The 228,291-nt window shown below is 57.6% G+C and overlaps 4 protein-coding genes across 10 annotated transcripts in view; 3 read left to right on the forward strand and 1 right to left on the reverse strand.

The window, feature by feature from the left end:
- LHFPL7 (LHFPL tetraspan subfamily member 7) overlaps window positions 1-3,640 on the reverse strand; it is a gene marked incomplete at both ends in the record, with an annotated part of 5,734 nt that extends 2,094 nt beyond the window's left edge. The window contains 3 exon segments of the mRNA XM_081283261.1: window positions 1,414-1,464; window positions 1,467-1,528; window positions 3,630-3,640. Of these exon segments, the coding sequence (XP_081139387.1) occupies window positions 1,414-1,464; window positions 1,467-1,528; window positions 3,630-3,640 (124 nt within the window).
- Window positions 3,641-9,849: 6,209 nt separating this feature from the next.
- On the forward strand, window positions 9,850-150,224 carry KIAA1671. 7 transcript variants are annotated; one of them, XM_081286569.1, is made up of 12 exons: window positions 9,850-9,947; window positions 49,896-51,437; window positions 53,260-53,347; window positions 55,270-57,993; window positions 64,079-64,213; window positions 136,200-136,318; window positions 139,576-139,810; window positions 140,860-141,034; window positions 142,579-142,703; window positions 144,589-144,731; window positions 146,868-146,950; window positions 148,624-150,224. In XM_081286569.1, exons 2-11 carry the CDS (start codon window positions 49,948-49,950, stop codon window positions 146,944-146,946), a joined length of 5,313 nt encoding a protein of 1,770 aa, XP_081142695.1. In that variant the 5' UTR covers window positions 9,850-9,947; window positions 49,896-49,947; the 3' UTR covers window positions 146,947-146,950; window positions 148,624-150,224. The 7 variants fall into 7 exon arrangements, with proteins under 7 accessions (XP_081142695.1, XP_081142696.1, XP_081142693.1 ...); XM_081286570.1 differs by having other exon boundaries at window positions 9,862-9,947; window positions 49,893-51,437; XM_081286567.1 differs by lacking the exon at window positions 9,850-9,947 and having other exon boundaries at window positions 142,582-142,703.
- Window positions 150,225-155,597: 5,373 nt separating this feature from the next.
- CRYBB3 (crystallin beta B3) lies at window positions 155,598-161,029 on the forward strand. Its single transcript, XM_081286575.1, has 5 exons — window positions 155,598-156,132; window positions 157,431-157,549; window positions 158,580-158,712; window positions 159,354-159,496; window positions 160,518-161,029. The coding sequence occupies exons 1-5, from the start codon at window positions 156,058-156,060 to the stop codon at window positions 160,681-160,683; spliced, it is 636 nt and encodes a 211-aa protein (XP_081142701.1). The 5' UTR covers window positions 155,598-156,057; the 3' UTR covers window positions 160,684-161,029.
- A 10,613-nt stretch (window positions 161,030-171,642) lies between these two features.
- Window positions 171,643-181,583, forward strand: CRYBB2 (crystallin beta B2). The gene is made up of 6 exons (XM_081285131.1): window positions 171,643-171,698; window positions 172,988-173,067; window positions 175,491-175,609; window positions 178,751-178,883; window positions 179,906-180,048; window positions 181,328-181,583. Exons 2-6 carry the CDS (start codon window positions 173,014-173,016, stop codon window positions 181,494-181,496), a joined length of 618 nt encoding a protein of 205 aa, XP_081141257.1. The 5' UTR covers window positions 171,643-171,698; window positions 172,988-173,013; the 3' UTR covers window positions 181,497-181,583.
- Window positions 181,584-228,291: the final 46,708 nt, after the last annotated feature.

Here is a 228,291-nt window from a genome sequence, read left to right on the forward strand (position 1 = left end):
CATCCTGGCCCCCCAGCAATTTCCAGTTTGCTGAAGGACCAAGAATAGGTCACAATCCTAGGGCTTATCTCTGCCATCTGTCTTAGGGGACCAGACGCTGCTCACAGCTCATTCATTCACTCATTCGGCAAATACGTCTCGAGGGCTTGGGATGACCAGTGGCTTCCCTGCCATGGCCTGTAGCCCTGGCATCAGTCCACTGCCCCTCCTCAAACACAGTCTTTTGGAGGCCAGTGCCCAGGACAGGAGGAGGCCTGCACTGGAGGCCAGCGGGAGCCAGCCTCTCAGGAGCATCACAGCTGCAGCCTGCCAGGAAGAGGGCAGAGGAAGGGTCAGGACGGGGCATCGGACACTCCTCCATTTGCTTCTTGACCAGCCACCGTGTCCTCAAAACATTCCCAAAAGTTCTGTCCACTATGTCCCATTTCTACAAACAGCCGGAGGCCCCGGGAGAGATTTGGCTCAGGCCACAGATAATTCAGTGGTGGAGCCAGAACTGAGATCCAGACCCGCTGACCACCTCCCGACCTTTATCATCAAGCACTCACTACCCTGCACATCAGCATCCGCCAGAGAGGCACCTGTAACGTCTCCTTTGTGGTCAGTCTAGAGGTGCCGGACAGGGCACCCGTTCGCTCCGTTGCTGGTTTGGATAATGAGCAGCATCACAAGGACATCCACATCTCAGCTTTCATTTTCAAACTTAGCAGCACTTAGAGGGTGACCAAGTAGGAGCGTGCAGGTTGTACACTGCACAACTCCAGGTGAATTGTTGGGATCATCTTGGATTTGCATAATTCATGACAGTGAACTTCCAGCAGATGGCACTGTAGTGTCCCGGAGCTGGCTTTGGTTTGGTTTGGTTCTGGGTCCCGGGAATTGAACTCTGGGGCACTTTCCCGCTGAGCCACATCCTCAGCTCTTTTAAATTTTCATTTGAAGACAGGGTCTTGCTGAGTTGCTTAGGGCCTCACTAAGTTGCTGAGGCTGGCTTTGAACTTGCAATCCTCCTGCCTCAGCCTCCTGTGCTGCTGGGATGACAGGTGTGTGCCACCACACCTGGCTGGCAGCTGCCTTTGAAATCATCCTGGGTGTTTGCTAAAATATAGCCAGACCCACCCCACACCTGCAGAGCCAGAGGTCCAGGTGGACCACAGGACTTGGCAGTTTTGTTAAGTTCTGCAGGTGTCTCTGAAGGGCCACCAGGTTTAAGAACCTGGTACACCTAATGGTGTCTTCATAGCTGCGGGGACGTCTGGGTGATAACAAAGGACCCTCACACCCCCCTCACTGGAGTCCGTTCTCTGTCCTGATGAGTTGCTCTGTCCCCGAGGGCCCAAGGAACTGGGGAGGCCACCTCAGGAATGTCCTCCAAGGATGTGAAGGTCATTCAGCTCTGGTTCCAGCTGTCACCCTGAGGCCAGAAGCAGTAGGGGAAGGTGGGGGCCTGGAACCAGGCCGGGAGACGAGGCCGAGGGCTGACATGCAGCTGAGGGAGAGCCCCTGCCCACCATCGGGAGGCTGGTGCCTGGAGGCCAGGGCGAGGTTAGTGATGGAGACGGCAGGGACAAGGTGCCCTCTGGCCCAGCACCTGGCCTGTGCCCCGAAACCGGTTCAGCAGCCCCCTCCAGCCTGGCGATCCAGCAGGGGACGGGGGACACCAAGAGCTGCCGGGGGCCAGGGCTGGGCCCTGACGCATCTGGAAGAGGAATCGCAGAGTCCAGGAGGGGGCATCGGAGCCCAGGCAGAGGGGACCCTGCCGGCGCCACTTCTGCAGGGCACAGTCCCTCCCGTGTGTCTGTCCTCTGTCCTCCCGTCCTCCTCTCCTTCCCTCTCGGTCAGAGGGTCTGCCTCCACCCAGAGGGCCACACGATGCCTGGTGTCCCAGCTGCCTCCTGCCCCTTGGCTCCCTCCTCCCAGCCTCCTGGAGGGCTTACTGGAGTCTGGACTCTGGGAGGCCAAGAGCGTGGGGCACCACCTGGTGGGGGCCTTCTCACTGCGCCCCTGCATGGCAGGGTCCCACCCGGAGGGACAAGCACGTTGGCTTCCTCCTTCCTCCTTAGAGAGCCACGGATGCCATTACAGGGCCCACCCTAGTACCTCATTTAACCCCAATGACTTCCCAAAGTCCCACCTCCAAAGACCATGAGCAATTCAGCTTCCAATACAGGGACTTTGGGGACCCATCAAACCATGGAGGGCACTCTCGTTTTCCAACGGCAATTAAACCAGCAAGTTGGTCCAGAGTCCCATCACCCCTAAATCACAACCGAGGCGGAGTCCAGGAGTGGGGGGCTCACAGCCAGCCTGTCACCAGGAGGGAGGCCCTGGAGGGAGGCCCAGGAGGGTGAGCCCACTCAAGGGCACTCAGAGTCAGAGCAGCTGAGTTGCGGCACGCCAAGGGCATCTGTGAACGCTGGGCCCTCGCTCCACGACCTTGGGCTTCACTTGGGCCATCTCAGCCCGGCCAACACTTTCAATGTGGCAGGAATCCCGGGCCCCGAGGCTGTGGGACCTGGGCCATGTCCCCTGCTGCTGTGGCCTGGACTTGTGAGGTCAGGGTCCCAGGGAGCGGGAGGTAGGCAGGAAGAGGTGATGGCCCAGCACTCCCTTTCCCACACCCCTGAGCTCGGGAACACTCCACCAGCCTGTCGCAAATGGGGTACAGGTGGCTATGATATTGCAGGGGACAGACTGCATGTGTGTAGGGGATGGGCAGAGACAAGCCCGGGCGGGCAGCTCAGGGTCAGTTTCAAGGGCTTTTTACTCCAGGATTAGAAAACCCTCAGTGGCGGCTCCATAACCTGCAAGATGTGGTCCCCTGAGGATGGAGGTCCCCTCCCAGCCCCTGTCCTCCCAAAGCAGCCTCTCCCGGCCTCGGCCTCGGCAGGGTCCCAGGGCTGGATTCCAGCCAGGGGCCCGGGGAGCGGCGGGACTGGCCGGGAGCTGCCTCTCCCTGGCTGCACCAGGAGCTTGCAGGGTGTTTCTGACCTTGAAAGGAGCTCTGTTCCCCAGACAATGCCAGTGTCACCTGGGGAAGTCACTGCAGCAGAACAGGTGCCAGAAAGCTAAATGAGGCGCTACGGCCCCAAAGCACATCCGGGCAGGCTCCACTGAGCTGGGGGGCACCCGAGGGAGGCTTGGGAGAGACTGGCCTCTTTGTCCCTCTGTCCTAGCCGGGACCCAACACTTCCAGTGCGTCCCTTCCTGTAAGCCTCCCGGCCACCCCATGAGGTCGCTGCTGGTTTCATCAACTCCATCTTACAGGCGGCTTCCCGGGACTGCCCAGGGTCAGGACAGGACGTCTCTGCCACCTGCTGTCACTGGGGGCACACAGGTGGTCCAGGAGGGACAGCCGGCCGCCGGAGTCTCGGGAGCAGAACTGGGAGGCCTGGAGTCTCTCTGCCCCCGGCCTCCATGTCCCCCTCCGTGAACCGAAGGTTGGGATCATTCCTTCAACGTCCACGTGCCCCCCAAAGTGGCCCCTGCCCCCCCCCAGATTACCATGGTGAACAGGACAGAGTCCTTCGCCTCAAGGAGTTTAGAGTTTGGTGGGCAAGACAGACAAACAGGGTAACAGAACATGTCCATGTGTCCATCCATCCGCCCATCCACCCAACCAACATTACGACTCCGCCATGTTCCAGGGGCGGTGCCAGGTGCGGGGGCGTTCAGCAGCAGGGGGAAGAGAGGCAGCCCCTCTGGGGGCCCTTACAGCTCGGGGGGATGGAGACACCAAGGAGACGCTTGATCTAATAAGAACCACTAGTAAAGCGAAGCCTGGAAGGGTCACGGGAAACCTCAGGAGAAGGTGACCTTTGAGCAAGGACCTGGAGTGGGTGAAGGAGGAGCCACCTGGTCAGGGGTGGTGGAGGCTTTGGCCTCTGGAGGAGCAGGTGCAAGAGTCCTGGGGTGAGCAAGGGTCTGAGGAGGCGGGGAGGAGAGGAGGGAGCATGGTGGGCTTGTCACAACAACAGGGCTTTGGCTTTTGACTTCTGAGCAGCCAGGGAGTCTCCGGTGGTCTCAAGCAGGGGGAGACCTCTCTGGCCCTGGGTGAGGAACAGGGAGAGGGGCCACCGCAGGGAGCTGAGGATCCTCAGCCCGGGCTGCGACTTGGGGACAGGTAGGGGGAAAGCCGTGGGCCAGGGCTGCCCAGGTTCGGGTCTGCTCTGCGGGTGAAAGGTGAAGCCCTTTGGCTGACGGGGGGAGCTGGAGTGTGGGAGAGGAAGCGGCAGGCCAGGCAGCCCCCGGGCTTTTGTCCTGGGCACCTGGGATGAGGGAGCTGGCGTCAGGTGACACTGGGAACCTGCCCGAGGAGCAGGTGTGCCAGGGGAGGGATGTGGCTGAGCGTGACGTCATAGTGAGCCCAGGCTGTGCACCGGTGCCAACCCGCCACCAACAGACCCCACGGGCACGCTCCCCGCCAGGCCGGCAGGTGAGAGCGGAGAGCAGGATCCCGCCCAGCCTGGGGGTCCAGGTGGCGTCCAGGTGAAGCCGGACCCCTCGGGACTGGGAAGGGCTGCCACTAGGGCCCCCAGTCTGATTCTCCCACTGCTCCTCGGATGCCAGGGGCCGCTGATGTCTGGTGCTGTTCCCGGCGAGGTGGCTGAGCCCCCTGAGACAAATGACACGGTGTCTCTGAGCCGTGCCCCCAACACAGGAGTTAGTTTCTCCTTATGGAGGCTCAATGGCGCCTGCGCCCCCAATACCATCTATGACCTCTGGGGCTCCAGGACCCCCAGAGCCTGGGCAGTGCTGGGCCAGCAGGCTCCCACCCTCGCCCTCCTCACCTGGAGGGCCCTTCTCTCCGGCCACCACGCCCTAGGTCCAGGCTCCACGGTGGCCGCCCCCAGTCCGTCTCTAGCTTTGGATGTTGATCTTGCAAGAGACCCCGCTGCCTTTGAAGAGAACCTTCAGGCAGACAAGGACCCAGGCCCGTGACAGGCCGGCAGGAGGCCGCGCCTGGTGTTTTCTCTCCGGGTTCCTTAAATCAACAGCCTTTCACTCGGGGCGCTGGGTGGGCTGGGTACAGGAGGAAAAGCCCACCCCATGGGGATAGGGGGGATGCTGGTCCCTGGGCAGGAGAAGGGGATTCACCGACTTACAGTCACGGTCTTGCCACAGGTCACTACCTGTCTGTGCCCCGCCCCAGGCCAGGGCGGACACAGTTCTCTGTATTCCCAGCAGGACCTTCTCTACAAGCTGTGAACTCCCCAAAGCCAGGCGCTGTGTCTTAAATATCTCTCCCCCAGCATCCAGCACAAGACTCGGCACAGAGCAAGCACTGGTATCATCATTTGCTGTAAATAACAGGAATGCGACTTAAACTGGCTCAAATAGGAATAGGGGTTTCTACCTAACTGGAAATTCTGTGGTGCAGCTTCAGGCATGGCTGGATCCAGGTGGATAAGCCACGTCTTCAAGATCCTTTTGTCTGTCTGCCCCTCTCAGCTGTGTTTTCTGCTCAGCTGCCTTCATTCTCAGGCAGATTCTCCTGACAGTGTTGGCCTCGGTGGCTTCGGGCTGACATTTTCAGGCTCCACAATCCTGGAGTAAAGAAGCTCCTCTGTGCACAGCTGTAGCAAGTGTTGTGATGAATTCTCATTGGACAAGCTTGGGTCACATGCCCATCCCTGAACCAATCCCGTGGCCAGGGACATGAGACATTCTGATCCAGTTCCTGGGGCTCAGGATTGGGGGGTTGGGGTCTGGAACTGGGATAGGGCAGGGATACCATGAGGCTCACCCCCTCAAAAAAAAAAAAAAAGAAAAAACCCACATGGATAGAGGATGGGGGATGGGATGGGTTCCAGGAGGAAGACTGAGGTGGTGTGACAGGACAGGGGGTGGGCCCTGGGCAGGTGAGAGTAAGAGGTGTCACCTCGGTGTTCCAAAAATGCTGGCAGAACACGAGCATGGACAGGCAGGCACTCTCAGACTCAGGAGGGTCCAGCAAGCCCCGTGCAGAAAACCTGACCAGAAAAGCCTGGAACACGCTCGGGTCCCTGCTCTGCCCTACAAGTGTGACCCTTGTTAGGGCAGCCCAGCCTCTCTGGGCCTCAGCCTCTCCACCTGGCGCCCCTGGACCCCTCCTCATTCAATCACTCACTCATTGATTCACTTTTCTGTCAATCAATGTTCGCTGACGGCCTTTGGAGGGATTGGGATCCCAACTCTGGAGTTGACTAGGGTGTCGGTTTGATGGACACACCTTTGAGGTGACCTGGGCTCTGTCCCTCTGGGTCGCCGGGTGCTGCTGGACTCCCTCCAGCCTCGGCTCACCTCCCCCTGCAGGTGGCCTGGGTCAGCTGCCCAGTCACTTGGTCAGCTGAGCCTGCAGGGGTGTGGCCCGAATCCCAGCCCAGGCTCCCAACACCCCAGCTGCCGTCCAAACTGCCCGGACCACACCCTGTGAGGGAGGGAACTCGGGGTCCTCTCTTCCCTTCTCAGGTGAGCGAGGAAGTGGCTTCCCTGGGGCAGCGGGGGTGCAGGAGCCCACCCAGAAGTGAGGAGTGACTGGGCCTAACTGCCACTAAGGTAGACAGGAAACGGCAGGTGCCAGCAGGTCACATATCACCCATCGTCCCTGCGGAGGTCTGTCCCTGCGGAGGTCTGTCCCTGCGGAGGTCTGTCCCTGCAGAGGTCTGTCCCTGCAGAGGTCTGTCCCTGCGGAGATTCCCAGGGTGATGGAGCTCCTGGATGGTTCCTTGGGATTCTGAGGCCAGCCCCATTTGGCATGTCTTAGATTTGCTCTCCCTCCTTTCCCGCCTCCAGGTCCCCTTTCCTTCTCCCTTGCTGGACTGGGTTCACCTCCCCAATAAAGCATTAGCACTTAAGATTTGCCTCAGGCTCTGTTTTTCAGGGAAGCCAGACTGAGATACTAGCTGTGTGACTCTGGGCAATTTACCTAACCTCTCTGAGCTTCAGATCCCTCATCTGTGAAAAGGAGATAATAATAGATCATCTCTCACGGAATCGTTGTGACATCTAATGAGACAGCACAGGCAAAGCATTTGGCTTCATCAATGACAGTGTATATTAATATCATTACTGTCCACCAGCCACGGGATCCCAACATATGGAAATATGTATTCGACACTGAGTTCCATGAATATTTATCAAGGGTCAGCTCCGTTTCGGTTATCCTGCTGGTCCCTGCCCTCCGTGTCCTCATGCTCTAGAAGGTGAGGCAGAGGAAAAACTGGTAATTATACCCCAGTGCGATCCGGGCGTTCGTGGAGGTGGGGGAGTCATACAAGATTCAGAGGCTTTGGCATCTAACCCGCCTCAGGAGTCAGGGATGGCTCTGGGAGGAACTGAAGTCACAGCCAAGATCGGAGGGACATGGAGTCATTAGCCAGATGACGGGCAGGCAGAGGCCAGTCTTCCTGGCAGGGGACACGGCATGGGCAAAGGTCTGGGTTGAGAGAAAATCCCGAAGAATACACAGGCTCTCACCCTCCAGCGTGAATGACAAGAAAAACAAAATGAATCAATGTGCCACCCACAGGGATGCGTGGCCGGGACCTTGGCCAAGCGGTGGGTGGGCTCCCGAGCCAGACGGTTCCAAGCAGCGGACACGGTGGGGGGTGGGCAGGGGGGGCGGTTCATATTCAAATGAATTAAACACAAAATAAAATTTAAAATTCACCCCCTCCATCTCGCAGGCCATCTTTTCAGTGGTCACCAGTGGTTACCAGGGGCTAATGGTGTTCAGCGCAGACACAGGACGCTCCATCACTGGAGGAAGCTCTAGGGTACACAGCCACCAGGGAGCCTGAGCACTGGCAGCTGAATCAGGACACATTTCCTGAAGGAGGAGGCAGAAGATGGCCAAGAAGGGGTCCCAGGACAGACCCTGATTGGTACTGTCCTTTGTCCTCAGAAGAGGAAAGTCAGGGCTACCCTGAGGGGTCAGAGTTTGATTCTGGAAACAACCAGAACCTGACACCTCTTGGGAATCAGAACTGAGAGGGAGGGTACTCCAGTGCAGGGGGAAGTAAGGAGGGGCTGGACCAGGAAGTCCCACCCCCTGTGCATCCAGAAGGATTCTGGGAGTTGTAGTTAGGTGCTTCTGGGAATCCCTTAAACCTTGATGGTGGGAGAAGAGCTGGCATGTCAGAATGGGGGACAGGGAGGTCACCAGTGGGGAGACATCTGGGTTAGAGGTCTCAGGAGGAAGACTGTCTTGTCCCCTCTTCTGCTTACATTCTGGGATGGAGAGGAGATGGCAAGTGGAAGGACTGAGAAACAGAACATCCATTTGGCACAACCTCCAGCCCATGCATTCTGGTCCTATCTAGGAGAAATGGAAAGTTCCTAGAAGGTTAGACAGGAGAGGCCGCAGATGGTACCTTAGCAAGTGTTGCTCACTTGTGGTTTTATGTCCATTCAGAGTGCTACCTGCTATGTGCCTAATCTGTACAAAGCAATAAGAATCAGGAGTAAACATACGCCCCTTCCAGGAGGCTCCCAGCAATTCTGGAGGCTGAGGCAGAAGGATGGAAAGTTTGAGACCAGCCTCAGAATATAGCAAGGTCCAAAGCAACTTAGAGAGATTTTGTTTCACAATAAAGAAGATGGATTTTGAGATTTCATTCTAATCATCCTCTGTTTCTTGTCTTAAAGAGGTACTGGTGGTCCTATATAAAAACCACTGAGATGGGTCCTGTTGGTGACTGTGTTCATGACATCATGATCAAGGAGAATATCCTAAGATATAAGACGTCACAGGTCCTCTTTCTCATAATTTCTGGGTTCTGTCATTGCGACAAGTCTCTTGGGGAGCCCTAGGTAGTTCCTCAGTATAAGGGGATAGATGGGTGGTGGTCCCAACAACACAATCGTGTGAACTGCCCTTTGTACACACCAACAACCTGAGCTAAAGATGAAGCGAGAGAGTGTTCCTGCAGTTCTCCAGAAGTCACACAGTGTGATGTTCTTCTCTCTCTCCACTATATCGAGGTCTAGCTGACTTAAAGGCACAAATGATGTCAGGTCCTCCAGTTACACATGCTCAGAAATTCTCCTTAGGAGCAGAGTCACAAATGCAAATTCAATATACTTGTTCACCCCTCCCCCACCCCGCAAAAAAAAAAAAAAAATCTGTAAGCTCCAAGAGCCAGGATGCTGCCAGTTGCTTCAGTGCCATGTCCCCAGCACGCAGCAAAGGGGGGGTGCTTCATAAGGATACGCTGGCTGGGCACAGTGGCGCGCGCCTGCAGTCCCAGCTACTGCGGAGGCTGAGGCAGGAGGATTGATTGAACCCAGGAATTCCAGGCCAGCCTGCGCAACAAAGTGGATCTCCGTTAACAGGACGCAGGACAGGCACCTCCCATCCCAGGGGCGACTTCCTACGATTTTCTCAACTGATACACAAGCCTACACTCATCATTTCCTTCGGCAACAACAAGGCAGTGGCTTGGCTCACAGCAGGATGCGAGCCTCGCCGAGGACATAGGTGCAGTCTGCAAGCCCGCCGCGAGGGGGCGCAAGCGCCCCGTGCAGACCTCGCGACTCCCGGCCGGCGCCCGCAGTCCAGGCGCTGTGTGACCTGCCCTCGCCCAGAGCCTCCTGAATTGCCCGGCGGCCTGGGGCGCTGGGGGGTACGCACCCGGCTGCCGGTCGGTGCCCGTCGCGGGGCTTTCCGACCCATGCCTGGGGATGGCTCTGGGGACGCGGCAGGGTCACGGTTTGAGGGGCGGGAGGGATGACCTCCGACCCGGCGAACAGTCCCAGGCCCAGGTTCCCCCGCGCGGATAGGGTCCGGCGGCCGCGCTCCGCCTGTGCTCTCCGCGCAGGCGCCGCGGGCTCCAGTTCCCATGGCGACGGGGCGCTTCCCGCGCGAGGCCCCGCCCCCAGCAGGCTAGGCTGCGCGGGGCCGGCGCGGGCAGGTGCGGCGGCCGCGGGCAGGTGGCGGCGCGGCGCGGGCTGGCGGCGGCGCCAGGGTAGGTTGCGCGGCGGCCGCGGGGGTGGGCGCTGGCGAACCGCCCCCAGTCCCGAGCCGCTAGCGGGCTGCGGAGGCGGCTGCGGGCGAGGGCCGCCAAGTTTCTGCCTGGCCGAGGCCGGGGGGAAAAGTTGGCAAAGTTGGCCGAGGAAGAGGCGGGGACCCAGTGGATCCCCGGGCTCCGGGGCCGCGGGGAGGGGCTGCCCGGCTTGGGACCCGGGGAATCCGTCTCCCGAGACTTGGGAGTGGATCCCGCGGGAAGATCCCGCACCGGGCCACCAATGGATCCCGCGCCACCCGGTTGGCCACTTGGGAGTCGATCCCAGGAGGGATCGGGCGCCGGCGGCCTGGGGTCCCCCTGGGTCCCTAGCCAGGCAGTGACGCGAAGGGTGATTGGCGACTGAGAGTGGATCCCTCCCCCTCCACGCGGGTCCGAGCCTGGGGAGTGAATTCCGAGAGATCTGGTGGCCAGCAGCTGGGGGATCGCTGGAAAATCGGGGTACCCAGCATGCAGCTGCTAAGAGCTGGACATCCGTGCGGGTTGGAGGCCCGGGAGGTGGACCGTGGGCCGCCCGGGCGCCGGGCGGGGCGGGGCGGGGGCCGGGGCGCGCAGGCCTTGGGGACAGCGTGGGTGGGCAGAGGGCAGCGCTCTGGCCCCGGGGGCTCGGCACGCGTCCTCCCTGCGGGGCCTGCGCTCCGTCTGCTCGTCTTCCCAGGGCAGAGGAGGACCCAATGAGATGGAGCCTCAGTCCCCCTGCTCCAGACAGGCCCATGTGGTCCCCGCCCCGGTGGCGGGCGGCGCCCGGGGATACGGGAGGGGCCTCTGGGAAGGGAAGCTGCCCATTGACCCGCACCCGAGCCTGACCTTTCCACACCCTCCCAGCGCTGCACGCACTGGCCTCGGAATCGAGGCGCGGTGCCCTCAACCCTGCTTTTCGTGTCCGGGAGCAGGCGTGTGACCTCCGCAGGACACCTCAGCGCTTAGGGCTTCCTGAAGGCCAGGATTGAACTTTCTCTAGCCAGGAGCAGCCATTACCTTTTGGAAGGGGAAGGGCTGTACCTGTTGCACAAAGAAAAAGCTTTTTCTTTGGAGACTCTTGGTGACCTTGGGCAACGCACTGCACTTAACCTGTTTGAGCTCCCGTTTTCACTGAGACAAAATGGGGGGTAGGGATGTCACCCTTTCCCTTTTGGCGGGCATATGGGGTGAATGGACACAATAGGTGAAAAAGTTCCTATAAATAGTCGCAGGCCCCTCCTGTCCTTTTCCATCCCCTGGACGTCCCCTGCTTGTCTGAGGGAAGGCTCCAGAAACCCACCTTGTCTCTTTGCACTGCAGGCTTAGATGTTTAGCTTGGCCTTTCTTTCAGATGGGTTAATGGCCCCCCTCCTCCTTCCTTGCAGAAAGAAGCTCTGGGGTTGGCTAATGAGTAACCAGGCATTTGGCCCAGGCTTCTCCCGTTGCTAATGCATCAAGGATCCTGGACAGACCTGTGTTCACTCCTGACCCTGGTGTCTTGCTCCTTTCATTGGCTGCCAGGGACTGTCCCCAGGTCGTTGTGCGGATGCAGGCCTGGGTCTTGATGGTTTGGGGGGATCCTTTTGAAAGGATTTGCGTGCTCCACAGGGGGGCAGTTACAGGAGAGAAGTTCAGCCTTTTAGTGCTCAGTGTCTGGGCACAGGGTTTGGCGGGGCAGGTGAGCTGGCCCAGTCTGTCTGCCCTGGGGATCGAGCACCTACTAAATGCTGGCACTGTAGACGTGGAGTGTGGCCAGGGCCGCCCGGATCTGACATTCTAGCTGGGGAGCGGGAACTTGCCCGATTCCGTGTTGGGCATGCGGCCCTCACCCCCGATCCTGAGCTGGAACCCTCCCCTCGAGGGCCGGGGGCTGGTCCTTATTCAGGGCAGATCTTGGCGGAGTGGAGGGGCCAGCTGTCTGCCCCTGAGCAGGGTCCCCTTGGCATCACCAGACTGTGTCTCTGACCAACTCAGGGAAGGAGCCTCGGGGTATCTCCTCTGTGGGCTCATTCATTCCCCGTGGCTCATTCACTCATATGTCAAGACACTGTGTCCCAGATGCAGCTTGCAGACACGTCAGGTGGGGAAGCCTTTGGAGAAAAAGTCCCTTATCTAGAAGAGCCGAATGCGGAGGGCCAGCCTAGGGCCAGCAGAGGGGCCTTGGGACTGAGCAGGATGGAGCTCAGCCTGGTCGCCTGGACTCTTGCCAGCAGGAAGAGGCTGGTGTCCTGGGTCCTAAAGCCCAACAGCAGAGGCTGGAGGGAGGAGGGAGTATGGGGGTGGGCCCGTGATCTGGACTTTATTCCTGGGCAGCGAGGCGCCCCGGCAGGTTCCCGGCCCTCTTGCCCTGGCCGACGTGGGGACTGAAGGGAGGGGACGGTCCTGGAGCCCCAGGGGCCGGTAAGGAGACTGCTGGGAAAACCCAGGTGGGCTGAACTTGCATGGAGCAGGACACTGGTGTTGAAGGTGGATGGCAGCCGGGACGCGGGGCAGGGTTATATCCAGAGAGCCACTCGGGACGACACCTCCTCAGGGTGTAAGTCCACCTGGTGAAGGACGCTGTCGGGGACACACTTAGGACTTGTGAGTGTGTGCACTTGGCTTAGCTGTGGTCCTGCCGGGATCCTGTCAAACCTCTTAGTCTGCAGGGCCTCCCTATGGGGAGCTGGTGGGGTTCCTTGCTCCTGTGTCTGATGCAGGGCTGGGGTGTCCTGAGGTCGACCAGCCGCAGGGGGCAGAGCAGGGATGTGACCTGGCCACCACTTGCGTTTGGCAAAGGTTGGAGTCGGTGAGGTCCACTGGGCAGAAGCTTCAGAGGATGTGCTGCAGGGTAAACCCAGGGAGGCTTCCAGGAGGAGGCGGGAGGGAAGGCAGGAGCCAGCCAGGGACACCCGGGGGCCAGGCTTCGGCTCTGGAGTGTGGATTGTGGCCTTGGTGTGGTACTTGTTTGGATACTCAGCTCCTGTCTGTAAAATGCGCTGCTGAAAGGGTCCCCCCATCAAACGGGGATTCCCTGGGTTTAGCGAAGTGGCACCTGGGAAGTGCCAGGCACAGAGTCTGGCCTGGCTGTGCCCAGGATGTGGGGTATGACGTTATCGCCGGCAGCAGGAAGTGTTCCAGGCCAGGCAGCCTCACCCAATCTGGAGTGTGGGGGAAGGAGCAGCTGTCTTGGAGAGGAGTGGGAGGCGGAGGCAGGGAGGGATGGCGGAAGGAGTCTGGGCTGCCCCTTGGAGAAGTGAGGGTAGTCGGCATGCCCAGAACACAGGGTGTGTTGACTGACCAAAAGACCATTAGCAACCCCTGCCTTTTCTTGAATACCCAGGAAGGATAGGAGATGCGCATCTAGAAGGGAACAGTCCTGCCCCGGCTCACCAGTCAGATTATAGGAAGATAATTCCAGATGAGTCCCTCCCCCTCCAGCCTCAGTTTCTTCCTCCGTGAAATGGGAGGATCAGAGAGAACGCAGGCAAAGCCCGTAGCATATTGGAACAGTTGCTTTGGGCTGGAACCTGGACTGAGTTCTTTCATTCCTTCTTTTTAATTCTTTGCAACAAACCCAGGCAGTGCCTGCTTTGGGACCCTCCAGTCTGTGGTTTGAGATTCCAAAGCTTTAAAATGTTGCACAGCCGGGAAGCGGAAGAGTCAGGATTTGAACTCAAGCCCTCTGCCCCAAAGCCATGCACCCCGCCCCCCAGCCACTCTGTCCCTCAGCACAGGGGTGGTGCTCCTGGCCACTCCCACCATCAAAGGCCTGCCATTTAAAAGTGAGCTGACCTCTGTTTGGATTGAAGGGCAGGGACTCAGATTTGTACATAGGTAATATTTCCCACCATCAAGACGATATTTTATTGAGGATCTTCTGCGGGCAAGGCACTAGGTGAGCCAAGACTGCACAAGATGGATTCTTCCGGAATCCTCTGGTCAGTGATGGTTTATGGCACAATGAATAAGTAGGCGAAAAATTATGGCCTTGACTTTGGGAAGGGGTTATTGCTTCGACATTGGTTAATTGCTCGATTTACTGACCTTTGAAATGTTTTATAACCTGTCTCCATTAAGAATATGAAGCATGTTTGCGAAGCATGATCTTTGGCTGCTCCTATCTCTGAGTTAGGAAGGATGACCCCACATCAAAATGCAGATAGTATTCTGGAAATAACATGCGTTGCACACCACACACCCCACGTGTCAGAGACGGCACAGTGATACTCCACTGGGTGAAAAGTGCGTCTCAAACTCCCGATTCTTACTTCTTGAAAAATTAGCCTTTTCTCTTGAACTTCCTGAAGGTTCACGTACACTTGTTTATTCCCTTCCCAGTCCCTGTCACACTCTGCTAAATCAATGATATTTTAACCTCCCGACTGGAATCAAGGGATGAGTTTGAATCTTGTTTCTGCTGCTTATCCGCTGCTGTGAGACCTTGGGAAGCTGAATTGACCTCTCTGAGCCCCTTTCCTTCCCAATAAATGGCATAATAATGGGACCTGCCTCTGAGGGTTGCAGTGAGGCGCACACGACAAGAGCTTGGGGTTGTTATCGATCATCCTTATTATTACTGGTGGTGGTGGTAGAGGGTCGGTATCATGGCCAGTTTCCCCTCTGACTTTCTGCTCTAGAGGGCAGGAGCCCGTCTGTCCTCACTGCTGCGATCCTGGAACCACCCGACGCAGTAGGTGCTCAGTAAACAGCCAGGTGATGGATCAGTGCCTCTGCCTCTTGTGGGGCCACACCCGCGATGACGGTGATGTGGAGCAGGCTTGGCTCTCCCCATGCTGGGACATGTCGGTTGACCCTGCTCCTCCTAAGGGCCCAAGGACACTCCCGTGTGTATAGCGTCCCTAGTCACCTGGTCTGCCTTCGGTGGACAGGGTCGCCTTTTGCCGTGGTGCATGGTGCTGTCATAACACCCCCGCCAGGTTGTCCTTGTCCGTCTGTTGCAGGAGACTGGGAGACACATTCCAGAAGGTTCCCTGTGCAGCCCTCTTACACTCACGCTGAGGCTGAGGGAGATGGAGACTGTTCGGATACCCCCAGAGAGGGGTAGCTGGTTGGCTTTGTCTTATCAGTGTCACGGGCTGTGGCCTGGTGGCAGGGAAGTTGATCATCCCCACAGTTTGCACAATGTTTTGTGGCCTTTGGGATTTTATCCGACCTGCTGAAGACTGTGTCTTGGAAGACATTTGCCGTGTACCCACGAGTCCTTCTGGAAACGTATGGTCGTTGTATTGGTCAGGATCTTGCTGCGTAACAAGCACCTCCCAGATCTCAGTGGCCTTTCGTAGAGCAGCCATTTGTTTCATGAGCCTGAGTCAGCAGGTCTTTTGACTGATCTGGTCTGGCCGTGGCCTGCATGCTGGACTCCAGGATTTAGATGGTCTTCTTTGATGCACTCAGGGGGATGGGTGACAGCCAGCTGGGGCATGATTATCAGCAGGAGCCCGCAGTGCTGTGAATGCCTCAGAGAGAGCTGAGGAGGTGTTGCTCCTGCCCTTGATCTGCAGTCCACTGCCACGGCCAAGCCCCACAGCAGGGAGCCCGGCCTCCTCCTCACCTGGAGCAGTGCTGCAGTTTGCGTGGTCGTGATGTTGCTGGAGTGGGAGGGGTCTTTGGGGACGAGAGCAGCTGCCAGGAGAGGCTCAGAGTGTGGCTCGTGGTCTGTGTGGAAGAGAGGACCTGGTTCCAGCTGATGGCCCAGAACAGGTCGTTCCCCACCGAGTCTCGGTTTCCTCATCTGGGAAGTGGGGCCAGCATTCCTCTGCTGAGCGGCTGGGAAGCCTGGACCCAGTACTGGGGGGCGGGGGCTTCACCCACCTGGTGGGGACGCGCTGGGGGTGACTGTTTTATGCTGACTTTTGTTCGGGACCTGGGTGTCACCTGGAGCCGGGGCTCTGGGTTCGGGTCCCAGCGCCACCTCTTTTGGGGGCACATGACCTTGACCAGCCCCATCACAGCCCAGCCTGGGGTGCACTTTGTGAAATGGACACGGGTGCTTGGAGGTCAGGAGGGACGGGGGCAGGCTGGGCACTAAGGAGATGATAAGTGCGTGGTGGCTGTGAGGACAGCGTGGGGCCCAGGCGTCCTGACTGGCATGGGGGGAGCCAGATCCCAGTTCCCTCACTCGCTGGCTGTGTGGCTTTGGGTAGGGCAGTGAACCACTCTGGGCTAAATGGGAGAGCGAATCGGCCTGCGTGCTGGGGTGAGAACATAAGCTGCGTTGACAGTGCCCTTCAGGAGCCCAGTCCCCGTGCCTGTGGCTGTTATGTCACTGTTATCAGTATTACTAGGGCAGGGAGGGGCTGGGGGTCACCTCCTGTCCTGGGAGCCCCAGGGCCGGGAGGAGGAGTGGGGTGGGAGATGCTCTGGGTCCACCCTGAGCCTGTGTCCCCTGCTGCTCTCCTGGGAGCAGGGTTGGGGCTGCCTGCTCCGAGTCCTCAAGACTGTCCCCCAGAGGGGCCTGCTGATCCAAGGCAGCCCCCACCCAGGACCTGCAGGTCTCGGGGCCCCAGGGCGTTGCCAAAGGCTGCCTGTATGAGGGTGGGGTCAGAGGTCACCCATGCCTTCATGTTCCTGTTGTCAACACCCATCATCTCCATCACAGGCCAAGTCCTGTGCTGGCTGAGGGCCCTGGGAATGTGCCTGGGGCCTGGGACGCCTTTCTGAACAGAAGCTGGGGGGGGGGGCAGAGTCTGGGGCAGTCAGGCCCGGGCCTCCTGTGTGACCCTGGGCAGCCGCATCACCTCTCTGAATGTGTCCTGTCTGTGAAGTGAGTCTCTGGGGGCCACGGCGCCCTCCAGGTCAGAGAGGGCAACCTTTGACCTGCAGGTGCAGGTGGCTTCTGGGCTGGCCCCTGCTTTCACAAGTCTGGGGGGTGACCGAGGCTGCCTCTCCCCTCTATGCAGAGACCCAGCTTTTTATTTTTTGTTTTTTTAAGTTTTACTTGAGGTTGGACACACACCTTTATTTTATTTATTTATTTATTTATTTTTATGTGGTGCTGAGACTCAAACCCAGTGCCTCGCGTGTGCCCGGCAAGTTTCCACCACTGAGCCCCCGCCCCAGCCCGAGACCCGGCTTTTGAGAAGGACAAGGTCATGTGTAGTGAAGGAGAACTTGTATGAGTGAGAAGTCACCCCGCCCAAGCTGTCTGCCACCATGTCCCTTGTGTTGTTTCATTTGATCCTTATAACCCCATTTTACAGAGGGAGTCGCTTATCCAGGGCCACCGGGAAGGGGGACGTGGATCTGGGCAGCCTGACTCCAGCCCCCATGTCCCAAGTCTCTCCATGGCTCCTTCCCAGGCAGAATGGGAAGATCCTAGTGTTAGATCCTGTCTCCACACGTCAGTGCTGTGTAGCTTTGGGCAAGTGACTTCACCTCTCTGAGCTTCAGTTCATCCACAGAAAGAAAAAGCTAAGATTTTCCCTGAAGGGTCATCGCAGGGTTAGATAACTATATAAAAAGTCTTTTGCACATAGTAGGCACTTCAAAAACAGGGCCTCCCCCATAGAAGATCTGTTCAGGGTTTTAAAAACAATGTCAGTCCTAAGGTCCGAGCCACGCCGTGAATCTTTGTTCGTAGTCGAAGCAGAAATATCAACGGTGGCAATAATAAAAGACAATAATCAACGTCGATCGGCGGCTTCCGCTCCCGGTCCCTGATGTGCATCTGGCCTGGTGACTAGTCCTCGTGACTGCCTGTCAGGATGGGTGCCGGCATCGTTCCCGTCTGACAGAGGAGGAAACCGAGGCCCAGAGCGGCCCGCCGCCCTGACCAGCAGTACCCACCGGCTCGCAGCGGCCAGGACCGCCGCCCTCTCTGGTGCCCGCGGCCTGGTGGAGGGGGCCTGGTGGACGGGCAGCAGCATTCCGAGGGGGCGGGGCTGCGGCCCGGGGGCGGGGCTGCGGCCCGGGGGCGGGGCTGCGGCCCGGGGGCGGGGCTGCGGCCCGGGGGCGGGGCATGCTTGTGCAGGTTCCCGTTCTGCTTCCTCCGTGACTGAGGTGCTTCTGGGGACCGCGCTGTACTAAGGGGCCTCGGGCACAAGGGAGGCCACCGGGCGCGGCAGGCACACCCGGGTTCCTGTGAACTTGGGCCTCGTCCTGCCCTGACATGAAGCCAGGCCTGGCAGGCACTGCCCTGGGCACTGGGCAGGGCTGGGAGTGACGCGGGCGCGGAGCCCCGAAGGCCCTTGGGCCTGGGCAGCTGCCCACGTCTGTGCCTCACCGCAGGCCCAGCCCTCCTGTCCTGTTCCCCCCTTGTGCCAGGGCTGTGCAGGGCACGGGAGGGGTCCTGGTCCGGGGGGCGGGTGGAGAGGGCCGGAAGCTCTGGGCCACAAGTCAGGCCTCCTGCGTTCTAGGCCTGGCTTCTCTGCTGTGTGTCTTTGAGTAAGCCCGTTCCCCTCTCTGGGCCTTTTGTTTTTACTGGTGTAAAGGAAACCAGGTGAGCAGACCGCAGCACCTCCCGCTCCTGCTGCACCATCTGGCGGAGTCCAGACCAGCCCTCTGCCAGGCAGGGCCTAGAAAGCCCGTGTACCCCAGGGCCACCCTCGCCCTAGCCAGTGCCTGCTGTGTGCCTTCTCCCCAGATCCCCACGGCCCAGAGAGGCACAGCTGCCCTCGCTGTTCTCAGCTGGGTTCAGAGGCCCCTCTGGACCTGCCTCCCACGAAGTCCTGTCCCCATCCCCCATCTGCCATGGGCGTTCCAGGTCACAGTTTCCTCTCCCCTTGGGATATTTATTATGGTCGTCTTTGTGTTTATTGAGCACCTACTGTGTACTGGGCCTGGGCACAGAGGAGGGAGACAAGGAGGCAGAGAGCAGTGTCCTTCCTGGTGCACTCAGGGGAGAGGACAGTGGACAGAGGTAGCCCTTCTCTCCAGAGGCCAGTCGCTGCCCCCTGAGCTCCAGGCCGCTTCCCTGGGGGGTCTTGACACGGCCCCTCGGTCCTTCCTTCTTCCCTCTGTCCTTCCATTGGAGGGGGTGGGTGGGGGTGGAGGGAGGCAGTGAGAAGCTGCAGGAGTCTTCGGGGCCCAGCGGCCGGCCCCTGTCTGCCCCACTGCCCTGGGTCAGCGAACCGCCCAGCTTCTGCTGGGCCTCCTCAGAGGAGGACTGTCCCAAGAGACAGCGCGAGTCAGGGCCGTGTGGCCCGTCCTCAGCTTGGGGGCCCTGGCCTGGGGCCCACACCAGGGATGGGGTGCTGGGGTCTGTCCTTCCTCTAGCCTGTGGGGGAGTGCTGGGTGTGGGGGGCCCAAGCTGTCCATCAGGAAAAGCCCCACGGTGCAGCGGAGTCTCTGGGGTGCCGTGGGGTCCCCACCTCTGTCCTCCACTTGACCTTGACCCTTGGTGGTTCTCCCTGCCCTCACCTCCACCTGGTAGGTGCAGCCTGAGATCCTGTCAAGGGATCGTGCGGATGACTCTCAGGTCCTTTTGTGTCCCTTTATCCTGACTGCACAGAGGCGCCCCTTCATGGTGTGGGGCTGGGATTTTCTCACTCACCCCGCACGCCGTGCATGCGTACCTGTCCATCGATGGGAGGTGTCAGCTCTGTGTCTTGGTGCACGGAATGTGGGTTTGCTTCTCAGATGGCTTGGATTCCAATCCTGGCCTGTGACCTCCACGCTGTGTGACCTTAGGCAGGACCCTTGCCCTCTCTGAGCCTGAGTTTCTCCCGTTTACGGGGCGTGTCTGTGCATGTTGGTATTCTGAGGACACCTTGGGGTTCTGAGGTTGCTCTGAGGACTCAGGAGTCGTTGCTGGTGGAGGGTTTGGAGAGCTCACGGCAAATGCTCAATTCCCGCCCACCGCTGTTCCCTACGTATTTGGGCTCTCTTGTTTTGGGGGACAAGCCCCCTCTAGAGTGCTGAGGTCTGTAGCTGTTTGGGACCCAGACGTTCGGCTGGGGGTGCAGCCCCAGGCCACCTCCTGGGTGTACACAGTGGTGCGTCCTTCGTTCCCTGGGGCCAGGGCTGCGCAGACCGGGGACCGGGCACACTGGGTGCCTTCAGAGCAGGTCCGTCCTGATCCCTGTCCCTCAGGGGTGCTTACTGTCCCTGCCCAGGCCTGGCTGTCGTCCAGGTTCGGGCTCCTGGGCTGTTCCAGGGCCCTCTGCCTCCTCCCCAGGCTGGATGGGCTCGGGGACATGGAGAGGAGGGTCAGTGCCCCTCCGGGAAGGCCTGGCACTGGGACCCTGTGGCCTGGGCAAGTGGCTGCCCGGGATTCACGCCCAGTCTCCTCCACTGGCCTCCACTGGCCTCCATTGGCCAGTCGGGACTCTGGGCCACATGGTGTTCTGGGCCCTCTGGGAGCAGGCGTCTGGCTGGGCCTCTCCATCAGCCTTGGGCGCCCCGGGGACAGCAGCCCTAGCCCAGCGGAGTGGCCCTGTGCTGGGTGCCTGTGAGCTCCCAGGTCCTCCTCGTGGATCTGGGCGCCGTTATTAATGCCACTGTCTGCTGTCCACAGAGCTTGGGACTCTGTCTAGTTGTGCTGGCACATCTAAATGTGACGCTCAGTGGGTGGGCAGTGGTCACTGCAGGCCACGGTTGTGTAGGGTGTGATCTGGAGGTGGCCCTGGGCGGCTGGCTTGGTTTCCTCGTCTGTGACGCTCCAAGGCCACGCCCAGCGGTCCCTCCCTCCGAGGTCCCCGGGGCCCTGTTTGTCTGTTTGAGTGGCTCCAAGGATGGCACCGTCTTGGGGTGGCACCCCAGGGCCCTCCAGGTCAGGGTTGCGCCCACACAGGTCTCGGGGTCTCTGACTCGGGGTGACAGGGAGATGCTTCTGAATGGGCACCCATAACTCTGCCGGGTCCTGGAGGAAGCAGCTTGGCTGGGACGGGGCGCAACCGCCGTGAAAATGAAAACCATCCCCGTGTCACCAGGCAGTGGGGACAGGCTCCTGACAGGGATGTCAACGGGGCGGGTTTGCCGAGCACTGGCTCAGGACGCCCACTCCTGGTCTCACTTGAGCCACTCAACAAACAGCCCCCCTGAGAGATGGCCCACGAGCCACAGTCAGGACCCCAGGAAAGATCTGTCACTTGTTCACGGACATCTGCCTCCGTCCACCTGTCCCTGCTGCCGCTGTGCATCCTTCACCCGCCTGGTGCAGGTCTTCCATCACCCACCCGTTCGTCGGTCCATCTGTCCATCCACCCACCTGTCCTTTCTTCCCACCCCGTCCATCCTTCCACTCTCCCCTGCGCGTCAGCTTACCCTTCCTTCCATCTGTCCATCCCCATCCCTCTGCCCGAGCACACGCCCACTTACCTTCCTGTCCACCCAGCCCCCTACCACCCATCCAGCCCATGACGCTGTTAGCTGAGCACCTACTCTGTGCCAGGCACTGAGGACGCAGCCCCGTGGCTCAGTGCTTTATGGACCTGGCCCTCGAGTGTGGAGAAGCTGATAACGAGGAGCTGCAGGTAGTGATTAAGGCAATGGCCAAGATCAAAGAAGGTGCCGGAATGGTTGGTGTGTTTTAGATCGGACGTTAGGGAAGGGCTCTTGGGAAAAGTGACCTTTGTGCTGTAACCTGGAGGACTTGAAGGAGCTGGCTAAAGGGCCCAAGGGAAAGCGTTCTGGGCAGGTGCAAAGGCCCTGAGGCAGGAGCCCTCCAGGCGAGCTGGAGGAACCCAGGTGCACCGGGAGCCAGGTGGGAGGGTGGGAGGCGGGCCGGGCCTTGCTGGTCTGCAGTTGCCCTTTACGGCGGCCCCAGGGGAGGTTTCAGAAAGACGGGCTGCTGAGCACAGAAAGGCCTTGCGAGGTAGAGGACGAGGCTGAGGGGACAGCAGTCCTGCAGGGGGCAGGAGGGGGACACAGGATTGAGCACAGCCTGCCCCCTGCCCCTGCTGTCCCCAGCCCAGACCCCAGCCTACAGTCACAGCGAAGTCTGTGTTTCCGTCATGCCTGTCCCCCTGTGCCCCGCTAAGTCCCAGAGGGCAGGGACTTCTGCTCACAGCCTGGCCCTTTACGGTGCCTGGCACACAGTAGGTGTGCTCAGTGTTTCCTGAATGGATGGCCAGTGAGTTCCAGAGAAAACCTGGGTGACCGTGGCAATGGTGACCAATAATGATGGCCTGGTCATGACCAGAGGCAGCCTGTGCTCTGGAGCCTCCTGCCGCCCCTCGGCCCACCCTCTGCCCACTGCCCTCTGCCCTTCCCTGGTTGGTGTGAGGGGGCTTGGCCGGCCCTGGGAGGCCCTGTCACCGGCTGGGCCCCAGTGCCGGGCTATTTCCCCTTGTGTGGCTGTATGAGCTGGACTCCTGGTGGCCGGGGATGGAGTGGGGGCGGGCTGGGAGGGGAAGCAGCACTGAAGAGCCGAGTTCAGGTTTTCCAGCTTTCATTGCTCAGCCTCGGGACCCAGGGCCAGTCCCATCCCCTCCACAAGCCTGCTTGCCAAGTGGTGACGGTGACAGCAGCAGTGTCCCTTTATGGACCCCCTTGCATGTGTCAGGCACTGTGCTATCTCAGTTCTCACGGTGACTCCACAAGGTAGCCACTGTTCATGTTCCACTTTCTAGATGGAAGAGACTGAGGTTCAGAGACGGGATGCCACTGGAAGACAGTCATTCAGCCGGGAGGTGGGGGGCTGGCGTCTGAACCCACCAAGAGCTAAGGCATGACTTCAGCACTACCAGACCCCAGTCATTCTTGTATCGTTTTGAAATTTTTATTTTTCATATTTTTGTACTTGGACTGCTTTTCAGTGAATGTTTGTCTTGAAATCGTCTCTTCTTAAGTAACAGCTTTATTGAGAGAGAGACTCCATGTCCCCAATCCAGTCCTTTAAAATATACAGTTCAGTGGCTTTTATCCCATCCATGGGCAGGTGCAACTATTGCCACAATCAATTTTCTGTAATATTTATTTTTTAGTTTTAGATGGACACAGTATCTTTATTTTCTGTGGTGCTGAGGATCGAACCCAGGGCCTCGTGTGTGATAGGCGAGAACTCCACCACTTAGCCCCAGTCCCTGCCACGATCAATTTTAAAACATTTAATATTTTTTAATTTTTATTTTTGGGATTGAACCCAGGGGCACTCAACCACTGAGCCCCATCCCCCAGCCCTGTTTTGCATTTTATTTAGAGACAGGGTCCCTCTGAGCTGCTTAGGGCCTCACTAAGATGTTGAGGCTGGCTTTGAACTTGTGGCCCTCCTGCCTCAGCCTCCCAAGCTGCTGGGATGATAGAACACTCTGTGACCACAGAAGGAAATCCATGCTTGTCATCTGTCACTTCTCACTTTTCTCCCACTTCTCCAGCCTTAGGCAACCATGAATCTAGTTTCCATCTGTGTAGACTTGTCTGTTTGTCGGGTCACCTAAAGGCCTTTTGTGACCGACATCATCTTCCACTTAGCAAAATGTCCTCAGGGCTCAGGTGTGTTGTAGAAGTTGGTGTTTCTTTCCTTTTTTATACCTGTGTTCTACTCCCCTGTGTAGATATACCACATTTTGATTCATTTTTATTCTGTGTATTTATTGACTTATTCCCAGGGCTGGGGATCAAACCCAGGGTCTCGCACGTAGTGGGCAAGCACCCTACCACGGAGCTGCGCTGAGACCCCTTGATTCATTTTTAAAAACTTATATGAAAACACTGTCAAGTACGTTCAGTGTGCCGATTGTACTTTGCCTGATGTGCACGTGAATTCATCCCATAAAGCATGCTTGTGCGGACTTTGCCATGGTACCCACCCCACACTGGGCGTCCCCGTCCCTTATCCTGCAGACTCATGGGCCACCCACAGATGGGCTGTTCTGGGTGTGGTGGTGACTTTTGGGCATGTGGTTTACATCTCTGCCCCACAAGTGAGCAGGGCAGAGTTTTGTGCCTCCCGAGGACCTGTGCAGGTGCTCCTGGGATCCGCTGGCTACTTTTTCAAAGCCATGACTTTGCCATCGGCTTTGGCATTGACATTGCCCAGGGCTCTCCCAGACCTGCGACCATCCCCAGATTGGACTGAGATCTCTGAATTTGCAGTTTCGCAGCTCAGTGATAGGGGAGCATTGTCATTTCAGAGGGCTCAGCCACCAGGTCGCAACATCGATCCCTTTTTCCAGGCAAGAAAACTGAGCCTCAGAGAGGGTGGTGACTCTGCCCACGGAACACGGCAAAGATGAGGCGGTCAGACACCAGCGCCTTGCTCCTTGCATTTCGTTTGGCTTCCCGGCCTCCCTTAGCCCTTGGCAGTGCTGCTGCTGACCCATCAGCAGGGGACCCAGCTGTGGCTTCTTGGCCCAGGGTGGGCCTGGGCCTCCCTCCCCTCCCCCTCCCTCCCCTCAGCCTGGGCTTCTGTGGGCCCCGTGGGAAGTGCTGGGCCCCCGCGGTGTGTGCATTTCCCTCTCTGGGCCTCGGACAGCCTGTCCTCCCCCACCCGGCCCTGAGCCAAGACTCTGGTCCCTGCTGCTGCGGGGCCCTGGGGAGAATGCTCCCCTTGGGCTGTCCCTGCCTGTGGCCAGCAGATGCCCCCAGGGCAGGCCACAGGTCCCAGCAAGCCACCTGGAGGCTTGGCCTTTGGTTTGGAAAGTCTCCTCTTCTGGGGGGGAACAAGTTCTGGAGCAGATGTCAGCTGTGCTCAAGGTCACAGCAGGCTGCTGGGCAGGGCAGGTGTCCGCACCCGGCCTCTGGGTTCTTTCCAGTTCCCGCCCCTGGCTGCTCCCCGCTGCCTGGGACCCTGTAGTCAGAGGCCTGTGTGACCCTCCCAGGAGACGTGAGCCGCCCGGGTGGAGCCTCAACACCCCAGCCGCCTGCCGGGCCTGGGTGCCCTGCCCGTGGGGGACAGGGAGAACCCAGTGGCCCGTGGTGGGACGTAGGCCATGTCAGGGCCCAGCACCCTGGTGGGGGTCAGAATGGCTGGTGGCCTGACCCCTGCATGCTGGCGCCCAGAGCTTATAGGAGAAGCGCTCCCGGTGGCTGTCACGGCCACACTGTGAAGGCTGGAGGCGTCGTCGTCCCCAGGAGCCTGCCCACAGGCCCTCTGGTGTGGGCTGGCCACAGCTGCTCAGGTCCATCTCGATTCCCGGCCACATCACAGACAGGGGATGCCTGCGCCGGGCCCCTTGGTGCGGGGGTGTAGTAGGTGCTCAATACGCAGCAGAGTGAGGAGGCGCCTGCGTCGGGAAGGCTCGCGGGTCCTGGCTTTGCCGCTCTGCCTGCGCGACTCTGGCGGCACCGGAGACCCCTCTACACAGCGGGAGGGACTCGAACCAGCTCTGGCCCTCAGGATCAGCTGGGCTACGCAGGGGCCGCTCGGGGGTCGTGGTCACTGTGAAGGTAATGTCGGCGTTGTCCTGATCAGCACCTCCGCGTGTGTATCAGGGGACCCTGCCTTTGTAAAAGGGACCCCAGGGGACAGTGGAGGCAGGGCTGGACATGGTGACCTCTTCCCGGCCCGTGATGCTGGATACAATGTTTGTCCCAAGGCCAGGGACTGGGCCATTTTCTGCCCTTCCAGGCCCAAGGTGGGGGCTGGTGCCTGGCAGGACTCAGGGCTTGGTGGGTTGCTGTCCCCAACTGCCCCTGGGGGAAGGTCAGGTCCTAGGTTGGGCCTGGGGAGCCCAGGAGGCAGGGCCAAGAAGGCTGGCTGGAGGCCCTTCATCTCTGGTCCCTTGAGGAACCGCCACCCCTCCAGGTTCCCGTGGGATCCAGGTGGGTCCCACTCGGGGCGGGGCATCTCCTCTGTCCTCGCTGGGCCCAGTCGCCCAGCCTCCCCAGTGCACCACCCAGACCCACAGGCCAGAGACCCCTGTGCCCTCAGCCTCTTCCTGTGGGTGCCCCCAGAGGGGAGCCATTACGGCCACCACCAGGTCACAGCAGGTAACAAGCTGAACACCCACCGCCCCGGCCCCTGCCTGCCTCTGCGCACCAGAGCTCACCCGGCACCCAGTCACGGGGTTCAGAGAAGCAAGGCCACCTGGAGGCTACCTGGCTGGCACGTGGTGGCACTGGGGTTGACCTGTGCCCGCCCCGCCTTCTGTGGTTAACTTGTGGTGAGATACAGATGACGACTCACTCCTTAGCCTCCACCAGTGACGTCGAGGACACTCACGTCCTCACGTAGCCTTCACCAGCGTCCACCTCCAGGACTCTGTGTTTACCTTAGGAAAATAAACCCCTGTTCCCAGACAGTCCCCTCCTCCCCAGCACCCCTCTACCTTCTGTGTCTGTGAGCTTGACAACTCTAGGCACCCAACAAGTGGCCGCCCGTTTTTGGAGGGGCAGTATTGAACCCAGGGGCCCTCAACCACTGAGACCCATCCCCAGCCCTATTTTGTGTTTTATTTAGAGACAGGGTCTCACTGAGTTGCTTAGCACCTCGTTTTTTGCTGATGCTGGCTTTGAACTTGCGGTCCTCTTGCCTCAGCCTCCCGAGCTGCTGGGATGACAAGTGTGCACCACCGTGCCCGGCAGTATTTGTCCTTTTGAGTCAGGCTTATGTCACTTGGTATGATGTCGTAAAGGTTCACCCACGTTGTGGCATGGGGCAGAATTTCCTTCCTTTTTAGGGCTGAATACTATTCCAGCGTGCACACTTCACATTTGGATACTGGGTTGTTTCCCTGATTTCATTATTGTGAATAACGCTGCTCTGAACATGGGTATACAAAATACCTGTCCGAGTCCCTGCTTTCAACTTATAAAAAAAAATGGTATATCTTGAAGTGGAATAACTGGGCTGTATCTTTAGACTTTTTGAGAAACATCCATTCTGCGGTCCCCCAGGGTTGTATTCATTTATATTCCTACTCGGGCTGCACCGGGGTCCCCATTTCCCTGCCTCTTCACCCACACATGGTGTTCTAGTTTTGTTTTTGTTTTGTTTTGTGTTTTGAGGCACTAGGGATTGAACTCAAGGGCGCTCTCCCAGTGAGCTACATCCCCGGTCTTTCTAAATTTTATTTTTGAGACAGGGTCTACTTAAGTTGCTGAGGCCAGCCTCAAACTTGTGATCCTCCCATCCCAGCCTCCCAAATAGCTGGGATGACAGGTGCACTCCATGGTGCCTGGCTGTTTTCTTTCTCTTTTTATAAATAGTGACCATCCTCGTGGGTGTGGCTGTCCCTGTGTTTGGGGCAGACTTAAGGGCGATCTTTGTTGGGCCAGCCTCCACACGAGGTGAGATGCCAGGCAAGGGTGGTTCCTGCAAGGAGGTCTGTCACAGTGTAATGTGTGTCCCGGAAATACTCCGTGTTCTCCCCCGGGGCACATGCTCTTGAGGTGACCAGGCTCCCTGCAGACAGTGGACGTGGCCGAGGGAGTGCAGAGGATCCACTTGTCACTGGCCAGGTGCACCTGGCTGCTGTCTCCTGGGAGAAACCCCAAGACGGGGATCTAAGATTCTCCCAGGATGCTCTGTGGACCCAGAGGGAGAGAACCCCGGACGGGGGAAGAGTCCCCCGGGAGCTTTGCCACCTGCAGATGCCAAGATCACCATCCGGGGACTGGGATCCTGGGCCTGGGACGGGGTCTGAGCATCTGTCCTGGGGAAGAAATCCCCGGGGGTCTCTGGGCACCTGCTGGAAGTCCCATTACCAACTGGATCCGCTGGGGAGGGACCGTGTTCACTGTTGCTAGAGAATGGCCAACCCACGGAGGGGCAGCGCAGAGCCTGTTGTGTCCCTTCTGAGCTATGATTCACCCTGAGAGCTGGGAAGCATCCCCCAGGCCGGCTGTCACCAGGAGGTAGCTTTAAAAATACAAACAGGGAAGCAAACGGTGGCCCCAAGTTCCCACCAAGAACATGCCCTTGGCCCGGAGTTGGAGCCCGAGGGGCCTGGCGCTGCCTCTGTTCCCAAGCTGCTTCTTTTCAGTGGTTCATTATGTCCAGCCCTGAGCCCCCAGGCCTGAGCACGGAGCCCAAGAGACAGGGACAGAGAGGGGCCCGTGGGAGAGGGGACTGTTTCTTCAGGTCCAGGCCACTTGCTGGCATCTGCCCTGCGGGTGTTGGGTAACAGGACTCCAGGGCATCCCTTGCCCTCCAGAGCCCCAGAACCTCCAGAGAATCAGCCTTTTGTCCTCAGGGTCATTGAGCTGGGACAGGTCCCTGCCAAGGTTGGACTCTTGGCTGGGCACAGGCCAGGGAGTCGGGAGCAGGAAGCAGAAGGTCTCACTGCAGGGCCCAAGTCCTCGCAGGATGGCTGTCTGCATCTTGACTCTTTGGGGCACTGGTGTAGAAGCCAGTGATCTGAGTATTGGTCCCCCCCTTGCCTGCTTCTGTGTGCTGTGTGACCTTGGTTGAGTCCCTTGACCTCTCTGAAAATACTCCTTGACACCTGCTGTGGGCCGGGCTGTATGCTGGTTGCTGCAGGGAACCCAAGGCTAAGTCCTCTTCTAGCTTGGGGTTGACGGGCAGGAGGCAGAAGCTGACATTGCAATGAGGAAGGACAGCAGCATTTTTTTAAAAAATATTTTTATTAGGTAGGCCAGGCACAGTGGCCCACGCCTGTCATCCCAGCAGCTCGGGAGGCTGAAGCAGGAGGATGGCGAGTTCAAAGCCAGCCTCAGCAAAAGCAAGATGCTGAGCAACTCAGTGAGACCCTGTGTCTAAATAAAACACAAAATATGCCTGGGGATGGGGCTCGGTGGTTGAGGGCCCCTGAGTACCATATATATATATATATATATATAATGTTCCAGATGGACATGATACCTTTATTTTGTTGATTTTTTGTGAGGACAGAGCCCAGGGCCTCCCACACGCTAGGCCAGCCTCCACCACTGAGCCCCGGCCCAGCCCCAGCAGGCCTTTGAAGCAGGTCCATCAGATGGACTCCAGCTGCGGGTGTGCCCAGCCCCCCCCCTCCCCCCCAGCAGAAATGCTTCCTCCTCGGGTCAGAAGACCAGGGTGTCCGCAGGGCCACACTGTCCCCAAGGCTGGAGAGGAGCATCTTTCCTTTCTTCCAGTTTCCCGTGGCTTCTGGCAGGGCCTGGAGTTTCTTGGTGTGTAGCTGTCTGTCTGTCTGCTCCTTCTCTAGTCATTGGATGAAGGTGCGCCGGAGGCCAGGATGTCCTCATTCAGGTCCAAGTGATCCCACCTGCAGTGAGCCTGTTTCTAATTCCGGGGACAGGAATCGGACCCACGAGCCGGAGGACAGGCCATGATAGCCAGGTGGAAAGGGGGTGCGGGGTGGAGGCGCGTCCTCCAGAGCCGGGGAGTGGCAGGGCCTGGAGCATGCGCAGAGGGGCCTGGGGGGGCCTAGGCGGCTGTCCTGGGGCCTGGGCTGAGGAGCCGTGGCCAAGGGTTGGGTTTCATTTTAGAGCCTGGGATGCGGCTTCAGCAGGGTGTGTGCTGACTGGATTCTCTTTTGGAGAGAGGTCATTCTGACTGGGTGGGGCATGGTGGTGACTGTTGGAGTTCTCACTTTCAGGTCCCACGCTCAAGTACATCCCTCCAGGGTTTGGACCCTCCAACCCCTTCCAGGTAGGCAGGGCAGTACTGTTGTCCCTGGAGGAAAGAAGGCCCAGAGAGGGTAAGCAGTTTTCCCAGGATCACACAGCTAGGTAGAAGGGGACTCAAGGCTGCGGCCTGTTCCTTCTGTGGTGTGAATGTTCAAGGCACCCGGAGGTGAAGGTCCACCCTCACCGACAGCTGGGAGTCTGGAAGTGCTTCAGGACAGAGCGTGGGTTCTACACCCATGATTCGCCCTGCTAAAAAAAGGTTTAGAAGTGCTGCAAGGGGGGCATCCCAGCCACTAGCACCTATGAGCTGCGGTGTCCCCCGTTCAGAACGAGCTGCCAAGGAGGAAAAGCAGGCGCAGAGCTCTGACCACTGACCTGCCCAGCCCTGAGCATTTTAGAGGGTTTGGATAAAATCATGGTCATGGTCCCGGGCGTTGCCAGAGATGTTGGCAGGATGATGGGGTGGGGACCGTCCAGAGCCTGGGGCTGCTGTCCCGCTCCAGTCTTGAATGTGTACTTGGCACAAAGGCTCTTCACTGTGAACTGTTGTCCCCAACCCGGGATTAAAACGTCACTGAGGTCCCTGTCAGGCAGGGGTGCAGTGGCCGGCCGCTCCGGGGAGCTGCGCCTGGGCCTGTCTGCGGGTCTGCAGGTCCCAGTAAGCGAGAGGCCCCACTTCCTGCAGTCCCCTTTGGTGGCTCCTTTGTCCTGGTGCCTTCTGAGCAACTGACAGAGGGAGGGAGGGGAGCGGAGGCCGGTTGCTCCTTAACAGCAGAAGCCCCCCTCCCTTGGGGACTCCTCTCCAGCTGTGTTTGGAGAGGCGCGGGGTGCTCCCTGGGGGTGCTGTGGCCCTGCCCGCCCTGGCTGCGCCGTGTTCGGGGCGGGAGGGGCTCGGAGGCAGCTGCGGTCGGCTCCGGCTCGGGCTCTGGCTTCCTTCCGCGGCGGGATGAATCACGTCCTCCCTTTGTGAGCCCACAGGGCGTCAGGGCCGGCCGGCTGCTGGACGGGTGCCCGCCCGGGGATGTCAGGCCGGGGTCTGAGCCGCCGGAGGGACTCGGCCTCGGGAGGGATGACGTCGGTGGCTCCCACTGGCGCGTCTTCCGCGGTGCGCGGCTTCCTGGCACCGGGAACCCACCTGCGCCTGGCCAGCCGGACTCGCTGCCCGGGGGCGTGGCCTCGCGGCGGGGGCGGGGCCTTGTGGTCACCCTCCCCCCACTTGTTATTTGAGCACCTGCCGCTGGCCTGGCTCTACCCGGGAGCCGGGGACCAGGCATGGATGGAGGACAAGCCCCCCCTCCCCCCCAGCCCTGGGAGCTCCAGCCAGAGCAGGGGTTGGCTCAGTCCTCGTGTAAGAACCAGATAGTGATCCTGGCGCACATCGGGGGGTCCCCGCGCCTTCTGCCGAGACCCAGCCTGCAGGGCTGCCCCGGCCCCCTTGGCCCTGCCTCCTGGACCCTCTTTCTGGAATTTCCTTTCCCTGGCAGTTGGCACCTTCACAGGCTCCAATGTGACCTCCACCGAGAGCCTCCCCACCCTGCTCTGTCCCAGAGTCCACTTCGGAACGGTTTCACTCTCACATCGGTGGTGGCTCTGCTGCCCAGATCTGACCCTCCTTAGGCAGTCCAGTGGGCACTGTGGTGACGTCCTGTGCCCTATAAGTGCCGGGCATACAGAAGGTGCTTAATTAACCCATAGTTTGGGAGTGACCCGTCCGGCTGAGGATGAGCAGGTTCCGTGTGGACCTTGCTCCGCCTCCTGCTCTGGGAGCTCAGGCTGTTGTAACCCGGGAGCTGGGCTGCGAGGTCTTCTGGGTGGAAGATTCTGGACCTCAGTGCTGGCCAGGACTGAGGTGGGGGTGGGGAGCCTTAGCCCAAGGCAGCAGTGTGGGAGGAGGGTGACCCCAGCCACAGGAAAGGGAGGGTCCCTGGGTGGGGAAGAAACTATTTGGGCGAGTTCCGAGGCTTAGCAGGAGCTCCAGAGCCCCCTCCCGCCACTCCCCGGGAGGACACGCCTATTGTCATAGCTGCAGGGTTGGTGCTGGGGGGCGGGCCCTCTGCCAAAGGGGCTCTTGTTTATTTGAGATTTGAACAGAAAAAGGCTGTCCTCTCAAAACCCGGCTGCACAGACCTCACTGGTGTTTTGGGGTCAGGGCAGAAGATGGCAGGGGATTTTCTGGCTCTCTCTTAAACATTTTTTTCCCGATGGAACATTATGTTCACCAAACAGCAAGAAGAACAAGGGCCTCCCCGGAGCCCACCACCTCGGGAAGGAGGAACACTGTGAAGGTCTGCAGGGAGCTTGGTGTCTTGGGGAAGCCCTTGTATTTCCTGAAGGTGAATGGTGCCAGTTCTTGTTGTTTTGCTTTTGCAGAATCCAGGCGAAGGCAGCTTCTTTTCACTTAGCACCCAGCCATCAGCTGGGTAAACTTGAGTTCATCAGGGTGTGGAAACAGTTGCAGAAAATGGCCCAAGAGCAGATCATTATAGTCTGTTTAAGAGATCCCTACTCATTGGACATTTAGATTATTTCACATCTTGGTCCATGTCTCCAGCCCTGTGTACCTGGGGTCCCCAGCTTACTGCCTTGAGATTACTCACTCCTTTCTGTTCCTCCCAAAGCCCAGGGCCTCAGGACCTTTGCATACACTGTTCCTTCTCTGTTCCACCATTGACTCTTCTTAACATGATCCTTTTACCCTTATCACAGTTTATTTTCAAAACCTTTCTTGGGTTGCTTTTTGAGATCTGCCTATCTCCCCAACCCAAGACTGTGAGCTACATGGGGGCAGGGGTTTTAGCTACCTGCCTACCCTCTCTATTCATTGTCAAACCTCCGTGTACAGCTCAGGGCCTCTGGAGGAGACAATGAGTGTTAGTTTCATGCCTCCTGAAGTTCATTCTTGGGTTATAAAAACCAGGCTCAGTTTCCTCTGCCTTCTCACTGGTTGACTGTAGTCTGGATAAGGTTTATGATTCCCATGCGGAATAAGATTTTGGCGCCCCCCCCCCCCAGATATGAGGCAAAGATGAAAATGACCCCTCGGGACACCAGACACCCACTCCAGTTCCTCCGTGGACATTCCACATACACGTGGATCTGCACAATGCCAGTTGTTGCCATGGAGACCTGCCAATACTGTTGCCACCATGGTAACAGGGAGATGCTCTTTACTGAGCATGTACTATGTGCCGGGTTCTGGGCAAGCACTGCTGAGCAGAACCTCTAAAGTGCTGTTACCTGCAGGTTCCAGGTGAGGAACTGGCCCAGAGAGACAGCACTCCTGGGGGCCGAGGCAGGATAGAAACCCAGGCTGGCTGGTCTTGTCTGAACCTTTAACCCCGGCCTCTCTGCACACAGACAACCTCTCATGCTCCCTGTGACCAGGGCACACAATCCGGCCAACCCCCATGCCATGCCCAGCCTTGCGCGCCCTGCTGTCCAGGGAGTGTCCATGCTGTCACCCTCTACTGTCCCTAGGCATGTCCTGTACACAGCTCGGCACCCAGACACACCACAGTCCCCACCCACATCGACACCTGGAAACACATTCGTGGTGCCCACTCACCCCCGGCACCCCTTGCACACACATGTGTCCTATGTGTTCACACTGCCAGCTGCTGGGCGGCTCCAGCCCCGCCCAGGGTGAGCAGGCTACCTGGAGTGTCCAGCAGGAGCAGCAGGCGCAGGCCACCTGGCCTTGCTCATCCCTGATGAGTGCCCGCCCCGGGGACCCGCCTGCAGGTGGCAGCTTCCACAAGCTGATCCTGGACTCCCACCGCAGGCTGGTGCCCACCTCCCCTCCTCTCTGTGGAAAGGGCCGGGGCGCCCCGTAGCCAGAGGATGGGGTCCCTGGGCCAAGGTCACAGTCAGACCAGAGGCTCCCCTGGACCCCAGTGCACCGGATGCCCTCAGGCCTCTTTGGAGGACCCGCCCTCCTCCTGGGGGTCACTGGCTTCTTTCCTGCTTGTCCTGCCAAGAGCTCAAGCCCCTTGGGGCTCTGGAATGTGACAGGATGTGTGACCACAGACAGGCCCCAGCTCCTCCTTTCTCGAGAGTGGTGAGGAGCACCGGTGACGGTGACCGTGAGGAAGGGAGGGGACGAGCTGCAGGCAGAGTCCACTCTACACCTGGTCGTGGTGGAGGGAGGTTTCCCAGGCTCCCCTGGTCCTCATGTCCTTCTGTCCCCTCCTGGTCAGGGTCAGCCTGGTGGCCCCACCCTCTCAGAGCTGCAGGACATGATTCCTGCCTGTCCCACCCAGGGCAGAGCTGGCCTGTCCCAGGGAAGCGTTGGGGATACTGTCTGGGGTGTGGGGGAGGGGGCCCGGGGCGCCCACCCTCTTGGTGTCCGGTGGCCCCTCGAGAGCTGGCTTCTTTTGCCTGGTGTCCCCATGAGACCCTAACCCTAAGGAGCCTTAGCTTGGCGGGGTGTGTAGGCACTGGGCTTTTCCTGGGGAAGGGGGTCAGCCTTGGATGGAGGGAACACACCTACTGTGTGCTTTTAAAGCTCTGTCACCGCTGACGTCTGTAAGCTCCGGACATCTTCCCCTACTGGGCCTGGCTCCGTCACAGCTGTGTCCCTGGTTCCTAGTACAGGACCTGGCACATAGTAGGACATCACGAAAAATTGGGTCTGTCTATAAACAATGCCAAGCTCTTTCCATGAGCATTCTCAGCACCTGTCTCAGCTCCTTTGCAAAACAGTGGGATTCTAACCCACTGGACAGGGGAGGAGACTGAGGCTGAGACAGTCAGGAAACCTGCCCGAGCTCAAGAGCAGGACTTGGATTTGTGGGTGCCGGTGGACCCCTAGCTGAGCCCCGACACCACGCCCACTTGCCAGGTGCTGCCCTGTCTGCCCCTCCCTCCACCTGCCCCACGTCTGCCCCGACCAGCAGTTCTCACCTGGTGCAGGGCCAGGCCTCAGCAGGTGCACAGGGGACATGCCCGCCCTGGAAGAGGGCAGCTGCAGGAGGCCCCTGGCAGGTGGACAGCAGCTCCACCCGCTCCTGCTCAGGAAAGCAGACCCCCTTCCATGGGGAGGGGGAAGCGCTCCATGCACCCCCTGAGCTGCCCACTCTCCAGTCGCAGCCCTGCCACTCCAGGGACATACAGATATTTCTACTCCCTGCATGTTCATGCTCTTTTCTGCCTCTTTTTTGCGGGGGAATATTGGGGATTGAACTCAGGGGCCCTCACCACTGAGCCCCACTCCAGCCCTGTTCTGTGTTTTATTTAGAGACAGGGTCTCACTGAACTGCTCAGGGCCTCGCTGTGGCTGAGGCTGGCTTTGAACTCGGAATCCTCCTGCCTCAGCCTCCTGAGTCCCCGGGATGACAGGCGTGGGCCACTGCACCTGGCAACCTTTTCTGCCTGACCTCATGATTTTCCCTTGGCCAGCTCCCTCCGGTCTTCTAGGTCATGTGGCTGAAAGGTCCCCTCCCCCAGGAAGCCTTCCAGGGTCACCTAAAGTGAAGGGCCCCAGCTTGACTCATCACAGACTTGGTCCCCTTGCCTCCCTGGTCACCTGAGGCCACTTTTATCTTGGTGCCTTGGCATATCCTTTGCCTGAGTCCCCCCACTCCATAAATGCCACCTAAATAGGGACCTTCATCACCAAAGATGGGGTCAAGCACACAGTAGGTCCATCAGCCTTTTGGGTAAACTGGTGGAAGAGCTGCTTTGTAAGCTGCAGAGGTGGAGACCGCTCAGTGTCCTTTTGGTGCGTGGCCTGAGACCCTGCTTGGGGGGGGGGGGTGCCTGGGGAGACCTGCGTTCCGAGCCCTCCGTCCCTGTGAGTCAGAGCTTCCAGGAAAGAAGGGTGTCACAGGCGGGCTCCCCCAAAGCTCAGCCGAGTCAGGGCACCAGGGAGGGTGGCTTATCGGTGTGAATGCACCACCAGTGTGCGCTGAGGAGCAGGTCACCTCTGGGAGCCCCTGGGGCTGGCCCCCGCGGGGAACCTCTGGGGGGACTGTGGGACGTGCCTGTGAACGCCCCCACGGGCGCTGGGAGCTGGGTCTTTATCACCAGCAGCAGAAACAGTCACCCTCGGGCACAGAGGTCATGGCCAGGGCCAGGGGCCTTTTCCAGGACAAGGGCGAGCTCTTCCCAGGATGGCTGACCCGCACGGCATGGCTGCCACACCCTGGCGAGGGCCTGGCAGGCTGCAGCAGGCAGAGGGCAGCCATGGCTCGGGGAGCCAGAGCCCAGAGGCCGTGACGGGGAAGTGGTCTCTTTTTTTTTTTTTAAGATTGTTCTTTTTTTTTAAAAAGTTTATTTAACATCTAATTATTTCTGAACTTGTTTTTGCAATTATATGTGTTTTCCTTTTTTTTTTAAGAGAGAGAGAGAATTTTTTTAATATTTATTTTTTAGTTCTCGGCGGACACAACATCTTTGTTGGTATGTGGTGCTGAGGATCGAACCCAGGCCGCACGCATGCCAGGCGAGCGCGCTACCGCTTGAACCACATCCCCAGCCCAGGGGGAAGTGGCCTCTTGCAAGAAAGTGTCTCTATGGACAGAAGAAGATCCAGGGTCCAGAGAGGGTATTTTCTTGGGGTCTCCTTCTGAGGATGAATTTTATAATGGCCCGAGATTCTATCTACTGAGTGTCTGCTGTATACACTCCAGGCCTCCTTACTCCATTTGGGGCTGGGTAGGGGGTGGAGGACGAACCTCCCCCAGCCCCACCGGATTTCCTGTCCCTTTTCCTGCTCCTGGGCTGAAGCTGGAGGACCTAACTGCAGGTTCCTGGCTCCTCAATCTCTGAATTATTAACTATAAAACTGCTGGTGAGATTGCTAATGGACGCCCCCGGTGAACATCAGCATCATGCTGAGAACTTTGAATTGGTGAGCTCACTTAACTGCAACTGAAGCATGCTAAGCATGGTTTCATTTTACAGACGAGGAAGGCAGGGCTCAGAGAAGTCCAGTGAGTTGCCTAAGGTCACACAGCAGTGGGGTGGAAATGGCTGACTCTGAAAGTCTGACCTCTGAATAGTCATACAGAGAGACACAGATAGGAGGAGACCAGAGGCTCCTGGCCACCAGCCCTGTGTGTCATCCCCCCAACCCTGGCATCCACTGAGCTCTTAAGAACTGGCAATTATGCTGGGCAAAATGAGGCTCTGGGAGGACGTAGAGCAGGTGGTGTTCATCTGAGGTCAGGCGTCTAACTGAATTTAGGAGGGGGACAGTGTTTTCGGTAGCAGGCCAGATAGACGCTCAGGGACGAGCCTGCGTGGGCTCATCAGGGACCTAGCCTGTCTGTGGCCACTGGGAGCTGCCTGTGAGGCAGGCCGTATCCCCAGAGGCTCTCTCTGCACTTTGGGATACTCCAGGGCTTTGCGGTTGTTTCCTCTTTGTCTGATCGACTTCTGTTCTTCCCTCCCCCCTTCTTGTGAATTAGCATCCACATATCAGCGAGAACGTTCAACCTTTGGTTCTTTGGGATTGGCTTATTTCACTTAGCATGATAGTCTCCAGCTCCAGCCATTTACCTGCAAAACCCACAGTCATTCTTTTAATGGCTGAGTAATATTCCATTGTGTACATGTGCCACATTTTCTTTATCCATTCCTCTGCTGAAGGGCATCTAGGTTGGTTCCACCGTTTGCTATTGTGAATTGTGCTGCTATAAACATTGATGTGGCTGTGTCCCTGTAGTGTGCTGATTTTAAGTCCTCTCAGTACAAACTGAGGAAAATGGGATAGCTGGGTCAAATGGTGGTTCCATTCCAACTTGAAACCACATTTGAATACCATCTGAGGCCTGCTTTTCACCTGACGTCTTCTAATGAACAGAAGTTTACTTAGGATCTAGTTGTCCATGTTTTCTTCTGGACACTGGCTCCTTTGCCCTCACGGGGGCAGTTCACTCTTGATCCACAGTGGACACAGCCAGGGAGAGGCAGCTGGGTCCTGCAGGCAGGTGAGGGTAGTGGTCTGCCCTGGGGTTGGGGGGAGACACTGGCCTGGGGTCTGCAAAGTATTTCACATGGAAACTGCAGAATCAGAAATTGCTCTTTTTCGCTGCATGAAATTCAGACGTTATAACTAAGCAAAATGATCTTAAAATGCCTTCCGCCACTCGGAGGTAACTTTTGCCAGCATTTTCCTATGCAGGGTCTTCTGGCACCTTCTCTGGGCACCGGGTGCCCTCCTCTCTGAAGCTCATCCACAGGCCTCTCTGTAGGACAGGAAGTGGGCCTCTGTGCGCACTGGGCCTAAACGTTTGAACGCTGAACTGTTACTTGTTTATCTGGCCAGATAGCACACTTGCAAACTCCAATGTGGGTCATTCCCAGAGCGGGGACAGTGAGACGGTGTCCCCTGTCCTTCTGACCTCCCCATCCCTGAGCAGACCAACCTGGAACTTGTCTTTTAATTGAATTTGAATCTTTTCCCCGAAAACCTTTGCACTGCCTTGACCTCCGAGTCTGGAAGGTCCTCTTGTCGTCACGGCAGCCCTCTGTCCCTCAGAGAGCCCCACCGGCCTCCTCAGGGGTGGAGAGGCAGCCTCGGCCAGGACAGTGACCGGTGACCCTAGCCAGGCCCTGGGGATAGCACCATTTCTAGTGCCCCGCAGGCCAGTGATTAAAGATGACATTGGGGCAGGGCAGGGTTGGTGCTGGGGAGTCCCTCAGTCTGGACCACAAATGGCCTGCGCCTGTCACTGAGGCATTGTCCCTGGGAGCCGTCATTAAGCAGAACCTTCTTTAAGCCCAGGGCTTCTGCTTTACTCCCGTCATGGTGTCCCCTGCATTTAAGGCAGAAGGACAAGAGGTCAAAATGAACCGCCCCCGATGCCCCGAGAGGTCACGCCCAGCTGCTGGCCGAGGGGTAATTAGTGGTCAAGTGAAATGCGCCTGGCGGGCGGGACAGCCCAGACACATCTGCCCTGTCGCGAGGCCCATGTTGGATGAGAAGTCAGACCCCTTCCTGCCCGTGCCACTCGCTGTCCTGCGCCTGCGGGAGGTGTGGGGGGCTGTTCCCTGGGGTGGCCTTCTGCTCCAGGGCTGCACCTGCCTGTCCTACCCGCAGAGCAACATCCTCTCTAGAGGTCAGCTCCACTGCCCCTCAGGTGCTCTGTGTTTTGGTCCCAGCTGGGTCACATGGCCACTGCTCACCGCAAAGGTGGCGGAGGAAGACAGCATCTGGCTTAGGAAGGGATGTCCCTGAGCCCCTCTGTCTGCAGGAGGGCTCCAGATCCACATTCTTCCCGCTTCCCTGAGGGCTTCCTTGTTCAAATTAAATGAAAAAAAGAAAGAATTAGAAAAAAACCAGACTTTTACCATGGCGACATGACCCTTGGGTATGACCTTGCTTTTCAACTTTTCACTTTTTTTTTCCTTTTTTTGGTCCTGGGGTCTGAACCCAGGGGCCCTCGACCACTGAGCCCCACTCCCAGCCCTATTCTGTGTTTTATTTAAAGACAGGGTCTCCCTGAGCTGCTTAGGGCCTCGATGTGGCTGAGGCTGGCTTTGAACCTAGGTCCTCCTGCCTCAGCCTCCCGAGCTGCTGGGATGACAGGTGTGGGCAGCGTTTTGCTTTTTCAGTAGTTAAATAGACGTATTTCAAAAAGAACCTTCCCAAACAATCTCCATTATAAACAGAAAACCAACGTCACTTGCCTTAAATAGAAAATAACAGTAAAAATTAAACACAAAGAAAAGAAAATGACAGTTTCCATCCGCCGCTGCAGCAGCCGTGGCCTGAGTGGGGGCTCGCTCTGTGCTACTCTGGAGATGAGCAGATAATGGAGATGTGCATCAAGCCCCAGTGGCACCAAGCAGAGCTGTCTGGGGGACTTCCCAGGGAACAGGGAGAATCAGAAAGGAAGCAGCTTCCTTTGAATGGTGTCATTCAAGACTCTTGCACTGTCATCTGAGACCATGTAGTGCCCCAAGTGGTCCCCTCCAGCTTCTGCAGAACCCGTGCTGCCTGCCCCCCCTTTCCCCACCCAGCAGTGGACCTCCAGTGTGTCCTAGGTTCTGGGAAGCCGTCTGTGCCGGGGGGGGGGGGGGGGGGGGGGGGGCCTTCAGTGGGCGTGTCAGTCTTGCAGAGGTGCGGCCCAGGCTCAGCGCGGACATGAGGCTCTCTGATCAGGTCAACCGAGAGCTGGAAGTCACTTTGGTTTGGGAAATCTGCACAGGCTTCTGGGAAGAGGTGTCATTTAAATTAAACTCTCTCGAATGTCCTTTTGTCCTTCTTCCTGGAGCCATTTGAGAATCTGGGGCGAGACCTGGCCTGCAGTATAGACCAGGTTAGTTTTCTGGGGGGACCTTGAACACCTTGCCCAGGGAATGGACAGTGGGAGCCACTGATGGTTTCAGAGCTGGGGAATGCCCTGCTCAACCCTGCTAGGACCCGGGCTTTGTGCACAGGCAGCTCTTGGACCAGCATCCGCTAATTCCTTCAGAAATGTTCTTGGACTTGGAAGAAATTGTTACTTTTTCTGAAAGGCAACATGGACTTCTCAGGCTCCCTAAAGACAGTGCATCTCGCTCACATTTTTTTCTGAGTCTGGCGTTGGGCTGTGCCTTGTCCACTGGTGCTCAGGGGCTGTTTCCTCTGCTCTGAGCCCCGATTCTGGGGCTGGGCCCCATCTTCCAAAGCCAGGCCAGCCGCCGCCGTTGGGCAGCTGTTGGAACTGTCCTTGGAAACCTAGTCAGGTGTGTGGTGGCCTGGCCATCAAGCAGAGACAGAAGACTCCCCATGAGGGGCAAGGCCACCAGGAACTCTGGTTTGTTGCTTTCCGGACATTTTACCGGGCCTGCCCCAGGGCAGAAGTGAAGAACCCTGACCGCACACTTGGCTTGAGTCAGCAGGGGAAGGTTCTCTCGGGTGGGATTCTGCATGTCCCCGGAGCTCTGGAAAAGGCGTGCACCCTGTGACCAGCCAGCCTGAGGCTAGGCAGGATGTATCTTGGGAAAATCATTGCACGAGGCTTTGTTTGCATTGTTGGTTTCTTTTTTTTTTTAATATTTATTTTTTAGTTCTCGGCGGACACAGCATCTTTGTTGGTATGTGGTGCTGAGGATCGAACCCCGGCCGCACGCATGCCAGGCGAGCGCGCTACCTCTGAGCCACATCCCCAGCCCCCTGCAGTGTTGGTTTCAATGGTCAGTGATTGGAGGGTGGGCTATTAGTTGACATCCACGGGCGAGGGATGAGTGACCTGAGGATGAGGCGCTTTAATAGAGGAATACCATGAAAGTGCTGGGATCCGCAGTAGAGGGTGCATAGCTCTCCAGGTGAGGGACCCCATGAAATTAAGCCACAATTAAAAAAAAATTTCTAGCCAGGTGCAGTGGCCCACGCCTGTCACCCCAGCCCATCAGGAGGCTGAGGCAGGAGGATCACGAGTTCAAAGCCAGCCTCAGCCACAGCGAGGCCCTGAGAAACTCAGTGAGACTCTGTCTCTAAACACAAAATAGGGCTGGGGATGGGGCTCAGTGGCCAAGGGCCCCTGAGTTCAATCCCTGGTACCCCCTCCCCCCAAAAAATTCTAAATAGTGTTCAAGATTTGATTCCATTCCAGTTTTAAGTGAAATTCTCCACATAGGGAATGAAAGCCCCATGATGACTCCGGCTGCTTGTCACAGAGCTGACCGTGGCTGCTGGCACTGACAGCAGGGTTTGGGACGATTAGAAACACTTGCTGTTCTGTGGTTTGAATTTTTCTGCAGTTCTCATGTGGAGCACCGAGGGGGCAGGCAGAACTGAAGACCAGGGGCTGGGAGGGGTGGCTGGAAGAGGCCTGGGAGGATGGCATCCCTCCAGGTCTGGGGTGCAGGCCTGCCTCAGCAAGGAGCTGGGTGGGGAGCGTGCTTGGCAACACAGCACCTGTCAGGGACGCCCCTTATTTCTGTTTTGCATATGAGGACCCCCTAGTCTGCTGAGATTCTCTACTGTGATGAAATCTTGGAGACTTGTGGGGACTCTTCCTAAGTGTCATTAGATTTTTTGGTACCAGGGATTGAACTCAGGGGCTCTCAACCACATCCCCAGCCTGATTTTGTATTTTATTTACAGACAGGGTCTCCCTGAGTTGTTTAGGGCCTCAATAAATTGCTGAGGCTGGCCTTGAACCCTCCATCCTCCCACCTCAGCCTCCCAAGCACACCCAGCTCAATAGAGTTTTTTCAGCTTACTTTGGTTACATTTCCGGTTTCTTAAAACTGTTTGCTTAACTTTTCCACCTTCTGCAAGTCCCAATTCCTGTGGCTTCTTTAGTGTTGAGCTGATGTGCTCTCAGCTCTCCACTTTTTTTGTGTGCAGACATTCTTTTCAGATGTATTAAGCAAACAAAAACAATTCAGAAAAGAAGTGAAGAAGAACAACAAGGAGGCCCCCAGGTCCTTGGAGAGCCAGGCTTTCAGGGTCTCCATTTTCCATAGTCTAGAGCAGGGCCACAGACTTTCTTTGTCTAGTAAACAGCATAAACCATTGGGCTCTATGGACTCTGTGATAGCCCCTTAACCCTGTCACTAACACAGATCCCCGGACTGGATGGCCCTTGAAAGGGGTCACAGCCATAGTAACCAATGGGTGTGGCTGTTGCCAATAAAACTTTATTGACCAAGCAGCCCCGTGGGTTGGGTTCTGCCTGGGGCTGTAGCTTCCCGACGGATCTAGAGGAAAAACAGGGGAAAGAAGCAGCTTGATTAATGGCTCGGGCCAGTGGTCCCCCTGTCCCAAAATAGTACAAATTGTAGGAAGGAACAGGCCGGAGAATTGAAAAGGCGGATGTTAGGGGAGGGGAAAAGCTGTCCTGACCTTGTCCTGCAGGTCAGCGGTGGCCCCTGGCCGCGGGGTCTGGGCGGCAGCTGGGATCCCGCTTTGAGGCTCCCAAAGGCAGATGGGCCCCTTGGAGGCTCCGAGAAGTTTCTGGAAGAGCTGGCTTGCCATCCAGAACCCAACCCTGTCCCTCCCGCAGAACTCCCTTTGGGTGTGTCCCCCCCCCCCCCCGCCTCGCAGAAGTGTCCAGGGGCCTGGGAGGGGCCCTGCAGCTGGGTGCCAGGTGGACTGGACTGCGGCGCCCGAAGGCCCAGCCGTGCCGAGGCGGCTGTCACACGACAGGGACGCGCCCTGGGAGGCAGCGCGACGGTCCTCTGCAGCCCCCCAGCCCTGCGCTGAGCAGCGACGGCTTTTCCGGAGTCGGAGTCCCGGGGGCTCAGAATCCAGGAAGGCGTGGTGCCCGGGGAGGGGCCCGCGGCCGGGAGAACCGAAGGCCAGGAGCCTCGGTGGCGCCAGGTCCCAGGGCACGCTCCTCTCAGCGACAGGCAGGTCAGTGTCCCCTCTCGCCCGCGCAGCCTCTCATATCTGAGGCCCAGAGGGAGGCAGGGCTGGCTTTGCTGGTGCAGGGAAGTGCCCGGTGCGGCCCCAGCGCTGGGTCTGCAGGTCTGGCCTCGGAAGAGGGAGGCGCTGGGACCTCAGGAGCGGATCCATCCGCAGCGACAGAAGCCGGATCAGTGGCTGCCAGGGCTGGTGGGGGCGAGGGCTCGGCCTCCCAGTGACGTGGGAGATGCTGTCCTTTGGGAAGGCGTTTGGAAGCTGGAGGGCGGTGGTCGTTGCGCAGCTCAGAGGGGCAGTGCGCAGGGCTCCCCGACTTACGATGTCTCCGCTTTACGATGACGTGGGAGCTGCGCCAGGGACGCCGCGTTTGGAACTCTGAGTGTTTGCTCCTCACCTGGGCCTCAGGTGTGCTGTGTGATATTCCCTCCCAGTGCGAAGTGGCTCCTGGGCCAAGACATCACAAGGGGGAACAGCATGTGCACTCCCGAGTGCTCAGTGTATTCAGCCCCGAAGGGTGGCACACGCCTCTCCCCCCAGCGGCTTGAGAGGCTGAGGCAGGAGGATTGCCCATTGAAGGCCAGCCTCAGCGATTTAGCAAGCCTCTGTCTCCGAATTAAAAAAAAAAAAAAAAGACGGGATGAAGCTCAGTGATACAGCACCCCTGGGGTCAATTCCCAGTACAATCAATCAATCAAAATCCAAATAAAAAGAGATCTTTGTGCTAAATGGCTTTGCCTAATTGTGTGCTCTCCTAAGTGACCTGAGTGCGTTTAAGGTGGGCCAGCCTAGGTTGTCCGGTAGGTTAGTGGTATTAAGTGCATTTTGGACAGCAGTATTTTCAACTTAAGGATGGATTCATTGGGACATGTTACCATAAGCCCAGGAATATCCATACTGTGAGTTTAGTAACCACCGCGGCATTGTGAAACCTGGAGGTTCTTGAGAATGAAGGGGTATGACCCAGATGAACAGGGGTGTGTGGGCACCCTGGCCAATGCCACCCTGTGCAGACTCTCCTCCTCCTTCAGCCTCCTGAGTCGCTGGAATGACAGGCATGCACCACTGCGCCCAGCTAGTATTTGTTCTTTTGTGATCCATGTGTCTCGCATGATGTCCTTGTGGTTTGCCCATGTTGGAGCAGCTGTCAGAATTTCTTTCCTTTTTAGAGCTGTATAATATTCCACTGTGTGAGTATTCCCCATTTGGCTCATCTGTCTGTTTGAGGTGGACAGTTGGGTTGTGTCCACCTGCAGGCTGTTGTGATGATGCTTGAACATCGGTTTACAAACACCTGTTCAAATGCCTGTGTCCACTTCTTTTGGATAGGTGCCTAGGGGTGGCATTTCTAGATCCTATGCGTGGTTTGGGGGGATTCCCATACTGTTTCCACGGCGACTCTGCCATTTTACATCCCCACAACAATATATAGGGTCCCAGTTTCTCCACATCCCGGTCTGCATTTCTTCTCCTTTCTCTTTTCACAATAGCCACCCCATGGGTGTGACATGCCCTTTACCTGTGAATGTCATAAAAAGCAGTGATTCTAGTGACGCTCAAGTGGACTTTGGAAGCCTGACGGGGAGGGAGGGTGGGGACCAGAGTGCCAGCCGCCTGCAAGCCAGGCATGCCCTCCTCCGTCTCCTCTCCTCACCTGTGAAACAGGTGTCAGCAGGACCGGCCACCGGGGCTGTTGAAGGGCCAGGGTGGAGTAATTCCTGGGAGACACCCAGCAGAGTGCCTGGCACCGTCTGGGCCCCGAGATCATAGCTGATTTTACTCTAAGCACGTTGTTTTCATTCTGGTTTCATGTGTTTTGTTTGTGGGTTTTGAGATGGCGTCCCACTGTGCTGCCTGGGCTGGCCTCTATCCTCTGGCCCTCCCTTGATCCTCCTGCCTCAGCCTCCTGAGTGGCTGGAACCACAGGTGTGGGCCACGGCGCCCGGCCGCACCTTGACATTTTGAATGGATGGAAGAACACAGCTCAGGGACACAAGGCCCCCCCCCCCCATGACTGTGATATTTGCCTCTCCTGGAGAACGGGCACTGTTCCCGTGGTTCTCCTGTGACGGCTGCGGCTCACCCATCTTTGCTGACCCCAAACCAAGGACTTGCAGGGGGAGGGCTTCGCGGGGCCCTGATGGTGCCCAGGCTGGCGTTTCAGGAGGTTGTGAGTCAGAATTACTTCCAGCAGGCCTCCTCAGGGGGACGGGGACTGCAGTGCCCTGCAGATAAGGCGGCTTTCCTTTCTGGTGACTTCCTAGGGTGACTTTCTAGCGACGGGGTCACTGAGTTGAAAGTAGACAGGGTTTGGGGGGACGAGGTGCACGGGGAGCCTCCCCACTCCTGTGATGGGGGGCTGGTGGTCTTTCCGGGCCAATGCCCATGTGGGGACAGCACCCCAGTGTTGACAGGATTTTTTTGGTACCAGGGATTGAACCCAGGGGCCCTCCACCACTAAGCCCTTCCCCAGCCCTGTTCTGTGTTTTATTTAGAGTCAGGGTCTCACTGAGCTGCTTAGGGCCTCGCTGTTGCTGAGGCTGGCTTTGAACTCACGATCCTCCTGCCTCAGCCGCCCAAGCCACTTGGAAGACAGGTCAGGAGAGGCTTCCTGGAGGCGGTTGGAGGAGGAGGGGATCATGGGTGCACAGAGATGAGATGGCAGCTAGAGGAAAAGGGTGCTTCCTGCCTCCTGCCTGGGCGTCACTTCAGAAGTAGGAGAGTGTGTGTAAGACACAGAGGGGGCAGCCTCCATTGTAGACCAGGCTGGCAGGAGAGAGAGGGTCAGATCCGGGGCCTTGGGGAGGAGTCAGGTCTCCACCCAGGGGCCGTGGGAGACCGGAGGGATTTGAGCTGGGGGTGACGTCCCGACCCTTGGGTGTTAGGGGAGGCCCAGCCAAGGGAACCAAGGGCCATGCTGAGGCTGACTCCAGAAGTTCCTTCTCCGTGACGCCCTCCCCGGCCACCAAGGAGTCCCTTTCTGCATAGTCACCAACATTCTTCACACTGGGATCAAGTGTTTTGTTCACTGCTCTCTCTGTGTTCAGGGCTTTCCGTGTGTTGGGTTCACTGCTGCATCCCCACACCTGGCACATAGTAGGTGCTCATTAATAGGGCATTGGAATGGATGAATGAATGGTTGGATAGATGGATGGAGAGATGAGCTAGGGCTGCAGCCACGGGGACAGGGACAGGGGACGCGCGCGCTCCAGTGACATCTGACATTTCAGCTGGGCCCTGTGCATCTGGGGCCCGTGGGTGGACAGATCTTGTGTGTTCCGCACCCAGCTCCTCCTGGAGGACGCCAGCGTGCGCTCTGCCAATCTGCTCCTGGCCTGTTGCACGGTGCGCGTCACGGGACGGGTCTGCAGATTCAGGGGCCAAGGTCATGTTCCGGGAGACGCTGAAAGGTGTCAGGACCAGCCCACGCCCCGCACCAGATGGTGGCCTTCCCCGGAAGCAGCCACAGCCAGAGAGCTGGTGAGCTCCCAGAGCGGCTGGCGGGTGTGACTGCGGAGAAGCGTCCACAGCCGCGGGAATGAGTCAGGGCCTCCGAATCCAGGGTAAGACCTGTTTGGTTCTGAATGGGAGTGTCCCTCTCGCCCATCCCCAGGGGACTGAGCCCCGTGGCTGCTCCTGGCACTGGGGCATAGAGCCTGGCGCCTCGGGAGGCCGCCTGTGCCCGGAGCGTCAGGATGAGGGTTTGGGATGGTCCCCCGTGGTTCCTGCACCTGTTGCTCAGTGACTCCCTCCGCAGACAGCTTGTCACTGGAAGTGGGGGGGTCTCAAGCTTTGCAAATGAACCCAGGGACATCAAACCTGAGGATTCTTCAGGTGGAGCCTGAGAAGTGCCCACTGCTGCGGTCACAGTGGGGGTCAGACTGAGGTCCTCTCTGTCCTGGTCGCCCACAGCCTGCTGACCCCCAGGTGGACGCCTGGCTGTCTGTCTGCCCCACGCTGACCTCTGTGACAGTGAGTGTGCATGACCAGTGTGTGATGTGTGCACACCACACACACAACCAGGTCTGGCTCAGGCGGGTTCCCCCTTGGAGCTCTTGGTCACCTGACTTTGCGGCTTCACTAAGGCATTTGGAAGGAGCCAGGGAGGCCACCCAGGAATAAATAGCAGCCGGCTTGGGTGTGAGTGGGCTTCCAGAGCGTCTTGGAAGAGAGAAGCATCTTTTAAATCAGGCTAACATATGCGATGCATTTAAAGTAAGGTCTGAAGACAGCCTTAAACGAGCGCCTCGTTTTATGACAGGTTGAGGGAAAACCTGAGCTCTCTGGGTCTCGGGGGTCGCCAGGACTTCGGACTGTTATTCCGTGATCTGCGGTGGTTTAGGGTCCTGCTCTCCTTGGATTGATTCATTGGTTCCTCAATTCGTGTAGCCTCCTTTGCAGACCAGGGCGTCCCCCAGGGCTTAGCTGGAGCGCGGGTCCTGCCCTTGGAAGTGTGCCTGCCTAGCTGAGAGGAGTCCCGCTCAACATCTGAAGGTCTGTGGTGACCGTGAACCTGTACCACAGGCTGGCTCCAGGTTGGAGGTAGACAGAGAAGTCTGAGCTGTGGCCAGAGCCTATATCCACGTGTGGGGAAGAAGGGGCCCCAGGTAACAGGCACAGCGTGTGCAAAGGCCCTGAGAGCATGTGAGGACCTCTGAAGGGTGCATCATGCAAATGCAGAACAGAAGGAAGAGCTCCCAAATGACGTTGAGGGCATTGTCTGGGACCACCATTCCAGATCTAGGCAGCTCATTCTCTTCCTCCTTTGTTTCCTCATGAACTGTTGTAAAGGAAGACATTATGACCTAGTGTTGCAATTGCTTGTGTGTGTGTGTGTGTTACATAAGACTGTGAGTTCCATGGTTGCAGGGTAGTTCTTCTTACACACAGTAGGTGCTCAGTAAACACGGGGGATTCTTATTGTCTCCTGCGCACACGTGGATATATAAGGCTAACAAACTGGAAAACGGGAAGGAGTGTGTTTTAGTCGCTGGAGGAGATGCCAGCGGATGCAGTTGGAACCCAAAAGCTTTTGCGCCGTCTGTGCACACATTGCCAGAGCTCCGGAACCGAGGCTGTCCCCTGTGCCTCAGACCTGCTGAAACTCAGCTGCAGGGACCAGCCTCCGTCCCCCGGGGGCTCCTGCCCTGGGCGCGCACAGCTGGCCCCGTTCCCCCTGAGCAGGGACTCCGGGGCTTCCCCGGACTCACAGCGTCCCCAGCCAGGGCCACCAGCTCGGGTAAGTGGGTGCAGGCGCCACCCGCATGTGGGGCTGCGGTCCGGGAGGTGCAGACGCCGGTGCTGGGAGACTTTCTCCCTGGAATCCTGTCGCTGTCCAGTGTCTCCTGCCTGGGCTGCGGGTGTCCCACACAGGGCTCCAGCGGCCCCAGGCCGGCTGCGGGGGCAGGGGCAGGGCCGGAGCTCAGAGCCGCCCTGGGGTCCGCAGGGGGCCGCCCGGTTCTCAGATCCTGCGCGTCTGTCCCTCTGTTCTGCCTGTGACTGTGTCGGGGTGATGTTCTGGGTGGGAGATGGACTCTGCTGGCCCCTGAGGGTGTAAGGAGGAGAGAACCCCAAACCCGGCTGCGTCCCTCCGTGTCCCTCCCGAGGCTGCAAGTGAGTCAGCCGGAGCCACGCAGCCCGCAGGCTGCAGAGGAACCAAAATACCTCGGAGGTTTTGCGCATCTAGCTGGGGGCGGGTGGGCAGTTTTTAAGGGAAAGACGACTCGGGCCCGGAGCGGGTGGGCAGTTTTTAAGGGAAAGACGACTCGGGCCCGGAGCGGGTGTGGATTGGGAACAGTGAGGGCTCCCACTTTTTAAGATCAGAAAGGAATCAGAAAAATATTGTTTTAAAGGCAGGGCTGGATGTGACCCGTTCAGCTGCAGGTCAAGCCACAGCTGTGTGATAATAAACAAGCTGGGTAACCTCTCTGGGCCCTTTCCTTTCATCTGCAGAAAAAAGACGATGACAATTCTTGCCTTTCTGAGTTGTTTGAAGCTTAAGGCAGGGGGAGGCGTGGCCTCCTATCTGGGTGAACCAGGGCCTTGCCCTCTGCAGCCTCGGCAGGTGAATCTGATCTGTGGACCCACTTTACAGGGTTGTAGGGCTGAGAGTTATAGAACGCATGGAGCTCTAGGTTCCACAGTCTGTGTCACTCATGGTCGGCTGTCACGGTCAGTTTTACTCTTACTAAGAATAGGAAGGGGGTTGGGGTCGTGGCTCAGCAGGAGAGCACTCTTCCTGCGCATGTAAAGCCCTGGGTTCGATCCTCAGCACCACATAGAAATAAATAAATAAAACAAAGGTATTGTGTCCAACTACAACCAAAAAATAAATATTAAAAAAAAAAGAATATGAAGGGGATTGGGGTGGGGCACGTGGCACACACCTGTCATCCCAGTGTCTTGGGAGGCTGAGGCAGGAGGATCCCAAGTTCAAGGCCAGCCTCAGCAACTTAGCAAGACCCTGTCTCTACATAAAAAAATTAAGAAGGCTGGGATTTTTCAGTGGGTAAGCACCCTGGTTAAAAGAAAGAAAAAAAAGAGGAAGGGACATAAAATAGGTGTTCAACAGAAAGAGCCCAACAGCAGAGGAGTGAGAGCAGGCTGAGTGGGAGCAGTGGCTTTGATTTTTAGTGCCCAGGGGAAGGCAAGAGGCTCCCGCGGCCTGGTTGGGGTGGTGACTATGGCATGGGTTCCAGGCCACTCCCCAGCTTTGTGATTCTGGGAACCCCTGGTTCACACAGCTGTGTGAGCTGGGGCCGGTCACTTACCCTCTCTGTGCTTGGTGCTCAGCACAGGGCTGTGATGCAGATCCTCCAGGGTGCCTGACAGACCCTGGGATGGGAAACAGCCAGCGCCACAGGAGCAGAGGGGGAGGGGACCACACGCCCATTGGGCCTCGGGCTGGAACGTGTGCCTGGGTTCAAATCCCGACTTGACCTCTGGCTTCCTGAGCGCCCTCTGGCCTGTTTCTGAGCCTCTCTGGGCTGGCTTCCTTATCTGTCAGGCAGAGGTCCTGGCCTCTAAGACCTGGCTGGAGACCTGGTGAGTCAGGAAAGACCCACAGGATGCTGGCCCTTGTCCAGCCCGTGAGGGGCTGTGCAGGCCACTCCCTTCCCAGAGCTCAGAGATAGGGTCCCCAGGCTGCCTGGGGAGGTCGGGGTCCGGGGCTCAGGTCTGGGGTCCCCCTGCTGGGACCCAGACACTGTTTGCTAAATTGACATTTTTTTTTTAAGCAGTCGCTTCTCCGTTTCCGATGCTCTTGATCCTCCTGGAGCCACAGCCGTAACCATGGTGACACGGGTCGAGGTTGGCTCCATACCGTCCTTGACAGCAGTGCCGGGCCTCGGGGACATGGGCAAGGAGGAGGCCCTGAAGAGGACTTACTTCTGCCCGGCAGGGGACGCCTCTGGGACGCCCTCGGCCCGGATCTTGGAGGGCAAGAGCCCCCTGCAGAGCCCGGGCCGCCTCTTCCCCGTGCCCAGGCTAGCCCCGCGGCCCTTCTCCAAGGACCAGGCCCCCGACGTGAAGGCCCCCAGCTCGACCCTGTGGCCTGGGCCTGCCCGGCCAGGTCCCGCGGGGCCTTGTGACCTGGACAGGAGGATGCCCAGCCTGGGGGGGCAGGGGGTGGACGGTGGAGTGGCCTCGGGGACAGGCCCATCCCCACTCAGCAAGGCTGCCTGCCCACGGCCCGGCCCTGGCACCACGCTTCTCTTTGAAGCCACCAGAACTGGTCCTACCCTGGGGAAGGGGCTCAGCGAGGGCACTGTGGCCGTGACCCCCGAGTCTCCTCCCAGCTCCCGGCCTGAGGTGGCTGCCAAGCCTGCCCGGAAGCCCCCAGGGGCCCTTCCCCAGCCGGCGTCACTGCCACAGGACACGCGACCAGCCGTCCCCCAAGAGGAGGCCACCCATGACCAGTCAGTCCCAGAGGGCAGCGAGGAGGACCCCACGGGCCCCCCAGCAGAATCCAGGCCTCGCCCCAAGAGAAGGCCCGTCTCGGCCATGTTCATGGAGCCCCGTCAGCCCCCGAAGCCGGGCCCAGGCGCAGGGGCCACTTCGGGGAAGGTGGCCCCAGCCCCGCCCGAGAAGACCTGGGTGAGGAAGCCCCGGCCAATGTCCGTGGACCTCACGGCCCCGTTCGAGAACAAGGAAGCCCTGCTGAGGAAGGGGACCCGTGAGGGGCCGCAGGGGACAGACAGGGCCAACCCGGAGCCTCGGGTGGACGGGGGATGGCCTGCCGGAGCCGAGGGTCCCCCTGGGGACCCAGACGCAGACTTCCTGGAGGTGGCCAAGAAGATCCGTGAACGGAAGGAGAAGAGGCTTCTCAGGCAGGAAGAGACGGGCAGCCCCAGGAGCCCAGGGGACCCGGCCAGGGCCAGCCCTGGACATGACCCACGTCCCCAGCAGGAGAAAGCCAGCCTGGGCCAGCAGCCAGAGAAGACGCCCCCGTCCCCACTGCCCAGGTCAGCGAGGGGCCTGGAGCTCGCTGAGGCCAACAGCAGAGGGGGCGACAGGGAGGCCGCAGCGGGGGCCTCCAGGGGCTGCGTCAAGAAGCGCCTGAGCCTGTTCTGGGAGGAGAGCCGCCCGGGCCCCGCAGCAGCATGCGAGTCCCCACCGGCCACCCCTCAGTCCCCACCCACAGTGCCACCGCCCCAGAAGGGGGGCGTGAGTGTCCAGGAGCGGATCAAAGGCTGGACCGCGGAGGGCTCCAGGGGGAGGCCCGAGTTCAGGAGGAGGACGCTCCCGTCGTCGCGGCCGCTGTCGGCAGATCTGACCAGACTGTGAGTGGCCACCTCCCCGCCCCCCACTGCCTCATCCACGCCCCTGGGGGGCAGGGTTCAAGGCCCGGGCTCCTCCTGGCCAGCTTATCTGTGGCCCTGAGAGCAGGTGGGAGTCGCTGCCCTCCTCGGACCCTCCGCCTCCCCCACAGTGGGACAGATTGTTCCCCGCTTCCCAATTTGGCATTGCCCAGTGTTGTCACCGCCAGGCCTTCCTCCCCAAGGTCAACGACAGTTGAGATTAGGCCCAAGCCTCCGTGAGCGGGCCCCCAGATCAAACCAGAGGAGCCAGGGAGACTGGCGAGCCTCATTGTCCTTCCCTGGACACTCGCCCAGGGAGAGCCCCTGTCCCCCACCCCCACCCCCACCCCGAGCAGTCCAGAGCGGGCCTCCTGCCACCGGGTGTCCTGGCTCGGTTGCTGGCTAGGCCCCTGGTCAGTGAGGGCTCTGAGCCCTGCCCACTGCCCAGGCACCCTGCTTCACCTGAGAGTGGCCACAGCAGGGAGCTGCCACCCTGCTTGTCAGTGTCACCCATGCTACTGACACGCTTAGTCCAGGGAGGAGCCTCAGAGCTGGCCTCCAGGTGGACTGCCCTCTCACCTGGGAACCAAGCCGCCAGCCAGGCCCCGCACACACTAGAATCACCCCAGAAAGGTGACCCCTGCTTGGCCTGCACCCCCAGCGCTTCTAGTCACTGGGCCTGGGAGGGGGCTCATGTTTGGGTCTTTCCTCTTTTTTTTTTGGTACCTGGGATTGAACCCAGGGGCCCTCACCACTGAGCCCCACCCCAGCCCTGTTCTGTGTTTTATTTAGAGACAGGGTCTCACTGAGCTGCTCAGGGCCTCACTGTGGCTGAGGCTGGCCTTGAACTCACAGCCTCCTGAGCTGCTGGGAGGACAGGCGTGACCGCGCCCAGCTGGGTCATTTTTAGAAGCTTCCCAGGGTTCTCAGGCTCAGGCAGGCCTCAGGGCCCTGAGTTACGAGGACAGAGAAGAGGGCACCTGTGCCAGGGCCTCCCCAGCTTCCGCTCACTATGCCCCGGGACTGCCCCAGGTGGCCGGGTGGTCATCTGACCAAAGGGGACATTGAGGCAGGGAGTTTAGACAGGACCCATCACAGCCCCACCTCCCAGGAAGCAGACCCCTCCCCTGCTGAGTTGGGGTCAAGTTCCAAGTGGGCTGGTCTTCCCCGCCCTCTTCCACACAGCACCCCTACCCCGCCCTGAACTGAGCAAGTGCCACATCTTCATGTGGCGTCCACAGAGGAGACATCAGAGAGGGAAGGACCCGCCCTCCTCCCTCTCTCCCTTTATAAGTGGGGAAACTGAGGCACACAGGGACCTCGGTTAGACTCTGGCCACCCAGAGAGGCCTCACACGCGGCTGTGACGGCCACTGCCTGAGGCTCGTGGCAGGGTTAAGGTGGGGACTGGGCCTGGGGCTGCCACCCCTCCCAGGCGTCCCCTCTCCCCAGACGCCTCCGTGTAGCTATTAGGGCCGTGGGTGGCCTCTTATCTGCCCCATAAAAGAAGGTGCTCATTATCCCCACTTTATAGACAGGAAACAGGCTCAGGTGAGGTCCCAGGCCTGAGCTGGGACAGCACTGGGTGTCCGCACCCCGCCTGGGCGCCTTCCACCCCATGCTCTGCCTGCATAGGCCCTGCCCCCCCCCCGCCCCCTCCTTTGGCGACCCTCAGGAGGTGTCCTGCGGCTTGGCCTTGGAAGCCTGTGATCTCACCAGCCCCTGAGCTGGAAGCAGAGTGGGCTGCGGGGGGTCCGGGGGCCCGGCTGCTGGCTCCACGTGAGTGACTTGGGTCTCTGTGCCAGGTTTTCAAGTTCAGCCTCCAGTAGCGACATCAGGTGTGAGAAGACCGCTGTGCCCAGCCCCACGTGTCCTGAGGAGCCCACGGCCGAGGTGAGTGGTGGCTGGGCTTTGGGCAGGATGCTGGTGGGTCTCCATCCCCAGGTGTCAGGCGGGACTCTGAGAGTGACCGGCAGGTGGTGTTTATTTTTCTTCCGCTGTGCTAGGAGGGCCTTAGTGAAACCCCAAACTTAGGTTTAAATGACATTAAAAGTCCCTGAAGCTGGGCGTGTAGCACGCACCTGTCATCCCAGCGGCTAGGGAGGCTGAGGCAGGAGGATCGCGAGTTCAAAGCCAGACTCTGCCATAAGCACCTCAGACCCTGTCTCTAAATAAAACAGGAGAAGGGCTGGGGTGGGGCTCAGTGGTCAAGTGCCCCTGGATTCAGTCCCTGGTACCAAGAAAAAAAAAGTCCCTCAGGTTACCCTGTCATGACTCTCCCTCCTTCGTCACCTTGACTTGTCACCCAGCAGAAGAAAGAAGGAAGCTGGCAGCAATTTCACTGCCTACAAGTGTTTCTGTGTCATCATTCAGTAAGAACAGGCTCCTAGGTCAGCCCTTGGCATGACTGCGTGCGCCTGGTGCTCTGTGAGGTCCTGATGCTTAAAGCTGCTCTGTTGAGGGACACGTGACCAACACGGAGAGCGTGTGGCGAAAGCTCACAGGGGAGTCCACAGCTCGGCACACCGGGGCAAATGCCATGATTTTATTCTCTTTTATTGCTGAGTAATATTCCATTGTGTATAAATGCCACATTTTTTTATCCATTCATCCACTGAAGGGCATCTAGGTTGGCTCCATAGTTTAGCTATTGTGAATTGTGCTGCTATATACATTGATGTGGCTGTGTCCCTGTAGTATGCTGTTTTTAAGTCCTTTGGGTATAGACCAAGGAGAGGGATAGCTGGGTCAAACGGTGGTTCCATTCCGAGATTTCCAAGGAATCTCCATACTGCTTTCCATATTGGCTGCACCAATTTGCAGTCCCACCAGCAGTGTATGAGTGTACCTTTTCCCCCACATCCTCACCAACACTTATTGTTGTTGGTCTTCATAATGGCTGCCATTCTGACTGGAGTGAGATGGTATCTTAGAGTAGTTTTGATTTGCATTTCTCTAATTGATAGAGATGTTGAGCATTTTTTCATATATTTGTTGATTGATTGTATATCCTCTTCTGAGAAGTGTCTGTTCAGGTCCTTGGCTCATTTATTGATTGGATTATTTGGGTTTTTTTTTTGGTGCTTAGCTTTTTTAGTTCTTTATATACCCTAGAGATTTGTGCTCTATCTGATGTGTGAAGGGTAAAGATTTGCTCCCAGGATGCAGGCTCTCTGTTCACCTCACAGATTGTTTCTTCTGCTGAGAAGAAACTTTTTAGTTTGATTCCATCCATTTATTGATTCTTGACTTTAATTATTGTGCTATAGACGTCTTATTAAGGAAATTGGGGGCTAATCCCACATGATGGTGATTAGGGCCTACTTGTTCTTCTATTAGACTCAGGGTCTCTGGTTTTATTCCTAGGTCCTTGATCCACTTTGAGTTCTGTGCACGGTGGGAGACAGGGGTTTAATTTCATTTTGTTGCACATGGATGTCCAGTTCTCCCAGCACCATGTGTTGGAGAAGTAGCCGGTGCCTTCTGATGGGCCCAGGCTGTTTGTGTGCTCTTCTGCTTTCACAAGCTGGGCTTCCAGAACTTTCTTGCTCACTTGTGCATGTGGGCAGAGAAACCCTGGGAAGAACCTGGTCATCCGGGGAAGAAAGGGTCTTAAGACCCCCGTAGCTGAGCCCCGTTCTCCACGTCCTCCTATTGTGTCCTCTGCAGCAGCCGCCATCGGTATCCGGTATCCGTGTCCCTCGCTTGCCTGCCCGGGGTGTGAAGTGGTTTAATGGTGAAGTGGCCGCAGGGTTGCCACACGCCTTCCTGTCCCCCTGAGTGCGTTAACACCGCCTGTTTGCTTGTGTCTCCAGCAGAAGGAAGGACAGAGTCTGAATGGACGGACTTCCCCAAGGACCCTCTGGAAGCCTGAGGTCCCCCAGAAGAAGGGCAGGCAGCCAGCAGGCCAGGACGGCGCTGACCAGGTCCCCAGCCGCTGTCGGGGTGGCGGCTCCTCCGGGGCTCCAGGCTCCCCTGAGGCCACCCTGGAGGACGAGGGCAGCTTCCAGAAGGTGTGGGCCACTGTGTTCGAGCACCACGTGGAGCGACACTTGGTGGCTGACCTGTCGGGACACCGCCTCTCGGCCACGCTCCCTCATAACGGGGCCGAGCCGCCCGTCCCAGAGCCCAGACCCAGGCCTGAGAAGGGCCTTTGGCCGGCAGTGACGGTCCCCAGGAAGGGGAACCCCAGGAGCCCCGAGAGTGCTGAGCCACGGAGGCTGGGACGAGGCTCCCTGGCCGATGGGGAGCCGAGACCTGGCCACACGCCCGTCCTGGAAAAATACCCTTTTGGTGACAAACGCACCAACAGCCCTGTCCCGAGGCCCTCGGAAAACCCCCCCGTGTGGCCGAGAGTGGAGCCCAGGTACGACGTGGTGCTCACCGTCGGGGAGCGCGCCCACAGCGAGGCTGTCCCCCTCGTGCCCGAGGCCAAGGCTGTCACACTGCGAAGCAGCCGGACCCGGCCCTTGCTCAAGGACCGGCAGCTGTCCCAGGAGGCCACCTCCTCTGACCTGGAGCGCAGCCCGCACGGTCCCCAGGGGTGTGTCCAGAGGGCCAGTCTGATGTGGGAAGCTCAGGGGCAGGAGGCCAGCGGGAGGCCTGTCTGTCGGGAGCCCAAGGACATGCCTGGAGGCAGCTGCCTGTCGCCCAGATGGACAGATGGGACGGTGGCGAATCTGCATAAAGCCACTGTGGGGGTCAGCCCAGCGCCCTGTGCTTCTGAGGCCACTTCTTCCAGCACTGTCCAGGCTTCGGTCCGGGAGGCCCAATCCCGGGGCCCTGGGGGGGTCAGTGTGTTGGTGGCAGGAGAGGTTCCCTCCCAGGGGGACCTCCGGGGTCCTCCGGCCAGGACCACGGACAAGCCCTTGAGCTCCCCGGCACAGCCGTGCCCAGAGACGCAGCCTGTGCAGAAGGGGCCTCATGTGGCTGCCAGCACGGGTGACCCAGGGCTGGCCCAGGTCCCCGAAGCCAAGGTGTGGAAAACCAGTCCCACTACCCGGAGGGTGGACCGGTGGAGGCGGCGGACTTTACCCCACTACGTGAAATTCGATGACTTCAGCTTCCTGGGCCCGGAGTCCACTGCGAGAGCCGAGCAGAGGCGAGCCGACTCCCTGAGCCCCACAGCTGGTGCCTTCCAGAACCCCCCCACCCCACCCGCCCGGGAGACCCAGGAGGAGGCCCCAGGGCCCTCAAGGACCTCCCCAGCAGTGAAGCCAGCGTCATCTGTGGAGCCCAGGGTGACGTTTTTTGCAGTAACATATCAGATTCCTGATATTCAAAAGACAAAAAGTGTCGTTAAGCTCGGGCCTGAGAACTCACTGGAACATTCTAGAAAAACGGCCCCGCCTCCCTCATCCCACCCTCTCACATCTGCTTTGGTTTCTCCCAACCACGGGGAGCCACAGGCGACTGCGGGCAGGAGAAGCTGGGCACAGGGACCAGAGTGTGTCAAGGGGACCGACGTCTCCAGGGCCCCGAAGCCCACAGACCGCCCTTCGCCCCCCGGGGACGGGATTCTGGACCCTTCCCGTGAAAGGATCATCGACGTGGACGCTTTATCGACTCCTCGAGGGTCAGGAGATGGCGGGGGTCTTCAGAGCAGCTGGAAGGACTGTGGAAATAAGGTGTCCCAAACTACCCCGGCCCTACGGAGTCGGCCAAAAGCCAGCAGTCTGCTGGTCAGAAGGAAGACCGAGGTGGTCAGCGAGACGTACCCAGGAAAAATGAGGGACGGCTACAGACCCGGCGTCCTCGACATCGACGCCCTGATGGCCCAGTACCAGGAGCACTGCTCCCAAGGCCCGGGCGAGGCCCAGGAGCGCAGGGGCAGCCCCACCGTGGAGCCCAGCAGCTCGCCCCTCGAGAGGCCCAGCCGGCTGGGGAGGCAGGAGCTGGGCAGTGGGAGTCCCCAGGAGGCTGCGGGGGTCTGGAAGCGAGCCAGCCTGGCCGAACCCCTTCGCACGTCCAGCCCCAGCTCCCCCAGGCCGCCAGCAGAGACCCCAGGGCCAGCCCCGGCCACCAAGCCTAGCTCCCCTCTGTGGGCTCGGCCACTGTCCACTCCCGCTGAGCAATGTCCTGCGGCCTCTCCTGTCCCTGATGGTCCCAGGCACAGAGTCTTGGGGGTCACCGAGAATGAAAGCAGGGCCTCCGGCAGCCAGCTCAGGGCGAAGTGTCAGCACTACCCTGTTGAGCGCAGGCCCCCTGCCCCCGAGGACCCGGCCAGTGGGGTGAGGGGATCACCCAGATCACCCGCCGATGACCACAAGAAAAGGACTCCAAGGAAATCCACTGGGGAGGGCGAGGAGGCCCCGGGGGGCGGCTCCCCACACCCCTGTGGAAGGGTGGTGCCGGACGTCAAGAGGTCCTGCTCCGAGAAGGGCCCCCGTGCCAGGACCCAGGAGGGTCTGTCCATCATGCAGGAAGCCAGAGAGAGGAGGCCAGAGCTACCCAGGGGGAGGCTCAGCCTCCCCGTGGAGAGTTCAGAAGCCAAAGCAGGACCGCGGAGGTGGGAGCCGAGGACTCAGGACAGCCACAAGGTGAGTCAAAGGCTCTCTTGTTTTTTTTTTTCAAACCATGATTAAGCCTCCAGGTCTCGGGCATCAAACTCAGGTCTTATGTGAGTCACACAAGGACATTAAGGAGTGGAGTCAGGTGAGTGTGAGCTGCAGGGAGCGGCGGGGAGTGTGGCAGACAGAGTCTCATGCCCGCTCAGGAGGGGCCACCGCTGTTTGGTTCTGGCTGGTTCTTGACTCATGAGAATGGCAGGCCTAAGAGGACAGGCCTCATCTTTTAAGAGAATGTGAAGATCCAAACGTCTGTCTAATCCCCCCATTAGGAAAGGAGGGCGATTCATGTTAAAATGCCGTTGTCTGCTGCTTCCCTCAGCCCCTGCAGGCCGCTGGCTAGAAGGATGGTAATGAAGCATCGGTGCAAGCCTTAACGGAGCACCTGCTGTATATGGTGTGCTGTGCTCTTTGTCATATCCACAGTACACAGCCTCATGCTCACCACCTTGTGAACATTGAAGCAATGCTGCGGAATGAGTGTACCACCCCCTGTCCTGCAGCACCGTGCTCAGTGCTGGAGGAGCCACCTGCCACCGGCACATACTTGAGTGTCAGGCAGGGCGCTGACAATGTCCATAGGGTGTGGTGGTCTTCCCGAACAGATGGAAGACGTTGAGGTTCTGAGAGGTTCAGTAACTTGTCCCAGGTCACACAGCAGTAAGTGACAAAGCTGGTGTCTGAGCCCAGGTCTGGCCTGGTTTTTACCTAATGCTCGTGGGCCACTTTCTAACTGGCCATGTTGGGGCCCAAGGAGCCACAGAGCTGTGTGGGAGCTTCTGAGCTCTGTGGGAGATGGACACGCGACCCAAGGCCAGGAAGTGACACGGTACAGAAGCAGGCGGTAGGAAAGAGAGCCAGGAGGGCCTGGCTTGAGCCTGACCTTCAGGGGCAAGGGGACTTGTGTGGGCAGAGGAGGGGTCGTGGGGCTCTCGCAGGGGTCTGGAGGTGGGGGAAACTGGGGGGTGTTCTGGCGATGGCACCCTCCTGGGGGACCAGGCACTGGTGATCCAGCTCCAAATCCCATCCCTGCTGCTGGCAGATGGTCCTGGACTATTCTGCGGTGCTGAGGCCACCATGCCTGGGTCCCCCACAAGACCAGAGCAGGCTCGGCCACCTGCCAGGCCCAGCTCCCGGCACAGGCTCTGGGGGCACCTGGTCTTGGCACCGCACTCAAGCTTGCTCCCCCTCTGGGAAGATGGAGGGGTCCCCCGGCGTGGACTCTGGGGAGGAGGAGCTGGGATTGAGGTTGGCAGGGATGGCCACCTGTCCCCCGCCTGGGGCTGTGACTGCAGGAAGCTGTGTGAAGGGGGCACTTGAGCCTCCACAGCAGCCTGAGCACAGGTGGTCTGGTGAGGGAGGCTGTGGAGGTCTGTGGAGCTGTAGGGGATGGAGGCCCCGGGCTGCTGTAGGGGATGCGCTTTCTCATCACAGGCCCTGGAAGCCGTGGACCTGCTCCCTGGCGCTCTCTTCTCTCCCACCCAAAGATCTCTGGTTTTTATCTAAAAAAAAAAAAAAAATCCAAACCAAACAGAAAAACCCAAACAAAAACCAAAATCCAATTCAAAAGTACAAAATGTTGACTGTTACAAATTCAGCCCTTACAGGTGTATAAGAAATAAAAGGTGTGCGCCAGTTGGGGTGGTGCATACCTGGAGCCCCCGCTACGCCGGGAGGCTGAGGCAGGAGGATCACCAATTCAAGGCCGCCCTCGGTAACTTGGGCTGGGGCTGGGGCTCTGAGGCAGGGTGCATGGCTGGCCTGCCGAGGCCCTGGGCTCCACCCCAGCACCACAGCAGACAGACAGACAGACATGCAGCTTCTCCAGGTTTTTATGTCCTTTGGGACAGTCTTATGTTCCATAGTCATTTCTCTTATTGCAGAGGTAGGGCCTGCTTGGGTAATGTTTGAAATTTAGAATATTATAGGACATACGCGTTAGAACGGAATCTGTCCCCAGAGAAAGAAACCGGGACCGTTCCAGACATGTCAGTGGTTCTCGCTGCCGACGATGTGTCCCTAGGACACACCTTTGCTCATGGCCGGGTGCTCTTCTGCTCACCCAGCTGGGGAAGACCTAGCCAGGGCATCTTACCGCGTAGGAGCCAAGGATGCTGCTCTGCAGCCTGTGAAGAAAGTGCCAGTCCCCGAGACCTGGGCCAGAGGCGGGGGCCTGGTGTAGACTCAGGTAGGAACACAGGTCAGACACGGGTTGAGCAGTTTATCTGGGAACGCGACAGCATCCTACAGAAAGATCTTGCAACTTGATTATTTGTTAGGGGGGGCAGCAGGTACTGGGGACTGAACTCAGGGACACTTGACCCCTGAGCCCCACCCCAGCCCTGTCTTGCATTTTATTTAGAGACAGGGTCTCCCTGAGTTACTTAGGGCCTTCCTTTAGCTGAGGCTGGCTTTGAACTCAGGATCCTCCTGCCTCAGCCTCCCGAGCCGCCGGGATGACAGGTCACCACGCCTGGCCACCCTTGTTCTTTCCGATGGTCTGGGGATGTAGCACAGTTTATGTGACCTTCCCAGGTGGACGATATTTCTGACAATTTGATGTTGCAAACAGATGTCGCCCCCACTTAGGATGGCTCAACTTTATTGTGGTGGGAAGGGTGGGAGCCTGGCCTCCTCCTGGGTGGTGGGGCTGTGGTCCTGCCTCGTGGTGCCGGCAGCAGCAGGGCGGGTATTTCGATGCGCATTTGCAGCGTAGCGTGGGTTGATCAGGACAAAACCCTGTCACGAGCCAGGCCCATCGGGTCGTGCAGAATTCTGCACACCTGCGGGTCTCCGTGGCTGCAGAATGGCCGTCACCTGTTGAAGTGTGGAGCTGGCGGTCTCTGCAGGACCCTGCTGGCCGTGCCACAGCAGGGCTGCACCTGTCTGCACGTTCAGCAGCGCCTGCTCCAGGGCCCGCTGCCCTCATCTTGACCCAGCGTGTCAGCCTTCTGAGTTTCATCCCCCACCAGTGCTCTCACCTCTCAGCGTGGCTTGGTGAGCTTCCTCCTGAATGAGGAGGCATTTGTCCAGTGGGGGAGGTCATCTGCACTTCCTTCCGTAGCCTGCCTGTTTATGTTCCGCTGCTTTTCTTTGGGGCTGTGGCCCTCTTATTGATTTCTGAGATTTCTTTATTAAGGAATGAACCCTTTGCCCTTGTGTGTTTTGATTTCTCCCTGGAAGCAGCCCTGGACTGCATACTGGGCAGATCTGGGATAAACTCTAGCCTGGGTGGCTCTGGGCCCCTCCCAGGAGTTCTCTGAGCCTCCAGTTCCTCATCTCTGGGCGGGGCGGCTGCCTACCTCATGGGCTCCCTGGAGATTTATTATGGTATAATGCAGGGCCAAGCCTCTGACCGTTCGGTCCTGGTATGGAGGAAGCAGGAGGAAGTCAGGGGGAAGCTACCTGGGGTCACCCTCCTGACCTCATTTAATATGTGTAATAAATGCACTAGGCTGTGTCCTAGGTGCCCTGGCTCTAGGCTTGCCGGAAGCCACCAGATGTGGACCTGCCTACCACCCCAGGTTATTTAAGTTATTAAAGATGAAATACAAGGATGATTCAGTTCTTACACCCGCCTGGCCACATCCAAGCACTTAGAAGTCACATGTGGCTCACCAGGTGGGACCCACAGACACAGACGTCTCCCTCCATGTGGAACACTCGGGTGGACGGCGGGATCTGGAAGGGGCAGGCATCTGGTCATCTGGGGAGCAGAAAGCTGGGCAGGTAGGAACAGAGGCGGGAGGACCTGGGCTGACAAAGGGCTCCCTCCAGGCCAGGACTGGGGGCCGGCCGGAGCTGGGGTGAAGGTGCCTAGCCAGGGGAGGAGCTTGTCCCGTGGACACTGGAGGGACCTCAGCGGGCAGGGGTTGGGGGCCCAGCTGAGATGGAGAGGTGGGCAAGGCCTGAGCAGGAGACCTGGCCGAGGTCACTGAAGGACTGTCACCCTCTGTGTCTTAGAGACACACCTCCCCATTGGCTCTCTGTGAGTGTGGACTGAGGGCCGAGGTGGAGGCCGGGAGGCCGCCATGGTCCTCGAGCAGGGGTGTGCCTCCCTTATGTTGCTCCAGAGCAGCTTCGTCACCCCCAGAAGGTCCAGAACCCACCAGGCTGTGGCTCGATTCTTCCTCACCCCCAGTCCTGGGCCACTGCGTCTGGAGAGCCCGTTCTACACGTGTCCCCCGACTGAATGCACGCGGCTCCCACTCTGCTTCCTCTTGCAGGTTTTGCGGGTTCATCTGCGTGGCCATGTCATTGAGCCTAGCCTCTTTCCTGAGTGCATAGTACTCCCTGGGCCGACTGCCTTTTCGGGTTGTGTCCACTTTGGGCTGTTAAGAATGGTGCTGCTGTGACATCTGCGTGTGCGTCTTTGAGTGGACATGTGTGTTTGTTTGGGTGTGAACCTAAGAGTGGGCCAGACAGCCACTCCAGGCTTCACTTTTGAGAACTCGCCACCCTGTCTCCCAAAGCAGCCGCGCCATTTTATGTTCCCCGTAGCAGCGTCTTCACGTCCTCTCCACCTGTTTTTGGTGACCCATCTTAGTGGGTGGGGTGTAAAGTGGGATTTCATTGGTGTTTCGAGTAGGATTTCCCTCAGGATTCATGGAATTGAGCATCCTTTCGTGTGCCCCTTGGCCATTTGTATGCATTTGTATGCATCTGCCTATTCAGATGCTTTCCTTATTTTAAAATTGGGGTGTTTGTTTATTATTGAATTGCCATTGCTCTTTATATATTCTGGATACAAGTCAGTATGTGTGGAAATTTCCTCCCATTTTGTGGGTTGCTTCTCCACTCTTAATGGTGTCCTTGGAGGCACAAACATTTTTCATTTGGATGGAGTCTATTTTATCTGTCTTTTGTGGCTTGTGCTTTCAGTGACACACCTAAGAAGCCATTGTCAAATCCAAGGTCATGAAGAGCTCTCCTAAGGGTTTTCTTCTAAGGGTTCGCTAGTTTTTGCCCCTACATTTAGGTCTTTAGCTGAGTTGACTCTGGTTCAGGATGTGAGGCTTGCAGGTGTCCTGCAGGAGGGCCTCTGTTTAGGTGGGGGTGCAGGGGTGTGATGTGGAGGCAGCCCAAGGGTCTGGGCCTGCCTGGCTGGGATGAGGACTGAGTTTGGAGAGGAGGAAGGGAGAGGCCTGTCCTGGGCTCATGGTGCAGGTCAGAGGCCTGAGCTGCTGGGTGGCCATGTGAGCAGCAGTCGGGTCTGTCTGCTGGAGCCCAGCCTGAGAGCTCTGGGGGTGGCCAGGTGTAGATGGGTTTATTAAGGCCTCACGGGCATGAAGGGAGATGGCAGAGAGGGTGGCTTAGGAGGCTGTGTGGCTGGCTCAGGGTAGGCAGGGAGGTGGAGAGGGAAGGGGGGGGTGTCCCATAGGCTGTGAGGAAGGGCCGGGCATCCTGCCTCTCCTCCTGCCGCCGCTGTGTATTCTTAAGCAGGCCCCTCCCCTCTCTGGGCCTCCCTTCCTTGTGTACACAGGGGTGAGGCTTGTAAAATACAGATTGTGGAGTCCTGTGTTTAGGAGCCGGACTGCGTCCCTCTGTGTAACCAAGTGGAAAATACGGCCCAGTGCAGAGGAGAGGAGCCAGGGCGCCGTCCCACTCTGGCATGGCCTCTGTATCTGGGCGTGAGTGTGGACGCACCAAGCATCCCCGCAGGCGGTATGAGGCTGGCTGACATTCGGGGCCTCCAACCGGCCCGATGGCTGGGCTCAGGCCTGGTGCACGCCTGCCACCTGGCGGCTGTACTGCGTCCTGCATGTGGCTTCTTGTTTTTCTCGTGTACCCTAGAAGCTGGCTACTGTTATTATCTGCTTCCTGGACAGTCGAGGCTCAGAGAGGGTAAGGCAGTCACCCAAGGTCACACAGGGGGCTAAGGCGGGACCAGTTGGACTTAGGCTGGCTGCTGCCACAACTTACCTCCAACCATTAGGGTTGGGGGATCTCTGGTGGTTCAACACTCTTCCTTGCCCCAATGGACCCTCCTGGCATGACAGTTTCCCTGTAAATGGCACAGCCCCCCTGTAACCTCCTTCCCTTGCGTTCTTTGCCTCAGGTGCCATCGCGGGGCCTGGAGCCGGGGGATGCCCTTCAGGATAATGAACAGCCACTTCGACAGGGATCCCCTGTGGCCTCGGGACCTCAGAGAAGTCACAGCTTTTGCAAGGACAAGAGGAATGGGCCTTTCGTGGTGAGTGACCGCGGCGTGGCTGGAGAGGAGCCCAGGGGGGCCCGGGATCAGGCTCCGCCGGGAACCTGCCCCGGAGGCTCGGGCTGCGGGCGGGCGGGGGAGCGCGGGCTGCTGTCTGGGAACCGAGGTTGTCGCCGGCTCCGAGGGGAGGTGTCTGCGGGCTCTGTGGGGAGGGCCTGGGCCGCCTCGGTTTCCGCGCCCTGTGCAGAGGGAGCCCAGCGTGGTGCGCCCTGGGTGGGGGGTTCTGGGGCCAAAAGTCCCGAGTTCGAACCCCCGCGCTGGCTTCTGCCTCCGATTTTGAGAACTTGGACTGGTTTCTGTGCACGTCGGTGTCTTCAGCTGGAAGACGGGGACCTGCTGCTTTACCCCCCGGGTGAGGATGGCGTCGGGTCACGCCCCGGGCCCAGCGCCCAGCGGCGCCCTCAGTAGTGACCGTCGGGCTTACGACAGGGCGCGGGGCGGGGGGGGGGGGGCAGGCCCGGCTGCGCATGCGCGCGGAGGCTGGACCCGCGTGCTTTCCCGGCTGGGAGCCGGGGGCCTGGGCTCCAAGGGGCGGTGGGGCCGGAGGACGCAGTGCGGGAGGGACGGGCAGTGCGGGTGTGAGCCTCCGTGGGTTTGCGCTGCCCTGTCCCTGGGGCGGTTGTCCCCGGGGCGGTTGTCCCCTGGCTCGCTGGTGGACCGAACTGGGCAGAAGGAGCCGTCCCCGGGGAAGTCGCCTCCTCCGGGAGTCTCCGCGGCCCCGGGCCAGGGCAGGCGCCACCTCCGGGATTCCCCATGGTCTTTTCAGTGCCGTGACACCTAGGGACCTGTCGCGTTCTTGCTTGCTCCTGGGTCACGGGCTCCGCGGGGGGGGGGGGGCTAGGGCAGGAGGCGACCCAGCAGCAGGTGCTTCGGGACTCCTTCGCGAGATCCAGGCTGGGCCGTGGCTGGGGACGCAGTCGCACCTGAACCCCAGGCCCACGTCTCCTGGCTCCAGGCCACGGCGGGAGCCGCTCTTCCCTGAGCCTCCACTTGCTCCTCTGTGAAGTGGGGTGAGGAGGCCATGGCAGGGCTCCTGCTAGGGCCTGGTGTAGTGGCCGCCACCAAGTGGAGGGCTGTCATTGTAGGGCTGAGGGGGCCGGGGAGGCCCTGGACTCCAGGAGGCGGCTGCTGAGCAGCCCCAGAAGCTTTGGCAAGCGTCCTGATCCCAGATGCGGGCACTGCACACAGCCTGGTTTGGTGCTGGACATTGTCTTCCACGTTCCTTTCTGACCCTGGTGGCCAGCCCCTCTCAGGGGTCCTGCCTGGGCTTCTGTGACTGCACTTGAACTGTGGTGTGTAGGCGAAATCCAAGGTGATGGGGAGAAAAGCATTTTAAACCTGTCTTTTTGTAGTTCTCCTGGTGCTAGAGTCCTCCCTGGCCACCGGCTCCTTCTCTTTCACCCTGTCACAGACCAGGGACCAGCCTTTGTTCTTGGCATCCTCGGCTGGCGGCAGCTTGCCTTGGCTCCCTCCTTCTGGGCTCTGAGGCCCTTGCTGGGTCACCCTGCCTGAATCGCTGTCCTCTGGAGGTGGATGGGTGGGACTCAGTCCTCTTGGTAGCACCTGACCTCAGATCCCTTAGGTACTCTCAGGACTTGTGCGTGCAGTCACAGGGAGAGACCACCAGAGGACAGTGGTCCCACCTGGGAGGGACAGTCTGGGGCCATGGAGGCTGAGAGAAGGGGGTTCCCATTCCAGCCCTGCCACTGTGTGACCTAGGGGACATGGCTGGATGAGGCTCCCCGAGGCTGGCTTTCCTTCTCTGAGATGAAGACAGCTCTCTCTGGCCTCAGGAGTATTCTTGGGCATCATTGCAGAGGTTACCCAGCACATAGTAAGTTCTCAGTTAACGCTTCATCTGCAGGGGCCGCGTGCCCTGCTTCCTCCCTCCCCAACTTCTTCTCCAGAAAGAGCTCCCATGTTGGCCAGGGGGATCCTCCAGGTGAGGCCTGGGCCCTCACCCCTGCTGGCTGCCCCGCTCCTCTGTGGTTGGTGCGCCTTTCCTCAACCAGAGGGGACCCTGATGGTGCTGTCCACTGGGCCACCATTGGCTGACCAGCGGCCATGCTGCTGCTTTCCAGCTTGGGTTCAGTTCATTGCCTTCATTTTCTGAGCCTGCGGGTCGATCCTTGTCACTTCCACTCCATGCTCACTTAAAGAGCATGAATCCCATCCTGAGAGGAGGAACGTGAGGCCCAGAGTGGTTAGGCCATTTGATCACAGCCACACAGCAGTCAGGGGAGCAGGAATGGAAAAGGGGCCTGTGAGGCTCCCAGCTTGGACCTGGGAGCTTCCTGCCTTGGGACTGGCTTGGCCCCCTGCCAGCCCCTGCCACTGCCCCCCCCTCCTTGGCCTCCAGGGCTTGTGCCTCAGCTGCTCCAGGAAAGCGGACACCCGCACCCTGGGCCTCCTCAGGCTGGGAATGTGATATTCCTTGAGCTGGGGTTGGCCCCGCTGTTCTGCTGCCGCCTTCCAAAGGCTGCTGGGGACCTGCCAGGCTGGTGGCCTGAGGATCTGTACAGGCCCACCCGTCCTGGCCAGCCACAGGCTGGTCAGGGCCTGAGCAGAGGCCCGGCTGGCCTGGCCCTGCCCCTGCTGGAGCAGGGAGTTTCCCACAGGGGACACAACCAGGAATAGCAGGGCGGCCCCACGAGACAGTCCCTGCCCGCTTCACAGGGGACGCTGTGGCCCAGAGCCAGTAGGGCCCTCTGGAGCCCTGGGTCTGGAGCCGCTCTGGGCCCTGTTTGGTGCAGAGCTGGGGGTCGCAGGGCAGGAAGCTCGGCACCGCCTCTGCTCTGGCTGCTGGCCCGTGTCTGCTGGTACCGGGGACCGAACTCAGGGCACCCGACCACTGAGCCACGTCCCCAGCCCCATTTTGTACTTTATTTAGAGACAGGGTCTCACCGAGCTGCTCAGCGCCTCATTGTCACTGAGGCTGGCTTTGAACTCGCGATCCTCCTGCCTCAGCCTCCCTAGCCGCTGCCTTCTGCCTTATTCTTAATACTCAATTTCAGGCCTTTTACATTGTTCTCTACAAGAGTTGGTGGGAAGGGAAGGCGGCCCTCATCTTAGATGTTTTTCTGCCCTCGAAGAAACGCAGGCCTGGTGAGTGCCTTGTCCAAGGTTCTGGGGCGGGGACATAGCTGGACGAGGCTCCTTGTCCCACCCAAGTGCTGAGCCAGACCTCCACCCCCATCTGCCATTGGGCGCCTCTCCTCCTGGCAAGCGAGCTCTGCACTGTATGATCTCGCAGGGGTCACAGACACAGGGGCTCAGCTGTGGACCCCAACCTTGGGTCATGCTCCACCCAGAGACCCCACCGGTGACTGCAGAGGCACGTGTCCCCTGTGGGGCAGGGTGGGCCTCGGGTTGCCTCGAGACTTTGGTCGGCTGGTATCCGGGGGGCTGATGTGGCTCTGAGTTCATGCCTTTGTCGGACCTACTGTGCGCCAGACCTGGGTGAGGGTGCTAGAGACTCTCCCTCAGCCTCCTGCCGCTGACAGGCCAGGGGCCCTGAGATGCCTGGGGGTCCCCTGGGATGAGGGGGAGGAGAGGATCGCAGGTGGGGCTGCGCATGTGCAGATGTGGCTGCGGCCGGAGCTGGGGCGCCGGGAGCAGGCTGGATTGGCCGTGTGCGCAGGTGCGGGGCCAGGCCGTGGTTCTGGTTATGAGTGGGACAGGTAAGTGCTTGTCGGGGAGGCCCCCCCCCCCCACCATGGTCAAGGCCAAGGTCTGCCCCCTGGGGCAGGTCTTCGGTCGCGGACCGTGTTTGCTCGGAGGAGAGCAGGTGGCCTGACCAGTCAGAGGAGGCTGGCCTCAGTGAGCAGCGCTTGGGCCAAGGTTAGAGGCAGGAAGGAGAGTCCTGGACGGTGGGCGAGGCCCCGGGACCTTCTTTGACTCTGACTGGATGCATAGTAGCTGGGAAATGGGGGACCAGATTTGGATTCTGAGGATAATAGCAGTTCTTGTGTCACCAACTTAAGAAGAACTTGTCTCCCGAGGGGACACATCCTTAGTCCCAGTGGGAGAGACTTAAATTTCAGTTGGTTGACAGGGCATCCACATGGGAATGAAAAGATCAAAGTGAAAGGTTTCAGGAGAACTTCCAAACAGCTCATCAAAGATACTGATTGAATAAAAAGCGTATATTTTTATGTTTGCCTGGAATGTAGACCCTCAGGCACCGCTCCCCCGCCCCCCCAATGTGGCTCACTGGATGAATTTGCTTTCTTGCCTCACCCAGCAGGATATCCAGAGTGGGCATCTGCTAGCTCCACTCCGCATTGCTGAGTGTCTCTTGGGCTTCCTTCATGCCCCCTGCCTCATGGTGCCAAGATGGCTGCCACTCTTCCAGGAACCAATTCCACTCTTAGGCAGGAAGAAGGGGGGGACCCCACTGAGTCTGCACGTTAGCCAGGGAAGCAGAGAAGATGGTTCGCTTATATATCATGGGTAAGACCAGGTTACATGGCCCCACCTCACAGCAAGAAAGACTGGCAAAGTCAGGGTTCAAGTCTTCCAGCTTTTGGCATGAAGTTGGTCAAGGTGGAATGGCCGCCGGTCATTTCACAAGTAGCATCGTTCATCACACAATGAAAGAGAATTGGGACCATCGATTCTTAACAAGGAAGGACCAGGTCAGGGTATGGGCCAAGAGAGAAAATTTGCCCGGCGTTGGCATGCTGGGGGGTGGGAGTGAGCTGAGCACCGGGCTGCAGGTGGGCAGGCTCAGTCCCTCAAGGCCCCCAGCTGCGGGGGGGGGGGGGGGAGCAGAGGCCCGAGAAGGCAGGGGCCGAGGTGGAGGAGACAGGCAGGGTGGGCCAGCGGGGAGCCCCGAGGGGCACCTGCCCATGGGAGAGGGCTGTGGGACTCATGGCGGCAGAGACTGGGCTGCTCCGGGCTCCACGGAGGCTGGGGAATCCTGACGTGGGTCTCCTTCCACTTGTTAATCGCTTCTCACCTCCTCTCTGCTGGGCTGGGAGGGCTTGGACGCTGAGCAAGTTCTAGCTCAGCTGGTTAAAGTTCATTTTTTTGGATTAAAACCAGCCAGACCAGAAAGTTTTCATTTCCTGGGTAGTGAATGTGAGGCCCAGGGGTGCCAGAGAGGGTGTGCTGTGTGTCTGTCGGGTACCTGGTTACCTCTCCACCCACCCACCTGTCCACCTACCCACCTCCTACTCACCCACCCATGTGTTCATACACAGGCCCACCTCTGTCGTTCCCCCAGGTATTAATTCATGCAAAGCTCTAAGGAGATGAGCAAGGAATCCATTAATCAAGGCTCTCAAAATGTGTCACTCCCAGACTGTAACCAGGCAGGTACATGACCCAGGAGGACAGGTGCTGGTGATTCATGTACTCACGCTCACATGCATCTGGAGGCATCAATGGGCACCTGAGCGTCAGGAGCTGCAGCAGTGACCCTTGGGGTTCAGCAATAGGAAAGGCATGGCTGCCCCTCTGTTGCTCAGGCCTGGTGTGGGGTGCCAGGCACTCAAAGATAGCCAGGGAGGGACCAAGACTCTAGGAGGGCTGTGAAGAAAATAAGATGCGTTCCCGGAGTCAGGAGTGACCGCAGGGCTCTTTCCTACCAGGTGGTCAGGGGGATTTCTCTGAGGAAGTGAGACCGGAAGGAGAAAGACCCAGGCAGGTAGAGGCAGAGGGGGCAGAGCAGGGGCAAAGGCCCTGGGACTTGTTGGGTGACCATGGTGGTGATGTCACTGGAGCTGGAGTGCAGAGGGTGACCGTGCACTCAGAGTCCGCGGCTTGGTGAGAAGCCAGGAGATAGGGTGAGCTGGTTCCAAACCACCAAAGGCGCGGCTTGCAGCGCCGTCTGCTGGACACTGCGGACCGGGGTTGGAGTAGGTGACCGGGAGCCCCGAGGCCAGTTAGCGAACCGCAGCAATCCAGCCAAAACCTGTAGGATTTTATTGCCGCGGTTAAATAGAAATAGCAAAACCCGACCATTTTCACCATTTGGAGCATGCAGCCCAGTGTCGTTAAGCCCGTGCACCATGTTTACAGCCTGGTCCCGGCCCACTTCCAGAACCGCCCCTTATTCCCAACAGAAACTGTACCCAAGGCGCCGAACCGCCACTCCCCGCCAGCCCCTGCAACCCCGGCCTGCCTTCTGCCTTTGAATTTGCCTATTCGGTGTCCACGTAAGTGGACTCTACAACAGTGGCTGAGGGTCTTCCAGCTTCACCCAGGTTGCCGCGGGCCTGAATCCTCGGGTTTGCAGGTGCACTCCACCATGGCTGGCGCCCGCTGATCCCTCTCCCCGCTGAGGGCCGCTGGAGGGCTGTGTGCAAATGTCGGTTCCCGCTCCTGCTTCCTTCCCGGGCTCCTGCCCCGGGGTGGAGGGGGTGGGTCACTAGTAATTCTGTTTCCTTCTCTGAGGAACCACCGCGCCACCTTCCACCGTGGCTGTCCTGCTCGGCAGTCTGGCCAGCAGTGCCCCGACGCTCGAGTTGCCCACGTGCCCTGGCCTGTCATGTGTTTTCAGTAATAGTCCCCCAGTGGGTACAAAGGGGACCCCATGGAGGCTTTTATTTTCATTTCCCTGGTGACTAATGACGTGCAGCATCTCTGTGTGCTCAGTGACGCACTGTGTATTTTCTTTGAAGAAATGCCTGTTGAAGTCCTTTGTCTGTTTTAAAATCAGGCTGCTTGGATTTCCGTGGTCTTCATGTCCACATACAACCCAGGTTATATTTGTTCTGAAGGAGTCTCCTATCAGAGATAGTCATTTGCTAATATTCTTTCCGGTTCTGTGGGTTGTCTTGTTGCTCTCCGCGGTGTTGGTGTTCTTTAATGTACCACATTTTAAAATTTGGATGAAATCCAATTTACCTTTCTACTTTTCCTTTGGTTACCTGGAAAAATGATTAACAATTGAAGTGTAATATGCAGACAGAGAAGAGTGCATGACCTATGCCAGAGGCCTGGCTAGAATCCCAACTGTGTAACCTGGTGTGGTTTAACAGCTCCCTGCCTCAGTTTCCCCATCTGCGAAATGGGGATAATCATGGGGCCTTCTTGTGAGAAATGCGGTGAGCTTAATAAGGCACCGTGAGCAATGCCCGCACCCAGTAGGTGCTTTACAGGGGTCTGCTGCTGTTGTTGGGGCTGTATATTAGATATGGAGCTTCTGTGCAGCAGATGCTTAAGTGCTGCCCATTGTCCAGAAGGAACCCATATGGCACCTGCTGAGTCCCCTTTCCTGGTATTTTTCTCCCAAATGACCTCATTGTATCCTGAGGTACTTGGGAGTAACCATTTTAGAGATTCCGAACCTGAGGCTCAGAGCGGGGTAGGTGACACCCGGATTGAATTCTGGCCTGTGGTCTCATCCCTGGCAGCTGAGGAAGGGAAGGCGCTCTCTTGGGAGTAGGGTCCCTGGGTGAAAGGACGCATCCTGCATCCCAGAGCTCCCGGGCACTGAGGCTTGGACACCTCCCTGTGGGCACCAGGGGCATCCAGGCGCACGCGCGCCCCCTCGTGGAGCTGCTCGGGCTTGCGGGCACTGGCGTCCCCTCCGCTGGAGAGGGAGCCGGAGAGTGTGAACCCGTTTAATCCCCGCCTTCAGAGGTGAAGAAAAGGAGGCCCAGCGAGGTGACATCACAGGCCCAGCGTGGGCTGCCAGGCACTCTTTCCGGAAACCTGAGCAGACCGTGGGGCTGATGAAGAGTGGGAGGGAGGGGGTGCTGAGAGATGGAGCAGATGCCGTGAGGTCCCTGAGTGCCCCCTCCTGGTGCACATGGAATCTTCCAGGAGATTTCAAGCACGAGATGAAGATAGTGTGCCCTGCTGTCACACAGCCCCGGAAACGCTGCCTGCTGGGGCTCATCCTTGACTGACATCGCGCCGCTCCTTAGCACTCAAGAGGCTCAGCGCGGTTGTCGCAGAGGCGCATCCACTGAGGTTCCACCCAGCGCTTTCCGCAGGGGAGACGCAGCCGCTGCCGTGCTTTGCAGAGTTGGCTCGGTGGGGACTTTGGAGGGGCTGCAGCGGCCTCCCGTGCCCCTCATCCATGGGATCGTACCTCGTAACCCGCCGTGGCAGCCTTGTGTAGGGAAGTGACTGAGGGCCAGGCGGTGCCAGACCCGGCTTCCAGATCAGCTCCACCTGTTGGAGTCTCCTTTCGCTGCGGTTGGGGAGCCTGGCGCTCACTGGGCGGGAGGGTGGGAGGGAGACGGGGCGGGCTCTGGTGAGCTGCGCTCGGATTGGCGCGGCCGTTGAGCGTGTCTCTGTGGTGGGGTGGGCGCACTGGAGCGCCGAGGCCGGCACGGTCACCCGCTGCGCCCGGGAGGGGGACTCTGAAGGCCGCCTGGCTGCAGGCACGGGGAGAGGAAGCTGCTGGAGTGGCCCTGGCCAGCCCGACAGGCTCAGCCTCTGGGCCTGGATGGGAATTGGCCATCATGCCGGCCTCACCACGCCAGGAATCCAAGAGTTGCAGGCCACAGACTGCTTCCCCGTGACCAGGAGCCCCAGGAGCTGGACAGATCTCCCCGCAGGGACCCACCTGCCACCTGCTCAGCAAAGCAGGACATGGGCCAACTCCCATCAATAGACCGTGCCTACGGGGTCCCTGTGTTAGAAAGGGCTCTGGGACATCCAGGCCCAGAGGGAGATGGTGTCGCAGTCCATTAGTGGGGTCTGCCAGGAGCACGGTCAGGAAGGTGGGGTCCTGGTTGGAGGCATCACACACACACACACACACACACACACACCCTGAAAGATGTTTGGGAAGGTCTTAGTCATGATCCTCCAAATCAAAATATATTTTAAAATCAACCAAATCCATGGTTTTTTTTTTTTAAAAAATCTCCCTTTCTGACTATTACCCTGGCTTCTCAAGGCCGGGCTTTCCTCCTCAGTTAGTGGGTACCAGACCCTGGGCCTGTGAAGTCGGCTTGCAGAGCCCTTCCACACCTTGCTATCCCAGAGAGGAAATGAGAATGTCTGGGGCAGGCGCAGTTTCCAAATAGATCTTACTTTTCCAGAACAGCTTACGTTTACAGAAGAATTTATAGAGTCCCCCACGCAGTCTCCCCCACCGCCCCGTCTGACGTCCTGGGTGCGATGGGTAGTGCGGCGTGTGCCGATATTGGTGAACTGCCGTTACCTGAAGAGGGTGTCAGTGTATCCACAGTTCTAACCTAGGGTCCGTTTTCTGTTCTGCGATGCCACCCGGGATGTGGTCTCTGGCTTTCTGCTTCAGAAGCCCCTCTGCCTGGGCACCGCGCTTCCAGGGAGGTGGTGACGCAGTCTGGAACCTGTGCTCTGGGGCTTTGATTGGCGGGGGGGGGGGGGGGGGACTGTTCACTAGCAACTTGTCAGTGAAGGAGGAACCCTTCCTGAGGGTTAGAAGGAGCCACCTGCAAAGCCAGGGTGTCACAGCCACCAGAGTCATGAACTCTGCAGGGCACCATATGGATCTGGACCACCTGGGGCCTCTCCATTTGCCTCTGGGCTGGGCTCCCCGGGCTGTTGGCTGAAGCTGCTGAGGGAGGCATCCTCTCTGGGCATCTCAACCCAGATGCCAGCCCTCAGCTCCGCGCCCAGAGAAGAGCCCGGTCCCATCAGCCTCTCCATCACCTGGTGTCTGCCTCCCCTGCCCATCAGAGTTGAGGCTCCTGAGAGGCAGGGACACGGGGCACTTCGCCCAGCACAGAGTAGGCGTTCATCGCTGATTTGTGGAGTGAATGAATCACTTTTTAAAAAAGAAATTTTTGTAGGTATTGATGGGCCTTTATTTTACTCATTTATTTCTATTCGCGCTGAGAATCCAGCCCAGCGCCTCACACAGGCTAGGCGAGCGCCCCACCACCGAGCCCAGCCCCAGCCCCAGCCCCAGCCCCAGCCCATCACTTTTAAATTGTGCATGTCAAAGGCTTCAGGTCGATTCAGAATTGACTGTTTTTCCAATATTTTAACAATCCCTGTCCTCAACTCTTCTGGCTACTGTGACCAAGGCCGCACACCAGGTCGCTTAGGGGCAACATAACTGTACCCTTTTCTGTCTTGGACCCTGGGTGTCCAGGATCAGGTGCAGCAGGGTTGGGGACAGTGAAGGGGCTCAGCTGCAGACAAAGTCAGAAAGGGCTTGGGGCCTCTCTTGTGGGGGCCTGATTTTGGCCCTCATGACTAATCACCTCCTAAAGATGTCACCTCCTACACCAGCCGCTGCATTGTCCCAATGGGGGCTCAAATTTCAACATGAATTCTTTTGGGGGGATACATTCAGTCCATGACACCCCCAAAAGACGACAAGTGGCCCTTAGCTCTCAGCCCAAATCCCCTCACTAAGGCCACTGTTCATGGGCCCCTGTGGATGGGCCAGGCACTGTGCTAGCTCAGCCCTCATGGTGGCTCTACGAGGCAGCAGCTTCTTTCTTTCTCATTCCCACACAGCAAAGGAAAGGCCCAGAGAGGTGAAGTCACTTGCCTGATGTCACACAGCTCAGGTGGTGCAGCTGAGATTTGAACCTGAAGAGAACCTGTGCTTTGAGGCTCCAACCCTGGAGTTTGGGATTTCCCAGGCCCCAGCCACGCTGGTGCCTCTTGGAAGTTTCTCATATCCATGTGCCTCATGACTGTTGTTTAGTTCACGTGTTCCTCGGTTCCCTTTAAAAAAATAACCTCTTTGTTGAGAAGTAATTGACATACTATGCAGTTTGCCCATTTAAAATCGTGCAAGTCAGTGGTTTGTAGTGTTCACTTTTCACAGAGTTGTGAAATGATCAACATGCTCAATTTTAGAAATATCCAGCTGGAGGCAGTGGCCTACGCCTGTCATCCCAGCGACTCCGGAGGCTGAGGCAGGAGGATCTCGAGTTCAAAGCCAGCCTCAGCAATGGTGAGGCGCTAGGCAACTCAGTGAGACCCTGCCTCTAAATAAAATACAAAACAGGTGGCCTCGGAAGCCCTGACCCCTGCTTCCCAAGTGGCCGCCCCCTCAGAGCGCCCTGGGCACCTGGGGCTTCCGAATGGCCTTGAGGTCCTCTTCCTGCGGACCAGGCTTCAGAAGGTGCCCTCAGGGCCAGGCTGGCCCGGGCCAGGGATTTCCTGATGGACAAGCAGGAGGAAGGCCGCAGGCCAGCCGCTCCCTGCTCAGAGTGGCCCGGTCAGCTCATTCATCTAATTTTTCAAGCCAAACTGAAGATCTTAATTTTAACATGGAGTCTCGCCATTTATATGTTGGAACAAAAAAAAATTCTTTTTAAATTTAAATACCCATGGTGACAGGTGACAGGTAGGTGGCTTGGGCCACACCCAGCTGCCCTCAGTACACGGGGTATCGGAAGTCTTCCTTCACACACTCGTTCCTTTGTGACGCCCTTGTACCCCCTGGCAGATAACTGAGGCTGGGGACGGGGGTGATTTGGCCTGGTCGAAACCCAGGGCCTCTCTGTGGCCTCAGGAATTCCCCGGGTGCCCCTGGGGTGGGTGCCCCCCCGGGTGTTCCCATCCTGGCTTCTCCTTTTCCCCTCCTTCTTCTGGAATGATGGGGGCACCGCGTCCCTTGCAGTGCCAGAAATGACCAGGAGAGGGCAGGCTGCAGCTCTCATCGCCCTCTGTATTAGGGGACTGTATTAGGGGACTCTCAGCCTGAGACACTGGTGCTTCCCTGACCCTCTGGATCCTCTTTCAACTCACTCCACTCCGGATGGCCCGGTGGGTTTCTATTTCACAATGCTGAGGTCCAAGCTGCCCAGCTCTGCTGGCTCACCCCAGGGCCCTCATGGCCCAGCCGCCCCCTGATTGTCATGATGTGGCTTCTCTTCTGAAGAAATTGTTTTCTGGGGGAAATTTCTCAGTTTCATTTATTTCAGAAAAAGTGTGTGCACGGAGCAGGCAGGTACGGATCGGCCGTAGAGCCCTGTGATGTAGAGACGGAATTTGTGACTTATGCCCCGTATGTCCCCACTCTGCAGGGAGCCCTTGCAGTCTGCTGGTGCTTAGCTGGTGGCATCTCAGTGTCCCTCACTGCGGCCTGTGAGGAGGGAACAGTTCCCACTGCTGCCGTGGGCCTTGGCCTCCGTGAGGGCTGAGGCCAGGTAGGGGAGGAGAGGCAGGTCCTGGGGGTGGGGGTGCTGTTTGGCAGGACCAGAGCTGGGATCCGACCCCAGGCCTGTCCCAGGGCAGCTGCAGCTCCCAGAGTGGCTGGGCCTGGGTTAAAGGGGTGATGGAGCCTGGGTGCACAGTGTGCCCTGGGGCTCTAGCCTCTGCCCACTCTCTCCCAGGGCTGCCTCCCCTCCCCCTCCCCTCCCCTCCCCTCCCCCTCCCCTCTCCTCCCCCTTCCCCTGTACTTCAGTAGCTTGTGGTTTGTAATTTACACACTATGACCCCCTCCTTCCAAGCACTCAGTGTGATGCTTTTTAGTAAAGTCCCAAAGCCGTGTGGCCATCACTCTCTCATCCGGAAGCCTGTCCGTCACCTGCGAAACCCTGAACCCACTGCAGTCTCTGCGGTCGTCCCCCCCCCCCCCCCCGCACCCTCTGGTCCATCTTTGTGACTCCCCTTTCTGGCTGGGCACACACATGTGTTTTGCGCCGCCTGGCTCACGGGGTGCGACGTCTTTGCACGCATCTGTGCCTTTGGCACTAGGCTGCTCCTGCTGGCTGTGGGGTCCCTGTCCCCTGACCCCCTCCCGCAGCTGCCCCTCCATGTGGGGATAGCCCACCAGGCCTGGAGGGCAGCGGTCAGGCTGGGGACGGAGGAGGACCCCGATCTGCTGTTCCCTCCCCTCGGCGCCTGTCCAGGTACTCTAGATGGTCTGCCGCTGACGACGCCCCTCGGGGGCCTGTGGGTGGGCCCTGCCCTGGGTGGGCCAGGCGATGCCTGGCAGGGCAGCTGCCCACTTCCTGATGGCTGCCCACCTGGGCTTCCTGGGTTGCCCTGCCAGCCGGACTGGCTGGACTTGATATGGCCTTAAGCAGCCCCGGCTCAGGTGTTTTGAACCACAGTGTCCTGGGCTCCGAGCACCTCATCTCCCCATTCACGCCTCACAGTGACCCATGTGACAGGTACTGTCACCATCATCATTTTATATGAAAGGACTGGAGCACAGAGAGGTTAAATAACCATCCCAACATCACACAGCTGGCTAGTGCTGGGACCAGGCCATCTGACTCCAGCACCCACCGCTCCTGTGAGACTCACCGTGCCCTCCTGGGTCCTCACCCCAACCCCAGGCCTTCTGTCTGTCTGTCTGTCTGCACCATGACCTCTCAGGGCATCATCGATCTCCAGACCTGGGTCTGGCTTCCCGGGCCCCCTTGGGGCTGGTGCGGTGCCCCCTGCCTCACTGATGCGGAGATCCCAGGATGATTTCCTCCTTGGCAGGACTGGGGCGGGCAGCCTGCCCTTCAGGGACCGTCACAGAGCACCTACTAAGCGCTCACTGCTGTCCTACTCTGGGGCTACCGAGATGAGGGGACCCAGGCCCTGGGGCCAGTTTGTCACCACAGGAACTGTCCCACCCCACCTGAAGGGGGCGCAGGGACTCCTTCCTGCCCTCTCAAACAGGGATCCCAGAGCGGTGGCCTTCGTACGGAGCCAGGGGCAGTCCTGGTGGGCTTCTGCCTGGGTGGAGCCCGGGAGGCCGCGGGCCGAACCTGGCAGAGGCTGGGCTTGGCGAGGGCAGTGGGTGGAAGCCGCCTGGCCCAGGACTGGACGCTGGGCCCAGAAGCAGGGCTGCCAACCCTGGGGGAGCCTCTGATGGGGGATGAGCCCGTGGGGTCAGCAGGCCCCTCTGGCTGGCCCGGGTGGGGGCCACGCTATTGCCATCACTGTCCACTCCTAATCCAAGGCCCAGCACACAGTAGGCCCCCAGGGAATAGGGGGGGAGTGGGTGAGCCTCCCGCGCTCCTTGAGGGTCACAGAGCCAGACGCCTGCACGAGAGGGGCAGGAGGCTGTGGCTGAGCCAGTGTCCAGGCAGCTCCTGCCTCTGTCCCCGGGAGCAGCCGGCCTGTGCCAGGCGCCCCTCACTGGCAGAGCAGCCCACAGTGCCCTGCTCTGGAGGTGACCGCGACTCAGAGGAGACTAAGCAGCCGCCTGCTCCAGAGGCACAAGGCCCCCGGGGAGCTGCGTGGGGTGGTTCCTTTGTGAAGGCCAATGTCACCAGGAGTCTCAGCTCATGCTTAGGCACCAGGGGCTGGCAGGGCTCCCTGCACACCTACTGCATGACTGGATGAAGGAAGCGAGGCCCTACTGCGGCCAGGAGTGGCCCAGAAGGTGGAGCCAGGCTGGCAGGAGGCTCCGGGGGACGCGCTCGAGGGGCCGCGGGAGGAGCAGGGAGGGGGTCATCCAGGGCTCTGCAGAGGCCCATTTCCAAGAGGGTCATGTTTGCCAATTCCAGGTGGACACGTGTTTTGGGGTTACCTTTCAGCCTCCGGGGAGTTCCCTGGCTCCCAGGGTGGGCTCAGGGTGACAGGGACCAGTCTGGGTCCCCCCAGGAGAGATGGACCCAGGGAGGGTGTCAGGCATGGGGTGCCTTGTCCCGCGCTGTGGTGGCCCCTGTGGTGGAGAAGGCGCTGGCAGGGGAGGCACTGCTGTGCCCAGTGTCCCCCGACTGTCCTCGACCCCTGGGGTTGGAGCCGGGCCACCTGGGTTGGGGGCCAGATGGGGCAGCTGCTCTGGGGCTGTGCTGGGGACTCAGCCCTGGGCTGCAGACGACTGGCCCCGTCTTGGCTGGTGGTGTCCCGTCCCCCCCCAGGACTGCCAGGCCCAGCCCTCCCCTTGCACGTCCGCCCCCTCCCGTCTGTCCCACGCCCTCCCAGCTCTGCCAGTTCCCTGTCCCTGGCTGCTTCTCCGCCATCTGTCCCCTGGTTCCTGGGACCTTCTTGGGGCTCCTTCCTTTCCAGCTGGTGTCGCTCTCCATCTTGGCCCCCTCGGCTGCCCTCTCTCCTGTCTCTGCTGTCCCCACTGTCCCTGTCACACCCTGGCCCCCCACCGTCCCTGGTCCCCCACTGTCCCTGTCACGCCCTGGCCCTCCCCTGCTCCCCTGCTCCTCCTGTCCCTGCCCACCCCTCTCTCCCTCTGCCTCCCTCAGGCTCGGGCCTTGTTTCCAGCATCTTCTCTGCTGTTTCCCTCCTTCCTGCTCCTCCCCAGGCCGATGGGAGACAGACTGTGACCCCAGCCTCCCCTGGACTGGGCCACCATGGCAGGGGCAGTGGAGGCCTGCACCGACCGGGCCCTTGGCGTTGGGATGGCGGGCGGCGGGCTGTCCCCACTCCTCTGTGGGCCCTGGGTGAGCAGGGCGCGGTCCCCTGACCCCAGTGCCGTCAGGCAGTGGGGACCCCAGCTCTGCGGCCAGTCGGCGGGGTCGGGGGCCCAGGCCTCTGGCCAGGGGTGTCGGGGGCAGGTACCACCCCTCAGTGTGGGAGCAGCGCTGGCCCTTCCCCTGCCTGCCCCGGAGCAGCGCCTGGCTTTCTGTGCCCGTCCCAGCTCTGCATCAGGGGGACCCACCGTGACGGTCAGTGAGCCGTGAGTGGCCGTGGGGCCTGGAGTCCGCGGTCCTGACGGCCGGGTGCTGGGCACCTGCTCTGTGTCTCGTTGCGCGTCCCCCCTGTCCTGCTCTTCCTTCTCAGAAGCAGGGCTCCTGGCTGCCAGGGACACTCGCACGTCTCCTGAGCACCCTTCTGCGCTGGCCTCGGGTCACAGCCTCCCCATGGCGGGCTGCTGTGGAGGCCTGGGCCATCGGGCTGGACTTGAACCCGCCTGGCCGTCCGCTAGCCGGTCCCCTAGGCTGCCCTTCCTGCCCTGTGCTGTCTCAGCCATGGAGGGGTCACACGGCCCTTGTCCTTGAGATGTGACTGTGAGAACTTAATAGAGGTTCTGGGTCCTTCCACTCGATTGACTCCTGTGGGACCCTAGAGACTGTCCCCTCTGACGCAGGGGGAGCCGAGACAGAGAGCTCTTCTGGGGAAGGTGGCCTGGGTGGGTCGTCATCTGCATGTTTAAGCTCTGAAAACTGATGTCCCCCACTCGGCACAGTGGCCGGCGTTAGGAAGCTAACCCGCTGTCCCTTGGCACCTCGCCAGGTGCTGGGCAGGCCCAGGAGTGGACGGAACCTAGGTTTGGGCTTGGGGACCAGGCTTCACGGAGGCTGAGTTACCAGCTCGCTGTGTGACTGTGGCTAGGCTCTCAGCCCTCTCTGAGCTCCTTCTCCTCTATGCAAAACGGAGGTGACCAGGCCCTGCTTCCAGGGCCACCCAGAGGCTCAGCAGGGGCAGGGACGGCAACCCAGGTCAAGAGGCCTGTGTGGACCCGAGTTGTGTCCTTCCTCACCAGGAGTGTCCCCCGCCACATGTGGCCTGGGTAGGAGGAGGCATGCACACTCAGGCCTTCCCTTGCACGCACACACACACACACACACACACACACATGCATAGCCGGGCTCACGCCTCACCTGTGCCCCCTCTGCCACAGAGCTGGAGGTCCCTTCTGTCCCCAGAGCTCTAGAGGCCACACTTCCAGGCATCTGGTTTGGGAGGAGCCACCCTGGGCCCGCCCAGCACCATCAGCCCGAGCTCCAGGCTCCGAGCCAGGGCTCTCTGCCTCAGCCGCTGCCCATGGCCCTTCACAGGCCTGGCTGGCCCCGGGCTGTAGCTGGCTTCTGAATGATTCATGCCGCCTTGAACCCGACTCCAGTGTGACAGGCAGTGGCAAGGGCCGCCCCTCCAGAGAAACTCCTGAGGGTGCTCCTGCCGCAGGCACAGCCCTGGGCCCCGCAATGGAGTATTACTACTGCCCCGGCTTGCTGAAGCTGCTGCGCTGCCTCTGGGTGAGTGTGCTCCTGGACCGGGGGATCTTCTTCACCTCCCCTCCTGCCTGGCTTCCCGCTGTGTGGGCAGCTGGTCTCTGCTCTGAGAGCAGGGGAGGGAAGGCTGGGGAAGGGGCAGGGGGTCTGGGAGGCAGAGGGGTCCGTCGAGGAGCACAGAGGCCCTGGGGGCACAAGTGGGCTCTCCTAGTCCCGGGAAAACAAGGGCCGTGCGGTGAGTTGGTCAGAAAGCCCCGTTTCTTTGATCTGAAGGACTCGCCTTTATTCCGAAACCGAATCCCTCCTGGCTTTGTGGGTGCGGGAACATGTCCCGTCTTTCATGAGATGAAAATAATAGATTTTGTTTTCCTTTCCTTGAACTTACTCAGCAAAAGTAAAAAAGTTGGACTCCCCCCACATTGCCGTCTCTCTTCTATGTAACAGAGAAAAAAAATCTGAAAACTTTTTTGGTGAATTGCCAAAGTTGGGGAACTCACATGGAAGTGCTTGGGTTTATAGAGTGTTTTTTTTTTTTTTTTAATCTTTTTCTGATTCAGAGACTCATCTGCTGTGTGTCCCTGGGCACATTGCTTGCCCTCTCTGGGTTTCTGTTTCCTCATAAGTAAAACTAAGGGGTGGGGATAGTTGACAGGGGGTTCTGTGACACTCCAAGGGGCTCTGTGAGCAGAAGGATTTATAGGGGAATGGTCACATGTTGGTCTCAGAGTTTTCCAGAACGTTTGCCATGGTTCAAGAATGCCCAGTAAGGAAAGTCTCGGGAAGTATTATTTTTCCCTCTTCTGAATGTTTGCAAATACTTCAGATGCCTTCTCACCCAGGGAATTTTCCGGAGCTCCTAAAAATACAGCTTTAGGAAATATTGTCCCCCAAGTGCCAACCCCCAGCACCTCCCCGCCCTCCCGAGCCCCCTTGGGGGCCCTCCTGGTCCACATCCTGAACCTCCTCTTATTTATCAGTTCGTTTCTTCAATTAATCACAAAAATGACATCAGGGCGTGGCAGAAAACTTGGAAGATCCCAAAGAACACAAAGAAGGGAATAGATAACCCATAATAACTGGTACGTCGGGGGTCTGTGGCCTGCAGGGTCCCCAAGACCTCCATGTGCCAGGCCGAGTGCTCCAGGCCCAGCGCTTAGGGACTGAGGCCCGGGGACAAGTAGCTCCCTCCAGGGCCTCGCTCGGGCTCAGTCAGCAGCGGTCAGCGCTCAGGCGGTGCTCACCACCCAGACACCCTGCCCTGGTGGCACGTGCCATCTGGGGGACTGGATTTTGCACAAGGAATTGGGACAGACTTTGTGTCGGGGCCGTAGGGGGTGCGCCTCATGGGGCAGGGGTGCAGAGAGGCTCTGGGAGGCTGAGACCTGTGAGGCCGGGGCCCAGGGAAGGTGAGCCAGCCGAGGGCACAGCCCCTGTGGGGGCTGCGGGGTGAGGCCGCTGAGGGCAGGGGGCGTGCCGCGGCCACTCCAGGAAGGGGCGCAGCACAGCCCGGCTGGTGACCAGCTCCTGTCTGAGACCTCGGGCCAGCCTCCTTCTCCCTGGGCCTCCCTCTCCGTCTGGACGGGGGAGGCGGTTTGCAGGCCTTTCCTGATATGACCAGGGAGAGAGTCCCCCTGGGTCCCCTGCTTCCTAGGGGCGACCAGGTGCTGGAGTGTCCAGGAGCCTCCCCAGGCTCGCTGCTGGCTCCTGGTCACCTGCAGTTTCCCTGTCCCCCTCCCCCCGGGCAGTCACTGAGGTCAGCCCCACACAGGTGCCAGGGGACGGGGTTCTGCAGGGTAAGCGGGACCCTCCCCACCGCCGCCCTCTGGACCAGCTGCTTCTGCTGGGGACAGGACCCCCGCCCCACGGGCTGGGAGCACCTCCCTTCCAGGGGCCACCCTCGGACTCAGAGCAGCTTCCAGCCTCAGACTGAAGCCCAGAGCCGCGGGGTGGCCGCTCCCTGTCCCCACAGCTTCCTGTGGCGCGACATGCGCCACCCACCATCCCCGCGGCGTGGGCCGCCCCTCACTGCCCTGTGCTGCCCCCTTCCCACAGCGCCCTCCCCTCCCCCATGGCAGTCTCTGTCCAGTAATGGGGGGCGTGGTGGCACGCCTGTCACCCCATGGCTCGGGAGGCCGAGGCAGGAGGATCGCGAGTTCAAGCCAGCCTCAGCAACTCAGGGAGGCCCTGTCTCTAAATAAAAAGGGCTGGGGTGGGGCTCCGTGGTTAAGTGGCCCTGGGTTCAATCCCTGGCACCCAGTAAGTGAACGGAGCAAACTGCAGGCTCAGAGTGTGCACCCCGCACCACCCTCAGTCCAGCAGAGGAACAGGCCTCCCGGTGGCCTGGTGCGCAGCCGTGCCCTGTGGGCCAGTTCCCGGCACCCGCGAGGACGTCCTGTTAGCCTGTCACTGCGCAGTCACCGCCCGAGCCCCTGCTTCCCTCTGGGCCCTGCTCTGCCCACAGACACAGGAGGGTCCCAGGAGCGTTGCTCCTCATCAACTCCAGGCTGCCTGCCGGGCTCCCTCTGGGGCACGAGTCTCCTGGAGGGCCTGGGATTGTCACCTGGGGGTGGCGGGTACCGCTGGTGGCCAGTGCGTGGAGGCCACTGAGGCACAGGGCTCCCCCTGGCCCTCCCCAGCAGCACCCAGGGGGACCCTGGCCCCATGCCCGAGCCCCCGAGGTGGAGACCGTGCCGTCCCTCTCAGCAGCATTCCCAGTGATGTCCTTTGACCACCCCAGGATCCGAGCCAGGACCCACGTCAGGTTTGTCACTTGAGGCTTGTTCCACAGCAGGACCTTGTCACTGCCGCTGCGTGTGAAGGAACCCGCGTGTGTGTCCCCAACGGCAGGCCCGTGGCCTGGTCACTGGACACAGAAAGCATGAGGCGCACTGGCTGGTCACCATTCCCACTCGCTGTCCACATTGATTTCTGTACCAGTCCCCAGTAGCTGGACACCTAGTTTGCTCCCAGGCGTTGACCGGGTGCCCAGGCCAGCCCCGCGCCAGCCTTACACCTGACTGGGTCATTGCCCGGCCAGCTCCTGAGGTGGGGGCCTGCGGGGCTGCCGGGGCTCCGTGAAGCCATCGTGGGACGTCAGAGGCCCCCTTTTGGCGGCTGCAGACTGTCCTGGGGGGAGCCCGCCCTTGCCGTTGCCTGCGCCAGCTGGACGGTGGGGGAGGGAGGCCGAGCTTGTGTTTCAGTCCCTGGTAACCGTAGCCGAGGGCCCCTGCGCCGGTTAGAGTTTCTCCCTCTCCTGCTCACGAGATAACCAGGCCCGGGTCCTGCTGCGCCTCGGTGTCAAGCTGGTGGCCGTGGCTGTCAGTTACAGCTATGGTCCGTAGTGATCACTAACAACGATCACGGCCACCGTCACCTGCCGTTCCTACTGGGCGCTCACAAAGTCCTGGCCGGGTGCCACATGCGCTTTATGGGTGCCTCATGACATCCTCACAAGAACCCTGTGGGCAGGGCTCACTGCTACCCCCATTTTGCAGTTAGGGGAACTCAGGCCCAAAGAGGTTAGGTTGGTCCTCCAGGGCTGCCCAGCTAGGAAGTGTCAGAGCCTGTCTCTCTCCCTCTGTCACTTTTAACTCTCTCGTGGGGCCTGATCTTTCGGGTTCTCAATGGGGAAACTGAGGACGTGGGACGAGGCGACTGGCCGGCCACAGGGAGGCTTCTTCTGTGAGTCGTGCCCCACGGGGGATTCAGGAGGAGGCCGCTCTGGGCCCTGCCTCTCTGTGCCGCTGTGGCCTCTGGCAGGTCCTGCCAGCGCGCTGAGCCTCAGATTCTCTGTCTGGAAGTCGGGCTGAGTGTTGGCCGACTGGACTGAGTGTCAGCTGATGTGAGGGACAGCGGGGTCCTTGGGGGACTGAGGGGACCCTTCATATCCAGATGTTTGTGGGGGGCTAGGTGATGGCAGAGACGCCCCCTTCCGCCGGAGCCTTCCCAGGCTGCTCCCCTCCGGCCCCAGGCCTGTGAGGCCCCTCTCGCTGGCTTCCTGTGCCCCGTGTCACCCACAGCAGGGCTGGCGGGGGGTGCAGAGCACGCTCCAGGGAGCCGTAGGGACCCACAGGAACATCTGGTGGCTCTAAAGAGCCGCAAAGGAAGGCCACCCTCAGTGCGTTGGTGAGGCCCCTGGGCTGAGGAGCCTCTTCCGTGGGGCAGGTCCAGGCTGCTTTGGGGCCTAAATGACAGGGCTGCCACAGGGGCCTGGTGCCATGCGCACCCGCGCACCCAGCCCTTGGTGACTGTCACCTTCCAGCCCCCAACTGCAGCCCCCAGTGGCTTTGGTTTATGCCGAGCACCTGGTTGGCTGGTCATCGTCGGTGGCCGACACGGAAGAGCTGGCCACTTGGGGGCTGCTGACCGGGGCTAAGGTCGGGCCAGGGACTGCGTGTGTCAGGAGGCGCCGTGGGGCCCAGCTGAGGTGCAGGGCAGGTCCTGTGGGGACAGCCTCCCGGCCTCTGACCCCAGGGCCTCGAGCAGATCTCTCAGCCTCTCTGAAGCTCAGTTTTGTCATCTGTGGAGTGGCAACAACACGGACAATGTCCCAGGGGGCATCCAGGGGACCCCATGAGGTGGTGCAGACAAAGCAGGGCATACAATAAGTGCTGCATAAATGTTAGCACTGGTGCTAGACACCTAATGGACCTTCAGTTCAGTTTTCCACCGTCCAGGCCCTGTGCTGTGTTTCGGACCCTTCAGGGAACAAGACGGTGATGACCTTGGGGACTGGGATTCTGGGGGGTGGGCAGGTGGGTTCAGGAGGTTGCATAGCACACTGGGGGGTGGGGTGTCCAGTGGAGAGAAGGAAGGAAGCAGGGACAAGGGGGGGCATGGCTGGGCAGGGCCAGGGGCCTCTGTGAGAAGGTGACATTTGAACAGAGGCTGTGGGGGAGGGGAGGGAGTGGCCAGAGGAGACTAGGAGGGGAGAGCCAGTGCAAAGGCCCTGAGGCGCGCAGAGCAGGAGGGAGGCCAGAGCAGCGGGAGCACAGTGGGCTCGAGGTCAGCAGAGGACATGTGAGGCCTTCCGGTCACTCTGAGGAATTGCCTTGTGCTCTGAGGGCCCTGGAGGCACAGAGGAGTGTCACTTTGAGTAGAAGTGACAGTCCAACTTGTGCTCTGAACAGATCCCTTTGGCTACCATGTGAGGAACAGGGTGAGGCGGGACAAAGGCAGGGAGGCCAGTGAGGACCTCTGCAGCGTCCAGGCGGGTCAGCAGGGCAGGGCAGGCAGCGAGGGTGGCGGGAGGCGGGCGGCTTCTGGCTGCACTTGGCGGAGCTGAGGGCCGGGTGGGTAGGTGGGGTGGAGGTGGGCAGGCAGGGCCGCCCCGGCCTTCTGCTGGGAGTCGGGCTGGGGACAGGCAGGACAGTCTGGACCAGCTGCTTGGGTTTGAGTGTCCAGTAGATGCCTGGGGCTCCCTCCCCCACCTCTTCCCGGGCCTTGCCTGACCCTTGTGCAAGGGGCAGGTCATCTCTGCCTGTCCGTGTGGAAGAGCGGGGCCAGGCTGGGGTTAAGACACCAAGCCCGCGTCCTGTGTCCCCAGGTCCTTGCCCACACAGCCCCAGTGCCCACCAGCCTCTGTGGCAGCCTTTGAGAATTGAGCTGGACCATGGCTGGCCCCCAGCTGGACAGTCCCCACCTGCTGGTCCTTGACATATATGTCTTTCATTATAAAAAATGCAAAGAGAGCCAGGTGACACTAGTGTCACCCAAGCCTGGAAGGCCACACCCTGGTCCCCGGGCCTCAGCTGCCCACCTGGTGTGTGGAACCTGGCCTCACAGGGCGTCTTCCAGGTCACAGCCCCTGCTGACCCACACAGCCGTGGCTCTCAGTCGTTCTGTGCTTCAGTGGTTAGAAGGGACACACCGATCCTGAGACAGCCAGAAGGAAGGATGAACGCAAGGTGGGAGCTTTGGAGGGGATGTGGGCTCAGTACTGCTGGGAGCCAGGAGTGCGAGGTGCAATTGCTGTGTGTCCTGAGCAATTGCTTGCCCCCTCTGGGCCTCTGTGTGTGTGTGTGTGTGTGTGTGTGGTGAAGTTGAACTAGATTCCCCTTAGCTCTTTTTCCTGTGGACAGTCATGCAGGTCCAGGTGTCCAGTAGAGAGGACTGGACAGAACTGGGCTCAGACAAACTTGGGTTCAAATCCAAGTGACCTTGAGCAAGTGCCTTCATGTCTCTGAACCTGTTTTCTCACCTGGAAATGAGCAATCGCTTTCTCAAGCGGGAATCCTGGTGTCCTCTTGTTGTGGAGACCAGAAGATAGGACACCTGCACACAGTAGGTGCTTAATAAATGGGAGCTGTTGTTTTTTACCGCCTTCCTAAGGCTGTTACCTCTGAGCCCAAATGGGTGGGTTTGGGGCCGGCTCCGCCAGCAGGCAGGATGGTTCCCAGGTGCGGACACCAGAGGGCGCCCTGCGCACACAAATGACCCTGGTGGGCGGGGCCTTTCCCCTGGGGCTGTGGCTCTCCTGCAGTGACCCTCCAGCAGCCCATGTGGGGACCCATTTCTCAGGTGAGGCCTCTAGAGAGGCTGCTCGGCCGAGGCGGCGTGGGGACCGGGATTCCGGGGCAGGGCTCCCGGGGCCTGGTAACGTCCATCAGCAGGACAGCGGCCGCCCTGCGGATGGTTGTGCCTGAGCCCGAGAGACGTTGTCCCTCGTCATCACCCCAGGATCCAATGTAGCAGGCAGGTGTGAGAGGCCATCCCGAGCTGTGTGTTGGTCCCGTGCAGACAAAGTGTCATTTTACCTAGTGACGCAAGCGCCTGCCCTCCTGGGGTCCTGGGGTCCCGGGTCTATGCCCCGGGGAGCTGTTACAGATGAGGCCTCTGGCTCAGTCCCAGGGTCTTGGTCCCCTGCGGGAGCCACCTGTGTGTGCAGGAGGGAGACTCCCTGCAGCCTGCCTCTCTGCCCCTGCTCTGTCACCTGCCCAGAGCGGGGCTCTCCAGAGCTGGATGGGGCCCAACAAGGGGCTTTCAAGCTCAGTGGATACTGTGAGGAGCAGGGAGGTGACCAAAGCTAGCAGGAGAGTGTCACTGAATTGGGAGCAGGGACACTGGGGGCTGGTCCTGTCCGTGTGACCCTGGGCCAGTCACTGCCCCTGCTGGGCTGACACTCCTTCCTGAGAGCCTGTCACACCAGGCTCCGGGCTTGCTGTGCATGATAGGACAACGCGCCTCCCTGGGCTGGGTTCTAAGATGGGGCGGGCCTGCAGGTGGCAGGACCCTGTGTGTGGATGCCTCGCAGAACTGGGGGGGCTTGGGGGGTCTGTCACTGTGATTGGAGCCCAGAGGTCGCAGCTCAGATGTCGTGAGTGTGATGCTGAGAAGGTGGCTGAGGAAGTTGGCCTGGCCTGAGTCCACACAGTTTATGAGCCGGAGAGCGCTGGCTGGGGCCGGAGGATGGGGGTGGTCAGCAGGTGCAGGTCGGGGGCAGCAGGTACAGTCCCAGTGTCCTGTAGCACTGCGGGTGACTACACTGGCCAAGTCGCTGACTATTTCAAAATAATCCGTAGCAGGGATTCTGGAGAAAGGATCCACGTCAGAGGCAGTGGACGTGCCCCATACCCTGGCCCAGTGCATGTGTGTCCACACGGTGGGGTGTCTCTGTGCCCCGCAGACAGGGACAGTTACCAAACGAGCAAAGCAAAAAACTAAGGAAACAAAACTCTGTTCAGGTTACGGGAAACCTGACGTCGTGTGTCAAATTCCAGGGTAAAAAGGGACGACTGCAGATGTGTTCTGTGACTGTTATATCATCAACATTTTTATCAAACATTTATATTAATAAAATGGGACGCGTGCTTGTGTTGACGTCTTAGTTTGCAGTTCTCAGTGCAGCGATACCGCAGCAGGAGAGTCTGGTCCTCCCTTCCCTTGTGCTGATCGACGTATTAGTTAACTCAGGATGCTGTAACAAAGGAGCCCCGACTGGATGGCTTAAGCAAAGGAAACTCAGGTCTCACGGTTCTGGAGGCCAGAAGTCAAGATCGCAGTGTCGCAGGCCCCAGGCCTCCTGAGGCCATCTCCCTGGCTGGCCGACAGCCGCCCTTCCCCTGTGTCCTGGTCTCTCCTCTGTGGGGAGGCTCTCTGCTCTCTGTGCCCACATTTCCTCTTCTTATTAAGACACCAGCTGGACTGGATCGGGCCCACCCTAATGGACCCACTTTCATCACCTATTTAAGAGCCCTACCCCAAATATGCTCTCTCCCATCCTGAGATGCGGGTGGTAGGGCTCCAACGTCAGGATTCTGGAAGGCTGGACACAGAGGTACACACCTATAATCCCAGCAATTGGGGAGACTGAGGCAGGAGGATTGCAGATTCAAGGCCAGCCTCAGCAACTCAGTGAGACACTGTCTCAAAATGAAATTTAAAAAGGGCTGGGAAAGCTCAGGATAGAATATCCTTGGACTCAATGCCCAGCACCAAAGAGCAAAACCAAACAAAAAGCCAATAACAACAGCAACAGAAAAAGAAGAATTTTGGAGGAACACAGACAGCTCTGCCCATAACAGCCAAACAGTGGGCCAAACAAGTCCTGTTGCTGTGTTTCATCCTCACAGTATTCTTGGAAAGGAGACCCTGGTATCACCTGTGTTTCACAGATAAGGAAAACGAGGCTCAGAGAGGTTAAGTCACTCGCAGAAGATCACACAGCAGGTGGACAGTGGAGCAGCTGTGTGATCACAGCTACTTCCAGCTTCAGAGACGGCACGGGTTGGTTTATGTTTATAATTTGACCTGAATCCTGGGGATGCTTTTTTTTTTTAACCTTTTGCATTCTCTCCAACTTACCAAACACTTCCTCAGAGCCTGCATCCTGTCCACCCTGTTGAAGGCCCAGATTGGCAAAGGCCCAGAGGAGGAGAGCACAGGGCAGCTGCCAGACCTCAGTGCTGCCCAGACCCCGGCTGGCCTGGGCCCCACCCGGTCCGTCTGGCCGCCTTCCCGGGGCCCTGCCGGGGGCCACCTCCTCCCAGCTCTGCCCAGGACACCGAGCTGGCCGGGACAGCAGGTCTGGTGAAAGCGGCCTTTGTCCTGGGGTCCGTTGCTCCCAGAGGGGCGACCCGAGTCCCATCTTGGGAACAAAGCGGTGACCTGGCACGTGAGCCCACGTCAGCCCCGGGTCCTGCAGGGCCTCCCAGGCTCCCCAGGCAGAGCGGCAGCCTCAGCCCTGGCCTGTCCAGTCAGGGGGGTGGGAGGGCCGCAGGCCTGGGGTCCCGGTGCTGCTGTGGCCACAGGGCTCAGGTCACGTCCCTTCCTGGTGGCGGCGTCTCAGGTCCCCTGGGCTCTGCAGGCCACGGAGCTGGGACTTGCTGAGGTGAGGCCCGTGGCCAGGTGCCCGCCGTCCTGCCAAGCCCCTCCAGGGCCCAGCGTGTGCCCATCACTGAGCCCGCTCCCCTGGGCTGTGGGACAAGAGCTCGCACAGGACCCAGTGGGGACAGTGGCCCCGCTGGCACCTGGCTGGGAGCCCCAGAGTCGAGAGCCAGCTCTTCTGGAAGCTGCTTCACACGCACCCGGGGCCTGTGCTGAGCAGGGGTGACACAGTGCCCAGGGCCACCAGGGCCAGGGTAGCACAGAGAAGGCAGGTGCCACCTCCCAAGTCACGTAGGTCACTCCTGCTGCCCTCTGTTGGTCACAGAAGGAGGGGACCTGGATCCCACCTCTTAATGGGCGGGAAGCAGAGGATTTGCAGCAATGGAGACCTGGCACACGTGGGACCCCACCCCCGGGAACAGTGTTGGGCTTCAGGGCCACTCGATGCCTCATGGCCAGGACTGGGGCCTTCGGAGCCTGGTGTTTTCCTGGCCTGAGAGCAGCGTGTTGGCGGCTGGTGATGGTCACGCCCCTCTCGGGAGCCGGGCCTCTGGACTCGGAAGGTCCTCGGGTCCTGCAGGTCCTGGCTCCAGCGTCGGGACCGCCCCTCGCTCGCCTGCCCTCCCGTGGTGTGTGCTTCCGGCTGTGTCTCCCGTGGGTTCTTCTGTGAATTCCAGCAGGGCCAGGTCTAGGGCTTATTCATCTGCCTCCCCAGGGCCTGGCATACAGTAGGCGCCTCATGTGTGTTTGGTGAACTGAACCAATCACTGGGGAAGGAAGGAAGGCTGGCCGGCATTCTCTCCTCTGCACATCTGTGTCCGTGGCATCCAGCAGGCACTCCATAAATGCTCGTTGTGCTGAATGAAGGTCTGAGTTGTGACTGTGCAGCCATCTCGTATCCATGTCACGTAACACAGTGCCTGGCACCCGGGTGTCCATCCGTGAAGGTCTGGACCACACAATGACCTCTTCACTGGGAGCAGCCGTGTCTCGCTTCACTTCTGTATTGACAGCGCTTGGCACAGGGCTGGGCACACAGCAGGTGTTCAATAATTATTTATAGAACAGAATGAAAGAAAGAATGAGGGCTAGGGCCCATACCACATTCATTTCTGACCCTCCCTTTCTTAGCACAAGGACTTACACACAGTAGGTGCTCATTAAATGTTCAAAGGAATGAATGAGTGAAAAAGTGACATTTTTCAAGGGTAGGGACACATTGTGTTCATTTGTCCCCAGTGAATGACCAGGACGTGGCACACAGTAGGTGCTCAATAAACACCCATGGAGTGGAACAGGGGAGTGAGTGGATAAAGTTCATGGGGGGAGGGGCTGCTCTTGGTTCATCTTCCCCAGGGCCAAGCATGCAGCAGGTGCTTAGCAGGTGCTTCCTGTGCTGTCCTGGCCTCTGTAGGAGTGGCTAAGGCTGGATTTGAACTCGTGATCCTCCTGCCTGAGCCTCCCGAGCCACTGTGGTGACAGGCGTGGGCCACCGTGCCCGGCCTCCACGTGCTGTTTTAGTGTCGACTGATTTCAGTGTGTGGCGGTGATCAGCATCCTGGTCCTGGCTTTGCTCTTTCCCGTGATGAGGTCTTTTCCATGTGGGCACCGTAGGGTCCTCCTCCACTGCCGTCAGTTGAAGCTGTCCCCTCTGGGTGGACATGCGGCCCTTTCCAGTTCTGAGCATAGTGTGAGCAACGCCGCGGTGACAGCCCCTTGCAGACAGACGGCTCTGCGCCCTACTGTGTGCTCTCTGTAGGAGAAGCAAGGCCGTGGGCTTGCTGGGCCATTTGAGGCTGGAGAGGAGAGTGGTACAGGCTAGTGACAGGGTGCCAGGCAGCCTGTGTGGGCCGTGAGGCTGGAAGCCAAGCAGCTGGGCTGCTCTCAGTCACAGCCAGGTCCTGGGCTGGGGACGGCTGCTCCAGTGCCACACCTGCCACCAGAGTTCACTGCACAGGGCGACCTGGTGGCTGTGAGCAGCTCCTGGTGGGGCGTCCAGCCTCCCCCCACCCCCTGTCTGGCCTCCAGGTTTGCATCCAGGCCTCTGCTCCTGCTCTGCCCGTAGTCCCCGAGGCCTGGCCTCCCACCTGTGGCTGGTCTGGGTGCCCTGGCCGGGGCAGCCCCACTCCACACCCGCGGGCTGGGAGACTGAGCTGCTCAGAGCTGAGCTCAGCCCCTTCCTCAGTATTTTCCTGCACGTTCATGTGGAAAGCTGCATCCCGATGTCTCAGAGCCCCTGGGCCCTCCGGGACCCCAGTGTTCCTTCAGGGAACCTCACGCCCAGACAGCTCTCCAGGCCCTGATGACAGGGACAGCCCGTGACCAGCTTCCTCTGCTTCACAAGCACTTGCTGTCTACCAGGAGCTTTCCATGGGTCCATGCAGCACCTTCAGGCAGCATTGTCATCGTCATCATCTTTCTATCATAGGCTCAGAGAGGGGCAGTGACTTGCCCGGGGACACACAGCCAGTGGAAGGTGGACCTGCCCTTTCTCCTCTGCCACGTTGCCCTCTTCTGCTCCTTGCCACCAATGCCCCTCTCATGGGTGCCTGCTGCATTGGACTGAAGGCTCCTTGGGGACAGTGATCCCGCCTGCTGTGTCCCCAGAGTCCAGCCCAGGACCCTGCCCACCGCAGGCACTCATGACTCAGGACGCGGGGCGGTCAGGCAAGCTGCCGGCCGCTCTGCTCCAGGCAGAGGCGCTGCTCGTTGATGGTGGAGGACGATCATCTGGTTCCCACCCTGAGAACAGAGGCCCCGCTGAAAAAACTGAAAATAAAACCCTGCTTTCCGCCCAGGAGTCGGGGGTCGGGTGTGGGGACCTGACGTTGTGCGTTTTCCCCTCGGAGCCGAGGGAGGACGTTTTCTGTAAGAATGTCCCCAGAGGAAGGGGCCTGAACGCTCCTTTAGAAATTCCTGTGTGAGAAGTGAGAGCCCCGCAGGGATGCGCTGGGCATGTCCGTCACCATGGCAACCGGGAGAGGCGGGATGCGGGCTGTGGACCCCCCAGGACTGGGCTCCAGATGCGCTTTCCGCAGGGAGGGGTCCCAAGGAGACGCCCGCTGCGGAGTCCCTGCTGGCCGAGGGCGTCAGCACCCGGTGCTCCCTGAGTGTCCCTGGGCTGCGGGCCGCAGGCTCCCCCATCAGCCCCCAGCGGGTGTCGGCATCGCAGTGTTGGGGGGAGCCTGACGCGTGTTGCGTGGCCTTGGCTCATCCCCCGCTCACTCTCTATTGGTCCATTCACGCGTTCATTCCTTGAGCTACTCGGCAAATATTGATCTGTGCCAGACACCATTTGAGGCACCAGCCACCGGCAGTGAATAAGAACACCGTCTGTGCCCTCCGGGAGTATGTGTCCCAGTGAGAGACGGGGTGCTATAAATAAAGATGAGTCTTTCCTTCCTGGTAGATGCATGAAAAGAAAAAAAAGCAGAGGGATGCGGCAGAGACTGGGCGGATGCCTGGCTGGAAAGGCAAGTGGAGCTCTGGGAGGAGTGTTTGAAGCAGAGGCAGCAGCATGTGCAAAGGCCCTGAGGTGCAGACAAGTTTAGAGAGGTTGTGCCCTAGCAAGCCCATTGCCGGCCTAGCGCTGAACTGGGGGAAGTGGGGGACTTACTCAGGGTCACACACCAAGGAACTGGAATGCAGGCACTTGGTGCTGGGAGCCCTGTCCTAAACTGTGGTTTTGAGGATGACAGGAGGTAACCTGGGGCCTGGCGCACCGTCCATGCTGAGGAGACAGAACCTTGATGCAGCAGCATTTGGATGGGGGCTGATTCAGCCTGGGCAGGCCCATTCCTCTTTACAGCTTTGTCTTTCAAAATCTGTGTCCTCAAGCCGGGAGCTCTCTGCAGCAATCTGATGCTGTTCCACCAGCCGTCTCCCGGGGCGGGCAGCGTGGAAACTGGGGGTGGGTGTCGGGTTTTCATGGGCAAGTCGAGGTGTGCTCCCCTGGGCTCTTGGGCTTTCTTAAGGCCAGTGTAGGTGGCTAGAGGGGCCTGGGGTCTGAGTGGCCTTTCCTGTGCTCTCCGCCTGGTAAGCCGAGGCCTTTCCTCTCCTGACCACACCTTCTGCCCCTGGCCATCTAGCTGACACAGTGGGCAGCTGGTCAGTTTTCTGGAGCCCCGCCCCGCCCCTCCCCGCCCCTGCTACCTGACAGCCTAGTGCCTTCTTCAGTCAGCCTCCGGTGTCCCTCGGTGCCGCATCACGACCTTCCTGGCTGTGTCATCTGTGGTGCTGCTGTAGCTGGGGGCCGAGGCCGGGTGGTTTATAAAGAGCGAAGTTCATTCTGCCCTGCTTCTGGCAGCTGGGAAGTCCAAGGTCAAGGCTTTAGCCTCTGGTGAGGGCCCTCTCGCCACACGGCGGGTGGCCAGGGTGAGAGCAGGGGGTGGGGGAAGCCGCAGGTGCCTTCTGCAGCTGCATCCGTGTGCCCTTGAGCCCTCCGGGCGCAAAGGCCTCTCGAGGCCCCTGTGGCATGGGAGGCTGAGTCTCCAAGATGAGACTTCAGAGCCACAGTCAGTCCTCAGCACTGAGGTGTCCTGTCACGGAGGTAGCAGGGCGCACAGTAGGCCCTTGGGAGTGACCGCTTGGCAATGGTTCTGTCCTCCGGAGGGAAAGCACCGGGGCAGGGATCGGGCTCGTGGCCTCCCAGCAGCAGCCACGGTGCGCGGTGCCCAGTAGGTCCCCATGCGCGGTGCATAGTAGGTTCTCAATGAAATGCTCACGGAGGTCCACAGGGGAGGGCTGGGCATGAAAGGCGCCCCTGCTGGTTCTCGTCTCTACCCCTCACGGGACCCTTGGAGTCGCGGGGTGCTGCTGGGAAGCCGCTGGCCAGCGCGGCAGACAGATCCCGTCTGCCGTCCCCAGAATGTCCTGCTTTCCAACCCTCACTGATGCGAAAACGTGGAGGTTCCGCTGCTCTGGAGGAACTACTGTGAGCTCCCAGATGGCCACCTGGCAGGCAGTGGGGACCCGGGGGTGTCACCCCTGAAGCCCTGGCCTCAGGCAAGATGGGTCACCTCCCAGGAGGTCGGGAGCTCTACTGGTCAGACCGGGCTGGGACGACCCCCAGGCCTTGCCAGCCCCGGGACACAGCGGTCGCTCCCTCGTGTGGACAGGGCTATTTCTGGAAAGATCTCCTGGCTGGCTGACCATCTTTGCTCCTCCCAAGGTCAGTTAAAGACACGTTGGGTCATTCCGATGACTGTTTGAGGAAGAATGTGACATGAGGGACCGAGGAGACGTCTGGGGCCTGGTTTATAAATAACCCGGGGTTGACTCGAGATCAGGCGCCCCCCACCAGGAGGCTTTTCCTGTTGCCCTGGAAACAGCCTCGGGAGAGGGATGCTCTGAGCCTGGGTCCAAGCCGCAGCCGTCCCCCGGCTCCCTGCAGTGGGCAGCTGCTGTCCTTGGAGACGGCTGGGCAAACCGAGTCACGGCCCAGCTGCGAAGCGACTTGTGAGGGTGACATGGGCAGGGAGGGAGTCCAGAGATGGCCCCACAGCACAGGGAAAGGAGGCAGGAGTCCAGATGGAGGCAGGGAGGGCCAGGGAGCTGGACCTGACCTGAGCAGCGAGGGGGGGAGGGACAGCCATGCGGGCATCTGAATGAGGGACGGCCGGGTGTGACCAGGGGGCAGCTCACCTGGATGCCCAGGGTGGACCTGAGCTGGAGGCAGGTGGGCGTGAAGCACGTCCTGTCAGAGGCACCTGTCCCCAAGGTCCCTGGGGCCTGGCACAGCCCTGCACAGGGCGGTCTCCCTCGCTAGCCGAGGGGCGGCCCGGATTCAGCCCCGCCGGGTGCCCGGGTCCTGGGACCTCTGAACCCTGCAGTGGGCAGCATCGAGGGCTCTCACGCACGGGACCCCCTGTGTTGTCACAGCGTGTGGGGGCAGACCGACATCATGCCCTGGCCCGGGGCCTTCACACGGCTCTGTGGAGAGAAGCCACACTCGGGCCCAGGGTGCCAGCCTTGGAGGGCAGCCCCGAGCGGTTGGTCCTGCACCACGTTGCTCTGTCCATCCTGCACCACGGGTGTGAGCTGGCCTCGCGACCAGCCCTTCCCACGCAGGCCAGGGAATTGTCTCCGGCCACTGGCAAGACAGGGACACGTGGGGAGGGTTGGCCCCTACTCGCTGCCCTTGAGCCAGGGGCCGGGCAGGATTGGCTCTGGGGGTCTCCGGGGGGCGCAGCTTGGCTCTGTCTGAAACCCGAGTCCAGGTTCCACTCCCAGAGCCCTCTTGTCCCTGAGTGGCCTCAGACGTCCCTTCAGCTCTTCCAACCCCACTGTCCTCTCTGGAAAGTGGGGGTAGTTACCACGGGACTGTCCCAGAGGGCCCTCCGAGGTGAGAGGTGTGGGTGACCGGTTCCCGGCACGTAGCAGCTGCTCAGTTAATAGCTGCTACTGTTTCGCCCGCCACCTCCGCCCTCCGCGCCACGGTGGCCTATTTACCGGCCCACAGACCTGCCTTGCCTCGTCCTAGGAAGCAGGATGTGGAGAGGGTGGTCCAAGTGGGGCCTCCTGGGAGCATCTGGAAACAGCTGAAGTCGTGTTGGGAGCCAGAGAGATGGAGGAGAGGAGGGAGGGGGAGACCGCACCGTCCCTCCCGCCTTTGACGTGCTGTCCTGCCTCCCGGACTCCTCCTCGGCGTCCTCCTGTTCATCCTCCAAAACCCTCTCCCAGTCGCCAGCCCCAGTGAGTGCTCATCTCCCCTTTGTTCTTGGCTCCTCCACCTCCCGCTTTCCTGGGGGTCCCCTCCCCCTTGCACTCCGCAGCGGGGGCCTCGCTGCTCCCTCAGAGCCCCCCGGGTTGGGTGGCCACTTCCCCCTCACCCCCTGGCTCTTTCTTCCGCCGGATCACAAATTCCTGAAAGTACACGTGTTTGTATTCAGTTTGAGGGAGAAAATGGTGTGACCCGGGTCGGAGGTGGTCTGGCGGGACCCCCTTTTCCTTTAACAGTTGAGATTAGAGCGATACCCCGAGATCTTTGGGGACGGTAGGTCCCCCAGGGTCAGCGCAGACTTTGCACAAAGTCCCCATTCAGAGGATGTTTGTTGACTGAAGGAGCGACCTGCCGACCCCTCTGCCCTTGGTAGCCTCCGCCGCCCGCCGACCCTGGTGGAGAAGGTCCCCTCTCTTTCCAGGACCTGGCAGCATCTGTGCTGCTTTGGGGACTAATTATATAAGAAAGGGATGGTTCGCTTTCCTTTTTGATGCCCAGCAACGTCCCAAGAGTTTCCTGGAGAGAACAGAGGAGCTTGCAGAAAAAAGCCCTCTGGGGGAGCAGCCTGGGCTGCCCCAGTTTTCGGGGAGCAACGCTTTTTATAGTCGGCTCAGACCACGCTGTTCCTAAAGGAAGCCGGGGGGAGGCAGGGAGGCCGGTCTCTGCTGTCCCAGACACCTGTCCACATGCAGACAGACCAGGCAGAGGCCAGGACCTCTTCGGGGCTGTCACAGACGCAAGGCTGGAAGTGACAGACTCCCTCCTTTAATAGCTCTGTGGCCTTGGGCTGGTCACTTGACCTCTCTGTGCCCCAGTGTTCCCGTCTGCAAGTGGGAGCCCTGATCAGAGAGCAAGCCAGTGGCCCTGTTGGGAGGAGCAGATGGTGTGATACAGGGGTGCACCCAGGATGCAGGGACCCTGGTGCACAGTGGGCAGCTGAAGTGATGGGGTCCTGTCTCAGGTCAGGTTCTCGACTGAGCTAGAAATTCCCATTCAGCCATCAGGGTGGGGAGCTCTCAGGAGAATGCAGATGGGAAGCCAGGGCCACAGGTGGGGAAGGGGACAAAGCAGGCCTGCCTCAAGGCGTTCAAACATCCTCCAAATGGGGCACCTGGGTTTTGTTCTTTCTGGCCAGTCGCTGGTCATGGCCGTCACTGTCAGCAAGATCAATGCGTTATTTTATTTATTTACTTATTTTGGTACCAGAGGTTGAACCCAGGGGCTCTTAACCACTGAGTCCCATCCCAGCCCTTTGTAAATATTTTATTCAGAGACAGGGCCCTGCTAAGTTGGTGAGGCTGGTTCTGAACTTGCGATCCTCCTGCCTCGGCCTCCCCAGCTGTTGAGATGACAGGCATGTGCCACCACATCTGGCTCAACGTGTTATTGAACCAACACTCACAGAGCAGGAAGCTGGTGTCTTCTGGAAAAGGGTCTGAGTCTGGGAGGTTCTGACTCCGTCCTCGACAGCGATAAGCTCCATGATTTCATCTCTGGAAAGTCAGAAAGGTTAGGTGACTTATTCCAGGTCACACAGCTCATAAGAACTAGTGACAGGTGTCCAAACCCTTCATCTGATGCTTGACGGATCCAGCTGGTCATGGTGGGCCTGGGGGAGGCTCTCACTGAGGGCATAAAATTAGGGGGCACCAAAAAATCAGTCATCAAAGAATATCCTAATTCACCAGCCAACAGCGGTAACACCAGCCCTTCTTATTTTTTGTTTAGAGATAGGGCCTTGCTAAGTTGCTGAGGCTGGCCTTGAACTTGTGATCCTCCCGCCTCAGCCTCCTGAGGCCCTGGGACAACAGGCGTGTGCCACCACATCCACTTGGGCAGGATCATTTTAAATATGTCTGATCTACTGTTTTACCCTTTTCCCTCCTGAAGGCGGTGATGGTGCCCAGACTTCCCACCTCAGGGACTTTCACAAAGCTCTGTCCCCTCCGACTCTCCCTGTATTTCTGGTATGACTTTCCTGAGGCCCTAGTGTGTGTGCATTGGGGGGGGGGGGCTGCTGTCTGTCCCATCCTAGAAGTCCCTGGCTGCCTGGGGAGGGAAGGCTGTGAAGTGACCGCCAGCTGGTGGACCCTCTCTGACGGGGAAATGGGCCGAGTGTGGAGGCCAGAAGCCCTGGAACGGGGAGGCTGCCTGGGAAGATGGAGCGGGGGCCTGTGGCGTGGTGTCTGCCCTGAGCCTGCTGCTTCCTAACATGCAGGACAGGCCCTCGCCTTCCCTTATAACCCGCCCCTTTTCACCCCCTTCAACCGTGGGTTTTCTCAGGGGCAGGCACAGTCCTGGGCATCAGCACCCTGTGCATTACACTGGAAGCCGGGGCCTTCGGGTTGGGCGGTCAGCCTCCGGGATTCTTAGGAGGTTGCCATCAGGATGCTGCTGGGGCTGCAGACCTGCTCCACCGTGCCCCCTCAGGTGGCTGGCTGTGCTGCAGGCAGAGGGCCAGGGCCTCAGAGCCTCTGCACACAGGTGTCTCCACAAGGTGGAGCTGCTTGAGCAGCCTCACAACATGGCGGCCACTGGCTGCCCCAGCACCACCCCAGAGCCCGGGGAGCTGGGAGCTGGGTGCCATGGACCACCAGGCGTAGGACTCAAACGTCATCACAGAGTCCCCAGGGTTCCTTGGGCGGGGACCCCAGCAGAGCATGAATACAGGGGGCGAGGAACACGGGGGTTGTCCTGGAGGCTGCATGTCCCCTTGCGTGGCCTTGGGCCTTGGTGGATGGCTTCTCCTCTCTGGGCCTCGGTCTCCTCCTCTGTCAAATGGACACATCATGAGTTAACTGCTGGGACTGACTGTCCTGGTGGTGGGGGTCACCCGGTCAGTAAACACCCCCCACCAGCCTGGTCCTGGGCCACGCTGTGCCAGACGGGATGCACCATTCTTGGTGTCCCTGTGCAGTGCCTGGGCCAGAGGAGGTCCGCTGCAGGCGCTCATGAAGCGGAGGATTAAGAATGAGGGAGTATGAGCAGGCCTGGGACTGAGAATCCACAGGGTGAGGCGCTCTGTTGGCCACCAGATCCTGGACCTCTGTGGCGAGCTGCCCAGCTGGGCCCTTTGACCCGCCTCTGGAGAGCAAATGTTTGTTCAGAGCTGAAGTGAGGTGGTGGTGGAAAGAACACAACAACAGCTGGGCTGACCTGCACTTCAGCCTTGGACTTGGTGTTTGACCCGTGACTGTGCAGGGAGCCCAGCTGTGGGCCAGGTGCCACATGGGGAGGCTGCAGCTCCAGTGCGCCCTGGTGGGAGCCTTGCCGTGTGATCTTGAACAAGTGAATCTACCTCTCTGAGGGGTGGTGCTGGGCAGGGCTGGGGGCAAGAAAACTCAACAGGTGAACCTGACCATCCAGAATCTGGCTGCTGCTGCCCCCTTCCCCGCAGTCCCGGAATTGCACCCCACCCCCAGCCTTTACAGCCGGCTGCCTTCTCCTCCCTCCCCGCCCCCTCCCGTTGCTGCAGCTCCAGCTCCACACGGGTTAAACCCCGGAGAGCCCACGTGACCCCTCTTAAGCCGTGAATCACTCCCTGGGCTTCCTTCGCCCAGCCCGCCTCCCTAGGACGGGGCAGATGCGGCGCCCCTGGGTTGCCATGGCAACTCTGCGGTGGGTGCTGGAGTGCAGCCCGCGCCAGGCCCTTCCGAGGGGGAACCTCAGGAGTTGTTCACCTGGCTGGGCGTGGCCTCCTGGGCGGGGAGGGCGGAGCAGAGGGGCCGGGGGGAGGACCCACCCGGCGGGAGAGGGAGGACGGCTCGAGAAACTGACCCACGCGCCGGGGAGGGAGATAGACCAGGGCCTCGGAGGCGCTGCCGGGCCGGGGGGCGGACGCTGTTCCCGGCAGGCGCAGCCTCCCGGCGGCGGATCTCGCACACATGCCCACACACGCGCGCACACGTGCACACACATGCACACCCGTGCCGCCGCATTTCCGTGTGCGCCTGCGGTGAGGGCACAGGGCGGGTAGGCTGTCAAGCACGTGAAGTCACCGTTGGCCTCTGGGGACAGCCAGCGAGTTGGGACTTAGGGGAAAAAAGAAATGGGAGCGGTTGCCAGCTCCCTGGGCGGCCGCCTCCGCGAGGCCCCTCCTGCATTCCTGGGCCCAGAAGCCCCTCGCTAAGCCGAGGCGGGGGCTGATGTCATCCCGGGCTGCTCAGCCAGGGGACCCGGGGGCCCTGGTGGCTGCCTCCGGAAATGAGCTAGCGACCCGCTGGCCCACAGGTTTGGGATCTCCAGCCAGAGGACGGAGACCTGCCCGCGTCAGGTGAGCCGAGCCCAGCAGCGGCGTGCGGCGGGGCTGGGGCAGCGGCAGGGGGCAGCCCGCCCTCTGGGACCCTCCAGGGCTTGCTTCTGAGGGGTCACCTACCTGCAGGAAAGTGAGGAGCAGAGCGCCCGCACCCCTCCTCCCCGACTCTGGGGGACTGTCACGCCCTGGATCTCAGCTGGGTGTGCGCTCAGAACTGGAAAGTGGACTGGACAGCGACTCCCCAGCCCGACCCTCCAGCCGCTGCCTCTGCAGCAGGCGCTGCGTCCAGCCTGAGTCTGGCTGCCGGGAGCTGCAGGCTCTTCTGTGGGGCCAGCCAGGAAGTTCTCCAGCAACCAGAGAGCCTGAGAGGGGAGAGGACACCGGGGCTCAGCCGTCCTCCCCAGCCGGCCCCATGGATTACCTGGGAGACAAACTCACAGTGGCCCAGAGCCACATGGCCCAGTGGATGGGCTCCATGAGGAGGTCCTTCCAGGAGGCCCTCAACTTAGTGACCACCACTGTGGGCCATGACCGGGAGCCTGCCAGCAGGACCCCCTTCAAGCGCACCTCCTCCTTCCGACACCTCGCCTCCCGCAGTCGGGAGTCTTTCCGGCGCTTCTCTGCTCGCAGCCAACAGAGATTTTCATCCCTAAGGAAAAGGCAGACGGATTCAGAGCCGCCGGATATAGTAAGCTTATTCTGTTTTTTAAAATATTAAAGCAGCCGCGAAGCTCCTCCCTCCAGGCCTCCCAGGGAGGGATCCCAGCATCAGGCCGGGAAGTTGCTGCTTCCAGAACAGCTGTCAATCAGAGTCGCGGGTGAGCCTTCCTGTTGCTGTGTCCGGGAAGGAGGCTCACGGGGTGACTGCCCAGCGGTGGGATCCCTCACACCCCAAGTTGTCAGGACATTCAGACCCCGGAGCTGGCGTGCAGACACTCCGGCCCTGACACAAATGCTCCTTGTCCCTATTTTTAGGGAGGATTAGTTGGCATCTGCTTCATCCCCTCTCACCCTCCCTGGATGACCAAGTGTCCGTGTCACATGCACGTCGAGCTGGGGCTTTGGTCATCTTGTCATGGAGCAAAAGTGAGAGGAGAGGGCCTGAGGGGGCCCCGGTGGCAGGTGGAGTGAGGGGGCCCAGGCCGAGGCCACAGGCCAGGTCAGGGGGTTCCACCATCCCTCAGGCAGGGCGTGGGCAGCTATTGGAGCAATGGCCGGTGATTATCAAGCAGCCTGCAGCCTCTGGGAATTGGTGCAGAGCAATCTTAACAACCCTAATGATGATTTGGTGAACTGGAACCCGGCCCAGAGAGGGAAAGACACCTGTGGGGATGCACAGTGAGTGGCACGGACTGGGCCACACCCGGGTTCTGATCTTCCCCTCAGGGCCCTTCCCCACCCTGCTCTTGGCAAATGGTCTCTCTAACTCTCTCCATAACCCCAGAGACACCCACATCACACCCAGGCTTGAACCTAGTAAGAAGGCTGGGCACCTTCGCCTGGAGACTTCTGTCCCAGTCTGTGTTGGCTCAGTCTGCAGGAGCATCTGAGGACAGGCGAGGACCTAGCCATCCCCTTTGGGCACCTCCTTCCCATGGGCACCCTCGATCATGAAGGGTGGCAGTACTGACAGAAGGAGCCCTGAGCAGCCCCTGGGGTTGCTGAGAGCTCACAGGTGCCCTGGAGGGTGCAGAGATTCAGCATCCCCTCTGTTGGCCAGAGAGGTGCAGTGACTCACTTCGAGTCACACAGCAACCAGAGTAGGAAGGTACGGACCCCAGTCAGGAGCTGAGCACCTATGACATGTGTCTCTGTGGCAGGACCCCTCCTCTCACAGCTCTGTGCTCCTTGTGGCCCTCGACAGGTTAGTGGGGCTTCCATTTAGGAGCCAGAGCCCCCAGCCCAGGTGGCCCAGCTCAGGGAGAGGACTCTCATTCCTTCTGTCTCTGTCTTTCTCTCTATGTCTCTGGTTCTCTCTGCTTCATCTCTGGGCCTCTGTGTCTCTGCCTTTCCGTCAGTCTTGTTCCCTGTGACATTGTGTCAAGGGCCGGGGACGGCTGACACGCAGGCTCAGGTGCTGACCGCCCCTGCCCCGTCCTCGGGTGCCACCTGACCTGGTCTTTGACCCGAATCCCGGCATCACTGCCCTGGGGAACAGGCTGAGTGAGTGAGTGGCAGCAGGTGGCCCTGGCCGTCCCCTGTGGGTCAGCGCCCCTCCCACAGCATGGCTCCTTCTGAGTCAGCCTGGCTCAGCCTGTCCCGTTTGGCAGTTGGTGTCCACTGGGGCCCGGGCCCCACTGCATCAGCCTGGCCACGCCCTGGCTCAGGTCCCTAAGCCTCAGTCCTCCGCTGGGGCTGGCTGTGAGGCTGTCCTAGCGCTCAGCATGCTGCTGGCACACAGTAGGTGTGCACTTACCAGGCCTCCTTGCCCTAGGCCGCCAGGTGTCCCGCCCGGGCAGGGCGAGGGCAGAGTCAGGACAGGAGCACTCGCCTGCTGCAGAGAAGTGGTCCAGGCCCCGGGTCCTCCTGCGTGGGGTCGAGTCCCGCTCTCCCCCTTCCCTGCTGTGTTACCCAGGGCGGGCTCCTGCCCTCTCTGTGCCCCACTTTCCTCCTCTGTGAAACGGGGAGGCTGTGCACTGAGGTGGTGGGTGTGGTGGCTGCACTTAGCCTGGGGCACACGTGCCTTCAAAGTTCAGCTCCTGTGACAACCAAACCTCTCATTCCTTCCAAGATCTCCAGTGAGCTGGAAATCCGCAGCCGCCCCTTTCCCCGAGAGCCTTTAGGTAATATTTGTCTTATGGGAGGGACGGCTGATGGCTAGGGATGTGCCACTGCGGTACCTGTGGCTGGAGATGGCGGGGTGGCCTGAGCCCTCCACCCTGTGCCCCCGGCTCAGGGCTCAGGTCCACCCCAGCGAGGGCGCTCCCCAGGTCTGCAGCGGGCGCCTGGTGGGGCTTCCAGGGTCAGCCTTGAAGCCATTTGCTGATGGCCTGCCCCCACCCCCCACCTGTGACCAGGGAATAAAGGGGGGAAGGAAAACAAAAGCAGGAAGGGGCGTCGGGGCCGCCCCGGAGCAGAGAGAAGGGCCTGGAGACTGGGCGGCTCCCCCAGAGGCCCCCAGAATCTTCCAGAACCAGGAACAATGCAGCCCCCCGAGGCCCAAGGTGGAGTCAGAGCAGGAAGTGGGGTCCCTGGGGACCCGAATCATCAGGTGGCCCGCCAGGCCTGGCTGTCCAGTCCCGCCCTCCGCGTTCCTCACCTCTAGGTGACTTTAACCCCTGTGCCGTGTCACTGCTGTGTGAGCAGTAGTCACACTCTGTCACTCAGGAACAGCAACAAGAGAAAAGTCCCCCGGTGTCCGGGACAGAGCAGTTATTTGTCTGGATGTTCCAGCTGAGGTTGGCTGAACCCCAGAAACAGGACCCACAGGGATCGAGGGCCACTGTGACGGGTACAGGGCACGGTGACCGTAGCGGGAGCAGGTCCCACATCGCTGAGCTCCCGCTGGGCAGGAGCTGGTCTCTCCGGACCCCATGCTGCCGTCCTGGGAGACAGGGTGTCGCCCATACTTTGTGGTTGAGGAATCGGAGAGGTGAAGTCAGGGGCCTGGGGCCACCCAGCTGCCATCAGCAACCTCTCTGGGACCAGGGCTGTGGCCACCCCCCAGGACTCAGGGCTGAAGTGGTGGCTCCTGGGCTGTGCACTGGCCCTTCAGAGGAAGGCCCAGCAGGAGTGTCCTGCCCCATGTCCAGGACTGGCACCAGTGCTTCAGGCAACTGGAGGGCCTCGGCCCGCCCCGGGCACACACCACAGCCCCCCAGGAGCTTTCCACCAGGTAGAGAGCACTTGGAGCGCAGGGTGGGCACATCCTAGCCGTCCTGCCTGGTCCACGACACTTGTCCTTGGGTTCCAGCCCACCTCGGCGGCCCAGGAGGATCTCACCTCCGTGTCCTTGACTCAGGGACCTACGCGAAGGCCCCTTCTCTAAGGGAGGCCATCCAGGGGTGCTGGTGTTGGTTAGGAGGGAGACACGTCCTCCTGGAGGCCTCAGGCCTCACTGCGACTCAGGAAGCCCCTGGCCTCCCAACGTGGGCTGGCCCAGCCTCCCTTCTGGGGTAAATTGAGACCAGAGAGGATCGGTGACGTGGCCCTGGTGGCAGTTCCCAAAAGCTGACACTGGGACTGCAGCCCAGGGCAGCTGGGGTTCTTGTAAAGGGTGGGCCAGGGACCGTGCTTGGTAGAGAATGAGAGACAGGGCTATGTCCCTGCAGGGCTCTCGGGAACAGAGAGGCACGTCGTCAAACCAATAAACTAATGAATGAAAAGATGCTCTCAGGTAGTTGTTGGGGCTCTGAGGGAGAGTGGGGCAGGGCCCAGGGAGAGGAGTCTAGTTTGGGAAGAGCACTGAGGGACACCTTCCTGGGCAGGGTCACTGGAGCAGACCTGTGTGACTGAGGAGTGAGCCGTGGAGGACATGGGCACAGCAGTGCAAAGGTCCTGGGGCAGGCTATGTGTGGCTTATGGGGGAGGGGATTTCAGGGAGGTGGTGGGGCCAGTTCCGGGCCTGGGGTGCTCCAGGAAGGATGCTGGGTTTTAGGATTGGAGGGCTGGGGCAAGGAAGGGCTATCAACAGAGCAACAACCACCATGTCCACCTACTGAGCACCTACTGTGTGCCAGGCGTGGGCTGTTGCATTTCTCCCAGACACAGGGGTCAGATGCACGGCCCCCTCCTCGGTCTCCTGCCCGCCACTGCCCATCAGAGCCCTGCCGGTGCCCAGGCCTCTGGCCACACCTTGAGGTGTGGAACTGAGTGTTGGACTCAGTGCAGCCCCCAAGGCTAGCATGATGTCACCTGGTCCTCGGCAGCAGTGTCAATGGTCAGGCAGGCAGGACGGGCAGCTTCCTCTTGGCCTCACCTCATCCTGGCAGCAGATGATGTCACCTACCGGAGGACAATGGTTCCTTTGTGGGTCCAGCGGGGCCCTCGGCTGGGCCCCAGAGCAGGTGTTTCTGGGAGAGAGCTGGCCTGACGCAAGGCCGTGCTGGACAGAGTCCGGCTGTCCCCAGGGAGCTCCATCAAGCTGGTCTCGTTTCCCTGTCCCCAGAAAAAAATGTAGGCTATTCCCCCCAAAAAAGTAGGATATGTTCAGATTATGGAGGAGAACCAAATCCGCACACTCTTCTACCATTCATGAAGTCCACCCTGTGTTCGACGTGTTTCCTTCCTGTCAAAACCAAATTGCCAGCCTGTGACCCTTCCTGTCCCTGTGGGTCTTCAGTAAACACCTGTGGTGCCCGGGTGGCGGGCGACTGTGCCCGTCTGGCTGGACATTTGGGCCCCTTCTTGGCTCCCAGGCGCCCCTGCAGGGTGGGCCCCGTGGAGCCCCCGGCCTGGCTCTGGGAGGTCTGGATGCGCCACTTCCCCTCTAGCCCGGGCCCTGCGACTCCCACTTTCTCCCCCTCTTCCAGCAGCTTCCCGTCCAGGGGTTCTGTGCAAACACTTCCTGCTCCTCATCAGGAAGTCAGGACTCAGGAAATCTGGGTGGACCAGGTCAAGGGAGCATTAGGCTTTGGGGTCTTCAGCAGGGGACAGTCACAGAATTCCTTATGAGAGCCATGCACTAGTTCCAGGGGTGTCTCGCAGCCTGGGCTAAGTGTCCGCCCATTTCTGTGGTACCAGTCTCCCACACATGGCCAGTTGCTGGTGTCCAGCAAGCTGTCACTGAACACAGGGCTGGGGGAAGGGGGTCCGCGGACCACTGTTTTTATAGTATTTTCACTGTATAAACGACTCTAAGTCCATAGTGAAATGTCGTAAGGTAACTAAGAAGTGATCAAGGTTAGCCGGGCGCAGTGCCCACGCCTGTCCTCCCAGCAGCTCGGGAGGCTGAGGCAGGAGGATCGCGAGTTCAAAGCCAGCCTCAGCCACAGCGAGGCCCTCAGCAACTCAGTGAGACCCTGTCTCTAAATAAAATGCAAGATAGGGCTGGGGACGGGGCTCAGTGGTGAGTGACCCTGAGTTCAATCCCTGGTACCAAGAAAAAAAAAAGACATGATCAGGTTTAAACATCTGTCACTGTTGCTTTTCAAAACTTACTGAATTGTTAGCGTATGTCATTTAATTTGTACCAATGGCTGTGTTGGACATCTGGCTCCTGAACACTTCACCGTGGCCTCTGGGGGGACAGGCCAGCTTGGGCACACCCCTGTCAGGGGCTGTGTCATTGGGCCTGAGAGCGCTGAGTTCCAATCCTGGCTGGTGACTTGGGGTCAGCGCCCTGGTTTTCTACGCTCCTGTTTCCTCCTCTGGGAAACGGGCCACCCCTTCCTCCTGCAGTGGCACTGAGGTCACGGGTGTGGAGCGCCCAGCAGGGTGCCCGGCACCTGGCGGGGCCTCTGTGCAGGGCACCTGGGTCGTCAGCCCTGCTGCTTGAGGAGCAACGTGTGGTTGGCAAAGCACAGTCCATCTGGTGGGCAGCCTGAGGGGGCCCCGGCAGTCCCCACCTTCCGGGTCCCCCATCGGGCCTCTCTGTCTGCCTCTACCAGGTTGCTCCCTGTGACCGACAGAATACGCAGTGTCTCCTCTGCGACTGGGTTGAGGGGGACACCACGGCCTCCCTCTTGTCCTCCTTTCCGTGTCTTGGGGACCTTAGCCTGTGGGAGCTCAGCTGCCACATGTTTACACCAGAACCATCCTGCAGAGGGGCCCATGTGGCAAGAACCTAAGCCTCTGGCCAGCCGCCAGCAGGGATAGGAGCCTGCCCACAACCACGGGCGTGTACCTGGAAACAGGTCCTCCAGAAGCAGGTGGGATGGCACCTCTGGCCAGCAGCTGGACTCCAACCTCATGAGAGACCTGGAGCCAACCCCTCAGTTCAGGCCCTCCTAGACCCCTGACTATAAGGCATGAATAAGGAACTCAGCCACTGAGTCATGGGGCTATTATTTGTTACACAGCGATAGGTGACAGATACAAGTCCTGCTCATTGACCCTGCAGCAGTGGTCTGAGGACATCCAGGAGGGTTATTCCACCTCCTCTCACAGGAGAATAAGTTGGGAAGAGCCCAGGCAAGCCGTCAGGGTCTGTGCTGTGTGGCTGTTAGCGTTTCTGGGGTGTCTTTCTTGCCTCAGGGGTGCTCACTCCCCTAGCCTGGGCTCAGGGTCCCTGGGGCTTGAGCAGCCCCCTCTCAGGAGTCAGCAGGGATCTCCCGGCATGGGATGGAGTCCACTCTTGGCTCCTAAGTGCTCATCGCCCCACTTAGCTCATCAAACATTCATGGCGAGGGCCACTCGGCGGTGATGGACTCCACGCTCAGAGCCTGGTGTCCAGGCTGCTGCCATCTCCATTAGTAATTTCTGGGCCAGGGGACTCCATCGGATTGCCCTGCTCCTTCGAGAGGGGGATGCTGAGACCCACGTCAGAGCTCATGAGATTCCTAAGAGTTGAAAGTCGCCAAGTTTGTGAGCAGTTTTTGCTTTTGTGTTTTGAGTGTGGGTCTGGTGTCTCCCACTGTCCTTTCTTGACAGCCGAGCATGTTGGTGCATATCTCTAATCCCAGTAGCTCGGGAGGCTGAGGCAGGAGGATCACAAGTTCAAGGTCAGCCTCAGCGACTTAGTGAGACCCTGTTTCAAAATAAAATAGTTTAAAAAATAGGATGGGGATGTGGCTCAGTGGGTTCAATCCCCAGTACTCCCCCCCTCCCAAAGAAAAGATGCGGGTAGAATCAGCTGAATGCCATCCAGAGTTTGAATCCCAGCTTTGCCACTAACTAGCTACGGGAACCGACTGGCAAGTAAGAGTTTCCGTGTGAAGTACTCAGTGCAAGGCCTGGAGCTTAGAAAATACATGGTACATGTTCGCTACTGTTGCTATCTGTAAACCTCAGTAAGATAGTCAGGTCAGGATTGCGCTGCTGCTGCAACAAAAAGCCACCAACTCTCAGTAGCTCCACCCGAAGTGCTAATTCTTTTTTTTCATAATTTATACTTATAAATACATAATAATAGCTAAATAGTATTTTAAAATTTATTTTTGTATTTCTTGCTTTCAGATATACATGACAGTAGAGTGTATGTATGTTATTACATACGTGGAGAATAACTTATTCTCATGAGGGTCCCATTCTTGTGGTTGTACATGATGTGGGGTTTTACTGGCCGTGTATTCACATATGAACATGGACAGTTATGTCCAATTCATTCTATTGTCTTTCCCATTCCCATTCTCCCTCCCTTCCCTTCATTCCCCTTTGTCTAATCCAATGAATTTCCATTCTTCCCTCCATCCCCCCTTCTTGTGAATTAGCATTCCCATATCACAATGAACATTCAGCTTTTGGTTTCTTGGGATTGGCTAATTTCACTTAGCATGATAGTACCCTGTTCCATCCATTTACCAGCAAATGCCATAATTTCATTCTTTAAGGCTGAGTAATATTCCACTGTGTATATGTACCACATTTTCTTTATCCATTCCTTGCTGAAGGGCATCTAGGTTAGTTCCATAGCTTAATTATTGTGAATTGAGCTGCTATAAACATTGATGTGGCTGTGTCACTGTAACAGGCTGATTTTAAGTCCTCTGGGTGTGTGCTGAGGAGTGGGGTAACTGGGTCAAATGGTGGTTCTATTCCAAGTTTTCTGAGGAATCTCCACACTGTTTTCCAGAGTGGTTGCTACCATTTGCAGTCCCCGGAGCGTCTTGGGTTATGGTTTTCTGCTGTCCCGGGGTTCTCCGTAGTAGCCGCCTCTCCTGGCTGTTGGCATCTGGCACTTAGACCCTGGGGGAAAACTTGACCCCTGTTTAATAGTGTCTGGGGGTCAGAAGCAGGCAGAGGCTGGGCCCATTGCACAGATGGGAAGTTGAGGCTTAAGCACCGATGTCCTTGCTGCTGCCCCAGGAGGTGGCTGTTACTTTTGCCATCTCTGTTTCACATCTCTGTTTTATCAGGACCCAGGGAGAAGAGGCCTCCAGGACTCCACCCAGGTCTGCTGGGCCCCACCTTTCTTCTCCCTGCACCCCAATCAGGGCAGTGGGTCGAGGGGCCCTGGCCACACTGGCATTCAGGAGGGATGGTCTCTGGTGTGGAAGCGTCCTGCGTGCCCACGTAGGGTGTTGAGTGGCATCTGGGGCCTCTACCCTCGCCCTGAACCCAACTGACAGCAGACGGTGTTTCCAGAAGTTGCCAAATTGGGGGGGAGACAGAATCGCCCCTCGTTGAGAACCGCTGGTGTGGACGGGGAGAGTCCAGTGTGCGGCCAGCCCTGACCAGGCCTGTGCAGCCACCTGGCGTCCACCTGGCATCCACAGACTGACCTTGAGCGAAGCCAGGTATTGACAGTGGGGCTCTGGGACGTCCTAACTCTGGGGTAAAGTGACCTTTGGCTCCTGGGTTGGTTTGGGGCAGGTCTTCTGCTCAGGAAAAGCACAGGTCCGACCCCAGAGCTGCTCTGGGAAAGTTGTGAGCTGTGTGGCGGGGGCCCGGGACTCAGTGCATGGCGCTCTGTAGACAGTGGCTTTGATTGCCCTCGTCCTCAGCCTGTCAGACAGGGAGCTGAGGGGCGCCCTCTGCAGCCTTCCAAGCTCGCTCAAGGTCATTGGAGGCCGGGGCCCAGGTCGCTGGGCTCCATCCGTCCAGATATTTACTCCCTGCCAAGCCAGGAGGACCCTGCAGCTCAGTTGCCATCGTCACCACCCTGTCTCTGGAAATGGCCCCTCCCTGACACACCTGTGGCCACCCCGGCCCTCCTGGATCAGCAGCCAGGGCTGCTCTTCCCCTCTTGGTGTTTGCCCTCTGCTTTGGGGAGGGCCACGGGGTGTGGGGGCCATGTGGAGGCAGCTGCCTCCCCCGCCCTCTGCAGGCATCTTGGCAGGAAGAGCCTGGAAGGTTCTGGAAGCTTTGGTGCTGGGTTTGAAGGTACAAAGGTAGCTGCCCTGGGGGTGATGAGGAAATAGAAGTTCATTATCATCAGTGAGACCCTGGAGCCAGTGTCAACAGGCTGCTGAGCCACAGCTCCTCCTGGAGGACGCCCCAGCCTGGAGCTGGAACCTCACTCCAGCCCACCCCTTTTGTGTTATCTCTGGGGAAGAGGCCCAGAGAAGGAAAGACACTTACCCATAGTCACACAGCAACCTAGTGACTAGACCAGGACTGCAGCTTGGGTTTCTCCATTCAAGGCTGGGTCAAGAGATCTCAGGAGTTGAGCACCAGACCTTAATTGAGCTCCTACTGTTTGCAGAACCCTGCGGTCCGCTATGAGAAGTATTAATGACAACGAGACCCAGATTCTGCCTTTGGAGAGTTTGGGGAAGGCAGTCGGTGCATGTCCCAAGCTCAGCCTCCAGCCGCCCGTGTCCCGTGTGCTGGCTCTGGGCCTCAGCGCCCCTTAGAGGGGAATCACGCTGTCCTGCTCCCCGTGATAAGGGCTGCACACGGTGACGTCTGCCAGACCTCAGCACTGTGCCTGGCCACCACTCAGAAGCTGGGGTCGCTCCTCACCACGCCCCCCTCTGCCCCTCCTCCCTTCCCAGGCGCTAGTAACCGTCCTGCGGTCCCCTGCCTGGTGTGATGGACAGATCCACCTGGTATTTCAAGGTCAAACTTAAAGTTGCCGTTTTCTCATCAGATTGACCCTGCCCTAGATGTCTCTGGGTCGGGGTCGGGGTCAGGAACAAGGGAGCACAGGAGGACAGTCAGTCGCCCGCAGTGACGCAGACCAGTGGCCTCCAGCTGCCCCCCACGTCCAGCTTGGCCGCCCTGCCCACTGAGCAGGCTGGTGCTCCGAGCCCCGCCCACTGCTCCGAGCCCCGCCCGCTGGTCCCTGCTGGGTGGCCAGAGCTTATTTGGGTCAGGCACAGCCACAGCCAAGGAGCAAGCAAGGCCAGGGGGGTGAGTAGAGGCATGGACTCGTCACAGCCCTTGCTGGAGACCCTTGTCCCCTGTGGGGGCACGAGCCCTCTTGGGGGCAGGATGAAGAAGGAATGGGGACCTGGAGGCTCTGCTCAGTGAGTGTGCTGACCACTCGGTCCTCCAGCCTCTGCCCCAAGGGAGTCACAGAGGCTGCGCCAGCTCGGGACGTCTGGTTTCCAAGGCTGGGGAAGCAGGGCTGTGCCCAGGCCGAGGTCACCTCCTGGCACTGCCACTTCCTGCGTCTGGGACCAGGTCTTGACCTCTCTGAGCTGTGACGTCCTTGGGTGCAGAGAGGCTAACACTGGGTTGGACTCAAGCCTGGCTGGTGTCAGAGGTGCACCGCATCCTGGTCCCACAGGGTGCCTTCTGGGTTTCGGGAGCCCTGGATGGAGGCGGTCAGTCCCTCGATGTTTCCTGGTCATTCAGGCAGCAGATACTTATGGAGCCCTTCCTGCGGGCCACACGTGGCTTGAGGCTCTGGGGGTCCATCAGGGAACAAGATGGAGATGGTCCTGGCCCTGGGGCCCATGCTGTCCCCACAGAGGCACCCACTGTGTCCACTCTGCGAGCCAGCAAGTGAACGAGCATGAGAGCCTTCATGTTGTCCCGGGCCTGCTAGCCACACCCCTGTTCTGGTCATCGGTGGGTCTCCGACCCTCTTTCCCAATTCTTTCTAGCCATTCTTGCTGGCCACCAAGCGCCCCCGGGAAGTGATTGCTGTTCCATGTCCTCTGAGCCCAGTGCCGTGCCTGACGCGTCCGTGATGCACATTAAATGTCCAGGATCTGAAGGGGCTTGGCTCCCAGGAGCTGCCGGCCATGCTGGTCGGGTGGAGGCCAGGGCTCCAGGGGCTGTGGCCCCTTGCTGGGCACATGGTCCAGAGGTGAGGATGTCAGACCTGGAGCAGGGGCCCAGGACCGCAGCAGGCTCGGGCTCTCTCTGGTCCAGTCTGACAGTCGGTCCCTGTCGCGACGGGCCAGAGGAGGTTTTGTTCGCGCTCTCCTAGTTGGTGGCCACCGGGCCACGTGGGTGTCTGCATCGTCCCAAACCCCACTCCGTGTATCCTGGGAAGCCGCCTTTCCAGACCCCACGGTTCTCAGCTTGTCTGTGCCGCCACGTGGAACTGTGGCCAGTCCTTCTCCAGAGCTAACCAGAGCTTCTCTGGAGCCACACGGGGTGCCAGAGGATGTCCCCGCGGCCTCTCTGTGTCACTGATCCTGGTGGCCTCCTCTGCCCACCGGTGCAGCTGGTGTCCTGTGGCTGGGTGTTCCACACACTTGAAACTGGACATTGCTGAACCCTCACCAGCTCCTCGGGGTGGGAAGGAAAGGGACAGACACACATAGTGGCCAGGGCCCTGGGGCTGAGGCCGGGTCACTCTCTGCTATTTGTTATTTTCCTGGTGCTTGAGGTGGAATCCAGGGGCCGCACGTGCCCAGTACAAGCGTCACCACTGACCCTGCCCCGGCTACTGTGCATTCCTGAGCTGGGCTGCCCAGGTGCTCGGCTGTGGCCGCCCCACGTGTGAGGACAGAGGACAGGTGCCTTTCTGTCCTGCTGAGAGCCGGAACATGCTCCTCAGTGGCAAAGCACCTGGAACCGGGTGGTCTGTGGGAGCCCGGCTTTGTCACCTCCCAGGTGCGCGACCTGGGAAGTGACTTCACGGCTTCCTGCCTCAGTTTCCCTATTTGTAAGATGAAGGAGGGCCAGCGCGACCCCAGGGCTGTGGGACGTGGCCATTGCAGTATTATGTCCTGCTCAGCGCTGCGCTGTCAGACAGTGTCAGTGAGTGTGACACCTGGGGAAGGTCCTGGAGGTGTGGCTCAGGTGAGGCCAGGCGAGTTGCCTTCGGTGTGCGGCTGTGACCGTAGAGACCACTCCTCCATTGAGATCTAGAACGTTCTCCTCACCCCAACGGTTCCCCCAGCAAGCCCTTTCCATGCCACCCCTTCCCTGGACTGAGCGACGGCCCGACCTGAATGGACAAATGTGTGCATCGGAGCGCCCACTGGCGGACCCCGACCTCCCGTGCTGCTGGGTGGATGTGGCAGCCACGTGTGGGGGACAGCGTTGTCACCAGGAACACTTAACTAAACACTGTGCCGTCCTGTTGGGGACACCAGGGATGGGGAGGAGCCTCCGACATGGGGAAGGGTCCGTGCCCCTGACACAGGGGTGTCCAGGCTCCACGCGGCTCAGGCACTGCCTGCCTGTGCTGTCCCAGGCCCGGCCTGTGGCCTCAGAGCCCCTCCCCTCGGGAGCAGAGGCTCAGAGCGCCAGGCCTGCAGGACGAGGGGTGTGAGAGAGGCCAGCCGCAGGCTCCCCAGCCCCCACCCCCACGGGGCCACTTGTCCCTCTGTCTTCCTGGTACAGGGACTTCTTGGCTTAAAGGGATGTTTCCAAAACCAAGAAGGTCCCCAAGGCCCCCACTGCTGCCAGGGCCTCTGACACAGGCGTCCTTCACCCGGGGCCTGGCCACTGGCACAGGGCCACCGCTCCGGACAGTCGGTGATGGTGTTGCCCCGAAGGCCGCCGGGCCCCTCTGTGGCTGGGAGGTGGAGAGGTCCTGGGCCAGGCTCCCGCAGGGTCACCGTGGGCAACCACTGGGCGCTGGGGGCCACCCTTCTGCCTGCCCACGGGGGGCGGGGAGCTCAGGGGGAGCTGGGTGGGTCCTGGCGTCTCCCTCTTCTCAGAGCCACCTCGGGCTGCGAGCCTCAGTTCTGCCCCCTCCTTCTCCAGGGCCACCAGCAGGGTGCCTAGCCCTGTGCCCCCTGCTTCCTGCCTGAGGGGGCGGGGCAGAGCCTCGCAGGAGCCTCTGAGTGACAGGAGGCCACGCAGCAAGGCCACTCCTCGCCTTCCCGAGGGGCACCCTGGCCATCGTCACTGCTGTGACCACAGTGCAGGGGGCGCCGTTAGCCCATGAGGGGACTCGGCCCTGAGCCTCGCTCGGTTCTTCCCAAAGTTGATGACGTAGACAGACCCCACTGTCCCTCTCAGGCCCCCTGTCACTTAGTCCTGCAGACTCCACAAGACACCCGGGGTCTGTGGGCGGGGGTGGGGTGGTCTCCAGAACCTCCCTCAGGCCCCGTCCTCAGAGACGCAGGTGTGCGGGCCCCACCTCTGCAGCTGTGTCAAGCTCCAGGTGATTCTGCCACCTGGGCAGCAGCGCCGGGCACCCGGAGATCAGGTGGCACAGCAGAAAGAATAGGCTCCCAAGCAGGACAGACCAGGCTCAGCGCCCGGAGGGCCACCTGGGTCACCTGGCAGGTTCCTGTTCCCACACCTGTGCCTCGAGGTGTTTCGGGGCTGTTGGGAGGCCCAGGGGGTGGAGGTGGATGGCACCTCTCAGAAGGCTAATGAATCAAGGAGAGGACATTCCCTGACCTGTCCCTGGATATCAGGACCGGGAAGGACCACAGACACCTCCCAGCCAGCGCCGTGTCCTGCCCACGAAGATCCCTTTTAGTTTCCCCTCCCCTCCCCAGACTGGAAGCTTCCAGAGTTCCGTGCTGGAGCCCCTGGCAGGCGACAGCTGATCCTGGGTCAGGAACAGCAGAGCGGCCACGGCAGAGCTCCGTGGTCAACAGTGTCCTGACACAGGACTTTTCAGAGCCTTTAGTGATGAGCTACACACCAGGGACCTCCAGAGGTGCTGTTGGCCTCTCCTCTGAGATCTCAGGTGACGGAGGTGCTGGCGGCTCGCTCGCCGACCTGCCCGGGGACTCTCACTACCGCGAGTGCACCCGGCAAGGGGGAGATGTGCACTTTGAGAAATGCTGAATCTGGGGTCCGGGGACATCACCTCCAAATGCAGGAACTTGGTACTGCGCATTGAGCGCCTGGCTGGGCGGGCATCCCAGGACACCAACCATCCCAGCTCTGCTTTAGAATTAGGTAGATTAGCTTCCGCCAAAAGGCGGTGCAACTGTCTTTATAAACTCAGTTTGTTCCCTTGGGCGTCTTTCCTGGGCAGAGGGGATGGTTCCTGCCCAGATGTGTGTATTACTCCCAGTGCAGACACAAAGGGACAGTCCTGAGAGACCCCATCAGGCCCTGGCCCCCGCTTTGTCCTCAGAAGGGAGATGGGGCTCAGAGAAAGAGGTGATTTGGCCAAGGCCACACAGCCCCCTTTGGAGAGGCTGGGGATCCAGCTTCACCCAGATCTGGGGGTGCCTTGCTGCTCTCTGCGGGCCCGAGTCCCCCTCCCCCACCACACACCATTTTCAGGCGGAACCTGGCTGTCCTCTGACTATTGTTGAAGTGAGGTTTCTGGGCAGCAGCAAATGCACAGTTTAATTAACGTGTGCAGGAGGGCTTGGCGGCTGGAGGCTGGGGAAGGGCTTTGGGAGGGTGGGGTCCCTCTCCCTGCCCTGCCCCCCAGCACTGTGTGTGAGGGAGACCTCGGGACTAGCTCCCCACCCGTCTCAGCCACCACCGCAGAAGGTTTTCTTTTCTTTATTGTCTTTAAAAGTGCTGGTGTTTTGTTTTTAACATTCTTTATCAATTCTCGGAAACAAAACCGTCCCCCAGAGAGCCTGGAAATAGCAGCTAAATGTCCCTGTCGTGGGCAGGCCCAAGTAGACGCTTAGGGTGCGGCGCATACAGCCGGCCAGTGAGGGGCCAAGCCGGGATCACCGGGCGTGCCCAGCTCAGAGGGCAGCAGCCCACGCTGCCGAAGAGCCTCGCAGGGCTGGGCATGCCAAGGCCTGGGGTGGGACGGACCCCAAATCAGATCCCAGATCAGCTGCTTGCCTGCCCTGTAACCCGGGGCCGACTCCGGCTCCTCTGCTCCCAGGTTCTTAGGTTGGGCCTAATAATGCTAGATAATGCTAGTCATTGTGTCTGTGTGTGCGTGTGTACGTGTGTATGTGCATGTGTATGCACACGTGTGTGTGTGCTCATGTGTGTGTGTGCGCGCGCGTGCGCGTGAGCAGCCTTAGTGCACTGACTGGAGGGGAAGATTCCATGAGATGGTGGTGCAGACGCCGCAGGTGTCACAGCTGTCCCCAGTAGCAGGGTGGACCGTCCTGCCAGGACGCAAGAAAAGACCACTGACTCCAATTAAAATCAAATTAAAGCAAGCTTATTATTTCCACCTGCCGGGCTGCCTCTCCCTCCCAAAAGGGTGGGAACAAGACAGCCCCGAGGCTTCTTTGTGGCCCAGTTTTATAGCCCAAAAAGTTACACAATGGTAGAGCACTTGCCTAACATGTGTGAAGCACTGGGTTCGATTCTCAGCACCACATACCAATAAATAAATAAAATTTAAAAATTTGTCAACAACTAATAAAAATATTTTTTTAAAATTAAAAAAAAAGTTACACAAAAGGGGGGGGGTTACAGATAACAACACTCTGAGGAGCATAACACAGTTTACATTTTTGCTGGCCCCGGCATCAGAATTTATGGAGATCTTAGAGACTCAGAGAGGGTCGTTATCCGGCCAGGGAAGGCCAGAATTTATGAGTCGTCACTAAGGTTTAGGAAAGGGTTGTTATCTGGTCAGGGAAAACCGGACATGGGTGAGTTCAGGGCACGGGCAGGCATTCCAAGTAGGTTCAGAATTTGCAGTAATTTATAGTAAAGCCGAAATCATCTTTTCATGGTTTTATGGCGAAATGCCCAATTTTAAGAAAAGATCAGGTTGGGTCTATCAGTCCATCCCCTCCCAGGTGTGACAGCAAGTCCAGGAGAGCGTCATCCACTTGCCAGAGGCTGTGGCATGGCATGAGGATGGCACATTTGCTTGTGACATTTGCTGTACGCTGTCACTTGTCACTCACAGACTGAGAAGTGCATGGCCAGGTGGTCTTGCCACCAGCTCCCGTGTCCCTGGGGCTGCCCGTCCTGTGTCGGGTCCCAGTTACGCGGTGCACAGTGCATTTACGCAGATCCGGAGGGGCGCGGGCCATTGGACCCTCGCTGCGGGCCCGTGTCCTCTGCATGCTGCTGCTGGTGGCGGCTCCTGTCCCCTCTCTGGCTTCACACTTTAGAGACTCACGTCCCACGCTTTAGTCCACAGATTCGAAGCCAGATGTGTGACTAATTAGCGCCTCTTAATTTGGGGAAATATAACCTTTAAGATGTCATTAAAATGGCAGCCACAGAACGGAGGTGACTGTGCCCCTGCTGTGGCTGTGGGGGGTGTCACTCCAGAGAAGGACCATGGGAGGCCCCCAGCAGCTCCCAGGTCTGCACCTTCCACTTGCCCAGGAGCCTGGCCACTGCCCTGCGCCCACACTGCCCAGTGGTGGTGGCCGCCTGCGTCAGGGCTGCTGAGTGCCCGGAGGCAGGTCAGAGCTCTGATGTGCCTGGCCTCTACGTCCCCTGGGAGGGTGTTACCTGCTCCCCTGGCAGGTGTGGGCCTGGAGGCTCAGGGAGGTGAGGTGCCCTCCCAAGATCACATAGCAAGGGGCCTCAGGATCAGCTTTGACCTTGGCTTTGGACTGGAGCCCACGGGCAGAACCACAGAGCTGCCCCAGAGCCAGGTTCTGCAGCTCACAGGCTGAGTCCAAAGCTGCCCCAGCCCCGGTTAGAGGAGGAAGATGGGCAGGGGGTCCCATTCCTTGTGTATCTGACGCTGTGTCAGGTGCTGTGTCAGGCGCTGCAGGGAATACGCCCTTTACACAGCTTTCATTTCATTCTCTTTTTTTACACGCCCCTCCCCCCCACTTACCATGCATGGTCTCTGTGAGCATTACACTTCCTGCTTTTTAGATGAAGAAATTGATACTCAGAGACATCAAGCAGCTAACCCAAGATCACACAGCTAGTCAGCATCAGAGTTTGAACCCAGGTCTGGCTGATTCTAAGCCCCAACCTCTTTCCACACTGACTCAGACTTGCGTTTCTGACCTTGACCCACATCGGAGAAGGGATGATGTGAACCTGGAGTCCAGCTTCACAGAAACGGCCCCAGACCAGAGTCAGGTAGCCCGGGACAGCTTTCTGATGGGGGATGGGAACCTTGATGTGGGGCCAGAGAGCAAAGCTTGCCTCGTCTCTGCCTCCACCAGCCCGTCTGTGTCCCAGGGGACCCGTGGCCCAGGTGCCCAGCCTCCTTCGCCCGCTAGCCCTTCACGCGTTCTGATCCTGGCGCCTGTGAATCCTGGTGAAGCTCAGCGGACCCGAGGGTCTCGAGGAAGCAGAGGCTGCCGTCTGTTCTGTGTGCCTCTCAGGGCAGAGCCGAGCCCAGGGACGGCGCTCAGTTAACAACACGGGCCCCTTTCCCTCCTGGGGGACAGGCGGGTGGCCGGAGCCTCATCCTTGGGGTACATTGTGGGGACTATGGACAGTCAGGGTTGTGCAGCCACCGCCCACCAGATGTCAGTCAAGCCACGAGTCCGTCTCCAGGGCTAAGCTGGTGCCATGGATGCGGGTACCGTTCAGTCCAGGATCTCGTGATCCTGAGCAGGATGGCCAGCTGACGAGTGTCCACCCACCTGCTGACCCTGGCTGGCTGGGCATGGCCGCCGGAGTGTGGCGCTATGCGTTCTCAGGGCTGGTCAGGACTCGGTTCCAAAATTGGTCATTAATGACCGCCACAGGCTGTTTCCAACAGGAAGGGACCCTTGAGTTCTTTCTTTTATAATCCTAGACAGAGATCAGCGGCCACTGCCTCCCTCGCCCGGGCCTCTCTGCCCTACTTCCCCAGCCCCGTGGGGTCCCTGCAAAGGGCAGAGGCTTTAGGAAGACCTCAGTCACGTGACGCCTGTGCTTGGTCCCCTGGTTGTGAGGGTTTGACAATACCATGAAGCAGGTGGTGAACGCGACCATTTGAAATGAGCCTCGTGTATCCTAAGGGGACACGTCTGCACACCTAATTAAAGCTGAGGCTGACCGACGGGCCAGCTGGGCCCGGGCCGAGGACTCCAGCTGAGAGCCGCTTGTTAGCCTCTAAGTCTGTTCTGCTCTCTGCCAAACTGCTGCAGTCCCCCTCATGTCCTCATCAAGCGACGTCCTTTCACAGCAAAATGGAAGTCGCTCGGTGCTTCCTGGGAGAGACAGTCCTCTGCCAGGATCTCTCTGTAGCTCGCAAAGTTTCCAGCAAGAAAACGCACAGTGGACGGGACTGAGGCCCGGAGAGTTAAGTGGCTCATGGCTCAGGCCACACAGTTAAAAAGCCACAGCGGAGGCTGGATCCTAGATCGGAGGCCTACTCGCCTCAGAAGCTCCTGCGCTGAACATGCCAAGCGGGTGGCTGCCGCTCACTCGGTGTCAGCACGCATTGGTTCACTTTTCTTGTACTTGTCTCAAGTTAAATTGTTTGTGTCTTGATCAGTCAGGCTGCACTAAGCTATGCTGCAGTAACAAGCAACTCCAAAACTGCAGTGGCTCAGAACAAAAAAAGTCCAGGTTTCTTTCCTCAGGCCTGCTCACACTGGTCACCTTTATTTCAGGGTCTAGGTCAGTGGAGCCGCTTGCCTGGGGAAATGACCACCATGTGGCTGACCAAAATGTGTGGCCAGTCAGCCTCGGCTCTTAAAATTTCTGCCTGGAAATAACTGACATCACTTCCACTCAACATTTCATTGATCAGGGTTTGTCACATGACCACACCCAAGGGGTATGTGATCCTGCTGGACAGGCATGTGTGCCCGGCACTGGTCTAGCTGCAGCCTCAGCCGGCCTTTATGGGCTCATTTGTAGATGTCAGTCACAGCTGGCCCACTTCCTCCTTCTCCATAGCATGAGCCACGCCTCTGGATCATTCCCCTCTGTCTCCTGGATTCCTGAAGGAGGCCCAGCCGAAGCTGCACACCCAGCCTCCGTGCAGCAGAGTTGGCTTCACCATCTCCCTACAGTTTTCCCCTGTCTGTCATCCTAGAGGTGAGCCGGCGGCCTCAGTGGCGCTTCAGAGACATCCCGAGCCCTCTAGAGACCTTCCGCCAGTGTCTCCCAGCCCCTGAAGTGCTGTGGCAGCCCTGAGGCCTGTGTTCCTCCAGGTGGGCTGTGTTCTCCCAGTGCCATATTGCATATTCCATATTGCAGAAGCTTCCAAGATGCAAGCCAGCTGTGGCAGGGAAGGGCTGCCCCAGGAGCGCTCCAGGGAGCTCAGGGAGGGGGTCGGTCCCAGGGGCTGAGAACCCACCCTGCCTGTCTTCCCTGGAGGGAGAGGGGGTTCCAGAGCTACGCAGAGAGAAGCACCCACCCACCCCCGCGCCAGAGAAGGCGCAGAGGAACCACTCGCAGGGTTTAGTGGGATCTCCTGAGCGTGTGTGCTGTCTTGTCTCAGTCGGGAATTCTGGGGGATGATGCTGGAAGATATTTATAACAGGAGCGCTGGTTGCCTGCGGTTCTCAGAGAGGCAATTAACAGGAAGAGCTGGGCCCCCTGATGAGGCCGTCCCTGGAGGGCCACAGGAAGAGGGAGGCTTGGCAGCTGTTTGCTGCTGTGAGGAGCCACGGGTCAGAAGCGGGTCTCCCTGGCTGGGCACGGTGGCCCACGCCTGTCATCCCAGCCACTCGGGAGGCAGAGACAGGAGGATCGCAAGTTCAAAGCCAGCCTCAGAACATCGAGGCCTTAAGCAGCTCAGGGAGACCCTGTCTCTAAATAAAACACAGAATAGGGCTGGGGATGGAGTTCAGTGGTCGAGGGCCCCTGAGTGCAATCCCCGGTACAAAAAAAAGGGAGGATATTTGCATCTTATAGTGAAAAGGCATGACTTCTATAATCAGGAAAAGGAAAACCAACTGTGCCTGGGGCACGGATCAATAGCGGAGCTCTTTCCTGGTGCACAGGAGGCGCCAGGTTCCACCCGCAACCCCACAAAACAAATCAAATCCCCCAAAATAAAAATACAAAAAAAAAAACTGACCCCAGGGCTTTGGGGGAACACACCTTTCTCTGAGTGCGCAGGGCAGGGACAGTCGGGGCTGCAGATCTCCCTGCATTTATTTAAAGAGGCAGATTTCCATTTTCCAGCCTCCTGAAGCCGAAGGTCACAGTTCTGACTTAGACATGAGTTCGAGGTCCACCCAAAGGGATTCCACGGGTGCAAGTGGCCCTGACCCCACTCTGCCCAGCTCCGTGGCCTTGTTGGCTCCTCTTCTCCCTCCGACCTTGTTTCCCAGGACCTGGAGAATAATGGTGCAGCCAGAGAGGAGCAGCTGGCGGAGGTCACCGGGAAGCCCCTGGGAAGCCCCGAGTCACCTTAAAAACAGTCATTAGTTCAAGATTGTGAGCAAGCTGCAGACCTCCCTGTCCCCCACTCCTGGGGACAGACCTGGAACATCTCAGACCCCTGTCATTCGGCATTTGGATCACAGGGCACCTGCACTCTTGCAGCCCCTCTGGTTGCTTAGCAACCGCACATCCCTGGCTGTGGGCATCCGAGTTGTGGGAATGTCCCCACCCCCCACCGCTGGGAGGGCATGTCATCCAATGACACACGAAGGGACAAGTCAGCCCTGGCACAAAGCTACCCACAAATCGCAGAATCCCATCTCTCCCCAGAGTCTTCCAGGCCATAAATAAGATCTCACAGGCCCCTGCAGGGTCTCGAGCCTGGCTCTTTTGCAACACCACTTGAATCAGGAGTTTTCCACGCTGTCCCTCTGGGCTGGGATCAGCTGCCCTCCTGGCCCCCGGGGTCTGGCTTTGAGATGGATTCCGATAAATCCATCCTAAATCGAAAACCCCACTTAGTGGAAAAAGCCTTTGGAACACCTGGCCTGCCAGCCCTCCCTGCTTCGCCCACCTTAAACCTGCTCAGAGCGCTTACTGGCCTGACGTTTGGGCAGGAGCGTCAAATGTGATATCATATGACAAACTATTGACATTCTCTTGTTGTTTAGATTTTCTCCCTTTTGTATGGGGATGAACCCAGGAGTGCTTTGGTGCCTTATCACCGAGCCTCATCCCCGACCCTTTTTGGCTTTTTACTTTAAGACAGGGTCTTACTAAGTTGTTGAGGGCCTCTCCACACTGCTGAGGCTGGCCTCCAACTTGTGATCCTCCTGCCTCAGCCTCCTGAGTCTCTGGGAACCCAGGTGTACTCCACTGTGCCCGGCTCTTGTGTTACTGATTGAACACTGAAGGTGGATCTGCTTTCACACCGTCGTGAAGCTGGAAGACGAGGGGGTGGGGGGGATGGGGGGCATGACTCAGGTCCTATCTGGTGACTTTCGAGCTCTCCCGTCCCAGGCACCGGCTGAGGCACTGGAGACAGTGGACAGTGGCAGTGGCCCTCCACCCGGTGGGGCTGCCTGCTCACACCACCACAGGGTGCTTCCCAGGGCTGGAGGGAAACGCGGGGCCTGGGGGTCTGCTGCTTGGGGAGCCCAGGGAGAGCCCGGCACGGGCAGGTGTCCCAGCTGCTGAGCGCGGGCGAGTGGGCCAGAGTCACGGCAAGTCTGTCGCAAAGCTGCAGCTGCCTTTAATTTGGAAATGACTTTGTCATTATTCGAGGATGTTGACATCTCCAAACATCCATTCTGAAATGAAAAAAAAACCCCAGCTATGAAAACCCGGCAGCCCGCGCAACCCCCTCACTGCCTGCCCGTCTCCCCTTCCTTCCTCTCGCTGAGGATCACGGCTGTGAAGTGCACGGCGCTGGGCTCCGCACATCTGCTTCCAGATCTTCATCAGACCACTGTGTTCCTGTGCCCGGGCACCTTCGTCACGCGCATCTGACGGTCCTCTGCCCTGCTTGCCTTGTACTCTAGCCAAAGTGGGTGCACCCTGTCCCCAGGCCCTGTCCCAAGTCCAGATGGCTCAGGCCAGCCAGTGGTCTAGAAACCCGGGCTCAGAATAGACTGGATCCAGTTTATCCTTGTTCTGCCGCTCGGGTGCTGTGTGACCTCAGGCAAGTGAATCAACCTCCCAAAACCTTGGTTTCGTCATCTGTAAAATGAGAATGGTAATAGTCTACCCGTGTCATAGGTTTCTGCTTTTTAAAAAAGTGTGATTAACGGGTTTTTAAAACGTTCCAAGCTTTTCCATGTTTGCCACTCTGATCCTTATCCCCTGTCTTTACCTCTGGGCAGTGTCCTGGTCCTCGCAGCAGTCACGTGCCTTCTCCCCACCTGCCCACGGATGCCCACTCAAGAGTGCAGCAGCTCCAGGCGCCCAGGCCCATCCTGCTGCTCTGACGGGGCGTCCTGCCCCCCGGGTTCAGGGCCCCTCCTCCCTCCCCAGTGACACTCAACCCTAGGGACAAAGCAGTTCTAGAAACAAAACAGAGTGGCCCTGCTGGGTGCCATTCAGAAATAGCCCCCACCCCAGGGTCCACCGACCACACTCAGACGTGGGCACAGACCCCACAGCCACTGAGCCACACGAGGGCCGTCCTTGTCCCCATGGAGCTGGTGAGGAGACCGAGACCCTGAGCCAGGCAGGGGCTTGGGTCCGGTCTGTGTCCTCCTGGGAATCACTGAGCTGCGGGCCACTGGTCAGCCCAGCTGCGGGGTCCGGGTTTTCCTGTAGGAGCCGAGAGGAGCCTTGGGTGTGTCCCCACCAGAGGACATGGACCTTTGGCTCTCACGTGGCCTCCTAGTAACCTGACCTGGCCTGGGACGGGGTCCTTGTCACCCTGCTCCTTCCCCTTCTCCGCCCACCCCCTGCCCCTGCCTCTGTCCCCTGCCTCCTGCCGCCTCCTGCGGCTCTCTCTTGCCCCCTCCGATGCTCACCCGGCACCTGTGTGTGCTGGGCCCTGGGAAGGTGGGGGGCCAGAGTGGCCCCAGTTCTGCCTCCTGAGTGCTCTGCAGAGCAGGTTCCTGCAGGTAATGGAGGAGGCCCCGCAGGTAGAGGCCAAGCAGGTGTCCAGGCAGAGGATGCAGCCGGGGACAATGCTAGCTCGCCACCAACGCGTCCATGGCCTTGTCACTAGGGTGGGTGCAAGGGCAGTAGCCTGAGATGGCCTGGGAGGGGACCTAGGAGGAGCTGGGGCTTTCCCCAGCCTGCGGGAGGGAGCACAGCCCAGGGCCTCTTGCTGGCCTGGGTTAGGGCCGTGTGCCGTGCAGGGCAGGGAGGGGCTCCCAAGGTTGCTGCCCCCGCCCAGGGTTCTCGCCCTGGCCTCCATCCCGCTCCTTGGCGTCTTGCTGTGGTAACTGCCGCGCTCTGCCCTCCGGAGATGGCCTGGCGTTTGCTGCCAAGCCTTTCTTTCCGGGAAGCCAGGGCGGTCCCTGCTGCAGAGTCTTACGGTCCCCGAGGGAGTGTGGCCTGTGGAGCGTGGCCTGTGATCTGTACCAGGAATTCCTGAAAGCTCCTCCGCCCATCATCCGCCCCCTGCCCTGATGACACCTGCTGGCTGTGAAGTCAGAGAGAGGTTTCTTCTAACTCGCGGCCATCGGAAAGAGCCGTCATTTCCTGAGCATTTAGTGCACGTCAGACACTGCGTTCAGGGCTTCCGCGGATCATGAGCTCCTGTAGCTGCTGGCCTCACTGCTGGGCATTGGAGTGATGTGTGCTATCTATCACTGAGGCTCAGAGAGGTGAAGTGACCCACCCAAGGCCACACAGCTTCTAAGTGCCAGGGAGCCAGGATTGCGGCTTGGGTGTGGGTGGCCCCGGCACCTGCCAACCTGCGCCTCTCTCTTCCCAGATCCCCTGTGACCACCATGATCTGTACTAACATGCCATCCTTTTAGAGGCGATGTGCTGCTCTTCAGTTCTTCGAATCTTGAGGAATTCATGGGAGGTGCAGAGTGGCTTGGGATGCCGGCCTTGAATCCTGTCACCTCCTCTTTCCCAGAACGCCCCTTCCTGCCCCTGTCCCTGGTGTCCCCGCCTCTCACCTCTTCCTTCTCTGTGCCCTTTGTCCTTGTCACTATCTGAGATGGGACCTGGGCTCTCACCCCCTAGGTCTGGCCAGTTCCAGTGTCTTATTTCCATAAATGCATCTGCCGCTCTCCATCCCTCTGCCCAGGCCAGGCCCCGTGGCCTCTGTCCAGCACATTGCCTCCCCTTGGACCCCAGGCTCCCCTCTCACCCCTCCAGTCCCCATGCAGCAGGTGGCGAGCGAGCTCTCTAGGTCGACCCGCGTGTGTTGCATGCGCCCTGCCGGCCTGCATTCCATCCTCTGACTTCCGGGCACTTAGCTTGTTTCCAGTTTCTCTCGTAGATCATGCCGTGATTGCTGGATGCCCACAGTCACGCACCTGCTTCCCCAGAGTGGCATTCAGACTGGCTCGTAGAGGTGGGGTCACGGGACAGAACAGGGTGCCCTGCAGCCTGAGGACACGGCGTGTGTCCTGAGTCTGAGGTTGTTTCTGTGTGTGTGGGGGGGGGGTTCAACCCTCTAGCATCAGCTGACCTCGGTGTGAGCACACATGCACACATGTGTACATATACATAGGCATGCACACCAGTGAGCACCTGGGCATATGCACAGACGTGTGCATGCGTGGACACAGGCAGGATCACGTTGCTGGGCTATGCCAAGCCCCCCGTTCCGGCCATATGAACAGAGCCCCAGGCTCACGACACTCACCGAAACCTGCCATCCAGACAACCTCCCCCCTGCAAGACTCCCCGGGCCAATGCAGCAGGCGAGGTCACAGGTGGAGTGTGCTTAGCCGGCATAGCATGGCGTGACACGGCCACAGTTCCCAGAGTCTGCGCTGTGGGTCCCAGGTGAGCAGAGCACCAGGGCGGAAAGTCACCAAGGGGGCAGACAGCTCAGGACATAGCAGCAGGAGGCAAAGAGCTTGTTCACGAGGGACAAACTAGAAGGCCCAGAGGCACAGCCCCTGTGACCCGCCTCCTGTCACCCAGGCAATCCCTCCAGTGAACCCCTGCACTGGGGAGGTGGGCCTCACCTGGTCCTCTCACCTCCTCGGGGGCCAGCTCACCTCTTCACCGTAACAGCCTCCTCCAGGGCAGGAGAAGCTCCCCTCTGGCCCCTGCTCTGAGCCCTTGGGCTGGGCATGCGGCCACACCCACGCAGGTCTCATGCCCGGCACCTGCGTCCCCAGCCTGTTCTCTCTGGGACCTTGCCTTCCCTGCTCTCTTCTCCTGTCCAAATCTGACACCCTTCCTGGGCCCAGGTCCTGTCACAGGGCCCCCCACCAGGTTCTCTGTCACCCGCTGCACCAGCGCCTCTGTCTGAGGCCCTGGAGGACTTGTGTCCTGGGACAGGAAGCTCCATCCACCCGTGGAACCCAGGATGACAGCGTCACTTAGGAGTCCTCTGCCCTGGTTCTTTTAAACCCCTCTCCAAGGACTCGGTCACCTTTCCCTCTTTGCCCTTATATTTCCCCTTTCTTATGGTGAATGGCCACGTCTTTGCCCCCTACAGTGATGAGCTGTGGTTTCTGCAAGGGCAGCTCAGTAGGGTTCACTGACCCTGAGCACCCTGCGGCAGCTACCACCCCTTTGCGTGCGAGCTCATGTGAGGTGTGTTTATGGCGCCGTGTATATGGTGTGGTGTGTATGCATTTGTACATTACTGCGTGTGGTGTGTACTTGGGCATTGGTGTGTATATTTACATGGATACATATATTTTGTTTTTTGAGTTTTGGGGGTTACTGGGGATTGAACTCAGGTGCCCTTGACCACTGAGCCACACCCCCAGCCCTATTTTGTGTTTTATTTAGAGACAGGGTCACACTGAGTTTCTTAGGGCCTCGCTGTGGCTGAGGCTGGCTTTGAACTCTCCATCTTCCTGCCTCAGCCTACCAAGGCGGTGGGATGACAGGCGTGTGCCACGGCGCCTGGCTTTTGTGTGTGTGTGTACGTGTATTTTGCTGTCTCTTTGTGCCTCTGTCTACATTGGCATGTGTTTGTACTAGGTGTGTTGGCCATGTAGTGTGTTGTGTGTCTTTGTGTGTACTCCCCTCTGTCTGCAGGAGGCTGTGTGGACATCCCTGCTGGGTGACTAGCAGGAAGCAGGGCTGGGGCTGCTGGTGTTGACGCTGGAGCCTCTTCGTCCCTTCTGATCCTGATGAACTGGTGGCTGGGGGAGGATTTGGTCCTCAGTGAGAAAAGACACACCCGTCCCTCTCTCCCGTTCACACTTACACATCCAGGCTGCCATCCTGTCTCCTGACGCCTGAGCTCTGGCCTGAAATAAACCACGGGAGAGAGATTTTGACATGTGATGGTTTCAAAAAAAGAAGTCAAGCTTGGCTCAGGCTGTTTTAAGAATCCCTCCAAGAGAAGCCAAGTCAGGACGGTTGAGAGCGGATTCCACAAGGGGAGCTGCTGGGGACCAGGAGATGCTGTGGGCCTGGCACAGTGTTCCCATGTGACGAGCCACAGATGTCACAGGACACCAGGGAGGTGGAGGAAAGCCCGCGCTCCCTGTCCCTCCTTCCCGGGCACTCAGACCCCTACAGATGCTTCTCCTGTGACCCCGGTGGGTGCTGTGCTTTTCAGGTGTCCCACACTTGTGACCTCGCCTGCCTCTGGAGCACGTCAGTCATGACACCTGCCTCAGCAAACGGCATGCCATGTTCCGGCCGTTTTATGATCTAGTTCATTTTAAGAACTCCTAGTTCCTTGGCTCATCTAAGCCTCACACCCGTAGGCCTTTATTAAAAGAACTTGGGACTTAAAAGGAAAATCAAATTAGTCTGTGTCTACCCAAGAGATTGGCAATGTTTCTAGAATGTTCTGTTTCCCCTCCCTCCTGACTGGGGAGACCGCCCCTTCCCTCAGGGCCAACGGCTCCTATTGTGCACCTTGAAAAGATGTGCCCTCTCAGACCTGGGTCCTGCTGTTTGTGGGTGCTGGGCACACGATGTTTCTGTCCCCCCATTCTGTCCACAGCCAGCAGGGATTTAATTTAAGGTGAAAATGGGGTCCCTCCGCGCACCAAGCGCGGGAGAGCGCTTGCCTGGCTCGCGTGAGGCCCTAGGTTCGATCCTTAGCACCGCATAAAAATAAATAAATAAAATAAAATGTGCGTCCGTCAGCAACTCAAATATTGAAAAAAAAAAGAGAGTTTGGTGACAAAGGGACAGTGGCAGTACTGCTCGTAGACCCTGGGGTCGTTCCTGCACCTGCCCACTGTCGGCCACTGTGTCTCCCTGTCTGCCTAAACTTGGCCATGAGGTCGGAGGGTGCACAGACCCCCTGGGGGTCCCCAGGTTGGAGGGGATGAAGACCCACCTCAGCCCAGCACGGTGACTTCCATGCCGGGTCCCAAGGACAGCCCTGGCTAGGGGAGGCGCTGCCTGAGCTGGGCTGGGCAGATGGAGGCAGCCTCACCCCTGCAGTAGGGTGTGGGTCGGGCCCAGATGTGGAGCCCTGCAGCCCACTTCTCAGCCTGGACTCTTGGGGTGGCCAGGAGGACTCACTGGGGCGGCATACAGTTAGTGCCACCTAAGTGCCCGCGGTTGCGTCATCCCCGTCTGACCTCTGGGAGCTTCCCGGCCTGCATCTGTGAACCTGGATGCGGATGGTACATGTTCTGGGTCCTCACATCACGGTCTGTCCCGGGAGTGCCGCAGTGCCTGAATGTCCCCTGTGACTGTCACAGATGACTCCTGACCTGCCATGGCTCAACATGGGAGTTTGGGACCTCAGGGTGCGAAAGCGTCCCCACACAAGTCTTCTGCTTTTGGCTTTTAGTTTCTAAGAATTCACGCAAGGTGGTTGGTTCTGAGACTGGCTTGGCAGGAGGTGACCGCCCGGCCGTGGCGGGTGTGGACCTCTGAGAGTGGAAGGGCCCCGCCGAGGGGGACACTGTTGGTGGCGTGTGAAGCGCAGTCCCAGCCTATGGTCTTTCTACCTTGGTGTCATTGGGGTGTAATCCCAGGGGCCTCTGTGTTCTTGTCACCCACTTGCCCGTCCCTGACGCCCTGTGTGCAGGCCCCAGGTGCCTCTGGGTCTCCTGGGTCAGGGAGCGGCCCCCAGCCCAGCTGTCCTTTCTGTTTATAGCCTCCATAGAGGCTCCTGCGGCCCAGCTGCCAGCACTGCTCCTGTTACTTCGGGTCACACCCGTGCCCTGGAGACAGCTTGTCTTTAGCAGCCTGTGCCATGGCCCCGGCCACAGCTGTCCCCCTGCAGAACCACGCCTGCACCCTTTTGTGACATGGCTCCTTCCCCTGGTGACCTTTCAGGGTAGCATCTGACTGGCATCCAGGTCGGGGGACACTCTGGGATCTGGGATAGGCAGCCCCGGTGGTTCTTGGCTGAATGGTGGATGGCCAGGCCACGTCTGGACCTTTAGCACTTTGTGATGATGTTGGTCAGAATGTTCCGGGAGCTGAAGGGCAGACACCAGCATCATCACGGGGCTGGCATCTGCTTGGCACCCACCGGGCGCCAGGCGTGTGGGAGCCTCGCCAGGCCTTCCGCAGAGTCCTCCTGACACCCCGTTTCACAGATGGGAAGGTGGAGGGCTGGCGAGGGTGGGTCATAGCTAGGGAGGGCGGAGCTGGGGCTGCCCGTTGGACGGCTTTGCAAGGCGTAGGGATGGGCACGTGGTCAGCGCTCAGCAGGTCGTCCCCGGTTGTTACCGTTACTGTGACTGGGTGGCCGTGTGCAGGTCTGACCCCGACACACAGCAGGCAGAGCTGTGGGCCTCCGAGGTGCTGAGGTGGAGCAGGAGCCCCCAGCCTGGGCCCGTGACCACGGTGCTCCCTGCGGCTGGGTGCAGAGTTGCTGCGTGGGGAGGGGACAGCTGCGGGGGAGGTGATGTGCCTCATGAGGTGCTCAGAGCCGCTGTCAGGTCCGGGCGTCCTGGCGTGGCCCTGACTCAGGGCTCTTAGGTGACTGTCAGGTGTGCCCTCCCTAAGCTCACACCTGCCCACTGCAGGAGGTGGGGTATATATCACATTTGCAGAGACACGTTCTCCCCACAAATTTATTTAACAACTACTAGAGGCCAGGAAGCACCCAAGGGCTGCCAATGGAAGTGCCCCCCATCTTCATGCAGCAGACAGGCTGAAGGGTGCAGATCGATGGATCAGGGATCAGCAGCTACTGTCTGAGGGCCAAGCACACCCCACCACTGTTTTGTAAGTAAGGTTTTACTGGAGCCCCGCCCGGCAGGGACAGACACCATCAGGGCCCAGAAAGCCCCAGATCCTTACTCTCTGGTCCTTTATAGAGGGGTTGCTGAGCCCTGGGGTAGTGAACAGTCAAGAGCCCCGTCCATGGTGGGTGTCTCGTGACAGTGCCAGGAAGGGGGGGCTTCAGCAGCCTGGATCTCATCCTTGGATCCCATCTGGGTGTGGAATTCCATCTGGGTGTGGAATTCCAAGTGTGGATGCGAAATAAAATCAGTATCAGTGACAAAGAGGCAGCCCGTGGCCTCACCTCTTGTGATCCATGCACCTTGGAACCTTCCAGATGTTCTTCTTGGCTCGTGGTCACACAGAGGTGCTGTTCTTACTGGTTTTGCAGCGTGGCTTTGTGTTTGCCGGTGTGTGCATGCCTCTCCTGTGGCAGCACGTCTTTGCAGCTGTCATTGTTCTCGTGTGCGTTGACTTCATCCCGTGAGTTCCGTTTTGCACAGTCTCATCCTTAGTCATGTAGGCTGTTCCCGGGACTTTGGGTCATCGATGATTGGTGTGGCTGGTGGCTTCTGTACTGATGGATCTTGACAAGCGGGTCTCATGGTTTCCTTGAGATAAACCCTGGCATTAACCCTGCCCGGTCAGCTAGGCTTACTCGTTTTCCATTTGGGGACGGATATTGAGACTTGGTGTAAACCCTGGAGGGTGCGTGTCAGCTGGGCCTCCCCAGCATGGACCTTCCGGGGCTGCTCACTGTGGTGCCTGGGCTGGGGCATCGCTGGCCTGCAGGACGGGCCTGAGTTCCCACCTGCTTGCGGCTCTGGGGCTGGTGAGCTGTCTGGGCAAGTGGGGTTCAAATCTGCCAAGTTCCTGAGGTTTCAAAGGCATCTTCCTTCGGTCTGCTCATCAGCACCTCCTGAGCACCTGGAGAAGACGGGGCTTGCAGAACACCTGGGGCTGGAAGGCACGTTGGCCGGGAGCCCAGAGGCTGGCTCCGAGTCTCCTCATTGAGGAAGTGCAGGGTTGGGCTCAGAGGATCCTGAGTTGGGCTCAGGGTCTGACTTCTACCAAGGGCCCACGGGCGGGGACTAAGGGTGCCACTTCCCCCTAACTCGCCCTGCGCATTTTCAGACCCCTTTGTAGATTCCAGCCCCCTGCAGCCAGGGGGACAGGAGCCTGGGACGCAAAGCCGAAGTGCAGGATCATCTGCCTCCGCAGACTCCCAGAACAGACACTTGGAAGGTTTAGAGGCAACCAGGCCCTTTTTGGTGGTTGATCTCAAGGCCTCGTGGCCCTGGGAGCCAAGCCCAAGCACTGCCAATCCCAAGTCCTGCCAGGGCCTGGGAGCAATGGCACGTGAACCTGAAGCAGGTACAGGGCCACCAGGACACAAACCCGAGAAAGTGCTGATAAACAGTGCAACGTGCACTCCCTCAGGTCACTCGGGCCCCTGCTCTCCTCCCACAGTTCTGTGTCACAGCATCAGGACTGCAGTGGAATCCACCCTAACACCTTCAAATACTTTTTATGTCTGAATGAGGAGACTCAGAGAAGTTAAGAAACTTGTCCAAGGTCACACAGCCACTATGTAGTGGAGCGTGGATTCAAATGCAGGTGTTCTGGCTCCAGAAACAGGCCCGTCCAGGGAAGACTGATAAACTGGTCGATTACAATCATTATTTTATGGCCAGAAGATCTAAGGTAGTAGATCTTGTAACTAGAACGTTCCCCAGTGATAGCAACGTGCTGTCACCTGTGCTCTCTGAGAGGGTGGCCATAGGTCGGTGGCTGTGATACCTTTAAAATATGGATCGTACTGCCAAGAAATTGAATGGCTAATAGTAGTTCATTTTAATTAATTTAATTTGAATTTACATAGCCACGTGTATTTAGCGGCTGTTATATCAGCACAGATAGAGACCTGGGGTCCAGGGGAGGAGGGAGCTGGGGCTCCTGAGCCAGCCTTGGGAGTGGGGCTTTCAGGGAGGCTTCGCAGGAGGAGGACCCTCAAGGTTGCAGTCGGCTTTGCCACCAGGGGGCGCTGCAGCAGCCTGGAGCGTCCCAAAGACTGAGACCACCAGGGTGGGAAGAGGCTGGAGGAGCCAGTGGGGGCACCTGGGGGAGAGGAGGGCTCTGGGGGGGAAGGGGAGCTGCCCACTCCAGTGAGGGTGGAGCCTGCTGCGTCTCCCAGTGCTGGGACTTTGCTTCAGGAACATGGGAGCTACGATGGTGACCGAGCAGGGGCCCTACCGGCTCCGACTGAGCTCTGGAGGTTGGATGGGAGACAAGGATGTTCGAGGGGCTGAGGTGACCCCGCCCCAGCTCTTGCAGGGATGGAGAGCTGATCTCCTCAGGATGGAACATTCTGGAAGGAGACACCAGAGGTCTGGGGACCTGTGCCCTGTGGCAGGGGGGCATGGAAGGAGTCAGGGACACTGCCCTCAGGACACTAGGCGGTGGGGGAGATGACCCACCATGAGGATTTCAGATCCAAGCCTTCCTCGTCCTCAGCCCTGGGGACCCATCTCTGGGGGCTTCGGAGAGCTTTGCCCAGGCTCCTTCACCCGCTGACCCTGCAGGCCTGAGGATCATTCCAGTCATGGCCACTCCTGAGCACCTCCTGGTGCCAGACGCGAAGCCTGTCCAGAGAGGGTCTCCTGGAAGGCCCCAGCAGCCCTGTGCTTCCACGGAGAGTGAGCTCTGGTGTGTGGCCATGTGGCTGCCCACAGGGACAGTGCTGACCCAGGCCCCTCCTCACCCCAAGCTGAGAGCTGTCCCTGAGCCATTCTCCTGAGCACATCCCCAGGGTCAGCACAGACCCAGCATCTAGGTTGCAGCCATCTGCAAACGGGCTGGGACAGTGGTGTGGGTCCACGGGGACAGCTCACAGCCCCTGAGTCCACGTGGACTGAATTAGGGAGTGGCCAGCCCCACCTTGTCCCTGAGACAATAGGAAACTGGGAGCTGCTCAGATGACCGCTCTGTCCCCGGGTGCCAGAGGTGATCTGCCAAGGGTACTGGGCCTCCGAGCACGTCACCTTTGAAGCAAAAAAGTGAGAGTTGCCCCAGCTGGGGCCTAGCTCCATCCTGGTGTGCCAGCAGCAGGTTCTGCCCGCAGCCAGGGACCTGGAGGGGACAGGGTGGCTTGCTCAGGAGAAGCCAAAGCCTTGAAAGTGGCCAGCGGTCTCTCCGGGGCAGCTGCAGAGGTGTGCTGATGTAGCCCCAGGGACGTTCCTCATGCTGTCCATCCTGAGTGGGAAACTGACAGTCCTGGCACCCAGGGGCCCTCTTTGTAACTTCTTTGCCACCCAGAGAGGGAGGCAGTGGCTCTCTGGTCACACAGCACAGCTCTTCCCCAGATGCTTCCCTAGTGTCCCTGCTCAGCTGAGGGGGTTTCCAAAGCAGCCAGGAGGAGGCAGGTTCCCCATGCTTGGGGGGAACCCAATCCGCTAACCAGCTCTCCGCTACTGAGCACCTACTGTGTGCCTAGGACGCTCCAAGTGGGGTACAAGGACGACAAGGCAGCTGGAGTGAGATGTAGACTCCCGGAGCCCTGTCTGTGCTGTGATACCCCCAGGCCCTGGTACCTGACACATAGTAGCTTCCCTGTAAAGATTCGTTGAATGAATAGCTGAAGTATCAAATTTGACCTGGTACAGATGAGCCACCTGGGCAAGACGCTCAGGGGAGGGGGGGAGTCACTGTGAGCCGCAGTGGCTTCAGGTGAGCATGATGGACAGGAAGGGGTCGGCACACGCAGAGCTGCAGAGGTGGGGGAGGTTGGGGGGAGTGGGGGGTGTTTGAGGGGATGCGGAATGGGGGGTGGGAGGATGGAGGGGGTGGGGAATAGGTGGGGATTGTACGCAACGCATGCGCAGTAGGTCAGGGGACCGGGGGACGGGGTCTGTCGGGAACAGGGTGGGTGATGAGATGGACGGGTCAGGGGCTGGCTCCCAGGGGCCCTGGGTTCCTGAGGAGGGCAGTAGGGAGCCCTGGGAGGTTTTTGAGCAGTAGATGGGCCATCTGCAGCACACCCCCACCCCCATGCCCCCTGAGCCCAGGCGGAGCAGGGTCTGACTGTCCCCCTGGGGTGGGGGGTGAGGGCTGCTCTCATGGAACGTCACTCAGAGCTCAGGCCGAGGCCTTCTGGGTGGTCTCCGTGCCAGGGCCCATCCAAGGGCCTGGGCTTCTGGGTTCTCGGGGGCCCAGCTTCTCCCCCACCCCGTGAGGGCGGGGCCTCGGCCGAGCTGCTCCTGTGGTTTCCACGCAGGGAAGGAAGGGGCTCCTCATTGTCCACGAGGATGAGCTGGAGACGCTGCGGTCCAGTCACCAGTGGGCATTTACAGGCTGCCCGCTGTGTGCCTGTGGCCACCTCAGGGGTGACCAGCACCCTTGCTCCCTGCAGGAGCTCCAGCTCTGAGGACCCAGCCCAGGGCAGTGAGGGATGCCAACCAGGGAGGGCAGACCAGGGGTCCATGCTCCCGGGCAGGTGGCTGTGGTTGGGACTCGGTCCAGCTGACTACCTGGGTTTGAGCCCTGCTTTGCTGCCTGCTGACAGATGGGTTGGCCCGTTGCCTTCCCCTCGAAGCCCCTGCCTTCTCATCTGTCCAGTGGGGGCTGAGGAGACCCTGTGGTAGGATCGCCACGGACTGCTGTTCCGTGAGGTGACGTCAATCAGTAGCACACCCCGTTGTCTGGTCTGGGTTCCCTGCCCCCAGGGAAGCACGGGCTGGGCTGCCCTTGGCAGACGAGAGGCCTCGGAGCCCTGCGGATGGAGGGAGGCTGGCCAGGCCACACTGAGCAGGCACAGAGGAGGGCCAAGGTGCCTAGCAGGACCCTGAGCCCCAGTGCTGGTGACCGCTTCCTCCAGCTCGCCTGTGTGCACACGGGAATCCCTGCGTCTGTGACCTCTTGGGCAAGCCAGGCCTCTTGGTCACTGAGTGTCCAGCCCAGACATCTGCACCCACCTCTGAGGGCAGCAGGGGGCTGGGGGCATGTGTCGTGACCTGGGTCAGCCAGGGTGGGGTTTCCGGCCCTTTCTCTGATGGCCATCTCCCATCTCTCTCGTACCCACAGGACCACCTGAAGCAGTGTTTCTCCAGGCGACCCCCTGAGGCCAAGGACACAGACACCCTGGTGCACGAAGCTGATGGCCAGTATGGGACATGGGCAGACCAGCGTCAGAGCGGGGACAGGTAAGATCTGCAGTAGGACCGGCCACCAGCAGGGCATCTGGTTGCAGTGGATGCAGCCGGCCCAGCAATTTCTGCAGCCCAGGACCTCTTTGTTATCGTAAGAGGAAGCCATTCACATCAGAAAGAATCTTTACAAAGAAAAAAAAAAAAAAAAAAAAAAAAAATATATATATATATATATATATATATATATAAAAATATCAGATCAAATCTGGAGAATCTCCAATAGGCCAATCCAGAGACAGGGAGCAGCTGAGGGCAGCAGGAGGAGGAGCCTGCTGCACGTGGGCTGGGACTCCTCTGGGTGGCAGATACTTGGCGATGGTCCCAGGACTCTGTGGACATGGTCAGTGTCGCTCACGGTGACCTTTAGGTATTTTGCCACTATAGACAATTTCAAAGAAAACAAAAACCACCTATAATCCCAGCACAGATCTACCTTCATTCATGTTTTTCTGGTCTTTCTAGATTTCTTTCAGTGTGGGGAGGTGTTTACAAATGCAGGGGTGTGTCTCCTCCATGCTGCTTAATCAGCTGTGACTGCTTAGAATCTCTGTTCATGAGCCGTGTGCGGTGGTGCACGCCTGTGATCCCAGCAGCTCGGGAGGCCGAGGCAGGAGGATCACGAGTTCATAGTCAGCCTCAGCAACTTAGCAAGGCCCTGAGTAACTGTCTGAAAATAAAAAATAAAAAGGGCTGGAGATGTGGCTCAGTGGTTAAGTGCCCTGGGTTCAATCCTCAGTACCAAAAAAAAAAAAAAAAAAGAAAGAAAGAAAGAAAGAAAAGAAAAATCTCCACCATTCATGGCCAGTGGGCCTCAGTGGTCAGCCTGGCTCGGAGGAATATTCTGGCTACTGCAAAAGCCTGAGGGCTCTCAAGCATAATCAGATTGGGAGGCAGGCAGCTGTGAATCCAGCCCCACCCTGACTGGGTACAGGACCCGGGTAGATTCCTTGTTTTCCCAATCACATGTTCCTCTTCCGTGAAATGAAGTGATGCCCAAGAACTGGACACGCCTGGGGAGTGGGTGGGCCACACACGTGGTGAGCACTTTCCATGTTGATTAAATGTGTTAGCATTTAATTCTGTCATTCCGTGTTCTAGAAGAGAAATCAGGCACCTCAGCACATGGACTGGTAACCTGTGTGGAGATTAGGTCCTGGCACATAGTAGGAGCTTTTGTGTAAAGTGCCTGTTCTTGTTTCAGAAATACATTTCTTTCTTCATCTTTTGGATGGGGTCGAGACAGTAATGGCTTCATGGCCACTCTGTGGATCTGCTGTGCCTTCAGCAGCCCACTCAGCAATTTCTGCCACAGGCTGACCTCTATCTAGAGCCCTGGTCAACCCCCAGCTGGGCCACTTCCTGCCCTCTCCTGTGTGACTGTTTCCGTGTCTGTGGCCCTCATGCCCAGCCTAGGAAGCCGAGGCTTACAGGCAGCCCAGGGCCTGCCCAGGGTCACCATGTGTGTGTGGCTGAGCTGGATTTGAACCCAGGTCTCCTATGGGCCCTCTCACTGTCAGGAGTGACCATCCCCCTCTACTGGGTCACATCCCATGACAGGTGCTGATTTGAAGCTAGGGTGAAGTTGATAGAATTGAAAATGGGTAAGAAAAAGGGAAGCAAGACAGTCCTGCAAATCTTTCTTTTTCTCTCCTAACCTGTGAAATTTAAAATAGGGTTTAGTTAGCTTCAGTTTCCTTAGAATGCCCTGCAAGGTCGCTGGGTTATCCGGAGACCTAGACGTGGTTTTGCTCATCTCCTAAGTGATCCCGGGAGCCCCTTCCCCTCTCCAGGCCCCAGATCCCCAGCTCGCAGACCAGGACCTGAGACCAGCCAGTCCCACCCAGCGCCCTGGTGGTGCGCGCCCCCTGCTGTCTCTCAGAGGTACTGCAGCGCCCCCAGAAGCTCCAGCCTTGGGCAGTGGCGCCGTCTGCTGCCTGCTCGTTGATATTTCCCCTCTCTTGTGTGGGTTTGCTGGGTCCTACCCACATCCTCACACCCTCGGTGCTGTCCGCCTTCCAAATAAGGGAGGCATCCCAGAGCTAACAAAAGCACCCTGGAATGCGGGACAGCAGGGTCGAAAGTTCTGCTCGCGGATGCAGCTTGTGGGTCCTTCAGCTTAAGTCAGGTGAGCACCCCCTTCCTCAAGGGGAGGGCTCCCCAGGCCCTGCAGCTCGGCTGCCTTCCCGACGTGGGTGTGTTCTGTGGATTGCGGGGGATTTAATTGCTTGATTTCTATATCAATTTTCTATCCTGTGTGGTTCCAGTTTTCCAGATGATACGTGAATATAATCATGGGAAGGGATTTGAGTGGTAGGAGAGGCTCAGGAGGGAGGATCCTGGAGTGCAGCTGCCTGGGTCATCCCAGCTCTGCCCCTTTGGGGAAGCAATGTTGCATCTCTGTGTCGGGTTTCCCAGTCTTTAATTTCATGAGGTTACTGCCACCTCACAGTGTGGTGGGCATCAAAGGATTTTAAATAACCCTCATAGGATCATGAAGAGGATTGAAGGGCACTGTATTTAGCCCAGTGCGTGGCACATAGTAGGTGCTCAGTAAATCACTGCATGAGTGAGCGGGTGCCCTCCCGACTTTTTGGGTACCTGCTGGTGGCCACTGATCAGCATCAGAGACTCCCCCTTCCCCATACACACACAGATACACAGACATCATGTCATTTAAGATGTCCCGGTGGGTAGGAAAGGAGTAAAAAGAAACAAGAAATATAAGCTAACTCTAAAGCTCACAAAATTTAACCCAAAGTTGATTTGAACAGTGTATTTGATGGAACCCAACCCATCTGACATGCTCCCGTCTCACCACCACGTGAGCAGCGCGGGAAGTCACTAGGGAGACATCCCACGGTCTTTTGTGCGAAGGGTTAGATGGCCCCTGCCCACCTCGTGCTCGCGGCGATCCAGGGTCTCACTGGCCACATCGCAAGGCCCCGACGCCACCCGGGACCACACAGGGCTGGAGAGTCTTGGATGGCGCGGGGCCGACTGTCCCTGCCCCGCCCCTGCCCCGTGTCCCTGCCCCGTCCCTGCCCCGTCCCTGCCCCGTGTGCCCGGGGCACCACAAGCCGCGCCCGGCAGGTCCTGCGTTTCCGGGAGGCGCTGCCCCGCGAGGTCCCCACCGCTGCTCCCTGGTGCCCACAGCGCCCCACCCAGCGGCTCTTCTGCCACCGCCTGTCCTTGAGGCTTGGGTCTCTGAAGCGCCCTCCGTGATCCGTCTGCCCTCCTTCCCTGTGTCCCAGCTTGGCCCCCGAGTCACCGTCTCCGGACAGCAGCACCCCGTCAGCGCGGAGACAGCCCCTCAGTGGCCGCTTGTCCTCTCTGTCCTCGCAAACGGAGCCCGCCTCGGCCGCCGACCAGCGGAGCACCAGCGTGGACCGCTCCAGCTCCGAGTTGGAGTCCACCGACGGGGCGGACGGGCTGCCCCCACCGGAGCCCTGCGCAGCTGGCAGAGCGGACGACTTCTCCTTCATCGATGTAAGTCCTGGCCAGGAGCACAGCTGGGTGCCATCGGTCTTTTCCCTTTAAAGGGAGGTGCCAGCATCTCCTGGAGACTCCCCTTCAGGGGTGGGCAGGGTCATGCCAGGGCCCCTGCGCTGGGTGCAGAGGGCACAGGGTGAGACCAGACCCACTTGGACCACCGTACACCAGCTGTGGGTCTCTGGGCAAATGTCTTCACCTCTCTGAGCCTCAGCTTCCTTATCTCTTTGTAACCTGCACAGTGGGTGCACAGCCTTACACACAGTCAAGTGTTCAGTTAAAAGTGATCTAAGCCCTCACCCACCAGGAAGGCAGAGGGCCACCTCCCCGCCCCCAGGGAACTCTCCCAGGGGTTTGCAGTTCCAAGCACGAAGAGCCCAGGGTTTGCTCAGAATGATTGTGCCCATGTCCTCCCTGTCTTTCACAGAACAGTGTCCCTGGTGGCAGGGCGGTGGGTCTCTGCAGCAGACCGGGACACTGCTGAACCAAAGCCCCTTAGGCAGGCATCCCTTGGATTCAGCTCCTTCTGGGTACAGGGCTCTGTGGCAGCCGACATGCTTGTGCGATGTCCCCAAGAGGCTGTGTGCCTAGTGTGTGCAGGCACGGTGCTGGGTCTCAGGCCCACTGCTTCATTGATTTTTTTTTTTTTTTTTTTTTGGTACCAGGGATTGAACTCAGGGCCTTCGACCACTGAGCCCCATCCCAGCCCTATTTTGCATTTTATTTAGAGACAGGGCCTCACTGAGATGCTTAGGGTCTTACTTTGGCTGAGGCTGGCTTTGAACTCAAGATCCTCCTGCCTCAGCCTCCCAAGCCACTAGGATGACAGGTGCGAGCCACCATGCCCAGCTCCATTCTGGTAATTGGCCTAGTGGTTCCTATGGAGGGGTTTAGGTGAAGGGCATTTGGGTCACCATCGACAGGCTAGCCCACGCGATAACGAACTAGTGCCTCAGGGATCAGGAACCTATAGGCATCCTGCTGTGGACGCTCTCCTCAACTCACGGATCCTTTGCCTTTTTTCTTCCTCCTTGCCACCCCCAAAGCAAACCTCAGTCCTCGACTCCAGTGCCCTCAAGACCCGGGTGCAGCTCAGCAAAAGAAGCCGCCGCCGGGCTCCTATCTCCCACTCTCTCCGGCGTAGTCAATTCAGCAAGTCAGAGAGCCAGTCTCCTTTGGAGGAAGAGATTGATAGCATGTGGATGTTCAAGGACTCAACAGGTAGGCCAATGCCTCTGTCCTACCTGGTTACCACATCGAACAGCAGGAAGGACCTAGGTTAAACTCTAGGGAGAACTTCCTGGTTTTGGAGGCATGTGAACATTAGAACACAATTAAATAGAAAACTGATTTCTTGTTCAGAAGAGCTTATTGGAAACCAGGCAAAAAATGTTCTGAGGGATAATATAATAATTGAGGCCCTTTGGGTTTCACAACTTAATAGGGGTTTACTCTGTACGCTTTTATCCTTATTAAGGTATAAATTCACACTTATACCTTCTTTATGTTTGTTTGCTGGTCTTTTCCTAAATGCTTGGGTTAAAAGATCATTTATTTTCAGTCTTTCCTAATGAATCACTTTAAGGCTATACATTTTCCTCAAAGGACTGCTTTGGCTGCATTCTGTATCAAAATCTGAGCTGACTCTCAAAGAACAGAGAAGAACCATCTAGGTAAAGGTATTCCAGGCAGCAGTGTCCATGAGATCTAAGGGACACACGTGTGCAAAGAGCGTTCTGTGTGTCTGGGGACTCTCTAAGCAGTTTGGTGTCCCTCAAGCTGGGAGTGATGGGAATGAGGCTGGAGAGGTTGGCAGGGGCCAGGCCCTGGAGACCCTTGATGATGTGCTGAGGAAGTAGAACCCATCTGTAGGTGGAGAGCCACCAGAGATTTTAAGAAAAGCAAAGTTTCTTCAGGTCATGGGAACCAGGGCAGCTGGCCCGTGTGGACAGGAGGATGTCAGACCAGGCCCTGAGCCGGGGGAAGTGCATTGCTCCTGCAGACAGCCACCTGTCACCCGGGCTTGGAAGATCCACGTCCCCCTCTCCCATGGGTTTCTGTTGCTAAGGACACGTTCAAGTGCCTTGGGGGAAGGGGACTCCTCCCCGCACCCGTCCTTGGTTTTCTGGGGCGAGCTCTGCTAAGTCCCCTGGAGCAGGTGGAGGCCAGCAGGGACAGAAGCACACAGATAGCTCCAGCTCTGAGGAACTGGCCCAGGGCAGGGCATTTAATGGACACGCCGCAGCCCCTGCCTAGTCTGGGGGCTCCAGAGGCCAGCGCTCCCTGGTTCACCTCCCACACCTACCGTGCCCACACCTGGGTCCAGGTCTCAGGGAGCCGAGGCTCCCCGCACGCTGCCTACTGTCCCCAAGGGCTGGGGACAGGTAGCCCCTCCCCTGGAGGCTCTGGCTGGGGTAGCTCTTCTGTTCTCTAGGGTCACAGCTCCAGGGGAGAGGCTCAGGGTGTGTCCACTCCTTTCCTGTCTCTGCCACCATGTCCTTCTTGTTCCCTGCCATGGCATGAGCCAGGAGGGGGTCTCTCTGCCCACCCCAGGAGAAATCTGGCTTTCCTGACACCCACATCTCCTGGCAAGAGCCGGAGTTGTGCAGAGAAAAGCGTGAGCGGGGGGGGGGGGGGGGGGGTGTTCTTTAGCACAGCCCGCAGTGCCCTCCTCTCAGGGCAGTGGGCAGGGAGGTGCTGGTCCTGGCCTGTAGGACCTGGGCAGATGCCGGGCCGTGGCTCCAGTGCCCTTTTCTCTGCCCCAGAAGAGAAGTCACCCCGGAGGGAAGAGTCAGATGAGGAGGAGAAGCCTCCTAGGGTGGAAAGAGCCCCCGCCAGCCTCCCTCAGAGGATGCCCGTGTTCCCGGGCATGGACCCAGCCGTGCTGAAGGTAGGGACCCCAGGACTGCCCGGTGCACCCCCTCCTCACAGCGCCCCTCCCTCCCGGCTTTCTCCCTCCCCCTCCCTCCTCTCTCCCTCCCCATCCCTCCTCCCTCCCCCTCCCTCTTCTCTCCCTCCCCCCCGCTTCTTTCTTTTTGAAATAATTTAAGGCCCAAGGGACGTGCCAGAAGCAGTGAGGTTCCTACACACCTTCCAGTCAGCTTTGTCCCCTGCTGCTGTCCCACGGGAGCACAGCACATTGTCACAACCAGGAGAAGCCTCGGCACATGCCACCGGCCATGCTGTTGAGCCCTGTGGATTTGGCCCGTGGCCCTGAGTCCCTGATTTCCACTTGAGGCCTCTCTTCGGCCCCCAGACCTGCTGCTGTGTGGCCCACAGCTGGGCCTCAGGGTCCTCACCAGTGAAGGGGGCTGGCCATCCATTCTGGCCATTAGGGCCAGCGCTGGGGAAACCGACAGCCCACCCGGCACCCCCCCCCCCCCCCCCCCCCCCGCGCGTCCTGGAGATGGAAGACGCAGGACACACTCAGTTCCGCGCTGGCTGGCGGGAGGGCTGCCCTGGCACCTGACGCTCTCTTAAACTTACCAGAATCCCAGCTGGATTATGGGGTCCCGGGGGAGGCGCTGGGCAGCCTCCTCCCTCCCAGCTCGCCCAGGGCCACCCCGCGGCCTCCCTGAAGCGGTACTTACTGAGGACAAGGAAGGGCCCTCTGCGCTCCTGGCTCTGGGCGACTGCGTGCTCACTCCACGCGCCACAGTCCCACAGGAGTCTCTGCGGCCCTTTGTTGAAGGCAGAAAAGCCCAGATTCCTCGTGGAACATCAACTCCGGATATTTTGCACAGGCCACAAAAACCGTCTAGCAGAGGCCATGGGCCTGTTCCTCCTTTGGTAGACCGAAGCTTTGCGTTCTGTGTTCTTTTTAGCAAGAATCAAAAGTCACTAGATAGTGTTTGGACCTTGCCTTTTAACGGATCTCACAGGTCCTCCAAATAGGAACATCTCTTGAGCCACTATCCAGGGCCAGAGGTTATCGGACTCAATAAAGTGAAAAAAAAATTGTAATAAATTTAAAAACTTAAAAGTAAAAAAATATTTCCTAAGGCTGGATGAGGTGGTGCATGCCTGTAATACTAGCGGCTGGGGAGGCTGAGTCAGGAGGATTGCAAGTTTGAGGCCAGCCTCAGCAACTTAGTGAGGCTCTAATCAACTCAGTGAGACCCTGTCTCTGAGTAAAAAAGTGAGAAAGGGCTGGGGACGGGTTCACCCCCGGGTTCAATCCCCAGTACCAAAAAGAAAGGAAAAAAAGAAATTTCCTTAGCATTGGAACAAAGGATCCTGGAAGGGGCCTAACAGAGGCAGAGGAGGGGTCCTGGTTGAGGAGGGGCAGGGCTGGGGCGATGTCCTGGGTCACGCCTGGGGCAGACCCTGGATCCTCAAGCGCATCTGGAATCTCCTGCACTAGGTGGAAAGAGGCTGTGCCTTGGCTCCTGGAGAGGAGGCTGTGGGGCTGGTTCACAGGGGCGGTCAGTGGGTGGTGGTGGCAGTGACCGTTGCTGGGACCCACCCAGCACTGCCTGGAACCAGGAGCTGAAGGGACCTTCCCTGCCACCACGGGATGGAGCTGCCGTCCCCCGGGAGTTGGGAGGTGGGAGGTAGGAGAATGTGACTGTGGGTTTGGGTGGCCACTTGACCTCAAAGGCCACGGCCACCAGCTGGAATGCCACCTGGCCCCTGGCTTTCCCCAGCCCTGTTTCCTGCCCGGTTCTTCAGCCTCAGGGCCCACTGCTTCTGGGGGCCGCCATGCTTGCCCGGGTCACCGGAGAGTCCCCTGTGCAGGTGGAAGGTGGTTATAGACCCGGCTCTTCTCTCCCCAGGCCCAGCTGCCCAGGAGGCCAGAGGTGGACAGTTCTGGAGAGACCCCTGGCTGGAGCCCCCGACCCAAAGCTCCCAAGTCCCCCTTCCAGCCTGGGGTGCTGGGTAGTCGCGTGCTGCCCTCCAGCATGGACAAGGACGAGAGGTGAGGCCGGGGACCAGGGTCCCGCCTCCCCACCTCTCCAGCATGACGGCCGGAGCCCGCTGCAGAGGAGGGAAGGAGGCCGGGCAGCCGCGTCCCACTGCCCTCCTTCCACTGCCTCCTGCCCCGAACCAGCCCCTGACGCTGGGGAACTGCTGATGGGTGCAGCCTTCTCCAGATGACGGGGAACCAGAGGCCACCTCCCTCCTGTCACCCTCCTGGGGGTGCCTTTATCTCTGGAGGTGGGGGGCCGGGGAGGGTGGTCCCAAGGGCACAGCCATAACAAATACCAACTGCCGGGTGCCCTTCCTGGCCAGGCCTCCCCGTGCAGGGAGGAGCCCAGGACACCCCTGCGTCCCGCAGCGCTCAGACCAGGCCAGCAGCTGGCCTTGGAGGTTGAGGGCACAGGCTCCAAGGTCAGCAGCCCAGGTCGTGCGACTCCTCAGTAGCGCTACTGATGAACCTGGGGAATGTTACTTGACCACTCTGAGCCTCGGCTTCCTCGTCTGTGAAGTGGCTTTGCTAATTCAAACCTCTCGGCTGGTCACAAGGTGACCAAACGTGAACAGAGCCCTTTGCGGGCGGCTGGCATGAGAAGTTCCCTGGGAGAGTGGACATCTCACGAGGACTGTTAGCATATGAAGCTCAGGCTTATTCGTGAGCCCAGGGCTGCGACCCCGTCAGTGAGGTGACAGAGCACACAGTGGCAAATGACGACTCCCAGGCCCCATCCGGCCCGCTGTCTGTGTTTGCCAATAAAGCTTTATTGGCACACAGACACGCCCATTCACTAGGTGCCGTGGCACCCACTGCAGGAAGGGTTCCCCTTTGGCCCTGTGGAGAGGAGGGAGTCATCACCCAAAGTGCAGGGGGAAGGGTGTCCCCAGTGGCTTCCACAGAAGGGGACACTTTTGAGAATCCTGAAGGACAAACCCATCTCACTAGGGGAGGGAGCAGTGACCTCATCCAGGCCGTGCCAACGTGGAAAGGCCTGCGGTGCTATCCCGGCACAGCCCAGGGCGCCTCGGGAAGCAGAAGGACCAGCTTACGGGGCAGGGGTGTGGCCAGATGTGCCTCCTGCCCTGGGTGCAGCCCTGCAGCTCAGCATTCCTCCACGGCTGGAGAAGCCCCCCCAGAGCAGGGTCTCCAGGCCCAGAGGCCTGGGCTAAAGTCCAGGGTGCCCCAGAGACAGCAGGCCGGCAGGCTGGAGACCCAGGGAAAGCCGGAGCTCAAGTCCAAAGGCAGTACACTGGCAGAATTCCCCCTTCCTCCTGGGAGATGAGTCTTTTCCTATGAGGGCCTCTGACTGACTGGGTGAGGCCCACCCATAGTAGGGAGGGTGATCTGCTTTACTGAGTATGTTGCTCTAAACATCAATCTCAGACTGGGGGTGTAATTCAGTGGCAGCACACTTGTGTAGCATGCAAAAGGACTTGAGTTCAATCCCTAACACTGCTATACTACTACTACTACTACTACTACTACTAGTACTACTACTAATAATAATAATAATAACAGTCTCCTCAAAAATACCCTTCACACTCAGGCACAGTGGTGCACACCTGTAATCTCAGTGGCTCAGGAGGCTGAGGCAGGAGGATTGCAAGTTTGAGGCCAGCCTCAACAACGAAGCAAGGCCCTAAGCAACTTAGCAAGACCCTGACTCAAAATAAAAGTAGAAAGGGCTGGGGATGTGGCTCAGTGCTTAAGTGTCCCTGGGTTCAATTCAATGATACCAAAAGAAAAAGAAAAAAATACTTTCACAGAAACATCTAGAAAAATATCTGACTAAATATCCGGGTGCTGTTGTAGCCAAGGTGACACTTAAAGTAGCCCAGGTGTTACACAGACAGCGAGGGTGACGTGTGTCTGGGTGATGGGTGGAAAGGTCTTACATAAGGTGGCCTTTCACGGCCGCACGTTAGTCCACAGCGGGCCCCGGGGTTCACCCAGCACCCACTGTGGCTTTGGTTGGTTTCTAGCGCTTGCTCATCAGCGGTGTTAACACGGGCATCCTGCCACTCATGGGTGCCCGGCTCAGCACCGCCTCGGCATGGCAGGTGGGGCAGAGTACCCTGGTGCTGCCTGTGAGAGCCCGTGGCCTGGGTCCCCTGACACTCACTGACCCTGTGGTTTCAGGTCAGAGGAGCCCTCTCCCCAGTGGCTGAAGGACCTGAAGTCCAAGAAGAGGCGGAGCCTGTATGAGAACCAAGCTTGACCGGGTAGGAGGGGCCTGCTGGGGAGAGCCGGGAAGGGGGAGGCCCAGGTGGGAGGCGGGAGGAGAGGGGCTGTAAGGAGGGTGGTGACAATCTGCCCCCGCAGGGAGAAAACAAAGCTGGGAGCCTGGGGTGGCTGGAGAGGCCACAGGGCCAGCGTCCGACGCCAGGGGCCTCACGGGCTGGGCCAGCCCCTCCTGCTCCAACTCAGGCCCCCTTGTAGGGAAAAGTTGGACATGGAAGGACTAATTAATTAGAGTAATCTGAAATGTTGCAAATTTTACAAATGGAACACGTCTGTGACCCCACTGTGTCATGAAGATTTAATCTGAAAAACAGTCGTCCCTTGGTGTCTCCTGGGGATTGGCTCCAGGACCCCCTCCCCATGTACCGGAATCTGGGGAAGCTCAAGCTGTAACATGGCGCAACCTTTGCACGAATCCCATTCTCCCACGTTCTTGAAATCACACCAGGTGACTTAGAATCAGTGCAGATGCTGTGTGGTCACCACGCTGTACTGCTCAGGGAATAAGGACAAGGAAAACCTGTGTGGGTGCCGCACATTCTCTTCTTTCCACATATTTCCAGTCGGGGGCTGTGAGTCCACCGATGTGGACCTGCAGCCAGCAGGGGGCTGACTGGGTCAGAGAAAACGTCCAGTGATCAGATCTGCCCTGCTGTTGCTGCCAGAGGGCCTGACATAGTGACCATCAGCTTTCCCATCTGCAAACTGGAGAGCGGTGCCCGTGTCACTGAGGAGCCCTGGGCCCACGAAGGTCCCACCCCAGGTGTTCCCATACTGTCTCTGTGGCCTCGGTCTACCTAGGGCCCAGGGTGCTCGCGTCAGCTGTGGTGCATCAGCAGAGGGACCCACGTCCTGAACTGCACTAGTGCTGGGGGCCAGGCCCTCTCGAATGCCTTCTGGGCAAAGCCAGCCCTGAGCGGACGCCGTACTGCCCAACTCCACCCGCCCCACTTCATTTTTGATGGGGGTGCTGCACGTTAGGCACGTGCTCTGCCCCTGAGCTGGGACCCCAGCCCTGACTGACCCACCTTAGTGAATTCTGAGTCATGTTAGGTGCTTGATTGTGAGTGTTGCAGGGTACGTATGCATGTATGTGATATGTCACTTAATGTATATGTATGTGGACACACAGGTATATGTATAGGCTAAGCCCAAGAAGACCCATAAATCCCCAAATCTGCCTAAGGGACTGGCTCGGAGATGAGGACCTACTGGACTTTGTGTTAGTGGGGTACCTGTACCGGCCCATGGAAGCCTTGAGAAATCCACTCTTTTTTTTCTTCTTTTTTTGGTATTGGGGATTGAACTCAGGGGCACTCAAATACTGACCCCAGCCCTTATTTGTATTTTATTAGAGACAGCATCTCACTGAGTTGCTTAGGGCCTCACTTTTGCTGAGGCTGGCTTTGGACTTGAGATCCTCCAGCCTCAGACTCCCGAGCCTCTGGAATGACAGGCGAGCACCACTGGGCCTGGCTCATTGACTTATTTGGGGGTGCTGAGGATCTAGCCCAGGACCTCGCACCTGCTAAACACATGTACCACCACTGAGCAGCATGCCCAGCCCCCCCAAAAGGTTGGAAGCCCTGATGACGGAGAGGATCGGGGCCAAATGTTCCTACTACTGATACCAGGACTATCCCTTCCTCTCCAGGCAGGGGACATCGCCACATCCAATTAACAGAAGCCTTAAGTGCCAGACTGTCTGAACCCGCCGCTGAGGCCGAGCCGCCGTTCCTGCACCCCGCACACGTGCCTGGGCCCCTCCCGAGGCCCGAGACCACTGTCCAGAGCCCCAGGATCCGGCCAGGAGGCCTGGCCTCCACAGCCCCGCTCAGCTCCCTAGACGGCACCGCTGCCTGGGACGAGGCCCGGCCATGCAGAAAGGCCCACGCCGCCGGGTCCTGCCTTTCCCTCAGAAGTTCACATCTCGACCCTCTCCCGGAGCCGTGGACGCCGGGGCTGGACTGTCACCCTGGGTCCTGGGAAAGCCCCGCATTAGGAAGGCACCTCGCTCCTCCCCAGGCAGGTCTTCTGGGAAGGAGGTTTTCCAGAGAGTTCCAGTGTTTGCTCCCTGACACAGCCTTGGTCCAGGGCACCGCCATGAGGCCACAGTTGCTGGTGTCTTCTCGACAGGCTCCTTCCCCGGAAGGAGGCCGCATTGGCAGTGTGCAGCCACCTTTCCAGTTCCTTCAAGGGCCTCTGTCCTTCCAGGAGCCATGTGCAGGGTCGACTGCGTCATCGTACGTCATTTTTGTTTGCTTTAGAAAGTGATAAAGCAATAATCCCGCCAATTTTCTTTGAAACTCCATATGTCCATGTTTGTAGAGGCCGGGAGGGAGGTCTGACGGCGAGCCGTGAAGTGCCACCACCTCAGGTTGTCCAAGCTCGGTGAAACGGTCATTGTCATCCTGGTCCATATCTTCCTGGTTCCTTTCCGTCTGATCCCTGGGGAGGCGGTGACCTTTGTCTCTGCAGCTGGGACGGCGCTACCCTTGCCCCCAGACGTCAGGCCTGCGCTGGGCCTCCTTTTCCAGCCTGTTTTGAACCCTGCTGGCCTTCTGGGGAGAGGGACTGCCACTGCGAGCTGAGCTCAGGACACACAGGGTCCTGTCCTCCTGTCCCACCCCATCCCACCCCGCACCCAGCTCCACCCGCCCAGGGCCCTTCTTGGCCCAAGTGCTGATCTCACTCCAAGTCCTTCCCTGGAGGGGAGCCCCAGGCGGGAACTCTGGGCAGAAGTTCTGGGTGCTGGTAACTCAGGGGGGGACCCACTTCACCTCTCTTTCTTGCTAGCTATAAGCGAAGCCTGGGGGCAGCCACAGCCTCTGGTGGCTCCTGACGCCTTCCTCGCCTCTCGCTCTCCCTGGGAGTACTCAGCACCAGCACCTACTCTTGGGAAACCCAGGCGCCAGCAAGCACCCTGCACCCGTCCTGCCTGGAGTCGCCACCAGTCTTGTGCCAACTTTGCCTGGGAGATGTCCTCGGTGACATTCTGGGCTGTGCAGGACTGTGGAGGGCCCCAGGGCTGAGTGTCCTGGCGGACCCCCACACAGCCCCAGCACCTGCTCCTTGGCTTCCCAAGTGGCGGCCATCTCTGGGTATCCCTTCTCTGCAGACGTGATAAGACCTGCTTCTCTTGTCTCTCTCTGGTCACGTCTCCACTGGTCCCCCCATCCCCACCTCCTGGTCTTCTCTGCCTTCACCGCCTCGTATCTCTCTGTGGGGGGTGGGGGGGGAACAGCAGCCCTCCGTCTCTCCAGGTTAGGACAAACACCTGTGCCCGGGGAGTACCATGTTCAGTACCATGGACAGTGGTCACAGACCCCAGGGCACCCCACGCCATCCCTGCCCCCTCCCAGCTTCTGCACCTGGGAGCCTCATGTCTCCGCGTCTGGGACTTCGGACCTGCTGGGTGACACTTTGTATTTCCTTCATCCCTGAGTTAGTAGTTGGTGTCCTCTGCAGCCACCTGGGGACTCACTGCCTCTGGAACAGCCTGAATTGGTTTTCTTGAGGGTCTGTCTCAGTTTTCCAGCAGTTTTGAGGTGGTGGCTTTCCAAGTCAAGGGACACATTCTTGAGTGTTTTGACGCTGATGTCTCAGTTTTCATCTATTCTTGTGAGTGAAAGGGCTTCTTGTTCCCTCTCAGGAGCAGGCACAGAGCAGATCTTGATATACTGATGCGACCACCACGGAGCAACACCCCCAGCCCTTTTTAAGTTTTTATTTAGAGAGAGGGCCTCACTAAGTTGCTGAGTCTGGCCTCCAACTTGCGATCCTCCTGCCTCAGCCTCCCAAGCCTCCGGGATTACAGGCGTGCACTACCGTGCCCAGCAGAATCCTCAATTCTTAATATAGTAGCCCACCTGACAGGAAGGAGATTCCTGAAACAAGAGATTCCAGACACAAGACTGCCCTGGGGTGGTTCTTTCCAGCCTTTCCCTCCTTGATTGGCATAAGTCTACTTAATTCCCTGTTGACCTTTGGCCATGCACCTCCGCATCTCTTCCAGCACCCCAGGGCTGACAATCACAGCCACACGGGTTCTCTGGACCCCAGGCTCCTGCTTATGATCAGCGCAATGAAGTGACAGGTGGCTGATGTTCCAGGGGGTGGCCCCGCGGGTTGCCGATTTCTCCTTTGGAAATCTGTCTCCTTTTAAACTACCTTAATATGCCTTAATCCTCCGGGTGCCCGAGCCTGCCCCCACCCAGCGTCCTCCCCGGCTCCCCCGCTGTGGACCCCACATTCCCGTGCTCCCCGTCCCCTCTGCCCCTTTGCACATGAGGTCTTTGACAGCTGGCCTTTTGATAGTCGTACCTTGTCCTGCAGTTAGACCCCTCCCTCATGGTCCCCAGGGCCAGGGCTCGGGAATCAGTGTTGGGGAGACTCTCGGCCCCCCGAGAACGCAGGTAGGGGTGGAACTTGTGGTCCCGGGAAGGTTGGGGGTTGGGACCGGCGACAGCCTCACATTCGACAATCAGGGACAGGACAGTCAGATGGCGGCCGTGCCTTCCAGGGGGACGGGCCAGGTGACAGATGCGGATGTTCCTCTGCACATCCCCAGGGGTGACGCCGGCCTGCTAAGGACTGGATCAGCAATGTGCAGGTCCCAGGCCTGGAGCGCAGGGGCTGAGCCGGGGACTTGGAAGGACCTTCAGGTGATTTTCCTACCGCTGACCACGGCTTCTCCGCATGCTGTCCCGGTGCCACCTCCATCTGTGCGTGGACCCTCCAGGATGCCCCGGGAGCTTGGCAGAACTGCAGAGCTGAGTCTCCCACCCCCAGTTTAGATGTGTGGGCCGTGGCCAGGTGGACGGTTCCCAAGTGACACTGCGGCAGCCTCTGTGCCTTCTCCACACCGTGCGTTGAAACAGGAACGCAAAAGGCCCAGGGGGTCCTGGTTCCCTGGGGCAGGAGGGACCGTGTGCGAGGAGGGGGACACTGGACCTGCGCCACATCCAGAAAGGATAGAGCAAGGTGGGGTCTATGCTGAGAAGCTCCCCAAGTGACCCACCAGGCAGGCTGGGGCTCTGGAAGCCACCAGGCCCAGTGAGCTGGCTGTCCCCGTCCCTGTCCTCCTGGGTCCCTTGCTCTCTGTGTCCAGTTGGCTTCTGTGGGAAGGTGGGTGGGAAGCCAGTTTTCTTTTCCAGAAAGTCAACCTGATGCTTTTGGCAAGCAAACGCTTGAAGTGGACACCTGAGCCTGTCCCCTCGCTCGCTGCCCGGGAGCTCCTTAAACAGTCGCGCTCTGGCCCGCGCCCCGTCTCCTCCTGCCATGACTCGGACCTGCCCTTCCGTGACAATCACTGGTGGCATCAGGCCCGCTGGACATTCATGCCATAAAGAAGAATCTGAGCTTTTTAGTGGCCTCATCCGACACGGCCTTACGGATCCTATAAACACCGGGTTCACACACGTCCTAGACTGTGTTAGGGAAGAGACTTTTGTTCTGTCTTTTCCCAAACCCCGACAGTGCCCTGAGTCCCGCCTTCCCGGGCGGGCGATCTGGCCCTCGGGTCGGGGGCAGGAGGGTGGAAATCCATATACACAGAGTCTCTATTTTCCTAGTCATTCTTGCGGGTCCCTCCTAGGATCTTTGCATCACCATAGAAGGTGTCAATTCCAGGGACAGGTGCAGTCTTCTGCCCGCCGGGTTGTCGCAGTGGCATTATGAGTCCCCAGGCTCCGGGCCTTCTGGACAGAGGGCAGGCAAGAGGCACCTTAACCAGTCCCGGGAACGACCTGTCACCGCGTGGCTGAGAATTCATCTAGAAAACCCTCTATTTTTCATATAAAGGCCCCGCGGGGCTTCCTGACCTCTCGGTGTCGCGTGTCTACAAGTGCTTTCATGTTTGTGACTGTACAGAGGCCCTGCCTGTCTCCAGAGCAGCTGGGGACGGTCCACTGCCGTGAGGAGCCTGGGCTGGGCTTGCACAGAGATGCTGCGTTTGGACCACGAACATAGCAAATAAAGCTTGGACCAAGTGGCGTTGGAGAAGTCCCCTGTCCCCGTGTGAATGAATGGGTCTCCCCGGCAAGCAGGCCTGGTCCTCACTGGCCACGTCGGTCTCTCTTGGCCGGGCAGCAGGAGGAGCAGCAGGGTCCCGGGAGAGGGTGGCTGACCGTCACCAGAGCCCACGGGAATGAGGCAGGAGTTGCATTCAGATGACAAGGGCTTGTGTCCTCACCTCCTGGGGGTGGCTCGTCTCTGAGCATCTGTACAGATAGACAGTGACGGCAGCAAGAGTGGTCCTCAGCGGGCAGGGCCGTGCCCCCCAGAGGACATCCGCCAAGACAGGAGGCCTCTCTGTTACCACAGGAGGGGATGCTGTGACCAGGGGGGCCACTTGCTCATCAGGGGACAGCTCCTCTCCCCACGTCCACCCCCACCAAGAATGATCTGGCTGCAGGTGGCAGAGGGGCCAGGCTGGGGCTCTGGGTTATGGAGGCCTGGAACATGACAGCACCTGGGGGACCGTCCCTCCTCGGCCTCCCTCCTCACGCTCCATGGGAGGGTGTGACCACATCCCAAGTGGCAGGGCTGGAGACTGCGTGGCCTTTCAGGAACTCCGCAGTGAGCGTCAGGTGACCACGGTCCAGGGAACAGGGTGAAGGAGCCGAGGCCGTGAGGGGTTTGCTCACAGGATCTCTCCGTGGCCGGAGGAGGGAGGAGGGAGCAGGTTCTCCATTTGTGGCCCAGGAGGCTGGCTCTGGGACCGTCACTGCTCACCTCAGGTCACAGGGATCTGGTCGAGTCCAGGGTTCGATGGCCACCCGCAGCCTCCTGCCACCAGTTCCAGGGGATGCCGCAAGGTGACCAGGGCCTTTCCCAGACTTGAGGGGTTTCACCCAGAGCGACTGCACAGCAAAAGGGACCTTGCCTAACCGTCCACTCGGGGCCCCCACGTCTCATCCACTCCGTGTCATCCGTAGTGATCTGTTGGGTGATCATGTGTCACAGCCCAGCTCTGCCAACACTTGAAAATGGCTCCATCTACTCTCGTCCTAAATAAGTTGACCTTCATTTCCGCCTTTATTTCTATTGAGGCTGAGAGCCAGGCCTACAGCTCAGAACTCCGTTTCTGAACTGTAAAATAGAGATCAAAAGTCCTCCCCTTGATGCTAGGCCAAGACTGTGGCACCTTGAGATAGCTGGGTGAGGGCTCCACACAATGCTTATGAAGCCTTGCACACAGTAGGTCTTCAATACATGGTAGCTATGATGTGTACATCATCCCTATGAAGAAGATACATTTTTTTTTTTTTGGTAATAGAGACTGAACCCAGGGGTGCTTCACCACTGAGCCCCATCCCCAGACCTTTTTATTTTTTATTTTGAGACAGGGTCTCACTAAGTTGCTTAGGGCCTTGCTTTGTTGCTGAGGCTGGCCTCACACTTTTGATCCTCCTGCCTCAGCCTCACAGCACATGGAAAAGGGAGGATTCCGGAGTCCCCCCACCAAGTCAGAACTGAGCTTTCCAAGCGCATCGTACACCCCAGGGGTAAAAGGGGCAATCCCAAGACACCCAAGGGGGAGCTGGGGCACACCCGGAGCCCCACGGCCTCTGCCCTGCCCAGCACTTTCAGACTTCCCACAAAGCCCCCAGGAAGTCATCAGAGGCCACATCTGAGGATGAGGTGCGGGGGCCTCTGCGGGTGGCTATTGGAGTGAGACGGCCCGGACAGAATCGGGTGGACAGGACGCTGCCTCAGCAGGCGGGGATGTGCTGGGCTGTCAGAACGCGCCCATAAATAGGGCGCTCCTGGAGGCAGGCCGTGTCCTGGTCCCCCGTCCTGCCGGAGGCTACAGCAGCAGGTTCACGGGGCTGGGCGGGGCCGGGGGGGCGGGGGAGAGCGGCCCAGGAGGCCTGGGGACCCGGGTGGCCACCCCCTGCAGACACCGGGGGTCACCTGAGGGTTGGCACTGAGTGAAAGGACCCCAGACAGCCACCAAACCCACTGGGAGCCAGCGGGGACCTTCCTGATCTGTGGTGTCAGAGAGCAGTGGCCCCTGTCACATGCCCGGGGGCGGGGCTCCCGGGATGAGCAGAGCAGGGGAAGGGGACCTTGGGACCTTCCAAGTCCCCAGGAGCTGGACCGAGTCCTACTTCCAGCTGAGCTGGGCACAGGGACCAGGCGGCCCAAGTGTGGCCAGGCCTGCGTCCAGGGCTCATGGGCCACAAGGCTGTGTGTCGGGAGCGGGCTCCCTGGGAACAAGGGTGGGGACAGCGGTGTGTGAGGTGTCCCTGTGGGGGCTGTATGTGCCACCGTGTGTGTGCGTGACAGAGGGCGTGAGGGGGTGTCTGCGTGCCCATGGGTGGGATGTCACTAGGCAGGGGCCCCATGCGTGTGTGTGCGTGGAGAAGTGTCCTGTGAGTGTCCACGTGGGCAGCAATCAGGAGGACCTTCCACGTAACACCTGAAGGTCTCCAGGCTGAGTGTCACTGTCCCTATCTGGGTTTGTCTCTTGAGGAGACAAGTTTGAGATGGAAGCGGTCACCCTCCTCCTGTCACTGGAGTGCAGGTATACAGTAAGTGCTCAGTAAGTGCATGGACGGAGTGACCGGCTGCATGCAAACTGGCCCAGAGCAGGTGTCTGAGGACCTGGCTCCGAGGACAAAGCTCCCTGGGTCCCTCCTGCCAGCTGTGGTCCCCTGCTCACCCCGGTCACCTGGTCCGGGCCCGGGTGCTGAGCAGGTGCTCACAGACTCACTGGAGGACCAAGGGACCGGGACGGACGACCACACTGCCTGGGGCTTGGGGTGGGAGAGACCCCGCAGTGACGCCCAGACGCCCGCTCTGGCCAGGGTCCTCAGGCGGCGTCGAGGGAGCCCCGAGAACCCCACTTCAGGGAGCCACGGGTGTGGGGAGGGGCACGGGCTTTGAGGCCAGGCCAAGTTTGTGCCTCGGGAAGGTCCCCTCTAAGTGGGGCTCCCAGTCCCCAGGGTGCGTCTGAGCGAGTGCTGCTGACTGACCCAGGGAGCCCCAAGCAGCACAGTCCCAGCCCCTCTAATCCCAGCAGGCCACCCCGGGGACCCGTGACCCGTTCTCCTTTGGTCTGAAGCCAGACGCTCCCCAGGAGATGGCGGAACAGCACGGGGCCCCCGAGCAGGCTGCAGCCGGCAAGAGCCACGGAGGCCTGGGCGGTGGCTACAAGGTACTGGGTTGGGGGGGACCAGGCCGGAGCAGGACCCTCTCTCCACCCCGCTGTGACATGGCTAGCTGTCCCCTCCAAGATGGCAGCAGTCCCCTCCCCCTGCCTATCCGTGGAGGGCAGGGGTGCAGAGGCGTGGCCTGAGCTGGCTCCCCTCCCCCCTTGGCATGGGGGGGGGTTAGCATTGGGGACTCTGCCCTCCCAGCCATCCCTGGAGGGGCCACTTGAGACAGGGTCCCAGGATGGGTTGAGGGAAAGGCAGGGGCACTGCTCCGGTGGCCAGGGGTCAAGTCAGCCAAGAAACCCCTGGCTCCTCGCCTGACCCTCAGGTGATGTGGGTAAGCCATGCCCCAACCCTCAGCTTCCTCTTGGGGACCATACAGGACTGGCCTGTGGCCTCCAAGGGCCTTGACTAACCCCGGAGGCTGCTGTCATCTCTCTCTGCCTCCCTTTGTCATCTGCGGACATTTCCTGTCCAAGTGTGGGGAGAAGAGAAGTAGCCTTACTGAATCCCACTGCCTCCACCCAACTTGCTGTGCAGCCTGAGGAAAATGACTTACCCATTCTGAGATTCTCTCACCCATTCTGTAAAGTGATTGGAACGGGTGCTCCCCAGGGGCCACGTACAAAGACTGCGCTTCAAGCTAGATGGGCGCCTTTGAGCCCCTTCCCTCTTGGGCTTGATGCAGGCAAAGCTGAGCCCAAAGTTTGTAGATGGGCATTTCGTGTGCCTTATATGGAGGGTTTGTTGTCGTTTGCTGGATACCGGGGCGTTTTACCTCTGAGCCCCATCCCCAGCCCTTTTAATATTTTATTTAGAGACAGGGTCTCACTGATCTGCTTAGGGCCTCACTAAGTTGCTGAGGCTGGCTTTGAACTTGCGACCCTCCTGCCTCAGGCTCCCCAGCTGCTGGGATGACAGGCGTGTGCCACCACACCCAGCTTCAGTAGAGTTTTTAAAGGAGGAAATTTCACATGAAGGAAATAATGGATTTCTCACTCCTCTTGAAGTTTGCAAGTGACCCTTGTTCCCTCCCGGCCAAAGCGGCTTCACTTCCTTCCCTCCAGCCCTCCCGTTGGTTATTTTCCTCTCCCAGGGTCCCTCCTGGCGCCTGCCAATCATTGGAGTTGGCATCATTATTAACTGTTCGATTGGAGGCGCTGGAGGCGTCCCCGCTGATGCCACCAGGGGGCGGTGCAGGCTCGCCGCGCGGAGGGCAGGGAGCAGGTGGTGCCCAGGGTCAGCGCGGGCTGGAGCTGGGAGCCCAGCGCGTGCGACGTTGAGGATGCTGCTCTTGCAGGTGACCGTGTACGAGCTAGAGAACTTCCAGGGCAAGCGATGCGAGCTCTCGGCGGAATGTCCCAATTTGACCGACAGCCTGCTGGAGAAGGTGGGCTCCATCCAAGTGGAGTCCGGGCCGTAAGTACCTGTCCAGGCCCCGAAAGGCTTCACCTCCCCCGTGCAGGAGCTCAACATCGGCTACTGCGGGCCCTAGACAGCTCCCTTCCGCTCTGGCCTCGGTTTCCTCTGTGGAACGAGAGAGGTTCTTTTCGAAAAAACTTCAAGCTTTCGATTGCCAGGGCAAGTGGCAGGAAAGAGGACAGACTGACTCCATGACCAAATAGTGAATATTCAATTTATATCACTGCATATAAATAAATGGATATGATATTTGTAATTTCCTTTGTTTTTCTTTTTTTGTTTAGTACCAGGGGCTCTTTATCACTGAGCCACATCCCCAGCCTTTTTTTTTTTTCTTTTTACATTTTTATTTTGAGACAAAGTCTTGCTAAGTTGCTTAAGATCTTGCCAAGCTGCTGAGGCTGGCCTTGAACTTGTGATCCTCCTGCCTCAGCCTCCCAAGTTGCTGGGATTCCAGGCAGGTACCACTGCACCCTGGTGATACTTATAATTTCAAGTAAAAATATCATCTCAAGTTTGACAAGTATTGCTCTCATCCTATGAGAGAGGTGCCATTCTTATCTCCACAGATGAGGAAACTGAACCCCAGGGGTCAGGAATCCCACCCACGTCTACAAGGCAAGCAAGTCCAGACGCTGGCACTGACGTCTGAGTGACCCTGGACAGATGCACATCAGATAGATGAATGAAGAGCAGGAGGGAGGGGGAGGGAGGAAGAGAGGAGCAGAGGAGGGGGGGTGCTCTACAGAACACTGACAGCCTGTCGGGTGTCATGCTAAGACTTTCTGAGCACCCTCCTCACAGACTGGATTTCACATGGATTCTAGAAAACATGTCCTACGATGGTTTCTGGGTTCAGGGTCTCAGACTTATTCAGCATGTCCCCGTCCATCCACAGGAGACCCAGGAATCAGCAGCAAGACTGGGGCCAGGCAGGGAGCCAGGTCAGAGCCACCCATCCCCCAGATCTGCAGGCCTGGGTGCCCACTCTGCCGCCCTGGAGGTGACCCAGGCCCTCCCTCCCCAGGTGGCTGGCGTTTGAGTGCAGGTCCTTCCGGGGAGAGCAGTTTGTCCTGGAGAAGGGAGACTACCCTCGCTGGGATGCCTGGTCTAACAGCCGCCACAGTGACAGCCTCCTGTCCCTCCGGCCTCTGGAAATCGTGAGCACAAGCCCTGCCCCCGTCTGGGTGGTAGCCATGGCCTGGCCTGGAGGGGCCCCCAAATGTCTGCCCCCATGAGAGTGAGACGAAGTCGGCTACTGAGTGGACACTGGATGCAGGGGTGTGGACACCGGGGCTCATCTTGAATTAACCCATGCTGCCCTGGGGTCTCCGTTTGTAACCCTGTGGAAATGAGAACCTCGGGGTCCAGGAAACACCCCAGGAGATGACCAGAAATGAACTCTGCAGCCGTTCAAGTCCTTCCTGGCTTTCCTCTGGTACCCATGTGTGCCCACTCCTGCCCACGGCAGCCCTTCTCCCCTCCCACGACCCGGTGCTCCTCCTGGGCAGTGCGAGGGGAGGCCGGGGAGGCCCAGGAGGCCGGGTGGGACCTGGTCCAGCAGGGCGGGGTGGCGCCTGCGTCAGCACTGCCCATCCATCGCTGCTGCCCCGGCCTCAGTTTCCCTCTCTGTATAGAATGACAGCTGTTTCCTACCTGTGGCTCTAAGGTCCCGCTGAGTCTCTCCGCCTTCCTCTCCCTCCTGGGTCAGCTCTGGGGTGGCCGTCGGCTCTCTCCTCCTCCCGGGGCGTCCCCGAGCCCATCGGGGTGGGGTGGCCGGCTCAGCCCCGCTCTCCCCCAGGACGGCCCGGACCACAAGCTGCACCTGTTCGAGAACCCCGCCTTCAGCGGCCGCAAGATGGAGATAGTGGACGACGACGTGCCCAGCCTGTGGGCGCACGGCTTCCAGGACCGCGTGGCCAGCATCCGCGCCATCAACGGGACGTAAGGGACCCGGCGCACCCTGGCCCCGCCCCGTCTCCGCTCTCTGTTCTGCACAGGAGCCACCTGTGTCCTCCAGGCCGCAGGGGACCATCCTGCTCAGAGTCCCAGTCGCCCGCACCCAGGATGGGAACGTCCTGTCGGGTGCTCCCACCACTGGGACCCCAGGAAGCTCTGACTCCAGAAACTTATTTTTTTCCATTGAAATTGGTCCCCTACCTGTGCCCATCTAAACCCTTACTCCTTTTCTGAACATATCCAGGCCTTGAAAGTGGTTCTTGGACTGTTCTCTCTTCTTCACAGTCCTTGTCCCCCGATCAAGGAGGTGAGATGTATGACGAGGTGTGACCCGAGTCCTTCCTAGGAGAGCAGACTGAATCACTTCCCTCCTTCTAGGCTGCGTATCACTGTTAATGCAACCTTAAGGCATCTTGCCCTGTGTTTGTGGTTAGGTCTCATGGTGGGCCTATGATTTGGGTTGATCCTTCCTGTGAAAATTTACTCAGGGACTTTTTGCTGAGCATTTACTATGTGAGAGGTAATGGGACGCAGGGAACCCTAAGAACTATATGGCCACTGCCCTCAAGAATTTCACAGGCCGATAGGGACACAGACAAGGAGACAGTTATTCACAGCTGGTTGTGATCAGGGTGTGGAGGCAGACATATGCCTCTGGGAGTCCTGGGGAGCTATTCAGTTCAGCCAGGAAGGACTTTCTCGAGGAAGAAGGAACTAAATGGAGTGGTAAGGGGTGCAAATGGAAGGGGGAGGAATAGGGCAAGGTGAGGAAGAGTGTACCAGGCAGGAGGAACAGCATGTACGGAGGCTCAGCGCACAGTGTGAAGAGGGACGTGGAGACAGCACCTGGGGGTTTTGCAAGGGTCTGGTGAGAGGGTTCGGGTTTAGGCGCATCCCAAGGGAGCCCAGGAGGAGCTCGGCCGGGTAGCAGGCAGTGGGCAGAGTCGGTGGCTGGCCGAGGCGGGGCCTGGTGACAGCTATCCTCAGCCCAGCCTTATCCCGGCAGGTGGGTCGGCTATGAGTTCCCCGGCTACCGCGGGCGCCAGTACGTGCTGGAGCAGGGCGAGTACTGCCACTGGAACGAGTGGGACGCCAACCAGCCGCAGCTGCAGTCTGTGCGCCGCATCCGCGACCAGAAGTGGCACAAGCGGGGCTGCTTCCTCAGCAGCTGAGGGGCACGGTCCCGCGGCCTCCGCCCGCCCTGGGTGGCCTCAGGGCAGGAAGAGGGGGCTCCAGGGTGGGGCGAGGGCCTGCTGTCCGCCACCCAAGACTGCTCAATAAAGCCTGGGGTCAGCCCCCCACCTGCCATGTTCCTCTGCCTCGCTTCCTTGGCGGGGCCTGGGGTGGGCGCGGAAGGAGGGAGGGGCTGTCTGCACAGCAGCGGACTCTCCTCTCTAGGGAGGGACCTGTGTCTCTGCCACAGCGGCGTGTCCAGCTGGCAGTGTGTCTCCATCCACCACCCACCCACCTGTCCATCCGTCCATCCGTCATCCTTCCATCCAGTTGTCTGCCCATCCATCTGTCCATCCATCCACTCATCCATCAGTCCAGTTGTCTGTCCATCCTTCCATCCACCCATCCGTTCATCCATCATCCATTATCCTTCCATCCAGTTGTCTGCCCATCCATCTGTCCATCCATCCATCATCCATCTGTCCATCCATCCATCATCCATCTGTCCATCCATCCATCCATCCACCTATCCATCAGTCCTGTTGTCTGCCCATCCATTTGTCCATCCATCCACCATCCATCTGTCTGTCCACCCATCCATCCACCTATCCATCAGTCCTGTTGTCTGCCCATCCATCTGTCCATCATTTGTCAATCCATCTGTCCATTCATTCATCCATCCATTCATCCATGCATCATCCACCCAGTTGTCTGTCCATCTGTCCATTCATCCATCCATCCATCCGGTTGTCTGTCTGTCCATCCTTCCTTCCTTCCTCTCTTCCATATGCTAGAGGTGCTTCCTTCCCTGGGTTCTTCTGTCCTGACTCCCCCACTGTCCATCTGTCCATCCATGGACTCTCCCTTCAGTCCACCCACTCGGTCCTCCTCCCATCCGTCCATCTGTCCATCATCCAGCAGCCACCTGTCCGCCTCCTGCCTTCCTCCGCTCCTCATTCCCCAGACTCTCTCTGTTGATCGAGTGACAGTGACATTATTAATCAGGCAGCACATGCCAGGCCCTGTCCCAGGTCCAAGGACACAGCACAGTGGAGGACCTCCCCTTCTGTGGGAGAGACGGACAGAGATCCCCGGGTGGAGCTGGAGCGGCCGCAGGAGGCAGGGGTTTCAGGGGGCGGGGGCGGGTCTGGGAGGGGATCTGCTTGGAGGCTGGTGTTGGAGCGTCCGCGTGGATGCACCCCAAGGCCTTCCTAGTGGAGGAACAGCAGGTTTGAGGCCCTGGGGGTGTGGGTGGCCAGAGACTACAAGGCATCCCGGTAGCGGGGACAGCTCACCAGGGCTCCGCAGATCCCAGGGACGCAGAGGCTCGGGCTGTGGTGTGGAGCGTGCCCTGAAGGATGGGGGGGGGGACAGAGAGGCCACCCTACACCCCAACCCCCCTTGCCCTGTGTGTTGTGCAGAGCCACCTGGGGACGCACCCCTCTGCTCCCTCCACCGCCTGCTCCTCCCACTCTCTAGGGCTCATGGGGGTGACGGGAGTCGTGTGGGGAGCCTGTGGGGAGCCAGGCATGATGGGCCCTCCCTGCCCAATGTGGGAAGAGGGGCTCCTGCTGACGGTCAGCCCTAGCCACCTTGCCGCAGGCTTGCTCAGGGCCGTAGCCCACCCTGCAGGCTTCCCCACTGCTCCCTGTCTGCCGGAGCCCTCCTCCCCAGAAGCAGCTGAAGCATCTGGGGCGTGGGAGGCCCTGGGGGCCTTGGGAAGGCTTTGAAAAGAATGTGGCAGGTTGTAGTTATTCCAACCTGTGTGTTTAAACACACACACACACACACACACACACACACACTCACACACACACACACATACACACAAGGAATCCCCTTGACTTCTTGCTTTGCTGTGTGTGGGAGAGCTGGGTGGGCCTCAGGCTTGGCTGGATCAGGGTACTCCCCAACAAGACAGATAAAAGGCAGGAGTGGACCCTCCATGGGGAGGGCAGCCTCCCACTCTGTCCCCTTCATTGTTTCTACAAGGAGCAGTTTCATTGCACTTCATAAATGAGCACTTGCTGAGGACTCAAGGCTTTGTAGACATCATCTCATTGAATTCAAAGAATGTCACTGAGAGGTAGGCACGGCAGGCGGGTGGGCCCATTTCACAGACAGGCCAACCATGGTCCAGAGAGGCAGGATTCCTCTCCAAGGCCACACAGAAAAGAAGTGGAAGGGAGGAGACTCCACCCCTGGGTACTGATTCTAGAACATTCCTTCCTGACATATCCACCAGGGACTGGGAGCTACCAGGAAATAGGGTGGAAAAGAAAATGGCAGCAGAGACCATGATAACTGCTGTCCTGGGAGCTGCTGCTGAGCCCACGGTGGGGACAGTCACAACGGTTCTCGTCCGCAGAGAGAACCCATGTAAGTTCCCCCAGGCCACAGCTTACACGGCCTGGGACGGGGACTCCGTCAGGGCCGTCTCCAAAGCCCATGTGTCCACTCTGTGGGCTGTCGATGGCCGTGACCGGCTCACCTGCTGCTGCTGCCGCTGCTGTGTTTAATGAGCATCTGCTGTGTCCTGGACGCTGGGCCGACAGCTGGCCAGGCCTGATGTCAACACCATGATGGCCGTTGATGGGCAGCAGGTCAGGGCCAGCTAGGCAGGGAGGGCCATGCAGCGTGGGGTGGGGTGCCCGCCCCTCTGTGTCCAGAGCCGGGAGCTGGGTTGGTTCTACAGGAGGGCTTCAGCTGGAGCCCCAGACCCAGGGCAGCTCCAGGTGGACACTGATGTCCAAGTGACCGTCCAAAGCCTCAAACCCAGAACTACGATCTGGTCTCTTCAAGCGCCCAGGCACTGTCCTACTCAGACCTGTGGCCCTCTGGGAGGCTCAGAGAAGGCGAGTCAACTGCTGAGGTCACACAGCCAGGGAAAGGCAGAACTAAGACTCGTCCCCAGTCAGGTCTGACTCCAAAAGCCAGCTCACAGGTGTGATCCACCCCGGATCAGACCCTGTCTTCTGCAGGGCAGAGCCTGAGAGTGATGGTAATGCAAGAGTGTCCCCCAGTCACTGGAGATGAAGCTCAGTGACCAGTGTAACTGAGAGACAGTGCAGCTAAATGGTTAGAGGGAGTGAGGACAGGGGACCGGAGGCGGCAGGGCTGAGTTGGGTCCCTGCCCTGTCCCAGTGGGATGGCTTTCTGGGCTTTGCCGCTTACTGTGTGTCTTTGGGCAAACGACATAACCTCTCTGTGCCTCCTTGTCCTCCTCTGTAGCTTGGAGATAGGGAGACCAGCTATCTCGTAGGTTGTGTGAGTGTCCACGTGAGATGATGATGAGAAGGAAACTGACAGGCTTCCAGAGGTCCACTCCAGACCCTGCAGGCAGCCCCTGGGTGTCCAGAGCAGAGCCGTCCCTGTTACCCAGCCGTGGGGGTGTACCCTAAAGGCCCCCAAGGGGCAGGCAGCAGGGCAGCCAGGCTGTGCTCTGAGGGCCCAGCCTCTGAGGTCTCGTGGGTGCCCAGGACCCAGAGCCAGAGTCCCCGAGCCCTCTGCAGCTGGGCGGCTGGCTCTGTGGCCACCCCCCAGGGAGCCCACTAACGAGCTAAGCGGGGGACCTCGTTATTCTCCGGGGCTCTTTGTACCACTCCCTGCCACCGATTGCAGCATCAAAAAAATCACTCCTGGCCCCTTTTGCACATGTAGCTGTATTATGTTCCAGATGCTTCTATACCCCAGTAACTCAGGAGGCTGAGGCAGGAGCATTGCAAGTTGGAGGTCAGCCCAGCAACTCAGCAAGGCCCTGAGCGACTTAGCAAGACCCTGTCTCAAGATAAAAAAATAAAAGGGCTGGGGATGTTGCTCAGTGGTTAGGCACCCCTGGGTTCAGTTCCCAGTACCAACCAACCAACAAACAAACGAAAACCTGCTCACTGAGGTGAATGAAAATCTTGAACATACATTGAGTTCCTAGCCCAATGTATCCATGATAATTCTCCCGTCTTAGATCACCTGGCACAGCAGTGTCAAAGCCTTTATATATTGAAGCATATTGTTACAGATTGAATTGTATTATACTTTTCTACTATAGTTACAGCTGTGACAGCTTTTCATTAATCTTTTTTTGGGGGAAGCTTGTGCGTAGGTAGGTTGTATTATCAATTTTATTTCAAGAGAATAAGAGGCTGTTACAAAAAATTATCAGAAGTGTGGAGCAGAAAACTGCTCTCAGCTTATCTTGGGGGTGTCTTCTGCCTCTGACTCCTTCATATCTAAGGACCAAAATGAGTTTTTTCAAGGAGGACACTGAGGTGAGCTTTCTCCATGGGAACAGGAAGGTAGAGAAGAGGGTCTAAGCCCTTTCTTTCCATGTATGGGTCAAGCTGTGCTGAATAACAAACAGCCCCCTTGTCTTGGTGGCTTAAAACAACAAAGGTGTTTTTCTCCCTGATGCTGCATGTCCACTGCTGGCCAGAAGGGGGCTCTGCTCCACGCGGTCACTCAGGGGTCCAGGCTGATGGAGACTCTGCTGTCTCACAAGGCTTTCGACTGGGGACAATGGAAGAGGAGAGTCCACTGCAAAGTCTGCTCCAGCAGTAAAATGATTTCCACCGGAAATGTTGTCAGCCACTGTTGAGAGCCACAGCCGAAGGGGCCCCAGCAAACTTCCAGCTGCCAGCAAACTTCCAGCTGCCAGCTGATGATTGGCTCACAGCAGCCCCAGCAAACTTCTAGCTGCCAACTGATTGGCTCCTCTGCGGTGATGCTCATTGGGCTGTATCCCCGCCCTTTCAGACCACGGAGCTGCTCATTGGGGGACTTTTTTGGCTCCACCCATGCAACCCAGCCAATTGGCCTCAAGAGCAGGAGGAGTGTGGGAGGTGGAGAGGCTTGTGGGAAGCTGGTGGTGGCAATTGGGCTCTGAGGGTTTTTCCTGAGGAGCTGTGTGGTTTGGCGTGTGTGGGTCTAAAAATAAAGTTCGTTTCTTTTGACAAGTGGCTCCTGAATTGTGCCCAGCCAGACTGCGGCAAGCCACATTTATCAGCTACAACGAGTCACGGGACCTCCCTGATAATCCAGGAAGACCCAGCGGTGACCCTCCTGTGAATCCGCCCTGTACCAGCTCCTCCCCTTCCCTGCCCCTCATCCTCTCCACTTCCTTGTGCTCCCTGGACTTCCAAATAAATGGCCCCCTCTTCCCTCTGTCTGAGGGACTGCCTCCCGTGGGGCCCGGACTAGACAGCCTCATTTTTGCCATTTCTTCCCAACTCGTGGGTCCCAGCCAATGGTCATCTTGCAGCCCACCCAGAGGTAGCAGCCTGGGATCGCCAAAGAGCTGCAGTTACCCAGCGTCTCCTGTGGTTGGGAGACAGGGTCTTGAGACAGGGTCTTGCTAAGTCGCTCAGGGCCTTGCTAAGTTGCTGGGCTGACCTCCAACTTGCAATGCTCCTGCCTCAGCCTCCTGAGTTACTGGGGTATAGAAGCATCTGGAACATAATACAGCTACATGTGCAAAAGGGGCCAGGAGTGATTTTTTTGATGCTGCAATCGGTGGTGGTCACAGGGTGGGTCACTTTAAAAGGGGGAGGGTGCTCGCTAGCCATGGACTCAAGAAACTAGATCATCACACACCTGCAGGCCAAGGAAACATCAACTGCAGGTGAGGAATCCCAGGAGGAACAAGGGGAGTTGTTGTGTAGTGAAGCCCTGGGATCTGCAAATCCTGAGCTCCTGGTTCAAATCCCAGCCTTGCCACTTCCTGGCTGTGTGACTTTGGGGAAGTTTCATTCCCTCTCTGAGTTTATTTACCTACAAAAATAGGGATAATAATCGACTGTCCCCCCACCCCCCCAGCATGCTTTACCCTGCCAGTCATGGGAACTCTGAATGTCCTAGAGAGAAAAATGTGAGGTGCTGGGGAAAGGACCTCATTTCTGAAAGGAAGACAGACTTGGAGAAGAGGACCTGACCACAATCCTCAGGGCGTAGAGAGAAGCATCAGAGCGTAAAGAAGAAGAGCATTTTCCTTGAAGTCTGACTGAGATGAGCTCAGGTTCTGGCTGTGTTATCTCAGACAAGTTTCTTAACTTCTCTGAGCCTCAACTTCCTTATTTGTAACAGGGGATACTACTCATGCCTATCTCAAAGATGACTGTGAGAATTTAATGCAGTGAGACCCTCTGGGAAAGGACCCTCTGGGAAACCTAGTAGAGAGGCAGTCCACAAAGCCCAGCTCTATTACTTACTGGCTGTGCAATCTTGGGCAAATCCCATAACGTCTCTGAGCCTACAATTTCAATAAAATGGGGTGATCAATAAGTGCAACACTTACCTGTTGGGCTGAGAGGATTAAAAAAAATAAAATAAGTCCAGACAGCGCCTGACTTGGCACCTTTAGGCTCTCACACTCCCTAAGTGCTAGGAATTCTTTCTTATTTATTAGGATTCTGCAAATTCTTGAGACTATCTGTTTGTTCAACAAATATGGCTGGATCCCTGTCGTGGTCTGAACTGTGAGTCAGGAAGATGCGATGAAATCCTGAACCCTAGTGCCCCAGACTGGGACCTCGCTTAGAAATGGGGTCTTTGAGTTGTAATGCGTTCTGCTGTCATTCATTTTTAAAAAATCAATAAAAATCAAAAACTAAAAAACGAGAGAGAACAGGTCTTAGGATGTGCAGACCCCTCCTCGGGAGCAGCACTTGCTTGGGTGACCTAAAGAGCAGCTTCCCAACCCCAGTGAGGGGGACTTCTGCAACCAGCTGCTGGGGACTCTGGCAGAGCCCCAGCGAGGGTCCAAGTCCTCCTGGGAAGATGGCCACATCACCCCTGGAAGTCTGGCCTTCAGGAGGACTCAGGCTAAACTGTCCTTGGAACCTGAGATGAAAAAGGTGGGTCCTTCCCTTTTCCGTCAGGAGGAGGACTTAGCCTCAGTGACCAAGGGACCCTGTGGTGAGTGATGTGGCACAGAGCTCGTTCCAGACAGATGGCTTCAGGCGGGGACACCTGTCACCATCTTGGAGACTCCAGGACCCTGTAGCTGGGCTGCCGAGCTCAGTTCCTGCAGGTCACAGAGGTGTTGGGAGACCCCGCAGAGTGGGTGTGTGACTTTATCACAGGAGCCAAGACCTTCCAAAGGGGACAGAGTCACCACTCACCTGGGCCACGGGGAGGCTGACACGGACAGGCCAGTCACTTCTCACGGCCTGGGTCTGAGAGCTGGGACTTGGGCCAGCCTGGCTTCCTCCATCTGCACACTAACTGGGTTTCTGTCCCTTCTGTGGTGACGGCTCAAGGATCAGAGGTGTTTCCAGTCCCTCTGTCCCTCCGTCTGCCCCAAGTCAGCAGACCTGAGCTGGAGCAGCGCTTCCCGTCCCGGGGAGGGACAAGGGCTGTGCCTTCAAAGTCAACCAAGCTCTGGGGGCAGATTGAGCCGGGTCATCTGACTGACCCCGGGTCACCTGGGGGAGGACAGGCTCAGGGGCACATACTGGACTCGCTGTTGTCATGGTGTGGACATGAGGACCCCCCTCCAAAGTTCCTGTGTGAGACAGTGTGAGAGGTGAAAGGTCATGAGGCTGTGACCCAGTCGGTGGATTGACCTGCTGAAGGGTCAGCCAGGCGGGGACTGCAGTGGGGGAGCCTGTGGCGGAGGAAGTCCGTCCCCAGGTGCCTTCGGGTTTATATTCGGTCTCTGGTGCGTGGAGCCCTCTTTCCCTCCTGAGCTGCGTCCCGGTACCAGGCCCCCTGCCATGACGGTGTCCATCACCTTGGGCCAGTTAACCCTCAGAACTGGCCGGCCACGGTCTGACCTTGAAATGGGGTCTTTGCAGAGCTGACCAAGGTCAGATGACGTCACGGGGGCGGACCCTCATCCAAAACCACTGGGATACAGGTAAAGGGGGTTGATCCACTGTTTATGGGTGTGTCGTCCCCACAGCTGCCAGTGAGGGCCACTTGCCATGTTCCTTAATGTCTGTGACCTGAGCAGCCCGGCCTCCCCCCCCCAGCCCCCATCCCATGATAAAAGGGGGAATTTGGACCCAAAGACAGACTTGCACAGAGGGAGGAAGACGTGGGGACACCAGGAGAAGACGGCCCTGTGCCAGGGGTGACACTCTGCCAGGGAGGTGGCGCCCTGGTGACCAGCCCCTGCCAGGAGCTGGGAGAGGCGGAGAGGGACCCGCCCAGACCCTCGGGCAAAGCCCAGCCCTGGGGACCGTCCAGCTGAGAGTCGGCCTTACGGACTGTGCGGGGCTGGATTTCAGGCCCTGGGGGGGGGGGGGCTTTCCTGGGGAAAAACACGACATAAATGTGACCTTTCACCACGTTTCCAGGGACAGCTCCGTGACATCGGACCACATCACGGCCAGCCGTCACCACAGCCTGTTCTCTAGGCCCGTGAATCACTGACCCCTGCTTCTCTGCCCCAGCCCAGGGCCACCGCCATTCCAAATTCTGAACCATTCCCGTGTCCACTGAGCTGTGTCCTGGAAGGGGAGTCCCAGGGATCCGTCATCTCATGACTGTCTTCCGGCTTCAGCACAGGGCTCCCCTGCATCTTCGAACGTCCTTCCTTCCCAGAGCTCCTGATGTCCCACTCCACCAGCCCCGACAACCGCCATGCCCCCAGATGCAGCTGCTGGCCCTGGGCTAACTCTGCCTCGAGCTTTTTTTTGTTCCTAGGGATTGAACCCAGGGGCCCTCCACCATGGAGCCCCGTCCCCAGCCCTATTCTGTATTTTATTTAGAGACAGGGTCTCACTGAGCTGCTCAGGGCCTTGCTGTGGCTGAGGCTGGCTTTGAACTCAGATCCTCCTGCCTCAGCCTCTAGAGCTGTGGGATTGAAGTGGCACCCCCTTTCTCCACAGAAAAGCCCTCTTCACCATGGCTGACTTTAGGACTGTCAGTAAAAGAGTCTCTGAGAAAGAGTTCAATGTAGATAAACTTCCTATTTTTTTTTTTTTTTTAGAGAGAGTGATGGGGGGGGGAGAGACAGAGAGAGAGAGAGAGAGAGAGAGAGAGAGAGAGAGAGAGAGAGAGAAAGAATTTTTAATATTTATTTTTTAGTTCTCGGCGGACACAACATCTTTGTTGGTTTGTGGTGCTGAGGATCGAACCCGGGCCGCACGCATGCCAGGCGAGTGCGCTACCACTTGAGCCACATCCCCAGCCCGGAACTTCCTATTTTCGTGTCGCCCTGTTTTACTTGGCCACTGGCCGGGAAGATACCAGCACTCCAGGTGCTGGACACCCCCTTATTAGTTCTTCAAACGAATCCAGTATAGTAATTTGTAGAAATGAGCAAACCAGGCCTCTGGCCTTGAGCTGGGCTTCACAGAGATGTCTACATTTTTAAAATAAGTGACCAATTGGGCTCCATGGTACAGCTGGCAAGGGGAGGAAAGAAAGGGGGGAAGAAGCTCTCCCCTTCTCAGGTGTTGTCCTTGAAGAGTTAACTTGCCCAAAATAGCAAAATAAAAAGCTGCTTTCATGTGAACTTCTGCAGACTGTGAACTTCTGAGCCCCTCCCCTTACATGCTGGGTATAAAACTCTGAAACTCCCTGAACTCGGGGTTCAGGGGATTGGTTGATTACAGCAAAACTGTGCCCTCTGAACCTGGCTGCAGCCAAATAAAACTGTTTCCTGCTGTCTTCGGTGCCTTGCCTTGTCTGTCCCTACAACAGGATGACACGCGTGTGCTACTGCACCCGGCTCCCAGTATGTTGCCCAGACTGTCCCCAGACTCCTGGGTTTAAGCAACGCTCCTCCTCAGCCTCTCATTAGCTGGGATGGCAGGCGTGGGCCACCATGCCCAGCTGATCTGTTTGAGCAGGGGCCACGCTGTTTCCCTTACCAGCTGCTTCATTTTATATCCAAGATTCTGCTGTTTACCTAACCGCCCGTTTACACAAGCACCTACTACGTGCCAGGCACCGGGCTCCTGGATGCCATGGAAAACCAGGCAGATGACATCCTGCCTCTGTGTATCTGCTGATGGGAAAGACGGTGGCGGATGGGGACAGTTGGGAGGTCCCCAGCAGCCGGGGGTCATGTGTGCGGGGCCTGGGAGGCGGCAGGAGCAGGAGCCTCTCCTGGACCTACCTCCCAACCTCCAGGGCTGTCTCTTCCCCCTGCCTGACCTTGGATTCAAGGTCAAGATAGGACCTGGGCTGCAGGAAAGGACCTCAAGGGACCTGAGGTGCCCGGCAGTGACTTGGCCAGAAGTGAAGACCCGAGAGGCTTCTCCAGAGCAAAGTCCAGGGTCCCAGGACTCCCCTCTTCAGGACATCCCTGGCCTCTGCCAGGGGGTGAAGTTCACTGTCCCCAGCTGCCCCCTGGACCCCGCAGGACCAGCCCCTGTCCACCATGACCCTGCCCATCACAGGCCATGGTGGGGCCGAACGCCCCTGCCCCCAGGGCGTCTTAGGACGCAGGGCCCTTCCTGCTTGGAACACGCCCGACCCTGTCCCTCAGGGGACCTTTTCCCTGTCACCAGTGCTCTGCTTCTTCCTGAGAGCCTTCCTGATGGCCCGGGCCAGGTACATCTCCTCGATGACACTGATCCCCGGAACAGAGCTTGGCACCAATGAGATGCCCAGCGACTATTTTTGTTGAATGGCTGGGTGGACGGGTGGGTGGGCAGAGGGCCGCTGCCCGGGTGCCGTCTCTGTCTGGTGACCCTCCTCTCCTTGTTTTCCACGGGGACACCGAGGTCACCTCTGCCTTTCAAGCCCCAGGGCCCGATGACCGCGCCCGTGAACCTGGCATGGCCCCCGTCCTGGCAGCCAGAGGGCTGATGCATGCAAAGCGGGCATCTCCTTGCCCAGCCGCCTGACCACCCTGGCGCGGCCGAATCTGACAGCTAATGACATTATTGTGTGGAGACACAATGTCTGCCCGCATCTGCTGACCGGGGCTTTGGTGTGGGCTTAACCCTGCATTCTTCCCCTGCTTTCCCGCGGTGCCCGTCTTGGCACCGTCCCTCCTGGGGAAGGTATAAATGCCACCTGCCGCCGCGGGCTCCACGGGCACTCGCGGGGGCTGCCGGTGTCGCTGGTAAGAGGGACACGCCTGCTCCCAGCCTTTCCTCTTAGCCGGGGTCGGGAGCTGGGTGACGGGGTGAATCCAGACGCCTCCTGACCAGGTGCCCTCAGCCCCATGTTCCTTCCCGCTCAGTGGGGACAGGGGTCACGCCCCGGGGTCCAGGGCTAACAGTGGAGGGTCTAGCCACTGCCTGGCATGTCCTCGGCTGTTGGTGGTGTTGGTCACTAATATGAAACAGCCGTCAGCGCCTCGGCTTTGCCAGGAACGCGGTGGGAAAATGTAATGGGTTTGCAAACCGGTGCCACTGGGTACCCCTCAGCGATGCCCGGGGAGGCGGCTCTCCCAGACCCATGGCCAGCTGCCGCCACACCCTATGTCCAGCCTTGGGCAGTGTTAATGGCTAGGTCACCAAAGGTGATCTTGGTGCCACCTTCTTCACCTCCTCCTGGGTGCAGAGTGGGTCCTGGGTGGCTGCCAAGGGCTTGTGCCTCCTGTGCTCGGTGCCATCGAACCCTGATGTTGCCGGGCACCTCCGTGGTCCCCATTTTACAGAGCAGGAAACTGAGGCCCGAGGCACTGAGGCCCCAGGGGCAGTGACCAGCCCGAGGTCCCCTAGCGGCAGAACCGCTTGCTCAGCGGGACCCCGGCTGCCTCGGCTGCCCTCTGAGAACACCGAGGACCCAGGGGCACCCATGGGACTCCGGGCCGGGGAGGGGGTGGCAGACCCTCCTCCTGAGCCGTTTGATGGGTATCCTCCCCCTGGAGGCCGGCCAGGCAGGGGCTGCCGTCTCTGGATGAAGGACGGTCCCCAGGCGACCTGGGCCCAGCGCCCCTCCCTCAGGAAGGGAGAGAGGGACGATGTCATGTCCTGGGCTGTCCTGTGTCCTGCGGCGCCCATCTCCCGCTCACACTGTGGGGACCAAGATCAATGTCCCAGGGGACGTCCTGGGTGCTGGGAGCTGGGACCAAGGGGCAGGGGATGGGGGACCTCGCTGAGTCCCAGGGTGGCCAAGCACGGGGGGATGAGGGTCTGGTTTTTCGAGGAGATGGCGGTGACAGCCGAGCCTCCCGCCGTGGGGACCCACCGGAGCTGTGCCCTGCCCTCCAGGGGCCTCACCTCGGGTCCCAGTGTGTCCCCAGGGAGCCTCCCCTCCCACAGCGCCCCGAGCCAGACACAAAGAAGTCAGGCTGGCAGTGGGGTCTGAGCTGCCGCCCCCAACACCCCAAGACCCCCGTGGGTCCCCAGGAGGAGGAAGCCAGGGCTGGTGACGTCCTCACGGCGGTTTCCCCGTGTCTTCCAGGTCATTCCTGCGCGGGACAGTCCACGATGGCTTCAGACCACCAGACCCAGGCGGGCAAGCCGCAGCCCCTCAACCCCAAGGTGGGTGCCAGGTGGGGGGGAGGGGCAGACCACCCACCCCCCTCCCCTCCCCCGTCTCCACCGACTCCGAGGTCCCGCCCCAGCACAGGGCACGCGGGCCTTGATGCAGCTGTGCAGGCTGACACCTCCACTCCTCGGCTGGTGTGCACCCTATTTTGCACCAAGGCTGGGTGCACCAGAGAAGCGGCTCTTGGTTGAGAGGTGAGGGGTGGCTTCCAGCTCCACACCTGCTGTGTGACCCAGGCCAGTTGCTCCACTTCTCTGAGTCTCAGTTCCCTCTAAAATGGGAAGAGCAGCCAGGCTCAGCCTAGCTCCTGGCCCACGGTGCCCGCGAAGACCTCAGCTTCACTCTCGTGGGGTCACTGGGGTCGTATTCCAGTGGCAGAGGCTCGCCTCCCCCCAGCCTCACACTCTATCAACCTCCACCCACCCGCCACTCGCGGGTGTCCTTCTTCTCTAGGAGTCCTGACGCGGAGTCCATGCAAAACTGCCCCCCGACACCCTCCTGCCCATTCGTCCCCTTCCAAGCAGCACTTTCTAGAGGACAGACAGACCCTAAGCAAGCAGCTGGATATATACCATGGAGTGATGATAACTGTGCAGTAAATCACAGAGCAGAGTGCAGGGTCCCTGAGAGCCAGGGAGGACGGGGAATGGCCGTGTCCACAGAGGAGCTCAGGGAGGGCCTTTCTGAGAAGGCGACCTTTGAGCAGAACCCTGAGTCAAGCGAGGAGCTGGGGTCAGCCAGAGCACCCAGGCAATGGGGACAGCATATGCAAAGGCCCTGAGGTCAAGAATGAGCTGGGTGAGTCTGGCAAACAGCAGAAGGTTGGGCTTAAAGCATCCCCTGTCCAACTGATGTGCACTGTGAGCCACCCAGGTAACAAAAATGTTCTAGTCGCCACACTTACAAAGGTGAAAACTAATATTCATTTTATGTCGTATTAAACCTAGTGTATAAGAAAATGAGCATTTTAGTGAATAATCAAGAGAAGACTCATTAGGGAGGTATTTTAGGTTCTTTGTTCCCCATTCAAAATCAAGTGAGTATTTTATACTTAGAGCATTATCCTCACTCAGACGCACTGCAGATGTGCAGCTGATGGTTGTTCCATTCAGCAGGACAGCTTTAAAGAATCAGATAACGTGGGACATTTTAGCTTCCATTTTATTTATGAACAACAACAGTGAACACTGATACGGGTGGACTGGGCTCTCTAAGGCTTTTCAAATGCCTGGAGAGTCTGCCTTCCTCACCCAACCCTCCTTCCCAAGTGCCTGCTCTCGGGCCAGGTCATGAGAAACCAGCCCCTGACTTCCACACTCTTGATCCTTCCCAGCACCCGTACAAAACAGGCCTGACCTCCCGTTTCACAGACAAGACAACGGAGGCCCAGAGACATCCCGTTGCTCCCTAGGTTTGCACAGCACACAACCCATGTCTCCTGCCCCCGGGGTCCAGCTGGGTCAGTGACTCTAAAGGCTGAATTGATCCCGTGGAATTTGTCTCTGAGCCCCGTTGGCCACCCCCTTGGCTTCCTTTATCTGGCTAATCCCCTGCCTGGGAGCGGGAGGCCTGTGTCCCCTGCCAGTGCTGACCTTGTGGATTCTGCAGCTGGGAGCTGTCCCCCCAACCCCTGCCTGTCCAGAGGCAGCGCCCGGGGAGTGGTGGCTGGAGCGCACTGTTCCCAAGCTCTCGCTGAGGTGGCCTCCCAGCTGGTGCTCGGTGGGCCCAGGTGGGGGTGGGGGTCTTGTACTTTGCAGAGCTTCGGCTTCTCAGATGGGGACCCCGCGAGACCCCTTCCCTGGGCGAGGAGAGGACCAGGTGAGGCGAGGGGCGCGAAGTCCCCTGCAGACAGAATCTCCCAAGGGGAGGTCGGGCCCTGGGAGGCCCCTGAGGCTGGGGCTCCAAGGAGGGGCCCAGGTAGGCGTGGTTCCCGTGGTTTCCATGGAGACCAGGGACATCGGATGGTGCTGGTCCAGCTCCGGAGTGGGCTGGACTGTCTGGGACCGTCCCCAGGGCTCAGGGTCACAGGGGCCTGGTGTGCAGGGTAGATTTGCAAGATGCTGCTTCCCTTCCAGCTGCCCGACAAGCCTGGGCGCCCGGTCAGCTCTGCTGCTGCCCACGGGGACTTGGGGCTGCACCTCGGTTCCCATGACCGTGAAGGGCTGGGGGGCGCCCGCCCAGCTCTCCAGAGGCCCTGGATTCGTCCCCAGTACTGCAAACAGGGAGGGCAGCACGGCTGTCCCCGCCCATGCCCACCAACGCCCACTGGCCGTGTGCACCCCGAGGGCAGTTCTGCGTCCCATTATACAGAAGGCAGACTGAGGCCCGGGGAACCAGGCGGCTGCAGGTCTCCTGGCCCTGGGGGTCGACCCTCCAGCCTCCTCGGAAGCTCTGACCCGACTCTCTGCCGCTGCAGATCATCATCTTTGAGCAGGAGAACTTCCAGGGCCACTCCCACGAGCTCAGCGGACCCTGCCCCAACCTGAAGGAGACCGGCGTGGAGAAGGCGGGCTCTGTGCTGGTGCAGGCTGGACCGTAGGTATCCGCGTGGCCTCGCCCGGCCAGGGGCTGCCAGGGTGAAGCAATTGGGCTGTGGGGTTGGGGGTCTGTCCTCTCTGTGCCCCTAAGATGCGGGGTCTGGCAGCCCAGCGGGAGAACTTGTGCTTTGGAGCTGAGTTCAAATCCCAATTCCACCACCTCTGGGCTGTGTGACCTCTGACCAGGAGCTTCCGTCTCTGAGCCTCTGTTTCCTCCTGTGCAGGACGAGGGTAACCCTGTCCTCCTGAGGATGGGAGGAGAGCTCAGCGGCAGGGCTGGGCACAGATGACAGCCACCTCTTCAAAGCAGGGACACAGAACTTTTAAGAGCTGCCGATCTGCTGGCATATTTGGGGGCCACATCTTTACTTGAGAAAGAGGGGGGGTGATTGGCAGATGGACTGTCCCCTTGTGGGGTAGATGAGCACAGTCCTGTGTGAGCCGGCAGGTGGCACGGGTCTCTCCCACGGCTCCTGGCCACTCCCTCTCTGTAAGAGCCTCAGGATTCGGGGGGTCACCAGTGACCCCCCCCTCCAACAGGTTGGAGTCTGGTATGGCTGGGTGTCCTGCGGGGACCACCCCATACTTCAGGATGCTCGGGGAATTTTGCTGGTGCCATGGCCCTGCCTGTGTCCGCGTCTGAAGACGTGGAGAAGGTGGCCCACGCAACAGCCCTGCTGAGCCTCCGTTATCTGGCACACCCAGGGAATCTGTTGCACGCCTTCCAGATAACTGAAGTCCGGGCCACTGGAACTCCGCGTGGGATTTTCAATTACCTTTTAATATATATATATTCATACACCAGGGATTGAACCCAGGGCACCCGACCACTGAGTCCCACCCCAGCCCTATTTTGTGTTTTATTTAGAGACAGGGTCTCACTGAGTTGCTTAGGGCCTCACTTTTGCTGAGGCTGGCTTTGAACTCACGATCCTCCTGCCTCAGCCTCCAGAGCCACCGGGATATTCTTTTAATATTTTGATGATAGAATTTCCCAAGCATATTTTAACCAAGGTTTTTGAGTTTGGTGGGTGGATAGTTTTGGCAGTGCTGCAGATGATACTCAGGGTTTTAAGACACTAGGCAAACACTCTTCCACTGAGTGCTGTCCCCAGCCCTGCCCAACTATTTTACACTTTTAATTTTAAAATATAGATGTATACATTTTGGGTTTTAAAATTTGTTTATTGTTTAAAGTGCTATTGCTTTAAATTAAGAATATAGGAGCTGGGCGTGTGGCTTGGTGATAGAGAACTTGCCTGGCATGCACGGGACCTGGTTCAAACCCCAGCAGCACCAAAAAAAAAAAAATAAGAACAAGTGTTTAGATTAAAAGAAGAAGGAGGAGGAGGAGGAGAGGAAGAAGGAAAAGAAGAAAGAAAGAAAGAAAGAAAGAAAGAAAGAAAGAAAGAAAGAAAGAAAGAAAGAAAGAAAGAAAGAAAGAAGAAAGAAAGAAAGAAAAAGTTTTAGCCCGACCACTCAGAAGTAACCATTGTTAAGATTTGGGTCTAGCTGGGCGCGGTGGCCCACACCTGTCATCCGGGCTGCTCAGGAGGCTGAGGCAGGAGGATCTTGGGTTCAAGGCCAGCCTCAGCTACTTAGCAAGGCCCCAAGCTACTCAGTGAGACCCTGTCTCTAAACAAAATTTAAAAAATAGGGCTGGGGATGGGGCTCAGGGGTCAAGGGCCCCCGAGTTCAGTCCCTGGTACCCCCCCTCCCTGAAAAAAAGATTGGGGTCTAAATCTAGATTTTTCTCTGCGTTATATTTAATGGTTTTTGAAAGGATCAGAATGGCACGGTGATGTACTTCGAATTTTGCATTTTGCAGCCCACGAGGTTATAAGGTAGCGGGGACTCGCCTGGGTCACGGAGGGCGTTCTGTGTGGTGTCCTGTGGACATTCCTCTGGGTCACTCCCACAGCAGACTCCTGGTCCCCAGCCAGCCCACTGACACCGGGTGGAGCCCAGGCACCTGCTTCCTGCCACCACATGGCCCAGCTGAGGCAGAGACTGGGGTCCTACGGCATGACCTTGTGGCTTTACCATCCCGTGGTCAGGTGGGCCACCTGGATGTCACCGGCCCTGGTGTCACATGCGGAAGTCGTCTCTGTTCTTGTGACGGGGTCCTCGGGGGACAGCTGTGAGCTCTTGACTGCCACTTTCTGGGTCCCCTGCCCACGCAGACGGCTGGTCTCTCCAAGGACGCTGAGCACAACCTCCTGTTCCCAAGGCCACTGTGCGCCTGAGGCAGGGTTTGGTGGCACTGGGTGGCCCCAGAGTGCTCCCTGCCCGAGGTGGGCCCTCTCCCATCGGCCCCTTACTCTATTGGCGACCCCCCCCCCCCAGAGGCTCCTTCCCCTAAAGTCCCTCGTCCCTCGTGGCCACTCGGCACCCAGAGGATGGGAGATTTCAGGAAGGAGGTTGTCCCCGTCCTGGACAGGAGGCGGGTTCTCCTCCTCCCCCCTCCCTCCAGGGAACAGTGAGATGGCCATTTGCAAAACCTCAGCAGGTGACAGGGACAAGCCACCTGGAGGGGATGTCAGGTCCCCAGGAGCAGCAGGTGGCTCACACGCCTTTCTAAGGAAGGGCCTTGAGCACCCGCGGGTCTGGGCACCTGGGGGGAGCTGGCATCCCCAGGGGGGACGCAGGCCCAGGGGGGACATAGGCCCAGGGGGACAGATCTCAGAGACCCTGTGTCCAGGAAGAGGCAAGAGACTCACGAGGACAAAAGAGTCCCTGTTGCTCCCAGGGGGAGGCCCAGGGTGGCCCCGAGAGGGAGCTCAGTGGAGAAGGTGGAGGGTGCTCCTGTCCTCCCAGCGCCCCCTGCGGTGACATTGCAGGGACAGCTGCAAACCCGCCGTGGTGGCGTTATTTTGTTGGTTTTGTTTGCTTGGACAGTAGCTCTGAGCCTTGGAGCATCCGGTGGCCCTGGCATTTGGTGCTGGGGGGTCCCTTGGACCTGCTTCGTCTGTCACCGTGTCCCTGGCTGAAGGCGCGTGGCCTGGAGCTGGGCAGCCCAGGTGGCCGCGCTGCTGCGTCTCTTTGCCCTTGGTCAGGGCAGCTGCCGGCGGCGGGCCCAGGGGCGGGTTCTGCGCGGGGCGCTGGGCTGGACTGACTGTCCCCTCCGTCTCTGCGGCAGCTGGGTGGGCTACGAGCAGGCCAACTGCAAGGGCGAGCAGTTCGTGTTCGAGAAGGGCGAGTACCCCCGATGGGACTCCTGGACCAGCAGCCGCAGGACAGACTCCCTCAGCTCCCTGAGGCCCATCAAAGTGGTGAGTGCCCTGCCCCATCACGCTGTCCCCTCGGCCACGTGGAGCCACAGGTGCAGGGACCGGGAGGAGCCTTTGCAGTTGGCTCTGCACCCCATCTGACTGGCAGGGAACAGCCTGGCTTGTGACCTTGCAAAGTCCTTCCCCCTCCCTGAGCCTCGGGCTCCTCCTCTGTACCTGGGGCTCTTGGGCTGAGCTCCTGGGAATCTCAGGACCACAGATACTGAGGGTTGTCACATTCTGTAACCCCACAGCTGCTCACATTCTATCCTAGGTGGATGGTGCTCCCTAGAGTCGCCCGATCCTGTTACAAAGTAATTGCTCAATAAACGGTCACCATCTTGAATATTAAAAGAAATTCTGTGCTGAGGGGAGAAAAAGGCGGTTCAGCTCTTATTCAAGACTCGCGCCTGTGAGAGCTGTCTGTACTTCTCTGAGCCTGGTTCTTACTAGTGGATAAACTCTTGGGGAGGGGTAAGGACCTACCACTGCTCAAGCACTCAACTCCCAAGCCTTCCAAGCCCGGACTGTGTCCTTCCACAGTGTGGTGGAAGATTGGGAGAAGATTGGACTTGGCCTTCTACAGACCTGGGGTCATATGTTGGCTCTCCTCTTCCCACCTGTGTGACCCTGGGCAAGTCACTTGACCTCTCTGTGCCTCAGTCTTCTCATCTGCCAAGTGTCATAAGACTTGCTTAATGGATGAAGCGAGACAACTAAGAAAAACGCAGGAGCAGGGGGAGGGGAAGAGACAGGAGGGGGGCTGTGCTGTGCCTTGGGGGTGAATAAGACATGGCTGCACTTTAAGAATGAGAAAGTCCAGTTTGTGGGAGGGAAAACCACGTTTCAGAATCAAATATCCCCCCAAGTGTGACGTCTGGGAGCCCACGGCTCAGGAGGGACTCTACAGACTCACAGTCCGTCACTGGGTGGGTCTATGGAGCAGAGGGTCTGGGTGCAGTGTGCTGGGGTGTGGGGTGGGGGAGGGCGGCTCCCCACACTGGCTTTCCCTGTCCCGGCCACAGGACAGCCAGGAGCACAAGATCATCCTCTACGAGAACCCCAACTTCACGGGGAAGAAGATGGAGATCATAGATGACGACGTGCCCAGCTTCCACGCCCACGGCTACCAGGAGAAGGTGTCCTCGGTGCGGGTGCAGAGCGGCACGTGAGTGCAGCCCCAGCCCCCTCGCCCCCGGGCACCGACTCTGGGGCCCCCAGTCTTGGAGACCAGCCTGGGGGACATTGCAAGACCCTGTCTCCAAAGGGCTGGGGTGTGGCTGGGCGGCGCGCGCCCCCTGGGTGCGATGCCCGGTACTGCAGCAACCAAGGGATCGATTCAACCCCGGGGAGGATGTGGGCGGGCTCTATGCAAATGCTATGAGGGCTCCCCCCGCCCCCCCCGCCTGGCCTTAGACAGCCTGTTTGGCGACACCTACTGGCTTCTTGGGGTTCTTCAAGTCCCCTAAATACTGTGCAAAGTCCCCGGCTCCTGCACACGTGGATTCCCACGTCCACTCAGTCCCGGGCTTCCACGGGCAGCGTCAGGAGGAGGCCTGGCAGCTGCCCCGTGCAGGTGACCCTCCAGGAGGGGCTGGTTTGAGGTGCCCCACAAACCTCAGCTTCTCCCTCGAGGGAGAGTCTCGGAGGCCTCACGGCAGAGCAGGGCTGCAGGGTCCGGAGGGAGAGGAAGCTCCCCGCAGAGACGGGCCTGCGCACAGCCTGCGGAGCCTTCCAGGGAGTTCTTGATCCATGAAGGCCCTGGTGGCCTCAGTGCAGGGACACAGGGGCACGAGGCGGGTGGGCGGAGCTGGAGGTGTCCACAGAGACTGGCTGGGCAGGTCCTTGTGGGCCAGGGCTCTGCCATGTCCCCTGAGGACAAGATTGTCATTCGCATTAGGTGCTTAAAAGAGTCAGTGACCCCTGAATGGCAAAGGCCCTGAGCAGTGGGTGGATTGTGGGGGCCCCTGGGGGACCTGTCCTAGTCAGATCTTCTGGGAGCTTATGACCTCCTTGCTCTGACCCTGTGTCAGGCCTTCAGCTAAAACTCATATTGGGAGGGAGTGAGCTGCCCGTGGAGAGCAGGAAGGGGCCGGGCTCGGTGGTGCTCACCTGTCATTTCCATGGCTCGGGAGGCTGAGGAAGGAGGATTGAGTTTAAAGCCAGCCTCAGCCAAAGCGAGGCCCTAAGCAACTCAGTGAGACCCTGTCTCTAAATAAAACGCAAAACAGGGCTGGGATAGGGCTCAGTGGTCGAGGGCCCCTGGGTTCAATTCCCGGTACCGGTACCGTCACCCCCCAAAAAGAAAGAAAAAAGCAGGAAGGAAGCAGAAGGCCACCCTGGAGGGGCGGGGGAGTGCCGAGTCCTGCCAGTTCCGGGAAGGCAGGCGCCCTCTCCTGGGGGCTCAAGGACGAGCCTCTCTTTCTCTCCCCCCTCCCGCCCTGCAGGTGGGTCGGCTACCAGTACCCTGGCTACCGCGGGCTGCAGTACCTGCTGGAGAAGGGCGACTACAAGGACAGCAGCGACTTCGGGGCTCCCCACCCCCAGGTGCAGTCCGTGCGCCGCATCCGCGACATGCAGTGGCACCAACGTGGCGCCTTCCACCCCTCCAACTAGAGCCCCCGAGCCCCCGCCCTTCTCCCCAGGGGCCCGGGCGGCTGCCCAGGACCCTCCAGACCCCCCAGCGAGTGAATAAAGTGTGCCTTGCAACTGTGTGCGGGCTCCTTCGTCCACAGCGGGCCTGGGTGGTGTGTGCGTGTGAGTGTGCCTGTGGGTGGATGTGTGTGCGTGTGCGTGCATGTGTGTGTGCATGTGTGTGTCAGAGAGAGAATCCGCAAGTGCTTGGGCAGGGTAGCAGCAGCCCCTCCTGGAACCCTCCAGCTCTGCAGCTACTTAGCTGTGTGACCTCAAACCCACTGTCCAACCTCTCTGAGCCTGTGTCTCTTCGCCTCATTGACAACTCTGTTGCCTCCTAAGCGGCCACCTGGGCTCTCTCTCATGTGGAGGCTGAGCACAGTCACTCTCAGGAGCACGTGAGGGAGGCCCCAGGCCTTAAAACCTACCACATCCGCCTTCTCCCAGGACATCCGTATCCCTGCGGTCCTGGGGGGGGAGTTGTTTCCCATCTGCAGCAGAGCCCAGAGCCCTGCAAGGCCACCCTGTCCTGGGGGCATGTGACAGCTGCATGTTTGTGCCTTCCTGGGTCTGATGGTTCAGCGTCACCCTGCGGGTGGCCAGGCACAGAGTGACGGAGCAGCATCATGGGAATGAGGCGTGGGCTGCGTCGGACAGGCCCGGCCTGTGGCTGTTCTGCAGGGCCCCGGGAGGGGGTCAGGGGGCTCCTCAGGGGGAAACAGGCCAGCACAGCCCTCCTGGCAAGGGTCGCCCTGGAGGTGAGGGGAGGCGGCCGGCTCTCGCAGACTCCTCCTGTGTTGGTTATGAATAGTGCAGAGCTCTGTCCTCACAGGGGAGCTTTCCTTGGGGCCTTCCCGATGTCTTTTATGTCGTTTTAAATTTTAATGTAGCCAAGCACCGCGGGCTCTGTCCACGCTCGCGCATCCACAGCTCCTCTGAGAAGTCCCTTCTCACCCCAGGTCACGAACAGATTCTTCAATATTTTTTTTTTCCTAAATGTTTTAAAGTTTTAAAAACACATTTAGGTTCTTAATCCTGCTGGAGGTGGGTTTGGGGAGAGTCTGCTGAGGGATTCAACTGCTTTTTTTTTCACTTTGGACAACTGTTGTCCTACAATAATATGTGAAGAGTCTAAGTTCCCCCGACAATACAATGACACCTCTATCAATTATTAAATTTTCATGTAGGCAGGGGGCTTATTTTGGGGCTCTCTTTTCTGTTCCTTCCACCTATAGGTATCTCTGTATTCTTACCATATTTTTAAAATAACTTTATTTATTTTTATCTGGTGCTGAGGATTGAATCCAGTGCCTCACACATGTGAGGCAAGCTCTCTACCACTGAGCCTCAGCCCCAGCCCACCACGTTGTTTTAATGACTAGCTATTTCTAAATAAGAAGTCTTAGGGTTCCCTAAATCATCAGTTTTCTTCAAGAGTGTTTGGACTCTCTTGCCCCTTTAAATTTCCACTTAGAAGAATCCCCTTGAGTTTGGAAAAAAAAAAAAAAGAAAACCTTGTTGAATAATTTAAAGCAGTTAAAATGGTGATCATGCAGGTGGTGTGTTAATCTATTTTCTCTTGCTGTAACAAAATACCTGAGGCTAGGTACTTTATAAAGGAAAGAGGTTTATTGAGATCATAAATAAACCAAAAGTCCAGTCCAAGATTGAGTGGCCCCATCAGTTCACAGGGATCCTTTTGGTTGTAGTATCACAACATGAGGGAGGATTGGGGAAGGAACTGGCTCCAGGTAGAAGGGCCAAACGTGTGGGTAGCTCAGCCCACCCTGGCGAGAATTACCCGACTCTGCAAGACCAGCGTTCATCTCTTCCACAGGTGATGCCCCCAGTGACCTAGTTACTTTCTGCTAATCCCCACATGCTAAAGATTCCATCAGCTCACACCTTCACAGAATCACAGTGATTACTATGAGTTGAATTATGTGCTCCTCAAATTCATGTCACATCCTAACCCTAGTACCTCAGAATGTGTGCTCTTACCTGGACATTGGGTGATTGCGGGTGTAATTAGCCTAATTAAGTTGAGGTCATGCTAGGAGAAGGGTGGACCCCTGACCCAAGATAAGCTGTGTCCTTACCCAAAGCAGAAATCTGTAGCTGCACACACAAGGAGAAGAACATGAAGATGACAGTATGGAGATGCCTGTATAGGCTATGGGGTGTCAAGTGTCACAGGCCACCAGGACCTGGGAGGAAGGTGTGGAACAGCTTCCCCTCCCATTCCCGGGAAGAACCAACCCCACCCACGTCTTCCCCCTGGGCTTCTTGGGTTGTGAGGCAATACCTTTGTGATTTATAAGCCACTGGCTTCGTGAATCTTTGTTATAGCAGCTCCAGCAAACTCATACGCTGGTGTGAGAAGGAAGAACAAGAGAAGGGGGTTCCTTCCTGGACCAGTCAAGATGTGGGGTGTTTGCAAGGAGAGCTGGAATTTCCCAGGTGAATCTTGGGGATCGACAATGTCAAAAAAGGGAACAGAGTATGCAAAGGTGAACAGGCAGGAAAACGTGCTGTGCCCCAGGGCTCCGGGTGGCAGGTTCTCTAGGGCCAAGAGGGTGGGCAGAGAGCTGGGCTCCCTCAAGGAACCATTCCTCCTGCGGCCACCAGGTGTCAGCCTTGCGCCATCCATGGGCTGTGGGGGGGGCGGGTAGTGAGGATGCTGAGCTGGCAGAACCAAGCAGCCAGGCTGCGTGAGGACCTGGGGGGGGATGCCTTATGAAACTCGGGGTCCAGGAGGCGCCCCCAGGCCAGGCCAGCTCAGGGGGTCGGCAAGTGAAATGGGGAGGGCAGTTCGGGGCCTGGTGGGGGGAGGGGGAATGACGGCTTCTGACAAGCTGTTGACCTCCCAGTGTCCGAGTCTGGTGCTGGCTCGAAGCTGGGGGGCTTCAAACACAAACTGAGACTTCAGCCAAGATTAAGTGACCGCAATGAATGGGGCCGGGAGCTGGGGGCACAGAGGCCGTGGTGTAGGCTGGCACAACGGCTTTGCGCCAAGAGCTTGAGAAAACCTGGTGATGTTGAGAAGAGGCAGGGATCTGGAGACCCGGCTCTTCCCATGCTGGATGTCTCCTGGAGAAATTCTGCCATGGCTACACCAGAAGGGAGGTTCAGGAGGCCCCGGGCAGCAGGGTCTGGAATTGACCTTGCATGTCCATCAGAGGGGGGACAAGTCCTCAACCTGCCTGTAAGGACGTGACCATGCCCCCACCACCAAAATGGCTGGATGTGGTGGTGCACACCTGTCATTCCAGCAACTCTGGAGGCTGAGGCAGGAGGATCGAAAGTTTGAGGCCAGCCTCATCAAGTTAGCAAGACACGGTCTCAAAAAATAAAAAGGGCTGGGGCTGGAGTAATGTGTACAAGGCCTGGGTTTGGTCCCCAGCACCACAGTGCGCACGCGCGCGTGCACACACACACACACACACACACACACTAATAGTAAAGGAGTAGTTGTTTTATTTCACATTTCTAATCCCTCATGGACCAAAAATGAGATTAAAAATTATTATTAAAATGAAGTCAAGGGACCATACCCAGTTTTTTTTTTTAAATCCAGTAGACATTTTCACATTGTGAGGACTTCCTCTCAGTTCCTGCATTTATCTCATGGGATGTTGATAACGTGGCCCTGGGCCCCACCTTGAGGAGTCAGCCAACTTCTAACTGCAGGGGAGTAAGTAGCTGATCCTCGGAGGGGCCATCGGGTCACGGCGGCCACTGGGAAGTGAAAGTGGGAGTCAGTGTGTGAATGAGTGGGTGAGGCTGGGTTTGTAGGAAGCTTTATGAACCCTGACATTTGAATTTCATTTTCGATGATCACAAATAATCATTCTCCTCCCCCCTCTCCCCACTAACACCCTAAGGCCCACTCCCCGAGTGCGCAGTCACAGCGAGCGTCAGGCTGGATTGGGCCTCAGCCCGTCATCCCTACAGATGATCCGCTGATGCTCCATGTGAACCTGTCGCTTTGTTTTCCCGGAGACATTTGTCAAAGCTGCTGCTGTAGCTTCTTCTTCACACAAAAGGGTGATTATGTGGATAGATGAGCTGTCTGTACGATTTTAAAAAGCATGTATGTAGGGAAAATATGCCAAGTTATTAACAATGGTCAAATTTGTATTGTGAGGACTTTAGACAACTTTTCTGTTTTTTTTTTTTTTTTTTTTGGCATTTCCAGGAAATCAGGGTTTTTTTGGGGGAAGGGGAGGTGGATGTTGTTGATTGTTTGTTGCAAGCACAAATCCTGGGAGTGTGCTGTGTGCTGCCCCCTCTCACTCCAGAGGGGCAGCGACTGGGGGAGAATTCCCCGCCCACCAAGGAGTCCTCTGGGAGGTGGAGGAGGTCATGAGCAGCTGGCCCTGCCAGAGCCCTTCCTTGGGCCTTCTCCTGCCCCAGGACTGTAGACAAACCCATTCTATTGAGTGAGTCTAAGGACTCGATAAAAAGTGCTTCTCTTGCTTTTGGGTTCTATCTGTGGCTGAAATAAAAATAAAGCATCAAATCAAGAGAGCAGGGGCGGCCCAGTGAGCTGTGGGCTCAGGAGGGGCTTGAAAAAAGCGGGAGGATTAAGGAGCATAGTGTGGAGGTTCCTTAAACATCTACAACAGAAATACTGAACAGTCCGGCAATTGCACTACTGGGTGCAGCCCAGAGAAAGTGAGATGGGCACATGAAGACACACCAGCACTCCTGTATTTACTGCAGTACTGTCCACAAGAGTCAGGAAATGGAATCACCCTCAATGTCCATCAGTGAACAAAGCAAATGTGCTGCATGTACCCAAATGGAATCCTATGCAGCCATTCAAAGGATGGAATCCTGTCATTTGCAGCAGCTTGGATGGACCAGGAGGACAGAATGTTAAGTGAAATAAATCAGGCACAGAAAGACAAATGTTGCATGATCTCACTCATCGGTGGAATGCAAAATGGTTGATCTCATAGAAGTTGAGAGTAGGATGAGGGAGATGGCCGGATTGGATACAGTGATATGGTCACCTAGGAGGAAGCTCTGGTGTTTTGTGGCGCAGTGGGGTGAGTGTACCTAACAGTGACACCTTGTGCATCTCTAAATAGCTGGCAGGGAGGGTTCTGAATGGAATCCTCATAGAGAAAGGATAAGCGGTCAAGGTGGCAGATATGCTAATGACCCTGGATGGGTCATGACCAACTGCATACACGAATCAAAGCGTCACACTGGCACCTCATAAATATGAACAGTGATCATGTGTCAATCAAAAGGCAAAGAAAAATGCGAGTGAAAACCAAAAGGTGTTGCAGGAGCAATTTGTCTTTCAGATGGGCTCTGATCCCGCGGGGACAGAGGGGGACTTCAGGCTGGCCACCGCACTCGCCCCTCGGAACTGACCAGGTTCCCAGTGTGCGGTCTGCGACCAGCAGCACCTGGGAACTGGACTCCCCGTTCTCAGCCCCACCCCGGGGCTCCCAGTTGGAACCGGGGCCTGGGAGGGTGCAGCGATGGACGGGTCTGCGTTAACCAGCCCGGGGAGCGGGGCAGGCAGCCTCCAGGGCCAGCTCGGTGCCCTCGAGGGGTCGCGTTCCCTTCCCCACCTTCCGCCACGTCCCTTCACTGAAACTGCGGAGAACGAGGCTCACTAAAGCTGACCACTCGAGGGGACTGGGTGTACAGGTCCCCTCTCCATCAAACCGCAAATAAGGAAAACCAACCGCGTCGGTCTGTGTCCAAAATACGGCTCCAAATATGGGATAAGCCCTCCTTCCCCGCAGGCACCGAGTAGGCGCTTTATGGTCACCATTAGGAACCCTGGTTCTGTCCCTTGGAAGGGCTCCTCCACCCTCCCCTCCTGGCGGCTGCAGTTCCAATCGCTCACCTGTCCCTCCCCCCCATGGGCTGTGCCCCTTGAGGACAAGGACACGCAGGTCCCCGGCTCAGGGCGCACCTCAGCCCCAGGAGCAGGGCAGGAGCGGCGCTGAGCGCATGCGTGGTGCCTCCTCCAGTCGGCCTCGCAGTGCCCAGTGACCTCCCGGTGCAGGAACCTCCTTCACTCCTTCTGGGACCTGCTCCCGCTGTGGACCTCCCCGCTGGCCGCTGGGGAGGGGGCACGAGGTCCCCGCCCGCCCAGTCCCAGGAGCAATCGTCACGCACGAGGGCGGCCTGATGGTTCAGGGGTGTTGGTCCCCTTAGAATAAAAGCATCATGTGGCACGTCTCGCCCACCATCCTGTCACCTCGGGCGCACAGCCAGCACTTATGAGGCCTCCCGTGAGGCGATGCCAATCCAGAGAGCAGCCGAGGGCCGCTGAGCTGGGACTGCCCGGGGCAGGGAAGGAGGGAGCTCTGCGGGGGGACCGGCCCTGTTACTCCACGGGCATCGCGGCTCTGGCTGCCCTGTGCCCTGGCTCCCCAACCCTCCGCCCCTGGGCGCTCTCCCTCACTTGTGCCCTCTGGGTCCCCTGCTCCTCTCGGCCTCTCTGGGGCTGGGCTTGCGGGACGCCAGGAGGCACCTTAGGAGACCCATATCCTGGCTTTCAAAATAGGGACCCCAACCGCGCTTCCTGGGCCCATCCTTGCAGTGGCTCCTTGCAGTGTTGGCAGGGCGCAGGGGCTCTGGGGGTGCTCCGAGCAGGGGGAGTCGGCCCAGAGCGGATGGTCAGAGCCCCAGCGACTTCCTCAAACCAAATGCGGGGGCTGTCCCCATGAGGGTGCTGAGTGGCAGTGGGTAGGCGCATCTGAAAGTCTGTGCAGGGCTGCCCCCAAGGAGGGTGGACAAACCCAGGTGTGCGACTTCCTCACAGGACCTCCTGGATTTCCACCGTGGGGTTTCTGTTAAATCCACCCCTTGTCACCAAGTCCCTCCCATGTCTCGTCTCCTCCCCTGGAGGAGGCTGGCCTGGAGGGGTCCTCTCTCACCCCAGGCAGAGAGAAGGCAGGAAGGGACCCACAGAGCCTCTCTCAGCCCAGACTCCAGACTGGCTCCTGCCTCTGTCTATGGATCTGAGCAAGTCACAGGACCAAGTCCAACGTGGGGAGCCGTCCCCACCCCTTCAACAGGGCGACTGCACAGGAAGGGCAAAGGACGGGAGTCAGGGTGCGTCCTGCCGTCTGCTCTGGGTTAGGGTCTGTCCACACACCCCTGATTCCTTAGCTGGAGCCCGCCTCTCCTTTCCTTGCACATGACCTGGACTTGCTCTTTCCCTTTTAGTGCATGGAACAAGGGCAGGTGATGGAGTGTAGCTTCCAAGTCAGGGTCATAAAAGGCCTGTGGCTCCTCCTTGTGCTCCTGCTCTGGGGGTGTGGCCACCATGTTGTGAGGACACTCAAGGGGCCCCACGGAGACACCACATGAGGACCTCAGTCTCCTGCAGCGGCTGCGAAGGTGCCACGCTGGAGGTAGCTCCTCCAGCCCCAGCCGAGCCTTCCGATGACACCACAGCTTCGCCAGAGACCCAGGGTCAAAACCGCCTGGCCCTGAGCTGTGCCTGTATTGCTGACCCCCAGGAGCCCTGCGGAAAGAAGTGTGCACTGTTTCACGTTGCCACGTTCTGGGGCCACTTCATATGCGGCAGCACAGCGGGAGGATGGTCACCCTGCAGCTGCCAAGGCCATTACAACGCACCAGTCTTCACAGGAGCCGTTTGCTTTTCTTCTCCTTGAGGATGCAGCAAACTCCCGACAATTTACCAAAAATACCCTGTAAACTGCAGTTGTTAGGGAACATCTGTTCCTGAGCTGCCCCCATTGGGCAGTTCTCAGAGGGAATGAAAATGCATCAGAGGACGGGGACAGCTGTGCGGGGACCGGCGCCAGCTCCTGGAGAACTCAGCTGCCACTTGGGTCTGAGGCAGGAGGAGGGATCCAAAGAGGACCCTGTGGGGTGTTAAAAAGAGCTGCCAGGAGCGGGGTGCTGAGGGCTGCCTCTGGCCGCAGCCCTACTATGTCCTGGGGCCAGGGTGGGCGCTGAAGGCCCTGCAGGCCAGGGCCCAGGGTTGGAAGGCGGGCTTTGTGACTAGGAGTGACAGGCAACATAGAGCCAAAGCTGACGGCCCAGGGACACACTTGGCTTGAATCCAGACCCGGATGCTCACTAGCCGCTAAAGTTTGGGTCTGCAACATCCCCAAGGGGCCATAGGTTGACAGCTGCGCCCCAGCTAGTGGCACTTTTGGAAGATGGTGGAGTCTTTAAAAGGTGAGGCCTCAGCTGGGCATGATGACCGACGCCTGTAATCCTAGCAACTCAGGAGGCTAAGGTAGGAGGATGCGAGTTTGAGGCCAGACTCAGCAACTTAGCAAAACCCTGTCTCAAAAGTAAAATAAGATCAAAGAGACCTGGGGATGTAGCTCATTTATAAAGCACCCCTGGGGTCTATCTTCAGTACCCCAAACAAAACAACAACAACAACAACAACAAAACAAAGAAACAAACGACATACACACAAAAATACATATAAAACAGATACAGACAAATAAAAAACACAAAGAAAACAAAATGAGGTGGATCTGAGTGGAAGGGTGTTAGGTCACTGGGGAATGCCTTTGAGGGGAACTTGGCCCTTGGCCCTTCCTGCTTCTCTCTCTGCTCCCCAGCTGCCCTGAGGTGAGTGGCTTCCTCTGCCTGTTGCTGCGCCATGAGGGGCTTCCTCTCACAGCCCAGAGGCCGGGTGGCCAACCTCCAAAACCATAAGCCAAAGTACACTTTTCCTAATTTTAAGTTGATCGTCTCAGGCGTTTTGTTACAGTATCGGAGAGCTGGCAGGCACACTGGTTCTGAGCCTTGTATGTGGCCCGTGCTCCAACAGTTGGCTCAGGGCTCAGCTGGGCAGAGTGACAGGGCTCCCTGACCTGCACATGTGGCTTCACAGGACTCCTCAGCCTTCCTCCACAGGTCTTGTCACTTCCTGCCATTGTAGCATGGCCCCTGGGCCACAGTGATTGTGACCCTACTGAGACCAGTGAGATGGATAACGGGATATTGTTTTTGCTTCTTGGAATGTGAGTTTAGGTCAGGAGCCAGGATTGCCAGTGTCACCTACCACATGTACCCTGTGAAGAAATCTTATCCAAAACCTGACAAGAGATGACGGAACCTCGTGATGTTGTTTCACCTCCTGGACACAGCCATACCTGAAGCATATCCAGAGTCTATCCTGGGGGTCTGCATCAGTAAGTGTTCGCCAGAAAAACAGAAATACAGACAGATGCATATATACATGTATTTATGTAGATTGTGGAGGCTCTCGAGAAGGTGGAGACTGAGAAGCCCCAAGAGCTTCAGTCAATAATCTGGAGACTCAGAAGAGCCATTGATGTGCTGGCTCTGGTCCAAATGGGCACATGAAAATCAGGAGAGCTGAGGGCCCTTTCTCAGCCTGTGGGCTCAAGACCCAAGAATATCTGAGGGTTCAATTCAAGTTCAAAGACCAGAGAAGGCCAGTGTCTCAGCTCAAGCAGGCAGGTGGCAGAACTTCCCTCTCGCTCAGCCCTTTTAATTCAAAGCAGACCTTCAACTGATTGCACAAGGCCCACCCATGTTAGACAGGCTGATCTGCTTTACTCAACGACTGATCCAAACATTCCTCTTACCCAAAAGTCCCCTCTCAGACAAACCCAGAATACAATCTGACCTCGGGCACCCGTGGTTCAGACAAATGGGCACATGCCATTAACCACAGCAGCGTTTAAGTTATGGGGTCTCATGCTTTCCCCCCAGTTGTTTAAAATGCATTTGAGTTGGTGGACTTTGCTGGCAACCAAGATCTCTGGTGGATAAGAATGCTATTTTAGAGGGAGTCTGGGAAAATAAGAGCTTTGGCTCTCACAGCACCTGGAGGCAGCGTAGGAGCAGCCCTTCGCCGCCACTCCCCCGTCTCCCCAGCAGCCTGCTCAGGGGCTCCGGCATTTCTCCTCTGTCCCCCGCCTCTTGTCTTCTCCTCACCAGAGAGTTGGCCCCGCAGCTATGGAGCAGCAGGGACCCTCTGGCCCTGGGGAGACTCTGCCCTCCCAGCCGTCCTGCGCGATGGCGGGATGCGCTCAAGGCGGGAACCGAGCCACCCCCAAGACTGTGTCCTGCTGCGTCATCTGGTTTGAGTCCAGCAGCTGGACGCAGCCTCTTTCCTTTGACATTTTCTGTAATAGATTCTGACCTCCCCTAGACTGATGGATGCCGGGGCGGTCCAGGCCAGTGCTGTCTCTGGGGAAGCAGGGTGAGAAGCACATTAGGGCGTGGTGGCCCACGCCTATCACCCCAGGGGCTCTGGAGGCTGAGGCAGGAGGATTGAGTTCCAAGCCAGCCTCGGCCACAGGAGGCACCAAGCAGCTCAGTGAGACCCTGTCTCTAAATGAAACACAGAATAGGGCTGGGGTGGGGCTCAGGGGTCAAGTCCCCTGAGTTTAATCCCTGGTACCACCCCCCCCCAAAAAAGCACATTAGAAACTCCAACAGGGGCCCTTCTGACAGCCTTTCCAGCCATGTGGGTGTGTTGGTTTGGGCTTCAGTACCTTTTGCTCCATGGGACCTTGTTTCTGCTGCTTCCCATGGGACCTAGAGGTTGGTAATCCAGCCTTGTCTTCCAAGCCTAGGGATGAGACTTGGCACTTCCTGTCACCATTCTTCATGCCCCGGAGAGAAAGTGTCACACGGAAGAGAGAAGGAAAGATAACTGAGTGGGAGAATAGCACACGAGCACCTGGATCGAGCTACGCCTGAAGCCTGCCTGCTTTTGCCCATTTGAGTTGAAAGGATGCTCTGTGTCTGTTCCTTATGCCTTAAACTCTCTCCAAAATTGGTAAAGGACACTGAGGACATGTTTGTGTCAAGGAGCTCCGACTCGGGCCAGGCCAGGCTGAGTTTCCAGATGGCAGATGGTGGAGACTCTGCTCCCTTTCTGTGGCCTGGAAGTCTGCCCTGGTGCCCCAGGGCAGAATTGGCCCTGGAGGACTGGGCTCTGAGCCCCGCAGCCCGACTCTCTGGGCCTGGGTGTTTCTCCTTATAAACTATAAATATCAGCACTTACCTCTCGGGGCGGTGAGAGGATTAAACAAGGTCGTGGTGCCGAAGCAGTGCCTGGTGCAGAGGGAGGACCCACCGGCAGGCGCCGTCTGGCCCATCCCCAAGGAGCCCGCCTGAGCTCCTCCCCTGCCTGACCCACTTTCTCATCCCAGTTTGGCCCCAGGCCCAGGCCCTGGCCTATTTTAGGTGCACCTCTTTTTATTGTGGGAAAAACAGGCTCCCGCGAGCCACCTTAAGACAGGGGCTTGATTGTGGGGCCGAGCACAGGCAGGGACATGGAGGGCGGGCAGCAGAGCCTCGGGGCCCAGGGGAGTGCTGTGGAGAGCTTCCCTGTGCCTTCCTGGAAGGAGCACCCCACCTGTCCCCGCAGGGGCCCCTTCCCAGGCCTGAGAGTGCCGAGCTGGGGACCTGGGGACCTGGGGTGGGGGTCTGAGCCACCTCCCTCCCTCTGTGGCTGATCACTGGGTGCGAGTTTTAAGAGCACCTGGGACCCTCAGGGCCACTATGAGTGGCGTAGTGGGCTTTCGAGAGAGAAAGTGACACCACGAAGAATTCAATCAGGACAATGTGCTAGCACCAAGAGTGGCCAGGAAAACCAGGCCACCGCGTCACCGTAAGAGCACAGAGGCTGGGGCTGGGGCTGGGGCTCAGAGGTAGACGCTTGGCTACCGTGCGTGAGGCCCTGGGTTCGAGCCTCAGCACCACGTCAAGATAAAATAAAGATATTGTGTCCACCTACAACTAAAAACTAAATGTTAAAGAGCGTTGAGAGCCACAGCCAGGGGGCCCCAGCAAACTTCCAGCTGCCAGCTGATTGGCTCCTCTGCAGTGATGCTCACTGGGCTGTTTCCCCCGCCCTTTCAGACCACGGAGCTGCTCATTGGGGGACTTTTTTGGCTCCACCCACGCGACCCAGCCAATCAGCCTGAAGAGCAGGAGGAGTGGGGGAGGTGGAGAGGCTCGTGGTGGCAGTTGGGCTCTGAGGGAACTCCTGAAGAGCTGTGTGGTGCGGTGTGTGTGTGTGTTCTAAAAATAAAGTTCGTCTCTGCTTGACAAGTGGCTCCTGAATTGTGCCCAGCCAGACTGCCGCAAAAGATCACAGAGTCTATTGAGGAAAGGAGACACCCAGATTGGAAAGAGGCCCAGGAACGTGGCTGGTGCCCCAGAAGTGACGAGGGGTGAGCTGGGGACTGGGTGGCAGCCCTCAGGTATCCAGAGACCATGCCATAGCCTGCCCTGTAGGCAGCAGATCTTCAGGTATGGCTTGATCCAGGGACTCAGATGGTATCACCAGGTCCTCGTTCTGTATCTCTGTGCTCATGGGACTTTGCCACATTTGCAATGAAAGCCCTGGGGACCCTGCAGTCCACTCGGGGGAGACCCACACCTTTCTACTGGCCGCAGACCTGCATTTAGGAAGCTTGAAACCCAGAGGAGACACTGTACCTGGGCAGGTAATGGAGAGAACCCAGGGGAGAAGGTGGGCAGAGCCCCAGACTTCCACCCCCATCTGGGCCATCTTGATGCCGTGGCCATGGGCCCAGGACTCTGGGCATGCCGGGAGCTTCCTCCAGCCCTGTGCTTCCTGGTGACTGAGCTTCTCCAGTGCCCCCTCTGCCTTCCTGACCCCCGACCACCCCCCTCTACCTTGGCTCTGATGTCACATCTTGTCTCAGAGCTCATCCATCCTGGAACAACTCCCCCAACCTGAAGGACATGTTTGTCCTTGGTGCGCTCCCCGGGGAAGCAGGCCACCCACGTGGGGTCCTTCCCAGGTGACTGGATCCTCCACGCTTCCCTATTAGGTGGGTCTGTGTCCCCGTTTTGCCTGGGTGCAGACCCCTTTCCCTCACACCCGCCCTCCATACTTTCAGGATATTCAACTCCCCCCCTGGACAGGAGCACTGGACCGTACTGCAACAAGCCAGGCCAATGACCGCATCCTGTTTTCCTGGACACTGACTGGCCTAGGTGTGTGTGGATCCCAGTGTGTGCGGGGCTTCTCTTCGGATGCCACATAGGACACAGATGCAGATCTGTCAGTGTTGTGTTTAATGAGGGATTTATACGTGGAGGCAGCTCCAAGGACATCAAGATGAGCATGGAGTGGTCATTTGAGATCCTGGATCAAGCCATACCTGAAGGTCTAACCCTGGGTAGTTCAAACGCAGAAACCAATCAATTCCCCTTTCTCAGCTCAGGTTCTCTGCTGCCTGCTTTGGGCAGAGCTCTAACTTCAGGTTAGGGCCCAGGGCCAGAGGATGCGCCAATCAATGTTACAGGGGTCGGTGAATTACCGCCCTCTGTAGAAAGGACATCCAGGCTCAAATTACAGCTATTGACCCGTGTCCTCCTACCCAATGCCCCGGCTCCAACAATCTATTCCTGGCACCATCATGAACGTGGCTTGTTTGTTTCTGGGGCTCCAGGGTCCTGCTCACCTCCCTTCGCGCAGCCCTCTGCCCAGCCAGTGGGTCCACGGGGCCCATTTCCTGAGCATCTGGGCCCTGGGAACCCAGCAGCTCCCAGCCCCCTTGGCCCAAGGTCCCAAATCCCGCTGGTCTTCAAGGCCCTGCACGACCTGGGCCTGGCCCCTCATGTCCTGGTCATGCCCGGCGCACGCCCAGCGGCTTCTGGGGGTCACTAACCCCACCCCGCGCAAGCTCTCAGAAGCATCCGGAGGAGGGCGTTTGATGGACGGTCGCCCCGCGGCAGGTGTGCAGACTGGGGCCAAGGTCACGGAGAGGCAGGGACGTTCCCTGGTCACACAGCAAGTCCACGATGGCAGCGAGGACACCCGAAGGCGGACTCCTACCCGTGATCTAGATGAGCTCCAGGTGGCCGCCTGCCCCTGTCTGCAGGGGACAGCTCTGCTGCCCTCTGCAGGGGCCTCTCTGGGTGCCTGCGGCTGCGCCACCGAGGACCACACGGCTGGGGCTCAGCGGGCCGCGCTGCCCGGGCCTGGCAGAGAAGAGGGGCTCCCTGTTCTCCATCCTGGGCACCTGGCTGGTCAGCCAGAGCAAGTGCAGGAGGTGGCCCTGCCATCACATGAAGCCCAGAGCAGGAGGAGAGGCCCTGGACGCAGGGCCCTCCTCACCTTCGCTCCACCTCAGCCAAGGACACCTGGTTCCAGTCCCAGCTCCATCCAACCTGCCAGCCCTGACTGCAGGCCTGTCCCCTGCCCCTGGGAAACAGGATGAATAGAAACAACCTCGTGGGTTTGAACAGGACAAGGCGTGAGCTGGCGACAGCCCCAGCAGAGCAGGGCGCAGGTTCTGGCTTGGGAGCAGCCGATGGCCCTCCAACCCCGCTAGTCACACTGGCTTCCTGGACTTTGTCACCCCTGGACAGCCCGGGACCATGCTCTCCAGGAAGACAGGTCCTGCGTGGATCTTGTTCACCAGGGAACTCCGGGCAGGCTGCCAGGGCCAGAGAGGGCGCCCAGTGAAGGGTGAATAGATGGGTGGGCGGATGGGTGGACGGGTGGAAAGATGGGAAGGATGGGTGGATAGACAAATGGGTGGACGGAGGATGGATGGAAGGATAGGTGGGTGGGTGGATGGGTGGAAGGATGGATAGATGGGTGGGTGGAGGGAGGGATGATGGAATGGTAGGTGGATGGATGGATGGGTGGACAGACGGGTGATGGATGGATGGAGGAAGGGATGGTGGATGTGTAGGTGGGTGGATGGTGGGATGATGGATGACTGAATAGATGGGTGGTGGATGGATAGGTGGATAGGTGGAGGGAGGGAGGGATGGTGGGTGTGCAGGTGGGTGGATCACTGGATAGGTGGGTGGTGGGTGTGTAGGTGGGTGGGATGGTGGATGGTGGGTGGGTGGAAGGTGGAAGACGGGTGGATCGACTTCACTCTGTGGAGGAAACCTAAGCAGTGCTCCCTGTTGACCTGGGTGGGCCTGCCCAGGGCCCGGAGAGCCTGCCCTGGTGCTCAAATCCTCTTTGCTCTCGTCTTGGGGTGCGGGGCCCAGGTGGCTGTGACAGAAGGACCAGCAGGGCCTGGGGACAGCCCTCTCCTGGGGGAATTGTTTTTAGTGTCTGTGGACAGAAGTCGGGGAGCAGACAACGAGGAGAGGAGGGCAGCGGCCCCCTGTGCGTGGGCAGCGGGAAGCTGGGCGTGGTCTGTGTGGCTGCGGGTGACTCCGACCTCTTGTCAGCAGGAGCGTGACCTTTCCCCAGTGCTGGGCCCCGGCAGGCCTGGGAGGGCAGTCCCCAGCTCTGTCCCCACGGCTACGTCCTGCTGAGACCCACATTCACTTCCTCATTGCTGCCAGCTGTGGAGTCACCGTGGTGGTGGGGACAGGAGCCGGAAGAAGGGCTGAAAACTGCCAGTCCCACCCGGCCACCAACCACTGACCACAGAGGGAGCGTCCCGTGGACCTGGCCTCAGCACAAGGCCTGCGGACTCTTCCCCAGGCTGGGCCTCGGAGGCTGTAGGTTCTCTTGCCTTGGGATTCACCAGGATGCGCAGATGCCCAGTGGACAAGAGGCCACTCAGAGGAAATCAGGGTTGGCTGGACCTTGAGCATGACCATCTTGGACCTTCCAGCTAGCTGGTCCTCAAGCTTCATGCAGCCAGTGGAACAGCCCAGGCTAACCCAGCAGTGCAAGTGAGAATGCAGACCATTGAGCCACGAGGCCCAGGGCTTTGCTGTCTCGAGGTGCCTTTGGGTGGTTTGCAAGCAGTACAGGCTAACACACAGCTTCTGTAACAAAGAGTCCCAAACCTAGTGGCTCAAACGACCCTCATTCCCACCCCAGGCCCATGTGTATGGGGCTTCTGCTCCTTTGCAGGGAGGGACATTGACTCTCTATGACATATTCTAAGGTGCTGCTGCTGGATCTTTGGAGGCTGCCTGGGAATTTGCGGGGCCAGACTGAGAAGTGGCTCTGGTGACTCCTGCCTCCTTTCCCAAAGCAGAACTCAGTCTTAGGCCCAACCTGGTAGCAGGGAGAGGGGACTGGGCCACTCGGCCAGCAGCTGCACCCCTCTGTTCCAAGCTCTGGGCCCAGCACTGTGTCCTCCGCATTCCTCAAAGGCTCACCACCACCCTTTGGGGCAGGGACTATGAATGCTCACCCCAACTCTACATGGCTGTCCAACCTGACCCAGGGCTGTAGACTGGACCTTGAATGTGTCCTCAAGCCTGTGTGTCGAAGGCTTGGTCTCCAGGGTGACGCTATTGGGAAGTGGTGGCAACTTTAGTAGGTAGGGCCTGGGGGCAGGTTTGGGGTTGCCAGGGTTGTGCCCTTGAAGGGAATGGCAAGACCCTGATCCCTTCTTCTTCCTCTTCTGCCCCTGAGCCATGAGGAGAGCAGTTAGGCTCCACCATGATTGCTGCCTCGCTACCAACTGATCACCTCCAGAACTGTGAGCCGTGGTGGACCTTTTCTCTCTATAAGTTAACTGCCTCAGGTATTTTCTGTTAGTGGCAGAACGCTGACCCAGATAGCAATGGACACAGCAGATTCAGTTTCTGTTTGAAGTCAATCAGTAAATAGGAAAAATAACACATAATTTCAGAGTGGGACATTCCATAAATGCCTTGCCCTTGGCAAAGATGTGACTAAACTACCACCTCGCTGTGAAGGCTTTCAGTTGTCTGTTATCCACCCTGTAAGAGCCACATCCTACTGCTGGATTCATCAGGATTCCTGGCCATATAAACATGTTTCCTCTCTTCCTAGCAGACAGGGATGTCTGATAGTAAATTGTCACTAGATGAACATTCTTTTTAAGTGCCTTAAAAGAGGCAAATTTGATTCAGAAGAGTGAATAATTTTGTCATTTCCTCTTTTCTCCTGTCTATAATGCACACATAAAAGCTGGTGCTACTGCAGCCATTATGGACCATGAGGTAAGATGCTAAAATAGACATAAGGAACTGGGGGGTATTGTGTGAAAGAACTTTATCAGTCTGGGATTCCTCGTATACCTTTCATGTGAGAAAACCCCTCCTTTTATTCAGACTGTTATTATTTTGGGTTGCCATTGCCGAGAACTGTATAATAGGATTTTTAAGATTAGGCAACTGAGCCCATATTTTCGGGTTGACAGGCTGTATCTTACCTTTCAGATCTCAGGGTAAATGTCACCTCATCAAGGATTACCAACCTGTCCATCCACACAAACCCTCACAAGACAATGTTCTTAGCAGCATTATTACTGTAACCCAAAGTGGGATGATTCCAACGTCCATCTGCTGATGGAAGGGCTCTCTTCAAACAGGGAAATGTTCTTCAGCAACAGAGGAGCAAAACTGCTGGCTGGGGCCAGCGTGGTCCCCGGTGTGGACGGGTCTGGGAAGCAGCAGCCTAGGGGCCAGACACAGGCCTCAGGCCCCGTGATGCTATTCATGGTCAGTGCCCAGGAGGGGCCGTCCACGGAGACAGACAGCAGATCAGAGACGGGCAGGGACAGAGAGAGTCAAGGGGGTGACAGACAGTGGGACCAGGTTTCTTTTGGGGTTGATGAAATGTCCTACGATCATCTTTTGGTGGTGTCTGTACAACATTGCAAACAGAGTGGATGGCGTGCTTTGAAAGGGCGGGATACCGTGATATGTGAATTCCCTCTTTTTTTCTTAGTAGCCAGCACATTAATTGATTAACTAACTGTCCCCCTGTTTCTTACTAGTGCGTGGTGGCGGTACTCCACAGTGGGACCTGGCATTCCATAATTGCACATGCACATGATGTCACAATGTCATTCAGTCACTCTATTCCCCAGCGTTTCCCCCGTCCCTCCCCTCCTCCCTCCTCCGGTCCCTTTTCTTTTTTCTGCCGACATCTGTTCAACAGAACCCACTTCCTCAGAAGGATTTCTGGATTCTTCTCCCGGGAGGCCGCTCCCCGGATGTTCTTCCACTCACACTCACACTCCCCGGGAAGTTCTGATACGTGGACGTGCAGGTGGCCTGTGGGTGCCGTAGGTGTGTGGCCCTCATCCTCAGGAGCAGAGGCCTGAGGTCTGTCTCCTCAGACTGGGTCCAGGGATGGTTGTTGATTGAATATTTGTTGGTTGATCACTAGGTCCTGGTGGTCCATCCTCTCCACAGCTGTGGAGGCTGAAGTCTCAGAGGGCTGCGGGCCTGTCCAGGGCGTGATGAGCCTCCTTCATTGCCTTCTCCCTCAGCTGTTGTCTGAGGGTCAGGAGACCACCCGGCCACTGCCCCAGCGCACAGGCAGACTGTTGTGGATGTAGCGGTGAAGTGACAAGGACAAATGATGCCGGGGTCCCAGCTGAGCTCCCGGATGCCCCCTCTCTTCCGTGACAATAGATGGTGTGTGGCCTTCATGTCTATAAATGCCACCCTCTGCTAAGCTGGTGGCAGATGCTGCCCCAGGGAGGGGCCAGCGTGGTCCCCACAGCGGCGGCCAGGCCACATCACGGCAAATCGCTCCTCGGTGAGCCAGCTGGCTCCCGGCCTGGGAGCGCTGGGTCCTTTGTGCCTTGGAGTAATTAATTATGCCATATGGCAAGGACACTCAACAAGATTTATAGCAGAGCCAGGGACAGGTGGCCCCGAGAGGAAAGCAGATCGACGGAGAGATGGGGGCCACCGCCCCGCGGAGGGCGCAGCGGGCACGGGGCACGGGGTCAGGGCGGGTGGGCTCTGCACTGGACGCGTCCATCAGAGGCCTCCTCCCCCACCCTGGGGACTCTCCTGGGCCCCCCTCTCACTGCAGGGGAGGAGCTGGGTCTGGCTTCCGGGTGTCCGTGTGGGTGACAGAGAAATGTCACTCCAGAGAGGGAGAAGATCCTGGAGGGGACCAAACCAGGGTTCCAGGAGCTCCCGGGCCCAGGGCTCCCCGCAGCCTCCGCGCCCTGAGCCCCTCTGCACCGGGATCTGCAGAGCCACCGCCCCCTCTGCCACTGTCTCGGTGTCCCCTCCCCCGCATCCAAGTCCCCTTCTAGAATGCGGCATGCCCTGACACCCTCCCCTACTAAGGCCCTCTTGTCCCTTGGCTGGGCTCTCAGGACTCAGTTAAGCTCTACGTGGGGACCCAGGGCCTCCCCATCCTTCCCAGAGTCCCCCTCGCCACACCTGGGCCTGTGTGAACTCGCGGTCACACTCCACGCTGTCCCCCGCTAGAATGCCTGTCCTTGCCCAGCTTGCCCTGGGCGCTCCTCAGCCCCGGGGCACAGCTCACCTCTCCCGCGGTCCTCCTCTGACGTTCTTAGGCAGAGCCACCCTGCTGTCCCTAGTGCTGCCACCAGAATTTGCGCCTGGCTCCTTCAAGGGGCTTGGCACTTGGTGTTTTGGAGCAGGACCTTTCTGATCATTCCTTACCTCTGAGCAGGACTCAATGGTGGGAGCTCCGGGGGGTGACCTCATGGGTCCTGCATGGTTGACTGGAGCTGTCAAGAGGAGGAAAGAAGAGTGTGGTTCCAAACCCCGAGACCAGGGTCGGGGTGACAGGAGGAGCTTCATGGAATCTCTTCTTTGAGGCTCACTATGGCTGACCTTGGGAATGGATCCCCAGTGCTCGGCTGCAGGTACCCATACTCTTGGCAACGACACTTGGAAGCACCTCCCATTCAGAAATGGAGTTCACTTGTCCACTTGGAACCCGAGCTTCTCTTCTGACTCACTTGGACCAACAGAATGTGGCGAAAGTGCTGGCGCATGGGCTCTGAACCCACAGCTCAAATGAGATGCATCAGGATACCTCTTACTCCTGTAGAACTCTGCTCCGCTGCCATGGGGACCCAGGAGACCCCCCTTATTGCAGAGACACATTTCAAGACCCCAGGGGAGTCCTGAAACTGTGATAATACTGAGCCTTTATATGCTATCTTTTCCTACACTGGCACACCTATTGTAGTTTAATTATAAATGGGCACAGTAAGAAATAAATTGTAATTATTACTAATAAAAAACAAAACAATTACAATATACTGTAATAAAATGCATGTGAATGTGGTTTTTCTCTCTTTCAAAATATCTCATTGTACTTTCAACTTTTCACTTAAAAAAAGCATTTAAAGTCTTCTCTTTGTCATGTCCAAATGGCCAGTGTTACTACTCTGGCATCTTGGGACCATTATTAAGTAAAGTAAGGGTTATTTGAGCACAGTCACTGCAATACCTTAGCAGTTGATCTGATAGCTGAGACAGCTACTAAGTGACTAACGGGCAGGTAGCATATACAACATGGATACTCTGAGCAAAGGGATGATTTGCATCCCAGGCAAGATGGAGCTGCACAGTAAGAGATTCCATCACACTATTTAGAATGGCACACAATTTAAGACTTATGAATGGTTTGGTTCTGGGGTTTTTCACTTGTTATTTTTGGATCATAGTTGATTGTAGATCACTGAAACCATGCAGAGCAAAACCACAGGTAAGGAGAGACAACTGTCAGCCCAGAATATTCTATTGAAGGATGAGGGACGTGTGGGTCAGAGAGCCTAGACAAGCCCCATCTAGCCAATGTGCTGCTCAAGCTTAGCCTGTCACTTCCCAGACAAACAGAACCACCTAGAAGATCCAAAGACCCATAAATCCAGTTATTCAGAGCCATTGATGTTTGGGTGTGTAGGTGACGGAGCAATACCTAATCCATTATCCAGCATGGTCAGAGCCACATGGTGCTGCTACTTATTAGTGAAAAGAACCTCGCTTGCAAAGAAGTTTGGAAGAGGGTGGGAATGGGCTTTTCATTTTTCTTGCTGGAATAAAGGGAAGGACGGAGGGAGAACAAGAAAAAGAACATTTCCCACCTTTAAGCAAAGCTTTCCAAATTTCTTCAACCCCATCTCAAAGGGCTTGTCAAAGCTCCCACCTCCTGTATGGAAACTCTCCTTTGATTCTCTGTATAATTTAAAGAGAGCAAGAATAAAGTGCAGTGTGCCAAGTATGGGCCTTCATCTCCCTCATTCGGACCCCGTACCTCTGTTAATGTGGCCATTTAAAATGGTGTAGCTGTTGCATCATGATAACGATCCCTTGACTCGCACTGAGTTTCAAGAATCCATTTATTTTACTCCTAAGAACTTTTGCAAAATGCCATTTTTAAGACCCAAGTATAAAGCTTTATATTTATCTCCTGTAAATGTCATCTTCTAAGATTCGCCTTCTAACTTCTGCTTGGATCCCGACTCTGGAACCCTCCGTATTTTCAGCCTCTCCTGGAATGCTGCCCGCATCGCACAGTGTCGCTCGACCTCTGTAGTGAGCGTGTGACGAGAGCCACCCGCTTCGTGTCTTCATGATCTTTCTTTTGCCAATTCCCTCCTCCCTCCTTGCAGAAGAGCTTGGGCTGGAATCGACTCCGCCTTCAGTCCAGGATGAGCACGTGACCAGGCTTGGCCAATTGCATGTGGGGCCCACCCATCCTAACCACTGATTGGCTCACGGATAAGATGTGAGCCGCCCCCCTGAGACTCAGTGCCACCAGGACTCCCGGGGACGGGGAGGGAAAGGTCGCGTTTGCTGCCAGGCTTTGCACAGCGAGGATTGGAACCCAGGGCTGCGGTCTGATCATCGCACACGGGGTCTGACCGAGGGCGGGGACAGCACCCAGGGAGGCTTGGAGGACAGAGGACCACAGGAATCCAAATCCCAAGACACCCTTGATAGTGAATTGCCCAGAGGAGGCAGGAGGATCCCCCTGGGAGAGGGGTTGGAAATCTCAGTGTTTCTGGCTGTCCCGAGGGTGTGGTCCAAATGGAATTTTCTGGAAAACACTGTGGCACATTCTACTACCCCCAGACCTAGCAGTTCCACTCTGAGAGACATGCAGACGTGTCCCCACCAAAGAGCTCCCGAGAATGTCCATGGCAGCTTGATTCTCTAAAAGAAAAAGAGAAAACGTGTCCTCTGGTGGCACAATGGATCATAAAATTGTCCCCTTTTCATCCAATCGAATATTGCACAAAAATTAAAACCCAGCAATGTCTGCACGTAACAACCGATGAATGTTTCAACCATCATGTGAATGGAATAAGCCAGTCATCCAAGAGGTTATGCTGGAAGATTCTATGTAAAGGTCAAAAAGAGGAACAAAAGTCATTCCTGGTGATCGAGGTCAGCACAGAGCCCGAGGAGGGGTGCTGTTGAGAGGGACATGTTGTCTCATGTCCTTGGCTTTGGCTCCAAGGATGCACTTGCTTGTGAAAATCCAGGCAGGGGCACATTTAGCATTTGTGCACTTGTCTGTATGTACATTGCACTTCGTGGGCTTTTCCCTTAAGAGTATGTGGGAAACATCTGTGTATTTCTACGTTGGCCCAGGGATGCCAGGTCTCCTACCTGTTGGGAAAAACAAAACAAAACAAAAACCCAACACCTGGGTTTTACTTATTTAAACCAGAATCTGAATTCCATTTTTTCCCCATAGTCTAAATCTATGCTGAATTTTCTAGAAATAGGAAATGATGGTGGACATCAAAGGAAAATTGTATTTTTCCTTTCTCCCGAACAAACTTCTTTTGGAAAACCATGTACCCAGGAACCACAACAATGGTGGCATTTGAGCCACGGCCACAGCCTGCTTGGATCAGTTGACATTAGGGCTGTCACATTTGTGGGGCACAGGGAACCGCTCCTTTCTAAAGGGCACAACGTGTAGGCAGTCAGGTCACCCATCGGAGGTGCAGAACCTAGCAGTTCTTACATGTGCACACAGTCTCCACTTACAAGTGAGTCCACTGAGGATTCTCTGGCTTCGTGGGGGTGTGGAAGTGGTGTGCGCTCAGTAGAGATCGTATTTCCAGTTTTTTAATCTGGATCTTTCCCTGGGATACAGATCTGCAGTAGGAAACTCTCTTGGCTGCTAGACAGCAGCAGCCAACCACAGCTCCCAGCAAGCCCTGTGGTGCAGAGGGGACCGCTGGAACATCACTGTGTGCTGGGCCACCAAGTGAGGAGCCCCAGGAGGTCAGGCATGGTCCACGCATTTATGACGAGTGACATGTACATGAGTAATGGGCTTATCAGGATGCCACCCACGCTGCCTCCAGGGCCATCTGCGTAGCCATCTGGGGGCACTTCCTGGATTAGGATACAGAATTCCCACATCCCCAGTGGTGGGGTTTTTCCTGCCTTTCCAAGTCAGTGCATGTCCCAAAGCTACTGCCATTCTCAACTTGATCACCAGAGATGAAGTTTGCACGTTCCAGAACTTCAAATACATGGGAGACCACGGGGAATATGCTTTGTGTCTAGCTTCCCACTCCACATCCCGCCTATGAGACGTCTCTGTGTCTCTGTGTGCAGGGGTAGTTATTCTATTGGTATTACTCTATAGTTCACTGGGGCATGAATATATTATAATTCAGACATCATTCTTAAAAATCAGATGGTTTGTGTAAAAATGCTACCCATAAACCTTGTTCCCATTATATTATAGGTTTGAAACAAGGTTAGAAGGTTGGCCTGAAACTTGCAATCCTCCTGCCTCAGCCTCCTGAGCTGCTGGGATGACAGGCGTGCGCCAGGACACCTGGCTAGAAATCTTCCTCCACTGTGTTCCTTTATCCTACCCAACAGCCAACTTGGTTCTTTCCTCTGTAAACCTTCAGAAGTGTTCTGACATTTGTTCATTCATTAAACATGCTCTGGAAACCTCCAGAGGACAGGAAAGCCTATAGTACTTAGTGTATTTTTATTTACGGGTTCTCTCTTCTTCCTGTGTTCCAAAGTTTCTTCTTTTATTCCATTTTTTCCTAGTTAGAAAGACTTCTATAGCCATCCTTTTAGGATAGGTCTTCTACTAATAAATTCTTCTAATTTCCCTTTTTCTAAAAATATCTTGATTTCCACTTTCTTCCCCCATAGACACGTTGTCTTGTTTCTCAGGCTTCTTTCAATTTCTTTCCTTTGTCTTTGGTTTTTCAGAACCCTCACTGTGATGTCTTTGGTTTGATCAGCTTTTTAAATGAATTTCTGTTTCCTGACACAGTTGGGATGCTTCCAGCTACTATTTCTTTGACTACTTTTTAACCTCGCAAACTTTCTCCTAAGACTTTAATGACTCAAATGTTAGATATTTTTGTTCGTCTCTCGGGTCCCCGAGTCCCCTTTTATTACTATTTTTCGGTGTATTTTCTCTCTGCGGTTCAGGTTGGGTGGCTTCTATTGTGCTCTATCCTTTCTCTCCCCTTCGGCTGTGCATCAGCATTTTACTTTTTACTTCGGTTATTGTAGTTTCCAGTTCTATCTTTTCCTCTGTCCTTCCTTTCCTCTTCTCTTTTCCTAGCTGCCTGCCTTGGCTGAGGATTCCCACTTCTTCATTTGTTTCACACAAGACTGTCATTGCTTGTTGAGGCATTTTACACTCACGGGTCCCTTAAAACCACTGCAAGGGGATCGAACATCTCTGACATCTAGTCGTTGGTATTTATCGTCTCTTCCGTTTAACATCTCCTTGGTTCTTGGTAGGATAAGTGATTTTCTTATTGAAAGCTGGACATTTTTGTATTCTGTTGGGAGACTGGGAATGTGATTCGACCCTGTTTTAGTTGGTTTTCTGCTCTGGCACAACAGTCTCCTGGAATGCCACCTGGTTCCTGCCCAAAGGACTCAGATGTCCCATGTGGACTCTTGTCATCTGGGGGAAGGATTCCTGGGATTGCTGGGTGGGTTGAGAGTCCAGCTCCCCTCCTGACCGGGCCTCCAGTGACACCCTCCTCACGGGGACTCCCCTCCACTCTGGTCCCAGGGTGGGTGAGGCCACAGACCTTCATACCACAGGGTGGTTATCACCTCCAAGTCGTCTGTCTTCCTGTGCGTCCCCTTTCCTGGTCCTTTGCCTGGGAGGCGCAGGTTCTCTTGGCCCCTTGTGTTGGTCTGGACACTGGTGATTCTGGGTTGGCGGCTCCTGCAGCTCCATGTCTGGGGTATGTGAAGCCAGAGCACCTCCAAGCACTGGCGCCCATGCTCCCCACCCCGAGGGCCTCCCGGTCCTCCTCCTCCCCTCCCTTCCCCACGCCCTATAACACCTGTTCTACCTGTAACACCAGGGCGGTCAGTTTAACTGTCCATTAGAATACATAAGACAATATATAAAACATCACACACACAGAATCCATCATGTTATATGATAATATATACCAATTATGTCACAATATATGGTGGCACATCATATAATGATTATTATAAAATACGATACATTATATTATATATATATAGTTCATCATTTCATATATAAATTAAATGATAATATATTATATATGAATTATAGGATAATATATTCTTACATTAATATAATATATAATTATGAAATAATTTATTAATATAGTAATTATGATTACTGACATATAATGGTATGTTATATAATAATTATAAGATATGATACATTATATTATACATTATGTGATTCATTTCATTATATAATAATTATATGATATATTTTATAATATATAATGACATATTGTGTAATGATTATTAGAATATATACTACTTTATATTATATATGATACATTTACCAATGTGTGATATATAATACTAACGTAATTACCATGACTCCAAATCCTCATTTTCCTGGAACATCTGGAAGACACCGTGATCAGGCTGAACGTAAGTTATAGACTCCTTTTAGGGTACGAAATGCCTGAAGCAGCACTTTGACTTGGGGCTGCCTGGTACTGGGCGGAGGGGGACAGCCTCTGGGTGCAGCAGGACATTTTAGGGACAGTGGGCGTGTTCCTTTGGCAGCAGGCGTATTCATCTGTCAAAGTGACTCAATTGCACACCTTGACTGGCGGCAGACCATCATGTGTAAGTCATTTTTCAGCAAAGGTGATAGAAAGGAAAACAAGTGGGGTTTTGCTCCTAGCCACATGGCTTGTCTTGGTGACAGTGATGTGTTTAGGTTTGTGTGCTCTGTGGACAGTGGGGGTGCTTTTCAGACTTGTCCTGATGTCCCACAGTTGATTTTGGAGAGCAGTACTGGAATATTCCATGGAGCCTTTGGTGTCCAAAGGGTTGAATGTTTGAGACACACATGTGACTCTCTCCTGTATAAGTGTGAGCATTTATCGGGAGCCACGTATGTTCCATGAAGCTTGCATAGGAAAAGCCACGAGGCATTTAACTAGAAAACGGGGACCAGGAAGGGTTCCAGAGGGAGGTGTGACTGTGATTCTAACGGGTTAAATACAAACTGGAATGAGGGTCAGCCTCATGGTACCTGTTGGGTCATGTCTTTTTTTGGTTTTTGGAACCAGGGATTGAACCCAGGGGCCCTCCACCACTGAGCCCCGTCCCCAGCCCTATTCTGTGTTTTATTTAGAGACAGGGTCTCACTGAGTGGCTTAGGGCCTCGCTGTTGCTGAGGCTGGCTTTGAACTGGTGATCCTCCTGCCTCAGCCTCCCAAACTTCTGGAATGACAGTGCACCCCATTGTGCCCGGCCTGTGTCACCTCTTTAGAGGAGCAAGTTTTGGTTACCTGTTTACATATTCAAGTGGAGTTGTGTTAGAATATTTATGTGTAAAAATATATATTTTCATTCTCAACCTATTCTCTTTTCTGTGTTATAGATGGAGTGTGTCTAACCTTCTGTTAGACTATGTGGAAGGCAGGTTGCATGAAATGTGAATTTCACGTCAGCATTATAAAGGCAGCATTTGCTACAGAAAGATGTTGGGTCTTTTTGGATTGATACCTCCTGATTGAACCGGACCTGAAGTTGTATCCATCCCAAGCTCCTAACCTTTATGCTCCCTGTGGTCTCCCAGGTTGGCAGCTTAAATTTATAGTCCAATGGACTTTTCCATTTCATGGGCCAGTAAGTACATTTTACAAAGCTAATTCGAGTTGATCTTTCTCAACGGGAAGCTTCCTGACTCATATAATTAGACGGTCTCTTTGGATCACCGTTTCCATGGGTTTCCTTCTCTTGGGGCTGAGTCAAGGCTGTGAACTCTTTGAAAGCAAAGATCACCTCCCCCCCCCCACCCCCGTGTCTTTCCACATTGTCTCCAAGAGAGTGAGCGGGGTGGGGATTCAAGCTTATGGACGCTCTGCTGTGAGCTCGAGGTCTTTTTGATTTTGAAGAACGTCTCTGACAGGGACGGCACTCTGCATCGTGCAGCTCTGATCTCCCGGACACTCGCGGGGTCCTGCTGTCTGGGTATTATCACCTGGTCTTGCAGACTCGGGTAGGAGTTCTAGGAAAAAAAATTTTAAAAAGGCTCATCCAAGGTTGTTTCAGAAAAGCCAAAGTCCAACGCTGGATCTTTGGATACAGCCCACAGGGCATTGCTGTGTTTCTTGCAGTTTAGCAAACAGCAGCCGGGGCCTGGGCAGGTCTTGTCACTTTTCCGAGCCTCAGTTTTTCCTGCATAAAATGGGTCAATAATAGGGGCCACATCATGCAGTGCTTGTGAGGATTCTATGAGAGTATGGATCTCCATCCCTCTGCACAGGGTTTGATGTCAGAAGTACCATCAACTTCCCCTCTTTCCCTTCCCAAGGGGAAATTTTACTCAGTTGTGGGTTAATAGATGCCCTTAGAGATGTCACTTCTCACTGAGACCCAGATAGGTCTACTCCCCCTAAAATCAATTCCTATTTTAAAAAGTAAGTTCTCAACGGGACCCAAACTCCATAACTCAGGAGGACGAAAGTTTTTCTGGAACTGCCACAGGGAGCTCATTTGATTCTAACTGGATGGTTTCCTAGTGAATTGGTCCCTCTTCCCACAGAGTCCTGGGGTTGTTCCAATCAGATATGAAGGTGCCGTCAGAAATAGTCAGCAGGGGTCCACGGAAAAGAGAGACCCTTGTCCCTGGGGAGGAAGGGAATGGCCCAGCCACCAGCCTCTGGGCTCCCTCCTGGCTTGACTCTGGTGGTCAGAGGCCATAGTGGCCCCTACCTGGTTCCCACGGAGTCCACTCCTTCACTCCCAAGCAAAGCTCCTGTCCCAGCCGTCTCTCCTCTTCCTCGCTGAGGCTGGCGTTGAACTGACGATCCTCCTGCCTCAGCCTCCCAAACAGCTGGAATGACTGTGGCAAGAGATGCTGGAATGATTTCATGTGCCAATTGAGGTGGCCTAGTGACAGCTGCCCACGGAGCGGCCTCATCAGTGTCTTTATGGGAGGGGTCGGGACAAGGTAGATTTGAATTTTTATCCTGAGGACTCTTCATGCATCCAGACCAAGAAGGCCCATTTGGAGGCCCTTATCCCTGATGTGTGTAGCCAAAGAAGTGACCAAGTCACATCAGAGTCCCGGCATCTCCAGAACGGCAACTGAGCAATTTGTGAGCAGAGGGGGCAGAGGTGACATGTTTCCAGCACAGGTGGCCCCAGCCCTGGCTGCCCGGGGAGCTGCTCCCACCCTCAGTGCCAGGGCTGTGCCCCCACTGTCACCAGGTCAGACTCTGGCACCAGTGACGTAAGGCTCTCTTCAGACCAAAGACCAGAAGGAATGAGATGACGGGGTGCCCCAGGTGACCTGGCCATGTGGGGAGGGTGACTAGGCAGGACCACCCAGGACAGAGACAGCTGAATGGGGATCTGAAAAGCAGAGGCCAAGGGTTGGGGTCAGGGCATTTTCTGGGCAGAGAAAATCTGGTCTTTGGCGGCTCTGCCCTTTACCTCACTGCCTGGGACTGGCCAAGAGCCGTCCCCCAGACACCTGATCCCATCCCACAGCCACCTGTGGGCCCCACAGACCACATACTGCCCACCCATTATCAAGGTCACGTCCTGCGTCCTTGTCTGGGATCAGCTCAGAGTGCCAGAGTCTCTGAATCTCTATCCAAGGCACCATGACACAGCCTTCTTTAGTGTCTTGACTTCCTGTATTTCTGACAATTCCCCCAATTGCTCTGCCTCTGGGTCTTGACTGAGTCCCTCACCTTGTCCACGCACCATCCCCCCACTCATCCCCTCCCCTCCCCCACTCACACACACATCCCTCACCCACCTGCCCACCTGTGTGTGAGTCCATCCATCCACCAATCCACTTATCCATCCACCTGTCTACCCACCTACTCATCCACCCACCCACCCACCCATCCATCCACTTATCCATCCACCCATCCACCCATCCATCTATCCACCCATCCACCCATCCATCTATCCTTCCACCCACCCATCCACTTATCCATCCACCCATCCACTTATCCACCCTCCACCCACCTGTCTATCATCCATGCAAACACCTGTGAGTCCCTCCAGACACACACACCAAGCTCCTCCCCCATCCACACAGCCCACATCCACCCATTTTCCCTTCATTCTACAAGAATTTGCAAACACTTGCTCTAAGTTGATCCTGAGCCAGAATGAGCACAGGCCCCGTGGGGCTCCCCTCCTAGGGGTCGGGCTGGCCCCTCACCATCCGGCCATCCGCTCACTTCACTCAGTCCCTGGATCGTCTGACCAGGCCCTCTGCAGGTCTCAGGTCCCCTAAGCCTTTAGTCTAAACCCACCTGAAGGGAGCCCACTGGTTGCTGAAGGTGAGCCCAGGAGGTGGCCAGACCAAGTCTGTGCCCTGTGGGCCCGGGGCTGGGTGTGCACGCGCCTGGCCAGGTATGTCTGGAGGAGGTCGGAGCCCAGGGTTGGGCCAGGTCGCCCCCACCTGGATGGGCTGGGGGAGGGTTTGCAGAGGGAGGGACCCGAGGCCACAAAGGGCCAGTCGTAGGTCACCCCCAACATGGGTGGGATGGGGGATCACTACAGGCAGTCACTTCTGTGCAAGGGCACAGAGGCACGAAGCACTGGCTCTGGCTCAGTGTCTGTGCCCACATAATCAGAGATCATCCTTTCCAACCTTTGGTCTCATAATAAATGAAATGGCTCTTCCTTTCTGCAGAATCCCCTGGGGAGCTTATCAAGGGGTTAGGTACTAGGATTAGGCCTAGAGGCACTGACCGTATTCATCCCTCAGGACAGGCCTTCGAGGTAAGAATGATGGTCATGCTCATTTTCTATAGGAGGAAACTGAAGAAGCAAGGTCGTGCAACTTGCCTTAGGCTGCACAGCATTTGAGTGCAACCAGCACCCAACCAGAGGCTCCGGAGTCCCTCTTCTGAACCACTGTACCATGCCCATCTCAATAGTTTAACTTCTGAAGCATTTTGTCCTTATTTTGCAACACAGAAAGGTTGAGTAACTTGCCTAGTGCTGCACAGCATGTGAGGGTGCAGCTGAGACCCATGCTCTCTGCACCGGCAAACGAAAGATGCATCAAGACCCAAGGGACAAGGAATATGGCCATTCTGGGGAAGCAGAGGGGTCTTGAGTCCTCCTAATTCTTCCACACTTCCCCCCAAATCCCCGCACCAACCCCAGAGCTGCCCTGGGCTACTACGTGCAGTTTCACCTGCCCTCTTCTCTCTCCTGCCTAGTGCTTCATCAATCACCCTGCGGGTCATCTTGGCTAACAGAAGCCCTTCCAGATGGACTGGGTTCAAGTTCAGGCTCATCTCCCAGATCGGGCAGCACCCCCAGTGCTGAAGCTCTTGGCTGGTGACAGCCGGCAGGAGGAGCCAGCCCAGGAAAACGGATGGTGGGTAGGTTGGCTCGCGGGGCCTCCAGCTCCAGGTACCGGAGAGCAGCCACCAAGACACACAGCTGGGGATGGGTCACTTCACGGCCTCCCCGCGGCTCTGCCATGTCCACGAGGGTGTTGGGAGCTCTTCCTTCAGCCTGCTGGCGCAAGAGAGAGAGAGAGAGAGAGAGAGAGAGAGAGAGAGAGAGGGAGGGAGGGAGGGAGGGAGAGAGGCATATTGTGTATTCACAGATTCCTAAAAGCACTGCGCAATGATCTCGAAAAAATTATGATCCTGGGACAAGTTGACAATTTTCATGATCAAGACGTTGACTATACGTTCTGAATATATTTTATAAATCAATATATAAAACACATTTTATATAAATATAGAGACCAGGGCTGGGGATGTGGCTCAAGCGGTAGCGCGCTCGCCTGGCATGCGTGCGGCCCGGGTTCGATCCTCAGCACCACATACCAACAAAGATGTTGTGTCCACCGAGAACTAAAAAATAAATATTAAAAATTCTCTCTCTCTCTCTCTCTCTCTCTCTCTCTCTCTCTCTCTCTCCCCCCTCTCTCACTCTCTCTTTAAAAAAAAATAAATAAATATAGAGACCAACCCAGCTTGTGGCACATATTTTTAATTTTTCATGTCTCCTTAAAACATTGACTAAGTTGCTTTTATTTATTTTACAGGGGTGGAAAGAAATTTCTTTCTATTGCAGAGCTAAATGGATGAATGGGTGAGTCATAAGGTATAGATCTTATAAAATCATCCCTGCACCTTCATAGTTCTTTCTTTCCTTTATTCTTGTATCTTGTAATGATTTTTAAGAGTTTGAAGTTGAGCTGGGTATGGTGGCACACCCCTGTAATCCTATGACTTGGGAAGCTGAGGCAGGAGAATTGCAAGTTGGAGGCCAGCCTCAGCTACTCAGCGAGGCCTTAAGCAACTTGGCAAGACCCTGTCTTGAAATTAAAAACAAAAAAGGGAGCTGGGGATGGGCCCCATGATAAAGCATCCCTGGGTTCAATTCCCAGTCCCCAAACCAAACCAAACCAAACCAAAAAAACCCTAAAAAAATACAAAAACATGGTTCCAGTTCTCCTGTAGCATATTCAGTTGGGACCCCTGAAAGTTTATGGCTCAAACAAACATCTGCCTTTTAAGAGGCTGAGAGGGAGTGGAAACAAACCAGGTCATCCTAGAATCTGAGGTTCCATTGAGAGAAAAATAGATTTAAAGTAGGCATATGGCTCTTAAAGCTTTTCAGAATCCATAGTTCTGTGAGAATTTTCTAGAATGTGGTTATAATGTGATCCACTCTCTCCAGAAAAATGGACCCACATTATGAAAATGGAAATACAATCTGGGGTATGCAGTTTTAGGTGTATCAGTCAGTTATTGCTACAATATGCCACATAACAAATCATCCCTAAGCTCAAGGGCTGGTAACATCAAGTTTTTGGTTTTCTTGCTCATGTGTGGTTGGGTTAGTTTGAGTGTTTCTGTTTCAGGGTGTGAGTTGGCTTTGCTTGGCTCCAGGCTTTGGGACAGTTCAACTCTGCACTGTCTGATGCTGGACCCCAGGCAGAGGGTAGTGGTTAGGTGATGCAGGGTCACTGTGGGAGACAAGCCATGTCACACCAACATGGTTCAGTACTCCACCGCATCCCATCTGCCCACATTCCCAGAGCAGAGTAAGCCAAGAGGCCTCGCTCAAAGCTAGGGAGGCTCCAAAGGGAGCGAGAGGCATGAACACGTAGGGAACAAAGCTCCTATTTATTCATTTATTGTTCAGTGCTGGGGACCAAACCTGGACCCTCATCCTCCTAGGCAGGTGCTCCACCACCGAGCTGCGCCGCTACCTGCTGTGATGTAGTCACTAGGTTTGGACCCTGGGGAGCCTGTTAGCGCAACCTGTTCGTGGTTTACGAGCTGGATTGGAGCCTGGGTCTCATATGTGATTTTAAAACCTCAGAAAACCTAGGATCCACCTGGGGAATCTTGTTCCTAATGCAGATCGAGGCTTCTCCTCCAGAGGTTCAGACTCAGAGGAGTCCGCCTTTGAAACAGCTGTTCCCCGGCTGGCTGTGACCTGCACAGTCCGAGGTCCAGACTTGGAGGATCCCTGCTCCATGCTTCTGAGCACGTGCTCAGGTGCACAGAGAGGTGTTCAGATCCCATTCCCATCCTCACCCTGACCTCAGGCAAGGGATTTGTCTTCTAGAACCTCAGCTTTCTCCTCTACAAATAGGACATGGTAACGCCTCCCACAGGGTGTTTAGGAGGTGCAGAGGCCATGCCTCCAAGCACCCAGCAGGGTGCCTGCGACACAGTAGGTCAATGAACAGTAGCTTGCTCTTGCTGCACCACGTTGTCTCCAACATCGTCACCACCATCATCATCACCACCATCATAGTTGTCTTTGTGATCACCACCATCACCACCATCACCACCATCACCATCATCATCACCATCGTCATCACCATCGTCATCACCATTACCACCATTACCACCATCACCGTCATCACCGTCATCACCGTCACCATCACCATCACCACCATCACCACCACCACCACCACCACCACCATCACCACCATCACCACCATCACCATCATCATCACCATCACCACCACCATCACCACCACCATCACCACCATCACCACCACCAACACCATCACCACCACCACCATAACCAACATCACCACCATCATCACCACCATCATCACCACCATCACCACCATCACCACCATCACCATCATCATCACCATCGTCACCACCATTACCATCACCACCATCATCACCATCATCATCACCATCACCACCACCATTACCATCACCATTACCATCACCATCACCGTCACCACCATCACCACCATCTCCACTATCACCATCACCATCACCACCACCACCATCACCACCATCATGGCCATTTTTAAGGATAGATTTCCCCAGGTTTGCCTTTGCAAATCTCGAATCCCTCTGGTGGGAGTCTTCTGCTCATGGCCCGGTTCTATGTCCAAGTAGAAGCTCTCCCGCCCTCAGGATGCCCAGCGGCCATCCAGAGAAGATTTCCTCCCCTCCACAGGAGGAAGACCACTGACTGCAACACTCCAGGGTTGGGCGAGATCTGTGAGACCTGGCTGACCAACGTCGCCAAGGGAGACGAGGAGAGGTTGGGACCTCCTGGACCCGCGGCTGAGTCCAGCGTGCGGCCCTTCCCAGCTCCTCTGGTGCTTCTTTCCTCTTCTGTGACAGGCAGCCTGCTTCCCCTATGCCCTCTTCGTGCGCTTCTCTCTTGCGTCCTTCTCTGCGCCTTCTGGGTTTTCCGAGGGTGTTCCTCCTCTGACGGCCCCTCCCCACGTGGGGCGCGTCTGCTGCGACCCCAGACTGAGCGCGGGAAGCGCACCTGACCCGCAGCTTCCAACTCCAGCTCGCTCCGGCTCTGGGGTCCTCCCGGGAATCCAGCTGGGAGAAGCGAGTGGACGGCACCGCCTCGCCGGCAGCCCAGGACCCACGCAATCCCTCGCCTTTTAGAACCAGCTGTCCTCCCGTGGGAGGTTTCGTCGCCTGAGCTGAGTCTTGTCCAAACCTGAGCCCCTTTTCCTTTCATCGCGCACCTCTTATAAATGCCGCTGCTGATCCCCAGGAGCCCTGCAAACCCTCCCCGCACCTCGCGCACCTCTGGGTTCTTAGGGGTGCGCCCCGCTGCCTGCCCTCGGCCTTGCGGGTCCAGGGCTCACAGACTTTTTCTGTGAAGGACCAGATGCAACAGCTGGGGCTTGGAGGGCCACTCTGTCTCTGTCCTGAGTACTCACTCCTGCCGACTTAGTGCCCAAGCAGCCGAGGACCACGGAGTCTGCCTCTGATCTGTGTCACGCTTGGCCGTGAGACGGTCCGAGAAGCTCCTGCGTCTATGCAGGGATGTTCCGAGGTGAGAAGATCGGATTATGAGGCCGTTGGTTAGTGAATGGGTTCACCCCTCCGAAGGGTCAGTAATATGATCCACTCCCTGGGATGTAACTAAAGGCAGGGGGCTGTGCCTGGAGTCAGGGGGTGGCTGGGGGCATGCTGTGGGGTCACATGTACTGTCCCTGGCTCCTCACATTCTCTCTCTGCTTCCTGGCCGCCCTGAGCAGAGCAGTGGACCTCCACCTCATCCTTCTGCCTTGAGGTTCTGCCTCACCTTGGGCCTGGACCGGTGCAGCCAGCCGGCCACGGACGGAGCCTCTGAAACCATGAGCCAAGACAAACCTGTCCTCCTCTAAGTTTATCTTGCTGGGCATTTTTTTAAAAAAATATTTTTAAAAAAATGTCGTGTAGTTGTTGCTGTCCTGGACGGTGTTGTGAGGTCTCTGCACTGACCAGATCCAGCCTGACTTATCCTTGACCCAACAATAGGTCCAAAGTTGGCAACTGTCTTACCTACACAGGAGTTATTTTTTTCTCCATCAACAGGGCGATTACATTGTGTGGGGATTACAAGTTGTCTAGAGCTGACTCCAAGCATGCAGGAGGGTGTGTGGGTCATGCGCAAATACTGCATCGTTTTACGCAGGGGACTGGCCCATCACGTATTTTGGTGCTGATGGAACATTCTAAGTAAGTGCGTGAGTGTGGTTGTTCTCATAAAACCCAATTTACAAAAAACAAAACATGGGCCCTGTTTGGTTCTCAGGCCACAAGATGCCAACCCCGATTTTAGCCCATAGCATAGTCTAGATTTAGAGTTAAAAGCAAAGCGCCACCACCTCCTAGCTCTGCGATTTTGACCTCATCAATTGTATAGAGAACTTCATCTCCTTCAAAATAGGGGTTAGACAGATGCACAGACAAGTGTCTACAAAACTGCCCAATGAAGGCCACTTATCTGAAACTTGACTCCAAGATATTTATTTAACCAACTTGGGTTCAGCATCTGCTATGTATCTATGTTTTCCTAGAGGTTTAGGCTTTTAAGGCTAGAAAGACTTTAGGGATCACTTAGTTCAGGGGTCCAAAGTTGGCAACTGTCTTACATACTCAGGAGTTATTTTTTCCTCTATCTCCTGGGTGACTCTGGAGCAGTTATTGGACATCTCTGTGCCTCCATTTTCTCATTTATAAAACAGGGGTGGGACCTGTCTCATTGAGATGTTCGATAAACACGTGAATTAATACCCTCAAGGATACATGCCTGGAAGAAGTGCTCAATGGCATTAATGGTTCTTAATATAGTTACTATCATCATGATAATCATTTTCTTTTGGGCAGGATGTGCCCTTTCTGGTTCCCCTAAATTCTTATTCTGGCCCCCTGAATCCTGTCACTTATCTTGCCTCTGAAGGAATTTGACTTTCCACCCCTGGTTAAGCCCAATCCCTATATATATATTTTAATTGGTAAAAGAGACTGAGCCCAGCGATGCCTAACCACTGAGCCACATCCCCAGCCTTTTTGAATGTTTTATTTAGAGACAGGGTCTCACTGAGTTGTTTAGGGCTTTGATAAGTTGCTGAGGCTGGCTTTGAACTCACGATCCTCCTGCCTCAGCCTCCCCAGCCTCTGGGATGACAGGCGTGCGCCACGGCGCCCAGCCAATCCCTACATACTTTAAAGATAGAAAATCTGAGCTCCAGATGAGAATGGAAGTGGCTTGGCTGGCCTGAGCTCCTCTTCTGAATTTCCACCCTGGTCACCAAGGACCCAGAGGCTTTTAAAACACTGCTGCCCAGTGACCAAGTGCTGCCAGGGTCCTCCGCCACACTGGCTGGGAAACGATATAGGGGACATGGATTTCTATCCACGTGCACTTCACTGGGCTGATTGACCTTAATGGGACATAATTTAAAGGATGGAGATTCTGGCTACAAGGGGAAAAAAAAATCTATGTGCTTCAGTGCCTTCCAAGGGTCCAGAGAGACGTTTCCAGAGACAGTCTGACTTCAGACTGAGCCAATTCTGCACGGAGTCCTTGAATGTCTGCAATAAACGGGAAGTCAGTAACGCAGAGAGCGAAAGGGCTTCCTTGCGGCCACAGGACACCAACATACACACCTCGAGAGCAGCCTGAAAATGACAGGAACCATTAAAGAAAGACTCACTGCCTGGCCACTCGATTTGTCTCAATGAGGGCACGTTGCTTCTATTTAGAACATTTTTGATAATAGATCCCATCATTGGTTTCTGCTGGTTGGCTACCAAAGCCTCAGTGGAAAGTTATTTCCTCTTGATGAAAGAAGGAGGGTGTTTGGGGACATGAGCCATGAATAAATGGAGCGTATGCCCTGCGGATGGGCTCGGGAAGTTTTTCTCCATAACCACATCCGCGATGGGCACCGTGGGGTTCTACGGTCAGACACAGTGGAAATGTCCTCTGATTGGCTCCTTATTCACATATAATGTCACAGCTTTGCACAGTGATGAACTGATGCTGCTATTTACCTGCTATTTACCTGGGTGGTGGGAAAAGACGTCGGAGTTTGGATTCCATCAGTACCAGGTTTGCACGTCCATCTCCTCCCCTAGTCACCAGGGGACACCGGGCACGGCCTGGGTTTGCAGGACCATCCTCCGAAGGGCCCTGTGTTAAAGGCTTGGTCATCAAGGTGGCACTATGGAGAGGTGGAGGGCCCTTCAACAGATGGGTCCTCCGTGCCGGTGGTGCTCCCCTGTCATCCCAGCAGCTTGGGAGGCTGAGGCAGGAGGATTGCAAGTTCAAGGCCAGCCTCAGCAAAAGCAAGGCTCTAAGCAATTCAGGGAGACCCTGTCTCTAAATAAAATGCAAAATAGGGCTGGGGATGGGGCTCTGTGGTCCAGGGCCCCTGAGTTCAATCCCCAGTAGCCCCTCCCCCACAAGAAAAAAGAGAGTTGGGCCCTCAGTGTTCTAGAAAGGTGGGAAGCTGGAAAAGGCAGATGCAAGGGAACGTTCCCGTTCTTACCACGAGTTCCCGAATCACGAAGTTCAGAGCCTTGGGTTTGCATGTTTGCAAATTCAGGTGGAGGTGGGCGGCCGAGGGAACTGCAGCGCCCAAAGCAGAAGTAGGCCCCTCCCCCCAGTCTACCTACCTCTCTCTGTCTGGATTGCTTATTTCTGTATTTACTAATTTATTGATATTTAACTTGATTTCATATTTGGAGCAGAGTTCACGCTATTCAGTGTGATGTGGCCACTCAGTCATCTCCTGTTTTCCTCCTGTCCCAGCAAGAGTTAGAGAGAAGAAGGAGGCAGTATCCCCCACCCCCTATCCTGGGGATCCTGAGTCTTCAGGCTGGGAGAAGGGGCCACAGAGGGCCCCAGGACTGGCCACGCCTAGAGTTAGAGCAGACCTTGGGCTGTTTCCCTGACTGTAAGTGGAGACCACCCTAGATTGTCCCCCCAGTGTCTAGGGGATTAAATGAGATACTATGTGACATTCGCAGCACAGGTTGTGGCATTTGGAAGTTTAAAATGACTGGTTCAGGTCTCCAAATGGATCCAACTCACTTGTTTTACATTTAGGGAACCAAGGCACAGAGAGGCGGTCAGCCCTCCCAGGAGTTGATGACCTTGTGCCCAGAGTCCCTCCATGGTAATGGGCTGGGGAAGCGCCTGGAGAAGGTCCTCAAGGTCATCACCTTAGGGTAGGAAGGTCCTGCCCTCCAGGCCTCACCTCCGCAGCCCACCCCCACCATCGACCTGTGCCGGCCCTTTGACATCCTCTGGTCCCCAAGGTCCACAGTTCCGACTCCCCCGGGGCGGGGTGGGGGGGCTGCGTTTGCACCGTCCACGGAGAACTCGCCGAGGAGCCTGGGGAGGGCTAGGGTGGGGGGCAGAGGCACAGGGTTCTTTGGCTAGTGTTCTGAGTGCACAAAAGAGCAAGCCTCGGCTTCTGGGCATGAGCCCCAAAGGAGGGAGGGCAGCCCCTCCAGGAGCCATTGACGCACCGCACCACGGTCCGTCCCCTCAGCCCAGAGGCGGAGGCGACCCTCCACGGGTGAATGGATCAGCAAAATGCGGTAGATGAGGCGGTGGGTACATTCTGTGAGACAGATGACCCTCCAGGGTGTTAAGCTAAGCGAAATGATGCGACCACAAAGGGACAAACTCAATTCAGTTCCACTGACGTGAATATCTTTGTCCCCTCGGCTGGAGCGCAAGGTGCTGCGGACTAGCGGCTGGAGACGGCAGACGGCGCTTCTCACAGGGTCGGAGACGCGCGCAGGTCGCGTCCGCGTCTGGGGAGGGCCACTCCTCTCCAGGGTCACCTCTTCCTCTGACTTCAGCGGCAGGAGGGGTGAGGGAGCTCCCTGGGTCCCTTTTATAGGGACACTGATTCCAATCACTAGGGCCCCACCCTCCTTAGCAGATCCCCTTCCTGTCACTCAGGGGGCCAGGACATTCTGGAGAGACACCAACATCAGGTCAAAGGAATGGGGTTCCCGGACTAGACAAGTTCATAGAGAAGAAATAGAGAGGCGGTCTCGAGGGACTGGGCCATGGAACGGTCAGTATTTAATGGGTACAGAGTTTGAATCCATAAGAACGTTCTAGAGATAGGTTGCGGTGTCGGTAGACTAATACTGTGTGCTGAGTGTCACTGAACTGTACACTTCAAATGGCCACATCCTGACATCCAGCACCACTGGGCTGGAGGAGATGCCTAGGCCTGTCATGCTAGTTGGCTCAGGAGGCTGAGGCAGGAGGATGCAAGTTCAAGGCCAGCCTCAGCAACTTAGTGAGGCTCTGGGCAAGTCAGGGAGCCCCTGGGTTCAATCCCTGGAATTCATAAAATAAAATAAAAATAGAAAAACCCACAAAACAAAAAGCTTGTGGAACCATCTTGAGGCTACGTAAACGGCAGGTTGAATATCATTCATCTAAAATTCTGAAATCCTAATGCTCCAAAATCCAAACTGTTCTGGCACCAACATATAACACCCCCCAAGTGGATAAGTCTGCGATGGATCAGAACGCAGGTGCTCTAAAAACAAATACAGCCTAACATCACCTCTGGGCTGTGCGCGGTGTCTGGGAAACAGATGAGTTTCGTGGCTAGACGTGGGTACCATCCCCAAGATGTGTCGTGTAGATGCAGATATCCCAAAATTCAAGGAAAAAAATCCCTGACCCTAAACCCTGTGGGACCAAGCATTTTGGATAAGGGATACTCCACCCTATAAGGTCCCCACCAGGAGGAGGAGGAGGCAGAGCCACTAACTCCCCCCCCCACCCAGTTTTGGGCAAAGCTTCATGTCCAAGGGCAGTCATTAAAATCCCAGTGGCTGTGCCCACCACTGAGCTAACTCCCTGCCCTCAGGGCCACCAGGAGGCTGAGCAAGGCTGAGGGCCTTTTCCCCAGGGCAGGTGGTCATAGCCCGCACACAGCCATCGCCCCATGGTGGCTGGAAGGGAATCGACCATCAAGGGTCCCACAGAGAGCCCAGAGGTCCTTGGTGAAAATATGTTGGAAGCCATTTATGGACTCACTGGCTCGTGCAGCAGGGACGCAGGCCTGGGGACATAGGACCAGTAGGACTCACATCTTCCGGTCTACAGCCGAGAACCCGCTCCTGCAGACCCAGCCCTATTGGCCTCTCTACCCTTGGAGGACGAGTGGCCACACTGATGACCAGATGTGAAGATTTTTGTGATCAGAGTCAGAGACAGAAAATATTGCAGGGTTGAACTTTTCCTGTGTAAAATCCCCAGTATATAATGATGCCAACCTGGAACATGTTCATGACTCAGTCATGAGTTTTATAGAAAATATTTTACTTAAAACCACCAAACGGTGATCTTGGACAGGAAGGATTATGTGGCCTGGATCTTGGATTGGCAGATGGTGGTCTGAGCCTCTGACCGGCTTGCCATGCTTGCTGACACGCTCACATTCGTCCTAGCTCAGCTGCCAGGACAGGATACCACAAGCTGGGTGGCTTAAATATCAGGAATTCACAGGATGCAGTGGCCCACGCCTTTCATCCCAGTGACTCGGGAGGCTGAGGCAGGAGGATCGTGAGTTCAAAGCCAGCCTCAGCAAAAGCGAGGCCCTAAGCAGCTCAGTGAGACCCTGTCTCTAAATAAAACACAGAAGAGGGCTGGGGTGTGGCTCAGGGGTCGAGTACCCCTGAGTTCAATCCCTGGTGCCTAATAATAATAATAATAATAATAGAAATTCATTTTTCCCAGAGCTGGAGGCTGGAAGCCAGATCATGCTCCTTGCAGATTCTGTTGCTGAACGATGCCTCTTCTCCTGCCTGTGATGGCCACCTTCTTGCTCTGTCCTTGGAAGAGAGATTTTGAGAGGGAGAATCTGAATACTCTCTCCAAGTCTTTCACCTTCAATACCACCATATTTGGGGTTCGAGCTTCCACCTGTGAGTTTTGGGGAAGGACAGGCTCTCGGCCCATAGCACACACCCTGCAGAGGACCCCCTCAAATCCCTAAACCCTCCCATGGAAGGGTGTGCTCCTGAGAACTTGATCTAGAGCTGGTCCGTGAATGACCGCGCCACTCTTGCTTGAGGGCCGACCCAGAACCTGTACCAAATGCCGACTTCCCAGGCCAGAGTGTGGGCGGTGCCCAGGAATCTGCAATCACCCACTCCTCTCCTCCCCCACCTGCCCTCCTGCCCAGAAGATTCTAGAGATTCCAAGGCTGGAGAATTTCTGCTCCAAGCTTTGGCATCCTCTGGAGAGTTTTGGAACCTGATGCTTCTCCTTAAGGCAGACACTTCTAGAATGGCCCTGAAAAAGAAAGGTGTGGGGCAGAATGAAGGCTGGGCCGGTGTGGTAGGGTAGTCTAACAGACAGTATTTGAAACATGGAATTAATGAGCTACTATTTTGGGGGATGGAGGAAGAGAGAATAAGGGAGTATGATCCTGCTGTGCCAGCATTTAGGACAGGAAGAGGGGGCACTGCCTCACTGGAAACCACAGGGCTGCTCTCCCCACCTTGCCATTACTGTAACAAAGCACCTGAGGTAAACTGCTTGTGAGGAAAGGTTCATTTTGGTTCAACGTTTCAGAGATTTCAGTCCATGGTTGTTGGTTGGCTCTGCTGCTTCAGGCCTGTGGCGAGTCAGTACCTGAAAGCTAGAGCACGTGGCAAAGGAAGCTTGCTTCATGTGGCCAGGGAGCAAGGAGAGCGACAGGAAGGGACCAGGGACCCAGTATCTCCTTCAAGGGCATGACTCCAAGGACCTCACTTCCTCCCACTAAGCCCCGCCTCTTAAAGGTGGACCACCTCCCAGTGGCACACAAGCTGGGACCATGACTTTAACACAGTGGCCTTTGGGGGACACTTCCAGACCTCAGCAAGACCTTTTGAGATCAAAGAAATGATTCTCAGGGTCCCCATGCTTGGAGGCCACTTGCGGTTCCCTGCTGGGAATGACGCCACCTGTTTGTGAAACAGGGTTGATCTCCATCTTGTGGCGGGAGCTCTTTACCAGGAATGTGACTAATTATTGTTTTCAGTGATTCCTTACGATTGTTTTAGCATCTCGAGGGCCAGGGTGACTCATTCAACCATTTCCCTTCACCTGCCTTTAAAGTTATTTTTCTAGTAACAGCGTCATGTAAATACCAAGTTCAGGTTTTGTTCCCTTGGGGATGGGGTTTGTGATTCTGTAAGCTCTTGCGAAGTGCCATGTGGAGCTCTCAGGTTTTGTTGTCTGGGCAATGGAAAACGTCACGTCCTGGGCTTCAGAGTCCTTTTAGCTGGACGGCGGGGAAGAGCTCAGGCCAGTTCCTGGTCATCGTTGATGCAGTGTTCACCGAGGTCTCAGCACCGAGCCGCGCAGGGGCATTTGGTGGGTGGGGGGAGTGCTCCTGTTCTTCCCATTTTACAGATAAAGACACTGAGGCCCAGAAGGGTTAGAGATGTCACCAGAGGTCCACAGCCAGCCTGTGGCTGAACCTGTGTCCAGAATCAGGCAGCCCAACTCCGGAGCCCGACTCCCAGACTCCCACTCTTCTGTCTGACGGAAGGTTCAACAGACACTTGTAGACCGCGGTACGTGGTTGTGCATACTATAGGATGCCCAGGACAACTGTCTCTACGTCATGTTCAAGTGCAGGAACAGCTGTCCGACAGCGTTTGGAGCAGCTATAAAATAGTTCACGCACAGAAGAAAATAAAAGTCACGGACACACCCGCGTTCATTGGAGAGGTAGCAGCGTGGTGATTTCGTGTTAGACAATCAGAGGCCGCAGCAAGAGGTCTGCTTTATATTCCAAAGGAAAATCCCTGCCCGGGGGCGGGGAGGGGCTCGTTGGTTCTTTGAACTTCATTCAAAAGCATGTGGTCGGTCATATGATATTGAGGGTCTTGACACTACTACATGACAGTCATGGAGCTCAGAGGACAGTTCCATACCCAGTTCCAGAGGTAATCCCCATCCCCGCTGGTGGAAGCCACTCAGAATCCTACTCTCCTCCGTGATTACTTCAGAAACAAGCCTAAGCCCGTCAGAACATGACAGTTTCCTTGCCTTCATGATTGATTCAGAGGTGGGCATGGGACCCAAATGTATTCAATCAAAACAAAACATAGAATCTTGTTTGATGGTAGAGATCAGGAACCTTCTCTTCAGGAAGATGTGATGTGTGTAGTTGTCCAGACTTTGTCAGTGTGATAAAAGTGAGTCTGAAAATTAAACCATCATGTGGAAGAAGGTAGAACCAAGACAACTGCAGCACCCTGATCAAGCTCTTCCTGAAACTGGTGACCTATGCTCATTTGCATGAATTCATAAATTCCCTTTCTGTCCACACTATTTGAAGTTAGGTTCTCTTTCTCACAACTAAAATAATTCTTTCTGGGATGTGGAACACTGGGCTTGAAGTTTCAACACGACTGGGTTCTAAAGTGGAGGTCTCAGTTTTAATTCTGAGCCCACCGAAAGGTGAATCTGCAGTTAACATCAATCTTAATGAACCGATAAACAAACTGAGTCTAAATACATGATATGTTAATGAAGTGTGGGTATTTTACTTAAGTTGTTATGGAAACACTGTGGAAAGAATTTCCATGATGTACAAAAATAGAAAAACTTCATCTTCATCACCCTTCCCCACAAAAACCCTGTATGTCCTCTTCCCTTCTCCTCTCCTCTCTGCAGTCTGACACCTCCTTCGTGACTCTACTCTAATCCTCCCTTAATGTTCTGAACCACATAACAAACAAACAAACAAACAAAAAAATGACCTCAAGAACAGCAGCAAAATAATCCCAGTGATCCTGTCCCTCTAGCCTGTTCCCAACCCCAGCCCAGGGAAGTTCATTAAAGACTCTGTCTGACCAAACCGAGGTTCGCGAGGGACACTGGCATGTACCTGTCATCTCAGCAACTTGGGAGGCTGAGGCAGGAGGATCCCAAGTTCAATGCCAGCCTCAGCAACTTAGTGAGGCCCTGAGCAACTTAGCAATACCCTGTCTCAAAAATGAACAACAACAACAAAAAAATGTTTTTAAAGGATTGGGAATGTTAGTCAGTGGTTAAATGTCCCTGGGTTCAACCCCTCTACAAAACCAAAACCAAACCCAAACCAAAGCAACCAAGGCTCTTCCTAGAGAGTAATTCAGCTGAGAGTAACTGTGTGACCCACCGTGTTCTTGAAATACACAAGGAACAGGAATGCACCTGGACTCTTGTGTTCTCCTCTCACCCCTGCAGCTACTGCGGCAAGACAGAGGACAAATCACTACCTTTACCAAGCTCCAGATCCCTCCCTTTGGGGAGGGAAACTGCATCTCTGCCTAAGATAGAGTTAACCTTCTGAGCAAGGTGAAGAACACAGCCAAGCAGGGGGGCTTTGCAGACCTACTTCTGGAAAGCCTCAGCCAGTGGAAAGTAACCCTTTGGCATTCCAGAATCAGATCCCCGTGTCCCAAAAGGTCATTTATCTGTGGGCATGACTATGGCTTGCTGTGTTTCCAATGAAGTCCTGATACATTTATCGGCAGCCTATCAGTGAATCTCCATTGCACTGCATTCCTAGTTGTAGCTACACAGTGGTTTTTCCTTTTGGTAATGTGGATTGAACCCAAGGCACTCCAGCACTCCAGTTCTTTTTATTTATTTATTTTTATTTGGAGGCAGAGTCACACTCAGTTGCTGAGGCTGGCCTCAAACCTGTGATCCTCCTGCCTCAGCCTCCCAAGTCTCTGGGATCACAGATGTATGTATACCTGTCCTTACACGGTCTGACCCTTGATGGATTTTTATAATCATTCAAAACTACTTTAGGATGTCAATCCCTTCAGATTAGACAACCCCTTCTGGTGTAAGCATGTCCATGTTTATTCTTTATGAACAAAGAAGCTGCCGCAGTCTCGGCTGGGCACAGAATCACAAGCCACCACACAGCTTTGTAGATTCAAACAGCAATTCTTTATTCCCGAACTCACACCGGCCTCCACACACGTTCTGGGGCAATCCCAGTTCTGCTGCCACCCAATTCACCTACTCCACGAGGGTTTCTTTCCCAAAATGCTCTCTGAATCTCACGAGAACTCAATGGGAGCTCAGGCAGCAGGAACGCCCTAATTCCAGCAGCAATAATCCTCAACATCGAACTTCCCTAAAATCCAAGGTCTTAAACTCGGAACGCCCTTAACCCAAGGACCGGGATACTTCCTCAAACCTGATCAGCTCTAAACCCGGATCCGCCTTGGTCTTTGAGCAAGGTCACCTTACATGCAATGTCAACAGCGAAATCATTAACATGGGGTACGCTAGCAAGGAAATTTTGATGCGTCATTTCTACTTGGTAATGGCCCTCAGCAAGAAGCACCTAATATCTCCACTGTGTTACACTGAGACTCACCTTCCTGTAAGTGGGTATGTACTTTTTTTTTCTCGTGACGTGTTTGTCTGGCTTTGGTATCAGGGTAATGCTGGCCTCAAGAATGAGTCAGGAAGGGTCCCCTCCTGTTCTCTGTCTCAGAAAAGTTTAGGAAGGATTGTTTTTGGTTCTTCAAATGTTTGGTAGAACTCACCAGCGAGGTCCTAGGGTCCTGTCTTTTCTTGACTGAGAAGTCACTGGTGATTGATTCAACCTCCTGCCTGGTTCTGGGACTATTCAGGTTTTCTATTTCTTTTTGCGTCAGTTTTTAGAGTTCGCCGTTTCTAGGAATCTGTCCACTCCCTATAGGTCATTTAATTTGTGGGTGGACAATTGTTCATAAGACAATGTGGTTCCCTGCTAAAGAATATTTTAAAAGCCCTGACCACAGTGCAACAGGAGGTTGCAGGTGGGAAGGGTTTGTCTGGGCTTAGAGCTGAAGAGATGAGAAAGATTCACAGGGCGGGTGACTCTTCAGACTCGTAGGGTGTTGTAGGATGAGTAGGGGTTGGTTAGGGGGAGATGCGGGGGCAGGGACGGAAACACTATGAGTAAAGACAGAGATGAATGAAAATAAATGCGTGGGCTACTCCGAGAAAGAGCAGAAAAGGGAGATTCTGTGAATCAGCAAAAATGAGCTGGGGCCGAATTACACAAGGCGAGGCTACCATGCTAAGGGTGTGGACTTTGGGCTTTGTTAGAGCTTTTTCTAATCAGAGCTTACAGACCCTCAGGTGTGTGATGTTCTCAGAAGAGTCAAGCCCAGGGGTGGCTACGCCGGACGGGAGGGAGGGACTGTGACAGCTGCCGTCACCAGGAGGGAGGCTGGGGGAGGAGTGGGGCTGGGTAGAGAAGGGGCACATTCCTGAGGCCCAGGGAGAACCAAGAAGGAGGGCAGAGGGGGACAGGACTCCGTGAGAAGTCGGGGTACAGCCAGGTTGTCCAGGCCCGCAGACAGGGCCCAGCCCCAGCTCTGGTGCCCAGCGCACCATGGGTGTCCCTACGGGAAGGAAGGGACTGGCCTCGACTGTGTGGTCACAAAGCTTTAAGGGGGAAAAAAATGTCCCATAGGGAATGAAGACTTTTCTGGAAAGCATTCTTGTCCGCAGGAAGCCGTAGTAGGAGGGAAACCTTGACCTTGATCTGATTGTGGAGATCAGAATGGCCCGTGTCTCCTGGAGTCTGGCTCTCAGAGCCGGCGGCGGGGACAGACCGCCTTGTTAGGGGAACAAGGCGCTTCCTACTCTCAGGGGGAATATTTTTTTCCTTTTCATAGGATAAAATAATAATAATTAAAAAATGACCCATCATTTCTCGCAGCCTGAATGGTTCCGAGGCTCATTTTTCTCCATTAGTAGATGTAACGGAACATTTTCCACACGATCCGAAAAAGTCTGAGAGGAGCCGATGACACGTTGAAAACCACTAGTGTCTGAGAGCACCTTGCTTGGTGGATGTGTGTCACTCCGGGAGTCCAAA

This window comes from Spermophilus citellus (assembly GCF_964194105.1).
Source record: "Spermophilus citellus genome assembly, chromosome: 3".
Lineage (NCBI taxonomy): Eukaryota > Metazoa > Chordata > Mammalia > Rodentia > Sciuridae > Spermophilus > Spermophilus citellus.

Coding starts and splice junctions, on each gene's coding strand:
- KIAA1671 (XM_081286569.1), top strand. CDS start 49,948: ATGGTGACACGGGTCGAGGTTGGCTCCATACCGTCCTTGACAGCAGTG. Junction 51,438..53,259: donor TCGGCAGATCTGACCAGACT/GTGAGTGGCCAC, acceptor TCTCTGTGCCAG/GTTTTCAAGTTCAGCCTCCA. Junction 53,348..55,269: donor CTGAGGAGCCCACGGCCGAG/GTGAGTGGTGGC, acceptor TTGTGTCTCCAG/CAGAAGGAAGGACAGAGTCT.
- CRYBB3 (XM_081286575.1), top strand. CDS start 156,058: ATGGCGGAACAGCACGGGGCCCCCGAGCAGGCTGCAGCCGGCAAGAGC. Junction 156,133..157,430: donor GCCTGGGCGGTGGCTACAAG/GTACTGGGTTGG, acceptor CTGCTCTTGCAG/GTGACCGTGTACGAGCTAGA. Junction 157,550..158,579: donor ATCCAAGTGGAGTCCGGGCC/GTAAGTACCTGT, acceptor CTCCCTCCCCAG/GTGGCTGGCGTTTGAGTGCA.
- CRYBB2 (XM_081285131.1), top strand. CDS start 173,014: ATGGCTTCAGACCACCAGACCCAGGCGGGCAAGCCGCAGCCCCTCAAC. Junction 173,068..175,490: donor CGCAGCCCCTCAACCCCAAG/GTGGGTGCCAGG, acceptor CTGCCGCTGCAG/ATCATCATCTTTGAGCAGGA. Junction 180,049..181,327: donor GTGCGGGTGCAGAGCGGCAC/GTGAGTGCAGCC, acceptor CCCGCCCTGCAG/GTGGGTCGGCTACCAGTACC.